Consider the following 288,358-nt stretch of genomic DNA (forward strand, 5'->3'; position numbering starts at 1 on the left):
TTTATTTTACTTTTTTTTATTTTACTACCGCTGTAGTAGTGTATAAGTTGACCTTTTAGGCATTATTTGCCCTGTAGGCATTATTTGCACACTGTTTTCTTCAACCCGCCATCGAGCTGTGTGACCTTGTTCACATTCTGTCTAAATATCCATAATATTACCGTCTCCAGAAAAAACACCGGAGTCACTTTTTTCAAGCAGCCATAATATATTTTACGTAATCCGTATCCACCGCTGTAGTAGTGTATACGTTGGCCTTGTAGGCATTATTTGCACACTGTTTTCTTCAACCCGCCATCGAGCTGTGTGACCTTGTTCACATTCTGTCTAAATATCCATAATATTACCGTCTCCAGAAAAAACACCGGAGTCACTTTTTTCAAGCAGCATTCATATATTTTACGTAATCCGTATCCACCGCTGTAGTAGTGTATACGTTGGCCTTGTAGGCATTATTTGCACACTGTTTTCTTCAACCCGCCATCGAGCTGTGTGACCTTGTTCCCATTCTGTCTAAATATCCATAATATTACCGTCTCCAGAAAAAACACCGGAGTCACTTTTTTCAAGCAGCATTCATATATTTTACGTAATCCGTATCCACCGCTGTAGTAGTGAATACGTTGGCCTTGTAGGCATTATTTGCACACTGTTTTCTTCAACCCGCCATCGAGCTGTGTGACCTTGTTCCCATTCTGTCTAAATATCCATAATATTACCGTCTCCAGAAAAAACACCGGAGTCACTTTTTTCAAGCAGCATTCATATATTTTACGTAATCCGTATCCACCGCTGTAGTAGTGTATACGTTGGCCTTGTAGGCATTATTTGCACACTGTTTTCTTCAACCCGCCATCGAGCTGTGTGACCTTGTTCACATTCTGTCTAAATATCCATAATATTACCGTCTCCAGAAAAAACACCGGAGTCACTTTTTTCAAGCAGCATTCATATATTTTACGTAATCCGTATCCACCGCTGTAGTAGTGTATACGTTGGCCTTGTAGGCATTATTTGCACACTGTTTTCTTCAACCCGCCATCGAGCTGTGTGACCTTGTTCCCATTCTGTCTAAATATCCATAATATTACCGTCTCCAGAAAAAACACCGGAGTCACTTTTTTCAAGCAGCATTCATATATTTTACGTAATCCGTATCCACCGCTGTAGTAGTGAATACGTTGGCCTTGTAGGCATTATTTGCACACTGTTTTCTTCAACCCGCCATCGAGCTGTGTGACCTTGTTCACATTCTGTCTAAATATCCATAATATTACCGTCTCCAGAAAAAACACCGGAGTCACTTTTTTCAAGCAGCATTCATATATTTTACGTAATCCGTATCCACCGCTGTAGTAGTGTATACGTTGGCCTTGTAGGCATTATTTGCACAGTGTTTTCTTCAACCCGCCATCGAGCTGTGTGAGCTTGTTCACATTTTGTCTAAATATTGATAATATTATCGTCTCTAGAAAAACCACTTGAGTTACTTTTTTTCAAGCAGCATTCATATATTTTACGTAATCCGTATCCACCGCTGTAGTAGTGTATACGTTGACTTTGTAGGCATTATTTGCACAGTGTTTTCTTCAACCCGCCATCTAGCTGTGTGTATTATCGTTTCCAGAAAAACCAACTGAGTTTTTGTTGTTGTTGTTGTTTTTTTAAAAATAATGCCAGGCAAAGGCAGGCCGCCACGCAGAGGCCGTGCTAGGGGCCGTGCTGCTATGCAATCCTGTGGCCCTAGCAAATTGCCCAGTTTTAAAAAGCCAATGACCCTGAACTCCCAAAATGCTGAAGAGGTAGTTGACTGGCTTACACAGCACACCCCATCCTCTACCGTTTCTAACTTTACCACAACATCCTCCTCATCCTCCACTGCTATGGCCACCCCACGTAACACTTCCTCCACCACCGGTGCCCCTTCTTCACTGGGGTCAGAGGAGTTATTTTCCAATGAGTTTCTTGAACTGAGTAATGCGCAACCATTATTGCCAGAAGAAGATGAAGGAGATGAGGACCTTACACCAGATTTAATTCTGGCAGAGAACACGATAGAGATGGACATAATGAGTGATGAGGAGGAGGTCCCCGCTGCTGCTTCCTTCTGTGATGTGTCAGAAGAAATTGATGCATCTGAGGAGAATGATGATGAGGAGATTGATGTTTTGTGGGTGCCTAGTAGAAGAGAGCAAGAGGAGGGTAGTTCAGATGGAGAGACGGAGAGTCAGAGAGGCAGTAGGAGAATAAGACTTAGAAGAAGCAGGGAGGACAGCCCGCAGGGATCAGCAGGGCAACAACATGTATCGGCACCTGTGTTCAGCCGGCCAACGCACCCGCCATTGCCGCCAATACCGCCAACTCCGCCAACTTCTACTGTTACCGCCAGATCGCACACTTCCAAAAAGTCAGCAGTGTGGGATTTTTTTAATGTGTGTGCCTCTGACAAAAGCATTGTAATTTGCAATGAGTGCAGTCAGAAACTGAGCCTTGGTAAGCCCAACAGCCACATAGGTACAACTTCTATGCGAAGGCACATGAGCGGCAAGCACAAAGCACTTTGGGAGCAACACCTCAAAGGCAACAGGCAAACTAAAAGCCACACTCCTTCTGGTCCAGCATCTTACTGCTCTACCTCTGCTCTCCTTGACCCGTCTGAACCACCCTCCACTCCGCCTTCCACCTTGACCACCTGTTCCCATTCCCAGTCATCTGCCACCAGCCAAGTTTCTGTGAAGGCCATGTTTGAGCGTAAGAAGCCAATGTCTGACTGTCACCCCCTTGCCCGGCGTCTGACAGCTGGCTTGTCTGCACTCTTAGCCCGCCAGCTTTTACCATACCAGCTGGTGGACTCTGAGGCCTTCCGCAAATTTGTAGCAATTGGGACACCGCAGTGGAAGGTACCCAGCCGCAATTTTTTTTCTAAAAAGGGAATACCACACCTGTACCAACATGTGCAGAGCCAAGTTACCGCATCTCTGTCACTTAGGGGCTGATTCACTAAGCTCGAGTGAAGGATTCGAATGAAAAATACTTCGAATTTCGAAGTATTTTTTTGGTACTTCGACCATCGAATTGGTTAAATTCGTTCGAATTCGAACGAAATCGAACGAATCGAACGAAAAATCGTTCGACTATTCGACCATTCGATAGTCGAAGTACTTGCCCTTTAAAAAAAACTTCGACCCCCTACTTCGGCAGGTAAAACCTACCGAAGTCAATGTTAGCCTATGGGGAAGGTCCCCATAGGTTTGCTAATCTTTTTTTGATCGAAGGATTTTCCTTCGATCGTTGAATTAAAATCGTTCGAATCGTTCGATTCGAACGATTTAATCGTTCGATCGAACGAAAAATCCTTCGATCGATCGATCGCAGGATTAGCGCTAAATCCTTCGACTTCGATATTCGAAGTCGAAGGATTTCAATTCGAGGGTCGAATTTCGAAGTATTTTTAACTTCGAAATTCGACCCTTAGTGAATCTGCCCCTTAGTGTTGGGCCAAAGGTCCATATGACTACTGACGCATGGTCCTCCAAGCATGGTCAGGGCAGGTATGTCACCTACACTGCCCACTGGGTGAACTTGGTAATGGCTGGGAAGCAGGGAATGGGTAGCTCAACAACAACAGTGGAGTTGGTGTCACCGCCACGGATTGCACGCGGTTCTGCCACCACCTCTACTCCTCCATCGCTCTCTACCTCGTCTTCTTCTTCTTCTTACTCTGCTGCTGGGTCCTCCTTCTCCTCCTCCACACCTGTGCACCCCCAGCTCCCCCTAGGCTATTCGACGTGCCAGGTACGCCGTTGTCACGCTGTCTTGGGGATGACGTGCCTGGAAAGCAAAAACCATACCGGATCTGTACTCCTGTCATCTCTGCAGTCACAGGCCGATCGGTGGCTGACCCCACACCAACTGCAGATCGGAAAAGTGGTGTGTGACAATGGAAGCAATCTGTTGGCAGCGTTGAGACTAGGCAATTTAACACATGTGCCCTGCATGGCACATGTGTTAAATTTAATAGTCCAACGTTTTGTCTCCAAGTACCCAGGATTCCAGGACGTTCTCACCCAGTCCAGAAAGGTGTCGGCCCATTTCAGACGTTCCTACACAGCCATGGCACGCCTTGCTGACATTCAGCAGCGCTACAACATGCCAGTCAGGCGTTTGATTTCTGACAGCCAGACTCGCTGGAATTCAACGCTCCTTATGTTGGAACGTCTGCTGCAACAACAAAGGGCCGTCAACGAGTACCTTTTTGAACTGGGTGGTAGGACTGGATCTGCACAGCTGGGGATTTTTTTCCCCCGTTACTGGGTGCTTATGCGCGATGCCTGCAGGCTCATGCGACCTTTTGAAGAGGTGACAAATATGGTCAGTCGCACCGAAGGCACCATCAGCGACCTAATACCCTTCGCTTTCTTCCTGGAGCGTGCCGTGCGACGAGTGACAGATGAGGCTGTAGACCAGCGTGACGAGGAGCTGGAAGCGCACGATTTCTGGTCGGAATCACCAGAACGAACCCAGGCACCTGCTGCAACGCAGGGAGAGGTGCCAGAAGTGGAGTCAGAGGAGGAAGGTGGCTTTGTGGAGGAGGAGGAGGAGGAGGACCAACAGGAGCAGGCTTCCCAGGGGGCTAGTGGTGACCTTTTGGGGACCCCTGGTCTTGTACGTGGCTGGGGGGAGGAGACCGTGGATGATGCAGTCCTTGATAATGAGGAAGCGGAGATGGATAGCTCTGCATCCAACCTTGTGAGAATGGGGTCTTTCATGCTGTCATGCCTGTTGAAGGACCCCCGTATCAAGAGGCTTAAGGAGAAGGACCTGTACTGGGTCGCAACGCTACTAGACCCTCGGTACAAGCATAAAGTGTCAGAAATGTTACCAACATACCACAAGTCCGAAAAGATGCGGCATTTACAAACCAGCCTGCAAAACATGTTGTACAATGCTTTTAAGGGTGATGTCACTTCAGGAACTCATCAACATTCCAGGGGCAGAGGTGCCAGTAATCCTGCCACGAGCACACCTGCAAGGACAAAGCCCTTTGGCCAGTCTGTAACGTCAGACATGCAAATGTTTTTCTGTCCAAGGCAGCGCCACAACCCTTCTGGATCCACCCTCAAAGAACGCCTCGACCGGCAGGTAGCGGACTACCTGGCATTAACTGCAGATATCGACACTCTGAGGAGCGATGAACCCCTGGACTACTGGGTGCGCAGGCTTGATCTGTGGCCAGAGCTGTCACAATTTGCCATGAACCTCTTGTCTTGCCCAGCCTCAAGTGTGCTCTCAGAAAGGACCTTCAGTGCAGCAGGAGGGATTGTAACTGAGAAGAGAACTCGCCTAGGTCACAAAAGTGTCGATTACCTGACCTTTATTAAAATGAATGAGGGGTGGATCTCGGAGGGTTACTGCACGCCGGAAGACTTGTTCTGACTTCTATGCAGCTGTCCTTCTCTTCAAGCCTCATGACTCCACACACAGCTGTCCTTTAGCGTCCTCCTCCTCCCTCCGCCACCGTTACAAACTAGGGTGCAAACCCTACTGGTTTAATTTTTTCTGGCCTCTGTGCTTCAGTGGCTGCAACCAAAAAAACTGGGCAAACAATGTCTACAAGGTCAACGTATGGCAAAAAATGACTATTTTCAAGCATTTATATGGCATATTTTTTCTGGCAACTGTGCTTCAGTGGCTGCATCCAAAAAAATGCATATTTTCTGCATTTATATGGCATAATTTTTCTGGCCTCTGTGCTTCAGTGGCTGCAACCAAAAAAATGCATATTTTCTGCATTTATATGGCATAATTTTTCTGGCCTCTGTGCTTCAGTGGCTGCAACCAAAAAAATTTATATTTTCAGCATTTATATGGCATATTTTTTCTGGCCTCTGTGCTTCAGTGGCTGCGGCCAAAAAAACTGGGCAAACAATGCCTACAAGGTCAACGACGTTGACCTTGTAGGCATTGTTTGCCCAGTTTTTTTGGCCGCAGCCACTGAAGCACAGAGGCCAGAAAAAATATGCCATATAAATGCTGAAAATAGTCATTTTTTGCCATACGTTGACTCAACGTATATGGGAAAAAATGACTATTTTCAGCATTTATATGGCATATTTTTTCTGGCAACTGTGCTTCAGTGGCTGCGACCAAAAAAATGCATATTTTCTGCATTTATATGGCATAATTTTTCTGGCCTCTGTGCTTCAGTGGCTGCAACCAAAAAAATTTATATTTTCAGCATTTATATGGCATAATTTTTCTGTCAACTGTGCTTCAGTGGCTGCGACCAAAAAAATGCATGTTTTCTGCATTTATATGGCATAATTTTTCTGGCCTCTGTGCTTCAGTGGCTGCAACCAAAAAAGTTTATATTTTCAGCATTTATATGGCATAATTTTTCTGTCAACTGTGCTTCAGTGGCTGCGACCAAAAAAATGCATATTTTCTGCATTTATATGGCGTAATTTTTCTGGCCTCTGTGCTTCAGTGGCTGCAACCAAAAAAATTTATATTTTCAGCATTTATATGGCATAATTTTTCTGGCAACTGTGCTTCAGTGGCTGCGTCCAAAAAAACTGGGCAAACAATGTCTACAAGGTCAACGTATGGCGAAAAATGACTATTTTCAGCATTTATATGGCATATTTTTTCTGGCAACTGTGCTTCAGTGGCTGCGTCCAAAAAAACTGGGCAAACAATGCCTACAAGGTCAACGTATGGCAGTTGTTTAAAGAGAACAGTAGATTACTAGCCAGCAAAGCTACCTAAGCTAAAATGTCCCTCAAATCCCTGCAGACTTCTGTCCCTCCAATACAGAGCAGTATCAAGCAGATTACTAGCCAGCAAACTTACTATCATCTGTCCCTGAAATCACTAACAGCTCTCCCCCTACACTATCTCTTCCAAGCACACACAGGCAGATTTTTCAGATACATTTTTGCCCTTGATCCCCCTCTGGCATGCCACTGTCCAGGTCGTTGCACCCTTTAAACAACTTTAAAATCATTTTTCTGGCCAGAAATGTCTTTTCTAGATGTTAAAGTTCGCCTTCCCATTGAAGTCTATGGGGTTCGCGAACCGTTCGCGAACCGCTCGCGTTTTTGCGCAAGTTCGCGAATATGTTCGCGAACTTTTTTCCCGACGTTCGCTACATCGCTAACGGCAACCTCACAATCCAATGGCAGCAAGAATTCACCGGCACACAGGTAATGCAAGCAGATTATACCTTGCTAAATGTTTATTGCAGCATGCAACGTTTACCCCCTTTATCAAGCATTTTTATATTTATGCTTGATAAAGGGGGTAACCCCGAAACGTTGCATGCTGCAATAAACATTTAGCAAGGTATAACCTGCTTGCATTACCTGTGTGCCGGTGAATTCTTGCTGCCATATCCACCATGGGGACATATTTACTAGAGGGTGAAAGTGAAAGTTCTTCCACCAAAAATGAAGATTACTCTCAACATCACCAATTTTTAAACCAATAGAATATGACAAGTTTTGGAGAATTAACTTTGCAGAGATAAAAATTCTCAATGCGTTAGCGTAAATTCACATCTCTTCTCCAGGTAAAATTTCTGCAGTAATTATTTTCCAAATTACTAAGAGCACAAGATGAATTCTCAGCTAAGAGAAATTTCTCCAGGTTCAGGCCGGCGAACTACCATTTTAAAGACAGAGCAGCCACTTTTTAATCACAATATCAAAAAATCACCCTTCCACATATACATAATTTCTCTGTCACGAAAATTTGCTAGACTTTTCAAAGTCCACCAAATGACTCCAAATAGGTTCTAGGAGGTCTCCCATAGGCTAAAACAGCAATTCGGCAGGTTTTAGATGGTGAATAGTCGAAGTCAAGTTATTAAAGAGACAGTACATGATACATTTTGATATTCAAATTTTCTAATTTTTTTCAAATTCAAATCGAATTTGGACTATTCCCTAGTCGAAGTACACTAAAATTAGTTCAAAATTCAAATTTAAAATTTCAGTTCTTCAATTCGATGTTTAATAAATCTGGCCCTAAATGGGAGAGGGAGGAAATTAGTTATTAGTGGTTTTACTAGTTTTCTAGCATGAACTTTAATTGCTCCTTACATTTTTCTCCTACAAGAAATGTAGGCACAAATAAACACCATGGGAAACGTTCAAAAAGTTACTTCTATGATATTCTATTGATCAATAGGATCAAGAAATAATGTTTGTATTTCAAGATGCTTTTTATGTGGGCGTCCCTGGCCCTTTAATACTCCCACTTGGGCCAGTCACAGTTCACAGTTTCCCTTTAAGAAATGTTGATCTTGGAATATAGGAGAGTTTATTCAAACAATGCATCTCAGGCATTCAAACTGAAAAATTTAATGTTTCCAAGTAAAAAGTCGCTGTATTCCTCCAAATAAATTTGGGGAGGGAGAATAACAGAAAGAAATTTTATATAGTGTAGTATTTTTGAACACTTTATCACTGACCCCCTTAGTGGCTTCAAAACAACTGTGCTTTGCAATTCACACTATATTGTGTCATCAAATATCAAACTCATGTCCAACTTAAATTTAAGTAGAGAAAAGTACAAATAAAAATAGAAAAAAAAGGAAAAGAAGATTTTTTGTGAAATATTTCATTAAAGGGTAACAGGTGACCACGTAATTAGTACATGCAGCCCTTACTGCTAACTTGCCACCCTGTGCGCACACACTGGTTACGTAACTTTTAAACAGAGCTGAATGTGATCGCTCTGACCACAATTCTAAGACGAATTGTGCCAGTAGCACAAACCACTCACCAGACGCGAGTCTGAAAAATTAAAGTTCAAAGATGCCGACTCCAGCCTCCGCTGGTTACAGCTGAGAGATACAGCTGAGAGATAAAAGAAGTTCATGTGCAGATTCTCTAAAAACAGTTTAATACAAATAAAAGTGACACTCACAAACGTTAGCTTGTACACTGCAAGTAGTAAAATCTTTTAGCGTCCCAAACAGCTCATTGGTGCAGAAGCGCCAATTTTAAAGCAACACGAGACTCTCAGGGACCCGGAGGAGTCAAAGTGGACGTTTGGGACGCTAAAAGATTTTACTACTTTACGACGTCCCTTTTTTTTTCGCAGAGGTTTAGCGAATTTGTGCCTGGCGAATAAATTCGCCCATCACTATTCGTTTTCATTAGAACAAGCTTATCTTGAAACGATTGTTTAAATGTACGATTTGCCCATCAACTAAAAAGACCATTTCAAGCAATGTTGTCTAGTTGAAGCCAGGAAACTTGAGGGGAGCTGCCTGCTTGGCCCTGCAAACAATTGGGCAATAGATAGATTTGACTGTGACCGATGAAAATTTTCTAACCTAACCGATGGCGGACGAAAAATCGTTAGATGCCTGATTATTCGATTCCCACTAACCTCACGATAATTTGACGGATTGGTTGGATTGCACTAAAATCAGCCGTTTATCAAAGAAAAATGTTTGCGTCTATGGGGGCCTTTAGAGTTGAAGTATTTCTGGTTAGGTGATCTCTGAGGCAGCACAGAGGCAAAAAAAGTACAAATGGTGGTTCAAGGCAAGAGATGTAAAAGGGCAATATTAACTTAAATATATAGACCAGTTTGGTAAGATTCTTTAATATGACACTTAATTTGATGCAAACTATCTATTACTTACATATTAATTTTGGGGTATAGTTTTCCTTCAAGTCTGGTGGCATACGGGGAGCAATAAATAATCAGTACTGCAGGCGACTAATCTCCCTGAAATGCCTTCCCACCGGCAAGAATGTAAATCGCAGGAGGGATGGCATTCACGTCATTTCAGTTTTCCCAAGTTGCCCGAAGTTACCTCACAAGGAAACTTCGGGCGACTTTGGAAAACGAAGTGACGCGATTAAAACCTGCAAGAATGTGAATCGCCAGTGGGAAGGCGTTTCGGGGAGATTAATTGCCTGCGGTAGAGAAGATTTATCCCTTGGCGACTATTCTCCGTGTGCCTAATAGTAGAAGATGCCAGTTGTCATTGCATCTATAGCCATGAGTGCTCAGTCCCTATAACTGTAGTCTGGGCTTGCCATAGGCTCACAAGGAAGATCATCACCACCGACATTACAGCCTCTTCGGTCTGCTTTGCTGGATTCTCAGATATAAGGTATCTGCCATTTTTTCACTGTAACTTTATTTGCAGAAGGATAAGGCCATTCTAGCACCTCCTTTTTCATATGGCTTTCATATACTGTAAGTCATCCAGCACCAAGTCTGAACTGGGATTAATATTAGGCCCTGGCATTTCAAGTACAAAGGGGCCCAAACAGTTCCCATCAGCCACTAAAAAGTTTGTCTATTAGATAGGAATCTAACAGGAGCCTTTCTGGCATTTGCCAGAACCCACAGATTGCTAGTCCGGGCCTACCCAACACAAAGACCAGCACTATATTATGCTTGTAAGAGGGGCTTGGAAGTTTCTTGGACATGCATAATACTGTATGCCTACAATTATTTTATTATTATTAACATTTATTTATAGAACGCCAGCATATTTCGCAGGCTATGGTGATGTTACATAGTAAGTTAGGTTAAAATAAGTCCATCAAATTAAATTATTATTTAATAAATCTACAATTAGTATAGTTATTGGTATGTGCAGTTTATGTGAGTGTATGGAGGGGTTGGTGTGAGTGTGTGTATGTACGGGGGCTGGGTTTCATTTGGAGGGGGTGAGCTTGATGGACTTTGGTCTTTGTTCAACCCAACGTAACTATGTAAACTTGCATCCAGATGCAGCTGAAAAAAAGGGTTAAATGTGGATAACTGACCTTAAAAAGTTGGGAGCAAATGGCATTTGAAAGACTACCTGGCCCTTTAACAGAGAAGGCATGAAGCCAAACCTCATATGGAGCTGTAGCACCGCTGGACTGGGGATCCCAGGACCTCTTGATAAGGAGACATGTTCCTATGTTTCTATGAGCTTTGAACCTGTGCTTTCCCCTTCTGTAAAGCCACTCAGTGTTTATTTATTTATTCTCTTTTGTTGGGAAGAGGTCATGAGAAAGAACTGTGCATATTATTCTAGTTCTCCACTTTGAATCCACCCCCTATGAGGTCAGAAAACAATAATGTCACCAACTAGTCTTCTCATGCTTGTGTTGCATTTGATTCGGTTAAGACAGTCTATGCCGCAACAAAACCTCTGTGCCAGTGGGTTTTTCTAGTGCAGATGAGCTAACTACTTTTAGTGAATTTCACCCAAAAATTTCGTTCCATTTTCCAATCCAAACAACATCAGAAACCTGATAGACAATCCTTTTGTCCATCATTACTCTTAAAGGAGAAGGAAAGGCTAAAATTAAGTTAGCTTTATCAGAAAGGTCTAAATAAATACGCCAGTAAACACTCAAAGTAATGCTGCTCTGAGTCCTCTGTCAAAAGAAACACAACATTTCTTTCCTTTTATTGTGTACTCATGGGCTTCTGTATCAGACTTCCTGTTTTCAGCATAAACCTCCAGGGCAGGGCTTGAGCATGCTCAGTTTGCTCCTCTCCCCCTCCCTCCTGCTGTAATCTGAGCTCAGAGCTGTAAGTGAGCAGGGAGAAACTCAGGCAGGAAGTGATGTCACACCAAGCTTATATGGCAGCTTCTATCCTAAACAAACAGAGACAGTGTCTAGAGCTGGTAACTCAGGTATGGTAAAGCATAAAGAATAAATATAGCCAGCGCCGTTTCTGGGGAAGGAGCCGCCTGAGGCGGCTCCTGCAATGCCGCCCCCCGCACCGACTTACCTGTCGGCGAGGGGAGGCAGGAACACGATTGCGGAGAGCGCAATTGCGCTCTCTCGCAATAGCGCAGCCGAATTTCCGGTTTAAAAACCGGAAATTCGGCTGTTAAAGGTGCAGGAGCGGCTTTTTGCCGCCCCTGGAATCCTGTCTGGCGCTGCCGCCTGAGGCGAGCGGCTCAGCTCGCCTCATTGGCGGAGCGCCCCTGAATATAGCGTTCTAGCTTGTACTATTGTGGCTAATCTGTTGACAATAAACTGTCTTGGAGCTTTCCTTCTCCTTTAAGTTGGCCATAGACGCAAAGTTAAAATATCGTACGAAACGAATTTTCGCACGATATTCGGTGCGAGTATGGTGGGAAATGAACCGACCGATATCGGCAGAAGACTTGGATATCGTTCGGCTCATCGATCTGTGCTGGACAGAAAATTTTGATCGGGTGCCTTTGAAGGCACCCAAACACCGGCCATTCTTAGTGCTGAATCATCAGCTACAGGTAGAATTCAATTGCTTCTTCAAGTATGTCTGACGGTTCAGCTCTACATCTTTTCCAAGAAAGATCGTCATTGTTATGTCTATGGCCACCTTTAAAGTGACATCAAGCACATTAGCTAACATGAATACAAGGATATATTTTGCAGATTCTGAAACAAAACAAAAGTACCCAAACTGCATTTATTGTAAACCATTATCAACTGCAATATGTGTTGTATATTCCCCTCTGTCATTGCCTTGTCCTACAGCTGCAAGTAAAACTGTTGAGCATATGTTGCAGCTCCATTACAGGAATGGGACCTGTAATCCAGAATGCTTGGGATCTGGGGATTTCCGGATAAAGGATCTTTCCATAATAAGTCTATTAGAAAATAATTTAAACATTAATTGAATGCAATAGGATTGTTTTCCCTTCAATAAGGATTAATTATATCTTAGTTTGAATTAAGTACAAGGTACTGTTTTATTACTATAGATAAAAAGGAAATCATGTTTAAAAACCTGGGCTATTTGGATAAAATGGAGTCTATGGGAAATAACCTTCCTGTAAATATGGAACTTTCTTGATAACGTGTTTGTGGATAATGGATCCCATACCTGTACCATGTGTCAAGTTGCATGACATTAAGTGTGACACTGAGGTGCCATATACATAGCACATTTTATCTATTTTTTACTATTTATTTATTTATTATGCACTTTTTGTTTGTCACTGCATTTTTTTTTTACATGTGACCCTTTTCACTATGGCTTGAGGGTGGAACTGATCCATTATGGTGCTGCCCCAAAGATCTAGTGGAGGACAGTGTGGCCATTAGGTTCTGTTCCTCTCTGAACCAAAAAACAAAACATTGGCCTTGGAAACAACACTGGTGTGGAATCCTACATGCCCTAGTCATGAGGTGAAGGAGCGAACTTTTGTCCTGTGGTATTCAAGTATTGAACCGTTTCCATTTAAAGCTTGGCAATTTTTGCACTTTCGTATATTTTTTGCACGAGCTCATGACCCCATGCTTTCAGAAGAAAAAAAAAACTAAAGTGCATATGTGCATTAGGTTTATATGGTGGCAAGCCCTACTCACTTAACAACGATTGTGCTACCGTGCTTGGTTTCCTAAGCTGTTGTTCCTGTGGAATCTCCTTGACCCTTGTCCATTGATTTCAGTTATAATGAAATTGATATTAATTAAATTGCATATTAAATCATATTATATTTTTTAAAACATTTATTATCCCAGTTTTTTCGACTCTGGCTTCTTTCTTGTCACCACTAAAGTAAATGTCAGGGTGAATGGCTTTTTCGCTGCCTGAAAAGAGCCAGTGGAGAATGCACCAGTGTGTGCCATAGGGCTACAATGAATGGATAATATTAAAGGACTTATTTACTCTGCAAGTTCTGGCGCGATCCTGGCCCCTCCGCTGTCTGAGGCTGCTTGCTGTTGCTGCCGCCCCCCTCCCCTGTGCGCTCACCTTTTTGCACTGGAGGGGCGGGTCCACGAGGGTGGCGGGGAGGGTCAGGATGCTAGCACAGAGAGCATAATTGCGTTCTCTGCGCCAGAAGAGCAAAATTTCTGGTTTGCAAACTGGAATTTCAGCTCTTAAAATACCAGGAGCGGCATTTTTGCAACCCCTCAACTCATTGGCGCAGCGCCCCTGTGCAAGTGCAGTGAGTAAAGTGCAATTCCAAGGGCAATTCCAAAAAAGTTTTTTTCCCCAGAGATCCAGCATCATGAATCTAATGCAATTGTGCATGTGCTTAGCCACAAATCAGGAGCAGTTTCATAGTCTGTCTCTCCTCTTTTGGCACTGCACTGTGGTGATTGACACAGATTGCTGTAGGAACCCTAGAGCTTCCACCAGGTCAGGAGATGGCGCAAGCTCCAGGGTTTATCTGTTTCAATATGCGCAACCAACAGCGCCTGATTCAGAACGGGAGACAGGAAGGACTGAGCAAAACTATAGGGAAGAGCTAATTTAATTTACCTTTAATAAAAGTGGTTTTACGCTGTGGACAACTCAGTTACTCACTGCACTTACAGTCAAAAAGGAGCCCTTTAGTGTAATTGCCTTTCCATATATTTGGCCAGCTTTACATCTTTACTCCACCGCATCACTGCAGAACTCCTGCATCAGATGTTTATTCCAATCATCGTTTTGAGAAAATGACCACAGCGCAAAAAAAATTAAATTAAACAAAATATATGGCAAGGAATGCAAACACATTTAACACATGACTGAAATTCAACATTTTCCAGACTCCTTTGTGATATTTTTGCCATCTCCCCTGCTGGTTAACTGGATAACAAGGGAATTAGCAAAGACTGAGAATGGAATATAATTGGAGCCAACTGTAGTGTCTGATTTCTCTCTATAGTGTGTACTAAGTAGGCCAATTAGATTACTATGAGCACTGGGGCCTGTGTAACATCTACAGCTAATGGCATATGTACAGTTTGCTTCACTGGCATATTTCCACATCACAAGTGTGGTGTTTATACAAATGGACTATATAAACTTGTAACTTGTATTGTCCTTGTATTTTAAAGTGTGGACTTCATAATTTCTTATAAATGAAGTGAAACAAGTGACATCACAAAGCTGTTCTGGAACTGATGACAGCACTAAGCATTATTTTTAATACACAAGAGCCATGAATTTATCCCTATAAACTGTGCTTAGTTATGTCCTTTCTATCACATAATTCAATGAAACTTGTTTATTTTAAAGAAAAATAATGTAACCAGTATTGTAAAACACGAGCATATTAAAAGTCACCATGGAGTCCCATGACCTGTATAAATGATCTTGGCCTTCAGCCTCGTTCCTTTATATGCTGAAGGAACTCCTTGGTGACTTATATCCTTATATTTTACAACAGGGGGTGCATTACTCCCCATATATACAGACCAGCCAAATTGAATATCCCTGACTTGTATAACTCACCCTGCATCCTCATTCCTTTATACTGGTTAAAGAACTTATCAGTGACTTTTCATATCCATGTATTTAGCAGCCGGGGGTACAAAATGTTTGGATCCACATACAAATGTGATACCAACTGATACAAAACCTATGTTGTTCTGTACTATGAACAGGATTAGTTTCAAGGCTGGGTATAGTGGACAATTGTTTAGTAGAAGCTCAGATGACACATTAATACATTAGGCACCAAATGTTTGAGCCAAACAAAATATGTATTGTTCTAAATTGGTAACTGCTCAGTATAATGTCCCTAAACAAACATTTTGGAACAACCCTGGCGTGAGCAGTCAGGTATCATTGGTGAATAACTCTAAATCAGTAAGGCATGAAGGTAGTGAATAATGGCTGTGGCATAAGAGCAAGGAGAGGGAATTATGGGCATGTGGCTGGTTAATATGTCACCATAACCCAGTGCCTCCTCAACTGCAGCTCGCACCTTCCACAGGCCACTGTTCACTAAACTAGATTTAATTATGAGTTCCTTTATAAAGCCTCAATATATTTCACACTTAAGGTGGCCATACACAGAGAGAGAGACTCTTGTTAAGGAATGCTGCCAAACGTCCGGTTCTCTCCCCGATATGCCCACCTTGTGGTGGACAATATTGGGCTGATCCGATCGTGGGCCCTAGGGCCCAATGATCGGATCATAATGAAAGGTATACGTGTAGTTGGATCAACGAACAGATGCAGTCTGTGATCCGACGGGATTTTTACCTCTGCCGATCTACATCTTGCCGACTCTCGGCCATATACCGATTGGGGAATCCCATCGGAGGGCCCCATACATGGGCCAATAAGCTGCCCATGACGTCCTTTAGGTAACCCTTGAGAGAGGCAGGACAGGGCATTTTCTGTTTGTGTTAGTAGCGGAACTACCAGGGGAGCAGGGGATGTGATTGTATCAGAGCCTCCACCCTCTGTGGGCCGCCCACGATTCAAGCACCCTTGTAGCCACCTAGAAAATCGCTTCTGGAGGGGGGTGGGGGGCATAGCCTGCACCCGGGCCCGACTCTGCCTAGTTATGTTACTGGTTTGTCAAGATGAAAAAACAGCTTCCAGCAGCGTCGGACTGGGGGGCCTGGGGCCCACCGAGGCTGCTATACATACGCATACCTTCTTTTTTTGCCCCAGTCAGGCAAAGGGAGGAGGCGGCAGCAAAGGCACGGAGAGGGTCTGGGATGCGGGGCCCAAGAGAGCTGGTGTCCCACTGGCCAGTCCGACCCTGACTTCCAGAAGGGAACAGTGTTAGTTTGGTTCTCTTTGAGCAAATGGTAATTTTTAAAACACGCAGTGTGCCATAGGCCTAACAGCTCCTAGTGATAGTGTTTTTATCCTTGCCCGCGGTTTGAAGCAGACAGTTTGGGACATGTACTGTTTTGACCACCACAAGTATTTTCTAAGTAGACCCTTCATGTTTTGCCCTGTGGCACCTAAAAACATTTAGGTGTTTGGTTCACTAGAGCGCTAATTTCCATATTGGGTCTCTTTATCTGTAACTGCCAAGTTAAATGAGTTACTTATTGGTGGAACCATATGCAAATGGGAGCTTCACAGGAGTTGTTTTTAGTGACACTGGATATAAGATGACTAAATCAATGTATTTTTGGCCTATTGCACAACAACATACTCTGATTTCTTGACCCAAGGTTGGTGCAATAATGGGTAAGGCAACAAAAGTCACTTTTTTCTCCAGGGCTACTATCCCAGAGTAACAACAGAGATGCTTGTTTTTCCAACTGCTCGCCAAGCTGGCTTGTTGCTCTGGGCAACTAGAACTGGAGCAAACCTTTCTTCTGTTACACAGCCCTCTGATCACTGTCAACTTATTTGACAAAACTGCATTAAATTAATAAAACCGCTGACAGCTGGTTCCCATTTTATTCTGTGGGAAGAGATACCAATGGTACAAGTACATGGGAGAAGTGGCTCAAACTCATATGGGTCAGGAGAGGTAAAAAGCAGGGTTGGCTGGAGAAATGTTGCCTCCAATTTTAAGAAAGGAATCAAACCTCCTTAGTTTATGACATAATCCATGCAAGTTTATTCTAATATTTAAAGTGAAAACACAGGTTTGCATTAGACACTTTTAAATATTAGATGTTTCCTGATATTAATATCCCACAGATACATTTCTGCAGTGCTTTATAGAGATTATACACAATTCATATTAGAGCCTGTTGCAGTGGAGCTTACAGTCTAAGGTTCCTATAACAAATGCTATTGTCAATTTAATCAGGAGCCATTTAACCTGCCTGTATGTTTTACAGTGTGGAGGGAACCAGAGAAAACAAAGCAGACATGGTGGGAACATACAAACCCCTTGCAGATAGTGCCCAAGCCAGAATCAAACGCAGGACCCCACACCCCAGTGCTGCAAGACCCTAATGTTGTTGGGCACTATTTGTAAGGTGTATGTTCTCACCATGGGGCAAATTCACTAAGATTCGTAGTTGCGCCAGGCATAACTTCGCCGCACTTCGCCAGGCGTAGTTTCGCCAGCACTCCGCAAATTCACTAAAATCCGAAGTTGCGCACAGGGGTAGCGCAAGGTTGCGAAGTTGCGCTAGCGTTGATTCGCTAAGCGAAGCTACGCTAGCGATGGTTAATTTGCATACGGCGCCAAATTCAAATTTCAATGGAGGAATACGTAGAATCACTACAAATGCCTGGGAAACCTTCAAAACATCAAATAAAAAATTTTTTTTGCCCTACACATGTGCCCACTGTATAGTTAAGTTGCCATGAGTTAGGAAATGTAGGGGGGAAGGAGGGGAGCCCCAAAAATTTTTTCGATCTTTTTCAGCCTATCACCCATAATATAGAAAAAACGCCAGCGTTTTTTGGGACTTAGAAAAAATGTGAACTTTTTTTGAAGCAATCCCTATCTACTCTATTGCGCTTCGCCTGGTCTGAGGTGGCGAAGGAAGTCTAAAATTCGCCGGGCGTAAGGGTGCGAAGTAACACTAACAAATTTACGCCAGGGTTCATTAGTGAATTTGCGAAGTAACGAAAATGCCCAATGCTAGCGAATTGACGCTAGCGTTAGGCGCTTCGGCGCTTAGTGAATTTGCCCCCATGTCTGCATCGCTTTCCTTTGGAAACTCTAGTTTCATTCCTGTACCAACCAACAAATACCCATACTACTCCTAGGGGCACATTTACTATTGGTCGAATATCGAGGGTTAGTTAACCCTCGATACTCGACCATCAAAGTAAAATCCTTCGACTTCGAAGTCGAAGGATTTACCACATTTAGTACGATCGAACGATCAAAGGAAAAATCATTCGATTGAACAATTAAATCCTTCGAATCAAACGATTTTAATCTGGATAACAGGCCATACCTTTACTACCTTTAATCCAAACAGGGAGCATAGGGAAGACAGAACAGAGCAGGAGACAGGAATCAGGACCAGTCTAATATGTACTACATACAGTGACACAGTGCTGGTGCCCCATTAGCATTTTGAATAAAGTGTGAACAGGTGAACAATGTGGCAGTTTCAGTCTGGGTCTCAGGTGTGAACAGTACAGGCTTTAGGGTGTGAACAATAGAGGTGTCACAAGTGTTAACAATAACGGGGATCACAGGTGTGAACAATACAGGAGATTACAGTATGAATTTGAGGTTTAAACAATGCAGGGGCCAGTCAATCTCTGTAGTGATACCTTTTAAAGTTTACATATGGTAAGCAGGCACTGCAGGCAGACTTTGATGTGGAGGGCCATATAAGGGGGGGTCGCCAGTTGGAAAGATCGGTTATCCGGAAAACCCCAGGTCCAGAGCATTCTGGATAACAGGCCCCATACCTTTACTACCTTAATTTTTGCTTGATGTTTCATACAGAGATAAAATACACAAGCGTCTTCATTTTGATTAATCTGAGAGCTATTCTGCCTTACGGATTTTATAGATTAAACCACATTATAGATTACTCTGACGGCTTCAATTTCGATGTTTCCCAGAAATTCATTTTGCTAACATGTTATGATGGTTGCTGTGACATTTCTCCAAAATGACATTCTCCAAGACATCTTGGCTTTATATTAGACAGAACTCCAAAAGCACTCTGAAGAATATTATTTATACAGAATATTATTTTCCATTATTTCAAAGGAACACTATCACCTTGTACTGAATTAGTGGGATGTGGGTCATATGTGTCATATGATTCAGTGTTTAATACAGAATATTACAGCCCTGGTACAAAATATGAGGATATTAAAAGTCACCTGCAAAGTCTAATGTGCTCTGTGCATTTGCATATTCATAGTACAAGCCCTGTGCCAGTCCAAGCTTTTTTTTTGTCATGCCCACGGCACTTTCAGACCACACACCTATATACCGCAGCCACACTCTGGCCAGACCCTACTACTCCCTTTGCCTTGCCACTTGGGTAGTTTAAATAGTCCTTCTAATTAAAAATATGGTGTAGGGGTGAAAGCCCAACCTGAATGGTAATATAATAAGGTGTACTATTACACATGGAAGAGAAAACAAACCCACAAACAAATGTCCTGAGCTTGAGCAACAAGAGCAATGTGCCTACTTTGGGTTTGGTTTTCCTTCCTCTTGAGCAACTCTTGGTGTGCTGACTTTGATGGACTTGAGCTCTATTTATCCTAACTGGCCGAATAAGTAACTTGTCCACCCATTTAGTAATAAAGCCTTTAAACTTTGGCACTTTCCGCACTTCTCATTTACTCGTTGAACTCCTCCTTGATGGAATACATTTAGAGAGCTCCATCCAAAGAGATTTGCGGATAAATCAGTGCTGCCCAATGTATTTCATTTAGACCAAGAAATCCGACCAGAATACTTTTTCTCCTCAAGCATAATGTTCAACCAAATATCAACATGCTGTAGAGGTCAGTGCTAAAAGCTAGGGAAAATTTGGAATGTAGCAGAGGAAAAACTTATAGTGTAGTAATTCTTAGAGAGTTGTAGTTTAACACCTTCACCCACTTGTATACTACACAATGCCGTGTTTCTAATTTATAATCATACACCCCGTGCTGGTGGTAGGTGGGTACTTACAAATGGTATTCAGCATGTAGCAATGAAATATAGATCCAAACTGACTCCTCAACCAGAATCCTTGCTGCAGCTTAATGTGGAACACAATATAGTGTAAAACCTTTTAATATTTTTTAATATTTTAAAAAAATCTATAAAATATTGCACTCACAATTTTGTGGGTAAAATTAAGCATCTTGTATCATCCCTTTCCGTAAAAGTCGCCTGTGGATCTTAAAAGGAAACCGTAGTGATAGGCGTTTGACTCTGACCCGCAATGTCTTGTCCTCCACGTGGGTTCCTCTGGCGCAAATTTTCCCTAGCTTTTAGCGCTGACCTCTACAGTATGTTGATATTTGGTATTTCATTTAGGGCAGAGACACAAGCTGCTATTTCAGGAGATTCGTCGCCCAGCATCAAATCGCCTCTTCTTCGGCCAACTAATCCCCCCAAACTGCCTTCCCGCCGGCTAGAATGTAAATCGCTTTGGCTTCCCAAAGTTGCCCGAAGTTTCCTCGTGAGGCAACTTTGGGAGACTTTGGAAAACGAAGGGTTCTGAGTGCCATCCTGCCGGTGATTTACATTGTAGCCGAGGGGAAGGCAGTTCTGGGAGATTAGTCGCCCGAAAAAGCAGCGATTTGTCGATGGGACTAATCTCCCGAAATAGCAGTGTGTGTCTCTGCCCTTATTGGGACTATTTAACAATTGTTCAATGATTGGATTATAATAAAATTCTAACAATTAAATATCTTAAACAGAAATCAGTGGAAGCCCCATAATAAAATCTGTTGGAGGGCTACATCCAGCTCACAGACATCCAGTTAGACAGCCCTGTGATACTTAGTGATGCTCACGCAAACATGTCAGTATCATTTTAACCATCTCTCTGAAGGACAAGTGATTGGTTTTGCCTTGAGCCCTAAGCAGGGAACTCTGGTTCGCATTCCAGAATGAGACATAAATTACTACAAGACAGTCAAATTGTCCCTGGAACTAATTTCAGTAGGTTCAAGGGCATTGTGGCAGTATATCACATCAACAGTGCTGGGAAAATCAATATATTTGTTGGTTGGGTTTCATTTGCTTAATAGCTTTTCCTCTGAGTAGAAGCCAGGCTTTGTGATACAGATCTTCTTCAACTGTCCACATGGAATGATCGGGAATGTTTTTACGTCAAACAGCATGAAATCAACTGAAAAGCTCCTCTGTATGAATTGAAGTTTGTTCTACTTGGGATATGAAATATTCTGGAGATGTTTGGGACTGGGAGAAGGCAAGGCTGGTATTAGGGAAGGGCACAAAGAACATTTGCCCAGAATCCTGAGGGAAAGAAATATTTTTGTCATCCTTGGGAATAACCATAGTGTGCTTCAGGCAAGTTCTGTTCCTATTGGCCTGGCTGCTATAAAATTCGATGCCAACAAAGATAAAAATATATATACTGGTGTCAATCATAGGGAATCCCGGCTGTCCTGGTCAAAACTTGAAAGGTGGCAACCCTATCTCTGGGCGCTCCCACACACAAAATCCAGCCCTGACTGCTTTGCCTTCAAGAAATCACAAGTGGTTAATAGCAAATCTGGGGAATACTGCATTAATTAAAGGGAGAACAGACGGTTCACTCAAGCAGAAAGGCTCAGCTCTCTATTCACTAGTATAGGACTTGTAGGGCTTCCTCTGTCTGTTAGTCTTTTCATTAATACACAGCGGGGAATCACGTAATTATACTTATCTCCGGGTGGGAGATCACCTTTATGTTCACTTTTAGTATGTTATAGAATGGCTAATTCTAAGCATTGTTTCAATTGGTTTTTTTTATAGTTCTTGAATTATTTGCCTTACTCTTCTGACTCTTTCCAGCTTTCAAATGGGGGTCACTGACCCCATCTAACAAATGTTCTGTAAGGCTTCACATTTATTGTTAGTGCTAGGGATGCACCGATTCCACTAAATGGGGTTCGGCCCAGTAACGTAACTAGAGGGGTGCAGGCCCTGGCGCGGGACATGCAGCTGGGCCCACCTCTGTATGCTATTTTTGCCTGGAATCCAGTGGCGCGCGAGCTGCCGGGGGTCGCTGAGGGGGTGCGCGTCCTGGCCCAATTGCACCCCTGCTCCCCCGGTTGTTACGCCACTGGTTCAGCCGAATTCCCGACTCCTTGGTTAAAGTTTCAGTCGAATACTGAGCACATGCAGGAAAGGAAAAAGTAGAAAAAATTCTTCTTTTGTGACGAAACGTGATTTCCCTTCCCGCCCCTGATTTACATATGCAAATGAAGATTCGGATTCAGTACGGCCAGGCACAAGGATTCAGTGCATCCCTAGTTATTGCTGCTTTTTATTACTCCTCTTTCTGTTCGGGCCTCTCCTATTCATATTCCAATTCAAATCAATGCATGGTTGCTATGGGAATTTGAACTTTACAGACCTTGAAGTTGTGAGAAAAGTTAATGCTGAAATAACAAAAATAGGGTAAGATTTTATTGTTCTAAAGTTTTTAATAGTCTCAAGTATTTTAGCCTTTTTCTAAGGGTAGTTTTAGATGGTAATATCACTTTACCTTGACATTTTGTATCTAACTTTGTTCTTAACAGGTTGGTGAAATTAATGTACTCACTGATACAATGTATTTAATATATAGAATGTATTTTGGCTGTTTTTATACATTGTCTCTATTTGACTAGACACTATGGCACTGAATAATGTATACCAGGGCCGCCATCAGGGGGGGACAGGGGGGACAAGCGTACCGGGCCCGGGCATGAAGGGGGGCCGGCAGCGCTGCATTTTTTGAAGATCCGGGCCCCCCTTACGAGCGCCCGAGCCGTACGTCTGCCTCTTGCGTTGCCGAATGCGGAAGTGCCGAAAAGCCGAAGCCGATGCGCCGAAAAGACCCGAAGTCACGGAAAAAGCTGAAGTCACGAAGCGCCGAAAAGACCCGAAGTACCGAAGCGCCGAAAAGACCCGAAGTCACGAAAACAGCCGAAGCCGAAGTCCTGAAGCAGCGCAAAGACCCGAAGTCACGAAAACAGCCGAAGCCGAAGTCCTGAAGCGGTGAAAAGACCCGAAGTCACGAAAGGAGGCGAAGTTGAAGTACTGAAGCCATGAGTTCAATTCTACTGAACACCAGTTTGTGTTTTTTTTTTTTTTTTAATCCTCTGGCCACCAATGTATTATTTTAATATTCTATAGGCCCCTGCCACCAATCTTTTTTTGAAAAAATTTTTTTGGGGCCCCAATTTTTTTTTTAACTCGTACGGGCCCCCTTGCCACCATTGTTTTTTTTGTTTTTTTTTTAAAAAAAATTATTTTTTTTGGCGGCCCCAATTTTTTTTAACTTGTAAGGGGGCCCCTACCACCAGTTTTTTTTTTTACAATTTATTTTGGGGTCCCAATTTGTTTTTAACTGATAAGGGGGCCCCTGCTGCCAATGTTTTTTTTTTTCAAAAAAAAAATTATTTTTTTTTGGGGCCCCAATTTGTTTTTAACTTATAAGGGGGCCCCTGCCACCAATGTTTGTTTTTGTTTTTTTTACATTTTTTTTTGTTGGGGCCCCAAGTTTTTTTTAACTTATAAGGGGGCCCCTGCCACCAATGTTTTTTTTTTTTTTTTTTTAAATTTAAATTTTTTTTTTTTTTGGGGCCCCAATTTTTTATACGGGGGCCCTGATCATCAATAGCTTTTTACAACTTGTGTGGGGGGCTTACTTTTTTAGCGCTGATGTCTGTGTGGTCTTTTAACTGCGATGTGGAGTGGGCGGGATATGGGGTGGAGCTTGGTCGTCAGTGTGGGCGGGGCCCCAAAAATTTTGTTGTACGGGGCCCCGTGATTTCTAATGGCGGCCCTGATGTATACAATGTATTTTTTATACCTTTTATGACTGGACACTAACTTAAAGAGTACATAATCACTTGAAGATTTGTGGATTGCACTTGAATCACCTGTGGATACAACGTTGAACTTTCTGATAATTTGCATACCATATCAGATTGGATGTGGGGATTTAATTGGCAGAATGGGTGTGTTTACATGTTCACTGTGTATCTGTGTGTGTTACACTTGAGAAAGGGCTTTTTTGGGCCCGAAACATGTCGTGTCTCACAGACTGAAATAAATAAGTATAAGCAGTTAAATCTGCAATTTGAGTGCTCTCCTTTTACTTTCTACCAAGACTTTCTACTGGGAATTTGAACCATGGCAACTGAAATTGTAAATCCTTTGAATTTCTACATCTGCTGAATAAAAAGCCAAATAACGCAAAAATCACATGTAAAACATGAAAGCCAAAAGCAAATTGTCTCAGAATATCACTTTGTACATCAAACTACAAAAGCAGAAGAACTTTTCCCGTGTAAGTGCAGAGTGACGTGTGTGTTTATATTTATGTGTCTGTTCCAGCAGCGCCTGATGTACTAGCAATTGTTTGCTACGCCGCCCGCCCCGCCTCTCTGGGACCCCGCCCACACCACGCGGAGGAGAGCTGACTCACACGTTAGCCACGCCCCAAAATCCAATAGGGGCGGGGAATGGAGCAGGGATGCTGTGACGTCACGGAGTCCCAGTTCTAAGAAGGGAAGAGACTCGGCCAGTGACTCACCCTGTTGCTGCTGCTGGTGGCTCTGCTGCTGTTGCTGCTGCTGCTCAGGCTGCGAACGGAGAGAAGGAAAGTTACGCGGACAAGGTAGGAGAGCGTGGGAAGCGAATCCAGGGGCAGTCAGGGTAGAGAGCGCGGGAGCTGGGGGTGACACACAGTTTGTCTGGCACAGCGGGTGCCGCTTGTGGTGGGGGAGGGGAGAGATACACAGGGAAGCCGGGAGATGCCCGAGGATCAGGAATGTGGAGAAACTGCTGCGAGTCTTAAGGTGGCCATAGATGCAAAGATCCGCTCGTTTGGCGATGTTGCCAAACGAGTGGATTTTTCCCGATATGCCATTACCCCAGAGATGCACAAAACACACACAGGCCCAGCTCGTAGGATGGAGCGATCTATCAGCACCCACAGCACCCACATCACCCACCTGCACAGCCCTGACACCCACCTCATCACTCTCTGACCAACAACTTTACTCACATCTTCAGCTTCTTCTATACGGACACCTCAATAACTACTAATGCACCAGGACTGGCACCCAACTTATTCACTGGCACCCACATTATTCACTGGCACCCACCTTATTCACTGGCACCCACCTTATTCACTGGCTCCCACCTTATTCACTGGCACCCACCTTATTCACTGGCACCCACCTTATTCACTGGCTCCCACCTTATTCACTGGCTCCCACCTTATTCACTGGCACCCACCTTATTCACTGGCACCCACCTTATTCACTGGCACCCACCTTATTCACTGGCACTGAAATTAATCACTGGTACCCAAATTATTCATTAACACAGGGGTACATCCATTTGATACCAGTAGAGCAGTAACATGCTGGATAGTGGCACCCAGCAGCACCCAGATCAGGAACTGGCATAGGAGGAACCCATATAAATCAAGAGTTCTTCCACCCAACTCACACAAAAACAAGACAAGTGTTATGTAGTTCTGTGGTCAAAGTATCCAGACAGAGAATGAGTGGGTTGTATAAAATCTGTGTGGGAAGTGGGTGTCATGTTGTCTGTACCCCATGATACATTGGGGGACACCGAGAATGAATTGGGGAAACACGTGTATCAGCACTGACATTTGTCCAGGGATTTGCCGTTGCTGTACAAGTTGTTCCTATTGCACAGTACCATGGAAAGCTCTGTGTGAGTAATAAACTTCTTCCCCAAGGTCTCGCTGCTTTTATGGTCGCACACACTCTAATGGACTGCAGAATGTTTGCTTAAAGGGGGATCTCCACCGTAACCTGTTATTGCACGATAGAAAATGTTATTTTAAGTAACTTTCCCCATGTACATTAATTACAAATGCTCCGTAGCATTTGTACATGTAAAGGCAATCGTAAGCATTAATTCTTTATCCCTTTCTCTTCTCTGCTTCTGACTCTTAAAACAATCTCTCAATAGTCGCTTCTACTCTAATGGTATTTATTTATTGGTTGGCTTCTGCTACACTGTCTCGGACAGATGCTGCCTTCACATTTACATATAACTAAAGCAGTAAATTGGACGGTTGCTAAGAAATATAATTTTTAGTATGTGCAAAAAAAAAAAAATACTTTTTTGGGTGGAGATCTTTTAACCTTTTGTTTTATACATGTTTCAGTTATGTTCTACCTCTGAACAATAGTGTCCCTTTAAAGAGGTGGTTCACCTTTGAATTCATTTGTAGTATATTATAGAATGGCTAATTCTAAGCAACTTTTCAACTGGCCTTCATTTTTTCTTGTTTTTGAATTATTTGCCGCTTTCTTCTGACTCTTTCCAGTTTTCAAATGGGGGTCACTGACTCCATCTATAAAACAAATGCTCTGTAAGGCTACAAATGTATTGCTTTTGCTACTTTTTATTACTCGTCTTTCTATTTAGGCCTCTCCTATTCATATTCCGGTCTCTTATTCACATCAATGCATGGTTGCTAGGGGAATTTTGACCCTAGCAATGATATTGCTGAAATGACAAACTAGAGAGCTGCTGGATAAAAAGCTAAATAATTCAAAAACCACAAATAATAAAAAATGAAAACCAATTGCAAATTGTCTCAGAATATCACTCTCTACATCATACTAACCGTTAATTTTAGGGTCAGGGCACACAGACGGATTTGGGGAGATTAGTTGCCCAGCGACAAATCTCTTCTTCTTCGGGGCGACTAATCTCCCCGGATTGCCTTCCCGCCGCCTAAAATGTTAATCGCTGGCGGGATAACACTCGGAGCGATTTGTTATTTGAAGTCGCCCGAGGTTGACTCACAAGGAACTTCGGGCGACTTTGGAAAACTAATTGCTCTGAGTGCCATCCCACGGCGATTTACATTTTAGCCGGCAGGAAGGCAATTCGGGGAGATTAGTCGCCCCGAAGAAGAGGAGATTTGTTGCCGGGCGACTAATCTCCCTGAATCTGCCTGTGTGCCCTGACCCTAAAGGCGAAGAACCCCTTTAAGTAGTGAATAAGTCCCAGCATTGTCTGTAGGCTGTTGGGGAATCTTTGTATGGTTTGCACTTGGTGATTATAAGAAGAGCTATTTAGGATGTTGTGAGTGGCGACTTCTGGCATTTTAGCAGTTGTAGCTAGGAATGCTGGGAGCTGTAGTTCTGTGGCTGTTGCTACATGTTTTTTTCTGGTAAAGTCATGGCAAGGGAAATGTTGTGCATTATTTGTTGTCTCCCTAAGTTTGGCGCTGTGTCAAGGAGACACTCCTGGATCTTACTATAGAGGTAAAGGGAAGTCAGTTCTTTCTATTTTCTATCCAATTTGCAGCAATAAAATGCTAATTGTGACATGAACTGGGGCAGAATACCAGGTTTTCAGGAAAAGTCACTGCTGCAAATCAGTTTTTTTCTTTTTGTTGTTGTTCTTTTGTTCTTTTGTCTAGTAACAGAAATGCTCTGTGAGAATTAAGTCCATTGCCTGTGGGGTTGCACCGTAAGGGTAGGGCCACACGGCGCGATTTCGCCGCGATTCTGCGCTGGGCGAGTTGCGAGTTCCGAGTCGCTGCGGTTTTTAAGCCGAAATAGCTTTGTTAACTTTGGCGCTGGCGTCAATGCAAATCGCGGCGAAATCGCCGCGCTAATTCACACGCGGCGATTCGTTTTCTATTGTCGCCCGAAGTTGCCTCGCTGGGCGTTTCCGGGCGACAGTAGAAAAAGAATCGCCGCGTGTGAATTAGCGCAGCGATTTCGCCGCGATTTGCATTGACGCCAGCGCCAAAGTTAGCAAAGCTATTTCGGCTTAAAAACCGCAGCGACTCGCAACTCGCCCAGCGCAGAATCGCGGCGTAATCGCGCCGTGTGGCCTTAGCCTTAGGGTCAGGGCACACAGGCAGATTCGGGGAGATTAGTCACCCAGAATCCCCTTAATTTACCAATAATTATTCTCAATAAAAATCACTACAAGAAAAAGTCACAACAAAATCAAGTGTCCGTTCGACTATTTCGATTTGATGCCCGAAAAATGTGACTTTTCCAAATTGACACCTGCAAAATGTGACTTTTCCGATTTGATACCGGCAAAAAGGGACTTTTTTTGGATTACCGAACATAAGCCAGCCCAAAACCTTTAGAGTTACTGAAGGCAAGAAATATCTTCAAATTGTTAAAGGGACATCTGCCATTGATTTTTACATGATTTCAGTAGGTTTAAGCTGGATTTTTGGAATTGGATTTTTAGTGGTTTTAGAACATAAATCTCAAAAATTTCAAGTCGGAGCAACTGTACTGCTTGGTGGTGGCATTTTTCATAAACCTCTTTTAACTGAACCCGATCAGGTTTGGAATAGGAGTGTTGGAAAACCATAGGCTAGGGAGGATGAGCCACCCATCTGTCGGTTTTGCAGCATTTGAAAGTAGCTTTACTGCTTCCTACAAATATATGTTGCTTTCCCTGGAGCTAACAATCAAACCTCTTGTAAGCCTTTCCAGAAGTCTCTGGGCTTACATTGGCTCCAGAGAGCACCTTGGCCGCTGCAGTTTGCTGTCTACTTAAGGAAACATTGAATGAAGAGTATCCTGAGTTATAAATAGGTGTATTATTGGCAAAGCCCTGCTTTCCATGCTGGTGTGCTGAGTTGGACTCCTGTCTGGGTTGATGATTAGATTTTCTGTTACAAAGTCTGGTTTCCGTGGCACCTTGTCAGTGAAGCAACAATGGAAATATTGTATGAAGGTCTGGAGTGAAGTTACACAATGTCTTCCCATTCATAATTGTGTGACTTTAAGTATGACATATACAGTCCATTACATTTTTCATTTACATTAATCGTACCAAGAAATAATAAGAAACTAACTGAGGTTCAGTGGCAGTAGTTTTTTGCCGTAAATAGTTAAGGAGATCTCTCTATGTTAAGGGGGCGCTATCGTTAGACTTGAGGAAAATTATACCCAAATCCAGCAGAAATCCTTTAAAATCCCAAGCAAAAAAAGTTCAGTCTATAGTTCGTGTAGTTCAAAAGTCCCAATATATTCAGCCGTAACCTGAGTGCTGCCTCTTCAGAAACCAGCAGATATCTGAAAAACAAATAAGAGAAGTGTAATCCTTTTAAAATGTCTTTATTAGAATGAAAATGCACTAAGGCATCCGTAGCTCATCAATAAGTAGTACAGAGGGTCGTGCCCAACGCGTTTCATCGATAGTTAGTGACTTCCTCAGGGGGACATGATCGTAATCAAATCAGTAACAATTTGTTATAGATACACACCGCTTCACTGTTCGCAAGCTACTTAAGGCCCTCATACACGGGCTGATAAAAGCTGCAGACAGACCGAGTCGGCAGCTAATTGGGCCGTGTGTGGGGCCATCCAACGGGCTTCCCCGATCGATATCTGGCGACCGGGCAGGTTAAAGGGGACCCATCACCCCAAAAAAATATTCAAAATCCTATTTTATTACATTAGTAAAGCAAAATGAACTTTAATTGCACTATATAAATTATTTGAATCTTGTTTCCTTCAGTCTGGGATTTCAAAATTATAACAAGCAGGCAGGAGCCATTTTGTGGACACTGTTATTAAGACAAGCCTTGCATCATCTCAGAATCTTGTTTGTGCACCAGAATGGGGGACCCGATGTCCATCCCCATGTCCTGGCTACACAATTAAATGGTAAAGAGAATGGGGGAATGTAAGGAGGGCAGTGACATCTAAGAAGTGCTGAATAGAAAGTGAAAGTAATTGTCTGCCCAGGGCATAGAGGAGTGGCAGACAATATTTGATTGACAGCTGAGATTTTTAAATGAGCTTATAACAGCTATGAATTCTTTAATAAAAAATAGAAATTGGATTTCATTTTTAATTTGAAAAGGACTTTTATTATACAGATTTTTGTGTCTGGGTGACAGGTCCACTTTAAAAAATCTCGTCGGATGACGGCCGCATCTGTGCATCGATGCGGTCCGGCATTCCAACTGGCCGTTTCTGATGCGTTATGATCCGCTTGTTGGGCCCTAGGGCCCACGATCGGATCAGCCCGATATCACTTACTTCAATGTGGGCATATCAGGGAGAGATCCGCTCATTTGGTGTCATCGCCAAACAAGTTGATCTCTATGTCTGTGGCCACCTTTACACCTGAGGAAGTCACTAAATAGTGAAAAAACGCGTTGGGCTCGACCCGCTGTACTACTAATTGATGAGCTACTGATGCCTGCAATCCTGTAAGTGAATTTTTATTTTAATACATTTTTTTTTACGCTTTGGGAGCCCTTCTCTTACTTTGTTTTATTGATATCTGCCGGTTTGACCATCCATTTTTGAAGAGGCAGCACCCACCCACTACGGGTGCCCTTCTCTTTCTTTGTTTTATAAAGGGGGTCGCTGCTGAAAACATGTAGCAACTTTCCAATAGACGCAAAGTAAACATTTTCAGTAATTCAATATTTATTTGAAATTAAGATTTGTAAATACACGGTTGTTGAAGGCAGTATTTGGGTGGTTCTATTCTCCATGGTTCTGGTTCTGACTCCTGAAATAATGGGGGAGAGCTGACTTCTGCTACTACTAAAAAATAACTATATAATGAATGGATATAGAAACATTTCTTAGAATTTCTTTTTTTTACTATGCCAAAAAAAAAAAAAATCTGTTTTTGGGTGAAGTTTGAGTGAAGTTGATTCATATTGGACAGACACACAATCAGTGTAGTTGTGGGTTGAGTCCAGTTTATTACAGTTCTGCTTACTCTAAAGCTTTGTTCCAGCTGGACTCCTGTGGGATATGTCTTGGGTGCCGGTGAAGCTATACATATTTAATCTGATCCTTTTTGCATTCAGATGAGGTTTTATAATGCTATAGGGACCCAAAACTCAGTGACTGCCCCCCCAATTACTGATGCAGGTGTTCCATTATGGATAATTGCATGTCACTCCTGTGCATCAGATTTTTATTTGGTGAGTGTTGTAGTTCAGGAGCGCTGTCTGTTACAGCATGAACTGACCCATAGGGGTATATTTATCAAAGAGTGAAGTTAATATTGAAGTTCCGCCACTAGAGTGAAATTCCGCCACTCTCCATTTATTTCTATGGGATTTTTATAGGCGTAACTTTCACTTTCACCCATTGATAAATACGCCTTTCAAAATCCCATAGAAATGAATCGAGAGTGGCGGAATTTCACTCTAGTGGCGGAACTTCACTCTTTGATAAATTTACCCCATAGACGCATGAACCCAAGAAGTGTGACCAGTAGCCTTATAGATATTTGTTGAGTTCACGCTTGTTGATTTTTGTATTGAGCCTAACTTATTTTGTATAGATGTAACTCATTTTGTTATCATTTATGCACGTTATGGTTCCAAAATGAACTTTGTTGACATAAAATATCATGTGGGAGTTTTATCTGCAAAATGTGCTTCGCACTTGGCGTTGCTTATGTTTCAGTGGAATGTTCTTTAGGACACAGCGCTGTGAAATATGTTGGCGCTATATAAATACATGTTAATAATAATAAGACATGGACATAAGTCTGTCTGCCTGGAGTTGTCATCAGGGACTGCACAGGAACACCCACTTATACGAGACCCCCTCCTGCCGGTGCCATTACCCAAATCAGGACTGTCCAGGACCCCACTGGGGCTCAGCAGAGCCTCAGTTATAGGGGTATATTTATCAAAGAGTGAAGTTAATAGTGAAGTTCCGCCACTAGAGTGAAATTCTGCCACTCTCCATTCATTTCTATGGGATTTTTATAGGCGTATTTATCAACTTGGGTGAACTTTCACTTTCACGCATTAATAAATACGCCTTTCAAAATCCCATAGAAATGAATGGAGAGCTGCGGAATTTAACTCTAGTGGCGGAACTTGACTCTTTGATAAATTTACCCCATAGTATTTAGTGATATTTCCATAACACTTCACATGTTTTCTCTGGGTGTGTGGCTGGGACCTTAGGTCTGTTGGTGTGAAGTTCTGGAAGTAAGAGAATGCCCAAATGTCTCAGGCACATAAAGGTTTTGTCCTCACTGTTGATTTCCAAGCAGAGTCATGACTACAGGCGTAACTGTGTGAGTATAAACAAGTCCTGGGATTTCTGGGAAGTCATGGCTTAGGTAAAAAAAAAGAAAAAAATGGAAGTCTGAATGAAGCTGGGATTAGAGGCACAAATGAATTATTTTGTTTTCATTACACGGTTCTGTCGCCAGTTGTGGCTGGGCCCAGCTGTTACTGAACTGTACAATGCTCAGTCTCTCTGAGCCTCCCATAACAGCTGGGGAGGACATGTTTAGTAGTTACAAGCTGTTCTCCAGAAGAATCTCAATTTCTCCTATATAATAGAACATTTCTTATTTTTTTCCTGTAATAGTAAGACCTTAAAGGGATACTGTCGTGGGAAAACATGTGTTTTTCCCAAAAAAGGATCGGTTAATAGTGCTGCTCGAGCAGAATTCTGCACTGAAATCCATTTTTCAAAAGAGCAAACAGATTTTTTTTTTATATAAAATTTTGAAATTTGACATGGGGCTAGACATATTGTCAGTTTCCCAGCTGTCCCCAGTCATGTGCCATACTGTGCCTGTCCTATGCTCCCTGTGTGTGCGCCATACTCTGCCTTTAATTTGTTTTTGCTAGAATTTGAACAAAATCCCATTGGCTTCCTCTCACTGTGGTTTGCGGCCAATGGCTTTGCACTGCTGGAACAACCCGACCTTCCTCCTTTGGGCACTTGTGTGGCCAGTGTGTGTGTGTTCAAAGAGCCTACTAAGTTGGCAACTTGGAGAAACAAGGAGATTTTTCTGTGCAGAAGCGACTGCCCCAAGGTCTCAGTGCTCTCATAGTCTAATGGATTGCAGAATGTATATTTGGTTATTTTAAAGAGGTTGTTCACCTTCCAAACATGTTTCCTGTCTCTGGGGTTTGAGTCTGGCAGCTCAGTAATCCAGGAGCATCTGAACTGTTATAATGTTCTGCATTTAGTTGATACATTTCTCAGCAGCATCTGTGGGATATTAGCAACTATTGTATCAATTCTAACAGCTGCCTTTAACGAAACTCAGGGATTCTGCTCAGCAGGGACAAAGATAAGAAATGTATCAACTAAATGTATCCATTTAGAACAGTTAAAGTGGAACTCCGGCCTCCAAACCAAAATTTTAAAAAGAGGCCTACATAACACAGAAACCCCTAATAAATCCATCACAGTTACCTGTTTCCTCAAAAAGTATAAATAAATGCAATTTCTATGCTGAAATCCAGCTGTTTAACGGTTCTTCTCTTTGCAAAGTTGCTTGGAATTATGTTTACTTTTCAAAAAGCTCAAGTTATGTTTGTTTGGAGTTCCCCTTTAAAGAGTAGGCGACCCCCCCTCTCAGAGCTGCTTTAGAAGATGAAAAATGAAACTTTACACTTCAATATCAGGAAAAACAGTCACGAATAGAAACTAGAAAGTAGTTGGAAAAAGTCTTTATTTCTGGTGAACAATCTGAAACCAACTGGACTGAAAAAAAAGGGGATCTCCACCAATAACTGTTATTGTATAACTACAAAAAAATGTGTATGGATTGGTGTGGTATAAAAATCCAATTGAATGAGGACAGCATCACTGCATCAATACAATCCTTTCCTGATGGGTCTCAATAGGGCCAAACAATCGGATCATATTTTGCCTGTCCTATACTCCCTGTGTGTGCCATACTCTGCCTGTCCCATGCTCCCTGTGTGAGCCATACTCTGTCTGCCCTATGCTCCCTGTGTGTGCCATACTCTGCCTGTCCCATGCTCCCTGTGTGTGCCATACTCTGCCTGTCCCATGCTCCCTGTGTGAGCCATACTCTGTCTGCCCTATACTCCCTGTGTGTGCCATACTCTGCCTGTCCCATGCTCCCTGTGTGAGCCATACTCTGTCTGCCCTATACTCCTTGTGTGTGCCATACTCTGCCTGTCCCATGCTCCCTGTGTGAGCCATACTCTGTCTGCCCTATGCTCCCTGTGTGTGCCATACTCTGCCTGTCCCATGCTCCCTGTGTGTGCCATACTCTGCCTGCCCTATGCTCCCTGTGTGTGCCATACTCTGCCTGTCCCATGCTCCCTGTGTGAGCCATACTCTGTCTGCCCTATGCTCCCTGTGTGTGCCATACTCTGCCTGTCCCATGCTCCCTGTGTGTGCCATACTCTGCCTTCCCTATGCTCCCTGTGTGTGCCATACTCTGCCTGTCCCATGCTCCCTGTGTGTGCCATACTCTACCTGCCCTATGTTCCCTGTGTGTGCCATACTATCATCATCATCATCATTTATTTATATAGCACTGTCAAGATAAGCAGTGCTTATACTATGCCTGCCCTATGCTCCCTGTGTGTGCCTTACTCTACCTGCCCTATGCTCCCTGTGTGTGCCATACTCTGCCTGTCCTATGCTCCCGGTGTGTGCCATACTCTGCCCGTCCCATGCTCCCAGTGTGTGCCATACTCTGCCTGCCCTATGCTCCCTTAGTGTGCCATGCTCTGCCTGTGTGTGCCATACTCTGCTTGTGGAACATAAGCCTGGTATTTGTTCTGGGGGTTTGTTAGCATTTCAAAATTGTTAGGGGGCCTCTAAGGTGTTTAATCATGTGCTGGAGGTTGCTGTGTTATCCACAGGGGAGGATGAGTCAGAGCTGCTACAGAAAGACATAAGAAGGTGAAAAATAGAACTTTGCACTTCAATATTAAAATAAGCGGCGACAAATAGAAAGCGATTGAAATAAATTCTTTATTTATGGTGAACTATCTGAAAACAACTGAGCTGAAAAAAAGGGCTGGAAGGTGAACAATCACTTTAAAGACAGAATTCCAAGGTCAATGGTGGAAGTGATCTGTACACAGTGTCCCGTGTGCGTGGCACAAAGAAAGGAAGTCTGAATCCTGTGTTTGTCCTGGGCAGGTAAGTTGGCAGCAAATACAGTGTTACACAAGGCCTGAGGGTATTGGCTTGTAGGAATAACTTTCCAACTCGCTTTTTTATTCATTTGTTTTCACAAAGGTACAATGACACACTGATGGTGAATATGACCCCAAACTGAAATCATATAATCACAGGCCAGTAATGCCTATAATATAAACAAACTGTATTAGGCTCTTACAGACACAAGTGTCTTGCTCTGTTCCCCCGTGGTCCTTTTAATGCGTTCGACCGCAGAGAATCGCAGCAAAAAACACATTCCATTCATTTAAGGTGCTCGTAAGTGTGTTCCACTTGCATTTGCGGCTTACAAGCCCCTGTTAGTACGACCTTATTTAAATGAAAAGAGTGTGTTTCTTGCTGTGCTCCTCTGCGGTTGAACACATTAAAACTAATAGCAGGGAAACAGAGCAAGAAACGCTCGTGCGTAAGAGCCGTAAGCACAAGGTGTTTGTCAGAAAATGAAGAATCACCAACATCTTAAGGTGGCAATAGACGTTACAATTACGAATGGTCGCTCGTTTTCAGTACTATGAGGCCCATTTATCAAAGGTAGAATTTCGAATTCATGGGAATTCTGTTTTACTCTTATAAATTCGAATATACTCTAAATTCAATTGGGAGTTTAAGAAAAAATTCAAACATCTAAAACTCGAACAAATATTACCGAGTTGAAAACTGGAATTGAATTTGATTCTAATTTGTCTAAACTCAAACCGATTTTTTTTCTCCGAAAAAACTTGAATGTCAGAAAGGCTATTAACATGGGTCACTGAACCTCTCCCATTGACTTCAACATTAGTGATGTGCAGGTCGGGATTCCCCCCGACCCTAACCCGCCCTCCCTTGGCCATGCCCGCCCGCTTGCATCCACACTTCCGGGTTGCTTTTATAGACCGGTGCCGTCCCACCGATGATGTCACAAAAGGGGCGGGGTGAGCAGGCGCATTGTCTATAAAAGACGAACCTGGAAGTCGAAAGCCGGCATTTGAGCCGGCTGGCAGGGAGACCAAAAGAAGAGCTCAACTCGCACACGCCCACCACCCATGAAGAAACGTGCAAGGTCGGCCCGACCCACCCGAAGAAGAGGCGATTTGTCGCCGGGCAACTAAATCTCCCCGTATCTCCAGGTGTGTCTCTGCCCTTAAGCTGGCCATAGATGCAAAGATCCGATCGTTCCAATCCTCAAACGATCGGACTTCCCTATCTCCCGACCTGCCACTAACCATTCTGATCAAATAAAGTAGTAAATGAACAGATCAGCCGATGTTCGAATTTACTATTCGACCTTTGATAAATCTACAAATATCTGCTAGAGCTGAATTGTCCTATATTCAGGTAAAAATAGAATCTGACGATTCAGCACTAACGTTGACCGATGTTTGGGTGCCTTCAAAGACGCCAGATCAAACTGTTCTGGCCAGCCCGATCGACAAGCTGACCGATATCTAAGTCTTCTGCCGACATTGTTTTGTACATTATTATGGGTGCGTCTATGGGCACCTTTATTCTGCTGCCTGACTTTTGTGTTAAATGGAATCCATCAAGGTGTAGCTTATTTGTGAGCAGGCAAAATGTCATGAGAATTGTAAACTGGTAAATAAAATGATAGGTCTTATAGGACTTATTTCATGGTTTCACACGTGTGTTAAACTTATATGATGGAGAGGAAGTCCCTGATTCTGGGGTGAAAAAGCAAAGCTTTAAATATAAGTGCAGAGACACACGTGCCGACAAATTGCCTCTTCTTCGGGCGACTAATCTCTCCGAACTGCCTTCCCGCCGGCTAGAATTGAAATTATCGGCAGGACGGCTCTTGGAGCGATTGATTTCCTGAAGTCTGCCTTTTTTTTTTGATTTTTGTGCCCCTGATGAAGACCTCTATAGGTTGAAACGCGTTGGGCGACATGCTGTTGCCATGTGGGGTAACTAGCATGCAATAAAATTCGTTTTTTATTTAATTACAGAGTGTGCTTTCCTCTTTTTTTGATTTTCATGCATGATTCTTTTGGAAACTACAGATGGGTAGTGTCCTGGAGGCATAGCACCTCGCTTATGTTTATTTTGGTTAGTTTTTGATTTTCTATTGGGGAGTGTGCGCCTTCTGCCTTTATGTTTTGTGTGATTTCCTGAAGTCGCCCGAAGTTTCCTCGTGAGGCAACTTCGGTCGACTTCAACAAAGTGCACAGAGTGCCATCCCGCCGGCGATTTCGATTCTAGCCGGCAGGAAGGCAGTTCGGGCAGGTTAGTCCCCCAAAGAAGAGGCGATTTGTCGCTGGGCGACTAAATCTCCCCGAATCTCCATGTGTGTCTCTGCCCTTAAGTTGGCCATTGACGTAAAGATCCGATCGTATGAATTGAGGATTCGTACTATTTTCAGACCGTATGTTGAGAGCTCCGACATTTTTTTCCCACGAAGATCGGTCGTGTGGTGGATCGGACAGGTTAAAAGATTTCTGTTGGCTGCCGATAATTTCTCTGCTTGTATTGCCGATCTGATGATACCAGTGGGAGACTGTCACCAGCTTTCGTCGGACATAACTATCGTACGATTGCTGTCAGGGGCAAAATATCGGCTAATCTGTTCTTTTACTACTTTATTTGATCGGAATGGTTAGTGGCAGGTCGGGAGATGTAGAAGTCCGTTCGTTCAAAGATTTGAACAATCGGATCTTTGCATCAATGACCAGCTTTAAACCGGACATTCATTTGTAAACTAATATCTGGGAATGGGGGGACAGGGCAAAAGGGACAATGTGAATGTTTGTTCAGACATTCCAGATGCAATTGCGCTTGTCTTTTGGCAACATTCTTGGGAGGACAGTTTTTCTCAGACCAAAGTTCTTTATGGAATCCAGGGATGATTGGAGGCTTGAAGCATATACATTCTCCTTAAGGGGGCAGGTTTTATTTTAGGTATCATGCTCTATGCCTCCTGTTGAGACCATTAAGCTATTAATTTGTGGGCACTTTATTTTCCCCCATTTAAGCTTCTAATCTCTGTAGCCGGACCAAGCTGGCCAGGTGCCCTATATAAGCATGGCTGTACAGTGTAGAGGGAGGAAGCTTGTTTTAGGGATGGCACCACTGCTCAGTCCCCTTGTTGCTTGGCTGTGATTTCTTGTTTTTGGGAAATCAGTCCTGGAAAAGGAAAATGAAAATCAGAAACAGCAGATCATGGTAATGGCTTTTTATATGACACTGTGCAAAACAAAAAAAACAGTACTTAAAAATAGGCAATGTCCAGAGAGAAATATATATGGCATGAAGGGAGAGATAAAGTGCGGCATGGCCAGCAGGGCCCTCTTCTGTATCTCACAGTATTGTGGGTAATCTTTATGTTGGCTTTATACACCCCTTTCTTTTGTAGAATACGTTCTGCAGAATACGTTGGTGCTTTATAAATACGTGTGTTTAATAAGAGGTAGTAGATGATGAGAAGGTGCAGAAAGCCAATTTTTTAGCTCTACCAATTGTAGTAAATACAAAAAAGAATATAATAAAGAAGAGAAAAATACTCTAGTCTATTGGTGCGAGTTTTGTGCCTTTTGGGGCACTTACCCATAGCCTATGAGTAAGTGCCCAGATAGGGACTAAACGCGTTAGGCCTTCACTTGTATTGTATTAAAAAATGTATTTACATATTTAACCACTTTTTGGTTATTATTATTGAAAAAATCTCACAAACCTTGTTGCCCTAGACAGGAGCATACATGCCCACCTAGCACCTCACCTATGCAAGTGGCATAAGCAGTCTATAATTAAATCCTGCCACCCCAACTCCACTGCTGGATTTGACAGCAGGGCTGAGGGAAAATTGGGAAATGAAATTTTTCCCCCCATACTATACAGTATAGATAACCAACATATGCCCCATACCGAGCTTCCACCCTAGGCACTAGCCCTCTGGTGCCAATATCCAAAACAGCCCTTGATGTATGCAAATTAGTTCGAAGCTGACTTTTAATGTGTGGCTCATTTGTTAACCCAGGCAAGGTTGCTGCACTTCTCCAATCACTAATTAGTATTATACAATGTGCAGGTACAATGAAAGTAAAGTTCTATCTTAGAGGCATAACACTGGATGCCCGGGCACATGTTTTTGTGTTGAAGGAGAAAGTAAGGCTAAAACTAAGTAAGCTTTATCAGAAAGGTCTATATAAATACACCAGTAAACCCTCAAAGTAATGCTGCTCTGAGTCCTCTGTGAAACGAATACCACATTTCTTTCCTTCTATTGTGTACTCATGGGCTTCTGTATCAGACTTCCTGTTTTCAGCATAAACCTCCAGGGCTAGGGCTTGAGCATGCTCAGTTTGCTCCTCTCTCCCCCTCATTGCTGTAATCTGAGCCTAGAGCTATAAGCGAGCAGGGAGAGGCGCGGGCAGGAAGTGATGTCACAATAAGATAATATGGCAGCTGCTATCCTAAACAAACAGAGCTTTAAAAGACAGCAATATTGAATGCATTAGTCGAGGCAAGTGTTGTAGCCTGTCTCATCTATGTACATACAGTATGAAGGAATGCTTTCACATTATATAGAACTAAGGTAAATATAATGGAAGATAAAAAACATTCTTAGGATTATTTCCCCTTTAATACCTTGAGACAGGGGTGGGTTGACGAGAAGCAGCGGGATAATGAATGGCAGTACTCAATAGCATCTCTTGTCCACTTGACTTAAAGTGCTTTCCCGTAGCTATTTATTGTGCTTCTATTTATGTGCCTATAATTTAGACATTTGTCTGGTTAAAGATATTTTTTGATACGTAACTGCTGCTCGCATCTGATTGAAAATTGCTTCTGAAAGCACTTTGGCTCCATTTCTTGCCCTTTACCTGCCTGCCAAGGGTTTAAAATAATTTATCAACGTAGGCATTGGGAAACTGTCATGCAGAGCCTTATACATGTTATCGTTGGCATGCCCAACCTCTATGTGCAGCGCAGGGAAAGCTTTGGAAGCAAGAAGGGCCCTGGTAGACTGTGTTCATTGATTACTCAGGGCTGCTGTATGTGCAGTCGCATATAGCAGTGTCATGCAGTAAATGGATCTATACTTACAGCTGACTGTATTTATCTGCCCAGGCTGTGCCACATTCCTTTGCTTACCAGTTTACAGAGATTTCTGTCTACCTTCACCTTCAGGTTAACTTTTAGTATGTTATAGAATGGCCAATTCTTAGTGACTTTCTAATTGGTCTTCATTATTTATTTTTATAGATTCTGAATTATTTGCTGTCTTATTCTGACTCTTTCCAGCTTTCAAATGGGGGTCACTGACCCCATCTAGAAAAACAAATGCTCTGTAAGGCTACATTCATTGTTATTGTGACTTTTTATTACCTATATTATTATTCAGACCCTCCCCTTATTATATTCCAGTCTCTTATTCTAATAATTGCATGGTTTTTAAGGTAGCTTGCACCCTAGCAACCCAATTGCTGAAATTACAAACTGGAGAACTGTTGAATAAAAATCTAAATAACTCAAAAAGCACAAATAATAAAAAATGAAAACCAATTGCAAATTGTCTCAAAATATCATTTCAAAAGAGAAAAATGTGAGTGTCCCCCAAAATAATGAATCAATTAATTAAAAAATGAAAAATTTATTAGGACATCAGAGCTAAATGTGAGTGTCCCCCAAAATAATGAATCAATTAATTAAAAAATGAAAAATTTATTAGGACATCAGAGCTCTTGCTCTGATGTCCTAATAAATTTTTAATTTTTTAATTAATTGATTCATTATTTTGGGGGACACTCACATTTTTCTCTTTTGAAATGTTGAGTTGGACTTACACCCTAGGACTGGGGTGAATTGTGAGTATATTCCCCATGATTAACTTTATTTATTTTTGATTTTGAATTACTGATTCGTTTTGTAGTAGTACCTATATAGATTTTTTTGGCACCAACATAAACCATATTATTATTGATTCTTCAGAATATCATTCCCTACATCATACTAAAAGTTAACTCAAAAGTGAACATCCCCTTTAAAAAATAACGAAGACCAATTACAAATTGTCTCAGGATATTACTTTCTTATTTGCTTTTTCCTCATGCATGCGCAAAGATTTCCGATAACTTCTAAAGCAGTAAAGTATAATGTTTGAGTCCAAAAAAGACAATATTTCACATTGTTATCAAGCAGACATAAACCGCGGGTATCCTGATGACAGTCTTGCTTTAAGAGGATTACAGGAAACTGCAGATGATGCCGTAAACACCATCCTGATGAGCTAGAGGTTAATAATGTGACATTTATGTCTTTATGTTGCCATTGGCTACAAGGGAATAATCTAGTGCTACTGTGTTCCTTCATAGATCCAGTGGATTTGCATTGGCTAGCAGTGCTGTTACTGTGATCTATATTTATGTAGACTGAGCAGCTGTCTAGGCCCCATTGAGAAGCTGCAGACGCCCTGCCATAAAGCATGCTGCTCAGGAATGCAGGTTGCGCGGCACCAGACTTAGAAAGCAGCAGAATAAACACTGACTGATTGCAAGGAACATGAGGGAACCTGCTGGTTTATTTCCAAGATGGGAATTTCTTGCGGGGAAATGAGTGCTGGATATGTAGGTGGCTTTGTATGTTTAGACTGAATAGTGAGCTCACGCTCTGACACACAGATCGGATACACTGTGCTGCTGCTGTCTAACGAGGCACCTATCCCACCTTTGCTATTGAATGAACAGATTTCCCAGCAGGCAATGGCAGTGTATTCTTTATTAACTAGGTGTCACCGGGTTCACTATTGCTGTGTACCTGGAGAACTGCCTTCACCCGAAATCTGGAAAGCCCTTTTATAGCTTTCCCCCAAATTAAAGTGGATGCCTCTTTTCCACCTTAAAAGAAGCAATCTTTGCAATATACTTAATTTAGAAATTCAGTGTCGTTTTCATAAAATAAGCATTCTTCTGTCAGCGTTCGTATCCTCGGCCTCACATAGATGCACATTGAAAGCTTCACGGCTGGACGCGGATGGCACAGTGCGAAACGATCAAATACTCTGCATTCCGAAGGGTAGGGAAGCAGAGCAGGGCTGTTATCTATATGTTCATTTATCTTTGAGGCTAACTTCAGCGAGAATCCCCTCCCCACTGCCTTCCTGTTGAAGGGGGTCTTGGTGCGCCGAAAGATTGCTATGTATTTTTATTGTAAGCCAATATAGGTTAGAGTCCTGCAGCGGGTCAGGTACCTGTGGGTTACCCGTAAAAACCTGTGGTACCCTGCGGGTTGCAGGTAGACGTGCAGGTACAGACGCGGGACGCTGGTTCTGCGGGCTTGCAGGTCGGGCCGTGGGTCTTCTCAATAGCGATTTTTTACTCTTTTTTTTCTGATCACGTCTACTTCCGATGATGTCACTTCTGGTTTACAATGACAGCACTTCCTGTTTTACTCCTTTTTTCTGCTCACGCCTACTTTCGATGATGTCACTTCCGGTTTGCAATGACAGCACTTCCTAATTCTTGATGGTCAGCGGTTTGCGGGTCCGGGTTGCAAATAAGCTACTTGCGGGTCCAAGCAGGTAAGAATGTGGGTCCGGGTTGCGGATTGCAGGTTGCGGGTACAGGTTCCAAAAAATGGACCCGCGCATACTTTTTGTATTTGTTTGTTTTTTCATTTGTTATTTTTGCTACTGGCTAACACGGTACCACGGTTTTTGTAGTGTGCAACTTTGAGAGGCAGAGAACACGAATGCTGGCAGAAGAATGCTTCTTTTATAAAAACACCACTGAATTTCTAAATAAAGTATATTGCAAAGATTTTGTTATGATGGAAAAATGTTAACAGCAGGTGGCAGACGGGGTGGTACTTATATAGGAGTGAATTGCTATTATAATAATTGGTAACAGTGAAAAATGGACGTGACGTGGCATTTTTTTATTGGATCCCCATTTACTCGTTGAAATGGCCTTCGGAAAGTCTTCAGAGGACTAATAATTGGGGCCCTTTGGGGGCAGGCACCGCTAACACAATAGTATAGGACCCCATTATTACTCATTGGGGCCCCATTCGCAGCCTTTTTATTAAGGGATAAGTCACATGGTGCAGTTTCATACCTCCCAATTGTACAATTATGGGAACCGTTATCCCATTATCCCATTAACCCATTATCCAGAAAGCTCCGAATTACAGGAAGGTTTCTACCATAAACTCCCATTTTAATAAAAAAAGTATGTAATAAATAGGGATGCACCGAATCCAGGATTTCTGCATATGCAAATTCAGATTCTGTATTCAGCAGAATCTTTTGCAAATGATTCGGGGGTTCGTCCGAATCCAAAATAGTGGATTCGGTGCATCACTGGTAATAAAACAGTGAAAACACAAAATTATGCATTTATTCTGACTTGCACAAGCAGCGTTTAATAAAGATAGAACGTTTTGGCGCTATATAAACAGCATCTAATAATAATAATAATAATAATAATAATTCATTTGATGTGGCTGGAGACAGGAAAATGCTTTTCTGACTGTAGCAATACAAAATAACTAGGGATGCACCGAATCCACTATTTTGGATTCGGCCAAACCTCCTAATCCTTTGAGAAAAATACCGAACCAAATCCTAATTTGAAAATGCAAATTAGGGGTGGGAAGGGGAAACATTTTTTACTTATTTCCTTGTTTTTTGACAAAAATTCTTGCGATTTCAGTGCATTCCCTAAAAAAAAATCCTGTACCCTACGCAGACACCCCCAAGGGAAATGCCCCTAACTTTTTATTTACCTCTCGGTGCAGATTCAGGGATCAGAGTTCACGGCAGCCATCTTCCAGGTTTTCGTGTCTTCTTCCGGCGCTTCGGCAATTTCCATCAATTTCAGCGCATGCTCAGTTTTCGCTCAGAAATTGCTCCAACTGCACTTGCGCCGATTTGCTGGTCTCGTTGTCAGATTACCGAAGACTGGAAGATGGCTGCCGTGAACTCTGATTCCTGAATCTGCACCGAGGGGTAATTAAAAAGTTAGGGGTAGCAGCTAGGCTGGGGGAGGGAGGGGGGTCTACGTAGGGTAGGGTTTTTTTAGTTAAGGGTTGAATTCTCTTTTAAAATGATAGAACGCAGAAAGTTTTAGCACTATATAAATAGCATCTAATAATAATTAATTTGATGCGGCTGGAGACAGGTAAACGCGTTTCTGACGGTAGATCTACCAAAACAACGGCCATTTCTCTCACAAGATGCTAGCAGGATGTGATGTCACTTGAGGGCACAGAATTGGAACGCTCTGCTGTGGGGACAAACCATAATCTGGGCAGGGTGATACCATGTAATTATGCCACTGTGGGTAAGTAAAACAATTCTCATGTTGCTTGAACAACGGCAAAGACTTTTCCAGATACACTCTGTGTACGTGTTGAATCCTGAATAACATAAACAGACTGTACAGCGAGCGTGTTACATGAATGGATCCTTTGTGTGCCAGCGCCAGAGGCAAAGTCCGGGTTACAGGTGGCAGCAGATCTCAGCTGGCAGCTCCCGAAGGCCTAACGTTATTAGCGAAGCTGCAGCAATTAATCACATCGCTTGACATTTATTACAATGGAGGCGGATGATCAGACAATATTTTCCTTCTGAAGTGAAATTAGCTGTAAAGAGATGCTGATGGGCAGATCCAGGAGTCTTTATACAGGTTGCACTGCGAGGAGGCATTGTTGTATTTGTATTTACGTGGTTTTGCATATTACAGTACAGATGTCAGCATTGGTTCCTTGGAGCTCTGGGTTTAATGGCGTTGTTTACCTTTAAATTAACTGTTAGTATGATGTAGTGAGTGATATTCCGAGATTATCTGCAATTTTTTTTTATTTTTTATTATTTGTGGATTTTGAGTTATTTCGATTTTTATTCAGCAGCTCTCCAGTTTGCAGTTTCAGCAATCTAGTTGCTAGGATGTATATCATACCTCCCAACGTTTTGGAAATAAAAGGAGGGACAAAAAAGTTGCGTCACGAAGCGTGGCAAATTTTTTTGCATTTTTGCCGGCCACACCCCCTTATTACCTTGTTTATTTTACAAGATTTGGCAGGTTATGAAAGTTTGAACATATTTCTGTGTTTTGCTAATGAAGGTGAATTGCCCTTTAAGCTGTGAGTCTAACTTCTCCCAAGGGACCTGTTATCTTATATTGTTACAATTACTTATTTGCTTATCTCAAAATTGTTACAAAAGTATCTTATCCGCAGCTGTGGCTGTTCTGGGCTCTCTGCCAAAAGCCAATTAAGTTATAAACTTTTCTTTTTCTGGCTGTTCAGTGCAGAGAAATAGGGAATTCCAGTACAAACGAGGGACTGCGGGTTGAGCTGTCAAAAGAGGGACTGTCCCTCTGAAAACGGGACAGTTGGGAGGTGTGTCTAAATTGCCTTAGCAACCATGCATTGATTCGTATAAGACACTGGAATATAAATAGGAGAGGGCCTGAATAGAAAGATGATGACTAATAAAAAGACTAAATTTGTAGCCTTGCAGAGCATTTGTTTTTAGACGCGGGTCAGTGACCCCCATTTAAAAACTGGAAAGGATCAAAAAGAAGATGGCAAAAATAATTTAAAAACTATAAAAAAAAGAATGAAAGCCAAATGAAAAGTTCCTTAGAATTAGCCGTTCTATAACTTACTAAGAGTTAACGTAAAGGTGAACCACCCGTTTAACGGCAGTCAGGGAACCAGGAGTTGTGTGTTCTCCCTGTGTCTTGTGGATCTGGGGTGTGGGAAGAACCCGGGGTACATATAGGAAACGCACACAGACATCGCGGTATATTTATCAAAGAGTGAAGTTAGAGATCGCCACAGTCCAGTGAAATTCTGAATTTTGAAAGGCGTATTTATCAAAGGATGAACTTTCACTTTCACCCATTCATAAATACTCTTTTAAAAATCCTATAGAAATGAATGGAGAGTGGCAGAATTTCACTGGACTGTGGTGACCTTCAATAAATATACCCCATAATAGAGTTTATATAGTGGATAGTGTTGTGGCTGGAATCAAACCTGAGACTCCAGTGTTACAAGGCACCGATTGATAGCTCCTCCCCTAAACTGCATATTTGCAGTCATCTCTTCGCTGTGCCCTGAGAAACTGTAATTTAACGTGTCTACCAGATGTCCCGGCTGCCTTACAGCAATGTCTTGTTCCTTGGAAGTGTTACAAGTGAGGAAGCTTTGGGGACTTGGGAATTCAATGTTTCCACTAAACAGGCTTTGTACATTTCCTCTGAAAAACACATTCCTGGGCAGAATTAGACCAGTAATTAGTCCTGTGAATAGGAATTCAGAGGATAACTATATTTACATGCAGAAAGCTAGAATTTCCTCTCTTACACATGGCAGGAGGCAATGGAGGATAAATGTACAATGGCTGTTGCTGTGAATTATTATTATCAGATACCCCCAGCTACTTCCTACCCCGGGTCAGTGCTCCAAAATATGTTTTATATATATATATATATATATATGCAGAGGAGGAAGTGGGACAGAATGGAGGCTAAAGTTTAGCCCGAACCTGCTTCCACCTCTGCAGGCACCTTTTTATATACTTGCACAGACCCCGCCCCTTTCGTGATGTCACAGCGGAGAGTGTGCAGGTTTATAAAGAGGGGAACACACTGGGTTAGGGTCAGTGCGGGCTGGGGCACAGCAGATTAGGGTCGGGTTTTTCTTGACCTGCAAATCACTAGTGTCAACCCATGGTAAGAAGTAACAATTGGACTCACTTAGCGGCTTTCCATTCCCTTTAATTAAAGGAGTGGTTAACTTTCCAATTGGTCTTCATTATTTATAAATAATATGAAATTTAGAAATATTTGCTTTCTTCTTCTGACTCTTTCCAGCTTTCAAATGGGGGTCACTGACCCCATCTAAAAACAAATGCTGTGTAATGGTGGCCATACACGTAGAGATCCGCTCGTTTGGCGAAATCGAGGATCTCTCCCCAATATGCCCACATTGAGCTGGTTGATCCAATCGTGGGCCATACGACCCAACGAACGGATCATAATTCAGGCAATAGGGGTGGTCAGATCACCGGACCACATTAACAAACAGGTGCGGCTGCGATCTAACGGGATTTTTAACCCTGCCCAATTGACATCTGGCCGACTTTCGTGCAGATATTGATCAGGGAAACCCGTCTGAGGGACCCAACGCACGGGCCGATAAGCTGCCGACTCGGTCTGTCAGAAGCTTTTTTCGGCCATGAATGGCCATATATATCGTTTTTGCTACTTTTCATTAATCATCTTTCTGCTCAGAGCTCTCCTATTCATATTCCAGTCTCCCATTCAAATCAGTGCATGGTTGCTAGGGTAACTTGGACCCTAGCAACCAGACTGCAGAAATTGCAAAGAGAGCTGGAGAGCTGCTGAAAAATAAACCAAATAACTCAAAAACCACAAATAATAAAAAAAAAATTAAAACCAATTGCAAATTGTCTCAGAATCTCTCTCTCTAGTTAACTCTAGGGTGAAAAACCCATTTAATGTATATTGCGTAGAACTACATTTTCCTTCATTTGGCAAGAAAAACAGTTTCTGGGTTGAGTTATCCTTTTAATTCTGCCAGGCAGCTTTTATAATGCACTTGGGCATGTACTAATATGACGTTTCCTGTTGAATAAACTAAATTTATTAGGTTTATTATTAATTAGGTTTGTTGACCTTTGTCCTTGGTTTATTTAGCAGCCGCAGATGTAGAATTGGAGCCAAGCTTGGTGCCCATCTGTTGCTCTCTCTCAGATTGTGAGGCTTCCTTGCCGAGTGCTTTGGTACATTGTGTTAAACAAATGAATCCCCAGGATGTTGCTGCTGTGCGAGTCATTGTCTGGATGTCTGCTTGTCTAAATAAGCAACGTAATAATGCAGAATGTGGGAAACGCAGGGATACTAATTCATGCACTTTAGGGTAAGGGCACACGGGCAGATTCGGGGAGATTAGTCATCCCGGCGACAAATCGCCTCTTCTTCGGGGCGACAATCTCCCCGAACTGCCTTTCCCTACCCTTCCCCGGGGTATAATGAAAAATCGTCAGCGGGATGGCAGTCGCGGCACTTCGTTTTCCAAAGTTGCCCTAAGTGAGGCAACTTCAGGCGAAGGCAGTTCGGGGAGATTGTCGCCCGAAGAAGAGGAGATTTGTCGCCGGGGTGACTAATCTCCCCTTATCTGCCCGTGTGGCCTTACCCTTGGAGTAGGATTACATGGATGTTTTTGGCACAATCCAACGCGCTGCGACAAAACGATTGCGACAAAAATAAGGTAAGTGAATGCATTGTCGCATGGTGTCACATCGTTGATCCGACGCAACACGACTGTTGGATGCAGACGCTGCACTCTGTGTCTGCATCCGACAGTCGTGTCGCGTCGCGTCGGATCAACACTATGGTACCATGCGACAATGCATTCACTTACCTTATTTTTGTAAGTCGCATGCGTTTTGTCGCAGCGCATCGGATCGCGCCGAAAACATCCATGTAGTCCTACCCTTAGAGAATTTCCTGCTGCCATTGTGTTTAGAAGCTTTTTTTTGTTTTATAATCAGTCCGATTTATTATCAGTTACATATATTGCGGGCAGTCACACGCCATGTTTTGGGCTCTGTTTCAATGAGATGCCTATTAACACTGTCTTTTTTTCCAATGGCTTTGTGGCTTGATGGGCAGAAGGTTTCTGGCCAAAAGATCTGTGGACTATTAGATCAGCGATTAAAAAAGAGGGGCAGTAAATAAACCTAAAAGAAATGGTACAGGTATGGGACCTGTTAACCAGAATGCTCCTGATAATGTCTCATTCCATAATTTGGATCTTCATACCTTAAGTCTACTAGAAAATCATGTAAACATTAAATAAACCCAATAGGCTGGTTTTGCCTCCAATAAGGATTAATTATATCTTAGTTGGGATCAAGTACAAGCTACTGTTTTATTATTACAGAGAAATGGGAAATCATTTTTAAAAATTTGGATTATTTGGATAAAATTGAGTTTATAGGAGATCGCCATTCCGTATTTCTGAGCTTTCTGGATGACGGTTTTCCGGATAACGGATCCCCTTCCTGTATTTTAATTTAAAAAAATTCCAAAACTAACGAGATTTATCTTACACCTACTGCTACTCCTGTAATTAGCTGAGTAAAACTGGCCATTAACTGAGCATCCTTCCAAACAAGCTGATCTTTTCCCAGTATTATGAAAAATTACAAATACAAAATGCAATTAAAGGAAAACTATACCCCTCAAACAATGTAGGTCTCTATAAAAATATATTGCATAAAACAGCTCATATGTAAAACTGCCATTTTAAAAAATAAGGGCCGCCCCAGTTTGGTAAGATTCTTTAATATGCCACTTCATTTGATCTAAAATCTGTTGCTTAAATATTCATTTTGGGGGTAAAGTTTTCCTTTACCCTTAATGTGGTCTGCACTCAAAGGGATTTTTAAGCCCACCCAATTGATATCTAGGTGATTTTGTGCCAGATATTGGCCGCGGAGGCTCGTCTGATGACCCAATACATCAGCAGATGAGTTGTTGACCCATAAATTAGGGACCACATACAAAAGATTTTATTACTTCAAAAATACAAACTGCATAATAGAAAAAGCCCTATGCGTTTAACCCATAAAGGGGGGAAAAAGGCATAAAAAAGGGCAACCTCTTTTTATGCTTTTATTCTGGAAGTAAATAGATGGGGGTTTACCTAGGTGTAGTATGGTGGCTTGTCAATTTTTTTGATCATAACTTTGTAGCTAAAAATCCTATTTTTCCCAAATTATGCTCACTTGCACAGATGCTGAATAGTGAAAAAGGGAAGTAGAGAATGTACATTGATCAACCCCGTCTCTTTATAAGCTTGTAGCTAATTTGGCCAGATCAGTTCCACATTTATTATACGTTTATAATACACAAAAGCCATGAATATACTATAAATGATATCCTTATAAACGGTGAGTTCTGATGTCATCAGTTATAAACGGTGAGTTCTGATGTCATCAGTTATAAACGGTGAGTTCTGATGTCATTTCTGTCACATGACTCACTAAAATGTGTGTATTATAATAAATAAAGTACCCCCAGTTGCAAAATATGAGGATATTAGAAGTTACCTCGGAGTTCCATGACCTGTATAAAAACACTCGGCCTTCAGCCTCATATTTTTATATGGTCATGAAACTCCTCGATAACATATAATATCCAGTGGTGTCGATTGGTGGACATTAAAAAAAATCCGTATTTTTTTCTTTAAAAAAACTTTGAATCGCATTCGATCAAATGCACTCTTACTTCAATTCGTACGATTTGAATTCAATCGAAAAGGGACCTATTCGATCGAAAACTGACCGATTTCTTAGATTTTGTGGTAATTTCGATTGGTCTTTTTTAATTCGAATTTCGAAGTTATGGGAGTCCAATTTTCAATTGGTTTTTTTATTATTTAAGGTTTTTGAGTTTTATATAGCTTTTTATTCAGCAGCTCTTCAATTTGCATTATGAAAAATCTGGTTGCTAGGGTTCAAATTACCCTAGTAACCATGCATTGATTTGAATAAGAGACTGGAAAATGAATAGGAGAGGACTTTACTAGAAAGATGAGAAATAAAAATTAGCAATAACGATACATTTGTAGCCTTACAGAGCATTTGCTTTTTAGATGGGGTCAGTGACGCCCATGTGAAAGCTGGAAAGAGTCAGAGGGAAAAGGCAAATAATTGTAAAACTATAAAAAATAAATAATGAAAACCAATGTAAAAGTTGCTTATAATTGGCCATTCTATTACATATTAAAAGTTTACTTAAAGGTGAACCACCCCATTAAAAGGCAATTTCTGCTTCATTAGCAAAACTGTTATAACAAATAAAGCATGGCCCTAAAATTCCCAGAAATGTGTTCAAACTTTCTTAAAGGTGAAGGAAAGGCTAAAATTAAGTAAGTTTTATCAGAAAGGTCTATATAAATACACTAGTAAAACCTCAAAATGATGTTGCTCTGAGTCCTCTGTCAAAAGAAACACCACATTTCTTTCCTTCCATTGTGTACTCATGGGCTTCTGTATCAGACTTCCTGTTTTCAGCTTAAACCTCCAGGGCTAGGGCTTGAGCATGCTCAGTTTGCTTCTCTCCCCCTCCCTCCTTCCCTCCCTGCTGTAATCTGAGCCCAGAGCCATGAGTGAGCAGGGAGAGACTCAGGCAGGAAGTGATGTCACAGCAAGCTAATATGGCAGCTGCTATCCTAAACAAACAGAGAGTGTCTCTAAAGCTGTTTACTCGGGTATGGTAACGCATTTTACAGAATAAATAGTGTTATAGCTTGTACTATTGTGGCCAATCTATTGGCAATAAACTAGCTTTCCTCTCCTTTTAATTGTTGGGAGGTATGTTAGCTCTCAAAACAAAGTTGATTGAGGGACAGGTCCGATTGCCCTCTTGCAGGCAAAGTGAACAGCAGAGGTAGTTTTGGGTGGACAATGCCTTGTTTTTCAATCCAGCATTGGTTTGTGTGTGCCTGTAGCAAGTAAATTGTCGGATGCTCCTGTAGCCCTGCGGGACGGACATTATTGATGTGGACGTAAATAAACGTTCCGGCACATTCACATGATTAGTCTAGTAAAGAGTCTCTCCAGGATATTTACAAGGATATTAAATGATTAATTGTCGCTGTAGCCCGTGCTTGTTAACTGTTTATTACCTAGTCTAGTTAGTCTTCATTACTTGTGTGTCTATATCAGTGGAAAAGTTTGCTCTTAAATTATCTTTGGTCGTGATGCAGCCAAGGGGGGGTCTCAGCATCACTGCAGCTGGATGTGTTTTTTGTGGGTTTGGGAATAATTTGTTCCCTACACAGGGAAACTTCTAATGTTATCCGGTTGCACGGGTCGCTTATTTTTAATCTATTCTGTAAAATACAAGGGGGACATACTAAAAGTATTTTTATTTTTACATTAACTGTACATTGTTCACCCACTCGCTGGGCCATACCGGGTCGATAGGTTCATATGGCAGAGACTTATTGGAACTAACGTAACTATTATCAACGGGGGCCTGGGTGCAGGCAGAGCAGCGATCGCACTTCTGGTAGTTACACCCCTGTTTATTGGCCAAGGACTGCATCAATGTGCCAACCTGGTTCTTGCCCCGCAGGATTCTCAAACCTTACTAGTAGATATCCCCAATTGCCCGTACACAGGCAACATCTGCATCTTACATTGCTTACATTGGCCCATATATGGCCAGCCTTATGTACACTAAAGGCCCTCATACAGGGGCCGATAAAAAATTACGGACAGACCTAGTTGTCAGCTTATTGGCCCATGTGTCGGGCCCTCCGACGGCCTTCCCCAAATCGACATTTAGCCGAAAGTTGCCCAGATGTCGATCAGGCAGGGCTAAAAATCCCGTTGGATTGTGGCCACATCTATTCGTTGATGCGGTCCCGCGATCCGGCTGCCCGTATTGGCTGCATTATTATCCGATCGTTAGGCCCTGGGGCCCACGATCGGAACAGCTCAATATCGCCCACTTCAATGTGGGCACATCAGGGAGAAATCCACACGTTTGGCGATCTCTACATGTATGGCCTCCTTTAGACACACTTTTTGCTTTACTCCTAGTAGTCACATCTATTACTATAGTAATCTGAACACGTTGGTGGTTATTTATTGAAGTCTGAATGCCAAAAACTCTAGAAATTTGATTTTTTTTTTCCATTCTAACCAGCGGGAAGGCAGTTCGGGGAGATTTGTCCCTGAAGAAGAGGAGATTTGTCACCGGGCGACTAATCTCCCCGAATCGCAGCTTGTCTCTGCCCTAAGGAGTAGGCAGCATTGAACTTGCAGTGTTTTATACTTGCATGTGCCAAGCTTTAATAATGATTTGTTGCTCAATAACCAGACAAATGCAGATACTGTGACTACGAGATGTTTATCTGTAGATCTGCCCGTGCGTCGGCAGAGTTCATGGCTTCTAGTAATTGCTACAAGACAAACAGAAATATCTATTTGTACGATGGAGATTGCACAATTCATTGCCGATTCTGCATAAACAACCCCCGCCTTGTGCATTTTTTGATTGTGTATATTCCCCCAGCAGTACTAACAACGGTAGCCATGTAAACCCAATAATTCAGTTTTCCCATAATGAAAGATATGATTCAGGCTTCAGAGTATATATACATTTCAAAGATGCACTGCTTTTTGAAGTGATTTTTTAAATGTTATTGAAAGCAGTATTTGTTTTTGTTTACCTGTTTCTGCACTGCTGGACCTGTCTCTTGAAACAATGTAGCAAAAGTCAGCTTGGGAATCCAAATGTCCTTCCATTTGCTGATATCCAGAATGCTGGCGACCTGGGGCTTTCCGGATAACGGATCTTTCTGTAATGTGGATCTTCATACCTAAAGTCTACTAGAAAATCATATAAACATTAAAGGGGACCCCTCACCCAAAAAAAATATTCAAAATCCTATTTTATCACATTAGTCAAGCAAAATAAAATTTAATTACACTATATCATTTATTTGAATCTTGTTTCCTTCAGTCTGGGAATTCATAATTATAGCAAGCAGGCAGGAGCCATTTTGTGGACACTGTTATTAAAGGGATCCTGTCATCGGAAAACATGTTTTTTTCAAAATGCATCAGTTAATAGTGCTACTCCAGCAGAATTCTGCACTGAAATCCAGTGGCGTAACTAGATGTTACTGGGCCCCACAAAAAAATACATTTTAGGGCCCCCAAAAATCCAGAGGTTGTCCTGATTAGCAATATATAATGAAATTGCTCATTAATTAGGGCTTAAGGCTTAATTGGGCCCCCTATACCTCATGGGCCCCCCTGCAACTGCAGGGGCTGCTTCCTCTGTAGTTACGCCCCTGCTGAAATCCATTTCTCAAAAGAGCAAACATATTTTTTTATATTTAATTTTGAAATCTGACATGGGGCTAGACATATTGTCAATTTCCCAGCTGCCCCTGGTCATGAGACTTGTGCCTGCACTTTAGGAGAGAAATGCTTTCTGGCAGGCTGCTGTTTTTCCTTTTCAATGTAACTGAATGTGTCTCAGTGAGACATGGGTTTTTACTATTGAGTGTTGTTCTTAGATCTACCAGGCAGCTGTTATCTTGTGTTAGGGAGCTGCTATCTGGTTACCTTCCCATTGTTCTTTTGTTTGGCTGCTGGGGGTGGAAAGCGAGGGGTGATATCACTCCAACTTGCAGTAAAGAGTGATTGAAGTTTATCAGGCACAAGTAGCATGACTTGGGGCAGCTGGGAAATTGACACTATGTCTTGCCCCATGTCAGATTTCAAAATTGAATATCAAAAAATCTGTTTGCTCTTTTGAGAAATGGACTTCAGTGAAGAATTCTGCTGGAGCAGCACTTTTAACTGATTCATTTTGAAAAAAAAATTTTTTCCCATGGCAGTATCCCTTTAAGACAAGCCTTGCATCATCTCAGAAACTTGTTTGTGCACCAGAATGGGGGACCTGATGTCCATCCCCATGCCCTGGTTACACAATTAAACTGTGGGGAGAGCAGAGACATCTAGGAAGTGCTGAATGGAAAGTGAAAGTAATTGTCTGCCCCGCCTCTAGGCCTAAGGCATAGAGGAGGGGCAGACAGTATTTGATTGACAGCTGAGATTTTTAAATGAGCTTACAACAGCTATGAATGCTTTAATTAGAAATTAGATTTCATGTTTAATTTGAAAAGGACTTTTATTATACAGCTTTTTGTGTCTCGGCGACAGGGTCCACTTTAAATAAACGCAATAGGCTGGTTTTGCTTCCAATAAGGATTAATTATATCTTAGTTGGGATCAATTACAAGATTCTGTTTTATTATTACAGAGAAAAAGGAAATCCTTTTTAAAAATTTGGATTGTTTGGATAAAATGGAGTCTATGGGAGACGACCTTTCCACAATTCGGAACTTTCTGGATAATGGGTTTCTGGATAATGCATCCCATACCTGTAATTTGTTCACTGGAATGCGCTGTTTCATTAGTTTACAGTCTGGATTATTTATTGAAGGAGCTTGTACGGCTGCTCTCATTGAAATGCATGAGCAAAAGCAGTGGCGTAACTAGACATTATGGGGGCCCCACAGCAAATTATTTTTCAGCCCCCAAAATGTTTAGAGGTTGATTTGTTTTACCTTTATTAATTGAAATCTGTATATGAATTAGGGCCTCATGGGGCCCCTATACTTCCTGGGCCCCCCTGCAGCCTCAGGGTCTGCTTCCTCTATAGTTCTGCCCCTGAGCACAAGTATGTGTGATGAACTTTGTTCAGTAGCTTTCAAGTTTTGTATTTAGCAGTTATCTGGTTTCTATGGTCTTAGTTACCCTAGCAACCAAGCAAAAGTTGGAATGAGGAATATGAATAGAATGACAAAGAAAGATATATTATAAAAAGTAACAATAAAATTGTATCCTCACAGAGCAATCGTTTTTGCCTGCCAGGGTCAGTGACCCCATTTGAAATCTGGAAAGATTCAGAAGAGGAAGGCAAACAATTAAAAATAAGCTAAAATAAATAATCAATTGCAAAGTTGCTAGAAACAGGTCATTCTATAACATACTACCTGAAGGTGAACCACTGCTATGATTTTTAGCAGAGTGGTATGGTATAGTAATCTAAATTACAGAAAGATCCCTTATTCAGAAAACCCCAGGTCCCAAGCATTCTGCATAATAAATTCTACACCTGTCATATCTTTTTCCATTTGTTAAAGGACTAACTACCGTATATACTCGCGTATAAGCCGAGTTTTTCAGCACCCAAAATGTGCTGAAAAACTTGACCTCGGCTTATACGCGGGTCAGCTAATAAGCCCGCACATACCGTAGCCAGTCCCTCACCGGCCGCAGATACGAGGCTCCCGTGGCCCCAACACACCTCCCTCTCCCATAGCGCATCGGGAGACGTAGCGCAGCTCCTCCGTCTGGTGCAGAAGATGCAGCTGATATCAAAGTTCTGATCTACAGTCGCTCCTGCTTCTGTCGACATCTTCCAGTACTTAAGGTCTAGCTCACAGCGTCGCGTATTGTCACCAAACCTACTTGTGCCACTTCCCTGTCACCGGCTTGTATATACAACCTAGTCCTGTCTCTTACTTCTCCTCTTCCCCTACCCCGCCTAGGGAACATCCCCTTGCGGCTCTACGTCCTCCCTCTGTGACGTAGGCAAGATGGCGCTGCCCTGTAAGACCGGTGCTGCGTTTAAGAAGTATTTGTTGCTGCTGGCGCAAGAGAACTGCGAATTTCGCCTGCCGGTAAGGCTGTAGGCTACGTTTCGGCAGTTTCTTTGTCGTACCAAGAGTTTTACGGGGAAAGGCAAAGCTGGCAGAAATGCTAAGCATGGCTTCCATTCACTGGGCAACATGCGGGTTTCACAGCTATTGTGTCACTGTTCTACATAATGAGTTTAATTCCTAGATCGCTTATGTTTTATGTGTAGGTGATGTAGTTCTTAAATCAACAATGTCCAGTCTCTGGGTCCTCAACCTCCTATGTAAATTCCTGAAGTTCTCCTACTGCCTTAGTACATTTGCACGCTCTGCTTCAATTAACAGTCGACTGCGTGCACGAAGAATAGTTAGTTACCACATTTACCGGTACCGTATATTCAATTTTGAAATCTGACATGGGGCCCCTAGGCTTATACACGAGTCAATAAATTTTTCGAGTTTTCTTAGGTAAATTAGGTACCTCGGCTTATACACGGGTCGGCTTATACACGAGTATATACGGTATTGCTAATCAGAAAGTGAAAGTCAAACTGAACCTATAAATATCAGATAACTCCCAGCAGCTGTGTGATGGGAGGAATCTGATCTGTGAATGAACTTTGGCCGTATGTGGCTTGAGTTTTTGTGCTCACTGATCTGCTGAAAGCAAATGATGTATTGAGGAAAAAATGTCTGAAACGTCTATTCCCATGGGGATGCTGGGATTTGTAGTTTAGTAACATCTGGACACCATAGAAGGTGCCAGCGATGGTTAATATTATAATTTTGTTTTTCTCATAAGCAATATTAATGTGAAGCATATTTTTTTCCAATTGTAGGCATTTTCTATTGGGTGGGAGATGAGGCTTTCTGTCTGACATAAGCTCTGGCAGCTGCAGGGAGACCGACTTGATAGGAGAATGAAGAATAAGCTGCATTGTTGTCTTCTCCTTGCTGTGGTTTTCTGCTGGGTGCCAAGTCCCTCCAAGAGTCAAGAACAAGGTAAATACACCCTACTCATCCTACTTGGGTTGCTCTTTTGCTTCTTTCCAAAAATGCAAAATGTTAGATTTCAGGATGAAAAACATCAACATGTTTGTGTTTCAGTTTGGACAGGTGGACAATGCTCTAACTTCTACCTCTATTGTTCTGAATGGTATTCTTCTGACTGCTATAGTGGGAGTGCATGTGTGGTCCCCCTCCCCTCTTCAAAGCTGGATTTTAAAGGAGAAGTGATCCCTAATTCAATGGGGGGTGCACCCCCCAGTCCACCATCGGGGATGGTGCTTTTTTTTATTAGAAAGGAGCATTCGCTCTAGGGAAAAAATATAGCTTCCACTGGGGTGGTAGCAGTTATAGTAGGGAAATGTGGTTGCAATAGTAGCAGTGGAATAATAGTCTCTGGGAAGGGAGTGTGACTGTGGGATAGCAGGTATAGTAGGGAGAGATGGTGCCTATAGTAACAGTGGGATAATAGTCTCTGGGAAGGGAGTGCGACTGTGGGATAGCAGGTATAGTAGGGAGAGATGGTGCCTATAGTAACAGTGGGATAATAGTCTCTGGGAAGGGAGTGTGACTGTGGGATAGCAGGTATAGTAGGGAGAGATGGTGCCTATAGTAACAGTGGATAATAGTCTCTGGGAAGGGAGTGTGACTGTGGGATAGCAGGTATAGTAGGGAGAGATGGTGTCTATAGTAACAGTGGGATAATAGTCTCTGGGAAGGGAGTGTGACTGTGGGATAGCAGGTATAGTAGGGAGAGATGGTGCCTATAGTAACAGTGGGATAATAGTCTCTGGGAAGGGAGTGCGACTGTGGGATAGCAGGTATAGTAGGGAGAGATGGTGCCTATAGTAACAGTGGGATAATAGTCTCTGGGAAGGGAGTGTGACTGTGGGATAGCAGGTATAGTAGGGAGAGATGGTGCCTATAGTAACAGTGGGATAATAGTCTCTGGGAAGGGAGTGTGACTGTGGGATAGCAGGTATAGTAGGGAGAGATGGTGCCTATAGTAACATGTGGATAATAGTCTCTGGGAAGGGAGTGTGACTGTGGGATAGCAGGTATAGTAGGGAGAGATGGTGCCTATAGTAACAGTGGGATAATAGTCTCTGGGAAGGGAGTGTGACTGTGGGATAGCAGGTATAGTAGGGAGAGATGATGCCTATAGTAACAGTGGATAATAGTCTCTGGGAAGGGAGTGTGACTGTGGGATAGCAGGTATAGTAGGGAGAGACAGTGCCTATAGTAACAGTGGGATAATTTTCTCTGGGAAGACACAAGGTTTAAATTGGGTATTTGTTGCACTGGATGCATCTTTGTAAAGCAAATTGAAATAATTTGCAGCTGGTTAATAGTAGATTTGTCTATTTGGAAGCCATCTGTTTCTGCTCAGAAGTCTCTGCTTAGTGTGACCGCAAAGGAAGAAAATCTGTTCGGCTGTAGGGACTTATTACTGATCGGCAACACATGGAATTAGAATGAAAAACAACCATTAAAGTAAAAAATTAAAATCAGTGCCGGTAAATCTGCACTTAGGTAAATGGGAAAGTATCGAGCACAGGAAAGTGGTTGCCATCATCATAAATCCATTGTGGTTAATAAACCCCTGTTTTATTGGCAGGCAGGGAGGGACAAATGCTCTGAACAACCACTCAGCATTATGGGACAAATGCTCTGAACAACCACTCAGCATTATGGGAGTTGTAGTTTAACAGCGGAAGGCAATAATGGTGGCAGCGAATTTTTGGCGAAATGGGTCAAATTCGCCCATCCCCACTAGCCACCATTCCAGAATCCCAGTGCCCTAAATGACAAGTAAATGGCTCACAAGAGCCCGGACATGATTGTGTGTTAGCACAGATTAACTTTTTTAATAAAGTTATTTTCTTGCATTCCAGTTTAATCCTCAATTGCAATCACTTTCAACATACTCATTGCAGTATAAACATTTAGTCACACACATTCCATTAGAAAAGCCATAAATCAATGTGAATCAGTTCTCTGCTTCTGCCAGTTCAAAAATAGACCTTGTTCCAAGATCAAATGGGAACGTTCCTAGATTTACATGTTAGTGCGAAGACACACACAGCTACTAGTAGCAGCTACTTGTTACGGCTACAAAATAGACAATAGTGATATTTGGCTATGCTAAGACTCTACGTATGTTATAGCAGAGACAATTCTCAGTATTGTCTACGGCAGGGTATTTTTTGGCATTTTGTAGCTGCTACTAGTAGCTCTGTGTGACTTCACCCTTAAATTATTTGTGTTATTGTTATTTGTGGGTCAGTAAGTTTAATATGTATAACATGCAATATGTAGTAAAGGTATGGGATCTGGGATGGGATGGGGTTTTCCGGATTACGGATATTTCCTTCATTTAAGTCTACTAGAAAATCATGTAAACATTAAATAAACCCAATAGGCTGGATTTGATTCCAATAAGGATTAATTATATCTTAGTTGGGATCAAGTACAAGCTACTGTTTTATTATTACAGAGGAAAAAGAATTTTTAAAAATATGGATTATTTGGATATTATGGAGTCTATGGGAGGCGGCATTTCCCTAATTTGGAGCTTTCTGGATAATAGGTTTCCAGATAATGGATCCCATACCTGTATTGAGAAGGGTTAAAGAAACATTAAAGGTTGAATTACTAAAGTGTCAGCCCAGACTGTATCTATAACCTTGTTATGTGCTAAGGGACCTAAACTGAATTATGCTGAATGATTTCCATCAGAAATATGGGGCTCCATGCTCCCTACTAATCAGGGCTCTTTCATACCCCATTGGGGCTTGTGATATTCAGCCTCTACCAACCTGTAATTCCTGAACTGTGCCCCTGCCAACTAAGTAAAGTGGGGCCCAAATTTACCTACAAAGCCTCGCTGCTGTATCAGAAGCCACCACCCAAGTGCTTCTTTGTTTAAAGAAAGAAAGAGGCTGCTCTGATTTTCTTCTGGTTAGGAAAAAATAGAAGCCCCTCAAATCTTTCCTAAGACGCCTGTTCCTAAGCCTATCAGAACAGGCCTCTTCCTTTTTCCTGACAACTTTCTTGACTACTTGGTGGTCAGAAAGTGGCTCAGAAAATGACCGGCAGGTGTCGCTGTTGTAGCAAAATTGATTCAAGGGCTTGTTCACCAAGTTGTTTTCAGATATCACCAGAAATAATGACTTTTTGCAATTACTTTCTATTTTCTGTTTCACCATTTTTCTAATATATAAGTGTAAAGTGTCTATTTTTCACCTTCTAAAGCAGCTCTGAGAGGGGGGGGGGTCGCTGACCCTGTAAACTGTTCTAAATTGATACATTTAGTTGATACATTTCTTACCTTTTTCCCTGCTGAGCGGAATCTCTGAGTTTCATTACAGGCAGTTGTTAGAATTGATACAATAGTTACTAATACTCCACAGATGCTGCTGAGAAATGTATTAACTAAATGTTGCAAAATTGTAACAGTTTAGAGTCTGCGCCTGAATTACCACCAGAGAGACACGACATTAAACTTTAAACTTAGATTTTGGAAAAACAGTAAAAAATAAATAATGGAAAGTAATTGAAAAAAAGTATTATTCCTGGGGAACAATCTGAAAAAACTGAACTGAAAAAAGTGTTTGGAAGGTGAACAACCCCTTTCAAATAGCACCCTCATCAATTTTACATTCACTTATTTTTAAAGGGCATGTAAAGGCAAAAAAATAAAATCCCATTTTTACTTTCTTTAATGAAAAAGAAACCTATCTCCAATATACTTAAATTAAAAAATGTGTACCGTTTTTATAAGAAACCGGACTGTATGCAGTGAAATTCTTCCTTCATTTACTGCTGTGGATAGGAATTGTCAGACGGTCTCTAACTGCTGAGCAGGGAAACAATTATACTTATGAACAGCAGGGGGAGCCCCCGCCTTACTTCCCAGCCATGCAGAACTCAAGCAGCTTTGTTTATGACGATCCCTAAGCAGCCCAGACCACACTGAGCATGTGCACAGTCTTAGTCTTGCAAAGATGTTTAACAAAGTTACAAGATGGTGACCCCCTGTAGCCAACTTTGAAAGCATAAATTATTTATATGATTAGGCTTGTGGTGCAGTAAGTTCAAGTTTATATTTAGTATACAAAATAAAGCATTTCTAGCCTTATTCTATTTTAGACTTTAGATGCCCTTTAAGGTTTACTTATCCTTTAATGAATGAAACAGTCATTCTGAACGTCTTTCCATTATAAATGGATTTTACATACCAGGGGTTTTCAAGTGATTTGTAAATATAATTGCTGAATGCAGTATTTTTTTTCTTTTATCCCTTACTATTCTTTGGTTCTGACTCTTGAAATCATGTAGCAGCATCCCGTTCTCTTCCAGGCCTGTTTAATAGCTGGTTGCTGCTACATTGTTTCAGGAGGAAGAACCAGGAATGCGGACAATGTAGCAACCAGACAGACGCTGCTTCGATATCATTCAATAACATTTACAAATAGCTTCAATTAAAAATGTTTACATTGTAATGGAAAGCTGCCCGAGAATGACGTTTTGTTCCATTATTGGGTAGACATTGGGGGAATTCACAAAGGTGGTGATATTGAGACAAAATAAAAGTGGAGATAAAAATTTCATTTTTCACTCTAAATTCACAAACGTCTATCTCCACTTTTGTGAATTTGTCTTTTAAACAGACAGTTTTCAGATTTTGTCTTCCTCACAGCATTTTAACGACATTTTTTCAGAATTTGTCTTTGGTTACACCAGTCAGTCATCCATTAAATTGGAATTTCCGACGAGGGGTTTATTTTACCTAGGAAAATTTACATCCCTTTTTCAGTATAACCCGGGATTTCTAAATCTGCCTACATGTTTGTGTAATTCCACGTCTGTAACAAGATATAGGGGTCTAAATACAAAGTTATGTTATTTTGCAAAATATAGGGATTTGTATCAGAAATATGTTTTATTGTCTTAAGTCTCAGTGCTGCTAAAACTAAAAAATTGCCTGGAAAGCTTTACTTTTCCTTTAGATTTATATGGTATAGTCGCTCAAATTGCTAATATTGCCTCATTCATTAAGATAAAACTAGTAAAATAACGTTGCTTCAAAACTTTTTACATAAAAAAATTGAATAAAATACACTTTTTTAAATGTAATCGGTGTTTTACTTTTTTTGTAAATGAGACTTTTACACCTATAGGGTTAAGCTGTCCATAGACGCACAGATCCTATCGTACGAATCGAGGATTCGTACGATTTTTGGATTGTGTGTGGAGAGTGCCGACATCTTTCGTCCGGCGGGGATTGGTCGATCGGACAGGTTTGATTTTGACCCGACCGATCCCGCCGGAGCCCATTGCACATCGTAATCGGATTGTTCGGCCATACGGCCGAACGTTCAGATTACCCCCCGATATAGCCATGTTCGATGTCGCCAAACGAGCAGATCTTTGTGTCTATGGCCACCTTTAGACACAAACTTGTGCCCTGACTATAAAATGTTAATCCCTATTAATATGATCATAATTACCCAGTGGGGCACCTACAGGAGGTGTGAAGTGAAGATTGGCTGAACCAAAGCAGAGCAGATTAGTTTAGAATTGATCTGACTCATGGGGAAGAGTTATACTGAGCTTTACTCCATTTTTAAAATGTTGTGTAAAATGTTGTTTGAAAAGACAAATTGTCTTTCTTTCACTAAAAAATTAAAAGTGGCGGTTGAGTCGAAATTTAGGCGGATTTCTGTTTGTGAATATGGAGAAAGTATTTTCCAGTTTACCCCCACTTTTACTCCAAAAATGGGCTCTCTCCACTTTTATGAATCCTCCCAATGTCTTGTTATGGGCACTGCAGCAAGTCTTTGTTGGACTTAAGTGGCTAATATCTGAGATTCAGCAATAGCAGGAGGCAGTGGTTTGGACTCCTCTGGCTTTTAACCCTTTCCCTGCCAGCCGTTTTGTACTAGATGCGAACATCTACTGCCAAGCAGTTTTTAGACATTTTGTACTCTTTCACTTTAAGGGCCTTTCTTGGGGTGGTCTTTTAGTTTACCCAGTATAACAATATATTGTTTTTTTCAGGACAGCCTGAACTTTCAAAATATGCAAGAATTTTGGTGTAATTCTACTTCTGTAAAAAAATATAGGCTTCTAAGTGTCTAATAAAATGAAAAAAATCACGTTTCACAAAGAACAATCACATATATCAGAAACATCATTTATTTTATGTACAAGAACACAGCTGATTTGGAAAGGTCTATGCCTCCTGAATGCGGCAATACCAAATATATATAGTTTTATGGAGATTTCTCACTTGTATAGATCAAAATCTACAAGCAGTACACAACCAAATTTCCAAAGCAACACTCCCCAAACGGCATACTTCTGATTTCAAGGCCAAACATTCCACTAAGAATAGGTTTACCCTAGAAAACTACCCATTATTAGAAAGAACAGATTCTGGTGAATCAAAAATGGGTAAATATATCTTTGTACTCCAAACTACAAAGTTGCAATTGTTTCCTAAAGTTATAATGTTTTATAGAAATTGGTGAATTTTTCGAAAAATGACTTCAAAGCTTCCACTCTACAGCATCATATCTCCCACTCATCATTAGGTATCAATGTAACACACCCCAAATATGAAAGCCTGGGGTTCACTGAACAGTGTGATGCCCAATATGTATAGGTGTACCTAAACATGTGGTGTATAGGGGCCCTAAAATGTAGACACCCCATTTGAGTTATCTGTTCTGTAATGCCAGATACTGCAAAATCAACACATTTACATAGATTGGGGGGGGGGGCAAAGTTAGAAAAAAGTACGTTCACCCCAGAAAACCATATATTTTCGGAAAGTACACATTCCCCTGAATCCAAATTGGGTATACATGTCTTTCTACTCCAAAGCACCAAGCTGCAAAACTTTCCTAAGTTAGGCAATTTTAGGGACATTTTCAAAAATCACCTCAAAACATCCACCATGCAGCATCGTATTTCCCACATACTATTGAGTATCAAGATAAATCACCCCAAATATGAAAGCCTGGGGTCCTCTGAACAGTTTTATGCCCAATATGTATAGGTGTACCCAAGCACGTGGCATATAGGGGCCCCAAAATGAAGACACCCATATGGTCTGTCATTTCAGTTGCTGCAAAATCAACACATTTACATCGTTTTGGGGGGCGGCAAAGGTAGAAAAAAGTACGTTCACCCCAGAAAACCATATATTTCTGGAAAGTACACATTCCCCCGAATCCAAATTGGGTATGCATGTCTTTCTACTCCAAAGCACCAAGCTGCAAAACTTTCCTAAGTTTGGCAATTTTAGGGACATTTTCAAACATCCCCTCAAACCATCAACCCTGCCACATCGTATGTACCACATACGATTGAGCATCAAGATAGATCACCCCAAATATGAAAGCCTGGGGTCCGCTGAACAGTTTGATGCCCAATATGTATAGGTGTACCTAAGCATGTAGCATATAAGGGCCCCAAAATGAAGACCCCATATGGTCTGTCATTTCAGGTGCTGCAAAATCAACACATTTACATCGTTTTGGGGTGGGCAAAGATAGAAAAAAATACGTTCACCCCAGAAAACCATATATTTTCAGAAAGTACACATTCCCCCGAATCTAAATTGGGTATGCATGTCTTTCTACTCCAAAGCACCAAGCTGTAAAACAATCCTAAATTTGGCAATTTTGGTGACATTTCCAAAAATCACCTCAAAACTTCCACCCTGCGGCATTGTATGTCCCACATACTATTGAGTATCAAGATAAATCACCCCAAATATGAAAGCCTGGGGTCCTCTGAACAGTTTGATGCCCAATATGTATAGGTGTACTAAAGCACGTGGCATATAGGGGCCCCAAAACGAAGACCCCCCATATGGTCTGTCATTTCAGGTGCTGCAAAATCAACACATTTACATTGTTTTGGGGGGTGGCAAAGGTAGAAAAAAGTACGTTCACCCCAGAAAACCATATATTTCTGGAAAGTACACATTCCCCCGAATCCAAATTGGGTATGCATGTCTTTCTACTCCAAAGCACCAAGCTGCAAAACTTTCCTAAGTTTGGCAATTTTAGGGACATTTTCAAACATCCCCTCAAACCATCAACCCTGCCACATCGTATGTACCACATACGATTGAGTATCAAGATAGATCACCCCAAATATGAAAGCCTGGGGTCCGCTGAACAGTTTGATGCCCAATATGTATAGGTGTACCTAAGCACGTAGCATATAAGGGCCCCAAAATGAAGACCCCATATGGTCTGTCATTTCAGGTGCTGCAAAATCAACACATTTACATCGTTTTGGGGTGGGCAAAGGTAGAAAAAAATACGTTCACCCCAGAAAACCATATATTTTCGGAAAGTACACATTCCCCTGAATCCAAATTGGGTATGCATGTCTTTGTACTCCACAGTACCAAGCCGCAAACCAATCCTAAATTTGGTGATTTTGGTGACATTCCCAAAAATCAACTCAAATTTTCCAACCTGCAGCATCGTATTTCCCACATACTTTTAGGTATCAAGATAAATCACCCCAAATATGAAAGCCTAAGGTCGTCTGAACAGTTTGGTGTCCAATATGTATAGGTGTACCCAAGCATGTGGCATATAAGGGCCCCAAAATGAAGACCCCCCCAATATGGTCTGTCATTGCAGGTACTGCAAAATGAACACATTTACATAGTTTGGGGGGCACAAAGGTAGAAAACATTATGTTCACCCCAGAAAACCATATATTTTCGGAAAGTAAACATTCCCACGAATCCAAATTGGATATGCATGTCTTTCTACTCCAAAGCACCAAGCCAGAACCTTTCCGAAATTTGGCGATAAAGGCAGCTGTTTTTACATTTCTAAAAATATTGCAATTGCCCACATTTATCTCACCCAATTTCTTACATACAATTAGAAAACACCCTAGATATTGACACCAAGGGTTGACTGAACAGTTTGATGCCCAATATGCATAGATAAACCAAAGCAGTTGGCATGTGCGGACCCCAAATAAAAACAGTGCATATGAATTTTCTCTTCTGCCGTTTCGCCTTTTGTGAACAAGGACCTGTTACTGAGCATTGTCTGCCACAAGATCCTCCTAACAGCACAAAGATCCCACAAAACCATATATTTTTGGAAAGTAAACATTCTGACAAATCCAAAATAAGTAATTATGTCTTTCTATTCCAAACTACCATACTGCAAAGCTACGCTAAATGCAGCGGTTTTTATGACATTTCTGAAAATTGCCTAAAAATATTGCAATTGGCCGCATTTATCTCACCCAATTTCTTACATACAATTGTAAAATACCCTAAATATTGATGCCAAGGGTCTATGGAACAGTTTAATGCCCTGTATGCATAGATGTATAAAAGCAGCTGGCATGTGCGGACCCCAAATAACAACAGTGCATTTGACTTTTCTCCGCTGCCGATTCGCCTTCAGTGAACAAAGACCTATGACTGAGCATTGTGTGCCACAAGAACCTCCTAACAGCACAAAGACCCCCCCAGAGCCATATATTTTTTCAAAGTACACATGCTGACGAATCAAAAATAGGTAATTATGTCTTTCTACTCCAAACTACCATACTGCAAAGCTACGCTAAAGGCAGCGGTTTTTATGACATTTCTGAAAATTGCCTAAAAATATTGCAATTGGCCGCATATATCTCACCCAATTTCTTACATACAATTGTAAAACGCCCTAAATATTGACGGCAAGGGTCTACGGAACAGTTTGATGCCCAATATGCATAGATATACCAAAGGAGCTGGCATGTGCAGACCCCAAATAAAAACAGTGCACATTCTTTTTTCCGCTGCCGATTCGCTTTCTGTGAACAAAGATCTGTGACTGAGCATTGTCTGCCACAAGACCCTCCTAACAGTACAAAGACCCCCCAGAGCCATATATTTTTGGAAAGTACACATGCTGACGAATCAAAAATAGGTAATTATGTCTTTCTACTCCAAACTACCATACTGCAAATCTACGCTAAAGGCAGCGGTTTTTATGACATTTCTGAAAATCGCCTAAAAATATTGCAATTGGCCGCATAAATCTCACCCAATTTCTTACATACAATTGTAAAACACCCTAAATATTGATGGCAAGGGTCTACCGAACAGTTTGATGCCCAATATGCATAGATATACCAAAGCAAATGGCATGGGCGGACCCCAAATAAAAATAGTGCATATGAATTTTCACGCTGGCCAACTCAGCCCCGACTGCATTATGTGCGGTAAGACCCCCAAACTGTAAAAAAAAAAAAAAAAACCCAGAAACCCCATATATTTTTGGAAAGCACAAATTCTCACGGATCAAACAAAGTAAAATACATATTTCTATACCAAAACACCAAAACTATACTAAAGATACATAAGCAAAACAGAAAATAATATTCAATAAAAAATCACAGAAAATGCAATAATGATAAAATTACAGCAAATAAATATAATTATACAGGTGTATAGGTGTGTGTAGGTGTGTATATGTGCGAGTATATGTGTGGGTATATGGGTGTACAACAATAAGTGGGAGAAAGAAGTGAAAAATTGAAAAAGCAAAAAAAAAGACAAGTTTGATAAAAACAAATGTGAAATAAAGCAAATTTTGTACCTGGAAAGTCTCTCTTTCTCAAGCAACACTGGAGGACCGCAGCAGGAAGGCTCCCAGACAGATCAGCACCAGTAGAGAAGGGGGCAGTGCTGGTAGGCAGCCCCTAGAAGCAGCCACGTGTCTGATGTCGGCGCTGCTTCTGGACATGTGTGGGGCGGTCGGTGGGGCGGTCGGTGGGGCGATCAGTGGCCAGCAGGCAACCCGGAGCTCGTTGCCTAGGGAGAGCCAAGTGATCTGCGGCTTGCGATGCTAGGGAAAAGCCGCAGATCACAGAAGATTTCCACATGCGGACATCGTACATGCGCAAATCGCACAAGGTACGTGTCCATGTGGTCGGCCATCTTGGAGTCGGGTGGGGGGTCGATCGGGGGGCCTAGCAGGGGATTGAGGAGCCTTTGCCCATTGCCTAGGGGCTTGCCAAGTGATCTGCGGCTTTTTCGCTGCATTGCAAGCCGCAGATCACACAAGAATACCGGAAGTGCCAAACAACGTACTATGTACGTGTTTGGCAGTCTGAGCCTTGCCTGCCAGAACGTACGGCGTACGTTCTTGGCAGGCAAAGGGTTAAAATACCAAAATAGTATCCCTTGATCTGATCTGACTGTTTCTTGTTGTTCTGTTGCTGACGATTCTACTCATCTGCCATTTCAGATTCATCAGGATTCTTTCTAAACCTGCAATGCTTCACCCGCAATCTAGAGACCGTCATGTGCTCCTGGGATACACCAAACACTACAAATTCGGACATTCTCTATCAGATTTGCTATAGGTGAGTTAGTATGAATGTATTACCTACTACTCTGCTTCATTAGTAAGTGTAAACTAAGGTGGTTATTTATCAAAGGTCGAATTTTGAATTTATCTTAATTTTTTTTTACTCTTATAAACTCGAATGTACTCACAACTCGAATGGGAGGTTATCTATGAAAAAACTCGAAAGTCTAATATTCGATCGAATAGTCCCGACCCGAAAATTTGTACCAAATTGAGTTTTCCTCTGAAAAAAACCTTGAATGTCAGGAAGGCAATTATTTAATTCAAATGATTCAACGGACTTGAACATGAACTTGGCAGGTTTTAGGTGGCAAATATTCGAATTAGAACTGTTTCCATGGTCGAGATGTGATAAATTTTACATTTAAATTTACATTTGAGTTGGTGCTTTTAAATTCAAATTTTGACAAATTTTCAAATTCGAATTCAAATATACCATTCGAACCTTAATAAATCTGCTGCTAAGTATAGACATGGTCAAAACATCTGGAATAATAATAACAAAGCAGCTGCTAGTTACAGGAGTATAACAATAGTAGTCCTACAGAGTAGCGATTATGAGCACAGATGTATGTTCATGCTGCACCTGCTATTTACAGGAGCATAAATAATACCAATAGTAGTGGTACAGAGTAGTGATACAGAGTACATGTGTATGTTCATACTGTATGCACCTGCTAGTTACAGGAGTATAATACCAATAGTAGCCCTACAGAGTAGTGATACTGAGCATAGGTGTATGTTCATGCTGTATGCACCTGCTAGTTACAGGAGTATAATACCAATAGTAGTCCTACAGAGTAGTGATACTGAGAACAGGTGTATGTTCATGCGGTATGCACCTGCTAGTTACAGGAGTATAATACAAATAGTAGTCCTACAGAGTAGTGATACAGAGTACATGTGTATGTTCATACTGTATGCACCTGCTAGTTACAGGAGTATAATACCAATAGTAGTCCTACAGAGTAGTGATACTGAGCATAGGTGTATGTTCATGCTGTATGCACCTGCTAGTTACAGGAGTATAATACCAATAGTAGCCCTACAGAGTAGTGATACTGAGAACAGGTGTATGTTCATGCGGTATGCACCTGCTAGTTACAGGAGTATAATACAAATAGTAGTCCTACAGAGTAGTGATACAGAGCACAGGTGTATGTTCATGCTGTATGCACCTGCTTGTTACAGGAGTATAAAACCAATAGTAGTCCTACAGAGTAGTGATACAGAGCACAGGTGTATGTTCATGCTGTATGTACCTGCTAGTTACAGATGTATAACAATAGTAGTCCTAGAAAGTAGTGATGCAGAGGACAGGTGTGTGTTCATGCTGTATGCACCTGCTAGTTACGTGAGTATAATACCAATAGTAGTCCTACAGAATAGTGATACAGAGCACAGGTATATGTTCATGCCGTATGCACCTGCTAGTTAAATGAGTATAATACCAATAGTAGTGGTACAGAGTAGTGATACAGAGCACAGGTGTATGTTTATGCCGTATGCACCTGCTAGTTAAATTAGTATAATACCAATAGTAGTGATACAGAGTAGTGATACAGAGCACAGGTGTATGTTCATGCTGTATGCACCTACTAGTTAAATGACTATAATACCATTAGTAGTGGTACAGAGTAGTGATACAGAGCACAGGTGTATGTTCATGCTGCATGCACCTGCTAGTTAAATGAGTATAATACCAATAGTAGTGGTACAGAGTAGTGATACAGAGCACAGGTGTATGTTCATGCTGTATGCACCTGCTAGTTAAATGAGTATAATACCAATAGTAGTGGTACAGAGTAGTGATACAGAGCACAGGTGTATGTTCATGCTGTATGCTCCTGCTAGTTAAATGAGTATAATACCAATAGTAGTGGTACAGAGTAGTGATACAGAGCACTGGTGTATGTTCATGCCGTATGCACCTGCTAGTTAAATGAGTATAATACCAATAGTAGTGGTACAGAGTAGTGATACAGAGCACAGGTGTATGTTTATGCCGTATGCACCTGCTAGTTAAATTAGTATAATACCAATAGTAGTGATACAGAGTAGTGATACAGAGCACAGGTGTATGTTCATGCTGTATGCACCTACTAGTTAAATGACTATAATACCATTAGTAGTGGTACAGAGTAGTGATACAGAGCACAGGTGTATGTTCATGCTGTATGTACCTGCTAGTTAAATGAGTATAATACCAATAGTAGTGGTACAGAGTAGTGATACAGAGCACAGGTGTATGTTCATGCTGTATGCACCTGCTAGTTAAATGAGTATAATACCAATAGTAGTGGTACAGAGTAGTGATACAGAGCACAGGTGTATGTTCATGCTGTATGCACCTGCTAGTTAAATGAGTATAATACCAATAGTAGTGGTACAGAGTAGTGATACAGAGCACAGGTGTATGTTCATGCTGTATGCACCTGCTAGTTAAATGAGTATAATACCAATAGTAGTGGTACAGAGTAGTGATACAGAGCACAGGTGTATGTTCATGCTGTATGCACCTGCTAGTTAAATGAGTATAATACCAATAGTAGTGGTACAGAGTAGTGATACAGAGCACAGGTGTATGTTCATGCTGCATGCAGGCTGTTGGTAACGTAAGTACCATGTCACCTTTATGCAGACATGGCATGAAGCTATAGCCGTTGCTCTTGTCTTACACCCACGCTAGCCTTACATATCACTAACAAGTTATCATGTTACCCCTAGCTTGTCCTTTCAAAGCTTTGTCCTTTCAAAACCTGAGCTGCTGGTATTTCAAGTGATTCTAAATTTATTAGGTTTACAATACGGTATAAGGCTTTAACATTTACGTTGTTTTTTAGGCTAAAACCTGTACAGACTGCTACTCATATGATATCCATCGGGCAGGTTTGATTTTTCCTTCAGTCGAGGACTGCGTTGGCTAGTTGATTCAGTCCTGTGACCCATCGGCACCCATTTCCTTCGTTATAATCCAATCATTTGGCCCTAGGGCTGAACCATCAGATTAACCCAATATCGCCTTTCCTTTGGTGGGCATATCGGGTTTAGAACTTTGTTAATCAAGCGGATCTGGTCCTTAAAGGAACAGTAACATAAAAATATAAGTGTTGCAAAGTAATAAATATATAATATATATATATATATATATAATGCAGTGTTGCCCTGCACTGGTAAAACGGGTGTGTTTGCTCCAGAAACCCTACTATTGTTTATATAAATGAGCTGCTGTGTAGCAATGGGGCAGCCATTCAAAGGAGAAAAGGCTCAGGTTACACAGCAGATAAGCTCTGTAGAACGTAATGGTTTTATCTGTTATCCACTATTTAACCTGTGCCATATAGCCTTTTTTCAATTTCCACTATTATTATTTATATACACAATAGTAGTGTTTCTGAAGCAAACGCATCAGTTTTACCAGTGCAGGGCAACTATGCATAATATTTTCATTTCTTTAAAACATTTTAATTTTTTTGGTGGTACTGTTCCTTTAAGATTCTGCAAACCCCTACCCTAAAAACAAAAAACACTGGTCCATCAACTTAAATGACAGTGACCTCTAGTGGCAGACTGAGAGTAATGTAAAGGAAGGTGATATTGTTGAACAAGATAGGTTGGCTTTTAGCTGTGGTGTTTCTTGATAGAAAGCCTGTTGTTCAGAAGGTTTCAGATAATGTTATCAGACTGGCTGTGCCTACGTGCTGGGGAAGGCAATCAATTTGTAAGCAAATATTGGCACAACGGAGGGATTTGCAGAGGGTGGAAGAAAGTTTACAGAGGATCAGGCAGAGTCATTTATTCACAGGATGGCACATTGGATAGGATGCTGGCACATAGTTGGATAGGATGCTGGCACATAGTTGGATAGGATGCTAGCACATAGTTGGATAGGATGCTGGCACATAGTTGGATAGGATGCTAGCACATGTTGGATAGGATGCTGGCACATAGTTGGATAGGATGCTAGCACATGTTGGATAGGATGCTGGCACATAGTTGGATAGGATGCTAGCACATGTTGGATAGGATGCTGGCACATAGTTGGATAGGATGCTAGCACATGTTGGATAGGATGCTGGCACATAGTTGGATAGGATGCTAGCACATGTTGGATAGGATGCTGGCACATAGTTGGATAGGATGCTGGCACAAACTTTGTATGCCACAAATGCATTCTTTTATGGCGCTGTAAACAGTGCGTAGTAAACTGTCTGCATATAGGATCTCTAGATTCTACACTTGCTGGCATGTAAAGGGTTAAACAATCCGATGTAGGAGTTTTGCCAACAACATTGATTTATGTTCTTTTGTTTGGCTGCTGGGAGGGGGGTAATATCACTCCAACTTGCAGTACAGCAGTAAAGAGTGATTGAAGTTTATCAGAGCACAAGTCACACGACCAGGGGCAGCTGGGAAATTGACAATAACAGATTTTTTTATATTCAATTTTGAAATCTGACATGGGGCTAGACATATTGTCAATTTCCCAGCTGCCCCTGGTCGTGTGACTTGTGCTCTGATAAACTTCAATCACTCTTTACTGCTGTACTGCAAGTTGGAGTGATATTACCCCCCTCCCAGCAGCCAAACAAAAGAACAATGGGAAGGTAACCAGATAGCAGCTCCCTAACACAAGATAACAGCTGCCTGGTAGATCTAAGAACAACACTCAATAGTAAAAACCCATGTCCCACTGAGACACATTCAGTTACATTGAGAAGGAAAAACAGCAGCCTGCCAGAAAGCATTTCTCTCCTAAAGTGCAGGCACAAGTCACATGACCAGGGGCAGCTGGGAAATTGACAAAATGTCTAGCCCCATGTCAGATTTCAAAATTGAATATAAAAAAATCTGTTTGCTCTTTTGAGAAATGGATTTCAGTGCAGAATTCTGCTTGAGCAGCACTATTAACTGATTCATTTGGAAAAAATTTTTTTTTCCCATGACAGTATCCCTTTAAGTGCTGTTTTTAGATCTTCCAGGGAGCTGTTATCTTGTGTTAGGGAGCTGCTATCTCATTACCTTCCCATTGTTCTGTTGTTAGGCTGCTGGGGGGGGGTGATATCACTCCAACTTGCAGTAAAGAGTGATTGAAGTTTATCAGAGCACAAGTCACATGACTGGAGGCAGCTGGGAAATTGACAATATGTCTAGCCCCATGTCCGATTTCAAAATTGAATATAACAAAATCTGTTTGCTCTATGGGAAAAATGGATTTCAGTGCAGAATTCTGCTGGAGCAGCACTATTAACGGATGCATTTTGAAAAAAAACATGTTTTCCCATGATAGTATCCCTTTAATTTATTTCATAAATACATAAAGGAACACAAAATACAGAATTCATTCCTCTGTGGTTAATATCTCGCGCGTTGGGTGTGACACCATGCGGATGTGGATTGAGTGAAATAGCAACCCCTGTCTCCTGCTTTGGTTCGCTCCTTTTCCGCCGGTGCCTGGTACAGCGCACATCGCCCGGTACAGCACACTGTTTGTAGCGCAAAGCCTTGGCTTTTCTTTATTTACGGGGAATGAAGAACTGCAGCCACGGGGCAAGTTAGAAACCACTTTAGGTAGAACAGAGACAAACAGGGAAGCATTATGGAATGTTGCAGAGTGAGCGAGCGGAGTGAGATACATGGAGGAGGAGGAAGAGGGGATGTCCTTTAGCAATCCGGAGGGATTTGTACACGATAGCAGTGATGGGGGTGAGTGAAGGGATACTAGAGTGGTGGCACTGGAGGTATCATTGGGTGCTTAGGCTCCTAGGGTATGTTTTTTATAGGACAGTGCTTTGGCTTTGCACTGCAGTACCAACAGGGCCTGTGTTAGAAAAATGGGCTCCCCTGGCAATGCATTAATACTCGGACCCTCATCAGAGAGATGGAATTAGTTACAATGTTACATTAATGTTGAAGCAGCTTTTGGTAACCTACAACTCCCGGCATCCTTCTGACAACCTTCCGGTAACAGCTGGAAGGCTGTAGGTTGGTCGGATATCAAACAGCGGTCGCGTGACACAATATGTCTTGGGTACTTGTACCCCCAGGTAGTGTCAGTGTTGGGGAGAGAGTGCATATCAGGGAGTTGTAGTTTAGCAACAGCCGGGATTGCTGCAGATTGGACATCACAAAGGGAGTCCCACCTGCCCCCTTTTACCCTGTGGCAAAGAAAAAGCTCTTGTATTTTAAAAGGATTGCAGAAAACTAAGGGAAGTATACTGCCAAGTGTCTGATTCTGCCATTCCAACCAACCAAGGGAAAGGGGTGTGATTTTTGTAAAAAAGGTGTCTTTTGGGGGACGTCCCACCGGCCCACTATTTTTATCAAGGTAGATCTCCTGATGGGGGCCAGGTGTCAAGAGTAGATCTCAGTGTAACAAAGTCTGGGCAACCCTGGTCTATGGAAAACCTTGATTGGTAGCAATATGGAGCTGTTACCATAGCAGCACTCCCCTAATAAACCTGAATATAAATATCCTTAAAGGGTGGTTCACTATAAGTTGACTTTTAATATGCTATAGAAAATGCTATAGAATGGCCAATTCTAAACAACTTTTCAATTGGTCTTCATTATTTTTTTAATGATTTGCCTTATTCTTTTGATTCTTTAACCTTTAAATGTAGGTCACTGACCCCATCCAAGAAACAAATGCTCTGTCAAGCTACAACTATTTTGCCATTGCTACTTTTTATCACTCATCTTTCTATTCAGGTCCTCCTCTTCATATTCCAGTCTCTTATTCAAATCAATGCATGGTTGCTAGGGTAATTCAGATCCTAGCAACCCGATTGCTGAAACGGCAAACTAAGAGTTCTTATTAGGGATGCACCAAATCCAGGATTCGGTTTGGGATTCGGCCGAATCCTTCTGCCAGGCCGAACCGAATCCGAATCCTAATTTGCATATGCAAATTAGGGGTGGAGAGGGAAATTGTCACAAATTTGTCACAAAACAAGGAAGTAAAAAATGTTTTCCCCTTACCATCCCTAATTTGCATATGCAAATTAGGATTCGGTTCGGTATTCGGCCAAATCTTTCACGAAGGATTCGGCGGTTCGGCCGAATCCAAAATAGTGGATTCGGTGCATCCATAGTTCTTATACAAATAATTTTTTTTCTGCATTTTTTTTAAACGCATTCTAGACATGAATAAACACATATATTTCATTTAAATGCTTTTTTAGCCAACTAAGTGCTCATCCTCATGGCCATGAGGAAGGTCCCTGCGTGGACCGAAACGTCACGTCGGCTATTCATGCATTAAATGAATACACTTTGATTTGATACACAAACATCCTGGTGTTATTGGTCTTATTGGAGTGTGTGTGTATATATATATATATATATATATATATCAGGGGCGTCCAAACTGCGGCCCGAGGGCCACATGCGGCCCAGGATGCATATGAATGCGGCCCAGCTTGAAACACTTGGTTCCCGAAGAAATAGGAGGAGGGGGACTCTGCCCATTGCCCAGTTCGTAATAATAATATGTCTATTTATTATCCAAGTGTCCCATATTCCAGTGTATAGCTCCATCTGGCATTGTAGTTCTTTTCTGTGTATCTCCTTTACTTTTACAAATCAAACGTGTTTGTGTATTTCATGTGTGGCCCCAGACAATTTTTCTTTTTCCAATGTGGCCCGGCGAGCCAAAATCATGAATTTTTCCAGGATTTTTGTAGTTTAGTAAATAACCCCCTAAACTTTGAAAATGTAAATTAAACGTTAAAGTATAAAATATTGAAAAAAATTTATGGTGAAAAAGTGTTTGGCAGGTTAACAACCCCACGCTTTAGATTTGAGTCCTGTAAATACCCAATTTGGGGCTAGTGTTGCAGATATTCTTATGGGTGCAGTTCATGGGTCTCAAAGCTTTTCTGTGTCACTTGCCTCCTTCCTCCACCCTCTGATGACATCACATTTGGGTTTACGATGACTTCACTTTTGGTCTTTAATGTCCTCACAATTTATGGTGACCACCAAGTAGCCGGTTGGGTTGTGAATAAAGCAGTTGTTAAATGGGTCACCCCACTGGGTAAAAATATGATTGCAGGTTGCAAGACTGTAACAGAGACATAATTATGGGTAGTCTATAATAATAGTAGCCTAATGGGGTGCATATTTAGTGTTAGGTTATGTTCACTCTCAGGCCAACCTGATCTATTCTAAAGGAAATGTAACCCTCAAAACAAAGTGCACTTTTTATCTAACTTGCAAGATATATATTTTTATACTAAAATAATGAATTTGAAACAATGGCATCACCTGCTGTGATTTTGCTGTGCTCATAAAATTAAGTTAGTGAGCAGTGAAGGGTTTTGTGATGTTCTTTGTGGCCAGTTCTAAGCAAAGCAACATCACAAGACTTTCCTCTGCTCACTAATGTAATTTTCTGCTGACTACAGCCAGCATATTGCCACCATAGTTGAACAAAACACGAATGAATTAATAAAACATTTTCTGGATCACAAAGCTTTTTCTCTAAATATACTTTTTATTTTCTTTTACTTCTTAGTGCTTCTAATCCTTCCGCGTGTTTCAATACCAGCAACAATGCTCTGGAAGTGGAGTTTGAAATGATTGCACCACTGAGGATAACTATAAACGCTAACAATGTTCAGGGCAGCCCTGAAATAACATTTCAGAAAACTATGGAAAATACCCGTAAGTATTTCTTAAATTGCTTTTCATTGGTTACATTACTTACAGGGTCTTCATGGGAATAATAATAATCATAGTGATTTTTTTAAATGTTTTATATTATTGATTTGCATGGAAGTAACAACAGGGAAGTAGGGGTAGTGAGTGATACTTTTAAAACATTTTAAAAACCAGTTTAATGTAAGTTTTTTTTTTTTATAAAAATAAATCGGTATAATCTGTACTCTCTGGTAATTAGAATACAGAAAATAACAAGTTGGCCCAACTCAGCTCATCAGCACTAACGCTAAGGGTCTTATTCATCAGAGTCGGAATTTATCTGATTATTTTTATCAAAAAAGTGTGACCAAACTAGAATTCACAATTGAACCTTATTTAGTATTAAAAAAAAAAAATCACAATTTAATCGGATCAGGGACAAACACGAAAAAATTGAGTGAACATCCGAATCGTAATTTTTTATTTTTTTTTTTACTTCAGGCTATTTCCCAGAAAGCCCAAATTTTTTTAATTTTTCCCAAAAAGTCAGAAATAGTCGAATTGTTGGTCTAATTACAGCGCAGAAACTTCCAAATAGGATAGGGACCTCTTCCATTGACTTGTATACAACCTAGGTAGGTCTGAGATGCCGGATTTTCGGATTCTGACTTTTTCCATCCTCTGGGTTTAATAAATCTCTAAAAAAAAATAGTGGGTTTTTTTCCCCCACTAAAAATTTGGATTTCATAGTAAAATTGATAGTTTTTGGCGTTCAGACTTTAATAAATGATACGGATAATACAGATTTGGAGATTGAGGATTGTAGGAAAGAATAAATTCCATCACCTTATTCTAAAATGTAATTATTTTTGAACATGACCTTATCATATATATAAAAAGTTGGCTTTATATTCTCTACATTTGGGGCAATGGGTCCTTTCAAATTAGTTAGTTAGTGAGTGTAGAGTTTGTTCAAAGACTAGGAAGGTTAGGCTTGGTTGATCTGTCCGGACTTCCCTTCGATTAACTATTTGGTGTAAATGACCTTTATAGAGGTCATTGAGTAGACAAAGCCTCGGTAACCGCTAGAGAGCAGTATAATATTTTTTGTCACAAGTTCACCATACATTTATCACTCCACTTTCCCTTCCCAAAAATTACTGTATGAGCAGTGAATGACAGTAGACTGAGAAGAATGACAGTAAACTGAAAAGAATGACAGTAGACTTATTCTATTTTAGACTTTACATGCCCTTTAAAGGAGAAGGAAAGGCTAAAACTAAGTAAGATTTATCAGATATACCAGTAATCCCTCAAAGTAATGCTGCTCTGAGTCCTCTGTCAAAAGAAACACAGCATTTCTTTCCTTCTATTGTGTACACATGGGCTTCTGTATCAGACTTTCATCTTAAACCTCCAGGGCTTGGGCTTGAGCATGCTCAGGTTGCTCCCCTCCCATCTCCCCTTTCTGCTGTAATCTGAGCCCAGAGCTATGACTGAGCAGGGAAACTCAGGCAGGAAGTGATGTCACACCAAGTGAATATGGCAACTGCTATTCTAAACAAACAGAGAGAGTGTCTAGAGCCGTTTACTCAGGTTTGGTAAAGCATTCCGCAGAATAACTAGTGTTATAGCTTGCACTATTGTGGCTAATCTATTGGCAATAAACTGCTTCGGTACCTTTCCTTCTCCTTTAAGGTGATGCAGGGTGGGCACTGTTTATCCCAAAAGGATAACCTGGATATTTGGGGGGGGGGCTAAAATGAGTTTGCTGTGGGGCCTATTAACATCTTGTTACACCACTGCTGTTATGGTTAGGGATGCATTGAATCCACTATTTGGGATTCGGCTGAATCTCCAAATCCTTTGCGAAAGATTCCGATGAATACCGAATCCTAATTTACATATGCAAATTAGGAGCGGGAAAGGAAAAAGTGTGAACATTTTTTTCACTTCCATGTTTTGTGATGAAAAGTCCCTCCCTGCCCCTAATTTACATGTGCAAGGTAGGATTTGGTTCGGCCAGACACAAGGATTCAGCCGAATGCTGCTGAAAAAGGCAGAATCCTGAACTGAATCCTGGATTCGGTGCATCCCTATTTATGGTTTATATTATAATACAGGTATGGACCTGTTATTCATAATGCCTGGGACCTGTGGTTTTCCAGATAACACATCTTTCCTTAATTTGGATCTTCATACCTTAAGTCTACTATAAAATCATGTAAACATTAAATAAACCCAATAGGCTGGTTTTGCTTCCAATAAGGATTAATTATATCTTAGTCGGGATCAAGTAAAAGCTACTGTTTTATTATTACAGAGAAAAAGGAAATAACTTTTCAAAATTTGAATTATTTGGATCAAATGGAGACGACCTTAACATAATTCGGAACTCTCTGGATAACAGATCCTATACCTATATAATATTCCTCTAATTGTGCCCTTTTTTGTCTTTAAGCTTTTATTCCCCCTGCACCGGAGATTCTCTCATTTGTGGCTGATCATCAGACTGAATCACTACATGTACAATGGAGTGTGGACAACACCACCTTGCTAAACGAAGTAGAAGTCAGATGTGAGATCTTGATTCTGCGCAGCGAGAACATGGATATTGTGGAAAACGTATGTTATTTCACTGACCATTGGGTTGAGGTGTTTCCTTTGTTGACTTGATAAGTGTCTTGGCTGAACTGCTAGTCTATATATTAAGGATGCACTGAATCCAGGATTCTGCCTTTTTCAGCAGGATTCGAATTCGGCCGAATCCTTCTGCCCGGCCGAACCTGAATCCTAATTTGCATATGCAAATTAGGGACGGGAGGGAAATTGCTTGACTTTTTGTCACAAAACCAGTGAATAAAAATGTTTTCCCCTTCCCACCCCTAATTTGCATATACAAATTAGGCTTCTGTTCGGTATTCAGCCGAATCTCTCATGAAGGAAAATAGTGGATTCGGTGCATACCTACTATACATAATTGGTGTGAAATGACTTGATCATTTGTTTCAGTACAAACTTGTACTGGGAGTACAGGTATGGGACCTGTTATCCAAAATGATCGGGATATGATGTTTTCCATATAACGGATCTTTCCCTAATTTGGATCTTCATACCTTAAGTTCACTAGAAAATCATGTAAATATTAAAGGAACAGTTCAGTGTAAAAATAAAAACTGGGTAAATAGATAGGCTGTGCAAAATAAAAAATGTATCTAATATAGTTAGTTAGCCAAAAATGTAATGTATAAAGGCTGGAGTGACTGGATGTCTAACATAATAGCCAGAACACTACTTCCTGCTTTTCAGCTCTATAACTCTGAGTTAGTCAGAGACTTGAAGGGGGGGTCACATGGGACATAACTTCAGTGAGTTTGCAATTGATCCTTAGCATTCAACTCAGATTCAAAAGCAACAGATATGACCCATGTGGTCCCCCTCAAGTCACTGATTGGCTAATGCCTGGTAACCAGTGTAAACAATGTGAGCTGAAAACCAGGAAGTAGTGTTCTGACTATTATATTAGACATCCAGTCACTCCAGCCTTTATACATTACATTTTTGGCTAACTAACTATATTAGATACATTTTTTATTTTGCCCAGCCTATCTATTTATCCAGTTTTTATTTTTACACTGAACAATTCCTTTAAATAAACCCAATAGGCTGGTTTTGCTTCCAATAAGGATTCATTATATCTTAGTTGGGATCAAGTACGGGTATGGGGCCTGTTATGCTTTTAACCTGGGGTTTTCTGGATAACGGATCTTTCCATAATTTGGATCTTCACACCTTAAGTCTACTCGAAAATCATGTAAACATTAAATAAACCCAATAGGCTGGTTTTGCCACCAATAGGGATTCATTATATCTTAGTTTGGATCAAGCAAAAGCTACTGTTTTATTATAACAGAGAAAAGGGAAATCATTTTTAAAAATTTGGATTATTTTATTATAATGGATTCTATGGGAGACAGCCATTCTGTAATTTAAAACTTCTGGATAACGGGTTTCTGGATAATGGATACCATACCTGTACAAGGTACTGTTTTATTATTACAGAAAAAAAGGAAATCATAGGATCACTATGGGAGACCGCCTTTCTGCTATTTGGAACTTTCTGGATAATTGGTTTCTCGAATAACGGATCCTATACCTGTAAATGTTCAGCAAACTAAGGAGGCCAATAAGCCTGGTCGGCCTGTCTGTTTTGATAAAACAATGTTGTGAAACAAAGTGTAGATAATAACTGTACCAATGAATGTATCTATAAATGACTCACAGACTGGCATTATGGGCTGGATTCATTTCTGCGTTTACGTTCTAGGCATTATGGAAGAGACGCTGGACTCCAAATGACGCTCTATTCTACTGGAACTGGACGTCTGAGTTCCCCTTGCTTTGTACATCACATTCTGTGAAAATAAGATGCCTTATTGATGATCAGTATTACTATGGGAAGAAAGACTGGAGCAACTGGAGTCGACTACATACTGTGTATGGTAAGACAAAATAAATGTTTTACATTGATTTAATATGTATATATCATGACTTGTGCACTGGTGTCAACACTTTCCCCTCTTTGTTCTTATGTTCTTTGTTCTTATGTCCCTCCAACCTTTCCCTCGCAAAATACACTCCTCAGAGCTCATACTCTTTTCATATGTATCAATACTTCATTCCATCCTCCTTTCTGGGACACTACTTATTGCTTTACTTCTCCCCAGTGCCTTTCTTGTTTAATTACAGTTTGCCTGTTCCACCTGTATTTAGGGTAGGTAAAACACATTGCTGTAGGGTGAACATATTTTATTCAGTGTATGTATTTCATCAAAACTCAAGTTAATCATTATTGTCCATCGTAGAGTGTTTGCTGGGCTTTAATGAGCCCTTACTTTATAAGTAATCCTCAGGCATTCCAAGACATGTCCCCTTTAACTAAGTAACCTCAGGCATGTAGGTACTCTTGTTCTAAATAAGCTTTCCTCGTGCATTGAGGTAGTCTTGTTGGATCTGAGCTTTACTAAAGCATAGAGGTACTTTTGTTCTAACTAAGCATTCCTCGGGCATGGTGGTACTGTTCTATCTGTTCTTGTTCTAACTAAGCTTTACTAAGGCATGAAGTACTCTTGTTCTAACTAAGCTTTCCTCAGGCATGGAGGCACTCTTGTATCTAAACTTTGCTAACACATGGAGGTACTTTTGTTCTAACTAAGCTTTACTAAGGCATGAGGTACTCTTGTTCTAGCTAAGCATTCCTCAGGCATTGAGGTACTCTTGTTGTATCTGAGCTTTACTAAGGCATGGAGGTGCTCTTGTTCTAACTAAGCTTTCCTCAGGCATGGAGGTACTCTTGTTGTATCTGAGCTTTACTAAGGCATGGATGTGCTCTTGTTCTAACTAAGCATTCCGCAGGCATGGGGGGTACTCTTGTTGTATCGAGCTTTACTAAGGCATGGAAGTACTCTTGTTCTAACTAAGCTTTCCTCAGGCATGGGGGTGCTCTTGTTGTATTTGAGCTTTACTAAGGTGTGGAGGTACTCTTGTTCTAACTAAGCTTTACTAAGGCATGGAGGTACTCTTGTTCTAACTAAGCTTTACTAAGGCACGGAGATACTCCTGTTCTAACTAAGCATTCTTCAGGCATGGAGGCACTCTTGTTGTATCTGAGCTTTACTAAGGCATGGAGGTACTCTTGTTCTAACAAAGCATTCCTCAGGCATGGGGGTACTCTTGTTGTAGCTGAGCTTTACTAAGGCACGGAGGTGCTCTTGTTCTAACTAAGCATTCCTCAGGCATGGGGGTACTCTTGTTGTATCAAGCTTTACTAAGGCATGGAAGTACTCTTGTTCTAACTGAGCTTTCCTCAGGCGTGTGTACTCTTGTATTTGAGCTTTACTAAGGTGTGGAGGTACTCTTGTTCTAACTAAGCATTCCTCAGGCATGGGGGTACTCTTGTTGTAGCTGAGCTTTACTAAAGCATGGAGGTGCTCTTGTTATAAATAAGCTTCATCAGTCATAGAAATACTCTTGTTCTTCTAAGCATTTCTCGGGCATGGAAGTAACCTTGTTATATATTTTATGTCCCTAAAACACAAACAAACATGCTTTGCCATCTTCTCCTAACAAATACTTGTCTTACTCTTATCAGGCAGCATTGAACAACAAGCGTTTCCCATTGATAAAGTGGTCTCTGTTGGCACAAACATGACATTTTGCTGCACAGGGACCAGCGGGACCAACCTGTCTGCAGCATTGGGGAATGATCAATATCCACTGATCCCGCTGAGCAGCAACAGCAGTGGCATCCGTGTCCAGAACTTGCCAATGTCAGAAGAGAGTGGGATAAACTTGGTCTGCGACCAATTTTATTTTGGAACTGTGGTGTTTGTAGGATGTAAGTATTTTCCACCTTGGTTTCTTTCTAGGAGACGAATGTGTATTGGGGTAGCATGTATGATGGGGCCCTACCCACTGATTTATAAAATTGAGAATATTTATCTGCTGACTTTATAAGCCCCTAATTGAGAAAGCATGGCCACCCTACACATGTTTCTCATGTTTTGTAGCACAAGATAGTAGTAATACCACTTCATGCTAAAGTTGGTGAACCTATGGCCATGCAATTGTTTTTTTAAGTACAAGTCACAAATCTGGAGTCCCCAATGTTCCTTCATGCTTGAAATAAAGTTCCAAAAATAATCCCATGAACAAAGTCTAGTGATGTTGTTCTGCTCAGAAAATGAAGGTTGAAATGAGTTATCATCTATCCCTTTCTCTGGTCTGTTTTAAAGGACAAGGAAAGTTAAACTAAAGAAGTAGCTAGAAATGTTGTACATTATGTTTTGTGCTTCTGTACCAGCCCAAGGCAACCACAGCCCTTTAGCAGTAAAGATCTGTGTCTCCAAAGATGCCCCAGTAGCTCCCCATCTTCTTTTCTGCTGATTCACTGCACATGCTCTGTGCTGCTGTCACTTACTGAGCTAAGGGACCCACTCACAATATACAGTACACATAGAATAGAAATGTCACAATATAAGGCTGATTAGTAATTAATACAGATAATTACTACATGGCAGCACAGAAACCAGTGCAATTAGCATCAGAATTTAATAATCAGCAAACCTGTAGCATCAGCTTATATTACAGGGGAAGCTCATTTTCTGCTGGATAATTAGTGACGAGCCCTAAGCTTAGCTTCTCAACAGCCAATCAGAGCCCACTGAGCATGTGAGTGTCACAGACACTTTCCAAGATGGTGACCCCCTGTGACAAGTTTAGGCTGGTGCAATAATTTCAGTATATAAAACATGGCATTTTAGCCCTATTCATTTTAAGGGTTTAGTTCTCCTTTAAGCAGAGCATCATTAAGTAACTTTCTTCTGCTCACTAACTTAATTTTCAGCTGACTGTGGCCAGTTGGTGGAATTGGAACAGCAGATGGCACTTTTGTTTCAAATTCATTATATTAGCAGTTAATACCTTGAAAACTAGAAAACAACTCCTGTCATTTGCAAAAAAAACACTGACCAATCTATGATTTTGCATTCTGCAGGAAAAACTTTGGAAAGTATTAGATATTGATAAATCAGTATAATCTTGGAATGATCGTATTCATGCATCAGTATATTATTGGGTGTGTGGCCAGGTATTGACTGGAAGGAGAGGGGAATTATGAGAGGAAAGAGAGAGACAATAAATATATACAGTGGTGTGAAAAACTATTTGCCCCCTTCCTGATTTCTTATTCTTTTGCATGTTTGTCACACTTAAATGTTTCTGCTCATCAAAAACCGTTAACTATTAGTCAAAGATAACATAATTGAACACAAAATGCAGTTTTTAAATGAAGGTTTACGTTATTAAGGGAGAAAAAAAACTCCAAATCTACATGGGCCTGTGTGAAAAAGTGATTGCCCCCCTTGTTAAAAAATAACTTAACTGTGGTTTATCACATCTGAGTTCAATTTCAAAGGTTATAAAGCCATTTCTAAAGCTTTGGGACTCCAGCGAACCACAGTGAGAGCCATTATCCACAAATGGCAAAAACATGGAACAGTGGTGACCCTTCCCAGGAGTGGCCGGCCGACCAAAATGACCCCAAGAGCGCAGAGACAACTCATCCGAGAGGCCACAAAAGACCCCAGGACAACATCTAAAGAACTGCAGGCCTCACTTGCCTCAATTAAGGTCAGTGTTCACGACTCCACCATAAGAAAGAGACTGGGCAAAAACGGCCTGCATGGCAGATTTCCAAGGCGCAAACCACTTTTAAGCAAAAAGAACATTAAGGCTCGTCTCAATTTTGCTAAAAAACATCTCATTGATTGCCAAGACTTTTGGGAAAATACCTTGTGGACCGACGAGACAAAAGTTGAACTTTTTGGAAGGTGCGCGTCCCGTTACATCTGGCGTAAAAGTAACACAGCATTTCAGAAAAAGAACATCATACCAACAGTAAAATATGGTGGTGGTAGTGTGATGGTCTGGGGTTGTTTTGCTGCTTCAGGACCTGGAAGACTTGCTGTGATAGATGGAACCATGAATTCTACTGTCTACCAAAAAATCCTGAAGGAGAATGTCCGGCCATCTGTTCGTCAACTCAAGCTGAAGCGATCTTGGGTGCTGCAGCAGGACAATGACCCAAAACACACCAGCAAATCCACCTCTGAATGGCTGAAGAAAAACAAAATGAAGACTTTGGAGTGGCCTAGTCAAAGTCCTGACCTGAATCCTATTGAGATGTTGTGGCATGACCTTAAAAAGGCGGTTCATGCTAGAAAACCCTCAAATAAAGCTGAATTACAACAATTCTGCAAAGATGAGTGTGCCAAAATTCCTCCAGAGCGCTGTAAAAGACTCGTTGCAAGTTATCGCAAACGCTTGATTGCAGTTATTGCTGCTAAGGGTGGCCCAACCAGTTATTAGGTTCAGGGGGCAATTACTTTTTCACACAGGTTTGGATTTCTTTTCTCCCTAAATAATAAAAACCCTCATTTAAAAACTGCATTTTGTGTTTACTTGTGTTATCTTTGACTAATAGTTAAATGTGTTTGATGATCAGAAACATTTTGTGTGACAAACATGCAAAAGAATAAGAAATCAGGAAGGGGGCAAATAGTTTTTCACACCATTGTATTTGTGGATGAAAGTGAAAAGCTTGCAGCAAGGATTTTATTTTACTTTAATTGCACTACTAGACAAATACAAATGGGATTACGGTTTGTTTCTTGTTTGCGTACAGACCCGCCTGATATACCCCAGAACTTCACTTGTGAAACAAATGATCTCCGGCAGATCGAGTGTTGGTGGAATCCTGGAAGAGAAACAGGATTGTATGGTGATCGAGAAACAATATATACACTCCATGAAAGGTAAAGAGAAGGAAGCAAAATTAAGTTTTTTCCTCTGTGCCTCCAATTTTGTGAAGTATTGGATGCAGAATAAAATAATTTCCCTCGACAAGCCTGCCCCCTAGTGGTGTGGCCCTGGGGCAATACAGTTGGTTCACATGAATCTATGATCCAGGCTGAATGTTGAAGCTGATCTGCATTTAAGGTTAACGGCACAGTATATTGTGTATCTGAAAAGAACAGATACACAATATACTGTTTTTAATTATTTTTAAGTGTCTGGAATAGCCTAATCAATGTATTAACAGCTTTAGGCAAATGGCACACCTGGCGATTCGGGGAGATTTATTCGCCTGGCGACTGATCGCCTCTTCTTTGGGGCGACTAATCTCCTCGAACGGCTTCCCCCTGTCTTGCGCCGGTTATAATAAAAAAATCTACTGCGGCATGGCACATGCGGCGCTTTGTTTTCCCAAGTTGCCTCACGAGGAAACTTCAGATGACTTCAGAATACGAAGCGCTGACTAAATCTCCCCGAATCGCCAGGTGTGCCATTACCCTAAAAGGGCATCACTATTTTCCTTTATGAAGGACTGTAACAAATCCTAAGTGGGTTATTTACTAAACGCTGAATGCAAAAATCATCAGAATTTTTTTTTTTTTTTTTTAAGAAAATCAGACTTAAAAAAATCACAAATTTTTCGGAATTTATTAAACCCTCGAGGATGGAAAAGTCCAAATCAGAAAATAGTCATCTCAGACCTGTCGAGGTTGCATATAAGTCAATTGAAGAAGTCCCAATGATTTTTTGATGTGCGCTGGGTTTCGTGCTATACCCTGAAGTTTTCGGGTGAAAAATCCAAAAAAAATCGTGAAAATCAGATTAAAAAATCGTGAAAATCTGATTTTTTTTTTTTTTCCTCAGAAAGCTAATTTTCAGGAATGTAATAATAAATAAGCTTAAAAAACCCGAGCGGATTTGATTTTGTAGCTGAAAATATTGAGATAAATTCAGACTTTGATAAAAAGCCCCCTAAGTTTTAAGGGGAATTGCCTAGAGAGCAAATGGTGTGTCACAATATGACTGGGGGTATAGCCAGCCTTGAAGATGGGAGTTTTTAAGTCATAGTATTAGCAGCCCCTGGCCCCTTAAAGTGGTGGTTCACCATAAAGTCAAGTTTTAGCACGTTATAGAATGGCTAATTGTAAACAACTTCAATTGGCCTTCATTTTTCCTTTTTTAGAGTTTTTTTTTTTTTTTAATTATTTGCCTTCTTCTTCTGGCTCTTTCCAGCTTTCAAATGCGGGTCACTGACCCCATATAAAAAACAAACGCTTTGTAAGGCTATAAATGTATTCAGTGGTATAACTAGATTTTAGTGGGCCCCACAGCAAATTAAGTTTAGGGTCCCCAACATAACCAGAGGTTGTCCTTTTTTACCAATATGTTGAAATTGCTCATTATTTAGGGCCTCATGGGGCCCCTATACGTCCTGGCACCCCTGCAGCTGCAGGGTCTGTTAACCTCTGTATTATTATTACTACTTTTTATTACTCATCTTTCTATTCAGGCCTCACCTATTCAAATTCCAGTCTTTTATTCAAATCAGTGCATGGTTGCTAGGGGAATTTGGACTCTAGCAACTAGATTGCTGAAATTTCAAACTGGAGAGCTGCTGAATAAAAATCTAAATACAGTGAAACCTCTGATTTTAAGTAATGTTTTTCTGGATTTTTACATCAAAATTGTGTCCCAGAAACTGCTTTTTTCCCTCTATTAATGTTATTATTTGTGAAATAAAGAGGTTTAAAATACTAACCAGATATTTGCCCGTTGATTCTGCCTGTAAATGTTCAATTGCAATGAGTCTGCCCCTTATACAGTCCTGCACCAATCACTTATTGCTTTAGGTTGTGTATGTGACTGACCGAGAGAACTTGCACATGCCCCCCATAGTGTAACATTAACACTGCAATGTTTAACCCTTGTTATTAACACACTAAGGGGCATATTTATCAAGGGTGGAATTTCGAATTTGAAAAACATTGAAATTCGAATTCAAAACGACCAACCGAAATTAAGTCAAAGTTTTTTTTTGGGCCGAATAGATCCGTTTTCAATAGAATTCTAATCGTACAAATCGAAGTCATAGCGCATTCGATCGAAATTGATTCAAAGAAATTGATTCCCAAAAAAGAACTTCAATTTTTCAAAGTCCACCAATTGACTTCAAATAGGTTCTAGGAGGTCCCCCATAGGCTAAAACAGCAATTCAGCAAGTTTTAGATGGCGAATGATAGAAGTCTAATTTTTAAAGATTTTTTTCAAATTCAAATCGAATTTGGACTACTCCCTAGTCGAAGTACACAAAAAAATAGCTCTGAATTAAAAAATTTTAAATTTGATAAATTCACCTCAATCTTTGATAAATCTGCCCCTAAATATTGTATCTCAATGTAAAACAGACTCCTGTGCTTATATCCTTTCAGTACTTGAAGAAAAAGTTACTTTAAAGGGGACCTGTCACCCAAACAAATTATTCATAATCCTATTTTATCACATCAGTCAAGCAAAATAAACTTTAATTACATTATAAAAATTAGTTGAATCTTGTTTCCTTCAGTCATGGAATTCATAATTATAACAAGCAGGCAGGAGCCATATTGTGGACACTGTTATTAAGACAAGTCTTGCATCATCTCAGAATCTTGTTTGTGCACCAGAATAGGGGACCTGATGTCCATCCCCATGCCCTGGATACACAATTAAATGGTGAAGAGAACTGGGGGAATGTGGGGAGAGCAGTGACATGTAGGAAGTGCTGAATGGAAAGTGAAAGTAATTGTCTGCCCCGCCTCTATGCCCAGGGCATAGAGGAGGGTCAGACAATATTTGATTGACAGTGGAGAGAGCTACGAACGCTTTAATAAAAAACAGAAATTGTTATTTCTTTTATTATACAGATTTTTGTGTCTGGGTGACAGGTCCACGTTAATACATTTCCCTGATTTACATTTTCCCAGATTTTACATCATTTTTTCCTGGTCCCCTGAAAAACGGGGGTTCTACTGTAACTCAAAAACCACAAATATTATAAAATGAAAACCAACTGCAAATTGTAGTAGAATATCACTCTCTACACCATGATACAAGTTCATTTGATGAACGTCCCCTTTAAGTTTGCTTTTGGCCTCTGCAGATTAATGGCTTATTACTTACAGGGCTCATTAACTAACACAGGGGGGTAACTTGCACAGCAGCAGCCAATCAGGTCTTTGCGTTCATTTCTTACTTGTAACAGACAAGTCAAAACTACATTCTAACATGATCTTGTATAGACTGCCTTCATATTCCACAGTCCTCTATATGAGGGCATTAAACAGCAGCATCTGCAGATAAGTCTAACATTGAACAGATGCTCGTGCTCTTCCACCAATAGGAACTTTCTGTTTCTTCCATCAGCCAATCCGGGATAACCTATGTCCATAACACAGACGAACATTACAGCTGGACGCATGAAGTCAGCCAGATATTCTATTCGTTTTCTCTAGAAGCCGAGAACCCTTTAGGAAAGTCTCAAGCGTCCCTTTCCTTCAATGTCACACATCGAGGTGAGCACCCGACCGCTCTGTGCAGGATTTTATTTTCCTCGACACACGTGTTTCTGTTTGTTCTTTTGTTTATCATATATTTATAGATTTAAATCATTCTGAGGTTGTGTTTGCTCTGCCTGGGCCGTGTGTTTTTATCTCTTCCTAGCACAACAAATTGTTCGTAGTAATGTAATTTATATTTTTCCTGAAAAAAAGTTGCTTTACGTTTATCTTTATCCTGTATACAGGTATGGATCCTGTTATCCAGGATGCTTGGGACCTGGTGTTTTCTGGATAACGGATCTTTCCATAATTTGGATCTTCATACATTAAGGGTCAGGGCACACGCTCAGATTCGGAGAGATTATTCGTCCACAAATCTCCTCTTCTTCGAGGCAACTAATGTAAATGTAGAATGTAAATCACAGACGGGATGGCACTCGGATCGATTAATTTTTTTTTCTGAAGTCGCCCGAAGGTTCCTCGTGAGGCGACTTCGGAAAACGAATCGCTCCAAGTGCCATCCTGCCTGTGATTTACATTTTAGCCAGCAGGGGAGGCAGTTCGGGGAGATTTGTCTCCCCGAAGAAGAGGAGATTTGTGGATGACTAATTTCCCCTACTCTGAGGATGTGTCCTGACCCGTAATCTACTAGAAAATCATGTAAACACTAAATAAACCCAATAGGCTGGTTTTGCTTCCAATAAGGATTAATAATAATCGTTAGTTTGGATCAAGTACAATGTACTGTTTGATTATGACGAGAAAGGAAATAATTTAAAAAAAATTGGATTATTTGGATAAAATAGAGTCTATGGGAGACAACCATTCCATAACTCAGAGTTTCTGGATAACAGGTTTCCGGATAACGCATCCCATACCTGTACTGTAAATTAAAGGGACAGTGGGTATCCCCTTTTTCAACATATGTTCAATGAATTGGGATTGTGCTAGAAATACTTTTTAAATGTTTAAATTAAGAGATAAATATGGATTTTGTTGTTTCTTGCACTACCTTCTATTTCCTGATTACATCAGAGAGGCTGGTATGAACTGGTTGTAGAATGACTTTATGATTCATTTTAGATTTTGTCCCGTTAAGTGCAAGAAATAAATGGGAAAAAAAATCTGTACAGGTATGGGATCTTTTATCCAGAATGCTCGGGACCTGGGTTTTTCCGGATAACGGATCTTTCTGTAATTTTGGTCTTCATGCCTTAAGTCTACTATAAATTCATTTAAACATGAAATAACCCCAATACTCTGGTTTTGCTTCCAATAATGATTAATTATATCTTAGTTGGGATCAAGTACAAGCTACTGTTTTATTATTACAGAGAAAAAGGAAATCATTTTTAAAAATGTGGATTATTTGGATAAAATGGAGTCTATGGGAGACAGCCATTCCGTAATTCGGAGCTTTCTGCATATCGGGTTTCCGGATAAGGGATACTATACCTGTATTTCTTAATTCCACTCAATATGGAAAGTATCTTTGGTACAAGCCGTATTCATTGAACTTAATTTGATGACAGCTAAAGGCTAAAGCTTGAGTATTTATGTAACCGTTGAGACTTAATGAAAACATTTTTCAGTTTGAATGTTGTTAGAGTAGCAGCCCGCTTTGTACACAATATAATACTTATATGATCTAATAATAATATTATTTTACACTTGCAGTTCATCCCAAGGCCCCAAGCAATGTCCGATTAGAAGATATCAGCCATAAAGAAATTTCTCTCGTTTGGCGTTTGGATGGAAAATTTGTCTCTCTACAACTCATGTGTGAAATTGAAGTGAAAGGCAATAATCAGGTGGAAATGGTAAGGTGTGTGTGTGTTATGTGTGCATACAATGGCTCAATCAATCGGGTTCCTTGCTAGCAGATCTAAACCAACCTTTGATCCCATACATACGTTTAGTTTGGGTGACCAGTTGGAGAGTGTTACAAATCTGTGCCTGTGGTCAGTTTAAAGTGGACCTGTCACCCAGACATTAAAAGCTGTATAATAAAAGTCCTTTTCAAATTAAACATGAAAGCCAAAATTTTTTTTATTTATTTTTTATTTATTAAAGCATTCATAGCTGTTTAAAACTTGTTTAAAAATCTCAGCTGTCAATCAAATATTGGCTGCCCCTCCTCTATGCCTTAGGCCAGGGATCCCCAACCTTTTTAACCCGTGAGCCACATTCAAATGTAAAAAGAGTTGGGGAGCAACACAAGCATGGAAAAGTCCCTTGGGGTGCCAAATATGGCTATGATTCGCTATTCGGTATCCTCTATGTGGGCGAGTAGCCTACAAGCTCTACTTGGCACTATACTTAGTTTTTATGCAATTAAAACTTGCTTTCAAGCTTAGAACTAAAAAAAATCACCTGCTTTGATGATCCTGAGTGCAACATCCAAGGTGTTGGAGAGCTACTGGTTGCTCACGAGCTACTGGTTGGGGATCACTGCCTTAGGCATAGAGGTGGGGCAAGCAATTACTTTCACTTTCCATTCAGCACTTCCTAGATGTCACTGCTCTTCCCACATTCCCCCAGTTCCTTTAATCATTTAATTGTGTAGCCAGTTCATGGAGATGGACATCAGGTCCCCCATTCTGGTGCACAAACAAGATTCTGAGATGATACAAGGCTTGTCTTAATAACAGTGTCCACAAAATGGCTCCTGCCTGCTTGCTATAATTATGAATTCCCAGACTGATGAAAACAAGATTCAAATAATTTAGATAGTGTAATTAAAGTTCATTTTGCTTGCCCAACATGATAAAATAGGATTTGGAATAATTTTTTTGGGTGACAGGTCCCCTTTAAATTCTCTTTTTTTAGATATCAGTCGCCCCACTTTTCTGAGCTACTATTAACAACATGTAGTATAACTGGCTAGAGCATTTTGTAACAGATGTACATTTGTTCTTTGTCTTGTGTTCCTAAGCAGCCAATGAGCACATGCTCATCTGGCAACCTCACCATATGAGCTCACCATCTAGTGCAGTGATCCCCAACCAGTAGCTCGTGAGCAACCTGTTGCTCTCCAACCCCTTGGATGTTGCTCCCAGTGGCCTCAAAGCAGGAGCTTATTTTTGAATTCCAGTCTTGGAGGCAAGTTTTGGTTGCATAAAAACCAGGTGTACTGCCAAACAGACAATCCAAAGCCAAAGTAGGTTGACAATCCTCATAGGGGCTACTAAATTGCCAATCACAGCACTTATTTGGCAGCCCAAAAAAATTTTTCATGCTTGTGTTGCTCCCAAACTCCTTTTACTTCTGAAAGTTGCTCACGGGTTCAAAAGTTTGGGGATCCCTGATGAAGTGTTTGGTCAGCTTTACTTCCAATACTGGCAACGGATGCAAAAACTGGCGCATGGTCTTGCAGCCTGATTTATAATCTTGTAAATGCATTTCAGGCAGATTTGTGACCTAGATGTTTGCTTTAACAGCACAATGCTACAGTTATTGGGTCAGAAGATGGAAATTACAGCTACATTATAGACAATCTGCAACCTTACCATAAGTATGATATTCGCATTCGCTGTGCTACAATGGATCCGTTCTGGAAGTGGAGCGACTGGACGGCTGTGAAGGGACACACCACTCTCGAAGCAGGTAACACTCATTCACACCTTATGTACAGCCAATGGAAAACCAGCTATTGAGTAGCCTCCTCCTGACTAGTGCTGACTAACAGGAATGGTGGCTTTGTGTATCATCCTCTGTTTAATGCATATTGGGGTTATGTAATAAATGACACTGTTTGCCCAGGGGCATTAACCCATGGCAACCAATCAGCAGGTAGAATTTTCTAGTCACCTGTTTAAATGCAAGCATTTTATTGGTTGCCATGGTTTACTGCTCATGGGCAAACGTAGTTTCTTAAGGTGGCCATACACAGGCCGATAAAAGTCGGCAGCTTATTGGCCCGTGTGTGGGGCCCTCCGACTGACTTCCAAGACAGATATCTGGCCGAAAGTTCGGCCAATGTCGGTTGGGCAGGGTAAAAATTCCGCATCTGTTTGTTGATGCGGTCCTGCGATACTACCGTCCATATTTCGTTCATTATGATCCGATCATTGGGCCCTAGAGCCCACGATCGGATCAGCCAGATATCTCCCACCTTAATGTGGGCATATCAGGGAGAGATAAGCTCGTTTGGCGATTTCGCCAAACAAATGGATCTCTCCCTGATATCCCTACATTGAGGTGGGCGATATTGGGCTGATCCGATTGTGTATGGCCATCTTTATATTACATATGGGGAAAAGTCTCTTAAAATATCTTGTGCAGGCCCTGGAAAAGGGACACTAGGAGGCAGTAGACCTGGGCTCCTATAAGCCTAGGCTGGTATGTCAGCGACTCTTATAGGTGATCTAGATGCAAAAAATTAGTTCATGTAATCTAACTCATAGGGCTTCTCTGAGCATTTATACAATTAACATTATGTTTCTATTTGTAGTGGTTTCTGAGATATTCACAGTTTTAGACTGCTAACTCCAGACTTTCAACTCTTGAAAGTCATTGTTTCAGTGACCTGATCTTAGAAACCATTAAAATTAGAAAAATAACATAAATCTAAGTGCTTCGTTCATTTTTAGGGGTTTAGATCCCCTTTTATCAAGCAACATAAACCATACCCTTATCTTCTGATGTTCTTCTCTCAAGCTGTATCACTTGTGTTCTTATTCCAAAGCCCCAGCAAGACATCTGGATATCTGGTTAATGAATGCAAAGCATCCTGATGGTCGAAATATAACAATTTACTGGAAGGTATGTTGTAACATTATTTTAATTGGCTTCTTTTACCATACCTGAACGTGCTGAACATTTTTTTTTGCCAGTTTTAATTATTTTAATTAAAACAATTGTTCATGCATTCTGTAATTTATGTCACAAAACAAAAACCGTGGTACCGTGTTAGCCAGTAGCAGAAATAACAAATAAAAAAACAAACAAATGCAAAAAGTATTGTAGAAGTGATACCTATATTGGCTAACAATAACAATACATTGCAAGCTTTCGGAGCACCAAGGCCCCTTCGTCAGGCAAAATACAAATGAAACTAGAAAGGCACAGCATATATTCTGTTAGATCAGTGAAAGGTATTCATGGGCAATACATTAGGAAGTTACAGATAGATAGAGATCAAATGTAGAGATAATACAATGAATTAGGGTGGGTTGTAAATAGTCCAGGAGTCTGGATTCAGTCAGGTCACATAGTGTGACATGAAACCTGACCCTAAATTAAGGCCCTGTCTTAAAGGAGAAGGAAAGGTTAAAACTAAGTAAGCCTTATCAGAAAGGTCCATCTAAATATACCAGTAAACCCCCAAAGTAATGTTGCTCTGAGTCGCCTGTCAAAAGAAATACTGCATTTCTTTCCTTCTATTGTGTACACATGGGCTTCTGTATCAGACTTCCTGCCTTCAGCTTAAACCTCATTGCCCTGGGCAAGAGCATGCTCAGTTTGCTCCTCTCCCCCCACCCCTCCCTTCTCTACTGTAATCTGAGCCCAGAGCAGGGAGAAACTCAGGCAGGAAGTGATGTCACACCACATTAATACTGCAGCTCCTATTCTAAACAAACAGAGAGTTTCTAGAGCTTTTTACTCAGGTATGGTAAAACATTCTACAGAATAAATATAACATTCTAGCTTGCACTATTGCAGCTTATCTATTGGCAATAAAATGCCTCCGTAGCTTTCCTTCTCCTTTAATACATTTGAATTCATAAATCTTCCTTTCCCGTTCAGTTTTAAAGTTCCCTTTTAGAATTAAGACCTGCCTGTCATGAAGACTGTGATTTTGACTGCAGAAGTGTTGCCCCACTGGTGTGTCCCATGATTTGGAGTTGATTTTATGTCTGTGATGCTTCATCCTTGTGCTCAATTTTTGTCCTGTTTCACCAATGTATCTGCCTCCTGTAGAACACCTAGTACATGTAATCATGTATACCACATTGGATGAAGCACACTAATGGTAGTCCAGAATGGTGTAGACTTTTTGTGTATTCGGAATAGCAACTTGATCTTTGCACAGGATGTATTTGCCGGTTTCACATCTGTTGCAGGGAAATGTACCTGCTTTAGCTGTTTTAGGAATAGCTCTTCTGTCACAAAACAAGAACATGAAGCCAGTTTCACTTAAGTTCTTCCTATCATTTCCTGATCCCGATGAACTTTAGAGGAGCTGATAAAACTAATTTCTAGTCCACTGGGAAGCCCCTGATAATGATCTGCTTAAGGCTAGAACCACACAGGGCCAAAATAAGCCTGCTGAAATACACAGGCAGGTTTAAGCCCCTACTGTGGGCCCTCAGTAGCCTGTGTATTTGTTTGTTTGTTTGCTCAGAGGAAAATAGGGAACTATGAACAAATTGTCCTTTTTTATAGAGGAAGCAGGGGGAAAATTCAGTACTTTATAATAGTAAAAAATATGGATTATTAAATTAAAACAATAGGCAGAATGGAATTTCAGCACGTGTTATTTATTGTGTTCATTTTTAGCAAAGGTGTTTTTAGGTGTCTGCTGTCCCTTGAAGGCTACCTCAACATTTAATACAGCTTAGTTACCATCACATACTGTTTTATTATTACAGTGGCAGAGGGAAATTGTGGTCGTTTTGAAGCACAATTCTATGGCATCTGATCCACCACATTTTTTGATGCCTAATAATGTGTTTCATAGTTATAAGGCAACAGCAGAACACCCAGAAGTGCCCTTGCAATATCTTTAGGGCAGAGACACACACTCAGATTCTGGGAAGATTAGTCGCCCGGCGACAAATCTCTTCTTCGGGGCGACTAATCTCCCCGAACTGCCTGCCCTGCCTTCCCGCCGTCTAGAATGAAAATCGCTGGTGGGATGGCACTCGGAGTGCTTCAATTTCTGAAGTTGCCTCAAGAGGAAACTTCGGGCCGAATTCGGAAAACGAAGCGCTACGAGTGCCATCCCGCCGGCGATTTACATTCAAGCCGGCAGGAAGGCAATTGGGGCGACTAATCTCCCCGAATCTGAGCGTGTCTCTGCCCTAACAATAAAAATAAGCATATTTTATCACATATATTTTGTAATGGTATATTTACATTTTATTTAAAGCCTTTACCAATCACTGAGGCCAATGGAAAGATACATTCCTACAACGTGTCTTGGCGTTTGCTCGGCAGCCCTATGGAACCTCAAAAAATTGAATTGCCAGCGGCTCTCAACTGGACACAGATTAAACTCAACAGCAGCGATAATGGGGATTATGAAATTACTGTAGTGGCCGTTAACGCTGCAGGATTATCTCCACCTTCAAGGATAACAACTGTGCAGCTGCCAAATGGTACGTTCATGCGCTCAGAGATAATCTTTTTATGTAGGCAGGTATAGTTCAACGTTCTGTTTGTGCTAGAACAGGGGTCCCCAACCTTTTTAACCCGTGAGCCACATTCAAACGTAAAAAGAGTTGGGGAGCAACACAATCATGAAAAAGTTCCTTGGGGTGCCAAATAAGGGCTGTGATTGGCTATTTGGTAGCCCCTGTGTGGACTGGCAGCCTACAACAGGCTGTACTTGGTACTATACTTCGGTTTTATGCAATTAAAATTAGCTTTCAAGCTTGAAATTCAAAAATAAGCACCTGCTTTGAGGCCACTGAGAGCAACATCCAAGGGGTTGGAGAGCAACATGTTGCTCACGAGCTACTGGTTGGGGATCCCTGTGCTAGAACAATGCCAGGCTCTCTGCCTCTCTGCCGTGAGGGTGGTGAGTTTCCAGCACTCTCTGTCCTAGGGTTTATCTTCAAAATATTTAACCCTGTCAGAACACAGATGTAAGCAATGACGATAAATATATATATATATATATATATATATATATATATATATATATATATATATATATATATATATATATATATATATATATATATATATATATATATATATATATATATATATCATTACTCATGCTCTGTAGCAACAGTTTCTATCACAGGCAAACTTGGTAATTTCCAATGCTCCCTAGGCTTAGCTTCTCAAAAGCTGCCCAGAACACACTGAACATATGCAGTACCTCTGACACTCCTAAACAAGTTGGAGGGGATCCTGGGCACAAATTTGAAGGCCTGAATCATTACTGTTGTACAGATGTGGGACCTTCAGGGCAGAGACCCACAGTCAGATTCGGGGAGATTAGTCGCCCTGCGACAAATCTCCTCTTCTTCGGGGCAACTAATCTCCCCAAACTGCTTCCCCTGCATACCACCGGCTAGAAGGTAAAGTGGGCGACTTCGGAAAATGAATTGCTCCAAGTGCCATCCCACTGGTCATTTACATTCTAGCCGGTGGGAAGGCAGGAGAAGTAGTTCGGGGAGATTAGTAGCCCCGAAGAAGAGGAGATTTGTCGCCGGGCGACTAATCTCCCCGGATCTGACAGAGTGTCTCTGCCTAGATAAGGCATTTCTAGCCATATTCGTTTTTTAAGTTTTAGTTCTTCCTTAAGAACAAGACAACTAGATAAGATGGAGCAGTATTGGGCCGTCCTGTGAGATGTTGATCAAAGAGAAGTTGGGAAGCATCTGCGGGGGCCTACGTTTTATAATTGGCTTTTGTTATCCTTTATGAAAAATCGACAGCTCCATTTTGGTCTGTGTTGTCACTGCCACTAGATTCCTTTTATAAATTAAAAGGAGAATGATGCAACCTTCTCTATGGGTGGGGAGGAAAGTACATTCGGTGACAAAAACATGACCAGCTAGGCTTTATCCTTAATCCCTTGTGAGTATAGACATTTCTTAGAATTTGATTGCAAATTTGGTGCCAGTGCATATTCATGTCCTGAATGCCTGAGAACCAGGACCCTTGTTTAATATATTTGATATTTTGATATGGGCATGCACTGGCCCTGCATTTGCATGTGCTTACCATGTACCTGGCATAATGTCAGTTCTCTTTCAGCCACCCAGAGATCAAGCTGTATCATCTCTCTTGTTGTAATATATCAGGAATGATAGCCCAATTGTAAGGGGAAGGGACCTTGATAACCAGGAACAAGGCTACAATTAGGGATGCACCGAATCCAGGATTCGGCCTTTTTTAGCTGGATTTGGTTTCGGCGAATCTTTCTGCCGAACCGAATCTAAATCCTAATTTGCATATGCAAATGAGGGGAGGGAAATCGCGTGACTTTTTGCCACAAAACAAGAAAGTAAAAAATGTTTTCCCCTTCCCACCCCTAATTTGCATATGCAAATTAGGATTCAGTTCGGTATTCAGCAGAATCTATTGCGAAGGATTCGGGGGTTCGGCTGAATCTGAAATAGTGGATTCGATGCATCCCTAGCTACAATTTCCTTTATTGCACTAAATGTTACTTCATTTCTCATGTAGAAGATGCTGTTGCTGAACTCGCTGTTGGAGACGCAAAAGGAATTAACATCACTTGGCAGCTTGATGAGAATGCTTCTTGCGGCTATGTCGTGCAGTGGAAGCCATCGTCTCCTTTGGACACCTCAGCGCTAATGTGGAAACGCTTTAATTCCAACAGCTGTTTCATTAGATCAGGTACAGAGTAATGGGGGGAGTAATGAAAGTAATGACAATATAATGTTCTGTTGCCCTGCACTGGTAAAACTGCTGTGTTTGCTTCAGAAACACTACTATAGTTTATATAAACAAGCTGCTGTGTAGCAATGGCGGAAATAGAAAAAAAGCTATATGGCACAGTTTAAATAGTGGATAACAGATAACATTATTTTCTACAGAGCTAATCTGCTGTGTAACCTGAGCCTTTTCTCCTTTGAATGGCTGCCCCCATTGCTACACAGCAGCTTGTTTATATAAACTATAGTAGTACTTATCTGTTATCTACTGTGTATCCTGTGCTTGAATGGCTGCCCCCATTGCTACACAGCAGCTTATTTATATAAACAATAGTAGAGTTTCTGAAGCAAACACACCAGTTTTATCAGTGCAGGGCAACACTGCATTATATTTTTATTACTTTAAAACAATTACATTTTTGATGTTACTGTTCTAGGGGCTAGTTAGGTTATCTGGCCCTGCGCAGAAAGAAAGAGAATGTAGCTGAAGAGTATGGCCTAATTAGAAAAGTTTATACTTATATCGCCTTAGTGACATCACATTTATGTGCCCTGTCTACTTTTCTTATGGTGGGTAGATATGTAGCCGAGAACCAGTTTAATTTTGGCAGCTTTAGAGTTGGGGTGGCCAGGTCCAATGGCTACTGGAATGGATATCTCATGATTAGGTAAAAAAATAAACAAAGGAATCCCTAAACCAACGAGTTTTTATCCCCTTTAAATAAAAAAAAAAATGTGATTGATGGTCTTGTATTAAAGGCCTATTGTGATTTTATTCCCAGATCAGTTCCCTGTTGGTGTGAGGCATAACATAACAGTATTTGCCTGCAATGATAATCAGCACCGGCTACTAAAGAGAGTCACTGGCTACACAGCAGAGCTAAGTAAGTTCATTCAAATGTACAGATTCCTCCAGACAAAAACACTGGCTTCTTTATCGGCTTGTCACCATTTTGAGATATTGTGTGTACATCTGAGATCACCTGACAGGAAGTAATGCAGGGTCTCACTGTAACAGGAAGTGTGGGAGCAAAAGGCACAACGCTGCCCTTGCATTGGCAGATGTAACACCTAGCTAGGGTTGCCATGTATATTTGTAATACCCTTAAAAGACCCCTTGGCCCCCTACGTCATGGCTCCCCCCCTTTTACATCACGATCCACCCATTTTTGTTCCCGCCCCCCACCAGTTTGTAAAAATGTTAGGAAAAGGCGGCTGTCCAGATTTCACCGTCTGCCCAGGTGAAAAGTTCCTGTCTGAATTTTCAAATTAGGAAATCCGGACATTGAAGTGAATGACATGTCGATCAGCCAATTGCTGATTGCCGTGTCATTATCCTGCCCCTGACGTCACCCACCCCGCCCCTGATGTTACTGTCCCGCACTCGACATCATCAGTCCGCCCCCCTACATCACTGGCCCATCCCTTTGCCCGTTTTCGCAAAAAAAAAAAAAAATTGGCAACCCTAAACCTAGCATGTACGTATGTTCTTGGTTTATGTGTAAACACAGAGTCTTATACACAGCACAGGGATGAATGAAACACTTTAAAGGAGAACTAAATCCCCTTTCTAATAAAAACTCCTTCCCTCCATAGTCCACCTCACTGCTCCCCCCGCACAGGAGTTAATACAAGTAAATACCCCTGAGCCCCGGAGCTCACAGGGGCCATCTTTAGCCGCTTCGGTAACCTTCGGGTCTTTTTCCGGCGCCTGGGTAATTTTCGTCACTTTCAGCTTTAGTAGCGAACCAACAAAATTCTCCAACTGCGCATGCTCTGATGATAAATTCCAAAATGAGTGAGCTTCCTTACTGAGATTACCGAAGCAGCTAAAGATGGCCCCTGTGAGCTCCGCTGCACTGACTCTGCAACAAGGGGTAATTACCGGCTTAGGGGTATTTACTTGTGTTAACTCCTGTGCGGATGGAGCAGGGAGGTGGACTATGGAGGGTAGGGTTTTTTTTATTAGAAAGGGGGTTTAGTTCTCCTTTAAATTACAATGTTTTTTGCGCCTTGCTGAAGAGTTCGGAGACCACGTCCTTGGGTTTATCTCATGTTTATATAAATATACCTCGTCCAGTGATTGGGGACTTTGCGTGTTTTCTTCCAGTCCATTTTAATCCTTTCTCCCTTATCACAGCACCGAGAGTAGCACCAAATTTTACTGTTGTGGAAACCACTTCAGACTCCATCTATGTGAAATGGGAAGGGATGCCTGAGGAGGATCTGCGAGGGTTCCTACACGGCCACATTGTGTATATCGTGAAGCAGGAAAACTCCACACCTTCTTCCAGCTTCATCGATTTTGGTGAATATCACATGCGCTTTTATCAGTCACGTAGGCACAATGTGATGGAATGGTTTCTGCTCCACCAGGCCTAGTTAATGTGTTCAGAAACCATATTCTTCAATGTGTTTTGATGTTGGTTGTAGAACGGAGTCACACTTGATCATATTCACGTGAAAACAATGTTAAACTCATGTAGTAGTACAGCCTTAGTATGGTAGTAGTAGTTCAGTAGTACTACTACTAGTTTGTTACATATTATTGACCGTTATTCTCCCCTTTTGCCTTAAAGCTGATCACACAGATAGCAAAAATAAAAAGTTCAACATCACTAACCCAGCAGTCCGTATGCTGAAGATACAAGACCTACAGAGTGGGACAAGTTATCGCTTGGGGCTGCTGGCCTACACCGGAGCTGGGAATGGACCCATTAAATCGTCCAGTGTTGTGACCAATGACAATGGTAAGGATGCAACACAACAGGCTCTCACACACCCTTGCCTTCTTTCACTAGATAAGTCTGCTGCTCAGGGGCGTAACTACAGAGGAAGCAGACCCTGCGGCTGCAGGGGGGCCCAAGAGGCATAGGGGGCCCCATAAGGATCTAATTAATTAGGAATTTTAATATATATTGTTAATACAGGGCAACCACTGGATATTTTGGGAGCCCTAAAATTATTTTGCTTGGGGCCCAGTAACATCTAGTTACGCCACTGCTGGTGCTCAATGGTAGAGGTTCAGCATTGGAAAAGAAAAAGGATCCTATGCTTGCAAGCAAGATGAAACTTTGCTTGCTTTGTTTAATGTGGAAGTGCAACGTTTCGGGGACGCGCCCCTTTGTCAAGCATATGGACAGATTAGTGGTAAATATAAGGCAAAACAATCGTATCAATTAGTATTCATCAAAGGGGTTGTTCACCTTGAAATTACCTTTTAGTATAATGTAGAGAGTGATATTCTGAGACAATTTGCAGTTGATTTTCATTTTTTTATTATTTGTGGTGTTTGAGTTATTTAGCTTTTTATCCAGCAGCTCCCCAGTTTGCAATTTCAGCAATCTGTTTGCTAGGGTCCAAATTACCCTAGCAACCATGCACTGGTTTGAATAAGAGACTGGAATACGAATAGGAGAGGCCTGAACCGAAAGATGAGTAATGGAAAGAAGCAATAACCATAAATCTGTAGTCTTACAGAGCAGTTGTTTTTAGATGGGGTCAGTGACCCCTATTTGAAAGCTGGAAAGGATCAGAAGAAAAAGGCAAAGAACTCAAAAAAAGTATAACATAAATAATGAAGACCAATTGCAAAGTAGCTATGAACATTCTATACCATACTAAAAGTTACCTCAATGGTAAACCACCCCTTTAATTAGCTAAAGTCCAAATTAGCCCCAAAGTAAAATTAATTCAAGTCCATCAATCACAAAGTGATTAATCCAGAAATAAATGGAAGTCCAAGTAACTCAAGTTCTTAACATAATAACAAAAAAAAAGTTATTGAAACGCAAAAAGTCTGAAAAAAACCCTGTACATTATAAATATATTTACTTGACAAAAGATGGTACAAAGAAATGAAACATACAAGATCAAACATGATGAGTAGTGAAATTCAAATAATAACCATTCTTACCCTAAATGAAGAGGTCAAAGGGCTTTCATACCTGTCCCTGTCATCTGCAAAAAATAAAGCCAATATGGTTAACCCATAGAATAAATTACAGGAAACAACACATGTTAAACTCCTCATTAAGTCCCTTGGGATGCCATATCCAATAGCATTCTTTCTGGAGCAATACTCTTTTGATATTCTGTCCCTGTTTTGCCACCACCTTTTCAAGAATCTGCCATCATACCTGCGCCACCCCGATGGCCATGTGTAAAAAATGTCTGGTCCATAGTGTTTCTTTTTTTCTCCTTTTATAAAAAGTGACGTCATCCAGAGTTGTAAAAGTTGGACAGGGGCATTTTGTTTGCTTTAAAGGGGAACTATAGCAAAAATTAAAATTTAATATAAACTTCAGCATACCGAAATAAGAAACTTTCTAAATACAATCAATTAAAAATTCTGTATTGTTTCTAAAATAATCAAGTTTATATTCACTATTCCTCTCTCAGCATCTGTTTCTCCTCATTCTGTCTTCATGCAGGAGTTGGGTGTCAGATAATCATTGACAGTTAGATCCAATATATCTTATAGGGGGCTCCTTTTTCCTAGAAGATGTATTAGAGCTCACTCTATTAAAATCATATGTCTATTAATATGTCTCTCTACATGCAGAATTTGCGCAGTTATTTTGTTAGATTTTGTTTGTACTGGAATCAGTTATTTAAGTGAGCTCTAATTCATCTGCTAGGAAAGGAAGCCCCCCTATAATATATAAAATTCGTGATTTTTTAAAAGTCCAAAAGAATTCGGAGTTTAGTAAATAACCCCCTAAGTGTGTTCATTCTTGAAAAAAGTTGCTCACAAATGTAGGTGCTGCATATATCCCTAGAATAGCTGAAGAATGCTTACCTGCCTTTGCAAGTAACCGAACGCTCACTTCTTAACCACTTTTCCTGCTCTAGAAAGCCACACACCGCACACCCCGTGTAACTTTTAAACCACACATGCACACAATTAGCAACCGCATACATACGCTCTCATATGCTCTCTGTGTGTGACATTGCAACATAACGTTTCCTGGATTGGCTGAAGTTCAAGCTGGGCCGAATTCATATCCATCCTGGGCCGCGGGTTGGACACCCCTGTTCTAAATTAAACAGAGAATTGGTAATAAAGTCATACACGCAGATGTTTGCTGCTCCCATACTGAAGGGTATACATAATGCCCCTTTTATAATAATTATTGACTTTTTAGTAATTATTTGCCGTGTTTTAGTAATAGAGATGCACCGAATCCAGGATTCGGTTCGGGATTCGGCCAGGTTTCGGCCTTTTTCAGCAGGATTCGGATTCGGAATCCTTGTGCTTGGCAGAACAGAATCTGAATCCTAATTTGCATATGCAAATTACTGGCGGGAAGGGAAACCGCGTGAGTTTTTGTTCCAAAACAAGGAAGTAAAAAACGTTTTCCTCTTCCCACCCCTAATTTGCATATGCAAATTAGGGTTCTGATTCGGTTCAGTATTCAGCCGAATCTTTTGCGAAGGATTCGGGGGTTCGGCCGAATCCAAAATAGTGGATTCTGGGCATCCCTAGTTATTAAGTTCATATACACACACTCACGTGCATATTTGGTATTTCTGCCTAATGAACCTGTTTATGTTTACCTAGAAAGAGCCATTAAGAATTCTAATTAACCCTTTTTTCCCCTCCTTAGCTCTTGGTCTCATCCTTGCCATCCTCATCCCGATTGTGGTAGCCGTTGTTCTTGGCATAGTGGCAAGTACCATATGTTACCAGAAGAGGGAATGGTGAGTGTATAGAGGGGACATGATTTCAGTGCTAATTGGTATTATCAGAAACCCAAAAATTCATCACAGCAGTAATAATTTTAGCACTACAGGTATGGGACCTATTATCCAGAGTATTTGTATAGTAATTTGGATCTCCATACTTAAAGTCTACTAGAAAATCACATAAACATTAAACAAACCCAATAGGCTGGTTTTGCTTCCAATAAGGATTAATTATATCTTAGTTGGGATCAAGTACAAGATACTGTTTTATTATTACAGAGAGAAAAAGGAATTCTTTTTTAAAGGGATTCTGTCATGATTTTTATGATGTAGTTTTTATTTCTAAATTACACTGTTTACAGCATTCTGGATAACCGGTCCCGTACCTGTACCGTGTTAGGGAGAGTGATACAATTTTTTGGTTATTTTTATTTTCTCTGCTAAAGAGAAGGATATAACAAGTAACTTCTTAAAGGAGAAGGAAAGGCTAAAACTAAGTAAGCTTTATCAGAAAGGTCTATATAAATACACCAGTAACCCCTCAAAGTAATGCTGCTCTGAGTCCTCTGTCAAAAGAAACACCACATTTCTTTCCTTCTATTGTGTACTCATGGGCTTCTGTATCAGACTTCCTGTTTTCAGATTAAACCTCTAGGGCTTGGGCTTGAGCATGTTCAGTTTGCTCCTCTCTAACTCCCCCCCCCCTGCTGTAATCTGAGCCCAGAGCTATGAGTGATCAGGGAGAGACTCAGGCAGGAAGTGATGTCACAGCAAGCTAATATGGCAGCTGCTATCCTAAACAAACAGAGAGAGTTTCTAGAGCTTTTTACTGAGGTATGGTAAAGCATTCTGCGGAATAAATATAGTGTTATAGCTTGCACTATTGTGGCTAATCTATTGGCAATAAATTGCTTCGGTAGCTTTCCTTCTCCTTTAAACTCAGACAGTGATTCATATTTCTAAATTAACCCACTACTTCCATATATTGTAAAATACATTAGAAGTTGGTGGCCTGGTCCTCTATAAGGCCATGGAAGGTTTATATTAACAGCACTGTACAGTACACAAGTCTACCCTGAAATGATGTTTAGTGATGCCATTTGCTTTAATCATTTCTTTGTGATCTCATTTGTGTGGAATGACTCTTTGAAATGTAAGTATTATTAAAACATAACGCACCCCAGTTGTAAAAAATAATAGCACATTCTTTGGAGAACCATGCCTGTATAAGAGTAGTAAGTTTGTGGCCTTACACCTTCATATTATCATGGGCTTTTAATTTCTTAGAATTAAGAGGGCATTTCTTAGAATTAAGAGGGCATTAGACCCTATATAATTTACTTTTTAACCCATTTAAATTACTGTCTTGGAAAAACCCAGCTGTTCTGATATATTTTTTTTTTCCCTATAGGATCAAGGAAACCTTTTATCCAGATATTCCCAATCCAGAGAACAGCAAGGCCTTGCAGTTCCAGAATGAGGTAATCTTTCTAGCAAAGCTGCTTATTAACATTCTACATGGCATCAGGGGATTGGAGGAAACGTTTCTGGATACCGTTTGTCTTGGTGTAGAGCAGAGTTGGCCCTTTTGATGGATTCATGGCCTTTGAGAATGCAGTAATGTGTCCTTAGTTACAGCTGTAGGTCCCCTACTTCATATGTTGCCTTTTTACTAAAGTTATTCATACAGTCAACATTGCCAATTCCTGTTATACAAGATAAATGAGTGTAGGTATTATAAGTGTAATCCAGCAGTTTTGCATATTGAGCTATGACTAACCATCAACTAATTGGTCAAACCCTGTTGGACATTGACTCACTAGTTTCCAGTATCCATATTATGGCTTTGCTGATGTCTGATTGTATAATAATCACCACTAATGTGTGATCTGAATGAACAATGTGAAGCAATTTGGACCTTTGTCTGATTGGTGACATAAAATGAAACTCAATCTCCCGTGTTCGAGTCCTGCCACAGGTCGGGTACCCGCGGGTTACCCGAAAAGCAGGTAACCTGCAGGTTGCAGGTAGAAGTTTCGGGTGCGGGTATAGACGCGGGTCGGCAGTTCTGCGGGTTGGGCCGCGGGTCTTCTCAATAGCAAGTTTTACTCCTTTTTTCTGATCACGCCTAATTCGATGATGTCACTTCCGGTTTACAATGACAGCACTTCCTAATTCTTGATGGGTTGCGGATAAGGTACTTGTGGGTCCGGTCCAAGCGGGTTAGAATGTGGGTCCGGGTGTGGGTCCCGGTTCGGGTTGAACAAATTGGTTCCATGTAGAACTCTACTGCATGTGTCTTGCTTTTTAAAGGTGCCAACTTTGTTGGAATGTAACATTTTAAACCAATATCATTAAGTATCTGTTTGGTGTTGAGTTGGTAACCTGCCTAACAATCTTCTGCCTAACTACCTGCTTCCTAACTGCCAAGTGAAACTTCATTTTCTATGTTCACTAGTTAAAATATAAGCTATTGCCTATTGCTAGTTGAGAATGCATAATCTATTTTTTTTTTAATGTGTGTTCCACCCTGCCATCACACCTCACATCCACAAGTTTATATATGTCAGAATATTCTGCATACAAAACACAGAAAGAAATTGCCAGTGCTCGGTTTAACCCGTGCTGTAGCGTTGACCAGCTGCTAGAAGCACCCTTGTGTGGCTAACCCACATTCTGGGTTAACCATCTGCTATAAATGATAAAAAGCCGTTAATTGTACACAAAAAGAAAAATGTCTTTACAAATAATTATTACAAAAAACGAGATGTTAGTACCACACTTTGGCCAATATATGTAAGCTCACGTGCCACGTCAACACCCCTCATTGTATGTGAATCCTACACTATCCAGCATGGTATAATTTGCGTGGTTGATTAGCATTGCCTTCTGCATGAGTCATTGTAAAGTAATTGTAATATGTCTATTTTCAGGCCAACAAAGGCATCAAAACGTTGGAAATGAACCCTTGCACCCCCAATAATGTGGAAGTGGTGGAGACCTTCTTCTCGACCGTCCCAAAGATACTGGATACAGAACTGCACTCTCCTGTGACTGAGGATCCAAATTACGAGACTCCAGAGGAGGACACAGAAGATGAAAATCATGTTGTCGTCTCTTATTGTCCACCCTCTGCCAATGAGGACACAGGGAACCCAGCTTTAGATGAGTCTGCAGCCTCCTCCCAAGTTCTGTACATTGATATCCAATCTATGAACCAGCCACAAGCAAATTCTGAAGAAGAACTTGGCGGGAATTTTAAAGACAGTGCAGGTTACAAGCCACAGATGCAGCTAGCAATTAACACTGTGAATATGGAGCTGCAGCCTCCCACAGAGGAAGATTTTGCTGCAGGTTACAGGCCTCAGGAAAATCCCAGCACTTCGGTTGTTGGTTCCACAGACTCCCCAACATCTTTGGGAAGTAATAGTGAAAATGCTTCCTTTGGAAGCCCTTGTTCCATTACCTCCAGACATTTCCTGATTCCTCCTGTGGATGATATAGACAACCTAAAACCCACCCCTGTAGGTTGGTCCTTATCACTCTTTCAGAACAAGCAAGAAGACTGAATGTGGAATCTAATGACATGATTGTCGTTCAGGTCAATATTGAAGGACGTGTCTCTTCTAATGATACGCAAGGAGCAACGGTCTTCTTCTAACTTTATAGAAACGGGTTAGCTCACAAATCCATCCCTAAAGGGCATCTGTGAATATTAAAGGAGCAGAATGTATTTCTTCCTGTATCCTTATCCATACTGGAGATCCGTTCTTTGTCTTACACTTGCCAGTAGCAGTCTCCGATCTGTGGACGGTTTCTTAAAACTGAGCCACCCAAACTCAGTACTGGTCCATCAATGAAAATGAGACATTAGCCCTAGTGGGTTCATATTTTATGTTATGTTTGGACATGTCCATGTTTCCTTATTTTGGATTTTTTTCTGTGAAAATGTAATGGGTCTTCCTGGTTTGTGACCAGGGCATTCATGAAAGTATTTGGTTCTGTTTTCTTTGTAAGAAACACTACTTTGGTTTTATTAAGCGGTTATAGCGAATGTTAGAGCGAGCCAATTCAATGGAAAATATCACCAAATAGAACAGGGAAAGGGTGACTGGCGCAAATAGAGATCGTAGCCTCCAAGCTAAAGTCAAGAGGCTGGGAGTTGAACTATTACAAGAACAAGAGTGTTTAAGAGGTGACCAGCACCTGGAATTGTCGTCTCAATTAGCTTTTTATGTTTTTTAAATAATTTTATTTGCGTTGCATCCGTAGCCATCGTTCTAAGTAAAGCCACATTAGGCCATGGAAAATGTGGTATTAACATTGGATTATCCTTCATAGTTACTCATACACTGGGCAATTGAAATCGACTTCCAAACAAAACAAAAAAAATGTAAACTATAAAAAAATGTAAACTAGCAATGAAAATTGAAAGCATTAGTTAAATAGCCTCTTATGCTGGACTTACTGTGACCCCAATGAATAAGGCAATTGATAGGCAATGGTGGGATGATCAGAATTGTAGTACAATGGAGGGCCACATGCCTTTGTTTAGATTATGAATATTTTTTTTAAAGGAGAAGGAAAAGTAGAATCACTGGGGGGTGTCAAGTTGTTAGTGTCTTAGCTCCTACTCCACTCTGGCTCTCCTCTTATTACAGTAGGTGAAACACATTTACATTCATCATAGTAAAGGGTAACTTTAACACTGGATTGTGTTGCCTCTTTAAAGGAGAAGGAAATGCTGAGTTTACTTGGGGGTGCCAAAGGTTAGGCACCCCCAAGTGAGTGTATTTACTTACCTGAAACCCCAGGCCGGTGCTCCTATCAGGAGAAAACTGCACTGGCCCGGGATTCTTCCACGGAGCACCACAGAGCGATCGGCTTCCATCTTCTTTCTTCAAATTTCCCAAGGCAGATGGATGAGCAGTAGAACAAAATAATCTACTTTGTTAAAGTTCAGAAGCGATCGTTCTGTGGTACTCGCTGGAAGAACCTTGGACTGGTGTAGTTTTCTGCTGATGGGAGCACCAGCCGGGGGTTTCAGGTAAGTAAATACAATCACTTGGGGGTGCCTAACTTTTGGCCATTCCTTCTCCTTTAAGTTTCTCTTCTCCTTTGAATGAAAATTTCAGCCTGGGACAGTTTTTAATGTCTATACTGATTCAGTGACCGAGTTAGCCTTTCCACAGGCGTGTTGGTGCACTAAGTGGTCTACTTGCCCTGCAAACACACTGCCGTTGTTGATAACATCTCCTGGAGTTTTTGTTTTTGTATTCACTTTGTCTTATGGAATCAGCCATTTGTAAGACTGTAGCCTCCTTCATCAGATCCTGATATGCTCATGGGTTGAATCTGAAGAATCTCCTCTGCTTGACTTGGCCTTAGTTGCAAGTAACATAGTGAGAAATTTCATAAATAAGACCCAATTTATTTAGTCTTCCTAATTACGGTTTAAAGGAAAACTATACCCCCAAATTGAATACTTAAGCAACAGATAGTTTATATCAAATTGAATGACATATTAAAGAATCTTACCAAACTGGAATATATATTTACATAAATATTGCCCTTTTACATATCTTGCCTTGAACCACCATTTCGTGACTCTATCTGTGCTGCCTCAGAGATCACCTGACCAGAAATACTACAACACTAACTGTAACAGGAAGAAGTGAGGAAGCAAAAGGCAGAACTCTGTCTGTTAATTGGCTCATGTGACCTTACATGTGGTTTGTATGTATGCACAGTGAATCGTATGATCCCAGGGGGCGGCCCTTATTTTTTAAAATGGCAATTTTCTATTTATGATTACCCAATGGCACATACTACTAAAAAAGTATATTATTATGTTAATGGTTCATTTACATGAAGCAGGGTTTTACATATGAGCTGTTTTACTCAGTATCTTTTAATAGAGACCTACATTGTTTGGGGGGTATAGTTTTCCTTTAAAGCAAATCCTTATTTTTATAGTAACTGTTGCTGAATACTAATTTTTATTTATTGCGGAATTTTTTAGCTTCCCGTTTTCTAATTTTTGCAGTTAAAAGAAAAGCAAATCGTGGCGACAGTTAATTTTTTTTATTGCTTCATCGGTAATTTCCCAAAGATGTAAAGTTGTATATAAATGCCATTTATTCAGAATTTGTCCGCCCATTTCATTGTTGGGAACACGTTTATCAAGAATTTGCATTTAAATTTATTGTGAAATAACAACTGATTATCTACAACCCGACATTCTGATAAAGAGTGAAATGGCACAAAATTGTAAAAAGAAATTGTGATTTTTCAGCTTGCTTTCAATGCTGACGATTCCCATTGCACCTTCTATGGTCATGATTGCATGATTTTTGCCACAGTTGGCCTCAAAATCACAAGTGCATTTGATTGCAATTTTTGATAAATGGTCTTTAGTGTAGAATTTTATTTTTCTGCATCAGCATTTTTTCTTTCTCACAGAACCCAGTTCTAGCTGGACCTTCAGTCTGTATCCGATCCTCTTTCTAAGTGTTGTGCTGCCCATTTGAAAGTGCCTGAGCAAAAACAGACAAATATTGCTCCATCTTCTTTGAAGAACCTTCTCTTTGACTTCCATAGAGGCCCCACTACAGTACTTTCCTTATAGCTACTATACCATATACTGCCTCCTCTAATGTTCCTCTGTTGTCCATAAACCTTTTCTTTGATGCAGGCTTCCATGGAGACCCCACTACAGAACTTACGTTATATCTACTATACCATATACTGCCTCCTCTAATGTTCCTCTGTTGTCCATAAACCTTTTCTTTGATGCAGGCTTCCATGGAGGTCCCACTACAGAACTTACGTTATATCTACTATACCATATACTGCCTCCTCTAATGTTGTCCATAAAGCATGGCTGAATATTGTCAGATTTAATAGGATAGTTTGGCCTATTTCAGCTATAGTGCCTGACTTTTAGGACATGTATGTCATCTTAGAGGTCATTTTCAACTTATCATCCTGTGATGATGTCTAAAACTTAAAATTGTATCTTGTGGTCAAGCATACGTCAGAAGATGATGGAGGTAGAAACTCTTCTTCGCTTACATTTAGATCCGTCCATTCGGGCTGTAGGCCCAAACTAAGAGAATTTTAATAGTAGACCTCGCCTGTGTAGGGCCAGTTTTACGTTCTACAGGTTCCTCAGTTGTATACCTTGAAGGTTCAGCCAACGTATGGCCACATAATTGGAGGTAATAAAAGGTGCAAGTTTTGCTATACGTCTAGAAATCAACAGGAAATACATATGCCGGGACTATTTGATCTGGTTGTTATGGGATACTAGACCTGGGCAAATGTTGCTAGTAATGGCTGGCATCGGCATTGGTGCCCTTTCTATCCCTTGATACAAAGTGAATGTATTTCAATATCAGCCAATCATTGAACAGGAATATGTGTTAGAAATGCAAATTATACTGCCTGCAAAGTCTCTGACTGGTATGTATAGGTCAGTGATTTCCAATGTGTAGTATGGACTACAGCTCCCAGAATCCTCAAACAGATCAGTAGAACGGGTTAGAGCTGTAGCCCATTCACAACTGGGACTAGATTGGGAATCTTGGGTACATACAGAATTGTACAGCCTGTATATATGTATACAAACGAATGCATTGCACAGCCAACCACTGTGTTTTGAATGTAAAAATTGAATTTCTGATATAAAAGTACACATAAGCTAAAGCAGTATTTCCCTAAATGTATAAAAAAAAAATATATTGAGCCAATTGTTAATGTTTTATTAAATTTTGAGCCAATTTAAGTTTTTATGTGTCGCTTTAATGTATGTATATATTTTTATAGCTTAATCCCTTTGGCTGTTGGATCTGGAAAGCTTTTGATCCTCTTACGGGTGTTTTTGCCACCAAAGGACCGAAGGGAAAATGTTACAGCCAATAAGATTTCTTTGCACAATAAGGGGCAGATTTATCAATGGTCACATTTTGAATTGATGTGAATTATTACTCTTAATACATTCGAATCTACTCACAACTCGACTGGGAGGTTATTTATGAAAGAATTTGAACATCTAAAATACGATCGAATGGGAACGACCCAAGAATTTGATTCTTATTTGAATCAAACACGAACGAATTTGAATTGAATTTTCCTCCGAAAAAGACTCGAATGTCAAAAAGGCTATTAACATCTTCAAATGGGTCAACGAACCTCTGCTATTGACTTGACTATTGTATTTGGCGGGTTTTAGGCGACCAATATTCAAATTAGAACTGTTTCCATGGTCGAGGTGTCATAAATCTCCCATTCGAATATACATTCGAGTTGGTGTTTTTAAATTCGACTTTGTGAGTTTTGACACAAAAAAATATGAGAATTCGAATTTACCATTCGAACCTTAATAAATCTGCACCTAACACACTGGCTTGTATCCTATTAGTTGCAGATGTATAACTTGATTATATTGGGAGTGCGGATACATGCTGGGTATTAGCTCATGTCATGGTTCATTCCAACAAGGATCCTACAAAAACCATGATTATGCCTGCAGGAATGAAATTATTTTTTACATTTGGTGTTGGAACAGCCCTGATTATACATTTTTCTATTGCTGACACTAACCCTGTATTATATCCCAGCATACCAGTATGTACTCACTGTGCCTCATCTTCTACACTGTTGAGGTTTGTTGTTAGATGATCCTCAGCAGCAACCAAAGCTGCCATCTTCCACCCTCTTATCCATTGCTAGAGTCCTTCTAACGGGGTCAGCAGCACAGTCTGAGAAGCTCTTGAGTTGGTTGGAGTTGCAGAAACCTATGCCGGGAATGTGGCAGTTAGCCTCCTAATAAGGATTAATGTGGTGGATTTGCAGGCTGCCACCCTCTTAATATATGGGCAGTGTTTTTTTTAAGTTCACTCTTCCTTGAAGGTCTTAGTTTTGGCCACGGTTCCTCTTCAGGGTCCAACCTTTAGTTTGGCTCCCTCTCAATTAATGAAACGGGTTCAGATGTAGGAAAATGTTGGTTAACCATAGTTCCAATCCCAAATGTCACCCTAAGTGACCTTCAGGCTGGGCTTTCTGGTGTATTTAGAAACAGCAAATGTCCATTCTCCCTCAACATCACCATAACTGCCCTTCACACTAAGTTTCCATGCCACTGATCCAAACCACAGCTCTTCAGTTTGGGAACCACTAACCTATTGTCTCTTGCTGATACCAAGGCAGGTATTTTGATTAATTAGGCATTTGAGAAGGAGATTGCAAGGATAATAGCACTGACAAATTCATTTCATAAGGCAAAAAGAGGGTATGTCCATATATAGTTTTACCAGTATAGAAGGTAAGATATATCTTGCCAATTGATGCTGAAGACTTGAGGTTTGATTGGACCTTGGTCTGTATATGTAGAATCTCTCCGTCCATTGTTTCTAGTACTTTGCTATTCCACACGGGGAGATAGCCACGCGTTTGCGGTCGCGGCGACAAAGCGCCGCGACCGGCGCAGGCGACAGTTTTGTATGGGCGCCTATGTAAAAACGCCTGTGCTAACCACACGAGGCGATGCGCTTTTCAACAGTCGCCTGAAAAAGCCTGGCGAGGCATTTTCAGGCGACTGTTGAAAAGCGCATCGCCTCGTGTGGTTAGCACAGGCGTTTTTACATAGGCGCCCATACAAAACTGTCGCCTGCGCCGGTCGCGGCGACTGGCGCGGCGCTTTGTCGCCGCGACCGCAAACGCGTGGCTATCTCCCCGTGTGGACTAGCCCTAAAAGAGACTGGGTCATCTCGACCTGTTTAACTGTCTAAATTGCCACCCTCCTGGCACTCGCGACACACCTATAGATGATAATTTACCAGGGCAAATATTGTATTGTTCGCGTTCGCTTTAGTTTATTTGCCTTTATGAGTGACCATCATATCAATCTTACTGCTCTGTTTCATTAGCAACAATATGACTTTTCCCACTTGTAAATGCAGATATGGGAAGAAAGAATGAACCGTGTGCACAGAAGTGGATTCTAACCATTATTTTACTTTGCAGAGCAGTACGTTGCATGTGCATCTTATCTGCAAATCTCTATTTGCACTAGTGCTGCAGTTACAAGGGACACTACTGGCCAGTGAACTTTAATTCTGCTTATTATACATGAGGGCATTTATGAACTATTAGCCTGTAAATTAATATATTGTAGACAATTAGTGCATGATGTAGCATTCACGTCCAGGATACCAAGATCTAGAATACTACCTTTACTGGTCATCTTAGAACATACATAATGTCATGACGACTCTGTTTAAACGTTATAAACACTGATGTTTGTCTAAATCACGCATGTGTACATTTTACAATCATGTTATAATAAATATATTTTTGTTACTCCTGGGTGGTGTCTGTCATTGTTCATGTGTAAGAAAAAATGATACTGGTGGGTCACGAGGTTATCGACCGCATGTAGTCACCCATTGGAGAGGGGAGTGGATCTTTCTCTTGGCCACTTAGCTTGTTATTATTACTCAGTATGGAAGATATTTGTAGACATTCCCTTCCTCGTGAGACTGGCTTTCCTCTCCAAGCTACAAGCCATTCAAGCACAGGATACACAGTAGATAACAGATAAGTACTACTATAGTTTATATAAACAAGCTGCTGTGCAGCCATAGGGGCAGCCATTCAAGCACAGGATACACAGTAGATAACAGATAAGTACTACTATAGTTTATATAAACAAGCTGCTGTGTAGCCATGGGGGCAGCCATTCAAGCACAGGATACACAGTAGATAACAGATAAGTACTACTATAGTTTATATAAACAAGCTGATGTGTAGCCATGAGGGCAGCCATTCAAGCACAGGATACACAGTAGATAACAGATAAGTACTACTATAGTTTATATAAACAAGCTGCTGTGTAGCCATGGGGGCAGCCATTCAAGCACAGGATACACAGTAGATAACAGATAAGTACTACTATAGTTTATATAAACAAGCTGCTGTGTAGCCATGGGGGCAGCCATTCAAGCACAGGATACACAGAAGATAGCAGATAAGTTCTAAGGAAACCCATTGTACACTACAGAGCTTATCTGTTATCTGCTGTGTATCCTGTGCCTTTTCTCCTTTTTCCAGCATGAGTGCTTGTCCCCATGACTACACTTTTTTTTCTATCAAAGTGCAACACTACATTATATTGTCATTACTTTAAAACACTTTCATTTTTGGTGTTACTACTTCTTTAAGGTTGGATGCTTATTTACTGGGGCATAAAGTGGGCCTATAACCCACGAGAGGATCATACAGATTACAAATGTAACACACCCACCTCTTAATGCCCTCCTAGGTGGATGAGCCACTAACATACATATATGAGACCCTGGTTTCTGGAAGTTTCTTTTGTTTTAGTCATTCCCTATACCAAGATAAATAACTGCATGTGCAGAAGTTCTGTTCTTGGCCAATCAGGCTGCAGCTTCTCCTAAAAGGGTATTTGAGTCTTCACCAGTGGAAGATAAAGCGAAGGACTTGCAAACAGAATTGCTTCTGATCTGATCAAATTTGCTGCATTCAAACACTCTTCTCCCAGAATAAAAATTTGTTGATGTTCTGCCTCTTGTAACCTCACTGTCTTCCTTCCTAATAAACTGTATCTTTATATTTTACTGTGCATTTAAAGGACAATTAGAAATCCCCCTTTCATAGTTGTGGGCAAATGTGTTCCATGTGACACTGACCTAGAGATCCCATCAGTCCCCATTTCAGGAACTTGGTCCCCAGATAAAGGTGTCCCTGTACAGGCTTCCTTCCTGCACCTTAAAGGGCATGTAAAGTCTAAAATAGAATAAGGCTAGAAATGCTGTATTTTGTATACTAAAAATAAACATGAACTTACTGCACACAAGCCTAATCAAACAAATAATTTATGCTTTCAAAGTTGGCTTCAGGGGGTCACCATCTTGTAACTTTGTTATACATCTTTGCAAGACTAAGACTGTGCACATGCTCAGTGTGGTCTGGGCTGCTTAGGGGTCGTCATAAACAAAGCTGCTTGAGTTCTGCATGGCTGGGAAGTAAGGTGGGGGCTCCCCCTGCTGTTCATAAGTATGATTGTTTCCCTGCTCAGCAGTTAGGGACCGTCTGACAATTCCTATCCACAGCAGTAAATGAAGGGAGAATTTCACTGCATACAGTCAGGTTTCTTATAAAAACGGTACATATTTTTTAATTAAAGTATATTGGAGATAGGTTTCTTTTTCATTAAAGAAAGTAAAAATGGGATTTTATTTTTTGCCTTTACATGCCCTTTAAGTGGGTGTGACCAAGGGGGAGTGGTGAAAAAAGTAGGCATGACCTAAATAAAAATTTGAAAGACACTCTTCACACACCAAACTTTTATAGGTTTCCCCGAATTCACTTTGAAAATCTGACCTTGTTTCCCTTCAGAATTCCACAATATGGAAAAACCAGGAACTACAATAACCCAGATCATTTATTGCGAAACAAGATGAATATGCAACGACACATGTTCACAAAACTAAAGGTGCCATAGAAACTCTGACAATGATTATTCGCAAACATAAAACCACACTAACATATTCATAGTACAAAAACAATTCTAGGGATTGTGCAAACGAGTTGTACATCTAAATTCAATTTTTTTTTTTTGGTTGAATCCATATTTATCTATTAAAAATAGATGTATTTATACATTTACAAAAGGATCTAGGTCTGTTCTATAAAACTATCAAGAAGCAATATTTACAGTTAAACAGTTATAAAGAGAAATTCCTTCTCCTATACTTTACTCCTATACTTTAGTAGTGGTTCCTCAAATACATTTGCATACATAGAATTCTGGGAGTGTAAAATTCAAGTTCCTGCCATATCCCATGGATCTGCTGTCCTAGAAGGGGACCTGAGGTTGCTGTCGCATGTCTAATCCACAGATTGGAAGCCATTTTAATTAAAAGGGAAGTCTACATAGGAGATTGGGTCCAAGTGGTACAGCCGGCACTTTAATTCTGCGAGTAAAGCACTTTCGACCAGAACTGAATTCCAGAAATGCAATCTCTTACATATACACATTTACTGAAACCTATTTTAATTTTTACAGTGTTATAGGATTGGTATGTCTGGGAGATTTAAACAAGGTAATGTAAAATTGCTCACAGCACCCCCTTGAGCCCTTTGTGCAGTTTACATTTGTTTTTTCCTGGTTGCCCAGATATTAGCAGTGTGACACAACTAAAGGCCCCCATACACGGGGCGATAAAATCTTCCGACAGACCGAATCGACAGTTTATTGGCCCATGTGTGGGCCACCTGACTGGCTTCCCCAATCGATCTCGATCAGGCAGGCTAAAAAAATCCCGTCAGATTGCGGCCGCATCTGTGCCTTTGTGCAGTCCCAAGATCCGACCACCCATATCGGATCCATTATGAAGCGATCAGATCAGCCCAATATTGCTCACTTCAATGTGGGCATATCGGGGAGAGATCCGCTCATTTGGCAACATTGCCAAACGAGTGGGTCTCTACGTCTAAAGCTGGCCATAGACTCAAAGATCCGCTCGTTTGGCGACATCGCCAAACGAGTGGATCTTTGCCCGATATGCCACTAACTACATGGCTATATCGGGGGTAATTCGAACGTTTGGCCGTATGGCCGAACGATCGAATTACGATGCGCCAAGGGGCTCCGACGGGTCGGTCGGGTAAAAATCAAACCTTCCCAATCGATATCGTGGCCAGATATCGATCGGGAAGACCCGTCGGAAGCCCCCATACACGGGCAGATAAGCTGTCAAATCGGTCCAAACGACCAATATCGGCAGCTTTATCTGCCCATGTATGGCCACCTTAAGTCCACCTTAACAGAAGGAATTTGAAACAGTCGGTCCATTGCTGCACCTAGCATAAGTTCAGTATATACTGTATATACTTCTTATGTCATTAAAACCACCCTTGCACTTGAATGTATTGCATTAGGTCAACATGGGAGAGTGCACTTTTATTGTTAGGACATTTTAACAAAAGGCCACGAGAGTCTTTATTGTTCTTTATGCTGTATTATTTCTACATTCATGTTTTTTAACAAAGTAATAATGGGCAGAGCAGCTCTCAGACACGGTAGTGCTATTGTTTCACCCATTTTTGGTCACTATAATAACCTTTAAAACCCCTTGCAACGCTGCCTCTTCCTAGTTCCTTCAGCAGAATCCCATCGCTGCCATATTATCTGTCTCTGTCTTTTCTGATTATTTCACCTTTTTTATACAAATTAGAGACATTGGAACAAACCGTTGGATGGAAATTCTGCTCAAATCATTGGTACCTCTTACACTGAAAGCTGTCTAGTATTGTCTTCAAGGGATTAAAGTATATACTGTATTTCCTATTCCAAATGCATTGTAAATATTTCCACCAAATCACCTATATAGTCATTATATAGGAAGGATGGACAAGTGGGAGTGGCAGGACACCCGTTTGTAATATTTACAGAAGGATAGAATCAATGGCCAGAAAATTTGCTTGAGTTGAAGCTGCTTGAATTAGGTTTTTCAAGCCAAATTCAGCAAATGGTAGAAAACAGGTCAAATTGTTCAATGTAATTGGCCTATAGCTACCCAACCATGTTTTGGAATTAACCTTCACTTTTAACTTCCAACAGGCAATTGCATGGTTTCCTTTATGTTTAATGGATTTTAGACATCATTGTATGTATCAGTTATCAATATAATACCTACAAGGACTTGTCTCAACCCTATTTTCTTGTAGTCATTCATAATTGATGGGTATACGATTCAGAGGTTGTTATCGGTGGTCATGTCTACCATAAGCACCATTATTTCCAAGTATCTAAACTGGGAAGCAATTTAAGAAAAATCCTGGTGTCCTGTTGCCGCTTCTTTTTTCCTGTAAACAAACCCATTACAATGCTTTACGTGTTCTGTGTTCCTGAAAGAAAGAACATATCCAGAAGATATTCCCATTAAAATGAAAGCTGGGCCAGTCAGGACCTTTTGACTTCTCTACAGAACATTCAAGCATTGGAAAAGCCAAAAGAACGTAATCGTTAAAACAGCTTAGAATAAAGCAAGGAAATCAGTATTTACTTTAAAAAGTGGAAAGCGAAAAAGTTTAATGCGCATGATTAACACTGACCCGAACAATCTCAGCCCTTGAGACTGAGCATAAATAAAATAAATTAGCAAAATGGGGGAAAAAAACGTATAGAAACGGTCTTGTTCGCAAATAACTTCATAACTTGCAATTACAATAATCAACTACTGCTACAAATAAAGCACAGTGAAATAGCGCTCAGTGTTTTTATGTTTCTGCTGGACATTCTGGGGCCCAAGCATCGGTTCTTGGCATTTTCATAGACATTCTGTGAATTTATTTTCTTTGGTTCTAAAAAGACAGGTTTCTATTGGATGCATAAAGGCAATAGAAACAAAAGTTGAGTTTTCCTCTTGTGAATTGTTAAAACAGACTTGGATCGTGCATCCAATCCTACATGGACTGGATGAAGTTTTGGATTCTTAGGTGTGTTGTGCATGAACCACCTACAGTATCTCTAGTCACTTTCCCTTCAGTCCATATGCACTCAGTAAACAAGCTTTGCCCAATTCCATAATGACATGTCATGTGGTATAAGAGTCTCGGTGAAGGCAGAACACACCTAGATGGGAGGAACACCTCAAGGGAACATTTACTTAGGACTCAGGAGAAAGGCACACGTTTCTCTCACTTAAGTTCTGTATTTCTAAAATATCTTCATTTTAAAAATCCTAGAAAATATTACACTTAGTTTATAAAAAGTGAATGATGGGTAACATCTTGGTTTTTGGTTCCTTTCTTGGGTTCTTGGGAATGACGTTCAGGCTGCAAAGCAACCTCAGAGTGCAAAGTTCTCCACTGTTCCAAGAGTGGAAATAACAGGAAATTCACCCAGATAGGATTGTTTTCACTTTGTTCCACAGGTGTTAATGTTTTTCCCATCATGTGCATCTGCAACCAGTGAAATATGGAAGTCTGTAGAGAGCGTGAAGTGGGAAATGCAACCTATCAGGCCCCTCAAATACTGTCGGTTTGTATGCAGAGCTATTTCCTTCACCCCACCTAAGAGACAAAAATTAAGAACAGTAAGTATTACCAAAAAAGATTTCATGATACAAATTCGCCTCCTAAAAAATATCCCTCCAAATATCCATGGAAGACCACAGTGGTATAATCATGGGTATGTGTATTTGGTTGGGTGTAGTTGTCATAGCCATCTAGCTACTTCTTTGCTCAAAAGCTAAAATATCTCCTGTGATAGCCACCTATGGTCTAGGGCAGTGATCCTCAACCAGTAGCTCATGAGCAACAAGTTGCTCTCCAGTCCCTTTGGATGTTGCTCCCAGTGGCCTCAAAGCAGGTTATTATTTTTGAATTCCAGGCTTGGAGGCAAGTTTTGGTTGCATAAAAAACAGGTGTACTGCCAAACAGAGCCTCAATGTAGGTTGACAATCCACATAGGGGCTACTAAATGGCCAATCACAGCCCTTATTTGGCACCCCAGGAACATTTTTCATGCTTGTGTTGCTCCCCAACTCCTTTTACTTCTGAATGTTGCTCTCGGCTTCTAAAGGTTGGGGATCCCTGGTCTAGGGTTATCTCTAATCTCTGCAAAGCGTAGTTCACTTTTTTGCTGCTTTCTGTTGTTTTCCATCTTACTTGTGGATCTTCCACCACCCACCCATTGTTCCCTTGACCTCTTTTTATAAATGGATATTGATATCCCAGAGTCACTGAACAATTTCAAGAGGTAGTTTCACTCAAGCTGAAAAGCAAATAAAATGATTCCAAGATCTCTCTTGAACGTGACTGGCACTTACCAACATAAAGGGCTCCATTTATATTGAGCTGACGCATAAGGCCTGGCGATTTCCCAGTAATAGCGCCATAGTCATCCACAGTTACCTTTCCAGTCTGACCATCCCTAAAATGAAATGTTTTAAAGTACATTGTTAAAGGACTTTGAATAAAATATCTATGGAAAGGACCATTGCATTTTGTGATCTACTGTACATCTAGAATCAGCTTATAGGACAACGCAAAGCCTCTTTTAAAAAACAGGTGTCTGAGCTGATATGAGTGTCAGCTCTCGTTCATAGTCACCATTTTGATTGAGGACATATGGGGATAGTTCACGTCTTCAAAGGACAGCTGCAAGCCTTTGGTAGTCACTATGTTAGGGGCTTTTAACTGTATTTGAATAAGAATCCATATTTAGTTTAGGGTCTAAATTAAGCCTAGAATGGTGAAGAGAAAATAATCGTAGCAACATTTTTTTCTTACCGTACAGCTTTTACTCTGTGCCATCGTCCATCACTGTAAGAGCCATTGACCACAATAGAGGCCATGCCACTGCCAAGGTTGTAGCTGCATCGGCAAAAGAAACAGGAAAAAAGAAACTTAAATTCTCTGTGTATGGAAATGTATTTGCAATGGGAAACAATGAATTTATGGTTTGGTCCTAAAGTTTATTCAGACTGTTCTGCAGCAGAAACTTAACATGTCCACTTAAAGGAAAAAGACAACATTTTGTAAAAAAGCAAGGATACTCTCATACTCATACTTACTCTTAGTTAAAATACATCTTGACCACTATCTGTGAACCTAACTCAACGTATTTATCTTTTTTGAACCACAGCAAATGTTGTAGCAAGATCCTTTCAGACCCATACATGAATGCACAGCCTTTAGATGTAGGATGCTCCAAAAATCCAATACGTTGGCAAATGAGACAAATGGTCGATGTGATGGCTTGACAACCAGTATGTTAAAGGAGAATTCAAGCCTTTAAGAGGGTTTTTTTCTTAAAGGGTTGAATTCTCCTTTAATAAGGGAAGCTGATGGCCTATGAGACTAGGGACCCAATATGTGGAGAAATGGAGCTGCAGTTGGCCATGAGATGACTTGCAACCCAGATTATTGGCAAATGAAACTGAATTCGGCCATATGGTGACTTGCAACCCAATATGTTGAATTAATGAAAGTAAGACTAGGAGTAAAAGTTAGTAATCTCACATATAAACATTACCTTAAAACAATGTTTCCCTCCTGGACCCCCAGGGAAATGAAGTCAGTATTGGTCTTTATCGGGCTGTCCCCCCTCCACATCAACAAACCATTTTTCATTGTGGTCTTAAATCTCATAAATATGTTTGATCGGGAGCCGGAGACTCTGGAAAAAAATGATAATTCATTAATACAGTATGTCGCAGATATGGTACCACCAAGAGATCTTGTTGAGAATAGGGTAATTTATTATGGGATGGCACCAACATTTTTGGAGTTGGGGCTTTTGAGGCAGTTCTTTTATCCTTAATTTATATATAACCAAGGTTTCTAATATAGTTAGTTAGCCAAAAATGTAATGTATAAAGGCTGGAGTGACTGGATGTGTAACATAATAGTCTGAACACTACTTCCTGCTTTTCAGCTCTCTAACTCTGAGTTAGTCAGTGACTTTAAGGGGGGCCACATGGGACATAACTGTTCAGTGAGTTTGTAATTGATCCTCAGCATTCAGCTCAGATTCAAAAGCAACAGTTATGACCCATGTGCCCCCTTCAAGTAACTGATTGGTTACTGCTAGGTAACCAATCAGAAGAAACCAAGAGAGCTGCAAAGCAGGAAGTAGTGCTCTGTTCTGTTCTGTTCTGACATCTAGCCTTTATATATTACAATTTCGCCTAACTAACTATATTCAAAACATTTTTTATTTTGCACAGCCTAAGGTTCCCTGGAACATTTACATAACACACATACACACTAGGGGCAATTAGTTAGGAGTCAGTTAACCTTCCTGTTAATCATCCCATGACTTTGTTCTACAAAGAAAATTCAGTGCCAATCTTTATGACTTGTCACTTGATGCAGCGATATTGCTATAGGCATGAAATGTGCATTAAAATGTATATACTGCTACCTTTTAAGAATTTCTCGGTTCTCGTACATGAGATAACTGCGACCGATAAACTGAGGGATTTCAATTGCTTCTGTGATAACTGAAAAAGAGAAACGTAAGAGAACTCCATTAATATGTTCCAGCTCCATCTTATAAGCAACTCCTATTGGTTCCTTACACGTCCTCTTTTCACATGTCATTAGCCATAGATGGTGCTTGTAGTTCCATAGACTATAGAAGATCTAGGACAGGGTCCTTACTAAAGACACAGTATCTGTATGAATCTAAAACTGGTGATCTTCCCCCAATGTCAGAAGGGGCTCTAACTCTGGGACCCAATAACCTTTATTCTTACTGTAAGTACAGTAACTCCTTTACTATAGAGGTTTTACATTTTAGGTGCTGCAGATCCTAAGTACTTCAGGAGTGGTTGAAAGGCCACAGGTTAGGGAACACAAATATGGCATTGCTCTCCTGTACTTGCTATCCCCACTCTTCCTTCAACTGCTGCTCTGCAGGGCTTCCCTAGTCTCCCCTTTCCATCCCTTTAAAAGCAGCTCTGGTCTACTACCCAAATCTACTAAAGGTTTCTAGAGTTTCCTGGTAGCCAGGGTGACATATCACAATACTTACTATTAATGCAGTAATTTCCACACTCTGCCACATGCCAGCAAAAAAGACAGAACATTGGCATTCAGCACATGACATTTTGTCTTTGAGCAACTGAGATTTAACCAAGTCTCTGTCATAGAACACAACCATTTCTGACACAAAATGAGCCTGTCCTAATCCATCAATCCCACCAGGGCTTCTGTAGCTACAGAGAATGCCCTAATCTGGTCATAAAACAGAAGATCTTCTCTTTGGTGAGGTCATCCAATAAATTACTTTTTACACATTTCGGTCACCCACATACTAAGCTAAATTTAGCTGATCTAATCATTCAGCCCCTAGGCCTATGATCAAATCATAATAAGGGCATTTGGAACGTCTTGGCAGAAACAATTCTACACAAATATTCGAATTTTACATTTTCTCAGTACCTGTAGTAAAAATGGATTTAGAATTTCATTGATGACTTACCTTTGTGACAGTTCTTTCCATCAAAGCCTAAAGGACAATCACATTCATAACTATCCTGCTGTGGCCTACAGCTCCCCCCATTTGCACACGGTATGTTAGCGCATGGATGGTTTGCATTTTCCAAATTGACTCCAGAACTCAAGCCCTGTATTAGGCTAATGATCAGATCATTAAGTACGAGCTGCACACAGAAAACAAACAGAATCAAGACTTTGAACGTTCTTATTAAAGAGATTTAGAAAAAAGTAAGACATTTATTCGGTAGTTATCCCCCCATGACTTCTGTACATAAACATTTCTCTAGATAAGAATATTCTGACCTGTACTGAATTAAGGTGGCCACACGGGCCGATAAAAATCAAACTGATTCGGCACCTTATGTGGCTATGTATGTGGACTGGCTTCCCCAACCAATATCTGGCTGAAAATTGGCCAGCTATCGATCAGACAGTTTTAGGGCCCAACAATCGGATCAGCCTGATATCTTCCACATCAAGGTGGAAAGATGAGCATTTATTCAATGGCCAGCTTTATACAGTGGCACGTACAGGCCATTAAACAACATTAGGGCTATGGAGCACTGGAAGATTTTCTGCTTATTATAAGGTGGGTCACCCTACGGGTCTTAAAGGGATCCTGTCATGGGAAAACATGTTTTTTTCAAAACGCATCAGTTAATAGTGCTACTCCAGCAGAATTCTGCACTGAAATCCATTTCTCAAAAGAGCAAACAGATTTTTTTTTTAAAATTTTGAAATCTGACACGGGGCTAGACATTTTGTCAATTTCCCAGCTGCCCCCGGTCATGTGACTTGTGCCTGCACTTTAGGAGAGAAATGCTTTCTGGCAGGCTGCTGTTTTTCCTTCTCAATGTAACGGAATGTGTCTCAGTGAGACATGGGTTTTTATTATTGAGTGTTGTTCTTAGATCTACCAGGCAGCTGTTATCTTGTGTTAGGGAACTGTTATCTGGTTACTTTCCCATTGTTCTTTTGTTTCGCTGCTGGGGGGGGGGAAGGGAGGGGGTGATATCACTGTAACTTGCAGAACAGCAGTAAAGAGTGATTGAAGTTTATCAGAGCACAAGTCACATGACTGGGGGAAGCTGGGAAATTGACAATATGTCTAGCCCCATGTCAGATTTCAAAATTGAATATAAAAAAATCTGTTTGCTCTTTTGAGAAATGGATTTCAGTGCAGAATTCTGCTGGAGCAGCACTATTAACTGATTCATTTTGAAAAAAATTTTTTTCCCATGACAGTATCCCTTTAAGGGCAGCACTACATGGCCGATTCCATTCAAAATCGCAGGCGTCACTCCGGATGCGACGGAAACAAGGTAAGTAATGGCAGTGTTGGATAGTGTCGCATTGTTGATGTGACACGACTGTCGGATGCAGATGCAGCGTGCAGCATCTGCATCAGATAGTCGTGTCACGTCGCATTAACGCTGTGACACAATGCGGCAATTGAATTACTTACCTTATTTCCATCGCATCCGTTGTGACACCTGCGATTTTGCGCAGCGTGTCGGATCGTTGCGGAATCAGCCGTGTAGTCCTGCCCTTAAACAGTATGTTCAGTGGAGGGGGTGACAGACTGAGGACCATTTAGGATCAGATTTCTGATACATTAATCATGTGCTATCAGGGATGCTCCTGGGTGTACGGCAGGAGTTCTGTTAAGATACTTTGCTCCAGGCTTAGTACCAATGCGACAATGGAAATTTAGCTTATATTTTATTCCCTGCACCCACTACCAACACGTGCAATACTTAGCGCCTAGTCAGAAGGATGGAACTCTGATCCAGCTCACAACATTTGGTCCAATAATGTCCACTCACCTTCTGAATGCTCCCAGTGAAAGGCTTAAGGACCCCCGAGTTCTTTTTCACGGTATCATAATCAGGAACGCCGCCAATGAAGAGATCAGTGTTGCACTTAATCTGAGAGAAGCCACCCTAAAACATAAAGAATATTATTTAATAGAACAAACGAGGAGACCTTTTCTTCTTCCAAAAATGCTCTGATGGATTTGAAATCTCAGCTAATGGTCATTATCCATAAAACTTTGCATAATGGTGAGGCCATCTTCCATAGACTTCATTTTAATCAAATTATTTAAATTTTTTAAAAGTATTTTCTTTTTCACTGTAGTAATAAAACAGTACCTTGTCATTTATCCTGATTAAAATATATTAAATCCTTAGTGGATGCAAAATAAACCTATTGGGTTTATTTAATGTTTAAATGATTTTTTAGTAGACGTAAGGTATGTACAGTATATACAAAATTACAGAAAGATCCCTTCTTCAGAAAACCCCAGGTCCTGAGCATTCTGGATCACAAGACAAGCTTTGTCCTCCCTCTAGGGACTATAAAGTGGTAGACTAAAAAAGCTTGTAGAAGAACTTTCTTTTTAGGGCCCCTATTCACATCTAAGAGCAAATAAATGATTTCCACTTGCCATTATAAACAAACTCCAAGTTCTCTCTTGGTAAGTCAGGAATGGCTAGTGGACAGATATGAACCAAAGACACAAACACTAGCACATCCTTAGGGGCAGATTCACTAATGCGCGAATTTTCGCCAACGTCAGTTTCACACCCATCGCCCCACTATATGAATACGCTAATTCAACAAAATGCGAAGTTTTGTCCCGAGTGTCGAACACTGGCGACTTTTCACCGTCTTTATTATAAATGTTGCTGCAAATAGTTTATGTTACCGGTTTATATTACACATGACAGGGAACCTTAATAAAGACAAGAGAGTTAATATAATGCCCTACACATGAGCCCACTGTAAAAATAATGTTCCATATGTTATGAAATGTCTGGAGAAAACCGGTTACAAAAAAAAGTAAGTTAGGACTTTTGCAGACAATCCCGCTTAAAAAAAGAAAAAGTCGCCAGCGTTTTTGAACTTTAATGTATTTTCAGCTCACAGGATATGATGTAAAGTGACAGAAGATTGAGGAAGATCTAACTGCTTTATAGCACTTCGCTTGGTCTGAGGTGGCAAAGGCAATTCTGGAGAAAGAGGTAACGTCCAGTAAAATCCGCATTTTAGTGAATTTGCAGAGTAACGTCCGTTCGCCAGAGCGAGAAGTTATCTGCTGATAGAGTGTGAACGGCTGCTAGCGGCAATGTCCCTGTGAGTGGTACACTGACAAAAAGTCGCTAGCGTTAGCCACTTCGCTCTTTAGTAAATCTGCCCCATAGTGTCTATATAGGTTGGGGTTTCTCTCCATTAGAGATGATCCTAATTAAATACATCTGCACAGCTTTGTGCCAAAGGAAAGTCCTCAAGTCTTCTCCTTCGCAATGTCACACACAAACACATTTATATCAGTTATAAGATGATGAGAAACAATGTGCCCTGCTTCAAGAGCATTAAGCTCAGAGCTACAGAAGGAACAAGGGATTGCGCTCAAGAACTGAAGGTAGCTGTGACATATACTGAAAGAAAACATAAATAAAAATAACGCTATAACTTGGCTTAAATGACTACATACTTGCAATCTACAAGAATACAAACATGTTTTTTTTTCCCTTTAATTCAGGCTGTCCTGCCATACTACATGTGATTTGTCTACTGAACCATTTGAAAGTCCAACAATGTATAAATACACACACAACTATTCATTTTTTCAGGTTGCATTATTTTTGACATGCTGCCCAACTAGGGTCGTACTGTACTGTGCTTGTGATATCATTGATTCCAAGGAGAGGACATCAATACTTCAGCCCTTTAAACAATCTGTATCTCAGTGATTCTTCTTAAGGTGGCCATACACGGAGAAATCTGCTCGTTTGGAGATGTCGCCAAACGAGCGGATCTCTCCCCGATATTCCCACCTTGAGGTGGGCAATATCGGGCTGATCCGATCGTGGGCCCTAGGGCCCAACAATCGTATCCTAAAGAATAGTAATGGGTGGTCAGATCACAGGACCGCATCAACGAATAGATGCGGCCGCGATCCAATGGGATTTTTTGTCCCATCCAATCGAGATCTGGCCGACTTTCGGCCAGATCTCAATTGGGGAAGCCCGTCGGGGGCCCCCATACACGGGCCAATAAGCTGCCGACTCGGTCTGTCTGCAGGTTTTATCGGCCCGTGTATGGTCACCTTTACTCCGGTGATCTTCATAAACCCCTTATTACAGGTGACATAAAGAGAGGAGCAATGTTGGTTTCACCTTTTCATTGGAGAAGTCTGTAATCTGTAAGCAAAGGCTGGTAATGGAATTCCATACTGTGGTTGGTCATGGCAAATATTTCCTTGGTTGATCATTAGCACAAAGGGTATATATAGAGTTATCGTTTAACTAATTAATTAATTGCATGCTCTAAAAATTATGATATAATTGGTATCACTGAGACCTGGTGGGATGAAACATGTGACTGGACTGTGAATTTAAATGGTTACACCCTTTTTAGGAGGGATAGAGGGATTAAAAAGGGTGGAGGAGTGTGTTTGTATGTAAAGCCTGAATTAAAGCCATGCACTAAAGAAATAACAATAGCTGGCACTGGTGAGGGTGTAGAATCACTCTGGGTAGAGATTTCGACTGGGCAAAAGGTATCAAAAAGAATTATCATTGGTGTATGCTATAAACCACCTCGTATAAGTGTCGAGTATGAAGCCGAGCTACTCTTACAGATACAAGTGGCTTCACAGCTGGGTCAAGTTGTTGCTATGGGTGACTTCAATTATCCAGACATTGACTGGGGTAATGGGTTTGCTAAGACAGAAAAAGCTAGTAGGTTTGTAAATATGCTGAATGACAACTTTTTATTCCAGCTCGTTCAAGAACCTACTAGGAATAACTCTCTTTTGGACCTTGTAATAACTAACAATACTGAACTCATCTCTAACATTTGTGTGGGTGAGCATTTAGGGAATAGTGATCATAACATGGTCTCCTTTGAGATTCTGTTGCAGAAGCAATTCTATAAGGGAGTAACTAAAACACTAAATTTCAGACGTGCAAACTTTGACAGTATAAGGGCATCTCTGCAACATATTAAGTGGGAAATGCTTTTCACAGGGTTAAACACAGAACAAAAATGGGAAGTCTTTAAAATGCTGCTTAATAAATATACTTGTCAGTATATTCCACTTGTAAGCAAGGAACGTCGTTGCAAAGCAAAACCTTTTTGGTTCAATAGAAGCGTTGGTGTTGAGGTGGGTAAGAAAAGACGTGCTTTTAAGGCTTTCAAGTTAGCTGGTACAGCCGAAACATTTATAAGGTACAAGGAGGCCAATAAATCATGCAAAGAAGCTATAAGGCAAGCTAAAATTGCTATAGAAAAGGATATTGCAGCAAGCAGTAAAAAAAATCCAAAATTATTTTTTAAATATGTCAATAGTAAAAAAATGAAGCAGGAAGGGGTGGGACCCTTACTATCAGAGGGGGGTCAGCTGGTTGATGAAAACAAAATAAAAGCGCAGATTCTGAACTCGTATTTTTCATCTGTGTACACAAATGAAGAACCAGTAAGTGAAGGTTTCCTTCTTAACACTCCCAATTCTAGTAATACAACTAATGATGCATGGTTCAAACATGAAGAAATTCAAAAGAGACTTGAACATGTTAAGATTAACAAAGGTCCAGGGCCAGATGGTATTCATCCCAGGGTAATTAGCGAGCTTAGCTCTGTGATTGCCAAACCTCTTTACTTAATTTTTCAGGATTCATTGAGATCTGGCATTGTGCCGAGAGACTGGCGAATTGCTAATGTGGTGCCTCTATTCAAAAAAGGATCCCGTTCTCAGCCTCAAAACTATAGGCCAGTTAGTCTGACGTCAGTATTAGGAAAGCTTTTCGAAGGGTTAATAAAGGATAAGATACTGGACTTCATAGCAAATCATAATACTATGAGTTTGTGCCAGCATGGTTTTATGCGTAATAGATCTTGCCAGACTAACTTAATTTCTTTTTACGAGAATGTAAGTAGAGACCTCGATTCTGGGATGGCAGTGGATGTGATTTACTTAGACTTTGCTAAAGCATTTGATACAGTGCCACACAAAAGGTTACTGGTTAAATTAAGGAATGTTGGCCTGGAACATAGTATTTGTACCTGGATAGAGAACTGGCTAAAAGATAGACTACAAAGAGTGGTGGTAAATGGAACATTTTCTAATTGGACCAGTGTTGTTAGTGGAGTACCGCAGGGCTCTATACTAGGTCCCTTGCTTTTCAACTTGTTTATTAATGACCTGGAGGTGGGCATTGAAAGTACTGTTTCTATTTTTGCAGATGATACTAAATTGTGCAGAACTATAGGTTCCATGCAGGATGCTGCCACTTTGCAAAGTGATCTGTCTAAACTGGAAAACTGGGCAGCAAACTGGAAAATGAGGTTCAACGTTGATAAATGCAAGGTTATGCACTTTGGCAAAAATAATATAAATGCAAGTTATACACTAAATGGCAGTGTGTTGGGAGTTTCCTTAAATGAGAAGGATCTAGGGGTCTTTGTAGATAACACCTTGTCTAATTCTGGGCAGTGTCATTCTGTGACTACTAAACCAAATAAAGTTCTGTCTTGCATAAAAAAGGGCATTAACTCAAGGGATGAAAACATAACTATGCCTCTTTATAGGTCCTTGGTGAGGCCTCATCTGGAGTATGCAGTTCAGTTTTGGACTCCAGTCCTTAAGAGGGATATAAATGAGCTGGAGAGAGTGCAGAGACTAAGTGCAACTAAATTGGTTAGAGGGACGGAAGACTTAAATTATGAGGGTAGACTGTCAAGGTTGGGGTTGTTTTCTCTGGAAAAAAGGCGCTTGCGAGGGGACATGATTACACTTTACAAGTACATTAGAGGACATTATAGACAAATGGCAGGGGACCTTTTTACCCATAAAGTGGATCACCGTACCAGAGGCCACCCCTTTAGACTAGAAGAAAAGAACTTTCATTTGAAGCAACGTAGGGGGTTCTTCACAGTCAGGACAGTGAGGTTGTGGAATGCACTGCCGGGTGATGTTGTGATGCTGATTCAGTTAATGACTATAAGAGGGACTTGGATGATTTTTTGGACAGACATAATATCCAAGGCTATTGTGATACTAAACTCTATAGTTAGTATAGGTATGGGTATATAGAATTTTAATTAAAAGTAGGGAGGGGTGTGTGTATGGATGATGGGTTTTCATTTGGAGGGGTTGAACTTGATGGACTTTGTCTTTTTTCAACCCAATTTAACTATGTAACTATGTAACTATGTAACTATGGCTTCTTGACCTATCAAATTACATTTGCACCCCAAATAATTTACTATATGAATTTATTTTACTAGATATACTGCAGGAGAGTCAAAGAAGTGAAAATGGTTTCCAACCTCTGAAATTCCATGCACTTGCTTTTGGTTGTCCACTTGTAATATCCCATTCCTGGCCGTGCGTGAGAACCGCAGCTCATGCCATTGCCCAAGTGTAACTGGTTTCTCAGTCCTGATGTTTGAAGATAAAATTGAGATAATGTTAATCACATGGGAACTAACAAACTCAAAGAAAAAACACTTATTGGAAGAAAATGAACAACATGCCATTGCCACTGGTCCAAATGGTTTTCAGACTTTTTTTGGCTCAAGTGCGTTTCTGAAGTCCAACACTTAGTCAGATGTGATAGATCTGCTACATATGCCATAACCCTTAGCTCATACCAAAATTACAGATATATAAACCATTACCGTAATGATCATTTACCCATTGTTCTCAGAATATCTAGAAAAGGAAATACTGTAGGTGTACTGTAGCTCTTCAAAAAGAGAAGGAAAGCTCCAAGACAGTTTATTGCCAACAGATAGTGCAAGCTAGAATGCTATATTTATTCTGCAGAATGCTTTACCATACCTGAGTAAACAGCTCTAGACACTGTCTCTGTTTGTTTACGATAGCAGCTGCCATATTAGTTTAGTGTGACATCACGTCCTGCCTGAGTCTCTCCCTGCTCACTTATAGGGGAGGAGGGAGGGAGGGAGAGAAGAACAAACTGAGCATGCTCAAGCCCAAGCCCTGGAGGTTTTAGCTGAAAACAGGAAGTCTGATACACAAGCCCATGTGAACACAATAGAAGGAAAGAAATGCTTTGTTTCTTTTGACAGAGGACTCAGAGCAGCATTACTTTGAGGATTTACTGGTGTATTTATATAGACCTTTCTGATAAAGCTTACTTAATTTTAGCCTTTCCTTCTCCTTTAACCTGCTGGAATTGCCATCCGTTACATTTGTTACATACCTGATCACTGCGGTCCCTGAGCCACAGTCGAATCTGAACACCACATAGCCATTGACCAAGGTAAGAGATATAAAGTCTTTGCTGTCTGTATCAAAGCTGTAGAGTATGGTACCATCCTCTGTGTCTGGACGAAACGTCATGTCAAACTCCATGAAAGAAAGATAGTGATGAGGTTCTAACGGCCACTTTGCCGCTCCGAAAGAACGGGCTGATTCGTTGAACTGAGGAATCGCCAGGGTGAATGCTTCAGAAAAAATTTAGACACAGAGGAAACATCAGGAATGGAATGCTGATGAAATAATTGTAAATTATGTCCTTATTAATGGTACTTTATGTCCACTGGTTTCTAAACTTTTTGGCTGGCCCCTCAGATGGCGCTTGGAGCAATGACTAAGGCTCAATCTGAAGGCCAGTTATTTTGGGGAAAGTTGGGGAGTTTGGGGGAAAAGCCTCTTTGATCCCCTAGATAGTTATGGGCGAATCTGTTCCGTTTCACTTCGCTGGAAAATTCGTGAAACAACATAAAATTTGCTAAATGCATTGAAGTCAATGGGTGTCAAATTAATTTTGATGCTCAACAATCAGGGCCGGAACTAGGGGTAGGCAGAGTAGGCACTTGCCTAGGGCGCAAAGCTGGGGGGCGCCAGGCACGTACCTCCTCTGTCGCCTACCCCAAGTCCGTTTCCCTTCTCTGCCCGACTCTCTGCTTATTAGCACATCTTTTCCACTTCTGCCCATGCGCGCAAACTCCATTTTGCGCATGTGCACATGAGCACAGATTCGAGCATGCACACGCTAAGCAGGCGCCGCGACTGGCCAGCTTGCCTAGGTCGCCTGGCCAGCGTGGCCCGGCTCTGGTACAATTCTGACGTGAGCAACAATTTTTATACGCGCGACTCTTTTGTCGAAATGCATTAAAGTCAATGGGCGTCTGAATAATTTTGACGCGCGACATTTTTTAAGTGCGAGACAATTCTGACGCCCAACAAATGTTTTTTTGTCACAGCAAATTTTTCCACTGCGAATTTTCGCAGCAGTTTAGTGCAAACATTCGCGGGCGGCGAAGTGTGGATTCGCTGCAAATCCATGTCTGCCAAATAAATTCGCCCATCACTGCTCCTAGATACACCTGAAAGCCCAACATGAAGGCCAGTTAGAGTGAGATTTGAGGCTCTATGTCTTGGAACTATGGATAATAAACTGATACGCTGATATATTTCTATATCTGAAACCTTTGCAAAGAGGGCCCTGAATGGGGTTGCCATTCCCATTACCGGCCGTGCTATATTCTTGCAATTTTTTCCTATTAATAACATTGCCATGAAGCATCATTTTTACCGACCAGGCTGGTAAAATACCGGCCAGGTGGCAACCCTAGCCCTGAACATAGGAGGGTTTAAAAAATCTGGCAACCACTGCCTCATATATTACAACACGTGTGTATTATACGACAGGTAGATTGCTCGCTAAGTAAAAAGCAATCATTTAGCTTATATTAGAGCTTGATACCCAAACTACTTGAGCTCCAACTTCTGAGTTCTTTAGCCCTCATACATAAGAAATGTTTTCCTTTACAGGAATAATCAATTATCCAGCAATGGAAATCCCATAATGATAAACAACAATGATCTCTATTATCATCATAATATTTTCCAGCAATACAAATCCTAAACTGTTCTCAGACCATACAAACCATACAAACCATACAAACCAGGCCTCCTTTTATCTATCAATCAGTTTTCTAATACCTGAATCAGGAAAATTATTGCTGTAACTGGAACCACCCATTCTCAGCAATGTATACCTCATCATTTATAATAATACATTTATTAATAATTTATCAAAAGTTTGTAACCTATTTAAATATGTAAAAAAAAACGAACGGCTCATTTTTACAAGTAAAAAAAAAAAACAGTAAATGCCCTTGTAAGGAGGTAGAATATACATTTTGGCTATAAATAGTTAATGCTTATGTCTACAGTAATAATTCAAATCAACTGGACTTGCTGTATTTTTTTTTTTTTTTCAAGGAAAAAGAAAATTCAGCAAGGCCAGTTGATTTGACTTATTACTATAGAGATACCGTGATCTGGATGAGTGAGAACCATCACAGACATAGATAATGCTTAGTTTGACATTAAAGGGATACTGTCATGGTAAAAAAACATTTTTTTCAAAATTAATCAGTTAATAGTGCTGCTCCAGCAGAATTCATTTCTCAAAAGAGCAAACAGATTTTTTTGTATTCAATTTTGAAATCTGACATGGGGCTAGACATATTGTCAATTTCCTAGCTGCCCCAAGTCATGTGACTTGTGCTCTGATAAACTTCAATCACTCTTTACTGATGTACTGCTGGAGTTGGAGTGATATTACCCCCCTCCCTTCCCCCCCCCAGCAGCCAAACAAAAGAACAATGGGAAGGTAACCAGATAGCAGCTCCCTAACACAAGATAACAGCTGCCTGGTAGATCTAAGAACAACACTCAATAGTAAAATCCAGGTCCCACTGAGACACATTCAGTTACATTGAGAAGGAAAAACAGCAGCCTGCCAGAAAGCATTTCTCTCCTAAAGTGCAGGCACAAGTCACATGACCAGGGGCAGCTGGGAAATTGACAAAATGTCTAGCCCCATGTCAGATTTCAAAATTGAATATAAAAAAATCTGTTTGCTCTTTTGAGAAATGGATTTCAGTGCAGAATTCTGCTGGAGTAGCGCTATTAAAGGGGTTGTTCACCTTCCAAACACTTTTTTCAATTTAGTTGTTTTTAGATTGTTCCCTAGAAATAATGACTTTTTCCAATTACTTTCCATTATTTATTTTTTACGTTTTTTCCAAAATCTAAGTTTAAAGTTGAATGTTGGTGTCTCTGGTGTTTGAGTCTGACAGCTCAGTAATTCAGGTGCAGATTCTGAACTGTTACAATTTTGCAACATTTAGTTGATACATTTCTCAGCAGCATCTCTGGAGTATTAGCAACAATTGTATCAAGTCTAACAGCTGCCTGTAATGAAACCCAGAGATTCTGCTCAGCAGGGACAAAGATAAGAAATGTATCAACTAAATGTATCAATTTAGAACAGTTTACAGGATCGGCGACCCCCCCTCCCAGAGCTGCTTCAGAAGGAGAGAAATGACACTTTATACTTCAATATTAGAAAAACCGTGACACATAGAAAATAGAAAGTCATTGGAAAAAGTCGTTATTTCTGGTGATCTATCTGATAACAACTAGTTGTTTGAAGGTGAACAACCCCTTTAACTGATTCATTTTGAAAAAAACATGTTTTCCAATGACAGGATCCCTTTAAGGTTGACACTGTAGAAGATTTTTTCTTGGTGATCCCAGGCCCAGAAAAGCCTATATATGGAGGGGGGGGGGGAGAAATCAGGATCTTCCTCTTTGACCAGAAAACATCTAAAGACAGTATGGGGACAAGCTGTTCCTGATAGGGTTAACTAGGAGAAGGAGACATTTGGTGATAGGATAGCTTGAAAGGCCAGCTTGTGGTCCCAATGAGGAGTTAAGTGTTTGCAGTAGGAACCCCAGAAGCGACTGTGCACCAGTTAGAGACATAATTGTGCATTTACCTTCCTCACAGTGGCGACCCCTGAATCCAGCAGGGCAGAGACACAGGTACGAATCAGCTGTTCTAACTTTACAAGTTCCCCCATTAACACATGGAGCTCCATCACAGACCCCAGTGCTGCAGTCACCTAGGTGTTGGGAACAAAAACTTTCCATTAAATCAGTCCTTCAGATCTGGACATAGTGGGGCTCATTTATCAACAATGGGCAAATTTGCCTGTGGGCAGTATCCCATAGCAACCAATCAGGGATTGGCTTTATCCAGCCAGCTGCAGGTAGAACAATATATGCAACAATTTGATTGGCTGCCATGGGTTACTACCCACAGGCACATTTGCCCAGTGTTGATAAATAACTGCCAATGTTTCTTCTCATCCTACTCTACTTACTCACCCACATCGGCTCCACTCAAAGCCTTTCCCACCGGCCACTGTCTCATGTCAATATTCCTCCCGTTTACAGACAGAGACTGCACACATCCCTTAAAGCCACGGTTAGTCCCTGTTGATTTAACCAACCAGTAGACACTGGGGGCACCGCCAATGTAGAATGGGGTTCGGAACGTGATTTTATTGTACTGCCCCTGAGAAGAAGAAAAAGTAGAGCAATGACTGATGGATAAGGAAAAACTATTTAACTATATATTAAATTTGTGTATTTAAAGGTTTTAGTTCAGCTACATCAGATGGGCAGCAGTTACTCATCCTGTTAGGAGTAGGAGCCCCCCACTGATAAAACTGGCTGGACACCTCTATGGCGTGTGCCTGATTGGCCCATGGGCCCAACAGATGCGAACCATATGACTGCCACCTTTTTATTGTTCCGTTCATTTGGACATATAGGGGTAAATTTAGTAAGCGGCGAAAATTCACATCGACGGCTTCGCAGCCATAGCAACACTTCGCCAGGCGAAAATTCGCTCAGATAACGCTAATTTACTAAAATGCAAAGTTGCGTCCAGGGCGCCGAACGCTGGTGAATTTTTGCTAGAGTTACTTCCGCAATCAAAGCGAAGATGCGCTAGCGTTCAATTATGCCTAGAGCAACTTCGTTAGACGTCTACATTCAGGTAGGAAATTTAAATTTGAATGGACGGATATGTTGCAGCAAATACATTACATTATACAAGTCCAGGGAACCTTAATAAAGACATTAGAGTTGTTATATTGCCCTACACATGAGCCCACTGTATAGTTTATGTTCCATATGTTAGAAAATATATGGGGGAACGCGGTTACCCAAAAAAAATTTAAGGACTTTTGCAGCTTATCACTCTGAAAAAAGGAAAAGACGCCAGCGTTTTTTTGGACTTAGGAACTTTTTCCACTAAAAATAAGATGTAAGTAACAGAAGAATGAGGAAGATCTATACACTCCAGTGCACTTCTCCTGGTCTGATCTGGAGAAGGCAAATCTGGCAAAGAGGTAACGTTCAGTAAAATCCGCATCTTAGTGAATTTGTGGAGTAACGTCCATTCGCCAGAGCAAAAATTCACCTGGCGATAGAGTGCGAATGAGCGCTAGCGTCTGTCTCTTTCGCTAGCGAAGTTACGCCTGCGCCCGTTAGTAAATTGGCGAAGTGCCTGAAAGCAGAATAGTCGCCAGCATTAGTCACTTTGCCCTTTAGTAAACCTGCCCCATAGTCTGGAGGAATTTACTGAACTGGAGGAATTTACTGAACTGGAGGAATTTACTGAACTGGAGGAAGTGAAGAGGAGCTGTAACTGAAAAGGTGGTGGGCTTCAATAAGACTCCAAAGCATACGATTAACACCATCTGAAGGACTGCAGGGACTGTATTCCTGGAAAATATCATTATCAAACATTTATTTGACTCTGACCTGTGATTTGACGGCTATTGGGGAGCTGTTATCAAGCTGTAACCATCCATTTGTCCCTTCCCGATACACGCGCACAACATGCCAGCTGCCCAGCTTGATTTTACGCTCACTCGTAATAACTGCCGAGCCCGAGCCACAGCTAAACCTGGAAAGGAATGAGAGAGCCATTGCCATTGTTACCTCTGCCTTATTAACTGTCAGGGTCTGATTAATTAAAGGGCAGATTTATTACACAGTAAGGGTAGGGACACACTGGGCGATTTGGGGAGATTTAGTCGCCTGGCGACTAATCGCAGCGACTTTTCTCCCCGAATGCCTCCCCTCACTCTGCGCCTGGATAAAATGAAAAGTCGCCGGCGCTAATCACACACGGCAATTCGTTTTCCGAAATCGCCCGAAGTTGCCTCATGAGGAAACTTCGGGCGACTTCGGAAAACGAATCGCCGCGTGTGATTAGCGCAGGCGATTTTTCATTTTAGCCAGGCGCAGAGCGAGGGGAGGCATTCGGGGAAGATTGGTTGTGGAAAGTCGCGGCGATTAGTCGCCAGGCGACTAAATCTCCCCAAATCGCCCAGTGTGTCCCTACCCTTAACGGGGGAGAATCTAAAAATATTGCTTTCATTGGTCAAAGACAATCATGTCCTACAGTTGTTAGAGCTCAGTGCAGCTCAGCAGCAACAATAAGCGCTAATACTCATTGAAATTTTGAATCTTCAATGCGAATCACATGCACGTATCCACCTGGCCGATTCTTTTTTCAAATGTCCACAATTGAATGTAAAGTTGCTCAGATTGGTCTTCTGCAATTTCCAATATTCTATTTTATTATTATAATAATAATATTTAGTTTACTGAGGAGTCTTGTGCTGTGGTGAGAAAAAGTTGCAGTTTTCGGCGACAAATCCAAAACCTTTGTATGATTTGGATTTTTTCACTGTTTAATAATTTTTTTCCTGCACAATTTTCTGAAAAATTGATTGATAAATTTTGCCGGAGTGGTTTTCATAAAATAGTGAGAACTTTTTAGATTTTGATAAATAACCCTCTTTGTGTTGACATCTAGGGGCTGATTCACTAAATTCGAGTGAAGGATTCGAAGTAAAAAAACTTCGAATTTCGAAGGTTTTTTGGGCTACTTTGACCATCGAATGGGCTACTTCGACCTTCGAATCGAAGGATTTGTAGTAAAAATCGTTCGACTATTCGACCATTCGATAGTCGAAGCACTGTCTCTTTAAAAAAAACTTCGACCCCCTAATTCGGCAGCTAAAAGCTACCGAAGTCAATGTTAGCCTATGGGGAAGGTCCCCATAGGCTTGGCTAACTTTTTTGATCGAAGGATATTCCTTCGATCGTTGGATTTAAATCCTTCGAATCGTTCGATTCGAAGGATTTAATTGTTCGATTGAAGGAATAATTTTTTTCGCTAAATCCTTCCACTTCGATATTCGAAGTCGAAGGATTTCAATTCCTAGTCGAATATCGAGGGTTAATTAACCCTCGATATTCGACCCATAGTGGGTTTTTGGAAGTAGAATTAAAATCATTCGATCGATCGCTGAAATCCTTTGAATCATTTTAATTCGACCGCAGGATACGCAAATTCACTGAAAAAAAACGTCCTTCGATATTCGAAGTCAAAGTATTTAATTTCGATGGTCGAATTTCAAAGTATTTTTATCTTTGAAATTTGACTCTTGATAAATCTGCCCCTAAGTGTTTGATTGGACCAATACATGTTAGCACATACTGTATATTTATAAATGAGCCCCTTAAAAGAACAGTTCAGTGTAAAAATAAAAACTGTGCAAAATAAAAAATGTATCTAATATAGTTAGCCAAAAATGTAATGCATAAAATCTGGAGTGAGCAGATGTATAACAGAACCCAACTTCCTGCTTTTCAGCTCTCTAACTGTGAGTTAGTCAGCGACTTGAAGGGGGGCCACATGGGACAGAACTGTTAAGTGAGTTTGCAATTGATCCTCAGCATTTAGCAACAGTTATGACCCATGTGCCCCCCCTCAAGTCACTGATTGGTTACTGCCTGGTAACCAATCAAGAGCTGCAAAGCAGGAAGTAGTGTTCTGGCTATTATGTTACACATCCAGTCACTCCAGCCTTTATACATTACATTTTTGCCTAATTAACTATATTAGAAACATTTTTATTTGCACAGTCTATCTATTTACCCAGTTTTTATTTTTACACTAAACTGTTCCTTTAAGTGTCCATGTAATAAATAATTCTCAGAATGTGTTTAATTGTGAATCCATAAAGCAGTGACACAACATGGCAGCAATGAACCCATTACAGTCTGGTGTGTTAATGAACTGTCGGAGTCTGAGGGGCACATTTACTATTGGTCGAATATCGAGGGTTAATTAACCCTCGGTATTTGGCCGTCAAAGTAAAATCCTTCGACTTCGAATATCGAAGTCGAAGGATTTACCGCAATTCGTTCGAACGATCGTAGGAAAAATCGTTCGATCGAACGATTAAATCCTTTGATCAGAAATTGCCTAGAAAGCCTATGGGGACCTTCCCCATAGACTAACATTGTACCTCGGTAGGTTTTAGGTGGCGAAGTAGGTGGTCGAAGTTTTTTTTTAAAGAGGCAGTACTTCGACTATCGAATGGTCGAATAGTCAAACGATTTTTAGTTCAAATCTTTCGATTCAAAGTCGTAGTCAAAAGTCGAAGTAGCCAAAAAAAACTTTGAAATTCGAAGTTTTTTTTATTCTAATCATTCACTCTAGCTTAGTAAATGTGCCCCTAAATGTTGCTTTTTCCGTGGCAGCTGGAGGGACGCTGGAGACACACTCTTACCGGAACTGGACACTTCGGCGAATGATTGCCACCGACATGAAATCCCCACGTCCGTACTCATTTTCCCCACAGTACAGCAGTAAGCCATCATCACTCTGAGCCTGAAGGAAAACATGGATGTGTGAGTTTGCAGAATAATCAGGGTTGATTTACAGAAACAGGGGGCAATGTGGGACGACTGAGGCCCAATCAGGGGTGGCACATACATAAAGCAAGTGGCCTATCAGCTGTTGTCAATGGCTATAGGTTGGTCTTTCCTGTCTATGTAGCAAGTATACAGTACAGCAATGCCCTTTGTTGTCTTATCTATTTATCTCCCCCATAGGTTGGCCCAACACCACTGCCCTCTCAGCCCTACCCTTGAACCAAAGGGATACAGAGCTGTTCACTGTTGGCGACTTACCCTGAATTCCACAGTTATTTGAAATGTCTGATGGGCGTTTTTTAGGGGCTCCAATGTCATGTATGAGCGCCCATAAAACCGGGGGAACTGCACATTAATATCTGAAAGAAAAGATCATTCGTTAGAACTGAAACACATTTGCAGGAGCTGCTCTCACAACTAAAAACAAATCTCAAAGTTTCAGTTATAAAATTAATCCTTAAAAATAGAACAGATCCAAACCATACGGAGAGTAATGGACCTGAGATGATCTTAAGTGAAATGGAACATCCTAATATTCATAAGAACAGTTGAAAAACAAGAACGGCACCCCTACAGATGGAGCACAAAGTTATAGGTTATCTTTAGCAGCCTGTGGCACAATGGGGCTCATTTATCAACACTGGGCAAATTTGCCCATGGGCAGTTACCTATAGCAACCAATCAGTGATTAGCTTTTTAAAGTCAGCTGCAAGTAGAACAATGAATGCAGCAATTTGATTGGTTGCCATGGGTTACTGCCCATGGGCAAATTTGCCCAGTGTTGATAAATGACCCCCAATGATTGTACTATTTGACTATTCCATGATCTGTAAAACTGCCCTGCACTACAGAGTGCTGCCTTGTCCTTATCTGTACTTTCCAGTGTCCATACTGTATGCCATTGACTCATCTAGTTAGCCTACTAATGTTATTCTGCAAATTACCAACATCAGATCAATAGTCCACTTAATTATGGAGTGGGGTGCTCCCATTCAGTAAAAGCCTGCTGGTTCTCCATGACCTTCCCAGCAGCTCTTATTGCACTGAATGTTTGATTCAAATCATAGGGTCATACTTATTAACCCTATAGACGGCAACTAGTGTCAAGCTGAAAGGGGCAGGTACAGCATAGTTTATGTATTGTGTTTTTATTTATATGTTTTAACCTGACTTACAAACAGTAATATGTATTATTGTATTAGGTGGAGCCACTTAGAGTAGAGCAAGTAGAGTAAATCCCAGGTGTTCTGTCTGGACAATGCAATGCTACAAAGGTCATTGATATCTAGGAAACCAGCCCTAAACAGACTTATCACTCCCTTCTAGATAACCTACAAAACCTTTCCAAAGACTAAAAGTGGTGGTAGACGGGTCATCCATTGACAAATCTCCCCAAATGTCTTCCCGCCGGCAAGAATACGAATCACCGGCAAAATAGCATACATTTCCGAACTTGCCTCACAACGAAACTTCAGATGATTTGTTTTCTTGCCGGCGGGAAGGCATTTTGGATAGATTAGTCGCCCGAAGTAGAGAGGATTTGTTGCTGGGCGACTAATCTCCCCGTCTGCCACTCCCCTAAAGGTGGCCATAGACATGCAGATATTATTATATGAAACAAATAATATAGTCGATTGGCAACTGAACATCGGCCACTGTTTACTTCTTAATCGCAAGATAAGGAAGAACTCTTGTGTTTCTACTTGTATATCTGACAACCAATGGTCACAAGAAAGATCGTAATTGTTATGTCTACGGCCACTTTAAGGGCACATGTGTAGTCCCCAACTGCACCATATGTTGCACATTGACATTAGCCCAAAAACAGAACAGTCAAATCTACACTTAACTGCTCAAGCTATGGTCGATGATGCATCTGTATGACAAATAGTCTCACCATTCTCACAGGTCCCTCCACCTTTCCCCAGGTTACAGTGGCACTGAGAGCCTCCACGGTCGTAGTCATTGAGGCAGAAGCTATCTGCTGGGCAGAATGTTTCCTCACAGTTAAGATCAAAGAGCCTCAGGGGGAAAACTAAGTTACGGTCTTTGGCAGTTTTGACGTTGGTGGCTCTTGCTGCAGAAGTAGTAGTAGAGGCCGGTATTGAGGTTGTGGTCACAGAAGTGGTCCATGGAGCCTTTGTCAAAGTGCTTGTTGTGATTGTGGCCACAGTAGATTTTGATGTCAATGGGATGATCTTTGTGTAGGTTCCTGGGGTCTCCTTTTTATCAACCAGAACCTTTGTGCTCCCTGCTTTCCCAGATGGAAGTGGTTTGAGCTGTAGCAAGATGGAAATACAGATGAGACATATGGAATACCTGCAACAATCTCTTCTTTCTGATGTAGCCCAATTCAATGTGCAATAGGGCAGTAAGTTAATGAGACATCTTATGAGACTGTTGCTGTTCTTGAATGTATATGAAGGCTCGCTGCCATTAAGCAAGGCAGGTCAACAGTCACATCACTCATTGGCACTTGTTACATAAAAATAGGAGGATTTAAGAAGCCACTCTGGATTTCCATGACCTGTATAATTCACCCACAGCCTTGTACAGGTATGGGGATCCTTATCCGGGGGCCCAGTATCTAGAATGCTCATGCTCACAATTACAGGATGGACATCTCCCATGGACTCCATTTTAATTGAATCATTTTAATTTTAAAAAAATGATTCACTTGCTTTATGTAATAATAAAATAGTATCTTGTTCTTGATGGTCTCTCTGATATTGGAGGCAAAATAGTCCTGTTGTGTTTATTTAATGTTTGTTTTTTTAGCAGACCTAACGCATCGTGATCTAATTTGCAGAAAAACTTAGGTTGCAAGCATTCTGAGTCCAAGTCCTATATCTGTATTTTTATATGGTCGTGTATCACCTTGGTAACTTCTAATATCTAATATGCTTATATTTAACAATCGGGTTTATATTAGTCCCTTTATAATTCTAGGCCAATGTAGGTTACATGTCACAGTAGATACCAACAACATTCCATCTTGTGTAATTAAGGGAAATGAAAATGATGAAAGTAAGGAAACCATGCTTTTTATTTTATTGTTAAACTGAGAGACCAATGGAAACAGAAAACAAATCATCCTTACTTAGCTTTAGTTATTGGGTATTTTCACTTACTTCATCTATATATATATCATCATCAGAATCATCAGTCGTATAAACGTCATCATCACTTTTAGGTTCTGTCACATAACCTTCACCAGAGCCCAGTTCTTCTGTATCTAGAATGGGAGACAACATAAATGTAAGACCTGTCTTCTTTCTTTGCTTATTGTATAACTAATAGAAATAAAAGGGGTAGTAACTCATAGCAGCCAATCAACTGTTAGAACTTACTGGTCACCTGTTTAAAAGCAAACATCTTATTGGTTGCTATGGGTTATTTCTACTGGGAAAACTTAGTTCCTTTTATTATATATAGATTTATGTACTGTATATGCAGAGCCTATAATTAGAAAGATCATCATTATTTAGCCATAACTGAACCTTCAAGTTCATCTGTAGGACACACAGGCCAATTATCTCATTCTTCCATGGGCAGTTAGAAATTAAGCTCTGAAGAAGAAGGTTGTCAGGGTCAGGGAGACCTCAACTAGAAGGTGACAGTCATTTGATGCCTTCACATAAGTCTGATTGGCTAAAGAGTTAGTAGGTTTCTACATGTATTTACTGGTTCCACCACACTTCATTTATGTGGGTTCAGCTAGTTTTAATTGGTGATTATGTGATTTTAGATGGTCAGACCATCAACGCTGGGTGCTGTGTGACAGTTATGGGGGACAAAATGAATATTGTCTACCATCTAAGCATGTAGGAGGTCATTAGCAGTCTTGGAAATTATAGAAGCCAGCATTTCCCTACAGCTCACGTGCAGAATGAGTGAATCTGTGTGGTTTGGCTATCCGATAAAATTATACATGATCCAATCATTTGCCCTAAGGACCAAACTTATCAGAGCACTGGTAAGGGCCCCATCTATGATATGTCGTATAGTATTGGTCTCGTGTGCTCAAACAGGACCTTACTGAATTAGAGAAAGTACAGAAAAGGGCAACCTAACCTGGTAAAAGGTATGGAAAACCTCAGATATGAGGAAAGACCAGGTCAAGTTGGGGTTGTTCACGCTGGAGAAGAGGTGCTTAAGGGGTGATATGATAACTATGTATAAATATATAAGGGGATCATATAATAATCTCTCTAATACTTTATTTACCAGTAGGTCTTTCCAACTGACACAAGGGCACTGTTGGGCCCCCTGGGCTCTTGTGGGCCCCACTGGGCCAGATCTGCTACTTAGTGACGCTACCCCTCTTTGTCGGGGTTGTGGTAAAATAAAAATTTGCGTCGCATATGCACAAACCCGGCACCGCAATCACATGCACTAACGCGACTCGGCACGCCGGATCGGCAGGGGGGCCCTGGGGCAGTAGCCCCGGTGGGCCCCAAGCCCCCCAGTCCGACCCTTAGCAAACAGTTTTATATTTTACAATACATGGGGAAGGAGAGAACACTTTTCCCTATATATTGTTCAGTTTTAGCCTTTATGAACATCATTTACAGTTGCAGAATCTCCAGATGCGTCGGGGTGGGGAACTCTGGAAATCGATATCAATGAGCATTGAAACTGAATCCAATTACACATCTATAATAGAGAACGCATTTGGCAAGGGCATAACGATTGCCTGAAAAGACTGATTGATGCATGCAACACGCACAGTGCCATTATATTTATGTTTGATATAACCTAGTTTTCACATCAGCTGTCTTTTGCAATATTTGTGACTGCTTTAAAACGTTCCACTTGTGAAAATCCATGGGCTCCTGAGCATCAAGGGAAATTATTAACAAACTTGTTTCAATATGTGGAAATTATGAATTTTAATCTGCAGACGTCCCCTCACCCAGTCTGCCCCCTGTTGGGGCCCTCTGCTCCCCCAGTAGTGCTATCCACAATTTTTTATCCAACAGTAGTGATAATGTCTGTGTAATTTCAGGACTTTTCAGGACTCACTTGTTCCTTACAGCTTAAACTGAGTACCATGTTCATCAAACCAGGCACAACTGGGTACAAGCAACATTCTGTGAGGCTTTTTTTTTTTTTTGAGGTGTCAATTTTGCACCCATCCCTTGCACCTTGCAAATGAGACCTTTTGGCTGTTTGTGGGTGCAGGAAGTTCTACTCATTTAACGTCTAAAAGGCTACATGCAGGACAAGACAAAGTAAAATTGTTCCAAAAAGGCTTTTTACACTGATTAGCGTTAATTCAAACAATTCTTGTGGTGATTCCTTGGGTGCTCCGCCTCTGGCATCCCTTATACATTCGATTTATAGTAGCAGTTGGAAACACTCACAAACGCAGCATAACAAAAATTAAATTGAAAGACTACACCACTTGTGATTCGAAATACGTAGTATACATGCTTAAATGTCCTTGCGGACTAGCGTACATAGGCCAAACCTCTCGAGCAGTTAAGGAAAGAATAAAAGAACACAGGGGAAACATTAGAAACTTTAAAACGGGAACTGCAACTGATACATGTGTGTCTAGACATTTCCACAACAAGGGACACAATGTTAGTCAACTAAAATGGATGAGTCTGGAGAAAATAAAAATGCCCAGCAGGGGTGGAGATATTAAAAAAATCTTGACCCAAAAGGAAGCCTATTGGATTAAAAAGATGAATACAATGGCTCCAATGGGAATGAATGACCATTGGAGTATCACACCATTCTTGGTATAATGAATTATGTAATTTCCTCCACAGATACTGAAAGGATGTTCCAGTATAAAATAGCAATGTACTAGAGACCAGCTAATGGTAAGATAAGTAAAAGTTATTAAAAGGAATAATATACATGTAACTCTCTAAGTGAATCTGTGGTAGGCTCAGTAGTGAAGCAGTACCAATTGATCTGTATTGTGTGTAATGCATGAATTTTAATGTTTTTTAAAAATTTTTTACACTTTTTACAGTTTGTAGAAATTGTGCTGGGAGTTCAGGTTATGGTTGAAAAAGCAAAAAAGAAAAACATGGATAATATGGACTGGGACAAGTTACACAATGGACACAAATTTACGGCACACTTTTATCTAACAACCATTTGAGCCAAGAAAAAACGCTTGAAGGGTTAATAAGGTATACACCTGGTAATTGGTGGGCGGGTTTACATCTGTGGTGTTATAAAAATGTTTTCTACACTATTTGATGTTCACACTTGAGAAAGGGCCAGGTGCCCGAAACATGTTGTGTGGTAATGGAATAAAAAGAGCCTAATTGCAGTTATGCTGCGTTTGTGAGTGTTTCCAACTGCTACTATAAATCGAAAGTAAAATTGTTCCCATCATGTCCTCCTGTTGCCAGCTTGCTCATCTATTGCTACCCTACTCAAACAAACACATGAGAACTTGACTTCTTATTGAATAGCTGTTTCTTGGGCTAGAGTAGAACGTGTAATCTTTCTGTTTAGTATGGTATGCCCCCTCTAGCAAATGTAATTTATAAGGAGGTACTGCTGTATTGTTTGCTTGAACTTTTCTTTGGTTTGTTTATCTACCCCTACTCTTCCTTTCAGTACCCCCAGAAATAAAACAAAAAATAATGTATAAATAAAAGAGAACTTAACTGTTAAGAAAGTTGTAAGAGGAAGCTACAGAGTCATGTCTTTGGTGGCCTGGGACACCTTCATTAAACAATGATTGACAAGCAGGTCTCATGCATCACCACCTGGGCATTGTATCTTTGCAGACCTCACCCAACAAGCAGCTCTTATAATGTACGGCCAGCTTTAGGGAAGGGGCACACTGGGTGATTCAAGGAGATTTAGTGGCCTGGCGACCAATCGCCTCGCTTGTGGCGACCAATCTCCCCGAACGCCTTCCCTTGTCTTGCGTCGGCTAAAATTAAAAATTGCCTGCGCTAAAGCACAAGCGGTGTTTCGGGGAGATTGGTCGCCATAAAGACGAGGCGATTAGTCGCCAGGCAACTAAATCTCCCCGAATTGCCCAGTGTGCCCCTACTGTTATCCTGCCTCTTGTTTTATGGCTGGTTTCTGACTGATTTTAATGGAAATAAATAGGGTGAGTTGCTGTGAGGTCTGGAATGAGCGTATAAACAGATTTTTCTGGCTGTGAATTTCTTAAATTACAGAGCCGATAAAATAAAAGAACATCATGAGCATCTTTGTTATTATAAGCTATCTTTAGCAACTCTGTTTTACTAAGGAGGAGAGGAAGGGCAACATCCAACTAGAAAAAGGGATGGGGGAGCACTGACCTTTAACCTAATGTTTATGTGATTTAGGGGCAAAAGTTGAAATCTCTTGGAGGGGGGTTATGAATAAGTTAATCTTTTAAATAATTTCTAACTTCTTCCCCAAAACAAAGCAGATTGGGAAAAGGCGAGAGGTTGTTGACTCCCACCAAAGAAGACGCCTACCTCCTGCTCTTATTCTAATATCCTCTGTTATTGAAACAGCTGGACATATTTAAATTAGATTAAGGGGGCTATTTATCGGATTATTTAATTAAGAAAAGCCCCACCAAACTAGAATCCACAATTTGACCTTATTTAATATTATAAAAAAGCTTGATTTAACTGGAGTGTAGAAAAAAAATCAATAAAACCAAGCAGAAATGCAAATTGTATAATTTTTTTAATTTTTTCCCCCAAACTGATCGATTTTTTGGGCCTGAATTTTTAGGATTTTTGCCAGAAAAGCCTTAAAATAGTCCGATTTTCAGCCTAATTCCAGCACAGACCAAAAAAACTTCCAAAATAGAATAGGGACATCTCCTATTGACTTATAAACAACCTCAGCGGGTATAAGGATGGGGAATTTTTGGTTTCAGACTTTTTGTAGCCTCGGGGTATAATAAATCTCAAAAAATTCAAGTTATTTTTTCCCACTAAAAATTCAGATTTTATAGGGAAAAAAAACCCTAAAATTTTCCATGTTTTTAGCTTTTGGACTTTAATAAACAACCCCCCTAATGTTAAAAAATGCTTTGTCTCCTAACTGTAAATAGATTTTAATTTTCAATATCATGATAATTTCACACTAGAGTTGTTGACTCATATACTGTATGTGACAATGTAAATTGGGACCATGTCCTTATAGTTAGCTCCTCTTAGAGACTGCCAATATCCTTTCTTTTACATACAACAGCTACATTATTTTAATGGCACTACTTGCCATATAAATGAATTCCCATGGGCAATCCTATAGTACAACATCATGTGTGATGGTATGGAGGTGGATCAGTGCACTTATCTGGGTGCCTGTAGTCCAGACCCGTCACCCAAAAAAAGAAAAAAAATTTGACAAAGTCCCTGAACTGTTGAGCAGTTCAAGTGTTAAAACACTTTAATTTTTTGGTGTTACTGTTCCTTTAAAAGAAGACCTAATGCAACATATAGTGGGGGACAAGCCCCTCACCCAACATTTATGAGGTTGTAGAATATTTTAATATTCTAGTGTTGTTTTAAGGGTTACTGATTTTTATACAGAATAATAACATTGTGTAATTTATTTTAGCACTATGTGGTACGGATAAACCTCAAAATAGGCAGATTCTGCAAGAATTCTATTTAATTACCTTCTTAACGCCAACCTAGCAACTGCAAATATCTCTCTCTCTCTGTATACAGTATATCTATATGAATGTGCTGGGAAGGGGTTAAGAAACTAGATCATGTACCGTGGTGGCTGTTTGTTTTCTTCCCTTCCCATCATTTAGCAGTCTTTAGATAAAAGCCTGTGGGGAGATCAGTTGGATTCCCCAAATGATGAAATGTCTTGCACCAATTCTCCTGGAATGAAATCTCAGTGTCTGGGGAAAACCATTGTGAACAAAATTAATCTAATCATCTTCTATACATGCTTGATATGTATGTATGGGCATCAGTGAGTCGGGAACTTCTCCATCATTTAATTTATACTTTATACAATAATGAAATTATATTAAAGCAAATAATAAAGGTCAGCTTTGTAGCAGAGACTAAACATCTGGGAGCAGCGCTACTTACATAGTAGTAGAACTATGTGTGTATATAAATCTAAGATTTGTATAGATATGGATATATATAGTTTATGTGAGTGTATGGAGGGGTCGGTGTCAGGGTGTGTGTGTATGGATGCTGGGTTTCATTTGGAGGGGTTGAACTGGATAGACTTTGGTCTTTTTCAACCCAAATTAACTATGTAACTAACTATGCATGATCTAGAACAGGGGTCCCCAACATTTTTTACCCAAACCACATTCAAATGTAAAAACTAATTGGAGAGCAACACAAGCATGCAAAACGTTCCGTAGGGTTCCAACTATGTGCTGTGATTGACTATTTCTAGTCCTTATGTGCAACTTACAGGAGACTCTGTTTGGCAGTACACCTGGTTTCTACCAAAACTTGCCTCCAAGTCAGGAATTCAAAAATAAGCACCTGCTCTGAGGCTATTTGGAACAACATCCAAGGGACTGGTGAGCAACATCCAAGGGGTTGGTGAGCAACATCCAAGGGGTTGATGAGAAACATGTTGCTAACAAGCCACTGGTTGGGGCCACTGATCTAGAACATCCCATGTGCGCAAAAATAAGGATAATGTACCAAGACAATAAACAAATATTGGTAAAAATCCTAAAGGAAGGGATTCAAATTCCACAATATCTGTTAATAAGAGCCACAGTAGAAGGTCTTTAGAAACAGTTCTGCAATCACAAAACAGGAGAGAAAAACCCATCTTGGCCAGTTCAATGTAGATGAATGAACTTCAGGATTCATCCTTGACAAGAACTAAATGGGCTTTAAACCAAACCATACAAGGTAACAGCAGCCAATGCTGAGGTATGTCAAGGAATCCAAGGAGTGATTGAGGAGTTTATAAGAGAGAGAGAGAGAGAGAGAGAGAGAGAGAGAGAGAGAGAGAGAGAGAGAGAGAGAGAGAGAGCTCTGTGTGAGACAAAGTCCTGTCGGCATGAAAATCAAGAGGGTCAACTATCAGCCCCCACTGTCTGCTGAGTCACTGGAGAAAGAAGTCTGCCAGTGAATGTTTGGAGTATTAGCTCAAAACTAACTGACGGGACATTGGCAGGGTCTCTATAATATAAACTCCCTCAGTAGTTGTGCCGCTGACTTCCAAACATTCAAGTAAACAGAGGAAGCAAAGTTTGTATGTGTGGAAAACAGACTCCTGCATTAGTCAGGCAATCATGCTTTTGGTCAAATATTACCAACATGGGGGGCATAGCCGCACAATTTATTGGAAGAGACCTCAGTGACAGAAAGGTGATTGCTTTGTTATGTATAAGAGGGTCAGCCAAACCCATTTCTCATATCTATGGTGGCACTGCCAAAACAGTCTGGAAAAAAGACATCATCAATCAAGGGCAATTGTGGACAAAAAGTTCAAGGCAGTCCTATTGGATATATGCTTTCAAACAGCAGACAGTGGGGGTCATTTATCAACACTGGCCAAATTTGCACATGGGCAGTAACCCATGGCAACCAATCAAATTGCTGCATTCATTGTTCTACTTGCAGCTGGCTTCAAAAAGCTAATCACTGATTGGTTGCTCTAGGTAACTGCCCATGGGCAAATTTGCCCAGTGTTGACAAATGAGCCCCAGTAAGTTCAAGGCTTTGCCTGGTTGCTATGGGTTACGAGACCTGAAGCAAACATTGTAACTTTATTACTGTTTAGTAACATGAGTTGTACTGTACTCAAGGCAATTCTGGACCTGGCGGCTGGAAACTTCCCTCTGAAATTATATGGTTCAAGTCCCACATTACGTGTGACCTCTTTAGGGTATTCGATTATTGTTTTCCTTTGTTGGCATTTATATTGTAGGAGAAAACCAGATTAGCAAGAGGGAAACCATACAGACAACATTCCCTGGTTGCCCCTTCACTGCAGTTCTAACCACAGTTTCTTTATAGTTTTCTTTGTGTTGATATTTTCCCAGTAAACAATAATTTCTTATTGATAATTCAACAATTAAAAGACATGGAACTATTTTTCATTCAAACCATCAAATGTGTAAGAACCCATCCCTGGGAGATAAACATTTGCTTCTCCGGTTCATTCCATTAGAGAATGTCTCCCGGGTCATGTGAGATATGGCGCCTGTCATGTAACAATACAATCATCTCATAAGGTCAATGCAATATTGCCGGGCTTCAATCAAGGGCAGGTTAAAATGTTCAAGGTTCATGCTGAGAGAACGTTCGATTTCGAGCAACCAATGTCCTGTCTGTTGTGATCCGTAATATAATTCCATTTATTAATATTGCAAGGGGTGACAGTATCAGTAGCTGGTGAACCAGATATAAATCTTATTTGTGCTCTCAGGAGCGAGGGTGCAGGAAGGATTTTGTTTGAAAGTCTGGAGAATATTACCTGTGGCTTAGATTTAAAGGAAAACTATACCCCCCAAACAATGTAGGTCTCTATTAAAAGATACTGAGTAAAACAGCTCATATGTAAAACCCTGCTTCATGTAAATGAACCATTATCATAATAATATACTTATTTAGTAGTATGTGCCATTGGGTAATCATAAATAGAAAATTGCCATTTTAAAAAATAAGGGCCGCCCCCTGAGATCGTAAGATTCACTGTGCACACATACAAACCACATGTAAGGTCACATGAGCCAATTAACAGACAGAGTTCTGCCTTTTGCTTCCTCACTTCTTCCTGTTACAGTTAGTGTTGTAGTATTTCTGGTCAGGTGATCTCTGAGGCAGCACAGATAGAGTCACGAAATGGTGGTTCAAGGCAAGAGATGTAAAAGAGCAATATTTATGTAAATATATATTCCAGTTTGGTAAGATTCTTTAATATGTCATTCAATTTGATATAAACTATCTGTTGCTTAAGTATTTATTTTGGGGGTATAGTTTTCCTTTAATATGGTTCTGCAGATCTCTCTAATATTTGGTGGCTGGGAGCAGCTACAAGCCAGTCTTAGTGAACGGTAGCCAGCCATAAAGCGAGATAAATTTTCTGCTATGTAGTATTCTACTTACTGAATGTCCGGATGATTTCACTTGCACGGCTGAGTGGACTCTCCCCAAATGAATTCACGGCTTTGACTGCAAATTGGTACTTGGTGTTTGGAGTCAGACCCTTTAGGACCATGGAATTGATTTGTATCTGGTCTCTTATGGGAATCCAAATCTCGTCAAGTTCTGGCCTGAAATGAATAATATTAATAAATATACTAAGCATGAATGTCTCACTAAAGCAGCGGTTGCTTGAATATAATGTATGTATAATAATAATAATGTGATAAAAGGTGCGAAGTGTGCTCCATTCCTGTAACCGGGCAGCTTTTACAAGTGACATGTTTAAAAGCAAATTTGGCTGAAAGGGTTTACTAGACAAGGAGCAACATTTGTGCCATTATTGCAAGATGCATTATTCAGCAGCTAGATGCTTCCATTCCATGTCCAAATAATCAGATTAGGGTAGCTGTATGGATCAGTTTTCATTATGGTGGTATCTGCTTTTCATTGTAGTGTAAAGCTAGACCTTCTTGCCTGGTAATGTTGCCATAGAAGTGATTTTAGGTGATAGCCTGGGATTAGGTGTATAAAGCACAAAATGCTTAAGGATGTACCTCACCTAATATGTGGATAACTATTACTGCGCATGACCTCATGGGTGCCTATTCTAACAAGTCTTCTTTCTGATTTAGCGATAGGCCAAATTTGGTCGTTTGTCCCCTGTTCCAACAATTAGATCATAACAGCTGCCTATGCAGGCTCACTAAAACAGGACTGTATCCATAATTCAGTAATTGATCCCCTGGTTCAAAAACAACCAATAAACTGTCAACTCACTCTGGAGAGGGTCGTAAACGCATCCCATGTACGACAACTGAAATGCAGTAGGTGTTTCCAGAGATTATCCACAACCCCATGACAAGAACCTACTATATATATCAGTTATACTCAAAATGTTATCCTACAACTTCTGCCGCAAATACACACAGCTCATAGGCCCTGAGAGGCCCAAGGCTGGACATACTGAAGTAAATAGAGTTTTACTGATATGGGCTGAACATGAGTTCACCAAAGGGCACCGGAGAAATACAATACGGACACACACTTTCATGAGCAGGAGAATAACTGTATCCAGAAAGTAGATCAGCTATATCTTTTCTTGGTAACTATATATGTGGTATAGCAGCTTCTTTCAGATCTGTTCTGATCAGTGCTGATTGGCTGGATGGCCAAATTAGGCATTTTGTGTGTAGCCCATAGATATTCCTGTGCATGAATCATTCAAGCTTAAGTCTATTGGAGCATATTTGGTGTCTACAGATGGTTGAAGCTTGGGTGCAGTTTATGGAGGACACAAGACTTGCCTCCTACTGAGAGAAACCAGAAGAGGGGGCCAGAACTACAGTAATCGAGTTCCATAAAATGTAAGAGAGTTGACAATCATTGTACTACTGATATATAGACAATAACAATTATCTTGACCCCCAAAACCCAGAGTTGGAACCTCTACACTAAAAACAGCTGAAAATTGAAAATGGTTTGTAAGGTGGGTGAGGTGGTTTGTCATGAGATTTTCTTCCCTCTCAATGAATGATGTAACAGGTGACGGGTGGCTCTGTTTTTTATTTATAGATGGACTTAATCTATTTGTTTGAGCGGTGGAAGGGTTGTTTTTTCTCTCAAATAGTTCTTCCTCTCTAACAGACAAGAGCTTATTCCACTGACTTTGTAACATGGTGTTGAAAATATAAACGAGAACGCAACAGGAATTTACTCTGCAACCACTAAAAGTTTCCATACCCCCCAGGCATTATGGATAAGAGGTTTCAATGAACATAAATGAATGCAAATGAGAGTACTAAGCACTAAACTGGATGTAAAATTGGGCACACATGGATGTTATTTGGAATAGTATTTGAGCAATACATGCTCCTTGGAAAGGCAAAAAAATAAAATCCCATTTTTACTTTCTTTAATGAAAAAGAAACCTATCTCCAATATACTTTAATTAAAAAATGTGTACCTGATTGTATGCAGTGAAATTCTCCCTTCATTTACTGCTGTGGATAGAAATTGTCAGATGGTCCCTAACTGCTCTGCAGGGAAACAATCATACTTATGAACAGCAGGGGGAGCCCCCGCCTTACTTCCCAGCCATGCAGAACTCAAGCAGCTTTGTTTATTTCCCTGTAGAGCATTTGGCGACTGTGTAGAGATTTGCATTGGATTTTATTTTTGCCTTTACATTCCCTTTAGGGCAGAGACACACGTGGAGATTCAGGGAGATTAGTCACCCAGCGACAAATCGCCTCCGGGCAACTTCTTCTTTCCTTGTGAGGTGACTTCGGAAAAAACGAAGCGTTTAGAGTGCCTTCCCGCCGGCAATGTCGATTCTAGCCAGCAGGAAGGCAGTTTCGGGAGATTAGCCGCCCAAAGAAGAGGTGATTTGTCGTCGGGCGACTATATCTCCCCAAATCTCCACGTGTGTTTCTGCCCTTACTGTTTCCAACTCCAGCTGCAGGGACAAAGATCATGGAGCCAGATTTAAACAGATAAACTGGGATTCTATTTGGAGGATTATTTTGCTGCAGCCACTGGTTCTGCAGAGTTGGAGAAAGTTTGTATTAAACAATATAATATATAAAAAACAAATTAGATTACATGACAACACAGGACCCAGTGCAGTCTGTATATTCTGATTATTAATCAGTCTTGCTGTATTGGCTTCTGGCAGAAATGATTTGACTTGTGCTGTTTTGATAATTTATGTAGATCCCTAAGCAGCCCAGACCACACTGAGCATGTGCACAGTCTTAGTCTTGCAAAGATGTTTAACAAAGTTACAAGATGGTGACCCCCTGTGGCCAACTTTGAAAGCATAAATTATTTGTTTGATTAGGCTTGTGGTGCAACAAATTCATGTTTAGTATACAAAATAAATCATTTCTAGCCTTATTATATTTTAGAGTTTTCCTCCCCTTTAAAGCAACAGAACCCTAGAATTACAGGCTGAACCTGGTGAAAATTCCAGTGTTTCCTTAGCCGATTGCATCAATAGTTTGCACTAAGTAATCCATTTAATAATGCCGTGCTCTGGAAGTGACACCATTCAAACGCAAAGGCAGGGGGATATTTATGTGTGCCAAAATTTGCACACAACTTTCAAAAACAGACACTAACTTCTATCCTTACCCTCAAGGAGTGGCGAAATCAAGTGAATGCTTTTACACTGGAATTCTGGGGAGGGGATCACTGCATTATGGGTAACAAAAATGGAGTTTGCGTTCAATTTTTGCACTTAGACACTGCATTGCCTTTTTTTTAATATTCCATATTGCAGTGTAAAAGCTTCAACCAATCAATTAGCTAAAATCATCATGGGCATGGACCATTGTATAAGGGTCTACTAATAGTTCTACTAATGTTCTTATAGGTTCTGATATGAAAATGCTTCAATAAAAATGGCCTGAAAAAAAAATGATTTTCTTTAATACTGGACTTTATAAAAATCTGAATCAGAACCAGTAATTTGTGCAATTATATGAAGGGCTGTTATTTGCAAGTTGACCAAGTGATTGGAACTACGAGAGGCACACGAGAGACTCTGCAACAGCTGATTGCCTTCATTATAATACCCACCACCAAGAAGAGAGCAGTTGTTTTCCTGTACAATGTGATGTCCTTTTTTGTTTGATACCCCCTTGTTTGTGAATTGTGAAACACTTGCATTAGAGTCAGGGCACAAGCTCAGATTCAGGGAGATTAGTCGCCCGGCGACAAAGTTCCTCTTCTTCAGGCGACTAATCTCCCCGAACTGCCTTCCCACCGGCTAGAATGTAAATCGCCGGCAAGATGGCACTTTGCGATTCGTTTTCGTAAGTCGCTCGAAGTTTCCTCGTGAGGCAACTTCAGGCAACTTTGGAAAAGAAAGCAATTTGAGTGCGATTTACATTCTAGCCGGCAGGAGGCAGTTCGGGGAGATTAGTTGCCTTAAAGGAGAGATTTGTCGCCGGGCGACTTATCTCCCCGAATCAGAGCGTGTGCCCTGACTCTTAAAGGAAAACTATACCCCCAAAATGAACACTTAAGCAACAGATAGTTTATATCATATTAAGTGGCATATTAAAGAATCTTACCGAACTGGAATATATATTTAAGTAAATATTGCCCTTTTACATCTCTTGCCTTGAACCACCATTACGTGATGGTCTGTGTGCTGCCTCAGAGATCACCTGACCAGAAATACTGCAGCTCTAACTGTAACAGGAAGAATGTTTTGTTTGGTATGTTTGTGTGCACAGTGAATCGTACGATCCCAGGGGGTGGCCCATATTTTTTAAAATGGCATTTTTCTATTTATGATTACCCAATGGCACATACTACTAAAAAAGTATATTATTATGAAAATGGTTTATTTACATGAAGCAGTGTGTTACATATGAGCTGTTTTATGCAATATCTTTTTATAGAGAACTACATTGTTTGGGGGTATAGTTTTCCTTTAAGCATCTATTACCTGTCATTAATTGCAGGATGAGTCCCAGGAGGGAGACTGATTTGTACTTTTTCCTATCAAAAGTATCGGTATATAGAGAATCATACACAGAAGTCACCCGAAAGATACAGAACAGAGCCATGACTTGTGTTTTTTTTATTTTATTTCACTGCAGAACAGTGTCCTTATTTAGCCACGTGCAAGAGAGTTTTATGGAAGATGATTTCCAGGTGGCCTTTCACTCATAAATGCAGGAAATGACACCCATTAAGCAGTTATTGCAGAACAAAAAACTGAGCAATGTCTAGAAATGTTCATTGAAAAGGGAAAATTCCTGTCTAGTCTTTAGTTGATTTGAGCGGTAACTCGTCAGTGTTGTCCCAAAATAATCCTTCCATCCTGACAAAATGGCAATGACTCTGCCGAGGTCCTGCTTGTGACTGTAACATTGGTTTTCCACCCTTATAATCCAAATGACTTGGTCAATGGAGGTGACAGTCAAAGCCTGTTCATATATGGCCGAATTTAGGTTTTAAAGCTTTTGAATTGTCTGATATGCAGATGGGCTCAGGGGCAGGCAGCATCTACAACTTTCTGAATTCCTCCTGGAATCAACTGCACCTGTAAGTCCAACCTATTGACTTTACCTTTAAAACCTCCAACTCCAGATTCTCTTTTCTGTTTAAACTTGGGCTTTGCATCTGAGTGTGATTTTCCTCCTTGTATGAATGCTGCCTGCAATGAACTTTGTTGAACTCACAATTCTAGTGAGACCTTCCATCTGGTTCATCCAACCTCATTTAATAGCAATAAACACATTGCCTTGCTGGGTTCCTGTCAGCATGTTAAGGTGGCCATACACGGGCCGATAAAAGCTGCTAACAGACCGTGTCGGCAGTTTATTGGCCCGTGTATGGGCCCCCGACGGGCTTCCCCGATCGAGATCTGGCCGAAAGTCAGCCAGATCTCGATCGGATGGGACGAAAAATCCCGTCGGATCGCGGGCGCATTTATTCTTTGATGCGGTCCCGCGATCTGACCGCCCATTACTATTCATTAGGATCCGATCGTTGGGCCCTAGGGCCCACGATCGGATCAGCCCGATATTGCCCACCTCAAGGTGGGCATATTGGGGAGAGATCTGCTCGTTTGGCGACATCGCCAAATGAGTGGATCTCTCCGTGTATGGCCACCTTTACAGCCTTCCCTCATTGCATTCACAAGTGCGTTCCTTTAAGCAAATGTTCTGCATTTCTTGTATTACTGCCCGTGTGTCTGTGTGCAGGAACAGCTGGTGAAGTGCCAGCTAAATAAGTACTTGAAAGCATCTGTTTAAACAAACTGTACCCATGCACTCAATTATACCACAAATGAGGAACGCTACAATGGGCAATAACATAATTGCAGAATTCAACAGTTCTACCGACAACAAAATAAGCTATAAAGTATCAAGACATTGATTTGTTTAAAAACCCCTTTTCCTAAACTCAAAGGGAACTGATAAACCTTTAATAAGAAAAGGTATCTGTCATGTTGTGCAGTAAAATAGGAGGGTATAGCTTCTGTTTGCAATAGGAATTCTATGTACACTGCAGTCTTTTTTACTTTAGGTTTGGACTGGGCTGGTAGGAAAATTCCCCAGGGTCAGAACTACCAGGGGTGCGGTGGGTGCTTGCCCCTTGGTCCTCCACCCCTCAGGGCCTGTAGGATGATTGTGTCAAAGTGAATACAGAATATGGAGGGGGAAGGGGTGGCCCAGGGGCCTGCACCCACGGCTGGGTACTACTAGTATGAAAAATATCACCGGTACACAAGACATACGTTTAGCTGGGCAAACCCTTGCAATTTTATTTAATGCATGGTGCAACGTTTCAGGGACACTCCCCTTTATCAAGCAGTGTCATTTCTTGTGTGCCGGTGATATTCTTCATACGCTGTACTGACGGTTGCCTATCCCCCGTCACGGAGCACCAAGAGGAGATTCTTGGGAACGTTAGGTTATCTCCATTTTTCTTTGGAAATGGGTACTACTAGTTCCAGTATTGGAAATCCTAATGGACACAGTAGCTTCAGGGCCCTTGCCTTCCTAAGATTTGTGGCACAGGGTGACAGTTTGCCGGTGACTGGACGTTCACAGACATTAGCAATAGCAGTGCCAGCAAGAGCAGGTCCAGTGGGGGGGGCAGAGTCCTTCATGCCTCAGTTACTGGGCCCCAGATACACCATTCCGATACTGCTACAAATCAAGATAACAGCTTAACCTTCTATAAGTAAATCTTTTCCACCCATGAGAATTAGGTCATAACAAACCCAAGGAGATTACAGAAAAGGTTGGGAAGAACATATGTAAACTATAGTAGCTCTATGCACATTGCCATGATTCTCTTCCGGACCTTCCTTTGTAGGTGAAACTGCCCAGGACTCTACATGTGGAGAGTCCTGGGCAGTGTACAGAGCAGCAATGGTTGTTGGGGAGAGCAGGAGGAGAAGCAATATAAGAAGGTGACAGTAGGGTAAGATGACAACAAAAATGGTGATAGTAAGGTAAGATGGTGACAGTGATGCTTTAGCAGCTAAGGGCCGTCGGCTTGATCATTTTACTTTTAATAAATAATGTCAATCCAAAAACCCAACTTGGCCAAAGCTCCCCCAAAACTAAAAATAGCCTTGGTAACATTTACAAATACTTGGCCAAGCTTTCTCATACATGGTCATAGTCATACATTTCCCCCCCACCTTGTTATCTGTTCATATAAACTGATTCAGGAGTTTCAAAAAAATGAACAATACAAATATGTATCATTGTTAGACAACAGCATCTTTAAAACTCCTGGCTATGATTATTTCCTCTGCCCACCCTAGCCGCCAACAGTCATTCATAGCTTTCTCCTCACGTCCCTTCTGTAAACATTTTTACTGAAATGTATAGAATTTCATTCTCTTTGTGCACTTTCCCTCGAGGCTGGCTTTTTTCATTACCAAACTACACGAGCTTCCAACAACAGACGACTCTTACACTTGGAGAAGTACTTATTATCAGTTATTTATGAAGTGCCAAACAAGTGCCAATACAAGAGGTGACGTTTTTTTTGCAATTTCAAGCTTGCTATTAAAAAAAAAACATCATGAAGAAATTATGTAGACTATATACACAGGGCTAAACAAAAAGAAAAAAGAACGACCCATAGTGTTGCACCAACCCACTTTTTTGATCTGAGGTCCCAAAAGATATAAATAAAACTTAACTTTTATTAATTAACCACATAAAATTGATATGAAACAAAAGAGTGTATAATAAATATATACAACACTCTGATTGAGGATGGCTTTCAAACAGGACTTATCACTAAAAGTGAACATAAAGCTTTACTAAACACTTCCTCTACCACCCCGACTTTTTATATGTTACCAAAGGTACATAAAAACATAACAAAACCACCTGGACGTCCGATTGTATCAGGTAATGGCAACTTATGTGAAAGAGCTAGCCAATACATAGATACTAAATTAAGGAATTTTGTAACTAATCTCCCGTCATATATTCGGGATACAGGGGATCTGCTTTCAAAATTGCAAGATATTAAAACTGAGGAAGGAACCTTTCTGGTTGGCTGCGATGTAGAATCCTTATATTCGTCAATTTCTCACAAACATGGCTTACAGGCTGTTCGATTCTTCATGGAGACGGAAAGTAACTGGGATGGCCAGTATATTGATTTTGTAACCGAATTAACCCAGTTCTGTCTAAATCATAATTTTTTTGTATTTAATGATAAGTTCTATTTGCAGATGAGAGGGGTGGCTATGGGAGCTGCATTCGCGCCCACCTATGCTAACCTATTCATGGGTTGGTGGGAAGCCTCCTGGGTGTTTGGTGATTTGTTGTCCAAATTTACCAAACATATAGCTACCTGGTTTCGCTATATTGATGACCTGGTTTTTCTATGGACCGGTAGCCGAGAATGTCTAGATGAATTCCTGCTGGAATTGAATAATAATGATCTAAACATTAGATTAACACACATAATCAGTGATCATAAGCTGGACTTTCTAGATGTCACATTAATTCTGAATAGTGATGGTACAATATCCACAGATTTATACAGAAAATCTACCGCTACCAACTCCATACTTCATTTTCAGAGTCATCACCCTATTTCAACGAAAAGGGGAATTCCGGTTGGTGAATTTCTCAGATTACGCCGGAATTGTTCAGATTTGGCCACCTTTAAACTTCGAGCAAATGAACTTACAGAGAGACTCAAGGCAAGGGGTTACTCCCATACGATTATTCAGAAAGCCTATCATAGGGCGATTAAGACACCAAGAAACAATCTATTGAACAAAATAAAGGACACTGGCAATGGGTCGGAACAACCGACAAGATTTATCAGTACATATTGCAGACAGTGGCCACACATCAATTCTGTTTTGAGTAAACATTGGCATATATTACTCACTGACCCTATTTTAGCCACATTGATAAGCTCTCGCCCACAACTATGTAGCCGCAGAGCTCCCAACTTACGAGATCGCTTAGTGAAAAGTCATTTTTCAAGACAGAAGACTAAACCCATAAGATCAGGCTCATTTCCATGTGGGAATTGCAAAGCGTGCAAGTATATACGCAACAAATCGTCAGTCGTGGACAGATTTGGCAAATCACATAAGGTCACACATTATTTTTCCTGTAACACGACCAACGTAATATACATGTTAACTTGCCCATGCAACAAAATGTACATTGGAAAGACCAATCGTGCCTTCAAGAAGAGAATTCTTGAGCATGTATCAAGTATAGATAATGCTCTAGACTGGATAAAGGTGAACAAAAAACTCCCTCCAGTAAGTAGGCATTTTATGGAAAATCACAATAGCTCAAGCAAAGGACTGCATGCCGCTGGTCTATTTAATATTAATTTGGGGATTAGGGGTGGTGACTTGGAAACGTCACTCCTGTCCAAAGAAAGCGAATTAATTTTCCTAATGAATACTTTAAGCCCACATGGTCTCAACGAGAGTATCATCATGAATATTTTTATTTAACTTAATTTGTGACTATTATATCCTTAATTTCATATTATTTAATAAATTTATGGGTTTATGCTATTTAATAGGTTACTTTACACAATACAACAATAGCCATTATTTCAAATATGGCAGATCTAATAGTGAAATTCCTCAGTTTGATACTTTGTTGTCATTAGAATTTTGTGTCTTACTTTGTTGCAAAATAATTTTGCTTACTCAGTATACTGTTCTGAATGAACATAGGGCTGTTACACTGCATGAAACATTGCTCCGCCCTTAATTCCATGATTGGACAGTTCAAATCCTGAGAGGCGTCTACCTCTCTATTTAAACCTGCACCTTTCTGAGCGCCAAAAATTGCCTTTGATAAAGCTCGCAGGTTGGCGAGCGAAACGCGCGTCAGGCGCTTCTTAATTTATTTTAAAATCGTTAGGTCAAACGGGAATGAATGGGTACTGGTGAAAGGGCGGAAGGGTGGAAGGGAGGTTTGGGAAACCGCGTCCTTTAGAATCTAGCCCAATGTATTCCGCTAGCAGGATACACTGTCGCTAGTCGGATACACTGTTTCAAGTTCCTCTGTTCAACGCTAAGAAGGGGAGGTGTGGGAGGAACAGGGGCAGCGTGAACAGCACCGTCTGATTGATTCTCCTTTCGGCACTGACAACAGTGTCGCATCAGTCGGCTGCTTATATATACGGCGCTCTTGCTCTAACTTTAAGGAGAGGGGAGCGGGACCCAAGAAGGCACTTAATTTTGAGGTCTCCAATAATTGTCCGCATTAACCCCACTTGCGCCGTCATATGGCTAAATATATGTGGCCATATATTAACGCACAAATAGCTTAGGATATAAGCGTGTGTTGCCACATTCTGGCCTAATTATCCATATAGGACATATAGTGACCCATACTTTCATTCGGTCCGCCAGGGCCGCTTATACAATGGTTAACCAGTACCCTGCTGTATGTGAGAATATAGGAAGATAATAAGTGTGATTGATAACACTAATTCACTAGACTTTCTCAGTCTACAGTTACCGTTCCTGAGCTGCTGACTCAGTGTCGATTCAGCTCATGTATCTAACCTCGTTTTTAATATTTATTATACACTCTTTTGTTTCATATCAATTTTATGTGGTTAATTAATAAAAGTTAAGTTTTATTTATATCTTTTGGGACCTCAGATCAAAAAAGTGGGTTGGTGCAACACTATGGGTCGTTCTTTTTTCTTTTTGTTTAGTTATATATATCTTATGACCCTGCACACCACTGTATGTTACTAATCTCAATCAACGGAAGGTGCTACCTACTTTTCTTTTCACCTATATACACAGGGCCATCTAGAAAATGGGATTTATGGAATCAAGTAAAATTCTGTATATGCAGATTCTCTTACTTGGATGGATTCTGTTCTCAAATTAGCCTTGGTCACTAGTCTATAAAAACTATGTTATTCCTTTGTTCAGGGTTCTGAGTCTTTGTAAGTTCAAAGTGAGTAGCTGGTGAGGTGTACGGGTCTCTTAAAGCGATCATACACAGGGATATGGCGATGTAGACAAAAGAGAGTATCTCTCCTTGATATGCCCACATTGAAGTGGGCGATATTGGGCTGATCCGGATTAGAAAGGAGGCCAAACAGGCGGTCAGATTGCGGGACCACATCAACGAATAGATGTGGCCGCAATCCGGCGTGATTTTTAACCCTACCTGATCGACATCTGCCCGACTTTCGGCCAGATATCAATCGGGGACGCCAGTTGGATTGCCCCACACATGGGCCAATAAGCTGACGATTTAGTCTGTCGCAGCTTTTATCAGCCCATGTATGGGGGCCTTTAGACAAATTCATTTTGTACTTCAGTTGTAACAGCCTATGAAAGTATGAGGTTAAACTAGTCAATATTGCATTTGGGAGTCTACTATAGTTCATGGTATCTGCCAAGGGTGAACATATTTGTCCTGCTCCTATAAGCAGAGAATATGGAAGGTTAACTGGAGATTAACCTGCCCATATTGAGAAGAACTGCAATTTATCAGAATAAAATTCTACTGGAGAAGTCAACTTGTCTACTGCCTTCCCAAATAAAATCCCCATGTTCCACTACTCCTCTGCCTTCTCTCTTCATTATGCCAGGAACATAATTCCCTCTCTCTTATGTAGGTGACCTATGTCATTTGGGAAAGTGGTATTCCAAATGATCTAGGCAGGGTCAGACTAGGGGGTCTGCCACCCTGGTGGCCCCACACCCACTTGGGGGACCCGTCCCGGTCTTGAGCACATCCAGAGGCCACAACCCTCCCTCTGCTGCCCTGCCACATGTACCTTTTTACTTCTGTCCTTTGCGGGCGTGTTCGGGGGGAGGTCAGGGGGAGAGCGGTGAGCACCCAAATATTTCAGTGGGGATGCTTGGGAGCAGGTCTGGGTCAACAAGGCCCACCGGGTTTTTCATGGTGTCCCACTTGCCCAGTCCAACCTCCCAAATAAAGAGAACAAAGTGGAAAGACATCCAGGCTATTTATCCCTGGCCGATCTATAACGGCAAGAGACACACGCTAAGATTTGGGGAGATTAGTCGCCCAGCAACAAATCTCCTCTTCTTCAGGGCGACTAATCTCCCCGAACTGCCTCCCGCCGGCTATAGTGTAAATTGCTAGCGGGATGGCAATCGGTGTGCTTCATTTTCCTGAAGTTGCCTCACGAGGAAACTTCGGGCAACTTTAGAAAACAAAGGGCTCCAAGTGCCATCCAGCCGGCGATTAAGATTCTAGCCTGGGGGAGGCAGTTTGGGGAGATTGAAGAGAAGTAATTCACCGGCACAACTTGGGTAATGCTGGCATGCTTGACAAAGGGGTTAGGCCCCGAAACATTGCATGCCACAATAAACTAGCAAGGGTTTTCCATGCCAGCATTACCCGAGTTGTGCTGGTGAATCACTTCTCTTCTATTTGGATCACAAGGTCGCCGATTCCTCTTTCACGGGGCACCGGGGATTCTCATTGATCGGACGGCCAGGGTGTGTGAGGGTAATTCTTTCTCTCTAGTTTTGGGAGATTAGTTGACCCCGAAGAAGAGGAGATTTATCGCCGGGCGACTAAATCTCCCCGAATCCGAGCATCTCTGCCCTTAAGGGTACCCAGTAGACTGAGGTGTTACACATGATGGTGAGACTATACGTTTGCAAGATTCTGTCTCCTATCATCCAACTAGGTATTTCTGTGTGAGTACCTTGAATCAACCAATCAGTGCCAAATGCAATTTCCTCATCCTTATTTAGTGCTATTAGGATGTTCAATAAATCCATCATTTATGGTGAAGAACAACTGCTCAGTTTATATCTTTCATTTTATTATTCCGTTTCCTGGGACAATACATACACAGTGGATGATTATTATGTTTCTCGGTCCATCCCCCTATCCTTAGAACATTGATTTCAAGTAATGAAGACCAGTGTAAAATGATCTGAATCTAGAATGAAAATATTAAAAAGAGATTTCTTAAGAACAACTCCCTAACGGACATGATTAGTCAAGCACCACAGAAAAAGCAAAGAGTCTGTTTCACAGATATTTATTGCAATTTGATGCCACTTCTAATGAATGGAAAGTTAAGCAATTAGTTTGTTTACATGGTACAGTGATTTTGCACCGTATTACAAATGTCTGAAAAACAATGGTACTGGAAGAAACATGTTTTTTACCTTCAGGATTCTCAGTAGTTTTGGGTTCTTTACGCTGGTATTCGATAGTTTTCGGGTCACAAATTCGAAAAGTTAAGTTTTTGTAGCGACAATTCGAATTGATGCTCGATTTTGTCGCAAATTTTTTTATTGGTAAATTGAGGGGATTCGGGTTTCAGAGTTCGGTTGAATTTATTTTTTCTGGTGGTCAGAATGATGCTGGAATTATGGGAAAATAGTACAGGTATAGGGATTATTACCCTTTATGCTCGCGACCTGGGGTTTTCCAAATAAGGGATTTTACTTTAATTTGGATCCCCATACCTTAAATATGCTGAAAATAATTTAAACAGTAAATAAACCCAATAGGCTGGTTTTGCTTTCAATAAGGATTAATTATATCTTCGTTTGGATTAAGTACAAGGTACTGTTCAATTATTACAGATAAAAAGGGAATATGTTTTACCATTTTATATTATTTGATTAAAATGAAGAACCTCAGAGCTTTATGGATAATGGGTTTTCTGGATAATGGGTCCTATAGCTGTAAATTTGGATGGGGCAGGAAGTTGGGTGGAAGATGGGTATGGGAGTGCACTGAGCCGATCAGAAGGGGAGGGCCCGGCGCACTCGGAGGGGCAGATTTATCAAAGGTCGAGGTGAATTTTTCGATTTCAAAAAATTCAAATTTCTAGGTAACAGTCCAAGTTCGAAAATTCGAATATCGAAATTTATCATGTACTGTCTCTTTAAAAATTCAACTTCGTCCATTCGCCATCTAAAACCTGCCAAATTGCTGTTTTAGCCTATGGGGAACCTCCTAGAACCTACTTGGAATCAATTGGTGGACTTTGAAAAATCAAAGGGTTTTTTTGGGGAAAAACTTTGAATCGAATTCGATCGAATGCACTATTCCTTCGATTCATATGATTTGAATTCAGGCAAATAAGGAGCTATTGGATCGAAAAAGGACCTATGCGGCCAAAAAAAAAAACTTTGACTTAATTTCGGTTGGTCTTTTTGAATTTCGAAGTTTTTCAAATTCGAAATTCAACCCTTATAATATAAATATGCCCTTGAGAGTAAGGGTGACTGGCTATAGGAAGCTACACAGGCTTTAAATCATTAAAATAAGGCCGTGTTTAAGCAGGTCTTTAGTTTCCCTTTATTTATTATTAAAAGGAGGAACAATGAAGAATAATTCATTATAACAAGTGCCAATCTTATACCAACCTGATATATTCCATTGAGTAATACTGGACTGAGGGGCTTCCTTCACTGGTGTTTTGCTGCCACGAAACAGCGACCTCCGTATCAGAAACAACCACCACCTGCGGCTGGGACGGGGAACCGGGGGCCATGCAGCTCTCTTAGGAACAACAAATAATAAAAAAAAAAAAGATCAAAATTGGACCAATCAATAGCTTGATTCACATTCCAGACACAAGAGCAAAGCCTTTCGGAAATCCAAGAGACACAGTAAATTAAAGCAACGTATAAATTAGAAGAGAAAAGCCGATCATTACGAGAGCCCACAGTAAATCGCGGTTAATGCGCCAGGGCCAGGTATAAGCTGTAAATTATTACACCATTGATTTATGATATTCATCACACTGGGAGAAGCTTATTTGTGAGATACTGCTACAACAACCCATAAAGAAGAAAATCAATCACAGCTCTTCGCTAAGTGTGATTTGTGGGTGTGGTGTTTATACAAATGGCCTGTAGATGTCACTGTGCTCATACTTATACTGTGCATCCTGGTAGCTTAAAAGTGAGAGTGAAAGCTTACTGTTGTGTAATGCCTGCATGACTCTGCTAATAAAGCACTGTTATACTCTACTCATCCTCAGCACTGTTATACTCTACTCATCCTCGGCTACCCAAAACATAACAGTAGGTAATGGGAAACCAGCAATGGAGACTGGGAGCTGTGATTGCTGTGATTACACTGGGTACATTACACCAATTCACAATATATAGAATGTGCCGCTAACAAATGATCTTGGACAAAAACCTTCACTAAAAATTCATAATGATATTTTCCCGGTACCTTTATACAAAGATAGTAACCTGCAGTGCACCAGTTCCTCTGTAAGTTTAGTGGTGAAGTTTCTGTTTTTCATTGGGGGGCAGTTACTATTGCAGAAGTGCAAGACCCCTTAGTGATGATCTGCGATGGTGCTTGGTGCAAGTTGCAGTGCGCAGTGTCAGGGGGTGCACCACGTGCCCAGGCAGACGTAGAAAATAAATAAAGGGCACAAAACCAAAGTACTTTAAAGGTGAAGGAAAGTCCTCTTGCGCTTGGGGGTGCCAAATGTTAGTCACCCCCAAGTGATTGTATTTACTTACCTGAAACCCCAGGCTGGTGCTCCTATCAGCAGAAAACTGCACCGGCCCAGGGTTATACCAGTGAGCACCATGGGGCGCTCCTCTTCCTGCTTCTTCTTTCTTCAAATTTCCCGGGGCAGACGCATTCGCAGTAGAGCGAAATAGCCGACTTTTTTTGCTAAAGTTCGGATTTTCACTCTACTGCGCATGCGCTCCGTGGTGCTCACTGGTATAACCCCAGGCCGGTGCAGTTTTCTGCTGATAGGAGCACCAGCCTGGGGTTTCAGGTAAGTAGATACAATCACTTGGGGGTACCTAACATTTGGCACCACCAAATGCAAGACGACTTTCTTTCTCCTTTAAAGAAACCCACACAGACACATGGGAGACACACAAGACACAACAGATACTGGGACCCCTGTGCTATGAGACGTGTGTAATAACCATTGGGATTTGTGTATGATCTACAGACAGGAAGTTTACATGACTGAGCTTTTTACCTTGAGATAATGTGGAGACATCCCTTGGCATACTTGGTCTGCCTTTTCCTGCCCAGCTGTAAGCTCCTACGCTCACCCGATGTAAGGTGCCAGGCATTAAATCCCCTAGGATCACTTCCTGATGGGAGACAGACAGAAAACCTCTTAAAGGATTTAAATGAGAGGCTGGAAACCAATTGAAACTCACTTAAAATCCATACCATAGTAATGGACAGATTTATCAAGGGTCGAACTTTTTTTGGACCCCCATAACTTTGAAATTTGAATAAAAAAAAGACCAATCAAAATTTATTAATCATAACATTTATAAAATCATTTTTAAAAGTTTTTAACTTTGGGCAAATAGGCTGTATTCGAAATGTTAAGGTACTTACAAAAGTCACCAGCGCATCCAGTTGCCCCTGTAATAGGGAAAAGAAGGAAGGAAATAAAACCACATGAATTCCATCAGAGAATAAGTATTGAGCTTGCCTTAGGGTCCTTACACACGGGGGGGTTTTACATGCTCTCCCCTGCGTTGTGCTTTCTTCCGTTCTGCCTCAGGGGAGCACAGTAGAAGACACACTCAATTATTGTGAAGGGGGCTGTACTCACACAGATACATGTATGCGACAAACGCAGGTCTGTGTACAGTACCCCTTTCACAATAATTGAGTGTGTCTTCTACTGTGCTCCCCTGAGGCAGAACGGAAGAAAGAGCAACGCAGGGGAGAGCAGGCAAAAACAGCCGTGTGTAAGATCCCTTATAAAGTCTCCGTTGGCCAATTATCAATACAATTATATAGAAGCTTCCCACTGAGCAATGTGATTTGGGTAAAATGCCCATAGTTGGCACACAGGGGAGAATAATATGATCCCAGAACATGAGATTACCCTGAGCATTACTATATAAACTATAGTAGTACTTATCTGTTATCTACTGTGTATCCTGTGCTTGAATGGCTGCCCCCATGGCTACACAGCAGTTTGTTTATATAAACTATACTAGTACTTATCCGTTATCTACTGTGTATCCTGTGCTTGAATGGCTGCCCCCATGGCTACACAGCAGTTTGTTTATATAAACTATACTAGTACTTATCCGTTATCTACTGTGTATCCTGTGCTTGAATGGCTGCCCCCATGGCTACACAGCAGTTTGTTTATATAAACTATACTAGTACTTATCCGTTATCTACTGTGTATCCTGTGCTTGAATGGCTGCCCCCATGGCTACACAGCAGTTTGTTTATATAAACTATACTAGTACTTATCCGTTATCTACTGTGTATCCTGTGCTTGAATGGCTGCCCCCATGGTTACACAGCAGCTTGTTTATATAAACTATAGTAGTACTTATCTGTTATCTACTGTGTATCCTGTGCTTGAATGGCTGCCCCCATGGCTACACAGCAGCTTGTTTATATAAACTATAGTAGTATTATCTGTTATCTACTGTGTATCCTGTGCTTGAATGGCTGCCCCCATGGCTACACAGCAGCTTGTTTATATAAACTATAGTAGTACTTATCTGTTATCTACTGTGTATCCTGTGCTTGAATGGATTTGTAATATCCCTAACTACAGCCCTTGGCCCGTCCCCAATCTGCTCTAAATTTACCTTTTCTTCGCCGCCTGGCCAATTGCATGCTCTAACCCCGCCCCCTTTGGCATCATGCCCCACCCCTTTGGCATCACATCACGCCCCCTTTGATGTTACACCCCACCCCTCTTTACCGCCCACAGCACCGGCTGGTGCAAATTTTATTGAAAGGTGGCAACCCTAGCTGTGAGTCAAAATTGGCCCTGGCATTCGAAGTACTCAGAGGCCCAAATAGTCCTCCACCAGCCCACTAAACAGTGTATAGGACCTTACAGCAGCCCCTCTGGCATTTGCCAGAACCCACAGATTGCCAGTCAGGGCCTGCCAGTAGCACTGTATACATAAAGAAGCTGAAAACAATAAAAAAAATAGTTCCAAAAGTACCTTTTTTTAGCACCCATTTTCTATTTACAGGCATGTTTTTACTAGTAGCAGTGGCAGGGCCTTGCTAGAAATAGTTGTTTAGAGAACAATCTCCTGTTCTGTTATAAAAACCTTGTAATAAACCAACATGGTTTCCAGAGGGTTGGGAAAAATCCTCCAGTCTTTTGCAAACTTACCAGTGTTAACGTATCCAGTTTAATGGGAACGTCTTGCGTGAGCTGCTTCACATGTTTGCCATTAATGACTTCTGTATAAAAAACCTAAAAAAAATTAAATTATAATATTTACAGTTAAAATGTTATTACAATGAGTAGACCAGCTTGTTACGGCATTTGCCCATCATGATAATGAAAGCTTTTACAATATCACATAAGATAATTGCTGTCTGAAATTTTGTTTAAACCGATGGTGAGTGGTCACTGAGAGGGAGAAGCACCTTGTCCAGTGCAACCGGGCCCCCCAGCAAAAAAATCTTCAGAGGGGCCCGGTGCACTCCAATCCTCATCCTCCGACCCACTTCTGACCACGCCCAATTCTCACCCCACCCACTTCCTCACCTGACTCCGCCCACTAGAGTCCCCCTTCCCCCCGCAGGTAGCGGGGAGGAGGGGGTTTCCTTATTAGCTATAGAGTAAGCAGAGTTTGTTTGTGCTATAGTTAGGCCTCTGACGTTGGGTTTGGAGTGCTGACTAATACCACCATGTGCATGGGCCTGGCTGGGCAGCCCTCTTTCCAAACCCCTTAAAATTGTTTACCTTTTAGTTTTAGAATGATGAGTGAAATTCTGAGACAATTTGCAATCGGTTTTGATTTTATATTACTTGCAGTTTCTGGTTGCTAGCGTCCAAATTCCTCTAGCAACCATGCACTGATTTGACTAATAAACTATCATATGCAGTGCTGGGCCAAGCCGACTGGGCGCCCTAGGCAACCCAGCCAGCCACTGCACTCCCCTCCGTGCTCGTGTGCGTGTGGAAGGGAGAGGGAGGGGAAAACCTGAAGGGCAGAGCTCCAGAAGGGAAGGGACCGGGAGGGTAGGGGAGATCGCCAGAGGGGAGGGGAAAAACCTGGAGGAGAGGGGGGAGGGATGGGAAAAAGCAGAAGGGGAGGGGAGAAAGCTGGAAGGGAATGGAGAGGGAGTGCAAAAATGGACTAGGGGTAGGCAGAGGACAGGTACCTGCCCAGTGCTCCCCTTTCGTTGCACCCTAGGCAGGTGCCTCTTCTGCCTACCCCTAGTTCCGGCCCTGGGCATATGAATAGGAGAGGCCTGAATAAAATGATGAGTAATAAAAAAGTAGCAATAACAATTAGGGATACACTGAATTCACTATTTTGGATTCAGCCAAACCCTGGAATACTTTGCGAAAGATTCGGCCAAATACTGAACCGAATCCGAATCCTAATTTGCATATGCTAATTTGGGGTGGGGAGGGGAAAACATTTTTTACTTCCTTATTTTGTGACAAAAAGTCATGCAATTTCACTCCCTGCCCCTAATTTGCATATGCAGTTCAAAGATTCAAAGTTCATTTAACTTTGTCCCTGCTGAGTAGAATACATGAGTTTCATTACAGGCAGCTGTTAGAATTGATACAATAGTTGCCATTTTCTTTGCTGAAATCCAGCCTTTTTAAGGGCATGAAAAGGCAAAAAAATAAAATCCCAGACCACACTGAGCATGTGCACAGTCTTAGTCTTGCAAAGATGTATAACAAAGTTACAAGATGGTGACCCCCTGTTGCCAACTTTGAAAGCAAAAATTATTTGTTTGATTAGGCTTGTGGTGCAGTAAGTTCGTGTGTATATTTAGTATACAAAATACAGCATTTCTAGCCTTATTCTATTTTAGACTTTACATGCCCTTCAACAGTTCTTCTCTTTCTTCATCATTTGAAATCCAGTGGAATGAGGGACTAAACACTGATGTTACAAATTGTAACAACTTCTCCACAGTTTACAGACAGCATGCAGGAACTACATAACCCATAATGCATTGCACTGTGATTTTCCTTTCCTTATTGAAATCACATGTGCAGGGAATTGTGGGGTTTGGAGGATGCAGGCTGAGGACAGATGGCTGTTGATACAAAGTAACAGTAGTCAGTCAGCTCAGCAAAGTAGTCAGACAAGATCAGCAGCAGAGCAGGGGGCTAGGCTTAGGGAACTGTCAGAAACCATTAAAAATCATGATAAGTCTGCATATTTTCTTATTAATGTATATTGCAAAGTTGCTTGAAATTATGTTTACTTTTCAAAAAGCTTCAGTTACATTTGTGTGGAGTTCCCCTTTAAACCTAGATTTTGAAAAAAACAGTAAAAAAATTAAAAATGGAAATTAATTGAAAAAAGTCTTTAAATCTGGAAATAATTGAACTGAAAAAAACTGTTTGAAAGATGAACAACCCCTTTAAGTATTCCCAAAAGCCTGCATTTTGATATCTACTAAGTCAGCTAATAAAAGGTATAATCTGCTCTAAATTCTCTGGGTTCGCTCTATGGCTAACCTGGTACAACATATTGCTAGTATCGTTTATTATATTACAGGTATGGGACATGTTATTCAAAATGCTCAGGGCCTGGGTTTTCTGGCTGAGAGATCTTTCTGTTATTTGGATCTACATACTTTAAAAAATAATTTAAACATGAAATAAATCCAGTAGAATTGTTCTGCCCCCAATAAGGATTAATTATATCTTAGTTGGGGTCAAGTAGAAGGTAATGTTTTATTATTACAGAGAAAAAGGAAATCCTTTGAATTATGGGAGATGGCCTTCCTGCTAGGGATGGGCGAATTTGACCCATTTAGTTTCACCAAAAATTTGCCACTGGCGAAATGTCGCTGATGCCCATTAAAGTCTATGGGCGTCAAAATAATTTTGTCACGCGGCGAATTTTTTTTGACGCGCGTCTTTTTATTTTGACGCACAACTCCATACAAGCCTATCTGCGTCATTTTTTCGGCGAAACAAGGCGAAAAATGTTGCCCATCCCTACTTCCTGCAATTCAGAGCTTTTCAGATAGTGGGTTTCTGGATAATGGATTCCATACCTGTAAAATCTCATCTGTTCCCTACTATTTAAGGTTGTTCTAGATCAGTGATCCCTAACCAGTCACTCACCAACCCCTTGGATGTTGCTCCCAGTGACCTACAGCAGAGGCAAGTTTTGGTTGCATAAAAAACAGGCAGAGCCTCCTGTATGCTGCCAGTCCACATAGGGGCTACCAAATAGTCAATTGCATCCTTTATTTGGCACCCCCAGGAACTTGTTTCATGCCTGTGTTGCTCCTCAACTCTTTTTACATTTGAATGTGGCTCATGGGTAAAAAAGGTTGGGGACCCCTGTACTAGAGGGACAGAACTGAGCAGAGCCGGGACAGGCTTGCCAGGCACCCTAGGCTGGTCGTGCGCATGCACAAACTGCAACTTTTGATTCAACCTGCTCGGATGAGCGGAACCACAAATACACGGCCAAATAGAAGAGACTGTTGGAGAGAGGGGACCAGACATGGGGTAGGTGACAGAGAAGGTACGTGCCTCGCGCCCCCCTAGCTTTTGCGCCCAAAGACACGTGACTACTCTGCCTAACCCTAGTTCTGATAATAGCAAGATCATAACTCATGTAAAAGAGAATCTTCCCAACCCTCTCACTCCTGACAGGGTATTATTATTATTAGTATAGAGGAAGAAGACCCTGCAAGGGCAGGATCTATAGGGGGCCTAAAATCATTTTTCTAAGGGGTCCAATAGCTTTTAGTTATGCTAAAAAACACCTGGGACAATAAAGAGCAGAAAGCACATTCTGCACTGGCACATGCTAGGGCCCATGGTGAGCTTTGAAGCAATAAAATGATTGCGCATCCTAGGGGTATCAAGTACGCGGAACTGCCGTTAGTCTCAGTTCCAATTAAAGGCACTTTTCCCATTTCTGAAGACAGAGAACACTTTCATTACTATGAGAGCCATTCTGCCACCCTTATAGATCAGAATGTCTTAGGGTAGAACTCCACAAATGTTTTTCGTTGGATCGATACCCTGGCGACAAAACGCACGCGACAAGGCGGATGGAGTTGCACGCGTCAAGATATAATTGGACTGAATGAAAAGTCAGATTGATGCCCTGCAACAAAACGCACGCGACAAGACGGATGAAGTTGCAAGTGTCATGATATAATTGGACTGAATAAAAAAGTCGGAGGTAACAACTACACAGTCCGACTGTCAGATGAAGACGCTGCTTTCTGCATCCACATCCGACAGTCGCGTCGGACGTAATGTAGTTTTTACCTGCGACTTTTCATTCAATCCGAGAATCTTGATGCCTGCGTCTCCATCCGACTTGTCGCGTGCATTTTGTCTGCGGGTGTCGATCCCTTACTATATCACACACTTCTGAATCCCCTGCAGCTTGTTATTGATCTAGTAACCAGTGGCGTAACTACCAGGGGTGCAGCAGGTGCGATGGCACCTGGGCCCGCACCCTCTTGGGGCCCACCGGAGCCACGATAATGGATATCGTGGGTGGTTGGGCAGGGGGAGATTTTACAGTGCATGCGATTCATAGGGGGGAGGGCCCGACAGGGGGGCCCAGGTGCTCATCCTATACCAAGGCCTGCCGGTGAGTAGTTGCGCCACTGCTAGTAACCCCAATCATGCTAAATATGTGACAAGTAAAATCAAACACAGGCTGACAAGAGACAAACCACAGCTCTTTATCAACATAATCTCATGAGAATAAACTCATTTTCTGTTTCAATACGCCAGGCGTTTTACAGATTCATTGCAGACCCATGGGGGTATCTGTAATGAAAGATTCTTCCTTGTACCTTGTCACTGGCATTTTCATTCATTTTTGCATCGGTTTTACAAAAAAAAGAAATAAATAAAATGCAGATTTATCATTTCAAGTTTCATCGATAACTCTAATTGTTCTGTGTCTGGCACCAGATTCCAATACCCATGGGTTATGTGCAATTATTTTCACAGCGACTTTCCTCAATAATTTATTAACCTTGTCTTCCCTTCTTATTAAATGCAACTCAGAGTCTTTTGTTTATGTTGATACTTTTCAAATATTTTTTTTTTCCCATAGGAAATGAACGTGATGTTTGGTAGATCCAGTTAGTAGGCTCCGACTGCATGGAAGTATAGTATAGTGAGATGTCTGTACTGATTGATGGGCAGGGGTCTTGTTGTGATTTTATTAGATATAGATATGGAATGACACTGTAAATATGTAAGTATGAGTGCACAAGTCATAGCAACGTCTCCCCCATTGTTAAAGGAGAAGGAAAGCTACCAAAGCAGTTTATTGCCAATAGATTAACCACAACAGTGCAAGCTATAAGACTATATTTATTCTGCAGAATGCTTTACCATACCTGAGTAAACAGCTCTAGGCACTGTCCATGTTTGTTTAGGATAGCAGCTGCCATATTAGCTTGGTGTGACATCACCTGCCTGAGTATCAAGGATCTATGCTCAGATTACAGCAGTGAGAGGGAGAGAGGAGCAAACTGAGCATGCTCAAGCCCTAGCCCTGGAGGTTTAAGCTGAAAACATGAAGTCTGATACAGAAGCCCATGAGTACACAATAGAAGGAAAGAAATGCTGTGCTTCTTTTGACAGAATACTCAGAGCAGAATTACTTTGGGGGATTACTGGTGTATTTATATAGACCTTTCTGATAAAGCTTATTTAATTTTAGCCTTTCCTTCTCCTTTAACAACAACAGAATGAGAATGGTAGAAATTGGGAATCAGGACATGCATATAAACTCACAAAAGCTTTCAGGCGCTTATCAGATAAATAATATATAAGGCCATGTTCATAGTTGAAGCTGTTTGTTCCTATGCACATCTGATGTCCTGCCACAAAGCCGATTGGGACTCACTACAAAGAGCCTCTCGGGAACCTGAATTGGTTCATAACAAAGGAAAACAGCATTCTGTATAAAGGAAGATCCCTTAAAAGGGTGGTTCACCTTTCTGTTAACTTTATAGTATATTATAGAATGTGTTATTCCCAGCAACTTTGCAATCACTCTGCATTTTTTTTATAGATTTTTAATATTTGCCATCCTCCTCTAAATCTTTGCAGCTTTCAAATGGGGGTCGCTGACCCCATAATCTGTTGCCGTGTGTGCTTGCAGTTTTATTATTTGTGTTACTTTTTAGTCCTTATCTTACTATTTAATTCCTCTACTATTCATATTCCTGCAACTGCTGTCTGTCCAAACTTGAACAAAGAGCTAAATAACTGAAAATGAATAAAAATTGAAGACCAATTGCAAATTTTCTCAGATTTCCAATGTCTTTATCATATAACAAAGTTCATTTCCTTTAATTTCTGCTGGCCATGCCCAGTAATATGACTAATGATGATGACTGTGAATAGAGAAATATCCAGGGCCAGATTTGTTGGTGGGGTGCCCTGAGACCACGCCCTCTCCCCCCCCCCCGATCGTGCTCAAGCGCCCCCTAAATCTGTGCTGTTCTAGGTCCAGGCATGAAAATAGCTGGATTAGTTATCTTTTGAAGATTAGGGTTATATAGGTATGGGACCTGTTATCCAGAATGCTTGGGAACTGGGGGTTTCCGGATAAGGGGTCTTTCCGTAATTTCGATCTCCATACCCTAAGCCTACTAAAAAATTATTTAAAAGTTAAATAAATCCCATAGGATTGTTTTGCCTCCAATAAAGATTAATTACAGGTACAGTATTTCTTAGTTGGAAAAGGTACTGTCTTATGATTATGGAGAAAAAATGGGCGATGATCTTCCTGTAATTCAGGGCATTCTGGATAATGGGTTTCTGGATAACAGATCCCATACTTGTTGGTGTTTCTGCTCTAGTGGCTCCAACATGTTGAATTGGCTTCTTCCACTTAGCAGTTATTCGATGTTCAGGATGTCACGCTTACGTGAATACTAGAGGGTTAATTTTTCTGATTTTTTTAAATAAAAAAAGTCAGACCATACTAGAATCCACGATTTACCCTTATTTATCAATAAAAAAAAAACATGCAAAAATCAGATCGATCAATGACTTTTTCGGGTTCTGGCATGAAAACTCAAACTTTTTCGGATTGTCTCATGAAAAATTTAAATTTTTCAGATTTTACACTCGAAAAGTCTGAATTTTTTGCGCAATCAGCGGAAAAGCCAAAAATGTTCGGATTATCATACAAAACCCAGCACAGACAATCTCCTTAAATTGCAAATAGGGCCTCTTCCATTGACTTCTACAAGACAGGTTGAAGATGAAGCATTTTCAGATTCTGAATTATTGTAGCCTCGGTGTATAATAAATCTTTGAGTTTTTTTTTTTTTAAAAAAATTGGATTTTATAGTAACAAAAAACTAAGTTTTTAGCATTTGAACTGTAATAAATAACCCCCTTAGTGTACTGCTGGTTGAGACACATACTGTATAGCCAGAGATGGTGCTCGCGTGTTGTCTTGGCATTCTCCATTGGACGCTGAAGGCCGTACAGTTCAGAGCTTCCAGATGAATATCCAGAGGAGGCCCCAGACGATCTGTTTCAAAAGCAAAAATGACAAGTAAGAAAATACAAGTAAAACAACAGAACAGCTCACAATATTAGATCATCTCTCCAGTTTTTCATATCTAGGTCTGTTTTCTTGCCATGTGACCCATTCAGAAGGATATAAAACATATTATTATTATTATCATTATTATTATTATAATATTAGCTTATTAGGGAACAGGTGGACATAATACTCCTTTTATATATGGAAAACATATTTAATAAAATTGCCCGGTGAATCTTCATCTTAATAAAACTGTTATGCACAATCACATAGCACAATCATCTTCACTCGGTGATAAGATTTTCTTCGACTGTCCAAAAGTTTCCCTGTAGAAAACTCAAACATTTCCCAGAATCATCAGTCAATCATCACATTCAATAGCATCTCAAGGGCTATGATGTACATCCTTTAAAGTATCACCTCCTATCCATGATATCTTGTAAAGGTATAAAATCCCTTATCCTGAAACCTGTTATCCAGAAAGCTTTCGCGGCGAATTTCCAAGTTTTTCCACTGGCAAATAAATTCGTGAAACTCTTGAAAAAATTAGAATTTTCGCGTGCGGCAGACGCGCGTCAGAAAAGTCACTTGCATCAGAATCTCTGCATGTCAACAATATTCAGCCGCCAATTGACTTTAACGGCGGCGGCAAAATTGACGCGAGCGACTTTTCGGACACACATCCAAAATTGACGCAGGAGTCGATTTTCGAGTTTCGTGATTCTTTTGAGAATTTTTCGCCGTTTCGCGAATTTCCCAGGAAGTTCAGAAATTTTTCATCGAAGCAAAATGGGAGAAATTTACCCATCACTACAGGCAGGCCATCTCCCATAGAAGCCGTTATAAGCAGATCATTCTAATTTTTTATTTATTTTTTCTCTGTAATTATGTAACAGTAGATTGTTCTTGAGGGAAGCTAAATTGCATGAATCCATAATGGTGGAAATAGCAATCCTATCGTTGTTTTTGTTGTTTTAATGATTTTTAGCAGACGTTAGGCGTGGTCAATGTGGGGCTTGGGTGTCCAGGACCTACCTAGGCTGCTAACTCTTCCACTAAATGCACCGTAACCCCCGCCCCACTCGTGCCACATACCTGCTACATCCTCCTTGCGGCGGTGATCGTGGGTGGAAGTAGAGCACTAAAGGTTCCTGACAGGGAGTTGGCAGCAAGTCTGGTTCAGCGGGGCCTACAAGGGCCAAGGACCTATTCGTTTTTTTCCCAGTGTCCCCACCCTGGATATGGTGACACAAATTACAGAAAGCTCCCTTATCCAAAAACGCAAGGTCCAAAGCAAAATAATAGATCCCTTAGCTGTAGTTCCTTGCCTACTAATAAGATGCAAGTGTCTTCTTTTTCTGGTAGATCCAGTTATGTCTCAATAGTAACAGTTTGTCACTTGCACTACGGCTCTTACCCTGTAATGCCTTCAGAATATACCTCCTAAATGTTCCATAGGACACACCAACAGAGAACTAATTGTGCACAGTTCAGATGACAGCTGGTGGGTCAAGGAGACCCTATCAGACTTGGAGATGAGGAGGACATGAGCCACTTCCCCCAACTGTAGTTCAATTACATGTGTTTCATGTAGGTCCTGTAGGATTGACTTTGTCTTGGTTGCTTTCCATCCTCCATTATAACGTCTGGCCTACAACCTCTACTGTGTTAAGTGAGGCTAAACATGGAATTGCATGCTATATGCTTGAGTTCCTTGACCTGAGTTTCATAGCGACCAATGAAAAGGAACCAGGTAATCTAATATGAATTTTCATGTAGAGCCCCAAACATATACTTTATCCAACAGAACACTGGTGCAACTGCACTAGTACTGACCAGTCATAAAGGAAAACTGGGACAACGGATAACCCCCATATGCAGGTGTATCACGTCACTGGCCAACCCTAGGGGCAGTGACTTCACAGGTCACACATTATTATAGTCATATGACCAGATCCAGAGCCTAAGGGTCTATGGGTGCAATATAACCAACAAATTGAAATATGAAATGTTCTGTTGGTTATCGCTTTCTGAAGCATCATTTGGGGATGTCAAGTGGGCAGAGAAGCTTATGGTGGAGATAAAGGTGATCATGTAATGCACCAAGCATATACACATGAAAAATATTAAAAGAAACATCTATGGAATAGCCAATGCCAAGATATTTTTTTAAGGCACTCAGATTGTCGCCTTCTCCCACAGCTGCCAGCCAGTGATCCCCAACCAGTGGCACATGCAGCATGTTGCTCTTCAACCCCTTGGAGGTTGCTCCCAGTGGCCTTAAAGCAGGAGTTTATTTAAAAAAAATTTTTTGGTTAAATAAACACCAGGTACACTGCCAAGTAGAGCCTCCTTGAAAGTGCCAGTCCAAGTAAGGACTACCAAATAGCCAATCACAGCCCTTATTTGGCACCCCAGGAACATTTTGCATGCTTGTGTTGCTCCCCAACTCTTTTTACAATTGAATATGGCTCACAAGTGAAAAACTTTGGGGACCCCTGCTCTAGAATAACGTATTTTTCTACATTAAAGGGACCTCAGGGGAATCTTCAGACTGGACTCATTGTTTGGCTTTAGGGCAGAGACACACGTGAAGATTCGGAGAGATTTAGTCCCCCAGTGACAAATCGCCTCTTCTTTTGGCGACTAATCTGCCTCCCGCCACTAGAATCTAATTCGCCAGCGGGATGGCTTTCAGATCGTTAGTTTTTCGAAGTTGCCCGAAGTTGCCTCCTATAGACTGCAGATGTCTACAAAGCTATTGATATCATTTGCTGTCTATGGGGCACATTTATCAAGGGTCGAATTTCGAGGGTTAATAAACCCTCGAATTCGACCCTCGAAGTTAAATCCTTTGACTTCGAATATCGAATTCGAAGGATTTAGCGCAAATCCTTCGATCGATCAATCGAAGTAAAAATCGTTCGATCGAACGATAAAATCCCTCGAATCGGACGGTTCGAACGATTTTAAGCGATCGATCGAAGGATTTCTTCGATCAAAAAAAACGTAGAAAAGTGCTGGGGAAGGTCCCCATAGGCTAACATTGCACCTCGGTAGGTTTAAACTTCCAAAGTATGTAGTCGAAGTATTTTTTAAAGAGACAGTACTTCAACTATCGAATGGTCAAATGGTCGAACGATTTTTAGTTCGAATCGTTCGAATCGAAGTTGAAGGTCGTAGTAGCCTATCCGATGGTCGAAGTACCCCAAAAAATACTTCGAAATTCTACGTTTTTTTCATTCGAATCCTTCACTCGAGCTTAGTAAATGTGCCCCTATAAGTTAATTAAAAAAGAAAAAAATATTTAAAAAAAAAAAACAAGTTTTTGTAATAATTTTCATCAAGTTTAACCCTCCAGGAATTGATACAGAAATAGGCAAAACCTCACAGGCCAAATGCCAACGTGTCTGTATATCACTATCCTGCTATTAATTCATATCATCAGATTAGGCTGATTTCCTCTTTGCAAATTTCCATTTCCATTTTTACAGCCCTATTATTTTTGATGATATCGGTGGTGTAGAGCAGTTAAAAATAACTCTCCTAGATGCTCTTTTATAATTTCTTTATGAATTGCATCATTAAAGGTTTGTGCACAATTTGCAGTTTACCAATCTGTGGCAGAGAGGGGGGCAGAGCGAATAAAATGCTCATTAACGACACTTTCTTCCAGAGATCCCACCGTAATCCCAGCTGCAAGATCAGCAAAATGCTAATCAGTGTTTTGTTGCAAAACTTTAGCAAATTGCCTCATTTAGGTGTCGCACAGACTGCAGAGCACGAGTGTCTTCCTTGCGCAACTGTCAATTTCTCCCTCACAGCAAAGGCCACATTCTGTAATAGATATACGTTAACGTGAGTATTGAGTGCAGGGTGTCTGTTAGTGGTTTCATTGTTTAAACAATATAAATGCCCTATTGCTGGAGTATGTCTTGGGCCCTTCCCTTTTTAAAGGAATTGTAATGCCAGAAAATTAAAGTAATTTAAAGGAATGAAAATATAATATACTGTTGCCTGATGAGTTTGCTATAGAAAAACAACTATCATTTATATAAACAAGCTGCTGTGTAGCCAGGGGCAATTGATCCCAACTAAGATATAATTAATCCATATTGGAAGCAAAACCAGTCTATTGGGTTTAATTAAAGGAACAGTAATGGCTGCCCCCATGGCTACACAGCAGCTTGTTTATATAAACTATAGTAGTACTTATCTGTTATCTACTGTGTATCCTGTGCTTGAATGGCTGTCCCCATGGCTACACAGCAGCTTGTTTATATAAACTATAGTAGTACTTATCTGTTATCTACTGTGTATCCTGTGCTTGAATGGCTGCCCCCATGGCTACGCAGCAGCTTGTTTATATAAACTATAGTAGTACTTATCTGTTATCTACTGTGTATCCTGTGCTTGAATGGCTGCCCCATGGCTACACAGCAGCTTGTTTATATAAACTATTGTAGTACTTATCTGTTATGTACTGTGTATCCTGTGCTTGAATGGCTGCCCCCATGGCTACACAGCAGCTTGTTTATATAAACTATAGTAGTACTTATCTGTTATCTACTGTGTATCCTGTGCTTGAATGGCTGCCCCCATGGCTACACAGCAGCTTGTTTATATAAACTATAGTAGTACTTATCTGTTATGTACTGTGTATCCTGTGCTTGAATGGCTGCCCCCATGGCTACACAGCAGCTTGTTTATATAAACTATAGTAGTACTTATCTGTTATCTACTGTGTATCCTATGCTTGAATGGCTGCCCCCATGGCTACACATCAGCTTGTTTATATAAACTATAGTAGTACTTATCTGTTATCTACTGTGTATCCTGTGCTTGAATGGCTGCCCCCATGGCTACACAGCAGTTTGTTTATATAAACTATAATAGTCTTTCTGAAGCAAATACACCAATTGCAGCAGTGCAGAGCAACAGTATATTATATTTTCATTACTTTGATACACTTTCGGTTTTGGTGTTACTGATCCTTCAATGTTTAAATAATTTTCTATTAGCGTTAAGGTATGAAGATCCAAATTACGGAAAAATCTATTATCCTGACAATCCCGGGTCCCATACCTGTACATGGAATTGACACTTTATTTGTCCTTCCATGTTATCCAATAGGTATTACACACTGAGCTGCCACTGTATTTAACCTGTTGTGTTCTAGAAGGCATAATATATAGAACTGGCAATACATGTACCAGAGGTTGTGGAATGCACTGCCGGGTGATGTTGTGATGCTGATTCAGTTAATGACTATAAGAGGGACTTGGAAGATTTCTTGGACAGACATAATATCAAAGGCTATTGTGATACTAAACTCTATAGTTAGTATAGATATGGGTATATAGAATTTAATTAAAAGTAGGGAGGGGTGTGTGTATGGATGCTGGGTTTTCATTTGGAGGGGTTGGATTTAATTGACTTTGTCTTTTTTCAACCCAATTTAACTATGTAACTATGTAACTATGTAACTATGTAACTATGTATCCTATGGAAAGATCTGGGGTTATTATGAATGAATCTGGCACTGAATTTATCCTCCTATCATGTGTTCCTGGAGGTGTTATATATAGAAATGACTATCTGTATTTATCTGCTGTATGTTCTGAATTTGCGTCTGTATTTTCCGTTTCATGTGTTCTGGGGTATTATACATGGAATTGGTCCTGGGATATTTGCAGTGGTGTAACTAGAGAGCAAACAGACCCCACGGCCATGGGGAGAGTTGGGTATGTTACTTCTGTAGGGGGGCCTTTGGGTCACCTGTGATTTTTTTTCTGGGGGGGCAGGAGGTCTCAGCTGCCCCCAGTCATGTGACTTGTGCCTGCACTTTAGGAGAGAAATGCTTTCTGGCAGGCTGCTGTTTTTCCTTCTCAATGTAACTGAATGTGTCTCAGTGAGACATGGGTTTTTACTATTGAGTGTTGTTCTTAGACCTACCAGGCAGCTGTTATCTTGTGTTAGAGAGCTGCTATCTGGTTACCTTCCCGTTGTTCTTTGTTTGGCTGCTGGGGGGTAAAAGGGAGGGGGTGATATCACTCCAACTTGCAGTACAGCAGTAAAGAGTGATTGAAGTTTATCAGAGCACAAGTCACATGACTTGGGGCAGCTGGGAAATTGACAATATGTCTAGCCCCATGTCAGATTTCAAAATTGAATATAAAAAAATCTGTTTGCTCTTTGAGAAATGGATTTTAGTGCAGAATTCTGCTGGAGCAGCACTATTAACTGATTCATTTTGAATTTTTTTTTTTTTCAAAATGACAGTATCCCTTTAATAAAGTGATATTTCCTTCCACAAAACACAGTGCTTAAAGGGGAACTATCGTGAAAATAAAAATGTAATATAAGCTATTCATTGACAGTTAGATCCAATATATCTTATAGGGGGGCTCCTTTTGCCTAGAAGATCTATTAGAGATCACTCTATTAAAATCACCAGACATCATGTGCAAAGGGCAGTTATTTTGTTTGTACTGGAATCAGTTATTTGAGTGATCTCTAATACATCTGCTAGGAAAGGAAGCCTCCCATAAGATATATTGGATTTAACTGTCAATGAATATCTGACACCCAACTGCTGCATGAAGAGAGAATGAAAAGAAACAGATGCTGAGAGAGGAATATTGTGAGGAATAATGAATATAAACTTGATTATTTCAGAAACAATGCAGAATATTTAATTGATTGTATTTAGAATGTTTCTTATTTCAGTTTGATAAAACTTATATTCGTGATAGTTCCGATTTAATGATTATAGAAATTCCTGGTCTCTATTCTGTTTCCCAGGCTTAATCAGGGTCTCCTGGGAGGAATCTTTGGAAATCAGAGGCTGAATATATAAGAAAACCAGCACCTTATTTGCTTATTTTCTTTTTTATTGTGACTTATCCTAAGGTAGCCCATCTATGCAATATAAGCAGTTAAGAGCACACACAACTCAAGTAACACAATTTTCCTGGTTAATAGCTCTGACCTCTAATAGGAGCCAGTCTGTTCTCTGCTTCTTCTGCATTTAATGGTGTTCAATTTCCATTGCAACATTTATTTATATAAGGGCAATAGATGCTCTGACCATATGAATGAGCAGCCAGAAACCAATCAGAACTATGGGCCATCGCTTCCAGGAGCTGACCATAAAACAAACAATGTTGTGGGATTGAAAAGACAAATCAACTCTTCCCCTAAAGGCAGAGACACACGTGGAGAACTCGGGAGATTTAGTCACACGTCGACAAATTGTCTCTTCTTCTGGCGAGTAATCTCCCCGAACTGCATTCCCACCGGCTAGAATCACCAGCAGGATGGCACTTTGATCGCTTCTTTTATCCGAAGTCGCCCAAAGTTTCTTCGTGAGTGCCATTCGGCCAGCAATTTAGATTCTAGCCGGCGGGACGGCAGTTTTGGGAGCCCTAAATGTGATATTCAGCATCCTTTATGATCTAAAGGAGGTATGCTGAGAACTTTCCATTATAATTTACCATATTTATCCAGGGAAGATGTAGCAATGCCAACCTTACTGTTTATCATTAGGGATGTAGCGAACTGTTCGCCCGCGAACTAGTTCGCGCGAACTTCGACCGTTCGCGTCCGCCGAATGTTCGCGAATGTTTGGGAACGTTCGCATTTTGAGTTCGCGTTCGATCGTTCGACCATTCGAATTCCTTCGACCGCTAAAAATCGAACGATTTCCATTCGTTCGAACGATTGTAAGCATTCGATCGAATGAAAATCATTCGATCGAATGGCTTCGATCATTCGATTCGAATGAAAATCCTTCGATCGAACGATTAAAATCCTTCGATCGTTCGAATCGAACGATTTTAGCGGGTGTTCGAAGTTCGCGAACTGTTCGCGAACGTTCGCATTTTTTGCCGGTGTTCGCGAACGGCGTTCGCGAACACCAAATCGGCAGTTCGCTACATCCCTATTTATCATACTAAAGCAATAGTTCTGCTTCTTTGTCCAATACAGCGGGCAGAATGAGAATCAGTACATTGTTAAAACCAGATTTGGCCCTATAGGAAGTCATAGACATCCACAGAGTAGAAAGGGCTGCTAATTTTCTGTCCCATCCGATCGAGATCTGGCCGACTTTCGGCCAGATCTCGATCGGTGAAGCCCGTCGGGGGGCCCCATACACGGGCCAATAAGCTGCCGACACGGTCTGTCGGCAGCTTTTATCGGCCCGTGTATGGCCACCTTTAGAAAGAGAGAACCCTTACATGTATGGTATAGGAACCACACCGCTATATGGTGCAGGGAAAAGTGGGTTTGCCCAGTCTTTTCAGGCTGGCCGTCACAATTGACAAACTCAATTAGCCTGATTTATTTCATGTTTTCCAATTCTAATGCCAGCTGGATCTTATTTAAAAAGCTATTCCGTGAGAGTGTGGTTGCTAATAGGAATGGGAACAACATGAAGCCTACACAGACAAATAACTCAGCTGGATTTGGAGCCTTATAAACACTTCTTCCACTTAAGGATTCCAGAAATGAGAAAACCCAAGGTTTTGTTTGTTTCTATTAATGGAGCAGGATGGTGTGTCATACGGAGAAGTACATTACAATTAAGATATTGCTCTGTTTCTATAGGTCAGGTTGCACCAGTTCACAACACAAAGTACCCGCCTAGAGCACATTTAGCCCCTGCAGATCTAATGTCCTGTCATGGTACAGCTAAACTTGTTCAAGATGGAGATTTGAATCATCCAACCAGCGTGGTCAATACAAATTAAGGAGACTTTTTTGGAATATGATCAGCGAAAGGTTACTTCCACTGTCAGATGAAACAGAAGTCCATACCTCCCAACTGTCCAGTTTTTAGAGGGACAGTCCCTCTTTTGTCAGCTCAACCCGCAGTCCCTTGTTTGTACTGAAAAGTCCCGTTTTTCTGTGCACTGAACAGCCAGAAAAAGAAACAATGTTTCTAATTTAATTGGCTTTTGGCAGAGAGCCCAGAGCAGCCACAGTTGCATATAAGATACTTTTGTAACAATTTTGAGATGAGCAAATAAGTAATTGTTACAATAAAAGATAACAGGTCCCTTGAGAGAAGTTCAATTTAAAGCTTAAAGGGCAATTCATCAGCAAAACTGTAATAACTGAAAAAAAAACCCACAGAAATATGTTCAAACTTTCATAACCTGCCAAATGTTGTAAAATGAACATGGTGTGTCCACAAAAATGGGCGTGATCAAAAAAAATTTTTGTCCCTCTTTTTATTTCCAAAATGTTGGGAGGTATGGAAGTCTAAGTACTCAAAAAGCAAATGGTAACTGTATGGGACAACCCCTGCAGATAAAGCTGATGGCACAATGTTATAGAGAGGACACCTAGAAACACCAAGCTAAGGCTACCTCAGATCTTGCTGCTGGACGTGATAAGGCTGAATTTCTCAGTTTAAGCCCCCTTTGCAGATCCAACCTCTGGAAAGAGACCTGGTCTGAACTGAGAATCCAAGAAAGGCCCTGGCATTTCAGATACACAATGGCCCAAACAGGCCCTGACCAGCCCACAAAATAGTGACTCTCTATAGAAACTTAGAGCAGCTCCTCTGGCATCTACCAGAATTCACAGATTGCCAGTCCGGGACTGTAAGGGACTTATTTACCTAGCAAAGACACAAATATAGGAATATAAAAGTAATTTAGCCAAAGTTACAATATGTATAGAGCAGTGATCTCCAACCAGTGGGTCATAAGCAACATGTGTCTCACCAACCCCTTGGATGTTGTACCCAATGGCCTCAGAGCAGGTGATTATTTTTGAATTTCAGGCTTGGGTGCAAGTTTTGGTTGTATAAAAACCAGGTGTACTGCTATCCTGTAGGCTACCAGTCTATATATGGGCTACTAAATGCAACTCTGTTTACATATGAATGTGGCTCGCAGGTAAAAAAAAGTTTTGGGACCTCAGAACTAGTGAAATCTATCTGGAGAGCAAATAAGCTTTTATCCAAATCTCACCCTTACTGAGCCCCCCCCCCCTCTGTCTCAGCTTCAATCTCAGCATTTAAGCTCCAGTGATCTAGTAGGGTTGTCATCTAGCCGGTCTTTTAGCTGCCTGGCCGGTAAAAATGATGGTTGATCCCAATGTTATTAATATGAAAAAAAGATAAATATATAGAAAGGCCGGTGCCAACCCTATGCTCTAGAGAAATGGCACCCAGAGTGATTTGGATCATTTAGTTAACCTTGTTGATTAACAGCTCAGTGGTTGGGTGATAAAGGCTCCAAATCACCTCATCCATCACATTCACATTTGTAGAGACCCAGACAAATAATATTTATTCCTCAATTACATTTCGTAAGCAAAGGCAAATGCATTCCTATGTGGTCTCTGAAGCTTATTCCTCTACTAATCATGTCTCTACAGGAATATACACTGCAAATCAATGTTCTCTTATCTAAGTAGCAATAAAAGGGAGAAACAACTTATCACCAAAATATATACCTGATAGCATTTTTATATTAATGTTAGGGAACAGAGACCCAGGCCCTGGGCACAGTGGTGTAACTATAGAGGAAGCAGACCCCGTAGTTGCAGGGGGACTGGGGAACAGGGGGGCTTGGACTGTGGGGTCTGCTTCCTCTATAGATAATAAAAAAAAACCCCTCCCCAGCTGCTCCTCTTACCTGTAGCAAGGAAGGGGGATGCAAGTCAGGTGGGTGGAGTCAGGGATGGGGAGTGGGCGTTGCAGAGGCGGGGTGTGGGCGGGATGGGAAGTGGGCGGGAGGATGGGGATCATTTGTTCGATCGAATGATCGAGTGAAAAATCGCTTGATCGAACGATTATAATCCTTCGAATCGTTTCATTCGAAGGATTTTAATACATCGATCGAATGATTTTTCTTCGACCAAAAAAAGCTTGCAAAGCCTATGGGGACCTTCCCCATAGGCTAACATTGAGGTTCGGTAGGTTTTAGATGGCGAAGTAGGGGGTCGAAGTTTTTTTTAAAGAGACAGTACTTCGACTATCGAATGGTCGAATAGTCGAACGATTTTTAGTTCGAATCGTTCGATTCGAAGTCGTAGTCGAAGTAGCCAATTCAATGGTCGAAGTAGCCAAAAAAAAACATTCGAAATTCAAAGTTTTTTTTATTCTATTCCTTCACTCGAACTGAGTAAATGTGCCTCGAAGTGTATGGGAGACAGCCTTTTGTTTTTTTAATTCTGGGCTTTCCAGATAACAGGTTTCTGGATTAGGGATGTAGCGAACGTCGGAAAAAAAGTTCGCGAACATATTCGCGAACGTGCGCAAAAATTCGAGCGGTTCGCAAACGGTTCGCGAACCCCATAGACTTCAATGGGAAGGCGAACTTTAACATCTAAAAAAGACATTTCTGGCCAGAAAAATGATTTTAAAGTTGTTTAAAGGGTGCAACGACCTGGACAGTGGCATGCCAGAGGGGGATCAAGGGCAAAAATGTATCTGAAAAATCTGCCTGTGTGTGCTTGGAAGAGATAGTGTAGGGGGAGAGCTGTTAGTGATTTCAGGGACAGATGATAGTAAGTTTGCTGGCTAGTAATCTGCTTGATACTGCTCTGTATTGGAGGGACAGAAGTCTGCAGGGATTTGAGGGACATTTTAGCTTAGGTAGCTTTGCTGGCTAGTAATCTACTGTTCTCTTTAAACAACTGCCATACGTTGACCTTGTAGGCATTGTTTGCCCAGTTTTTTTGGACGCAGCCACTGAAGCACAGTTGCCAGAAAAAATATGCCATATAAATGCTGAAAATAGTAATTTTTCGCCATATGTTGACCTTGTAGACATTGTTTGCCCAGTTTTTTTGGTTGCAGCCACTGAAGCACAGTTGCCAGAAAAAATATGCCATATAAATGCTGAAAATAGTCATTTTTTGCCATACGTTGACCTTGTAGGCATTGTTTGCCCAGTTTTTTGGTCGCAGCCACTGAAGCACAGTTGCCAGAAAAAATATGCCATATAAATGCTGAAAATAGTAATTTTTTGCCATATACGTTGAGTCAACGTATGGCAAAAAATGACTATTTTCAGCATTTATATGGCATATTTTTTCTGGCCTCTGTGCTTCAGTGGCTGCGGCCAAAAAAACTGGGCAAACAATGCCTACAAGGTCAACGTCGTTGACCTTGTAGGCATTGTTTGCCCAGTTTTTTTGGCCGCAGCCACTGAAGCACAGAGGCCAGAAAAAATATGCCATATAAATGCTGAAAATAGTCATTTTTTTGGTCGCAGCCACTGAAGCACAGTTGCCAGAAAAATTATGCCATATAAATGCTGAAAATATAAATTTTTTTGGTTGCAGCCACTGAAGCACAGAGGCCAGAAAAATTATGCCATATAAATGCTGAAAATATAAATTTTTTTGGTTGCAGCCACTGAAGCACAGAGGCCAGAAAAATTATGCCATATAAATGCTGAAAATATGCATTTTTTTGGTTGCAGCCACTGAAGCACAGAGGCCAGAAAAATTATGCCATATAAATGCAGAAAATATGCATTTTTTTGGTTGCAGCCACTGAAGCACAGTTGCCAGAAAAATTATGACATATAAATGCTGAAAATATAAATTTTTTTGGTTGCAGCCACTGAAGCACAGAGGCCAGAAAAATTATGCCATATAAATGCTGAAAATATAAATTTTTTTAGGAATATAGGAATATAAAAGTAATTTAGCCAAAGTTACAATATGTATAGAGCAGTGATCTCCAACCAGTGGGTCATAAGCAACATGTGTCTCACCAACCCCTTGGATGTTGTACCCAATGGCCTCAGAGCAGGTGATTATTTTTGAATTTCAGGCTTGGGTGCAAGTTTTGGTTGTATAAAAACCAGGTGTACTGCTATCCTGTAGGCTACCAGTCTATATATGGGCTACTAAATGCAACTCTGTTTACATATGAATGTGGCTCGCAGGTAAAAAAAAGTTTTGGGACCTCAGAACTAGTGAAATCTATCTGGAGAGCAAATAAGCTTTTATCCAAATCTCACCCTTACTGAGCCCCCCCCCCCTCTGTCTCAGCTTCAATCTCAGCATTTAAGCTACAGTGATCTAGTAGGGTTGTCATCTAGCCGGTCTTTTAGCTGCCTGGCCGGTAAAAATGATGGTTGATCCCAATGTTATTAATATGAAAAAAAGATAAATATATAGAAAGGCCGGTGCCAACCCTATGCTCTAGAGAAATGGCACCCAGAGTGATTTGGATCATTTAGTTAACCTTGTTGATTAACAGCTCAGTGGTTGGGTGATAAAGGCTCCAAATCACCTCATCCATCACATTCACATTTGTAGAGACCCAGACAAATAATATTTATTCCTCAATTACATTTCGTAAGCAAAGGCAAATGCATTCCTATGTGGTCTCTGAAGCTTATTCCTCTACTAATCATGTCTCTACAGGAATATACACTGCAAATCAATGTTCTCTTATCTAAGTAGCAATAAAAGGGAGAAACAACTTATCACCAAAATATATACCTGATAGCATTTTTATATTAATGTTAGGGAACAGAGACCCAGGCCCTGGGCACAGTGGTGTAACTATAGAGGAAGCAGACCCCGTAGTTGCAGGGGGACTGGGGAACAGGGGGGCTTGGACTGTGGGGTCTGCTTCCTCTATAGATAATAAAAAAAAACCCCTCCCCAGCTGCTCCTCTTACCTGTAGCAAGGAAGGGGGATGCAAGTCAGGTGGGTGGAGTCAGGGATGGGGAGTGGGCGTTGCAGAGGCGGGGTGTGGGCGGGATGGGAAGTGGGCGGGAGGATGGGGATCATTTGTTCGATCGAATGATCGAGTGAAAAATCGCTTGATCGAACGATTATAATCCTTCGAATCGTTTCATTCGAAGGATTTTAATACATCGATCGAATGATTTTTCTTCGACCAAAAAAAGCTTGCAAAGCCTATGGGGACCTTCCCCATGTTTTTTGCCATATACGTTGAGTCAACGTATGGCAAAAAATGACTATTTTCAGCATTTATATGGCATATTTTTTCTGGCCTCTGTGCTTCAGTGGCTGCGGCCAAAAAAACTGGGCAAACAGAAAAATCTGCCTGTGTGTGCTTGGAAGAGATAGTGTAGGGGGAGAGCTGTTAGTGATTTCAGGGACAGATGATAGTAAGTTTGCTGGCTAGTAATCTGCTTGATACTGCTCTGTATTGGAGGGACAGAAGTCTGCAGGGATTTGAGGGACATTTTAGCTTAGGTAGCTTTGCTGGCTAGTAATCTACTGTTCTCTTTAAACAACTGCCATACGTTGACCTTGTAGGCATTGTTTGCCCAGTTTTTTTGGCCGCAGCCACTGAAGCACAGAGGCCAGAAAAAATATGCCATATAAATGCTGAAAATAGTCATTTTTTTGGTCGCAGCCACTGAAGCACAGTTGCCAGAAAAATTATGCCATATAAATGCTGAAAATATAAATTTTTTTGGTTGCAGCCACTGAAGCACAGAGGCCAGAAAAATTATGCCATATAAATGCTGAAAATATAAATTTTTTTGGTTGCAGCCACTGAAGCACAGAGGCCAGAAAAATTATGCCATATAAATGCTGAAAATATGCATTTTTTTGGTTGCAGCCACTGAAGCACAGAGGCCAGAAAAATTATGCCATATAAATGCAGAAAATATGCATTTTTTTGGTCGCAGCCACTGAAGCACAGTTGCCAGAAAAATTATGCCATATAAATGCTGAAAATATAAATTTTTTTGGTTGCAGCCACTGAAGCACAGAGGCCAGAAAAATTATGCCATATAAATGCTGAAAATATAAATTTTTTGGTTGCAGCCACTGAAGCACAGAGGCCAGAAAAATTATGCCATATAAATGCTGAAAATATGCATTTTTTTGGTTGCAGCCACTGAAGCACAGAGGCCAGAAAAATTATGCCATATAAATGCAGAAAATATGCATTTTTTTGGACGCAGCCACTGAAGCACAGTTGCCAGAAAAAATATGCCATATAAATGCTGAAAATAGTCATTTTTTGCCATACGTTGACCTTGTAGACATTGTTTGCCCAGTTTTTTTGGTTGCAGCCACTGAAGCACAGAGGCCAGAAAAAATTAAACCAGTAGGGTTTGCACCCTAGTTTGTAACGGTGGCGGAGGGAGGAGGAGGACGCTAAAGGACAGCTGTGTGTGGAGTCATGAGGCTTGAAGAGAAGGACAGCTGCATAGAAGTCAGAACAAGTCTTCCGGCGTGCAGTAACCCTCCGAGATCCACCCCTCATTCATTTTAATAAAGGTCAGGTAATCGACACTTTTGTGACCTAGGCGAGTTCTCTTCTCAGTTACAATCCCTCCTGCTGCACTGAAGGTCCTTTCTGAGAGCACACTTGAGGCTGGGCAAGACAAGAGGTTCATGGCAAATTGTGACAGCTCTGGCCACAGATCAAGCCTGCACACCCAGTAGTCCAGGGGTTCATCGCTCCTCAGAGTGTCGATATCTGCAGTTAATGCCAGGTAGTCCGCTACCTGCCGGTCGAGGCGTTCTTTGAGGGTGGATCCAGAAGGGTTGTGGCGCTGCCTTGGACAGAAAAACATTTGCATGTCTGACGTTACAGACTGGCCAAAGGGCTTTGTCCTTGCAGGTGTGCTCGTGGCAGGATTACTGGCACCTCTGCCCCTGGAATGTTGATGAGTTCCTGAAGTGACATCACCCTTAAAAGCATTGTACAACATGTTTTGCAGGCTGGTTTGTAAATGCCGCATCTTTTCGGACTTGTGGTATGTTGGTAACATTTCTGACACTTTATGCTTGTACCGAGGGTCTAGTAGCGTTGCGACCCAGTACAGGTCCTTCTCCTTAAGCCTCTTGATACGGGGGTCCTTCAACAGGCATGACAGCATGAAAGACCCCATTCTCACAAGGTTGGATGCAGAGCTATCCATCTCCGCTTCCTCATTATCAAGGACTGCATCATCCACGGTCTCCTCCCCCCAGCCACGTACAAGACCAGGGGTCCCCAAAAGGTCACCACTAGCCCCCTGGGAAGCCTGCTCCTGTTGGTCCTCCTCCTCCTCCTCCACAAAGCCACCTTCCTCCTCTGACTCCACTTCTGGCACCTCTCCCTGCGTTGCAGCAGGTGCCTGGGTTCGTTCTGGTGATTCCGACCAGAAATCGCGCGCTTCCAGCTCCTCGTCACGCTGGTCTACAGCCTCATCTGTCACTCGTCGCACGGCACGCTCCAGGAAGAAAGCGAAGGGTATTAGGTCGCTGATGGTGCCTTCGGTGCGACTGACCATATTTGTCACCTCTTCAAAAGGTCGCATGAGCCTGCAGGCATCGCGCATAAGCACCCAGTAACGGGGGAAAAAAATCCCCAGCTCTGCAGATCCAGTCCTACCACCCAGTTCAAAAAGGTACTCGTTGACGGCCCTTTGTTGTTGCAGCAGACGTTCCAACATAAGGAGCGTTGAATTCCAGCGAGTCTGGCTGTCAGAAATCAAACGCCTGACTGGCATGTTGTAGCGCTGCTGAATGTCAGCAAGGCGTGCCATGGCTGTGTAGGAACGTCTGAAATGGGCCGACACCTTTCTGGACTGGGTGAGAACGTCCTGGAATCCTGGGTACTTGGAGACAAAACGTTGGACTATTAAATTTAACACATGTGCCATGCAGGGCACATGTGTTAAATTGCCCAGTCTCAACGCTGCCAACAGATTGCTTCCATTGTCACACACCACTTTTCCGATCTGCAGTTGGTGTGGGGTCAGCCACCGATCGGCCTGTGACTGCAGAGATGACAGGAGTACAGATCCGGTATGGTTTTTGCTTTCCAGGCACGTCATCCCCAAGACAGCGTGACAACGGCGTACCTGGCACGTCGAATAGCCTAGGGGGAGCTGGGGGTGCACAGGTGTGGAGGAGGAGAAGGAGGACCCAGCAGCAGAGTAAGAAGAAGAAGAGGAAGAAGACGAGGTAGAGAGCGATGGAGGAGTAGAGGTGGTGGCAGAACCGCGTGCAATCCGTGGCGGTGACACCAACTCCACTGTTGTTGTTGAGCTACCCATTCCCTGCTTCCCAGCCATTACCAAGTTCACCCAGTGGGCAGTGTAGGTGACATACCTGCCCTGACCATGCTTGGAGGACCATGCGTCAGTAGTCATATGGACCTTTGGCCCAACACTAAGTGACAGAGATGCGGTAACTTGGCTCTGCACATGTTGGTACAGGTGTGGTATTCCCTTTTTAGAAAAAAAATTGCGGCTGGGTACCTTCCACTGCGGTGTCCCAATTGCTACAAATTTGCGGAAGGCCTCAGAGTCCACCAGCTGGTATGGTAAAAGCTGGCGGGCTAAGAGTGCAGACAAGCCAGCTGTCAGACGCCGGGCAAGGGGGTGACAGTCAGACATTGGCTTCTTACGCTCAAACATGGCCTTCACAGAAACTTGGCTGGTGGCAGATGACTGGGAATGGGAACAGGTGGTCAAGGTGGAAGGCGGAGTGGAGGGTGGTTCAGACGGGTCAAGGAGAGCAGAGGTAGAGCAGTAAGATGCTGGACCAGAAGGAGTGTGGCTTTTAGTTTGCCTGTTGCCTTTGAGGTGTTGCTCCCAAAGTGCTTTGTGCTTGCCGCTCATGTGCCTTCGCATAGAAGTTGTACCTATGTGGCTGTTGGGCTTACCAAGGCTCAGTTTCTGACTGCACTCATTGCAAATTACAATGCTTTTGTCAGAGGCACACACATTAAAAAAATCCCACACTGCTGACTTTTTGGAAGTGTGCGATCTGGCGGTAACAGTAGAAGTTGGCGGCATTGGCGGCAATGGCGGGTGCGTTGGCCGGCTGAACACAGGTGCCGATACATGTTGTTGCCCTACTGATCCCTGCGGGCTGTCCTCCCTGCTTCTTCTAAGTCTTATTCTCCTACTGCCTCTCTGACTCTCCGTCTCTCCATCTGAACTACCCTCCTCTTGCTCTCTTCTACTAGGCACCCACAAAACATCAATCTCCCTCATCATCATTCTCCTCAGATGCATCAATTTCTTCTGACACATCACAGAAGGAAGCAGCAGCGGGGACCTCCTCCTCATCACTCATTATGTCCATCTCTATCGTGTTCTCTGCCAGAATTAAATCTGGTGTAACGTCCTCATCTCCTTCATCTTCTTCTGGCAATAATGGTTGCGCATTACTCAGTTCAAGAAACTCATGGGAAAATAACTCCTCTGACTCCAGTGAAGAAGGGGCACCGGTGGTGGAGGAAGTGTTACGTGGGGTGGCCATAGCAGTGGAGGATGAGGAGGATGTTGTGGTAAAGTTAGAAACGGTAGAGGATGGGGTGTGCTGTGTAAGCCAGTCAACTACCTCTTCAGCATTTTGGGAGTTCAGGGTCATTGGCTTTTTAAAACTGGGCAATTTGCTAGGGCCACAGGATTGCATAGCAGCACGGCCCCTAGCACGGCCTCTGCGTGGCGGCCTGCCTTTGCCTGGCATTATTTTTAAAAAAACAACAACAACAAAAACTCAGTTGGTTTTTCTGGAAACGATAATACACACAGCTAGATGGCAGTTTGAAGAAAACAGTGTGCAAATAATGCCTACAAGATCAACGTATACACTACTACAGTGGTGGATACGGATTACGTAAAATATATGAATGCTGCTTGAAAAAAAGTAACTCAAGTGGTTTTTCTAGAGACGATAATATTATCAATATTTAGACAAAATGTGAACAAGCTCACACAGCTAGATGGCGGTTTGAAGAAAACACTGTGCAAATAATGCCTACAAGGTCAACGTATACACTACTACAGCGGTGGATACGGATTACATAAAATATATGAATGCTGCTTGAAAAAAGTCACTCCGGTGTTTTTTCTGGAGACGGTAATATTATGGATATTTAGACAGAATGTGAACAAGGTCACACAGCTAGATGGCAGTTGGTTGAATAACACACTGGGCAAAAAATGCCTACAGGGCAAATAATGCCTAAAAGGTCAATTTATACACTAATACAGCGATGGATACGGATTACGTAAAATATATTATGGCTGCTTGAAAAAAGTCACTCCGGTGTTTTTTCTGGAGACGGTAATATTATGGATATTTAGACAGAATGTGAACAAGGTCACACAGCTAGATGGCAGTTGGTTGAATAACACACTGGGCAAAAAATGCCTACAGGGCAAATAATGCCTAAAAGGTCAACTTATACACTACTACAGCGATGGATACGGATTACGTAAAATATATTATGGCTGCTTGAAAAAAGTCACTCCGGTGTTTTTTCTGGAGACGGTAATATTATGGATATTTAGACAGAATGTGAACAAGGTCACACAGCTAGATGGCAGTTGGTTGAATAACACACTGGGCAAAAAATGCCTACAGGGCAAATAATGCCTAAAGGTCAACTTATACACTACTACAGCGATGGATACGGATTACGTAAAATATATTATGGCTGCTTGAAAAAAGTCACTCCGGTGTTTTTTCTGGAGACGGTAATATTATGGATATTTAGACAGAATGTGAACAAGGTCACACAGCTAGATGGCAGTTGGTTGAATAACACACTGGGCAAAAAATGCCTACAGGGCAAATAATGCCTAAAAGGTCAACTTATACACTACTACAGCGATGGATACGGATTACGTAAAATATATTATGGCTGCTTGAAAAAAGTCACTCCGGTGTTTTTTCTGGAGACGGTAATATTATGGATATTTAGACAGAATGTGAACAAGGTCACACAGCTAGATGGCAGTTGGTTGAATAACACACTGGGCAAAAAATGCCTACAGGGCAAATAATGCCTAAAAGGTCAACTTATACACTACTACAGCGATGGATACGGATTACGTAAAATATATTATGGCTGCTTGAAAAAAGTCACTCCGGTGTTTTTTCTGGAGACGGTAATATTATGGATATTTAGACAGAATGTGAACAAGGTCACACAGCTAGATGGCAGTTGGTTGAATAACACACTGGGCAAAAAATGCCTACAGGGCAAATAATGCCTAAAAGGTCAACTTATACACTACTACAGCGATGGATACGGATTACGTAAAATATATTATGGCTGCTTGAAAAAAGTCACTCCGGTGTTTTTTCTGGAGACGGTAATATTATGGATATTTAGACAGAATGTGAACAAGGTCACACAGCTAGATGGCAGTTGGTTGAATAACACACTGGGCAAAAAATGCCTACAGGGCAAATAATGCCTAAAAGGTCAACTTATACACTACTACAGCGGTAGTAAAATAAAAAAAAGTAAAATAAAAAAAAATGAATATTAAAAAAAAAAAATTAAAGTTGGTGCTGCTGAACTACTAGGAGCAGCAGATTAGCACACCAGTCCCACTCCCCAACACTGCTAGACTAATAGCACTGGGCTCTTATAGTAGTAGTAGTAGTAGTAGTAAAACAACAAAAAAATAAATAAAAGCAGTCCTTACAAGGACTACTGTTATTGCAGCAGTCAGCAGATGAGATCAGAAGCAGGACAGCTGCCCACAGCAGCTACATACAGAGCACTGCAGTAGAAGGTAGATTACTAGCCAGCAAAGCTACCTAAGCTTAAATGTCCCTCAAACCCCTGCAGACTTCTGTCCCTCCAATAACAGAGCAGTATCAAAACGATTACTAGCCAGCAAACTTTCAACTGTCCCTGAAATCACTAACAGGCAGCAGCTCTCTCCCTACACTATCTCTTCAGCACACACAGGCAGAGTGAAAAAACGCTGCAGGGCTTCGGTTTTTATAGGGAAGGGGAGTGGTCCAGGGGAGAGCTTCCTGATTGGCTGCCATGTACCTGCTGGTCTGGGGTGAGAGGGCAAAAAAAAGCGCCAACAATGGCGAACCCAAAATGGCGAACGTCGCGCGACGTTCGCGAACTTCCGGCGAGCGCGAACACCCGATGTTCGCGCGAACAAGTTCGCCGGCGAACAGTTCGCGCCATCTCTATTCTGGATAATAGATCCCATACCTGTATTTAGAAAAACACTCTCAGCTTTGAAAGGTCAGTTAAAACCTGTTGCATGTTCTGCTTAGTATTAGATATTTTGTATTATTATATTTTTATTACGATTATTTATGTATATATATATATATATATATATATATATATATAAAACAATACGGAGGGATGCTCATAATATAGGGATGCACCGAATCCACTATTTTGGATTCAGCCGAACCCCCGAATCTTTACTGAACTGAATCGGATCCTAATTTTCATATGCAAATTAGGGGTGGGAAGGAGAAAACATTTTTTTACTTCCTTGTATTTTTGACAAAAAGTCACGCAACTTCCCTCCCCACCCCTAATTTGCATATGCATGTTCGGATTTGGTTCGGCCGGGCAGAAGATTTCGGCCGAATCCGAATCCTGCTGAAAAAGGCTGAATCCTGTCTGAATCCCGGAGAATCCTGGTTTCAGTGCATCCCTATCATAATAGGACAAGATTGTGCAAGGAGAGCAAGATGCCGTCAATAGAGCAAAATATTAGCTGTACAGCAAGACAGTAGTAGAGAACGAATCTGTCTGAAAAATTTGTGAAACTATGAAAAGAAATCGCGATATAGTGAAAAATTCATGAAACGCAATATGAGTCAACTTTTTGTTTTGGCAACTTTTTTGTTTAAATGCAGTGAACAATGGGTGGATTTTTCTTATGGCATCTTTTTTGTCTCTTTTGCTGCAGTTTTGTGAAAATTCGCAGGTGGAGAAATGCAGAATTTCACTGCAAATCCAGGCCTGGCAAAAAAATGTGCTCATCACTTCAAGATAGTGATAGTAGTACAAGATGGTGATAGTAGTACAAGATGGTGATAGTAGTACAAGTAGTACATGATAGTGATAGTAGGACAAGATGGTGAGAGTAGGCAAGATGGTGAGAGTAGTACAAGTAGTACAAGATAGTGATAGTAGTACAATATGGTGATAGTAGTACAAGATGGTGAGAGTAGGACAAGATAGTGAGAGTAGTACAAGATAGTGATAGTAGTACAATATGGTGATAGTAGTACACAATGGTGATAGTAGAACAAGATGGTGGTAGTAGTACAATATAGTGATAGTAGTACAAGATGGTGATAGTAGTACAATATGGTGATAGTAGTACAAGATGGTGAGAGTAGGACAAGATAGTGACAGTAGTACAATATGGTGATAGTAGTACACAATGGTGATAGTAGTACAAGATGGTGATAGTAGTACAATATAGTGATAGTTAGGGATGCGGGGGTTCGGCCGAATCCAAAAAAGTGGATTCGGTGCATCCCTAGTGATAGTAGTACAAGATGGTGATAGTAGTACAAGTAGTATACGATAGTGATAGTAGTACAAGATGGTGATAGTAGTACAAGTAGTACACGATAGTGATAGTAGTACAAGATGGTGAGAGTAGGACAAGATGGTGAGAGTAGGACAAGACAGTGATAGTAGGACAAGATTGGGAAAGAAGGGAAAGATAACAACAGTAGAGTAAGTGATGCACAATTTGATTCTTCAAGTACAACTTCAGACAACCAACATCAGCCAAGAGTATCAGGGGTTCAAATTGTCGTAGCAGTAGTAGTGAAGGGTCACAAGTAGGGCAGTGCAGGGCCAGGCCAAGGTATTTAGGCACCCTAGATAATGGCTTCAATTAGTTTCCCCACTCGGTCCTGCATTACCATTTCCCACCTTACCATTCATATAGCCCCCTGTACCTTTGCCGGTACCAATCATATTGCCCCCAATCTGTACCTGTGCCAGCATAAACCAAAACATCCATCATATTGTTACCCCCAATCTGTATCTACCCCTGTGGCAGCCAAAAAAATCCATCACATTGCCCCTAATTTATTCCTGTGTCAGCAGCCACCATATTGCCCCATGTCCCTGAGCCAGCAGCAGTCAATCCCTTATTTTGCCCCCAATCTGTACTTGTACCAGCAGCACCCAAAAAATCCACAATAATGCCCCCAGATATGTACTTGTGCCAACAGGAGCCAAAAATCCATCATATTGCCCCCAAAAATGTACCTGTGCCTGCAGCTGCCAAGAGGGAGGTGGAGAGTAATTCTGCCACAGTACGAATCATGGGCAAGGGGGTTGGAACAGGTGGTTTATAAAATTGAAAAACTATTAAAGGCCAAGCAAACCATGGTTTAAAATACGACAAAACATTCCCCTTAAAAGTGCGCCCCCCCATGATTGCGCCCTAGGCGGGCGCCTTCTCTGCCTACCCCTAGTTGTGGCCCTAGGGCAGTGCTACCTTCTTCAAATAAATGGGACCATACAAAATCTGTTTTGCCATAGCCCCTCTTCCACCACTGAACTTTATATACCATAAACATCTCATACTTCCCGACTGTCACATTTTTCATTGGACAATCCTGATATTGACAGCTCAACCCGCTGTCCCAGGTTGTTACTGAAATGTCCCAACTTTCTATTTGATCTCCAGCACTGAACAGCCAGAAATAGATACAACGTTTCTAACTTAATTGGCTTTTGGCAGAGAGCCCAGAATATATGGCAGCTGCACTTAGATACTTTTGTAACAATTTAAGATAAGCAAATAAACAATTGTAACAATTTAAGATAAGCAGGTCTCTTTGGGAAACTTTGACTTGCAGCTTAAAGGGCAATTCACTTTCATTAGCAAAACTGTAATAACATAAAAACCACAGAAATGTGTTCAAACTTTCCTAACCTGCCAAATTTTGTAAAATGGACATGGTAATTAGGGGGTGTGGCTACAAAAGTGGGCGTGGTCAAAATGTTCACCAAACTTGGCGCAGCAAAACTTTTTATCCCCCTTTCTATTGTTGGGAGGTATGCATCTATGGGGCAAATTTACTAAAGGGCGAAGTGACTAACGCTGGCGAAAATTTGCCAGCGTGACGTCATTTCAGTACTTTGCCGATTTACTAACGGGTGCAGGCGTAACTTTGCTACCGAAAGAGACTGACCCTGGTGCTCATTCGCACTCAATCACCAGACGAAGTTGCACTCTGGCGAAGGGACATAACTGTGCAAATTCACCAGACTTGCCTTCACCACCTCAGACCAGGCAAAGTGCAATAGAGTAGATAGGACTTCCTTGAAATTTAGTTGAAAATTTTTCTAAGTCCCAAAAAACACTGGCGTCTTTTCCTTTTTTCAGGGTGATAGGCTGCAAAAGAGCATAACATTTTTTTGGGGTATCATTTCCTAACATATGGCACATAAACTATACACTCATGTGTAGGGCAATATAACATCTCTGTTTTCTTTTATTAAGGTTTCCTGGGCTTGTGTAATGTAATGTATTGGCTGCAACATATAAGTCCATTCAACTTTAACTTCCGCCATATACAAATTAGGCAACGCTAGCGCAACTTCGCTCTGCTTGCCGAATTAACGCTAGCGCAACTTCGCCAGCGTTCACGCCCTGGACACACATTTGAATGTTAGTGAGTTAGCGTTGTCTGAGCGAATTTTCGCCTGGCGAATAGGGATGGGTGAATTTGACCCATATCGTTTTGCCAAAAATTCGCCACCGGCATCAAAAATGTTTTGTCGCAGGCAAAATTGTTTTGACGCGCATCTTTTTTTTTGATGCACAACGCCATACAAGTCTATGGGCGTCATTTTTGAGGCAAAAAAATTCGCCCATCCCTATTGGCGAAGTGTTGCGCTGCCTGCGAAGCCGTTGCTGGTGAATTTTCGCTGATAAGTAAATTTGCCCCATGTCTTCTTAAATGTCGTTTTTTTAGTTCAAGGACTAATCAGACCAATTATTACAATTAAACCATTCACCCGTGTGCCCAAGATCCTTTAGCACAGGACATGGGACTAGAGAATGCCATTTGGTTTCACAGAGGAATAAAGACAATTTTGGATACATTCCTCACTAAAAATAACTCTGACTGAGACAGACGGGAAGAAACATGGAATTTAGCAGCTCCTACTTCTGCTTTAAATCAGGGAGAGACGATTCACTCTTGGACTACCACTCCCATCATGCTCTGCAAGTCTGGTGGGCAAATCTGTTACATATTAGTGCTCAATTTCATCTTTTGACATACAAAGTAGTGATGAGCGAATCTGTCCTCTTCCCATTCGCCCAAAAATTCTCTAAACTGCAAAAAAAATTTGAAACAATGAAAAATTTGTCAATGGGCATCAAAATGAGCAAAAAACTTTATGTGTGAATTTTTTTGACACTCCAAATGGGCGATTTTTTTGTCTCATTGACCATTTTGTCCAATTGCGTTAGTCAATGGGTGTTTTTTCTTATGGTGACTTTTCGTGTCTGCGACAATTTTTTTCTGGCAGCTTCTATGTTGCGGCGAAATTTTTCACGGTGGATTTTTGCCGCAGTTTCACGAAGAAAAACACATGAGGCGAAATGCGGAATTTCGCTGCAATTCCATGCCTGGTAAAAAAATGTGCTCATAATTAATTCCAAGACTTAGATGGAGATCAAGCTGATAAACAGATTAAACAACTTGGGTCACACTCTAATTGTAGCCCTCCAGCTGTTAAACTACAACTCCCAGCATCCCTGCAGCAAGAGGAGGTTGTAATTAATACAACCCCTAAGGGAGTACTAGACGTAGGCCAACAAATGTAAATACATATTCATGCTCAAGCGAGAAAATGTCAGCATTGCAAAAGAAACTGTCACAAAACAGTTTTAATTATATGGACCGTTAGTGGTTCGGTTACTTTTTGTACCTCCCATGAGAGTAGCCACATGGGTCTTGCAAACCACGAGCCTGTCTTATAAAGCTTTTATTGACTCACTTGCATTGGCTCAGCCATACTTTATTGAGCCTCCCAAGCTGAGTGCAGCAGGGAACTGTAGGAACATACAAAGAGATCACTGCCCTGTGGTCAGAATAAGAGGGGGCGACTGGGAACTCTAAATAGATCCCATTCAGGAATGAAAGACAAAGGCATATTCTTCTCTCTGGAATATCAATACATATCTATGAGCAAAAATGCAAAGTAATGCTTAAAAAAGCAACTCATACCCCCCCCCCAAAGAGTGGTTTGCTCTGTGCTGTTACATATATTGGAATGTTTTTGTCACGACATTCAGCTCTTTCCTCACATGATCCATTGGAAGCTTTGAGCTGATCCAGTGAAGGCAGAATGTCCATCTGAAGCTTGTTCCAGCTCACCTCAATTGGACACTTACACTAAATTGCCCAAAATTTGCCCAGCATCTTAAACCAATAATTTGAAGTTGAGCCTCCCTGGTGGCTAGGACCCCACATGAGAAAAAAAAATTGGTGGCCAGGCCCCGCCCCACATTATAAGAAAATTGTTGGCCAGGGCCCCTTAAAAGTCCATGCCTTCCCGAAGTCAGCAGCTCTCAAAAAGATGGGGGGGCCCGGCTAATCAAGTAAGTGTGTCGTGGCCCGGGGCCCCCCTTACCCTCGGGCCCCCTACAACTCTCTCCCCTGTCCCCCCCCGATGGCTGCCCTGAACGCAGTCCCGGATTTACATAGTGGGTGCCCCTAGGCCCGATGCCATTTGTCACCCCCATCCCCTCCCCTTTATTCGCACAAATTTTCATAAACAGGACCAGAGCAATGGGAATTGGTAAACAAGAAATTTTAAAAACTACTGTATCTCCTGCGCATCCCCAGTGTTTCTGAACCAATGTGGGTGCGGTTGGGCAGCATGCCGCCCCCTAAAATTCTGATGCCGTAGGCCCGGGCCTTGGTGGCATTTCCACAAAATGTAAATGGTCTAACGGTAGTGACTTTTCGCCAGCGTTGCCACCCGCAGGGACATCGTCAATTCACTAACAGGCGGAGGCACCAATTCGCTAGCAAACGGGACTGTCACTAGCGTTTATTCGCATTCTATCACCAGGTGACTTTTCGCTCTGGCGAATGATTGTTACTCCGCAAATTGTTGCCTTCACCACCTCAGACCAGGCGAAAGTTCTAAAAAGCAACTAGATCTTCCTCAATCTTCTGTCACTCACATCATATCCTGTGTGCCGAAAATGCATTAAAGTTCCAAAAACGCTGGCGTTTTTTTAAGCGGGATTGGCTTCAAAAGTCCTAACCTAGACTTTTTTTGGGTAACTGGTTTTCTCCAGACATTTCATAACATATGGAACATTCATTTTACAGTGGGCTCATGTGTAGGGCGTTATATTAACTCTCTTGTCTTTATTAAGGTTCCCTGGACATGTGTAATAAACAGTGGGAACTTCAAGCATTTGCACCAACATTCATAATAAAGACGTCCATACAACTTTAAATTACCCGCCGTATGCAAATTGACCTAAGACAAGATCACTAACGAATTTTCACTAGGCACAAACGAACGCTAGCGCATCTTCGCTATGAAATGCTCACACTGCCGAAGTAACGCTAGCGAAAAGTCGTCTCGTCCAGGGCCCAGGGTGTGATGTGTGAGAAGCGGTCGCTGGTGACAATTCGCCCTTTAGTGAATCTGCCCCATAGATGGATGATTTTGCTGCTTTAGGCAAATGTAAATGAACAGAATACTTGTATACCCCTTACTTGTGCCGGCACAAATTTCACTTTCAGTTCCCATGTCCATTCCTTCCTTTGCACCCTTTACTTCCTGTTCAAGCTCCTGCATTTTCTCTGCTTTTGCACCCAAATAATGAGTGTGTAGGGTGTACAGGGTGGAGGAACAGAATGAAGTCAGAGCACGGATAATGTTATTGAGCTCGGTGCAACTCCCAGCTGCCCATCTGTTAGGGACCAGTAATTCCAATAGAGCCCTGTCATTCCCAGACCCCAGGGAGCTGTAAGTATTATTGCCTATAATAAGGCCAATTCTGTATATTGGGGGCTGGTAGACATCACTCTCATTTCTCATGAAATCTCTCTCTATATATATTTACATATATCACATATATTATCTAAATGATATATATCTATTACATTTATTATAATAACATTAACTTTTCTGTGGATTTTGACTGTTCCTCCCACAAACAAATGAACAGATTTATTGAATACTAATACACAAACAAAGACTCTATAGTCATATTCCTGTGTTGTGGCTCTCCGTGGGTTAAGTTCTATTCTTTGTTTCTATCTATGCATTTTAACAGAACAATATTTAATTAACTCCTAAATAAGTGTAAAGACTGATAATTTGCTTGATAAGAAATCTCTGACCCGCCTGGCACTGATTTATTCATAGTATGGCCCCCAAGGGTAACAACCAATTATCAGATATAAGACCAGAATCACTCACACTAAGGGGATCATTAAATAACAGCTCATTGACAAACAGGAAGCAGATCCTTTGCCCAAAGAGCTTACAATCTATGAAATAAGTGATATATATATATAATAAGGGAATACAGGTATTTAGGTGCAATCAGCTGGACTGTATTCTTGATAAAATTCCTTCTCATGCCTGACACGAACACAGGCTGCGACTGGAACAAGCGCTGGGCCCTTTATCACATATTGTACAACAGGTCCGCACACAAGTACCACCAGATTGCTCTGATTTCATAGGACATTGCTGAAGGCCTGGGAAGGCACTAGGGGCAGGTAGCAGCAACTGCCAGCCAAAAGTACATTTCACTTCCTAAACTAGATGCTGTTGGACTACAACTCCCAGCATGCTCTTAGCTGCAGTTAGAAGAAAGAAACAGTGGCTTATGAGACACTGGCAACAATTTCTTTGAAAAGTTAAGGTCAAAACCTAACAGTTAAATCAACAACGTTTTCTCCCCGTTCATTTAGATACAATGGGGCAAATTCACTAAGCGCCGAACGCTAGCGTTAATTCGCTAGCGTTAATTCGCTAGCGTTTGGCATTTTCGTTACTGCGAAAATTCACTAACGAACGCTGGCGTAGTTTCGCTAGTGTTACTTCACACCCTTACGCCTGGCGAATTTTCGCTAGCGACGTAACTACGCAAATTCACTAACTTGCGCAGTGTACTGAACGCTACCTTTTAAGCTAGACTTCCTTCGCCACCTCAGACCAGGCGAAGCGCAATAGAGTAGATAGGGATTGTTTCAAAAAAAGTCAAAATTTTTTCTAAGTCCCAAAAAACGCTGGCGTGTTTTCTACATTATGGGTGATAGGCTGAAAAAGATCGAAAAATTTTTTGGGGCTCCCCTCCTTCCCCCCTACATTTCCTGACTCATGGCAACTTACCTAGACAGTGGGCACATGTGTAGGGCAAAATAACATTTTTATTTGCTGATTTGAAGGTTTTCTAGGCATTTGTAGTGCTGATACGTGTTCCTCCATTGAAATTTGAATTTGGCGCCGTATGCAAATTAGCCTTCGCTAGCGTAACTTCGTTTTACATAGCGAATCAACGCTAGCGCAACTTCGCAACCTTACGCTACCCCTGAGTGCAACTTCGGATTTTAGTGAACTTGCGGAGCGCTGGCGAAACTACGCCTGGCGAAGTGCGGCGAAGTGCGGCGAAGCGCGGCGAAGTTGCGCCTGGCGAAACTACGAATGTTAGTGAATTTGCCCCAATGTGTACAGTGATGGCAGTAAATGGGTTAAAGGAACTACACTTCCCAGCATCCTCTGCCTGCTGAGAGTTGCTAGATCACCCATCCCTGCCTTACAACATCACCCAAGCAAAGTACTTAGGTACCTGCCTGTTGATCCCAGGCTACTGAATTGTCATGATCTTGCCTGGCACAGTAGAGGTTAAACTGGCCATGCTACTAGTTACCAGTGAGAGCAGTATATAAGGGCCCCAAGGCGTGAGTTAATAATACAAGTAAAGTTATGCAGCTATAAGGCAGGATCACTTTGCTCTCATCTTCTTGTTCCTCAAAGGCTCCCTGGGCTCTCTAACAATCAGCAAGGCGGCTCCACTGCTTATGTTGGTGCTATATAAGCAAAACCTACCATTATGTTTAAATAGAGCTACTAATTATCCACACACCCTTAAAAGGTACAGGTATGGAATTTGTTATTCAGAATGCTCAGGACCTGGGGGTTTCCAGATAAGGGATCTTTGCGTAATTTGGATCTTCAAGTCTATTAAAAAATCATGTAACCATTAAATAGGCTGGTTTTGCTTCCAAAAGGGATTAATTATATCTTAGTTGGGATCAAATACAAGACATGGTTTTATAATTAGAGAGGAAAAGGAAATCAAATAAATAAAAAAATAAAAATTTGGATTATTTGATTATAATGGAGTCTAGGGGAGACGGCCTTTCCGTAATTCGGAGCTTTCTGGATAACGGGTTTCCGTATAACGGATCCCACACCTGTACTAAACTTCTTAGTTCATTTGTAGGGCTAAAAATGTAATGCTCAGTTATTTAGTGCTGGTAATTAACTGGGTGAACGGTACTAGTGGACTAGGCAGGAGCCCAGGAGCTGGGGGTCAGGATGCCTGGAGCTGTGATACTCGGCAGCCCTCCTGCAGTCACAGAGGGTTCATAATTGAACATAGTCAAGTACAAAGGAATTCTCTTATACTCTGATCCCTCCAGTCCTGCAGCCGCTCTTTTGTTTTCTTGTACTCTCCGCAGCAGGAATGTGTTCTTATTATTAAGCCCAGATGCTTCCCAGCTGCTTGTACACCGATAAACCATCCAGCAGTTTTTTTTTGGACTACAACTCCCAGCATCCTTGGACCGAGGGTGGCTGTTGTGGCATTCTGGGAGTCGTAGTCCAACAACAGCTGGGCCTAAGTTCGTGTGACCAATGGGTATGATCATGCCTTTGAGTTTTAAACGGCAAGTAACATGAAAGGCTGCTATAAGCGGACTGGCAGCGTTTGCTTTAGACACTCCAATAGACAAAAACTCAGCTGTTAGTGTGGGAGCTGCCATACAGTAGTGATTATATATATTGCCCCTCGCACAACTGTGATACTGTCCCTCTGCACACCTATTATTATTAACATTTATTGATATATCGCAAGCATATTTCGCAGCGCTGTAAAGTAAATGTGTTTATACAACTAAATCACAGTAATTACATACATGCACTTAAAGGACACAATGAATTGTTATACAGGCTTTTTTTTTTTTTTACAAACACAGGAGAGGCAGAAGCAATAGCTGCATGCAGAAGTTAGCAAAGTCTGCAACAACAACTCCCCTCCCCAGCATGATTAGGGTTAACAGAAGAGCCATTACCTTGTCTTCTTGTAGTGGGTTTCTTGGTGCCCTGAGTGAGTCCAATGGCACCAGTCAGAAGCAGCAATGTGCCAAACCAGTACCAATCCATCCCAAAAGCAACACAATGGTATCACACTGCCGGGCAACAATCCCTTTAAATCCTTATAAATGGTGTGTGGAGACCAGGAGGGTTAGAAGAGACGGGAGAGAGACAGTGGGAGAGCGGACTTTCCACGTGCAGGAGGGGCCCCTCTGTGCAATGACATCCCACCACAATACTGCAAACAGCACAAGAAAGCAATTTACAATATGTGTCTACTCTCACTCCCTCCTCCTCCCTCTTCCCAAATTACTTCCCAAAATCCACAAGCCAACCCACTGCCCCCTACCATTCCTCCTGCTTCCCCCTTTCCTGACGTTCCTGTGCCTGTGGGGGGTGCAGCCCAGGGAATAAGGACAGTGGGAGTACAGGAGAGAGCGTGTGGAGCTAAGAGGATAAATCGGAATTAATCTCCCAGATGGAGAGACTGCTCCAGCCACTCAGACTAATAAAGCAACACACAGGGATTAGGGGCCCCTCATACTGTCACTAGGGTTGCCACCTGGCCGGTAAAAATAATGGTTGATCCCAATATTATTAATAGGGAAAAAAGATAAATATATAGGAAGGCCGGTATTTTTTCCGGAAAAGGTTGCAACACTAACTGTCACTTAGTGACAGAGCTGACAGTCAGGGGAGCTAGTGGCACCGGGATACCCAACTGCCTGTTCAGTTGGCATCAGCACAAACACCGCCTTCCTCTTTTATAACTGACTCTGACACCACTCAGAGGTTTAAAGGGCAAGTCTTAGCAACCCAGGGACAAGAATGACAGACATTGCAAAAGGATTTTATTTCCTCACTGCGTCTTCATCCTCAGGATCAGCGAGAAGATACGTAGAAATGATCCGAGCAAAAAGTTCAACTTGTGTCTTTTTTTCAGCTTTGGTTTCAATAGAATTTGTTTTATATGAAATGTACAGTGGACTGGGCGCAACAGAACCAGGGCAGAGTGGGCTTGAGGGCGGCCACAGAGGAAGAATCTTTAGAACTAAACCAGTCCGAGAGCACAAGCTGCACAGAAGACATTTACCGTTAATTCAAACCACTATAACATTACAGAGACCATCTGCAACTGTATTTATATTTCTACCATCTGCAAAAGTAAATAGCAGCCCCCTCATATCCCTTAGACTTGGGGATGTGTTTATTATTTTTGGATTCAGGGGGGTAGCTGCCCCTCCATAAAATATTTGGCTCAATGCTACAATGCCTTTTAAATTTGACCACAATTATCCAAAGGAACAAGAACGAAGGATGCTGAGTCCCATTCAAGTCACTGAGGGATTCTGTGACCATATAAAGGCACATGGTTGCAGGCTGAGTTATACAGGGAACTCTGAGTATCACTCATGTATTATAAGGGATAATGTACCCCCTACTGTCAATGATAAGGATATTAGAAGTCACTGAGGGGTTATGTGACCATATAAAGGCACAAGGCTGCAGGCTGAGTTATACAGGGAACTCTGAGTATCACTCATGTATTATAAGGGATAATGTACTCCCTACTGTAAATGATAAGGATATTAGAAGTCACTGAGGGGTCCTGTGACCATATAAAGACACAAGGCTGCAGGCTGAGTTATACAGGGAACTCTGAGTATCACTCATGTATTATAAGGGATAATGTACCCCCTACTGTAAATTATAAGGATATGAGAAGGTGTTTTTCCCTGCCAAATAAATAACAACATTTAAGAGCCAATTTGCGGCCTTTCTCTCCCTAAATGTGTGTGCAGTGACTTGCATGGCATCAGCTGTGCACATTCAGGGGGAGAAAGGCAGCAAATTGACTTTTATCTGTGGATATTTATACTCCAGCAAAGAAAGAACCTGCATCCCATTGGACTAAATGCTGCCCATTCACAAGGACACCGACGTACTTGGCAGAGTTGCTGGTTCTGATGCAGTTCTCAACAACTTTCAACCTGCCCAATAATAATGTGGTTTTTGGCTAGATTTGATTGGGCTGCAAAACTGCCACTTGGTCTACAGAGGCAAAGTCGGCAGTTTTCCTCACTCCATGTATGGCCAGCTAGACTTGTATCTGCCACAGTAGAGATATTTTAGCTGATTGGCATAGCTGGAAATGGGGCAATATGGTGCCACCTTTTGAGCTACTAATAAATGGGGATGTCAAATATTGCCCCATGTGCTATTACCCTCCATGCTCACGTGTATTACACATAAAACTAATATAACATGAAGCTCCCATTGAGGTGGCTTTATAGAAGTTGCCAATGACACTCAGTGATTTGCTCACTAAATACTTTGCATTGTTTCTTCTCATGTGACTCAAGAGCTGATAAGCAGCTCAGGCTCATTACCTGCCGGCCCATACAATAGGTTTAACACTTCACAAGGAACTCATTGCTTGCCCAGAGGTATTTAGGTGAGGGCCACTGTCTTTGATAGATAATTGGAAAAGGAAAGAAAACAAACAGAGCATTGTTTCCTTTTAATTAATGTAACATTCAAATGAGAGGGTTCCAGGGTGTTGGTTGGATGGGCTGCCAGCCTCCTGCGGGAAGTAAGGGTGTTGGATAATTATTGGGATATAAAAAAATAAGACATTCCTACAGGTGGTCTAGGGAGAAAAAATCCTAAACTGTGCAGTTGAATTTTAGTTGTATGTTGTTAAGCTCATGGTACATGTAGGGTATTCTTTAACCTAAACCTGGCCACTGGTGACAGGCGGTTTCCATTACAGCAAATAGGCTGGATAGTCAGCTCATGTGCCACAAGCCTTAAACTGTAAAGTCATTGAAAACCTTGTTTCTCACATTCTCATGGAGAAGGAAAGCTACCGAATCAGTTTATTGCCAATAGATTAGCCACAAGCTATAAACCTATATTTACTCTGCAGAATGCTTTACCACACTTGACTAAACAGCTCTAGAAGCTCTCTCTGTTTGTTTAGGATAGCAGCTGCCATATTAGCTTGGTGTGACATCACTTCCTGCCCGAGTCTCTCCCTGCTCACTCATAGCTCTGGGCTCAGATTACAGCAGGGAGGGGAGGAGGGAGGAGAGGAGCAAACTGAGCATGCTCAAGCCCTAGCCCTGGAGGTTTAAGCTGAAAACAGGAAGTCTGATACAGAAGCCCATGAGTACACAATAGAAGGAACAAAATGCTGTGTTTCTTTTGACAGAGGACTCAGAGCAGCATTACTTTGAGAGTTTACTGGTGTATTTATATAGAACTTTCTGATAAAGCCTATTTAGTTTTACAGGATAAGTGAACCTTAAAAATAAGTGAATGCAATTGATGAGGGTGCTATTTTAAGCACTTTTGCAATGTAAATGCATTATTTATTTTGTTTTGATTCCAAGATATTAAGTGATACATGTACTGTTAACATGAATCATTTTTGCTACAACAGCGCCACCTGCTGGCCATTTTCCCACCAGTCTGACCACCAAGTAGTCAAGGAAGTTGTCACGTGAAACATAGAGGCTGCTCTGATGTTCTTCTGCTTAAGGTCCCCATAGACATGACGATTCTTCTTTGGTGAACGATTGATTTCAGTGCAGTCCGACCAATCCATCAAATTATCGTGCGGTTAGTGGGATTCGAATGATCGTACATCTTACGATTTTTCGGCCGACATCTGTCAGAAAATTGATCGACCAGGTTTAAAAATCTTTATCGGTCCCAGTGCAATCTACCTGTGTTTGCAGGGCCAAGCAGGCAGCTAATCTTCATTTTTGCTGGCAATATCGCCAGAAATGGTCTTTTTAGTTGATGGACACGTACATTTAAACAATCATTTTGAGATAATCGTGGTCTCACGATAACGATTGGATCTTTTAAAAATCTTTACATCTATGGCCAGCTTTAGGAAAGATTTGAGAAAGGTTTCTAATTTTTTTCCTCTTTCTTTCTTCTGACAGCTTCCTTGACTACTTGGTGGTCAGACTGGTGGGAAAATGACCAGCAGGTGGTGCTGTTGTAACAAAATTGATTCAAGTTAACAGTACATGTATCCTTTAATATCTTGGAATTAAAACAAAAATAAATGTACATTGCAAAAGTACTTAGAATAGCCCCCTCATCAATTTTACATTCACTTATTTTAAAGGTTTACTTATCCTTTAAATCTCTTTTATATTAATACAAATAATAATGGCTGTGTGTTAAACAGATTTATTAAATATCCTTTACAGTTTGGGCTCAGTCATTACAATAGAATGAAGCAGTGCAAGACAGCAATACTAACCACTATGCCATCATGCCCCCCCTACACCATACTAACACCAGTATATTGATAGAGGACATTGAAGAACATAGTCGGACATAGAGTCGGACTGGGGCCCTGAGTTGCTACCTCAGGGGCCCTGCACCTCCTCGACAGGGCCCCCATCCCATTTGCAAAGCCCCTTCCAGCCCCTGCCCCATTCGCAAAGTTCCCTTCTGGCTCCCGCCTCAACTCCCCTCCAGCACCCCACAGCAGCGACTGGAGCTGGGGAGGGAGGTCGGCGGCAGCGGAATCTGTTTGAAGCAGGGAGCGGGTCTGGGCCGGTGAGGCTCACGAGAGCCTTGGCCCATCGTTGTTTTTTTTTTGTCCCAAAGGTCCAGTTCGACCCTGGTAAACGCTGTATTTTATTCACTTACCTTAATGGTTAAAAATTAGTGATGGGCAAATAAATTCACCTGGCACGAATTTGCGGCAAATTTCCACATTTCGCTGCAGGTAAATAAATTTGCGAATCTCCGGCAAAAATTTGCCACTGTCAATTTCCGATTTTCATGATTTTTCCGTGAAAATGTTCGAATGTTACGATTTTTTAGTGAAAACATTCGAATTTCATGACTTTTTTGTGAAATCATTAAAATTTCACGATTTTTTAGTGAAAACGTTTGAATTTCATGGTTTTTTTTGTGAAAACATTCTACTTTCACGATTTTTTTGTGAACTTTCTGATTTCACGATTTTTGGCAAATTTTTTGCGGGAAATTCACAAATTTTTTGGCGAAGCGAAACTGGAGATATTCACACATCACTATTAAAAATGGATTGTGTTTTTTATTATTAACTTTTACACAGTGAGACTGACGGCACACCCACCTCTTCCAGCCAGCTGGATCTGAAGTAAGTCACTTTCTAAATATAATCAGTTCAAAATTCTGTACCGTTTATGAAATAATCACGTTACTCTTCACTGTCCCCTTCTGAGCAACCTGTCTCTCTTTATTATCTCTTCATGCAGTGGGTGGAGTCAGTTTTTGATTGACAATTAGGTCTAAGGGCAGGACTACACGGATGTTTTCGGCGCGATCCGGCGCGCTGCGTCAAAACGCATCGTGCAGCGTCTGCATCCAACAGTCGTGTCGCGTCAGATCAACACTGCAACTTCATCCGACATTTCTCTCTTACCTTATTTCCGTTGCATGCGACTTGTGGCAGCGCGTCGGATTGCAATGAAAACTTCTGTGTGGTCCTACCCTAATACATCTTTTGGGAGGGGGGTTGCACCCTTTGCCTGGAACATGTGTTAGAGCTCACTCTTTCAAAATAACCAGTTTCAATGTAAATCCTGTTACTCTGCATGTAGAGTGTGTGCCAGAGTCAGTTATTTTGTTTGTGCTGGAGTTGGTTGTTTGAGTTAGCTCTATAAACAGCTGCTAAGAAAGGGAGCCCCCCCATAAAAGACATATTAGGCCTATATATGGATCCAAATTGGACCCAGACCTCAGCATGAAGAGGTTGCTGAGAGTGAGATACTGAAGAATATCTTGATTATTTCTTAAACGGCAAGTCAACCCCAAAATAAAAAGTTGCCAAAGAAAAGAAAACATAATTCTAAGCAACTTTCCAATATACATGTATTAATAATTTTCAGTGGTATTAAAATTATTTGTAAAAACAATTTTCTATTGAAAGAAGCATTTGCTTAATTCCTGGTTGTTACTTTTAAAAGGTCGAAGTGAAAATTTGAATTAAAAAAAAGCTAATTTTCTGTGTACTTCGACTAGGGAATAGTCCAAATTCGATTTGAATTTCAAAATTTATCATGTACTGTCTCTTTAAACATTCGACTTCGACCATTCGCCATCGAAAACCTGCCCAATTGTTGTTTTATCCTATGGGGGACTTCCTAGAACCTATTTGGAGTAAATTGGTGGACTTTGAAAATCAAAGGTTTTTTTTGGGGAAAAACTTTGATTCGTACGATTCGGATTCAATTGAAAACATACCTGTTTGGCCAAAAAAAACTTCGATTTCATTTCGGTTGGTCTTTTTGAATTCGAATTTCGAAGTTTTTCAGATTCAAAATTTTGACCCTTGATAAATCTACCCCAGAATTTTTAATGGATTATATTTAGAAAGTGTCTTATTTCAGTGAGATGTAATTTATATTAAATTTTCATTTTTGCGATAGGTTCCCTTAAATTGGTCCTGTATATAAATCATTAAGTATAGTTGCCTGTAGCCAAGCACCCTATAGGCAGAGGATACTGTCACCTTCAGCACAACTCATAATCCTGCAGCAGGACGGCAAGTAGACAGAAGATACTGTTTGTTACCTGTCAGCATAATACAGTAAGTAATCCCTGCCTTTTCCAGCTCCCACACCTGCTGCCGCCAGTGATCCTCTCCGGTGCTCTGTACAATGATCTCAGACCCATTATTGCTGTGTATGATAAGCAGAGCAGGATTAAGACTAAACAGGGCCCTACGCAATGTAGTGCTTATGCCCCCCACCACCTCGAACCACCTATTGTGAAATAGTTGTGAAAGAAGCACTGCGATGCTAGCGCATACCTCCCAACATTTTTGAAACAGAGGGAAAAAAAATTTGGCGCACGCAGCGCTGCAACATTTTTTCTCCATGCCCCTAATTACTATGTTCATTTTACAAAATTTGATTTATGAAAGTTTGAACATATTTCTGTGTTTTTTTCAGTTATTACAGTTTTGCACAGTCCCACTCCCAGAAACCCTTTACAAATTACTTTGCCCCAAGTCATTTTTTTTGTAGGTTTTTTTTTGTAGTTTTTTATTTCTAAGTTCTGTCTGCCCCCCTCCCTGCAACAGTTCAACAGCCTCACACTGCCCCAGCAGCCCCACAGACCCTTTTCAATTTTACCCCCAGATTTTTTTATTGCCTCTGGTGATCCTCCCCCAATGTGCTGTGACGTCACCGCGCCTGCCAAATGCGCTACTGTCGTGCGCTGAGGCGTCACTACGCCAGGACGTCACCGTGCCGCGACGTTGGGGGGCCCAGAACCCGGAAAATTTCAGAGGTGATTTTTTTTTTTCTGCTATCCAGGCCCGGGCCCCTAGAGCTAGGCGGGCCCTAGGCAGGTGCCTAGGTCACTTAGCGGGTAATCCGGCCCTGATGATAAGGGATTACGGAAATGTCTGTCTAGAGTAGATAGTTATGCCCAAGGAATAAAAATTAAAATGTACAATCTATCCTATGTCTCAAGATAGCCATACATGGGGCTGATATGGTCTTCTAACTAATTCTATAATGACCAATATGGCAGCTTCATGGCTCCTTTATAAGCCCAAAACATCCATCTCACTAATTCGAGATACCTGGCCAGGCCTTGGATAGGTACCTACTAGTGATGGGCGAATTTCTCTTGTATTGTTTGCCGGAAAAATTCACGAAATTTCCATGAAATTCGTGAAACTGCAAAAAATTCATGAGACTCGAATTTTGAAACCCACGGCAATTTGCGTCAATTTTGATGCTGGCGTTTAAGTCAATGGGCATCCAAATAGTGTTGATGCACGGCAGTTGTAACGTGAGCGACTTCTTTTGATGCTCGCGAATTTTCGCTGTAGTTTCGCGAATTTATTTGCCGCCGCCAAAATGTGGAAATTTGTGCTCTGATAAACTTCAGTCACTCTTTACTGCTATACTGCAAGTTGGAGAAATTTCACCCCCTCCCTCCCCCCCCAGCAGCTTAACAACTGAACAATGGGGAGGAAACCAGATAACAGCTCCCTAACGCAAGATAACAGCTGCCTGGTAGATCTAAGAACAGCACTCAATAGTAAAAGTCAAGTCCCACTGAGACTGATTCAGTTACATTGAGTAGGAGAAACAACAGCCTGCCAGAAAGTAGTTCCACCCCCTCACATGACCGAGGGCAGCTGGGAAACGGAGAATATGTCTAGCCCCATGTCAGATTTCAAAATTGAATATAAAAAAATCTGTTTGCTCTTTTGAGAAATGGATTTCAGTGCAGAATTCTGCTGGAGCAGCACTATTAACTGATGTGTTTTGGAAAAACACATTTTTCCATGACAGTATCCCTTTAAGGGAGATCAAGGTAGGCTGCCATTAGCTTCTGAGGAAGTGGCCGGTAGACACGAAATGCGTAAAGCCTACAATATGTTCTGGGCATGCCTTTACCATTTTTAAGGATTTTTCAATACATTTCTATTTTTTAAATATTTTTATTTGTACATTTATCCAATATGATACATAGCAGTACATTTTACACAATTGAAATTATCGATAATTATAACCACTGTCCATGTGGATATTAAACTTAAATCTAATGGGAGATAATCCCAGTACCTGGTAACAGACACGTAACGTTATATCCTTACTTCAGGTAACACATCTTAAATCCAAGCTTGATACATGTATCCTATTGAAGTTCCGAGATATGCAGAACTGTGAATGTTATTTGCATGTTATACTGTAAATCGAAATGTACAATAAATGTCCTGTTTAGTATCATTGATACCTTAACAATTTACATAACTTGGAAAGAAAAAAAAATAAACTATTTCTAAAAGAATCACTTGGAGAGTAATGCTCTTAAGTCGTTGTCACTTAAAGGGCATGTAAAGTCTAAAATAGAATAAGGCTAGAAATGCTGTATTTTGTATACTAAACATAAACATGAACTTACTGCACCACAAGCCTAATCAAACAAATAATTTATGCTTTCAAAGTTGGCTACAGGGGGTCACCATCTTGTAACTTTGTTATACATCTTTGCAAGACTAAGACTGAGCACATGCTCAGTGTGGTCTGGGCTGCTTAGGGATCGTCATAAACAAAGCTGCTTGAGTTCTGCATGGCTGGGAAGTAAGGCGGGGGCTTCCCCTGCTGTTCATAAGTATGATTGTTTCCCTGCTCAGCAGTTAGGGACCGTCTGACAATTCCTATCCACAGCAGTAAATAAAGGGAGAATTTCACTGCATACAGTCAGGTTTCTTATAAAAACGGTACATATTTTTTAATTAAAGTATATTGGAGAAAGGTTTCTTTTTCATTAAAGAAAGTAAAAATGGGATTTTATTTCTTTGTCTTTACATGCCCTTTAAGCATTATTGGGTCTGGAGTAAACTGATGATGCCTCAATTCTATAACTATTGGAGTTATGTAGGATGGGTACTATTAAATCTATAATTAACCCATGGCTGCCATGTTTTTTTGACTTATTGGATTGTGTCTGTAGCTAACCCCGTTAACCTCTCGTTAATACATATCCAGTCAAATCGGCTCCTTTGGTGGTCTATTTTTCTCGTGTTTGCAGCCTGACTATGAATCTAAATATAATCTCCTTCCACTGCATTTCCTTTATCTGTGCTCCCACTTACACCAGCGCAGAAATCAAGCGCAATTATTTAACGCTGCCTGTTTGTCATTAGAAACAATAAAAGAAACAATGATGCTGATTTATAATCTAGAGAGCAACAGTAAATGTCACGAATAACCTTTCTTATTAATCATTGACAATATTTCAGCATGATTGAAACCAAACTCACTTGCCTATACCGTAAGTCTTTTACCTGGATAATCCTTGGATGTAATCAATTCCTATTGTATTCTATGAAATGTGAATTCACTCAAATACAGTTAGTGAATTGTTCTTAATTTCTTAAGAAGGAAGGAAGGTTTGCATTTGATAGAAAAGAGGTAAAACATGTTGGGAGTAGATCCAAAAGTAATTGTGTTTTTTTTTACCTTTCCTTTAAGATGGCTACAAATGAGGCAACTTTCTTATTTTATTTTTTGTTATCCGTTATTCCAACCAGCCACCATAGAAATGTAAATTGTTCCGGGTTAGCTGGCCCCATGCATATACATAGGAGGTCCAAAGCACTTTGGATGCAAAAACTTCTGCATATGCTTGTTGGGGTCACATTATTGAGTTTGTTTTGATATTCAAGTAGTGGGTAAATCAGGGCAATCTAAATGTTTAGACCTCTTGCCACCAATGGCATCTATGGGGAGATTAATTCAGAACCTATTGAAGATGAGACCTGTCACCTTACCAGTCAATGTCCCATACAGAGAGAACCTCTCCAAGACAACCCTTTACTTTCTTTCTTCTCTATTTGGTTTATCTTTGTTAAAAGGAATGAGATGAAAATGTGTACCATTTTCATCTTCTCTTGAGATGCTTGGGATTCTCAAAGCTCCCTAGTAGGTATTTTGAGGTCTATAGTTTGGAAGCTTGGCCATTACTGTTAAAATCTTGTATCTCAACAGATGACCTGAAATAATGAATGATGTGCTTTTATTTCATAGAAATATGTCATAAATATCTGCCGAGGCCTTCGCTGGACCCCTGATAATCTTGTTAAACAACCTTAACCTGTTTTGGTTATTTTTGTGGCACTTTGACAGCTCTTCTAAAGCTAAGCTTCAGACACAAATGTATTTGAGATCCCAGCCACAATTTGTACAGGGGCTGAAGATGTCCTACATTTGTCCAAAACAAGTGTTTCATTTTCTTTCTCCCAACAGCAAAGCTCAGGGCGTTTAACCAACATTATTTTTTATGAAATCAGGTCTTGGAACTTGACATCAGCAAAGCCTCTCCTTTAGGGACAGGATGAATATAAGGCTGTGCTAAGTACCTGTGTCACCTTCCAATTGAGTTTTGGGAGTGGGTGACAGTGTCAGAGTCAAAATAAAATAGGCCTTAGGCAGCCACGCAGAGAGCACGTAGGTATCAATATACCTTTGAATCAATTTATAATCACAGCCTTGGGGGATTGGGGTAACCAAGTTAAATGTAGGAAAAAGTTAAATTTATTTGGAATTCTGAGACTTTTTAAATGGGTTAATTGTGAGAAAATGCAAAACCCAGGGCAGTCGGGCATGTACAAGTTAATGGGCATCTTACCAAAATATTTTTATCCCTCTAACCTCCAAACAGCAGGGTAGATTGTCAGTTTGGCACATACATGTATCGTATTTGCACCCAGGGCCAGATTGGGGGTCCCGGGCCCACAAGGGCTACTGCTCCAGGGCCCCCCTGCTGTGCCGGCACACCGGAGCACTGCACTGCGTGTGCAAGTAATGTTTTTGCTGCAATCGCCCGACAAAGGGAGGACGTGGCATTAAGGTGCCTCTGAATCACGGTGTGGGTGCGTATTTGGCCCGGCAGGGCCCATGAGAGCCAGGGGCCTACTGGGGCCCGCCAGCCCAGTCCAACCAGTCAGTCACCAGGTCCCTTGAATATTTAATGGAGGTTTGACTGTATTTATGACATATTGATTTTCTACAGTTCCAAAACTGTTTACTGCTTCCTACATGCTTCATATGGCAGAATGTCCTGAGATAAAAATAATCCATCTCCTCGCTCTGTCATGTTTTAGTCTCTTAGAACCGTCCAAGTTAAATTTAGATAAGAGCTTTTGAAATGTTGTGTGTGCCAGAGAGGAAGAGCCACATAATTATGATGCCCATAGAAGCAGACTAACAGAAGGACAAAGCATCATGAATGGTTTTCTTTAGAGAGATGTAACATATTTATAGAAGCGGTATCTGAAAGTACATAACGTTTCATTAATGGTTCCAGGGGTTGTTGAAAATAAAATAGGGAGTCATGGGCTGAGATTTTGTCTTAGCAAGGACCTTTTAGATAGAGATGCACCGAATCCAGGATTCGGTTCGGGATTCGGCCTTTTTCAGCAGGATTCGAATCCTTCTGCCTGGCCGAACTGAATCCAAATCCTAATTTGCATATGCAAATTAGGGACTGGGAGGGAAATTGCGTGACCTTTTGTCACAAAACAAGGAAGTAAAAAATGTTTTCCCCTTCCCACCCGGTATTTCGATTCGGTATTCAAATCTTTCGCGAAGGATTCGGGGGTTCGGCTGAATCCAAAATAGTGGATTCGGTGCATCCCTACTTTTAGAACTTGTAAAAGAGTTTTAGCATCATACCAGAAGCCTTTTGGGCTGATTAAGCTGGAATGTATGCACTGTCCTGTGTATCAGAGTAGGTTCTGCTCAGCAAGTAACTAAAGGTGGCCGTACAAAGGCTGATAAAAACTGCTGTCTTCTGCTGCCAAAACTGCATCTTATTGGCCAGTGTATGGCACCTTCCAATGCTCTGAAAGGATAAATCTGGAGCAGGCACTCAAATAAAGGCAGTCTCCCAAATTTGAGGACCAAAAACATTTAGTTGCATTCAGTGTCCAAATGTAACAAAATGAGTCGGGAACATGTGCAAGGATGTTACATGCAGGGCCCCATGAACTCTGAACCAAAAGTACAAATTGTGTGCGAGGGTGTGGGCTGCACATAAAGGGGCAGATTTGCTAAAGGGCGAAGTGACTAATGCTTGGCGAAAATTCACCAGCGTGACGTCATTCAGGCACTTCACCGATCTACTAAGGGGCGCAGGCGTAACTTTGCTAGCGAAATAGACAGACGCTTATTCGCACTCTATCGCCAGGTGAATTTTCGCTCTGGTGAATGGATGTAACTCCACAAATTCACAAAGATGCAGATTTTACAGAACGTTACCCCTTTCTCCAGACTTGCCTTCATCAGCTCAAACCAGGCAAAGTGCATTGGAGTGCATAGGACTTCCTCAATTTTTAGTGGAAAAATTTTCCCAAAAAACGGTTGCGTCTTTTCCTTTATTCTGACTGATATCCTGCAAAAGTCCTTACATTTTTTTTTGGGGTAACCGGGTTCCCCCATACATTTTCTAAAATATGGAACATAAACTATACAGTGGGCTCATGTGTAGGGCAATATAACAACTCTATTTTCTTTATTAAAGTTCCCTGGACTTGTGTAGTGTAATGTATTTGCTGCAACATATACGTCCATTCAACTTAATCATTTCCCGCTGTATGCAAATTAGCCAACGCTAGCGCATCTTTGCTTTGATTGCCAAAGTAACGCAAGTGAAAATTTGCCAGCATTCGGCGCCCTGGACACAGGAAAGTGCCAAATAGCTTAAACTTTATATAGATCTGTGGAATAAATAAGAAAAGGCTGATGGAAATTGTTCTTGTTCCCAAGGACCTGAGTCCAACGAGATTCCAATAGCAGGACACTCCAACCCTAAAACAGAGGGTCATGTAAACAAGTAACACACAGAGCTGCTTGTTTCTTCATGGGAACTGACACAATTGCTCCTTATCTGACAAAGTGAGCAGACTTTACAAGGTTACATTATTGATGATAACAGATATGTACCTTATCTTGCCTCCCAACATCTGTGATCCATCACACAGCTCCCAGGGCAAAGTCACAGCCCCTCCATATCCTGCCCACACAAAGTTGTAATGTAAAAGAACTGTTTATGTAATATCTAATGGTTGTATTTCATGAAAGTTCTGAAACAAAGTTCCATGAAACAGAAGGGGGAACTACAGGTGTAATTGCACCAGGACCTGCACCCCTCAGGGCCCACCAGCACAAATCTGCTCCAAAAAATGTACAAGGAGTCCGCGTGCTTGGCCTGTACCTTGGCTCAGGAATTACTTGTTCTATATTAAAAACATATTTTAAAAACTTTTAAAGCAAAGCATGCATATATAATTCATCTATTAATTTATATACAAGCCTGTATTTAAGTTATGCTCCCCTAGACCCCTTCTGACATGCCACATTTACACTCCATGCCCAGAGGCAATCATCCATACTGCTACTATAAACACCATCTCTCCCTACTATACCTGCTATTCCACAGTCACACTCCCTTCCCAGAGACTATTATCCACTGTTACTATAGACACCATCTCTCCCTACTATACCTGCTATCCCACAGTCACACTCCCTTCCCAGAGACTATTATCCACTGTTACTATAGGCACCATCTCTCCCTACTATACCTGCTATCCCACAGTCACACTCCCTTCCCAGAGACTATTATCCACTGTTACTATAGGCACCATCTCTCCCTACTATACCTGCTATCCCACAGTCACACTCCCTTCCCAGAGACTATTATCCCACTGTTACTATAGGCACCATCCATCCCTACTATACCTGCTATCCCACAGTCACACTCCCTTCCCAGAGACTATTATCCACTGTTACTATAGACACCATCTCTCCCTACTATACCTGCTATCCCACAGTCACACTCCCTTCCCAGAGACTATTATCCCACTTTTACTATAGACACCATCTCTCCCTACTATACCTGCTATCCCACAGTCACACTCCCTTCCCAGAGACTATTATCCCACTGTTACTATAGGCACCATCTCTCCCTACTATACCTGCTATCCCACAGTCACACTCCCTTCCCAGAGACTATTATCCCACTGTTACTATAGGCACCATCCATCCCTACTATACCTGCTATCCCACAGTCACACTCCCTTCCCAGAGACTATTATCCACTGTTACTATAGACACCATCTCTCCCTACTATACCTGCTATCCCACAGTCACACTCCCTTCCCAGAGACTATTATCCCACTTTTACTATAGACACCATCTCTCCCTACTATACCTGCTATCCCACAGTCACACTCCCTTCCCAGAGACTATTATCCCACTGTTACTATAGGCACCATCTCTCCCTACTATACCTGCTATCCCACAGTCACACTCCCTTCCCAGAGACTATTATCCCATTGTTACTAAAGGCATCGGAAAAGAGGTTCCACCTAAATATTGGGAATAAGTTTGTTACATTGAGAGCTGTGAAGATGTGGAATTGTCTCCCTGAATCAGTGGTACAGGCTGATACATTAGATAGCTTTAAGAAGGGGTTGGATGGTGTTTAGCAAGTGAGGGAATACAGGGTTATGGGAAATAGCTCATAGTACAAGTTGATCCAGGGACTAGTCCGATTGCCATTTTGGAGTCAGGAAGGAATTGTTCCCCCTCTAAGGCAATTTGGAGAGGTTTCAGATGGGGTTTTTGCCTTCTTCTGGATCAAGTAGAGTTAGGCAAGTTAAAAAAAAAAGTTGAAAGGTTGAACTTCATGGACATGTGTCTTTTTTCAACCTAACTTACTATGTTACTATGTACTATACCTGCTATCCCACAGCCACAGTCTATAGTATTCAGCTACTGGGCTTTCCTTAAGTCCAATTCACTGAAGCCACCAATAAATTAATGAGATTGCATAAAGTGGCTTAGTGGCTCACAAAGATAGACATCAAATCATGGCAATGTTTTGGGCCACTCTGGCCCTTTTTCAAGTTAGGTGGAAGAGGAAGAATGGTATGAGACTCTACCCTCTGTGCCATTTAAGCTTTAAAAGGATACCATGGCATAGTTATTTTCAGTTGAATTTTGACGCCCTTTGTCAATGATGCGTTTCTAGGTTCTTTCGCCGTTTCATGAATTTTTTCATGAACCCCAAGGACAGGAATTAGAATGCATTGTAGGGCTCAATGATAATGTGGTCATAGGAGATTTGAACTACAAGGTAGGAAGGGAAGTGGCTTTAAGGCAAAACACAGGCAAAGAGAGCCTCCATTAATTTTCAACTGATACTAATAATGGAGTAAGACTGAATCATTTTGCAATGGGCAGTAACATGGTGAAGAAGAACACAAGTGAACTTTTTGAAATCCCTTAGTGCACCCCTGATGGAATCATATGGAAACAAATAAATGATGGACTTACAGTACCAACCAATGGGCATGCTTCAGCTATTCTACAAGCAGATAATTGCAAAGGTGCTGATGGGGACTTAGATCATTTCCTAATAAAAGTGATGTCTGGGCAATGAATAGCCACATATAAAGCTGTTATGAGAAAGATTGTAGACAGATATTATAAGTTAAAACATAAACAGGATGAAGAAACCCTAGACATATAAAGTGAAAATGGACAGCCACCCCCCTAAAAAAACAGACTTAGAAAGAAGGAACTTGGAATGCAGTGAAGGAAGTTATATATATATATAAAATAGCCAATAAAGATCTGGTAAAGATTTAGACCTTGTTTAAAAAGGAGCAAAGGAAAAACCCAGAGCAGAGGAATGAGACCAAGAGACACGTGCTGCAAAGAAAAACTAGGGCCATCATGGAAGAAGATGAACAGAAGAAAAGAGGGGAGAAGGGAGATTATGAGAAACAATGTATTATTATTTAGCTTCAGGGGAGAAATAGTACCCAGGATGTTAGGAAGATTTATATAAGGGTCAAACACTGGTTTTCACCAATAAGCCTCCATCTGTAAAGAATGGTAAAGTTAGAGGTGAAAACAACAGACTTAAACAAATGGAAATGAAAATGAATATGAAAGGAGCAGGTTCAGAGGAGGCAGAGAAAGACTAGTAGGCAATGAATAGGGAAGAGATGAAAGAGGAAACTATTCCAACCCCTAGAGGAAGTCAAGGTTCCATTACAGAATGTAAAAAAAACAAAGCCCCAGGATAAGACAATATTGCAGCAAGATGATAAAGAAGAGATCAGCTAATTTTAATTATCTATAAGCTCATTGTGGAAATCCGGGAAATGGAAAAAACGGAAAACCAAGTGGTGTATAGCAATCCACTGCTAAATACATAAAAATCATGAGTTGAAATTAGATGAATGTACTGACCATAATATTAACGTCTATCAACTTTTCATTGACTTTTAAACAAGCTTTGACAACTTTGAAAAGCTATGTCAGGCTTGGAAAGAGTAGTAGTATCAGCTAAGCTCCTAAGACTAGTCCAAATAACTCTTTGAATTACAATATATTAAGAAAACATTGAAGGGAAATTATCAAACAGTTTTGAAGTCAACCAACAGTTGAGACATGGTGTCCTGCCAATGCTCTTGTTTCATATTATCCACGACAAGTCATGAGAGAGGAAGACTATAACTATAAACCTTGTGTCACACAATTCAGTTGGATAACACAAAACCTTGCTATAAGCCAATGACACTGGTACGTTGTCTTGAAGGCTTCAAGACGTTGGGAAAGGTCTTGTGAGACTAGAGAGGGGCACAACAGAGAAGGTGAATTGCATTAAAACCATAAAGAATGGTAACGGTGGACTTGTTTGGTTGAATGAAGCCAATTAAGAATACTGTGAGAGCTTCATATATCTTGGATCAGTGATAACGGATGATAACATCTCAGGTTCTATGATGTGGACTCAAGAGCAAATTTTTGCAGCTCTGACACTTACTTGATGAGCTTTGGATAACATTGAACTAAATTGATCACTGATTCAATAAAATCAATCTGTTTCAGGGTTAATGGTGTCTATTGTTCTGGGAGAGACATTAGAATGCGTTTGGGTATCAATTAAATTGCTTTCATTTATACACAAACAGTAGAGGAAACATTTTAGGAATAGTGCCTTTCAGTGGATTAAACCTGGCAGATTCCTCAATGAAAAGAATGTTGGCAAAGCTGAGCAAGCCATATTTAAAGATTTGCTGATACATTTTTAAAATTTCTACTGTGCTATCACCAAACTTGGGCGAAGTGTTTTCCTTGTTTAAATTGCCATCTGTTTTGTTTTACCTTCCCCCAGCTTTTGGACATCATATTTCTGCCCGTTTGCACCTTGATATTAGAGTCTATGGGGCAAATTCACTAAGCGCCGAAGCACCTAATGCTAGCGTGAATTCGTTAGCGTTGGGCATTTTCGTTACTTCGCCGATTCACTAACTTGCACAACTTATGCCTGGCGAAGTTGTGCAACGGACGTAACCGCAAATTCACTAACGCGCGCAGTGTACTGAACGCTACCTTTTACGCCAGACTTCCTTCGCCAGACCAGGCGAAGTGCAATAGAGTAGATAGGGATTGCTTCAAAAAAAGTTAAAAATTTTTCTAAGTCCCAAAAAACGCTGGCGTTTTTTCTTTATTATGGGTGATAGGCTGAAAAAGATCGAAAAATTTTTTGGGGCTCCCCTTCTTCCCCCCCTACATTTCCTAACTCGTGGCAACTTAACTATACAGTGGGCACATGTGTAGGGCAAAAATTTTATTTGATGTTTTGAATGTTTCCGAGGCTTGTGTAGTGTTGCTATGAATACTTCCATTGAAATTTGAATTTGGCGCCGTATGCAAATTAACCATCGCTAGCATAACTTCGTTTTGCTTAGCGAATCAACGCTAGCACAATGTTACGCTACCCCTGAGCGCAATTCGGATTTTAGTGAATTTGCGTAGCGCTGGCGAAACTATGTCTGGCAAAGTGCGTGACGCCAGCGCAACTACGAATCTTAGTGAATGTCCCACTATAATCTTATTACTTAGGTGGAGAAAGCAATATTGCAACAAGGGTCAGATTTCTTTGTGCCAGTGTCCAGGGCAAAAAGATACTGTAGTGTCCACTGTTCATATAAAGTAGTACTTTGCTACTTATGACCCTTCAACTGCTAAATCACAAAACCAAGCACATCTGCACAGCCTCAAGCTGTTGGTAATGCTGGGAGCCGTAGGTTAAGCAACAATCATATAAACTGCCACCTGTGCTATACCTAATATCCTACCTACAGCTTCTGCTGCATATAGGGTTGCCACCTTTTCTGAAAAAAATACCGGCCTTCCTATATATTTATCTTTTTTCCCTATAAATAACATTGGAATCAACCATAATTTTTACCGGCCGGGCCCGTAAAATACCGGCCAGGTGGCACCTTAATATAGTACAGGGCAGCTGTTATTTGCATTAGAGCTTATGCATAAAGACAGCTCTGATGGAACATCCCTGACATAAAAATAGGTAGAAATATGTATATGTAAGAGGCCCATTGTGCTGAACTATCTATGTCTATGTTAACTGGAAAAACCTCCAAAAACCCACAGGCAGATTCATTTGATAAAACTAACCCAATGTGCCGTGTCAATGTGATAGGGATCTTGTAAGCTCCACTGGGGCATGGGCTAATGTGCACAATCTATGTGAAGCTCTAAGTAAATTTGTGGGTGCTTATAAATAAAGGCTAATAATGCAGATACAGTAGATAATGTATATTTTCCCCAGGAAGGGGGGGGGGCAGTGAAACAGACTTACTGATTATGTAAAAGGAAATATATGGAAAATAAATCAAGTTAATTGTTGAATGGGACCTCTGCAACCTTTAGGATTACCGGCCGAGTGGGTGTATGAACAGGAAACAGGATAGAACTGTAAATATTTGTGCCTGCTGTCTGTGAGTTTATATATACATAGCTATGGGAGAGTCCTTTAGCACAAACACACAAGCACAGCCTCACGATGCTCCTGCTTTTTCATCTTCATTCCTTTCAATAGTCTTTTTTTACCCATTCTGTTGATCATTTTTATGCTCTCTCCCAATAATTTTGTTTTCTTAATGTACCTTCTGTAAAACATTGACTCTTATCTTCCATTGCCCTTTCCATGTCATTGTTTTATGTTCTGGTCTTTAATCTTTCACTATCTCATTCCATTTTTTTTAATCTCTACATTTTTGGCTTCTCCAAAACCAATTCTCTCTAATTTTTTGTTCATCCTGTTCTCCTTCCTCTTGAATTTTCTTTGGTTTATCATCTTATCAAAAGTTTATCATGGTTGGATTTAACTCTGATCTTTCTTTTTTTGTGTTGTCTCTGTCACTTCTCTTTAGTGGTCACCTGTTTCCACTTATGCCTTCTCCAACCCTTTCTCTTGCATTATCACATTTAACCAGGGAGTTCCTTCCAGGCCAGGAGACTTCCAGGAGACTCATCTCTGTCTAGAGCTGTTTCTACTGTATGTCTTGATGGAGGGAGAGAAATCACTGGCACTCAAAGGGCAGGTGCAAGCAGGGACAATCCCTTGCGTTTATTAACAATAAATGCAACGTTTTGGGGTCAGACCCCTTTATCAGACCCCCGAAACGTTGCATTTTCTGTTAATAAACGCAAGGGATGGTCCCTGCTTGCACCTGCCCCTTGAGTGCCAGTGATTTCTTACCCATTTGCTGTTGGAGGGTGCCGACCCCTTCGTCACCGTGCACCGGGCAATCAACACGTAGGCCAGGGAATGCAAGAAGAGCTTTTCATTTGATGGAGGGAGAGGCATGCCCTATATTGTGATTGGTTAGAAAGTTTGGGGAGTAGTTCATAAAGGTCATAAAGGAGCCCATCATAAGAAATAAACCAATCTAAAAGGTTTAACAGAACTCTGCCTGGCCGACAGTTGAGAGAACAGAACATTATGTTGTGAGGGTTGCTTTGGAGGTTATACCCAACATAATTGATGACCAAATACATTGGTGCTTGTGGAGGACCAGGTACACCTGAGAATGATGATGAATCTCAAGGTAGAAGGTTAACTTTTAAAAGCCCACCAGCAGCTAATCACACATAGCCTCTGAAAGGGTCATGTGATAAACAGAATGGCTTTCCAAAACGAGAGGAAATAGGAAGCGGATGTGTAGGAAAATCTGCGAGACCAACAAGCATATTCAGAATCCAGAAGATCGTAAGGTTCTGCGCTAACTTTGCAAGTCCCCATTGGAACTATGGATAGTTTATTTCTCTTTTGGCATACGACCACAGCAAGTGAGAAATTTGCAATGTTTAGGCTGCTGTTTGATCAAACTAGAAAAAAAATCTTCACCGACAATATGTGAAGCACATACTTAGCTTTATAGCCTATATATTTTTTTTTTTACTTCTGAAGATAATTTTATGGTTTATTACATACACACATGATTTCCTTTTATTTGTATCATCAGATCATATCATTTACCTCTAGAATTATATATTAATAAAGGTATTGATTAGGTACCTAACACGCCAAATAATATCTCCTGATGAGGTGCTTTCTTTCCTTCAAAATGACCTGCATTAGATCAGGCAAACTGTGACCTCTAAACCAACATTAGGTGATTGCCTTTTCTGAAGGCATTTGCACTAACTCATGTGTTTGTAATTCAATTGCAATTTTGCTCTCATAATAATGTAATACATTACAGACATATGTTTCACAATAGAGAATGTCCACAAGAGATTGCTGTATTCCTCAAAAACCACAAGGTTTTGAGGGAGAATAAAACAGATAAAATATATATTGTGCAGTATTTCAAAATAAATTATGATATTTTTAGTGAACTTGCTATGTTCGAATATAACCGCATGTTCATTAAAATATCATAATTTATTTTGAAATACTGCACTATATATATTTTATCTGTTTTATTCCCCCCCCCCCCCTCAAAACCTTGTGGTTTTTGAGGAATACAGCAATCCCTTGTGGAAATTCTCTTTTTTTTGAAGGTGGAAGAGAGCCCTGCTGATTGCCTGATTGGGGAAACACCTTTCATTCTAGAGGATCAACTACTTAACTATATGTTTCACAATAGGCAAATGTATTATCACTGGTGAGGCAAGTTTTGGCTGCATAAAAACCAGGTGTACTGCCAAACTGAGTCTCAATCCACATAGGGGCTATCAAATGGCCAATCACAGCTCTTATTTGGCACCCCAAGAGCATTTTTCATGCTAGTGTTGCTCCCCAACTCCTTTAACTTCTCGATGTTGCTCACGGGTTCAAAAGGTTGCGGATCCCTTGTATAGAGTGTCAATAGTAAGTTTAATACTTATCATCATATAGGTTTCTTGTGTAAAATCCCATTCTGGTTTACCTTATGGTTTAAAGGAAAAAAGGAAATAGTCTGGTGAGAAAATACAGAAAGGGATAGAGGGTAGCTGCAGGTCAGAAGACAGAGAGGCCAAAGAAGGAAAGGAGAAGAGGGATATTTGGAGGCAGAGAGTATTCCAGGCAAAATATGGAGCATATAAATTACGTGAAGCAGAAGAGTAGAGAACTATGGAGTAAAAGGTGCATGATGAAGGTTGAGGAGCAGCGTCAGACTGGGAAAAAATCCAGTAGGCCCCAGCCCAGATCTGCTCCTCCCCACCTGCCTGAAACGTCCTGCTTGAAGCTCCCTGACCTCTCCCCGCCCTACTGACAGAAGAAAACAGGTTCTCTCTGGTCTGGGGCATGGGGAGGCAGATGTAGGAGGGTTGTGGTGGGCAAGGGGGGCCCTGGAGTTGGCAAAAGGAGGGGGTTGTGGGTCCTTGGCAGGTGTGTGTGGGCCCCTGATGTGGCATCCCAGATGGACCCGGACAATCCCCTCACCCCCGTCCGACACTATTATGGAGTAGAACTGGCTTTACTCTAAAAATGGCAATTATACTAAACATAAGGTCCTGGAGGATGAAGGATGTCTGAGACACAAAGGGATGAGTGAAGGAAAGGGAAGAAAGTGTGTCATGGAGCAACTGCATATTTTGACCTCAGGCACTAAAAGTCATTCATGAAATGCAAATTGTGCTGCAGTAGTGAGTGTTCTCACTTATATACAGTAAGAACAAAACTTATTTTAAATTATTCTCTTCATAACCATAAAGGGTTCCAAAACATCTAAATTAGTCCCAAGAAGATGATGTCTGTTTTGCTGCACCTCACAGTACCTCAGCATCTCAACCTGTGGAAGATAGGCAACCATGTCCCATGATCAAGAGACCATGAATAGTTGGAACAATATGTTGCATAGAGAACACTATGCTCGAGTGCTCTACAAACAATTTGCCTTATGAATGGGTGCTCCTGTCTCCTGGAAGTTTTGGTAGGTCTGGTAAGTTTTCTGTTTTGGTGTCATGTTAATCCGACAAGTGTTGAGATGCCAGTTAAAGCAAGGTGGTCCAATTCTTCAAGAATCAAGATTGATGATGAAGGCAAATATACAGTTTGGAGATGGGTGTGTGGCAAGTGTAGAGGCAGATGTGTTAGAACCTGACTACAGGTACAGAAAAATATTTACATATTCTTCAGTTAGGGAAATATGACACTTATCAGATGTACCATCTCAACCCTTTAGATTGTAAGCTTTTATTAGCAGGCCGTCGATCCCATTTCTGTTGTTAAATTATTGTAAGACCCCTGTTATACATTATTGCAACGATCAGCTGAAACTTCATTGCACTATATAAATAAATGAGTATAATGATGATGAAGATGATGACAATGGCGCTATTGCAGACATTTCAGACTATGGTTTTAGAAATGGGGAAAGGGGTGAGCCTTGTTTTCTGAAGGAGAAAGGGGAGGGGTAACTTCTTGACACTATGATCCAGCTCCTAGATTATCTATTATCCTCAAAATAAAATGATATTTGATGCTTGAAGGGCAAGGTTCATCAGCAGTTTATTATTTTATTTCCAACTGATTAATGTATTATTTATAAAATATTTATAACTAAAGGCCCCTCGATTCATGTAGTCTGCCCATATATTATAGTTTAATATCAAGAAAGTCCTGTGTTACACCCAACCATTTCTTGTTATGTAGATGTCTGAATGTATATTCCAAATACCCTACATTCAATTTGTCTTGATCTTCCCTCTTTCAGTATCCAATTATTTCATAATCCATTTTAAAATGAATGAACCCATTCCATAACCTACTTGTTCCCCTTGATGCACTCAGCATTTTCTATTATTTCACCTCTTTCGCCCCATTATAGTGACACAGTAACTGACAAAGCACAAAGGAAAACAAAGCATTAGCTTTCTTTTGCAAATATTCAATCAATATATGGCAAATGTTGGTGATTATGGTCCAGTTTTTCTTCAGCTTTTCATCTTGTGGAATGGGGGATCTTGATAGTGTAGACAGAGTTATATTTCACATAAAGAAAAAGGAAGTTCGGCTGTTAAAGTTACATGTTCTTGTTGGGTGCATAGTCAATTCGAATTCAAATTTTCGAGTTCAAAAATTAACACATTCGAATTTTAATTCCCCTAATCCCCCCCGTATGTAAATTTGAATATGAGATTTATCACACCTTGACCATAGAAACAGTCCTAACTCGAATATTCACCACCGAAAACCTATTGAGTTCATGTAGAAGTCAATGGCAGAGGTCCGCTGCTCCAGTTGGAGATGTTAATAGCCTTCCTGACATTTGGGTTTTTTATCGGGAGAAAAATTTGATTCGTACGAATCGAATATCAATCGAATACGATTCGAATTTTCAGGTCGAAACCATTAGATCGAATATTAGCCATTCAAATGTTTTCTTAAATAACCTCCCAGTCGAATTGTGAGTATATTCAAATTTTAAAAAAAATCACATGAATTCGAAATTCGACCTTTGATAAATGGGCCTCTGAGTCTTGCTATACTGCTTGATCTGCAAGGAAAATGCAAAATATCCTATTGAAACATTACCTTCTAAGGTTTCTGGGTCTTCTTAACCGACCCCAACTGGCCCAACGTTGGGCTTCTTTTTTGTTCTGAAAGTCTGAAAGTTGGCTTCCTTGCTTGATTGCTGGCTTGTAATATACTGTATTAAATTGCTTTGCCTGTCTACTATTACTACTACTACTACTAGCTATCTACAGTGATGAGTACAGCACCAGAACTTTGGAGGTGGCCAAAGACAACAATGAAACCTCCTTCCATGACCCAAAAGAGTAGTAGAAAACAGCAGGAAACTGCAGTTATCAAATGTCTTCTCAGGTGCATCTCTCAATTGCTCAGTTTTGTTAATGTGTGTAAATGTGTGAACCTGTGCACAGATTGAGAAACCCTGCGGTCACGGTGTAATCTGTCATTGGCCCCTGAGACATTTCTGTTGAGGGTGGATACCTCCTTTGGTGACAGAGAATGACACAGTGCCTAAATATCTTCAGATCTTTGTCTTGTGATGGAATGTGGTGATAGGTTTCAGAAATCTTCCTCAATGCAGGTACTGGAAGTTCTTTGTGCCTTTAGGCTATTGACTTTTCCTTCCTAGACTTTACCTTTCAAAACATACCCTATGTCAGGGGTCTCCACCCTTTTTAACCCATGAGCCACATTCAAAAGTAAAAAGAGTTGGGGAGCAACACAAGCAAAACAAAAAGTCCCTGTGATTGGCTATTTGGTAGCCCCTATGTTGGCTGCCTACAGGAGGCTTTACTGGGCACTATACTTAGTTTTTATGCAATTAACTCGCTTCCAAGCCTGGAATTCAAAAATAAGCACCTGCTTTGAGGACACTGAGAGCAACATCCATGGGGTCAGAGAGAAACATGTTGCTCACAAGCTACTGGTTGGGGATCACTGCCCTATGTCATGTTTTGAGACTCCTGCCTGAAGGTCTTGTCTACCTTGTTCTTTTAGGCAAATGTAACTAATATATTGTAACAAGCACCCTGGCCCAATCAGTGCACTATGGCAGTTATCTACTGTTTTCTATTCCTTGGTGTTTGTATAAGTGCTGAACACTGTTCCTTGAGGCTGTAGATGCATCATTCTGACAATACAATAGGTACAATGTGGAGCAAAATGATGCACACAATCTAATAAACAATGAAAATAAAGATTTAAAAGGTAGTTCCCATTATTCTTATTATATTATAGATTGGCCTGTTCTTAGGGACATACTGTATTTATCCTTGGCTGCACTAATTCCCAGCAGTTCAATATTTTCCCCATTTATTAATACTTTCCTAACTGTCAGGAAAATGCTGTCAGCTGTCAGGAAAGTGTTGCAGATAACATTTATCAAAGCAGATCTGTAAATTCAACAGAATGTGTTCAACTATGCTCTAGGGTGTTAAAGCTCTAACTGAGCTTTAACACCACCCTGTTTTATTAAGGATTTGGACTTTTTTTTTTCATGCTGGACAAATTATGGAAAACATTGTTAAATATTAAGAAACATATTGTATCTTGAATGGTATTATTGTTGCTTATTTAAAAAAAAACATAATTTGTTTGTTTTTGATTCTATTTAAGAATCAAAGCTCATTTATTAAAATTGTGTTTATTTTTCCACTGTGACTTTTGGAAAAAAGAAAATGTTATTGCATTTTTAATCACAACTTTTGGAGATTTCTCACATTCATCAGAAAAAAATCTAAACTAAAAATCTTGCCACATAGAACCTTGCGAGTTGCTGTTGAAAGCCAATGGGAAGTGTTTTTTGCAGCATTCAAACCAGTTGTTTTTTATTTAATAGATTTACTTGAATAAATATGAAAAACATGATTACTTGATAAGTTTTAATTATGGTGTGACATTGGTTTGAAAAAAATAGAATTTTAATAAACACACCTCAAATTTTTTCTTTATTCTGATTCTTGATGGAAATTTTTTTTTTCTGCAGATCATTTTTTTTATTTTTGCATATCTTCCCATTGGTGTTTTACTAAAAAATTCAGTATTTCAAACCTGCCAACATCCACTTAAACCACGGGGAGCATCATTGTTTGTTTGAATGGAATTCTTTCCAGCAACTCGAGAGCTGTGGAAAATTCTCTGGTTGATTGGTAATTAAAGTCAATGTAACCCTTTCAACGTGAGAAACATTTTCTTGGCCACTTTCAAGCTCAAAACCTTTTTCCGGGAATTGCACTAGTGTTTTTTGTTTGAATGGCCTGAAGTTATCAATTCTCTCTTTCGGTTCTCCCCTTGCCCTGGTTAGGGAGCAGTGTTGTCCTCAGTGACGCAGGACAGCGAATGCTGATGCTCCTCCTCCCTGGAACCTTCTGTAGCTGCACACATTTGCAATTTCTTTAATTTTATTTTGAGTATCTAAATGTCCTCCTCTTTGCTATCAAAATGCACCATTTTTGCATTGAGAAATCTTATTATATCCATGATAGGGATCACATCAGTCCTCATTTCATTACAAGACCTTTGGCCATAATCGTAACAATAATTATCTTTCCTGGAAGAGATGTTTCCAAGAAAGATCATCTTTTTTAACACGCGTAGAGCTGAATTGTCAGATATACAGGTAGAAACAATAGAATTCTACCTGTTTCTGACTATTCAGCACTAATGGGCGATGTTCAGGTGCATTCAAACTGCCTGATCAAAATATTCCGCCTGAGCCGATCGACGAGCCAACCGATATCCAAATCTTCTGCCAATATCAGTCGGCTCATCTCCCGCCATATACACACCGAATATCGTACGATAATTAGTTTTGTACATTAATATCTGTGCATGTATGGTCACCTTTAGTCCTTGGGGGAAAAATATCTCCACCTGCAGTTATTGGCCTTAAGAATGTCCCCATTTGTTTTGGTCTACCTGCCCCATGATTCTGCTGTAGGGTTGCTGTCTCCAGATTTCACTTCAGAAATCTTCTAACTTTAGTAATGTTACCCAGCCTGGAAAATCAGAGATTGTCTGCCTATGAAGACCCACCCTGGTGGTCTAGTGGAATATTTAAAGGGGCTTTGTGCACAAACTCATTGCCCGTTGTTAGGTTCTACTTGTGTCAAGAACGCCGGGAGCGCAAAGAGACGCGTCTGCTCCCGACGGCGTAGAATCCAAGATGGCAGCACCCAGGCGGCCCACGTGGGCGCTGGGACGCCGGCATAAGGACGCAGGCGATGACGTCACTGTGGCGCCAAGTTCAACTATAAAAGGGCGCCCAGGATGCCAGAAAGGCGCCCAAGAATAGGATTTGCTGCCATTGATCCTGGGTTCCTGTTTGTGTTCCTGATTCCTGCTCCCTGGCCGTGTTTCCTGTTTCCTGCCTGTGTTATTGAACTTTGCCTGGACTCTTGCTTATTGATCCTGATCCTGGACTCTGACCATCCGTTTGCTTAACCCTTTGGATTCCGCAACCTTGCTCCCTCAAGAGGGCTTCCTCCTAGATCCTGACTACCTCCCTGGAGGAAGCTCCCGGCTCCCTGACAAGTTGCTAGTATCCTGGGGGTGATTTCTTGTGTTTGATTCCTGGTTTTGATCCCTGCCTGTTTGATTACTCTGAACGCTGACAATATTGACCCTTGCATGCCTGACTATTCTGAACTCTTACAATCCTGACCCTTGCCTGCCTGACTATTCTGAACTCTGCCAATCCTGACCCTTGCCTGCCTGACTATTCTAATTCTACCGGTGTTGACCTTTGCCTGCCTGACTATCCTTGAACTCTGCCCACAACAACCCCAGCCTACCTGACTACGCTTTGACTCTAGCACTAGTTCTGGATTTAGGGTACCGGTCGTGACACTGCCTTTCCTGCAGCTGCCATCTTGCCTGTATCACTACCAGAAATTATGTATGGTGCCAGGATGGTAGATACGTTCTTTGAATCTCTGCATTTCTGGCCTGTGTATCCTGGGCTAACTAAGGTTGGAAGGGGAGAGAGGTTAGCAGGGAGGGTGAAATAAGTTTAAGTATCATGGTTTGCTGAACTTTGCTGCCAATGCCTTGCATGTGACTGTAGAGCACAAAGGACGTAAGGGGCAGCCAGATATGTAGGCTTCCCTTTTCCATATAATACTGTGCCATGAGCTTCAGCCAATAAGGTATGGACACACTAAGTGTGACAGTGGCACATGCTCTCTCTATAGTATTTATACAGACACAAGTTGGCATCTCTTTTTAAGCCTAGCACTTTGCCCACTGTTGGCAAATACTGTTTTTTGTATGTGTTGAATCCCTATATGTGTGTGTATTCTGTTCGGTATGGATTGATGTATTGTCCAAGTGCTTCAAGTGATCGTCTCATTATTGCAGACGGCAATGTGAGAGAGAGGATTAGACGAGGCATTTGTGGTGTTGTACTGATTGCAGCTGATTACTCTGTCCTTCCTCATGAAGGTCATGTTGGTATGTTTAATGGTTAGGCCAGAGAGAGCTTGGCATTGTCAATGAAACTCTATGACGTTCTTCGGCTCTGAGGCCTATTGCATCGACACAGTAGCGCATCTGTTCTCTTTGACAAAAAAGGAATCATATGTATATCAAGTCCATAGAGAATGATTTCCCGGAAACATGTCATTCTGTGCATTTGTAATATCATTCTGTCCATCAGCGCCCCAGGCAAATCCTGTGTGCTTCATCAACATTCCATGCTGACATCAGGTCATGGATTCCCTATACACTGAGAACCACTGGCATGTGAGTTACCTCGGGCAGCATGAAGTTCAGGAGAGGACATGGTCACTTGGAACTGGAGCAGGGCATACTTGCACAAGAGGCATTATTAGATAAACACATACTTTCATTCCATAATGTCAAGTTTTATATGTATGAGCAACTCAAAACTCATTTCTTTTTCATAAAACCAGAAATATTGGGCTAAAACCCTCACCTGAAACAAGCTGACTCTTAGAACACCCCAGGAGGACAGCACCCAAATACAGAAAGGGGGTGGGGAGAATTAAGAAGGTTATTGTAATAGGTTAATTTGGTTAATACAAAGGTGATTAAGTCAGTCTGATGCCAAGGTTCTAAATGTTGAAAAGTGTGTCGTTTGCCAGGGTTCAATGTGCAGATTATTCAGGGAGACCCAACAAATGGGGTACATGTGGTCTCAACAACAGAGTTAAAGAAAGAGGGGAAAGCACTTACGCATAATAACTATTTCAATTATTAAAAAAATAATTACTATAAAAAGAATAATGATTTCCTGGATGTTTATCTTGGAGATATTATCTCTGCCGAGTGCTATAGGAGGGAGGCAGCGGGAGACTATTGAGTGAAGAAACTAGTGTAGGGTTTATATATTGTTTATTGAAAACGGGTGAAAAAATGTGATTAACAGAGCTCAGGACAACATTGTGACACAGTACAAATAAAGGAGGGCTTTGGGAGCCCTGTAATAATTTTTCAGGGGTGAGTGAGCTGCATCTGTTTTTGGTGATGTGCAGGGGACGGGTAAAATAGTTGCACTTTATTCATTAAGCCCCCTAAGGTTCAGCAGGCTAAGTGGTCCCTAGTCAACAGTCTAGACAGCTAAGAGGGATCCTTAGCATAGTGGGAAAATCGTTCCCATTTTCTGGATTAAAGTATGGCATTGCATAGCTTACCAGAGGATGACACTTTTCCATAGTATTTTAGCTGGGGAACACATGTGCTCTGGGTCCTTTCTGAGAAATTTCCATCTGAGCAGTAAGGGGGGAACTAGATTGGAACCTAGCTTAAGTAGGGCCTAGTAAGTGTTAGGATATACTCTTTTAGGAAAGAGACACATGTGGAGAATCAGGGAGATTTAGTCGCCCGGCCACAAATTGCCTCTTCTTCGGGTGACTAATTTCTGTGAACTGCCTTCCCGCCGGCAAGAATCTGAATCGATGGCACTCGGAGCGCTTCGTTTTACGATGTCACCTGAAGTTGCTTCACTGCCTTTATAGATGTAACAGATAGGAGTAGGGCTAACTATGTGAGCAGCCTGAAGCTCCATCGAGGAGACATGGTAAGGATCAGAATCCTGGGTGCACTACTGCCCAGGGACCAAGTACTTGTACTCCTCAATAATTCTGTCAAGTCTCCTATTTGGATTTCGTTAATAAAGCCTTTGCTGTTTAAGAACCACTGGCACCCATTCTTACTGTCTGAGTAGAAGGCAAGATCCCAAGGTTCTGCAGTTCACTCCCTTTGCCGGTATATGACCTGTTCTCCCTCAGATCGACCAAAATGCAAACAACCTTTTCTTCAAATGAAGATATACCAGCGCTAAAAGCTCAGGGGTAGACACAAAAAGGAAATGCAAACACAATATAGTGTAGTAGTTTTGAATCGGATGAAATATATAACCCTTTGTGCAATTACTATACGGTGTGGTTTTGGGGTCTTCCACCAAGGGGTTAAAAAGCCATTCTTCCATGCTTTTTATAGGTAGTGTGGCCACCTCCTGTGTGGGGCAGTGGGTACTTACAGACGTTTATAATTATCACCAGCATGTAATAAAATCCCTTGTCCTACTCTTGATAAGTGTGTGGGGCAGTGGGTACTTACAGACGTTTATAATTATCACCAGCATGTAATAAAATCCTTTGTCCCACTCTTGGTAAGCTCCAGGTTTCTAAAAAGCATATGCTAAAATCGTGTAAAAACTTCTTTAATAGATTAAAAAGATAAAAACATAGATTGCACTCACATGTGTGTGCTTAATATAAGCATAAAAAGCAGTTTGCATTGGGGTTCTCAAGTCCTGCGGTCCATTGTAAGATGTTACACTTTGCCTGGCGTTTGTTGAGTGAGAAATAGTGAAGATGATGAAAACTTCATGTCAGAGATTGTTGATGAGCCCACCAGGAATAGGTAATCTATTGGATTTAGTGATCTGTTACAACCCTGAAACTATGCAAGTAGTGGAACATATGGGAAAAAATTCAGAAAAAGTATACACAACAAGATTTTGGAAAAAATGAAAACCATGAATGTTCTTAATTCCATTAGGCAAGAGAAAGATGTAAGAGGATTAAGAGGCATTTTTTAGGACTGGGGGGTCCAGGGCCCATTAGGCTCCCACAACTGGGCCCCTGCCAGGGCCACCATTAGAAATCACGGGGCCCTGTACAACAAATTTTTCAGAACCCCGTCCACCCAAGCCCCACACCACACTTAAAAGACCCCACACACACAAGTTATAAAAGGCCATCAATGGTCAATGCCTCCTTAAAAAAAATAATTGGTGACCAGGGCCCCCTTATAAGTTAAAAAAAAACATTGGCGCCAGGGCCCCCAGAAAAGTTTTCTAAAAATCATTTGTGGTCAGGGCCCCCCATAAATTAAAAAAAACATTGGCACCAGAGCCCCCATAAAAGTTTTTGTTTTTTTTAAAAAACATTGGCACCAGAGAATAATTTTTTTAAAAACATTGGTGGCAGTGGCCAATAGAGTATTAAAATAATATATTCGTGGCTAGGGGTTTAATAATTTTTTTTAAAAACACATTAACTTCACGATTTCAGCTTTGGCTCTTTTCGTGGCTTTGGGTCGTTTTGTGGCTTTAAGACTTCAACTTCACCTCCTTCCGAAGCTTCGGGTCTCTTCGTGGCTTCTGGACTTTACCATAGTGAAAGTTCGCTATGAAATGCTCACGCTGAAGAATTTACGCTACCGAAACTTCACCAGCATTTGGCTGCAGAGACGCAACTTCACATTTTAGTGAATTAGCAAAGTGGTAGCCAATTTGTGCCGGGCGAAGTGGTGCAAAGTGTGGCGAAGCCTTTTGACCTTTATTGAATTTGCCCCCAAGTGTCTGTTCCCATCACTGCGGATACAGTAGATCCAGAGTGTTCCTGTGCCCACAGGTAAGACCCCCAAGTGAAAGTCACAGCAAGCAAATTTTATTCCCTATTAGCTGTTCTGTTACATTTATAGATAATCCTTTACTGTCTGTCAGGCTGAATGCATGGACTATAAACATATTATAGCTTCCTAGCTAAATACAGATAGCTCACTCTGAACAGGTTTGTGAATACACTGTGCTCTCTAGTGGCCATTTGAAAGAATAAAATCCGTTCTTCCATTTGTTGGGTTTTCCAAAAACACAAAAGGTTTTTCATTTCAAACAGATTATGTAAACCACAGTATCAAATTAAAGAGATGCATATGCCATGCAGTTTACATCACAAAAGAATATAACAAGTATATAAATTTATGCACAATAACTTCATTATAAAGGGACACACGCCAGTTTTGTGGAATCTGAAAAGCCCTGAAAATAAAGATGTTTAATATTACTTCTGCCTGGAGAGGATTCAGCCGAGACGGAGGGGAAAGCATAACAGGCATGAAGGCCGGGGGCGTCCGTATATAACCTTTCCAATGCATTTTTTTGTAAACTAAAATGAGCCGCAGAAATGCAAAGGCAAAAATAAAATATAATTGGCTAATGCAATTGCCTTTTGGATCCTACAATGGGGTATTCCCCCCCCCCCCCGAATTACAGCATAATCAAGGTCGCAAGGGGCCCCAGTGCAGTAGAGCTGGGGTTGCTCCAAGGTTCCCCAGGATCAGTAGGTGCACTTATGACTGTATTCTGATCCGGTGCCGCCTTAGAAACAGGACCTCTTTGCACTGACGTTGGCAGGTGACGTCACAATGTAAAAGGATGCGAGTGACAGACATAATATCAAAGGTTATTGTGATACTAAACTCTATAGTTAGTATAGATATGGGTATATATAGAATTTAATTAAAAGTAGAGAGGGGTGTATGTATGGATGCTGGGTTTTCATTTGGAGGGGTTGAACTTGATGGACTTTGTATTTTTTCAACCCGATTTAACTATGTAACTATGAGTGATTTCTCTTCCACCAAGACCCACACCCGATACAACCTACACCCCACCCTCTGCCAACTGATTTTATGAGAATATATCTACTGATAGGGGTTGTTTTATTTATTTTTTTTGCAAAAAATGTATTTACCATATATTCACCCAAAGGCTGTCCCATTAAAGCAAATGCACATGATCAACATGATGGGACTGCATTTCACACACTTTATATTGGTCTCCATCGCTCAAACAGGACATTATTGTATTAGAGAGGGTACAGAGAAGGGCAACTAAGCTGGTAAAAGGTATAGAAAATCTTAGCTATGAGGAAAGACCAAATTGTTGATGTTCACGCTGGAGAAGAGGCGCTTAAGGGGCGATATGATAACTATGTATAAATATATAAGGGGATCATATATGTATATAAATGTTTTATTTACCAGCTGACACAAGGTCACCCATTCCGATTAGAAGAAAAGAGGTTCCGCCTAAATATTGGGAAGGGGTTTGTTACAGTGAGAGCTGTGAAGATGTGGAATTGTCTCCCTGAATCAGTGGTACAGGCTGATACATTAGATAGGTATAAGAAGGGGTTGGATGGGGTTTAGCAAGTGAGGGAATACAGGTTATGGAAATTTGGATATTTTACCAGAAGTCTACTAAAGAATCTGTAAACATTAATTAATCCAGACAGGATTGGATTTGCCAGCAATAAGGATTAATTATTATCTTAGTTGAGATCAATTACAATGTACTGTTTTTTTAATACAGATTTTATTTGTGTTTGTCCCCAATCCGATTAAATTGTACTTTTTTAATAATAAATAAGGTCCAAGTGGATTCTAGTTTGGTTGAACTTTGTTTATTAAAATAATCAGAAAATTTGGATTTTGATAAATAAGGCCCTTTGATTTGTCTCCTGCTTTACCTGCTATAGTTGTGAAGCTGGTTTGGGATAACAAATAAGCACCCCTAGTGCTGAGCATAAATTAAATTAAATACCAAATATGAGAAGTATTTTGGTGGAATTAGTTGGCCTGTAGTACTTTAGAAGGTCACTAGATGACACTTGGTGACTACTGGGCTAATGCTGATCAGTTTTCCTTTTCTGTATTCCTTCTTTTATGTTTATAAGCCAGACAATCTAATTATTCTTGGACTGAAATTATTACAGTAAAATATAAAACAAACTTTATTTCTGCTCAAAGGGCATTGCATTGTTATTCATTTCTCAAGGGACTGAAAGGTAGGGAAAGCTTTAGAGATAGAGAGAGAGAGGGTGAAGCAAGCGACCAATGAGCTTTAGTTCTCATTCATTATTTACTTGCTCCACTGCAGGTTTTACTCTTTCGGTATATAGCATGTATAGTAACGCACAAAGCCATTGCTTTAGAAGGTTCTTTACTGTGATAGGCTGCAATTCATACATAATTTCCACCAATCACAAGACCAATCGATCAAACCCCAGCAATTGTCCAAATGAGGGTTAGACTATTAACGAGCCCACTGGCATCACTATCAAGGAAATCTGTTTTGGAGGACTGGAATGTATATGGTACATTCCTAAATAATCCTTGAGCTTTTAATTGTAGATGCTTCCAGAACATGATTTCTCAGCAGAATGCTTTCTAATGCATGGGCCCTGCCATTGGGGAGCTACTGGGGCATCTTTGGAGACACAGATCTTTACTGCTAAAGGACTGTAGTTGCCTTGGGCTGGTACAGAAGCACAAAACATAATGTACAACATTTCTACCTACTTCTTTAGTTTGGCTTTAGCTTTCCTTTAAAACTAATTTTATTTTCATTAATTCCTCCTACCCCAAGCCAGATATCTATCAGCAACTGGAGCTACTGGGGCATCTTTGGAGACACAGATCTTTACTGCTAAAGGGCTGTGGTTGCCTTGGGCTGGTTCAGAAGCACAAAACATAATGTACAATATTTCTACCTACTTCTTTAGTTAGGCTTTAGCTTTCCTTTAAAACTAATTTTATTTTCATTAAGTCCTCCTACCCCAAGCCAGATATCTATCAGCAGGTTAAAAAACAAGGACAGCATTGATTCAGCAATGTGCTTGGCCAATTTGGTGATCTTACTGGACGTGCCCAGTTTCAATTGTATGACCAAATCATGGTAATATCCAGTTCAATTAACCCATAGCAGCCAATCAGATGTTTGTTTTAGGCAACTGAGCAGTAACTGCTGCCTGCTGGTTGGTTGTTGATATTTTTGCTTTGGGTTAGCAAACTATGAACCCTTTATTACATTGTCCCCACTGAGTTTCAGTCCAAGCATGCACAATGTTTGGCAGCTTTTCATTTTGTAAGTGCTAAATTGCCCCATACTCCAGAGAGCCCAAACAGAGCATTTCACTACCAATTAACAGGTGGCAGGTACGCCCAGCCTCAGTAGCCCGGAAGATCCGAATGTTCACTTTCAACATCACAACTATTTCAGAGATGAGGCCCGGCCTCATAAATAATCTGTTGTTTAAAACCCCCACGGCCAGTGAAGTTTGCAACTATGTTGTTAAGATCTCTTTATTGGGATAGTCCTTGAAGTCCTGCCAACAGCAAGGGAAACCCAATGCTTTCATGTCTTCTCAATCACAGCTTTGGCTCCAGGTTCAGTATTACCTAAGGTTGGAGCACTGGCATGAATCTCAAACTTCGCCCTTACATTCCGCCTGGTATCAGGTCAGTGCATAGTTCTCTGATGAGGCCAGTGCTGCAGGTGACCCCAGCAGACAGAAACATGGACGGGACGTAAGCTCCTATTACATTTCTCACTTAGGAAACTATAGGAGGAATTATGACACAGGGACAGCTATAACTTAAAACTTAAAGGGGAACTATCACAAAAATGAAAATGTAATATAAGCTTCCTCATACTGAAATAAGAAACTTTCTAAACACAATCAATAAAAATTCTGTACCGTTTCTGATATAATCAAGTTTATCTTCATTATTCCTCTCTCAGCATCTGTTTCTCCATATTCTGTCTTCATGCAGCAGTTGGGTGTCAGATGAATGATCCAATATATCTTATAGGGGGGCTCATTTTGCCTAGAAAATGTATTAAAGCTCACTCTATTAAAATCACCAGAAATCCTGTCTCTCTACATCAGGGGTCCCCAAGCTTTTTTACCCGTGAGCCACATTCAAATGTAAAAAGAGTTGGGGAGCAACACAAGCATGAGAAAAGTTCCTGAGTGCCAAATATGGGCTGTGATTGGCTATTTGGTAGCCCCTATGTGGACTGGCAGCCTAAATTGAAGCTCTACTTGGCACTATACTTAGTTTTTATGCAATTAAAACTTGCTTCCAAGCCTTGAATTCAAAAATATTCACCTGCTTTGGAGCCACTGGGAGCAACATCCAAGGGGTTGGAGAGAAACATGTTGCTCAAGAGCTACTGGTTGGGGATCACTGATCTACATGAAGAATTTGTGCAAAAGGCAGTTATTTTGTTAGATTTTGTTTGTACATGAATCAGTTATTTGAGTGAGCTTGAATTCATATGCTAGGAAAGCAAGCCCACCTATAAGATATAAGGTCCAAATATTGTGTTTTCCAGCATTTGTTTTTGGAGAACTTCTTTCTAACACGTAAGCAATTATGGACATGCAAATGACACATTCTTAAACATGTGGTCAACTGAGCATCTAGAGCCATTTGTTGAACATCACTGATGCAGCCTCAAAATTCAGCCATGTTCCCAAACAAGCAGGCAGCACTAAATATATTTGAACTTGGCTTCTGAGAAGTAGGACTAGGACAGCAATCAGACAGAATGACCATCACAGTTACGGTGAGATAGGCTGAAAGGAGTCAAAAAGTCCTTTACAATGCAAGATATGCAATAAAAGACTTCTTCAAACAGAATGTATTTGCATGTCTCATGCTACACATACATAGCACTGCCTTTAAATAAAAAATGGGAGGCTTAAACCCTCAGTGTTGTTGCAATCGGCTCCTCGGAAGCCATGTTGCAGCATCTTCCACTGATGAGATCTAGAGCCTGAAGTAGGTTTTAGATACATAACTGCATTATAAGGCTGCATCTTTGCAATTCAATCAGAGATCCTGGATTGTTCATTGGCCACAGGGACATAAAGGAACTTTTTGCTTGTCTCTACCTAGAATTAAAGCCTTTAATTTTTGGTTCTAAGGCAGTGCTATGTGTGTAGCATGAGGCATGTATTTAAATATCTTCTATAGATTTCATTCTTTGCCTTGCCTAGTGAAGGGCTCTTCTGCTCCTTTGAGGCCTTCTCAACTTAACGCAAAGGTTTTTCTGCAAGGATACAGAGGGGACATAAGTAGAGTCACATGGCCCAAAAACTTTTTTATGATTCCTTAAACCATGGGGAATATTTATGTTCATATTTATTGAGTGCATTAGACATTAGTGATGGGCGAATTTGCGCCGTTTCGCTTCGCCGAAAAATTCGCGAATTTTGAGCGAAATTCGCGAAACGGCGAAATATTAGCGAAACGGCGCCGGCGTCTCGTTTTTGACGCCGGCGCCCGTTTTTGACGCCGGCGTCCGTTTTTTCAAAAAAAAATTTTTGGCGCCGGCGAATTTTTCCCGCGAATTTTCGCGGGCGTTTCGCGAATTTATTCGCCAGACGCGAATCGCGCAAATTCGCCGCGAATTCGCGCCTGGAGAATAAATCCCATCACTATTAGACATCCCTTAAGGCTTTCTTTACTATTGGGAGTAGGAGAGAGACTAATCAAGGTGTTAATGAAGGCAGCTTCCCTAAAAAAACGTATTGTCTCCAGGGCCGTATTTCTCTCCGCAGTGTCCAGAGGCATCATGTCCTAGCACCCACCATATGCATGCAATCAACTCCCCCTCCCCCGAGCTAGCACCGCATGCGCCATAGCACTGGGGAACTCTGTGTTCCCAATGTAATTTAGGATGTGGCTGAGTGGCATGCCACCCCTAAAATTATGCCACCCTAGGCCCGGGCCTTTGTGGCCTTGCCTCAAATCTGGGCCTGATTGTCTAATATAAGTATGAGTTCCCCAGTGGCAATCTGCCTATTGGTAGCCTTTCCAAAGGAAAATATCACCCTTTTCCCATCTGAGGCCCCAGTGGCTACTGCATCTCTTGTCACTTTGCTGGCTGCCAAGAGTTTAACTGAACCTCAGAACAGGCTTCCAGGAGTAACTACAAGAGTAAATGCAGATTTAATCTGAGATGCAGTCTCAGTGTTGGACACATTTATTGACAGATTTGGGCATTCAATTCAACAACCCAACCCCAGCTCTAAATAATGACCCTATGATTGCTACCAGCTAACTTAGGAAACAGATAAGGTCCTTATAGATCTTCAACAAAGATCCATAAACAGGGCAAAAATGTTGGTTAATTATTTTCCTCTAAATTTTTCCAAATAATCTCTATAATAATCTCTAATATCTATCTATCGATCTATCGATCGATCTACCTGTCTATCTATCTATCTATCTATCTATCTATCTATCTATCTATCTATCTATCTATCATCTATCTATCTATCAATCTTTCTATTATCTATCTATCTATCTATCATCTATCTATCTATCTATCTATCTATCTATCTATCTATCTATCTATCATCTATCTATCTATCTATCTATCTATCTATATATCATCTATCTATCTATCTATCTATCTATCTATCAATCTATCTATCTATCAATCTTTCTATTATCTATCTATCTATCTATCTATCTATCTATCTATCTATCTATCTATCTATCTATCTATCTATCTATCTATCTATCTATCATCTATCTATCATCTATCTATCTATCATCTATCTATCTATCTATCTATCTATCTATCTATCTATCTATCTATCTATCTATCTATCTATCTATCTATCATCTATCTATCTATCTATCTATCTATCTATCTATCTATCTATCTATCATCTATCTATCTATTATCTATCTATCTATCTATATCATGTTGCTGTTGGAACATGCTTGAAATTATCCTTCAAAACGTGTTCTGCCCCTTAGTACTAATCGTTGTTCACTTTCCTTGCACAGTCTTATGGAACAAGACACTGCACTGAGTACAGGAAATACTTAACATTCAGGCTTTCTTTATATTATAAATGTATTCTGATTTAACACTACTGCTGATATAACTAATACCAGATGGGGATTATTTAAAAAATATGTTCCATCTCTGTCTGTGTTCTTTCTCTACTAATAATCGGCACAGCAATTTGGGTTGAGAAGTTCTACACTCTGCCAATCATTTTACATCAGATATGGAATGCGCTGCATAGCTATGGGATATGATTTATACATTTTGCAACAATCTAACCAGTTGTCAGACTGTCACTTTTATATAATGCAACTTACTAAAACAAAGCATAGAAAGACTAAATTCAAAAACACTTGCAGAATCAGCCACAGTCCCTTCCCAAAGACTATTATCCCACTGTTACTATAGGCACCATCTCTCCCTACTATACCTGCTATCCCACAGTCACACTCCCTTCCCAGAGACTATTATCCCACTGCTACTATAGGCACCATCTCTCCCTACTATACCTGCTATCCCACAGTCACACTCCCTTCCCAGAGACTATTATCCACTGTTACTATAGGCACCATCTCTCCCTACTATACCTGCTATCCCACAGTCACACTCCCTTCCCAGAGACTATTATCCCACTGTTACTATAGGCACCATCTCTCCCTACTATACCTGCTATTCCACAGTCACACTCCCTTCCCAGAGACTATTATCCACTGTTACTATAGACACCATCTCTCCCTACTATACCTGCTATCCCACAGTCACACTCCCTTCCCAGAGACTATTATCCACTGTTATTATAGGCACCATCTCTCCCCTACTATACCTGCTATCCCACAGTCACACTCCCTTCCCAGAGACTATTATCCACTGTTACTACAGGCACCATCTCTCCCTACTATACCTGCTATCCCACAGTCACACTCCCTTCCCAGAGACTATTATCCCACTGTTACTATAGGCACCATCTGTCCCTACTATACCTGCTATCCCACAGTCACACTCCCTTCCCAGAGACTATTATCCCACTGTTACTATAGGCACCATCTCTCCCTACTATACCTGCTATCCCACAGTCACACTCCCTTCCCAGAGACTATTATCCACTGTTACTATAGGCACCATCTCTCCCCTACTATACCTGCTATCCCACAGTCACACTCCCTTCCCAGAGACTATTATCCACTGTTACTACAGGCACCATCTCTCCCTACTATACCTGCTATCCCACAGTCACACTCCCTTCCCAGAGACTATTATCCCACTGTTACTATAGGCACCATCTGTCCCTACTATACCTGCTATCCCACAGTCACACTCCCTTCCCAGAGACTATTATCCCACTGTTACTATAGGCACCATCTCTCCCTACTATACCTGCTATCCCACAGTCACACTCCCTTCCCAGAGACTATTATCCCACTGTTACTATAGGCACCATCTCTCCCTACTATACCTGCTATCCCACAGTCACACTCCCTTCCCAGAGACTATTATCCCACTGTTACTATAGGTACCATCTCTCCCTACTATACCTGCTATCCCACAGTCACACTCCCTTCCCAGAGACTATTATCCCACTGTTACTATAGGCACCATCTCTCCCTACTATACCTGCTATCCCACAGTCACACTCCCTTCCCAGAGACTATTATCCCACTGTTACTATAGGCACCATCTCTCCCTACTATACCTGCTATCCCACAGTCACACTCCCTTCCCAGAGACTATTATCCCACTGTTACTATAGGCACCATCTCTCCCTACTATACCTGCTATCCCACAGTCACACTCCCTTCCCAGAGACTATTATCCCACTGTTACTATAGGCACCATCTCTCCCTACTATACCTGCTATCCCACAGTCACACTCCCTTCCCAGAGACTATTATCCACTGTTACTATAGACACCATCTCTCCCTACTATACCAGCTATCCCACAGTCACACTCCCTTCCCAGAGACTATTATCCCACCGTTACTATAGGCACAATCTCTCCCTACTATACCTGCTATCCCACAGTCACACTCCCTTCCCAGAGACTATTATCCCACTGTTACTATAGGCACCATCTCTCCCTACTATACCTGCTATCCCACAGTCACACTCCCTTCCCAGAGACTATTATCCACTGTTACTATAGGCACCATCTCTCCCTACTATACCTGCTATCCCACAGTCACACTCCCTTCCCAGAGACTATTATCCACTGTTACTATAGGCACCATCTCTCCCTACTATACCTGCTATCCCACAGTCACACTCCCTTCCCAGAGACTATTATCCCACTGTTACTATAGGCACAATCTCTCCCTACTATACCTGCTATCCCACAGTCACACTCCCTTCCCAGAGACTATTATCCCACTGTTACTATAGGCACAATCTCTCCCTACTATACCTGCTATCCTACAGTCACACTCCCTTCCCAGAGACTATTATCCACTGTTACTATAGACACCATCTCTCCCTACTATACCTGCTATCCCACAGTCACACTCCCTTCCCAGAGCCTATTATCCACTGTTACTATAGACACCATCTCTCCCTACTATACCTGCTATCCCACAGTCACACTCCCTTCCCAGAGACTATTATCCACTGTTACTATAGGCACCATCTCTCCCTACTATACCTGCTATCCCACAGTCACACTCCCTTCCCAGAGACTATTATCCCACTGTTACTATAGGCACAATCTCTCCCTACTATACCTGCTATCCTACAGTGACACTCCCTTCCCAGAGACTATTATCCCACTGTTACTATAGGCACCATCTCTCCCTACTATACCTGCTATCCCACAGTCACACTCCCTTCCCAGAGACTATTATCCCACTGTTACTATAGGCACCATCTCTCCCTACTATACCTGCTATCCCACAGTCACACTCCCTTCCCAGAGACTATTATCCACTGTTACTATAGGCACCATCTCTTCCTACTATACCTGCTATCCCACAGTCACACTCCCTTCCCAGAGACTATTATCCACTGTTACTATAGGCACCATCTCTCCCTACTATACCTGCTATCCCACAGTCACACTCCCCTCCCAGAGACTATTTTCCCATTGTTACTATAGGCACAATCTCTCCCTACTATACCAGCTATCCCACAGTCACACTCCCTTCCCATGGACTATTATCCCACTGTTACTATAAGCACAATCTCTCCCTACTATACCTGCTTTCCCACAGTCACACTCCCTTCCCAGAGACTATTATCCCACTGTTACTATAGGCACCATCTCTCCCTACTATACCTGCTACCCCACAGTCACACTCCCTTCCCAGAGACTATATCCCACTGTTACTATAGACACCATCTCTCCCTACTATACCTGCTATCCCACAGTCACACTCCCTTCCCAGAGACTATTATCCACTGTTACTATAGGCACCATATCTCCCTACTATACCTGCTATCCCACAGTCACACTCCCTTCCCAGAGACTATTATCCACTGTTACTATAGGCACCATCTATATCCCACTGTTACTATAGACACCATCTCTCCCTACTATACCTGCTATCCAGTAAAAGATGCAAATATAATATTCAGAGCAAGCTCACCAAATTTCGTTGTTGGCTTCTTCCACAGGTATTCTGTGTATAATACCCAATAGTTCAATGCATTCAGTAGTTTGTGGAACAAATCCAGGGCAGCAACTTGTCTGCAAAGTTCTTTATTGGGAAGCTGAGTTACACAACATGTTTCGGGCCTACGCCCTTTATCAAGTGTTCCCAGGAATTATAACTAGATTTCCAGTTGTAATGACATGGAACTCCTGCTGCATTTACGTATGGGTGAGTCCATCCAATCAGGAGTTTTTATATATATATCGTTTATTTCTGAATTGGTAACTATAATATTGCAACTTCGTTGCTAAGAAAGATAATATATACATAGAAGCCATTGATAGGGGATAGTGTAGGAAATAAATACAGAATGTCCTAGAATAGCAACATATGTTGCGAGATTAGAAGGTACTGTTAAATTGATACAATAGAATTGCTTAATTGATACAACATAAAGATTTCAAGTGAATTGGATAGGCTAATGGCAATTTCCTTGTTTTTACAGGTCTTTTACAGGTTAGGCGGACTGAGCAGTAACCTGGTTTTAACGTTATGTTTCAGTGGGATTTCAACATGTATTATATAAATTAATGTGTGTCACTTATAATAGCTAGATGAATTGGGTCACAATAAGTTTTTACAATATTTATTAGAGACCACATTTTGAATTTTACATTTTATGAGAGGTTTTTATAAATTTGTAAAATCTCTATTATGCACTTTAAGATGTATATCACTAATAGTTAATGAAAAAGTTCTATTTATGATGAACTGTGTGCAGCCATATGTGAGTTATAATTGCACAATGCACTTTAAGATGTATATTACAAAATAGTTAATGAAAAAGTTTTATCCATGATGAACTGTGTGCAGCTATATGGGAGTTATAGTTGCACAATGCACTTTAAGATGTATAACACTAAATAGTTAATGGAAAACTTTTACCCATACTGCACTGCTGTTAGTCACATGAGATTATAAATGATTGTTTTTGGTTGTTCCTTTTTGCACTTGATAAAGGGCGTAGGCCCGAAACATGTTGTGTAACTCAGCTTCCCAATAAAGAACTTTGCAGACAAGTTGCTGCCCTGGATTTGTTCCACAAACTACTGAATGCATTGAACTATACCTGCTATCCCACAGTCACACTCCCTTCCCAGAGACTATTATCCACTGTTACTATAGGCACCATCTCTCCCTACTATACCTGCTATCCCACAGTCACACTCCCTTCCCAGAGACTATTATCCCACTGTTACTATAAGCACAATCTCTCCCTACTATACCTGCTTTGCCACAGTCACACTCCCTTCCCAGAGACTATTATCCCACTGTTACTATAGGCACCATCTCTCCCTACTATACCTGCTATCCCACAGTCACTCTCCCTTCCCAGAGACTATTATCCACTGTTACTATAGGCACCATCTCTCCCTACTATACCTGCTACCCCACAGTTACACTCCCTTCCCAGAGACTATATCCCACTGTTACTATAGACACCATCTCTCCCTACTATACCTGCTATCCCACAGTCACACTCCCTTCCCAGAGACTATTATCCACTGTTACTATAGGCACCATCTCTCCCTACTATACCTGCTATCCCACAGTCACACTCCCTTCCCAGAGACTATTATCCACTGTTACTATAGGCACCATCTCTCCCTACTATACCTGCTACCCCACAGTCACACTCCCTTCCCAGAGACTATATCCCACTGTTACTATAGACACCATCTCTCCCTACTATACCTGCTATCCCACAGTCACACTCCCTTCCCAGAGACTATTATCCACTGTTACTATAGGCACCATCTCTCCCTACTATATCTGCTATCCCACAGTCACACTCCCTTCCCAGAGACTATTATCCACTGTTACTATAGGCACCATCTCTCCCTACTATACCTGCTGTCCCACAGTCACACTCCCTTCCCAGAGACTATTATCCCACTGTTACTATAGGCACCATCTCTCCCTACTATACCTGCTATCCCACAGTCACACTCCCTTCCCAGAGACTATTATCCACTGTTACTATAGGCACCATCTCTCCCTACTATACCTGCTATCCCACAGTCACACTCCCTTCCCAGAGACTATTATCCCACTGTTACTATAGGCACCATCTCTCCCTACTATACCTGCTTTCCCACAGTCACACTCCCTTCCCAGAGACTATTATCCCACTGTTACTATAGGCACCATCTCTCCCTACTATACCTGCTATCCCACAGTCACACTCCCTTCCCAGAGACTATTATCCACTGTATACTATAGGCACCATCTCTCCCTACTATACCTGCTACCCCACAGTCACACTCCCTTCCCAGAGACTATATCCCACTGTTACTATAGACACCATCTCTCCCTACTATACCTGCTATCCCACAGTCACACTCCCTTCCCAGAGACTATTATCCACTGTTACTATAGGCACCATCTCTCCCTACTATATCTGCTATCCCACAGTCACACTCCCTTCCCAGAGACTATTATCCACTGTTACTATAGGCACCATCTCTCCCTACTATACCTGCTGTCCCACAGTCACACTCCCTTCCCAGAGACTATTATCCCACTGTTACTATAGGCACCATCTCTCCCTACTATACCTGCTATCCCACAGTCACACTCCCTTCCCAGAGACTATTATCCACTGTTACTATAGGCACCATCTCTCCCTACTATACCTGCTATCCCACAGCCAGATGAGGCAGACATTAGTGATCTATATCAAACACAGAAAGCCTTGCTCCGATAATAAATTACTGACATAATGTGTTCTCTTTAAAAGTTTCACTTACATTAAAACCAATATATCAAATGAGATCTGCTGTGGCTTATTCAGAGGTTGAAATTATTTTTCAGGGGTAGAAATTGTTATGCCAGTTAAAATATAAAATGATTATATAAAACCAGCTGTGATCCCACTGGCTGTGTCATATCTCAAGTAGCAACAGGTGAAGCCCAGTGTGCTGAGTATTGTCCCTCTTTCATCACTTTACACAAGAGGGGAGAACAAACAATAGACAATGCACAACAGACTTGGCACTGGGACAATATCCAGGAAAATGGTTTTGTAAGCACTCAAGTTTCTCCAATACTCCAATAAATATGAAGTGAGCATATTTGTCAAACCTCACTGAGACATTTGGGAATAATGGTAACCACTTCTCCACTGCTGAGGTGGCACTACCAATGAAAGTATGTTCCCACAGAGAAATTTTAGCAGCGTGTGTTCTCAAAGTCTCATTACTGCTGATGAAAATATGTTGGATTTCCAATGATTCACAGGGGCCCTGCAGAATGGACCTGTTCATATTTGGACTGTTCCATTTGCAACTGGAACTTGTTGTTAACCGGTTAGGTTACATGAAGATCAAATTTCTAATCTTCTCAAGAATTGCGGGCTTTTTTGGATTACCTTTAATTGCAATCAATTTGCAATCAGTCTTGTTCTGCTAATAGTATTATTCTTCAGTATAAGTTAGTTACAAGCAATAAAGCTGTTCAGTATTCTCCAGCACACAATGCGGGAGTCTAGGGATATTTCTTCTTCTGATGAACTGTGTCTAAATTAGGAGCCCATCCAGAGTTGGCTGCTGTACTCGCCTAGTTTATATTTTATTTGCTGGTTCTGTGCTTATCCAATCAGCTGTCCTAAAAGAGAAGAGGATAGACAGGCTTCTAATTGGGAAGATTTGCCAATAAACAGAGTTAGTAGAGATACCATGCATTGATTACAACTATTGGTTATAGCACCGAGATTTTCATTGTTTGTATCTAACGACTTCATTGCAAAGTTTGCAAACAAATGGCATTTAAGCTACTAAAAATGCCTTACCCTTTAAACCAAACAGGGATTGTTTGTCCATTTATTGCAATATATTTAAGATGGCCAACTACGTAAAAGTCATCCCTGTTATGGCCAGTCCTACGCTCAACTTTAATCTGATTTATTAAGAATTCTATTGCTTCATTATCCATTTTATACAGGGCAGACTAAGGGCAGAGACAGATGCTCAGATTCGGGGAGATTAGTCCCCCAGTGACAAATCTCCTTTTCTTCGGGGCTACTTATCTCTCTGAACTGCCTTCCCGCCAGCTAGAATGTAAATCGCTGGCGGAATGTCACTCGGAGCTCTTAGTTTTCTGAAGTCTCCCGAAAGTTTCCTAGTGAGGCAACTTCAGACGACTTCGGAAAATGAAGCGCTCCGAGTGCCATCCCACAGGTGATTTACATTCTAGCCGATGGGAAGGCAGGGGAGGCAGTTTGGGGAGATTAGTCGCCCCGAAGAAGAGGAGATTTGTCGCCGGTGTGTGTCTCTGCCCTAAATGTGACCCAAACAAAGGGCCAAATAGTGATGGGCGAATTTATTCGCCAGGAGCAAATTCACAGCGAATTTGTACGATTCGCCGCCAGCGAATAAATTCGCGAAACGCCAGAGAAAATTCACCCTAAAAAAATCGTCAAAAACTAGACGCCGGCGCCGTTTCGCAAATTTTTTGTCATTTCATGGGAAATTTGCGAATTTTCCGGCGAGGCAAAACGGCGCAAATGTGCCCATCACTAGGGCCAAACAATGAAATGATAATGAAGGGGTTATAATAAATGGGAGTGAGGACCTCATCAATGAGCAGATGCCTGTCCAATCTGGACAATTTTTGGCCAGATATCAATTGGGGGAGGCCTGTAAGAGAGGCTTCAGGATGTTTACTGTACATTAATACATGGAAGTATATGGTGTTATATCACTACTCACTATTAGGGGCATATTTATCAAGGGTAGAATTTCGAATTGAAAAAACGTCGACATTTTTATTCAAAAAGACCAACCCAAATTAAGTCGAAGTTATTTTTGGGTTGTATAGATCCATTTTCGATTGAATCGTTCCATTCGAAATAATAGCGCATTCGATCGAATTCGATTCAAAGTTTTTCCCAAAAAAAACTTCAAGTTTTGGAGTCCACCAATTGACTCCAAATGAGTTCTAGGAGGTCCCCCATAGGCTAAAACAGCAATTCGGCAGGTTTTAGATGGCGAATGGTCGAAGTTAAATTTTTAAAGAGACAGTTCATGATAAATTTCAATATTCAAATTTTCTAATTTTTTTCAAATTCAAATTGAATTTGGACTATTCCCTAGTCGATGTACACACAAAAATTAGCTTGAAATTCCTTTTTTTTCATTTGAAAATTTACCTCGCATTGATAAATCTGCCCCTTAATGTTGATCCTATATCCCTGTCTGAGTGGTTTCTACTACTTTAAGTATAAGCTTGAGCTAGGAGTTTTCTTTTTTTTTCACTCACAAATATCTGGTTTTGTATGACTTTCTCTCTAGCAGCTCCAGAGCTGGTTTTGTTTTACCCTATTGGACACGGCGCACTATGTTACAAAACTGTTCCAGTGAGGCTTGGCAGCTACTCATCACTATGTATCTAATTACTCGCTAAATCTTTTAGCCTGTTAAAAATTATCTGGAAAATAGTCGTTCATTCTGTTATGGTTTTTTAATTTTTCAGATTTTTGGTATGTGACGTAAATTCATTAACCTCAGATTATATGAACTTCTAGTAGAATAGGGGGATGGCCATGAATTCCAACTGTTCCGTATAGAAAGAAAGCAGTGGCTTATTTTGGGTTTCAATAATAATTTCTTTTGCATAAAGTTATAAATAAAAGTTCCAATCTTGTGATGCTGCACGTACAGCACAGGGATCCCAAACATTGTGACAACATGTTGCTCTCCAACCCCTTGGATGTTGCTCCCAATGGCCTCAAAGCAGGTGCTTATTTTTGAATCCAGACTTGAAGACCAGTTTTAGTTGCATAAAAACCAGGTGTACTGCCAAACAGAGGGGCAGATTTACTAAAGGGCGAATTGTCGCCAGCGACCGCTTTGCACACATCGCACCACTTCGCCAGGTGCAAATTCACTACCACTCTGCTAATTCACTAATATGTGAAGTTGCGCACTTGGCGCGGAACGCTGGCGACTTTTCGCTAGCATTACTTCGGCAGTGCGAGCATTTCATAGCGAAGATGCGCTAGTGTTCGTTTGTGCCTAGCGAAGATTCACTAGTGATCTTGCGCTTAGGTCAATATGCAACGTTGTATGGACGTCTTTATTATAAATGTTGGTGCAAATGCTTGAAGTTCCCACTTTTTATTACACATGTCCAGGGAACCTTAATAAAGACAAGAGAGTTAATATAATGCCCTACACATGAGCCCACTGTAAAATGAATGTTCCATATGTTATGAAATGTCTGGAGAAAACCGGTTACCCAAAAAAAGTTTAAGCCAGGACTTTTGCAGGCAATTCTGCTTCAGAGAAAGAAAAGTCGCCAGCGTTTTTGGAACTTTAATGTATTTTCGGCTCACAGGATATGATGTAAAGTGACAGAAGGTGGCGAAGTCAACTCTGGGGAAAGAGATAATCCGCTCTTTAGTGAATGTGCAAAGTAACGATTGTTCACCTGAGCGAAAAGTCGCCTGGTGATAGAATGAATGATAGCGACTGTCCTGTTCGGCTAGCGAATTGGCGCCTGTGCCTGTTAGTCAATAGGCGATGTCCCTGTGGGTGGCAACGATGGCAAAAAGACGCTAGCGTTAGTCACTTTGCTCTTTAGTAAATCTTCCCCAGAGTCTTTCTTATGCTTGTGTTGCTCCCCAACTCTTTTTACATAAAGGGTAAAAAAAAAGGTTGGGTACTTGTGGCTAGAAGAACACCAGGCAGGATTGGTTAGTTCTGATCTGCCTGGCCAAGGTTAGACCAGAATAACATAAACAATATAAGCAATGGTGGAGGGCCTATCACCAGCAACGTGACGATAACAAACTGGTCTAGTCCATAGCTGTCAGTGGGGCTTTAATGATCAAGTTTCACTTCTGGAAGTCCCTGTGAGGTCCCTGGTGTCTTGTATGTATATGGTTATCAGCACACTAACACTCCTTCCATATATTGGAAGGAAGTCATTCTGAGTGATCACTCTCATTCTATGGCAAAGCACTAAAGTATGTGGAAAGTTTCTGGAGGACAATGAACATATGCACCAGGTACTAGTGATGGACGAATTTACTCCGTTTCGCTTCGCTGAAACATTTGCAAATTTCCCACGAAATTCGCGAAACGGCGAAGAATTTGCAAAACGGACGCCGGCTTCTCGTCCCTGACGCCGGCGTCCGTTTTTGACTCCGGCATCCATTTTTTTGGATGCCGGCGTCCGTTTTTTTTTTATACTGGCGAACATTTGCCACCAAAAATGCGCCGGCGTCCATTTTTTTTGACGCCGGTGAATTTTCGCCTGCAAATTTTCGCGGCCATTTAGAAAATTTATTCAACGGCGCAGAATTTTGCAAATTCGCACCTGGTGAATAAATTCGCCCATCACTACCAGGTACAAGTACCCACAGAATACTTTGACCAGAACTCAACAAAGCCAGTGTCGGACTGGCCCACTGGGATTACAGGAAAACTCCCGGTGGCCCCTCCTGCATCGAAACATAATCTCATGGTCATTCCCTATTTCTATGAGAACAAAGAGGCAATATATTATTGTATGTAAGGAAAAGAGACTAGAAGAATAGAGGCTGGGTGAGGAGAGGAAGAATTATAGTACTGAGACTGGACCCCTGGTCTAAAGTTTTTGGGTGGGCCCCTGGTTTAAGGTTTTTGGGCGGGCCCCTGGTGTCCCAGTCCGACACTGAATACAGCTGAGATACTGGACTAGTGTCTGAAACAGCACAAAACAGCAGTTTATGAAGAGACTCCTGAAGGAACACTTGCAGCACAGTTCTACTTAATTACAGAGTCTATGCGATGGGCTCGGAGAAAATATGAGGGCCCAAGACCCTGCCAATTCAGATGGAGACTTATTTACTCATTTTCGAGTTCAAGAAAAAAAATCAAAGCGCTAAAAAAACAACAAAACTTACACAATATTATTTCCTGGAATGCTAGTTTTATTGAACAAAACAATTATTAAATTATATTTAAAAAAAAAAAATTGCACGCCAGCGAGAATCACATTGTTCTATTCATTTTAATGAGACCATGAACTGAAATGTTTAAACTAATTGAGAAAGTAAATGAAGTTGTTAGGGAATATTCCCATTGGCTTCTATTGAACTTCAAAAGCTTTTACTTGCTGAGTTTTTTGTGGCAAATTTTTCTCCGGTTCTCTCTTTAATAAATACCCACATTTTGAGGTTAAGAAGAATATTCTCAGGTATATGTTGGAGTATTTTTACAAAGTTTAACTTGTCTCCTAACTGGGTTGTTTTATTTTAAGAAAATGCAAATATAGTTTTAACTCTCTTAAAGGAGAACTAAACCCTAAAAAGTAACATGGCTAAAAATATCATATTTTATATAGTGAACTTATTGCACGAGGCTAAAGTTTCAGCTTGTCAATAGCAGCAATGATCCAGGACTTCAAACTTGTCACAGGGGGTCACCATCTTGGAAAGTGTCTGTGACACTCACATGCTCAGTGGGCTCTGATTGGCTGTTGAGAAGCTGAGCTTAGGGCTCATCACTAATTATCCAGCAGAAAATGAGCTTCCCCTGTAATATAAGCTGATGCTACAGGACTGATTATTAAATTCTGATGCTAATTGCACTGGTTTCTGTGCTGCCATGTAGTAATTATCTGTATTAATTACTAATCAGCCTTATATTGTGACATTTCTATTCTATGTGTACTGTATATTGTGAGTGGGTCCCTAAGCTCAGTAAGTGACAGCAGCACAGAGCATGTGCAGTGAATCAGCAGAAAAGAAGATGGGGAGCTACTGGGGCATCTTTTGAGACACAGATCTTTACTGCTAAAGGGCTGTGGTTGCCTTGGGCTGGTACAGAAGCCCAAAACATAATGTACAATATTTCTACCTACTTCTTTGGTTAAGTTTTAGTTAAGTGAGAACAGACATAAACTGTGGTAGAACATTTTTATTTTACCTAGGGGGAACTTTGTATTTTAGCTATGGGTTGAATGTCGAGTCCCAAGCTGAAGAGATTCCTGCCGTTACATAATATGTGCAGCTAATAGGCACAGGAAATTTAGCCTTCCTTCAACAGTATTAAAAGAATTCACATGCCTAGCGGTAAAACATGTTAATAACAGGATGCAACAAATACTCACTTCATTGGCTGCTCAGCGTGTGTCCTACGTGTCTCGGCCTTTTCCATTAGGTGACTGGCACCACTAATCCTCACGGTGGTATAGACTGGCCAACGTGAAGACTGATACATATGTGAGTTATCTATTGCGCATACTGCTGGGACTCTGAAGTATTTATGGACGAATCAAAAATACATGAATAATCATCTTAGATATGCAGTCCCTTGGCCTGGCCAGAGTACAGTCTGTCTGTGATAAACAGGACAGAGATATGTAACCTAAGCAGGAACGTATGCCAGCCTTCCAACAAAGCTTTCAGATATTTGGCATGGTCCCTGCTGGATTAGCTGAGGAAACTGAACTGCGCAAGGACATGGCCCCTCGATCACTGTGCTTTAAAGAGACTGAACATTTGTTACATAAGCCCTAGCTACTGTGACATACCTCCCAACATTGTGTAAGTAAAATGGAACAACAATGGAAGTAAAAAGAGGGACAAAAAATTTTTTCCCGCACGTAGCGTAGAATTTTTTTGACCACACCCCTTTCTGTGGCCACACCCCCTAATTATCATGTTTGTTTTACAAAATTTGGCAGGTTATGAAAGTTTGAAAATATTTCTCCTTATCTATACTGTGTTTTTGTGTCTCAAAATTGTTACAAAGTATCTTATTTGCACCTGTTGGCTGTTCTGGGCTCTCTGCTAAAAGCCAATTAAGTGAGAAACTTTGTTTCTTTTTCTGGCTGTTCAGTGCATAGAAAAGAGGGACTTTCCAGTACAAATGAGGGACTGCGGGTTGAGCTGTCAAAACAGGGACTGTCCCTCCGAAAAAGGGACAGTTGGGAGGTATGCTGTGATTCAGGGTCGGACCGGGCTGGCGGGACACCGAGTAAAAACCCGGTGGGCCCCAGCCCTTGTGAGTCCCTCCAACCCAGACACGCAGCCATCCGCTGCCTGCACCAATGCCTATGCTGCCTCCTAATCTTCCCTTTCCTGGACCCAACTGAGAGAACAGGTAAGTGCAGCAGTGCGGGGTGCCAGGAGGGGGGTTGCGGCGTCATGGGGGACCTGGAGGGGGGTTGTGGCTGGGGGCCCAGAGGGGGTGGGGGCCCCTGTTTTGGAAGTCCCATGGACCCTCCACTCCTACACTGTGGTATCAGTATTAGTATATTACCAAAAGGCATTGCAGTGGCGGAAAGGACCATATACAGGTATAGGATCCCTTATCTGGAAAACCGATATCCAGAAAGCTCCGAATTACAGAATGACTGTCTCCCATAGACTCATTTTATCCAAATAATCCAAATTTTTAAAAATGATTTCCTTTTTTTCTGTAATAATAAAACAGTAGCTTATACTTGATCCCAACTAAGATCTAATTAATCCTTATTGGAAGCAGAACAAGCCTATTGGATTTATTTAGTGTTTAAATGAATTTCTAGTAGACTTAAGGCATGAAGACCCAAATTACGGAAAGATCCCTTATCCGAAAAACCCCAGGTCCCGAGCATTCTGGATAACAGGCCCCATACCTGTATATATAAACAACGGGGCAAGTATATATTTCACAGGATAATAAGTTTAAGCAGTGCTTTTGCATGGCCAATGCCATTCTGTAACATGAAAGTGGCTGATTTGCTAATGGTTGAATTTCATTTCCCTGTGTATTACCTAGGCCAGTGATCCCCAACCAGTGGCTTGTAAGTAACATGTTGCTCATCAACCCCTTGGATGTTGCTCTCAGAGGCCTCAAAGCAGGAGCTTATTTTTGAATTCCAGGCAAGTTTTGGTTGTATAAAAAACAGGTGTACTCCCAAACAGAGCCTCCTGTAGGCTGCCAGTCCACATAGGGACTATTAAATATTCAATCACAGCCCTTTTTGCACCTCCAGGCACTTTTTTGTTCTACTTATGTTGCTTCCCAACTCTTTTTACATTTTAGTGTGGCTCACAGGTAAAATAAGTTGAGGCCCCTGATCAAGGTAAAGTGGTATGGATCATTTAGAAAGATAGGTCCATGTGTATTTCTGTGTGTATCCCATAGTGCAAAGTATTCTATCCCCCTGAATTTCAGAGAAACTACAGTCATGTGGAGAGTTCCGGCTGCTACAATTTTGTCCATTGTGACAAAACAATTGCCAGGGTTTTCCAGCAGCAGTAGGTGCACTTGTGAATATGATTCAGTAGAAGGCAGGACATTTAATGAATGACATCAATAAATACAGTAAATGACAGCAGCACAGAGCAGAAAAGAAGATGGGGAGCTACTGGGGCATCTTCAGAGGCACATATCTTTACTGCTAAAGGGCTGTGGTTGCCTTGGGCTGGTACAGAAGCCCAAAACATAATGTACAACATTTCTAGCTACTTCTTTAGTTAGGCTTTAGTTCTCTTTTGAGCAGTTAAAGATGCAGATCACAGTGCCGGTGGGTGCAAGACAAACTTATCCTTATTGCTTGCCATAGGTGCATTTAAATGCCCCCCCCATACCCAATAATACAATCAAATGCAGGCAGTGCTCTATTTATTAGGAAAATGCAGGTCTTTGAACTCCATTCCAAAAAGCAAAGACCTGCACTTGTGGGCTTACATGGTGGGAGCACTTGCATTTTGCTCTTTTCCCAACATTTGTAAACAAGTCCTTAAAGGAACAGTTCAGTGTGAAAATAAAAACTGGGTAAATAGATAGGCTGTGCAAAATAAATAATGTTTCTAATATAGATAGTTAGCCAAAAATGTAATGTATAAAGGCTGGAGTGACTGGATGTCTAACGTAATAGCCAGAACACTACTTCCTCTTTTTCAGCTCTCTAACTCTGAGTTAGTAAGTGACTATAAGGGGGGCCACATGGGACATAACTGTTCAGGGAGTTTGCAATTCATCCTCAGCATTCAGCTCAGATTCAAAAGCAACAGTTATGACCCATGTGCCCCCCCCCTCAAGTCACTGATTGGTTACTGCCTGGTAACCAATCAGTGGAAACCAAGAGAGCTGCAAAGCAGGAAGTAGTATTCTGGCTATTATGTTAGACATCCAGTCACTCCAGCCTTTATACATTACATTTTTGGCTAACTAACTATATTAGAAACATTTTATATTTTACGTAGCCTATTTATTTACCCAGTTTTTATTTTTACACTGAACAATTCCTTTAAAAGTTGAGCCTCTTATCAGGCAAGTATTGCCACTTGCCCCATACTTCGTGAATCCGAGAAATGTTGGCCAGAACTCAGTTCTGTAAATGTAATGCTATTCATATGTAACACCTATTTGGGCCACTCGGGGTTAATTCACCAGCTAGAACACTAGAGCATGGGTTACACGCGACTTACACCCAGGGCAGGGCCTTCGCTAAGTGGAAGTGTTCCCTCTATGGTGTAGTGCAACTACATCCCCCCAGGCTACTGTGCACACAAAAACAACTTGGGCGCCAGGAGGTTCTTAACAATCAGGAACGGTTTATTATGCCAAAAAGGGCAAATGACCACAGGTTTCAGTAGTCACGCAGGAGTTGAGGAAAACAGCATATTGAGAGTTCACACAGATCAAAGGCAGGCTCACACAGAGAGTACACAGGCAATTGCAGTACAACCTTTCCCTCCTGGAAGTTGTCAGGAAGCAGCTTCTACCCTACACTCCCTCCTCACTGAGGTCCCTGACTGGAGGCAACACACAGAGCCTCTGGGAAGCTACTCCCTTACTGCAAATCCTTGTTGGAGCTTCAGCTGCTCTTTCTCTCTATCCTCTCTGCCTTTCTCTCCTAGAGAGACTATGACAAGTCTGCCCTAGTGTAACTATTCCTCATTCACGGGGTTACCTGGTCCCCGACTTGGACACATGACTTCTTCTGGGCCTATTGCACTCAGTCCCCCTGAGCACATCCAGCTGGAATCACATCCAGAGGCAAAAGAGGAAGAGGCCACTCCCTGCACACACTATATAGGAGTGAGTCAGAGCAGTGTCATCAAATCTCTCAGCCTATCACTGTAAAGGTTATTCTGTAACAGGGATTCTACCCAATAACCCAAGGAAATGGTGAAAAGATTAACTCTATAGGGCCTGTATCCCTATAGGGCCCTACACATATAAAATACTTAGGGCACATGGGGGGAAAAGAAAAAAAAACCTGCTGGCACTTGACTGTGGAGTGTGGCCTAAACCTATTTCCAAATTTGAAGGAAATTCCTCACAGTAAGCGAGTGGATTTCACAAAGCCAGTTAAGCCTCTCTATTATGGCCACTCATTACAGCCCTTATGTAACGGCATGTTGTGTGTGGAGCGATGGTGTCAAAGTGTAATTAGTCATTAGTGTAAAAGCTGTAAAGCGACACAGTTATGAAATAATGAGATGCCAACGGCTTTGATAAAAGGCTTTTTGAATGAAGCCAAGAATAGAAAGCCAGGCTTGTAATGCTAAGGTCTGAGGTGGTTGCAGTCAGCCTGGGCACAACATATGCAGCCTGCTATTCACCTGACAAACATACCAAACTGGAATGTACAAACCAGCCGTGGCCCCAGAGCAGATTAATGTGCGGATCCTGGGTAAGTAGCAAATACTGCTAATAAAGCAGACAATTTCACACAACGTAAATGTCAGTGTATAGCCTGCTGCAATGACTAAATCATAGAAGGCAAATAGACATATGAGCCAAATGACCTACTGTATGTGTCTTTGTCACTTTCCGTCTCCTAGTCTCCAGTGCAAAATAAGGACAATCCACAGTGCCTGAGTTTTTGCATTAATAAATGTTCCCTTACTTGTTTGGAGGGGGAACAGGAAGTATGTTGTTGTTTTTAGGCAAAGAATGCAAAAGTGTGCAACCACTCAAAGTCAGACATCAAGCAAGTCCAATGTTTATGCTAAAATAGTTTCTACATATCTCCTAGATTAGGGGTCCCCAACCTTTTTAATTACCCATGAGCCACAGTCAAATGTAAAAAAAAAAAAGTTGTGGAGCAATACAAGTATGCAAAAATTTCCTGGGGTGCCAAATAAGGACTGTGATTTGCTGTTGGTAGCCCCAATGTGGACTGGCAGCCTGTTTTGCAGAACATAAATGTTTTTTATGCAGCTAAATTGTTCCTTCAAGCCAGAAGCATCTGATTTGAAGCCACTGGGAGCAACAACATCCGATAGATTGGTGAGCAACATGTTATTCAAAAAAAAACTGGTTGAGGATCACTGTTCTGGATAATTCAAGGTGAAAAATACTAATCTCCAGCAATGGAATATATCTGAGCTAAGGGCCATCTCTCAGTGACATGGAGATCAAGTCACGAAATTAGGGGTAGGCAAAAGAGGCAGCTGCTTAGGGCGCAATGTTTGAGGGTTGCTGGGCAGCTACCTCTTCTCCCTACCCCTAGACTGGACACACCTGCCACTTAACTTGTGTACTCCCCTACCAGCACTGTCGCTTGCCCACACATGCGTGGGCAAGCGACAGGGGAAGAAGGGAGCAAGCTGGCCGGCTGGGTTGCCTAGGGCACCCTGCGGCTTGGCCCACCTCTGTTTGGAGTCAATTATAAAAACGTGGCAAATTTGCACCTGGGCAGTAACTCATGGCAACAAGAAGATGTTTGCATTTAGTCTGTAGATTGCTGAAAGAAGCTAATCACTGAACAAATACCAGGCGTATGTAACACACAGGCAGAGCAGGACACACACTGGCAGATTATGGCACACACAGGGAGCATATGGAAGGCAGAGTATGGCACACACAGGGAGTATAAGGCAGGCATATTATGGCACACTCAGGGAGCATGGGGCAGGCAGAGAATGGCACACACAGTGGGCATAGGACAGGCAGAATATGGCTCACCCAATGAGCATAGGGCAGGCAGAGTATGTCACACACGGGGAGCATAGAGCAGACATCATATGGCACACTCAGGGAGCATGGGGCAGACTGAGTAGGGCACAATAGAGTAGAGTTTCACATTTTTCCCAGATTCATATTTTACATTTGCATTACATTTGCTTTGAATTGGTAAAAAATGCCATTCTGATACAGGTTCATATTCTCAGCACTGAGAAGGTAAAATATATTTTATATATATATATATTAGACACCAGTGGGATCACCTGACTATAGCTGGGAAGGGTGGGAGCTACAACATGGAGCTGGTCACTGCTCCTGTATAACTATAACAAACAAGGGAAAGTTGTGCTCAGGTGATCCCACTGGTGTCAAATAAAAGGGCAGCCAAGTTTGGGAGTTTTACTTTGAAAGCAGCAAGTAAGTTGCAGGTAAAACTTAGTCCCTTTGTAAAATGTATAATGAAGCAATAGAATTCTTAATGAATCAGATGAAAATTAAGCGTAGGACTGGCCAGATATGGGATGACTTTGACGTAGTTGGCCAGCTTAAATATATTGCAATATATGGACAAACAATCCCTGTGTTGTTTAAAGGGTAAGGCATTTTTCAGTAGCAGTATGCACAAAATGTCTCTGTCTTAAATATATTGATAATGGGTTGAGTGCAGAGGAATCTTGTATTTGACTATATGTATTTTGTGGTCACAGCCTCATTGCACTCCCGCCTAATGGTTTTAAAAAATAGTGGGGAGCACAACTTTCCCTTGTTTGTTATATATATATATATATATTGTACAGGACTCCAGGGGTGGGTCCTGGACAGCAGGTATATTTCCCCTTTATTCAGGTACCTAGAGGGTGCACAGCAGGGCTAATTACTGCAGGAGTTAAGAGAGCCCTGAGAGTTCAGGAAGGGGGTTGGTAGACACATGTGAGGTCTGCAAGAGAGAAGTGTGTTTGGAAACTGCTCTCCTGACTGGAAATCAAAAGCTTTGCAAGGCTAGGTGAGCCTGATCCCTGAATGGGAATGTGAACTGTTTCTTTCAATTCTGCTGTGCATGAAAGTGATTGTTACTTTATGCTGAAGACTATGTTTAAGTTGACTTACTTTACCTGCTGAAGATACAGTTTGTTTGAATAAGGAATAAAAAGACATTTATTCTACTACTGTGTTGTAGCCGTAGTGCATGGGCGATCTCCCACTCCCCCTGAACAATATATATATAGATATATATATATAATTACCTGGGTGCCAGCATAGGAAATAAGCAGTGAACAAGGATTGCGGCACTCACAGGGTTTTAGTGAAAAAACAAAAGAAAGTTTTATTATGAAGCCTCAATGTTTCGATCCCCCACAGGGATCTTCGTCAGGAGAAAAAACAGGCTCTGTCCTGGGCCCCTTATTATTCTCCCTCTATACTTCCTTCCTCAGCAAACTAATCAACTCTAATGGTTTCCACTACCCCCTCTATGCTGATGACACTCAGATCTCTCCTCTCCTGATCTCAACCTAGAACTCTTAACTCGGGTCTCCTCCTGCTTGTCCGCTATCTAACGCTACCTTAAATTAAACCTCTCTAATCATGTCACTTCCACCTAAGGAACATATCCAAAATATGATCATTTATCACCCAAGATGCTGCCAAAATTCTTATTCACTCTTAGTCATCACGTCTAGACTACTGTAACTCTCTTTTAATTGGCCTCCCCCTCCGGAGACTGTCACCTCTCCAGTCCAAAATGAATACTGCTGCTAGGTTTCCTAAACATCAGCAACCACTCCTCCTCTGCCATACCACTCTGCCAATTCCTACAATGGCTTCCGCTAACTTTCAGAATAAAATTGAAATTAATGACCCTGACATTCAAAGCACTTCATAACTCTGCCGCACCCTACAGCCTAAAGTTTCAGCTTGTCAATAGCAGCAATGATCCAGGACTTCAAACTTGTCACAGGGGGTCACCATCTTGGAAAGTGTCTGTGACACTCACATGCTCAGTGGGCTCTGATTGGCTGTTGAGAAGCTAAGCTTAGGGCTCGTCACTAATTATCCAGCAGAAAATGAGCTTCCCCTGTAATATAAGCTGATGCTACAGGTTTGCTGATTATTAAATTCTGATGCTAATTGCACTGGTTTCTGTGCTGCCATGTAGTAATTATCTGTATTAATTACTAATCAGCCTTATATTGTGACATTTCTATTCTATGTGTACTGTATATTGTGAATGGGTCCCTAAGCTCAGTAAGTGACAGCAGCACAGAGTATGTGCAGTGAATCAGCAGAAAAGAAGATGGGGAGCTACTGGGGCATCTTTGGAGACACAGATCTTTACTGCTAAAGGGCTGTGGTTGCCTTGGGCTGGTACAGAAGCACAAAACATAATGTACAACATTTCTAGCTAGTTCTTTAGTTAGACTTTAGTTCTCCTTTAAGATCAATGTAACATTGCTTGTGGTAACTGCAACTGGTTCACTTAAAAAAATATTATTGTATATTTTGCAACATGATTTGTTTTCATACCTTTATATTTTCAACTTATTGAAATATAAACACACACACACATATATAGTGAATAAAGTACCCCCTCTTGTAAAATATAAGGATATTATAAGTTATCGAGGAGTTTCATGACCATATAAAAACATGAGGCCGAAGGCCGAGTGCTTTTATACAGGTCATGGAACTCCGAGGTTACTTCTAATAGCCTCATATTTTGCAACTGTGGGTACTTTATTTATTATAATACACAAGTTTCAGTGAGTCATGTGACAGAAATGACATCAGAACTCACCGTTTATAACTGATGACATCAGAACTCACCGTTTATAAGGATATAATTTACAAGATATTCATGGCTTTTGTGTATTATTTTGTGTATTATATATACTACATCCACTTGATAAATATCCAAATACCATTCAGATGGGGGCAGCAGAGATCTTTCTATGATCATCCAGGTTTAAAGCACATTCTCAATTTATGTATTGTGTAGGCTTTCATTCTACTAATACAGTGAGCTCTAAATAAGGCAGTAGAATACCAATGTTATGCAACCCTTTAACAAAAAAACAAGTTTCAGGCTTAAACATATTAGCGGGATATTGTCATGGATTGTTAAAACATTTGCAAACTATAAACATGCTGTATGTGTTTTTCATAGATATAACCCAATACATATTATATCTGTTATCTACCACTGTAGTAGCTGAATAAAATGTTTCACCAGCACAATTCTAGTGTAGGCCACCCATGAAGTCATTCCTCTTATAATACTGTATATAAATAAAGAGTTCTCTTTATCAATGTGTGTTATTTCCACATGCTTAACTGCACCTGACTTACCCATCTACCAATCAGGTAGGGAATTAAAGACCAATTATTTCTATGGGTTTTCTTTCACATTAATTAGATCTAGGCCAAAGAGTCAAAATAAAAGAAGTGAGATTGAGAAAAATTGATGCGTATTTAGCTTTTCCCCCCAGGAAAGTCAATACTGTATATTGGAAAGTATCCAAGGAACTGAGTAGTGAAGATTTGTGAGTGTGGGTAAAACTCCACGAGCATTTTTGGTCAGATTTTGTGGGTCAGATTTTATCTGCTCATGCCATGCAATATCACGCAACACCGTGCAACACATGAGATTTTGTGATGAGAAAAAAAAGTCTTTCCAACACCATAATTTTTATCTAGTCTGATGGAGACACATCCTATAGAGTCCTATGTAAGTCTATTTTCTTATACCGTACTCGCAGCCCTCAATGTTCCCCCACTGATCCACTACCCGAGCCGACCCACAATAGGCAAACCTTCCAACCCACGAAACCAGAAGTGATGTTACTTTGGACGCCACTCCAGCACAGAATCTGCACAAAGAAAAAACTACCAGAACCACAGGGGAGGGTGAGAGGTATCAAGCCCACACATTTGTTGGCTACACAGCCAGGTTTCCACAGACTACCCACACGCTCAGGGAATCTGGGACTTTTTGCTCGGAACCCAACCACTTTGTGGGTATTCCATGGGTCCCCGACCCAGTGCAGGACTCTTAACATCTGACAGTATGTTGGATGGAAAATGTTTCATGTAGTTTACCCATCAGATTTTTCTATCAGTCCCATTATATTTTGATCCAAATTGTCAGATGTGTTTTGTTGATCTGACATCATCCAACAAAATCACTTGTGCAGTTTAGCCCTAAAGTTAAGTAATGCTCTCCACATATTATGATAGTTGATTGACCTTCCTAGTCTACAGGTCAAATGACAATATTTGTAGTTTACTTACACATAGACGGTGATATGGGGGTTGCACCACTTGCTGTGCCAATACTTGAAACAGAATTGTGCCCAAAGAATCATACACTAAGGCATACACTATGAATCTTTTAGCTGTATCCAGGCCCGGACCCAATTTGCTTTGAAACACAAGTGCAATTCTGTTTGTTTTGCAACACTGGGCACAAATACATTGAATTCTGGTACACAATTACTGCATACTGTATCCAAAATCATAAATGATCCCTAAGAGTAAGGGCACACACTCAGATATGGGGAGATTAGTCGCCCAGCAAAATATCTCCCCGAACTGCCTCCCGCCAGCTAGAATGTAAATCACCGGCGGGATGGCACTCAGGGCGCTTCGTTTCCCGAAGACGCCTGAAGTTGCTTCATGACAAAACTTCGGGCGACTTCGGAAAACAAAACGCTCTGAGTGCCATCCTGCCGGCGATTTCGATTCTAGCCGGCGGGAGGCAGTTCGGGAGATATTTTGCTGGGATTAGTCGCCCCGAAGAATACAAGATTTGTCGCTGGGCGACTAATCTCCCCCAATCTGAGCATGTTTCTGCCCTTGATTCCTAGATGCTAAAAATCATGCGATTCGTGAGATTTGTTGTATTTTATTGCTGTGTTCTCCTCTAGGAAAATGCTGATTAAAGTGTCATAGCCCTTAAAGGGCATGTAAAGTCTAAAATAGAATAAGGCTAGAAATGCTGTATTTTTATACTAAATATAAACATGAACTTACTGCACCACAAGCCTAATCAAACAAATAATTTATGCTTTCAAAGTTGGCTACAAGGGGTCACCATCTTGTAACTTTGTTATACATCTTTACAAGACTAAGACTGTGCACATGCTCAGTGTGGTCTGGGCTGCTTAGGGATCTTCATAAACAAAGCTGCTTGAGTTCTGCATGGCTGGGAAGTAAGGCGGGGGCTCCCCCTGCTGTTCATAAGTATGAATGTTTCCCTGCAGAGCAGTTAGGGACCGTCTGACAATTCCTATCCACAGCAGTAAATGAAGACAGAATTTCACTGCATACAGTCAGGTTTCTTATAGAAACGGTACACATTTTTTAATCAAAGTATATTGGAGATAGGTTTCTTTTTCATTAAAGAAAGTAAAAATTGGATTTTGTTTTTTTGGCTTTACATGCCCTTTAAAGACAATATCAGATCAGAGCAATTTCATGCCAATTAGATGGCCTTTCAGTCTAGAGATCTGTCTTTTCTTCTGTTTATCTTCATCTCCATCTGAGGGAAAGTTCACTTCACAAAAAAGCATTTTCTTCCCGATTTTTGACCCTGCAGAGGAAGTGCTTCTTATTAGAGAACCTCTTAGCTTCTGGGATAAAGCGGAAAATTGTCCTTCACATAACCCATTGCCTCCGTAGTGTGAAAAAGATAATACAAATATTCTTTGTCATGTTCTTGAAAGCAAGGACGTGGCTGCAGCCTCCCTGCCTTTTATTTCAACTTTTGTCTCTGGCGCAATAAAGGGAACAGTTCTGCACATTGTCCAACAGTCGTCCTACTTAGATGCTCTGCTTCTCTAGGAAAACGTGGCTTTATTAACCACAAATATGCAAAGACTCTGGAGAAAGAAAAGGCCATTCCATTTCACACTTTTGTTGCTGTAACAGTGCATTTGTTGTGCGACTATTAGAAGTGCAGCATTTGTTATGAATGAATTCTGAATAATGAATGCCGCACTTGATTAGAATAAGCCCAGTGTGTCATGCAGACGTTCTGAGCTCATAAAAGATGCTTAAGTCAGAATGAATGTTTCCCATTTAACTGTAATTACATGACATCTAAGTGCTGTGTGATCACTTTCTGTTAATAACGACTCCCACAATTATCTCACCAACCTCAGTAAAATGAATGGCGGGTAATAATTCTGATTACGTCTTGAAAAGTTTCAAGAATTTATGATAATATAAGTTGGTTTTATGCATGCAATCATCTGCTAATTAGGGGGCACATTTACTATTGGTCGAATATCGAGGGTTAATTAACCCTCGATATTCAACTATCGAAGTAAAATCCTTCGACTTTCGAATATCGAATATCGAGGATTTACCTCATTTAGTTTGATCGAACGATTGAAGGAAAAATTGTTCCTTACAATTTAAAGGACAAGGAAAGTCTAAAATAGAATAAGGCTAGAAATGCTGTATTTTGTATACTAAACATAAGCATGAACTTACTGCACCACAAGCCTAATCAAATAAATAATTTATGCTTTCAAAGTTGGCCACAGGGGGTCACCATCTTGTACATCTTTGCAAGACTAAGACTGTGCACATGCTCAGTGTGGTCTGGGCTGCTTAGGGATCGTCATAAACAAAGCTGCTTGAGTTCTGCATGGCTGGGAAGTAACGCGGGGACTCCCCCTGCTGTTCATAAGTATGATTGTTTCCCTGCTCAGCAGTTAGGGACCGTCTGACAATTCCTATCCACAGCAGTAAATGAAGGGAGAATTTCACTGCATACAGTCAGGTTTCTTATAAAAACGGTACACATTTTTTAATTAAAGTATATTGGAGATAGGTTTCTTTTTCATTAAAGAAAGTAAAAATGGGATTTTATTTTTTTGCCTTTCTTTGTCCTTTAATCCATAGATCGAACGATTTTCCTTCGATCAGAAATAGGTTAGAAAGCTTATGGGGAAGGTCTCCATAGGCTAACATTGGTGCTCAGTAGGTTTTAGTTGGCGAAGTAGGTAGTTGAAGTTTTTTTTAAAGAGACAGTACTTCGACTATCGAATAGTCGAATAGTCGTACGATTTTTATTTTGAATCGTTAGATTCGAAGTCTTGTCGAAGGTCGAAGTAGCCAATTCGATGGTCGAAGTTGCCAAAAAAAAACTTCGAAATTCGAAATTTTTTTCATTCGAATCCTTCACTCGAGCTTAGTAAATGTGCCCCTAGGTGTTTTGTGTGTATTTAACCATATGGGAACAAACCTCAATATCCATATGTGAAAATGAGTTCATGGTAGAGTCCTGCGCAGGTCCATTTTCTGAAACCCGACCCATACCCGCAACCCAAACCTGCAATTTGACCCGCATGTTCCCACTACCCGACCCACAATAGGCCAACTAACCTTCAGACCCGGGGGACATGCAGAACCAGAAGTGATGTCACATTTGACCAGATGTGACATCACTCCGGCGCTAAATCTTCGCAAACAAAGATAAAAAATGGCAGAACCACAAGGGAGGGTAGGAGGGATCAAGCTGGCACTTTTCTTACTTTATATAAGTTTATGGGTAACATGAAATCAGTTGTACACCAAGGGCAATCCTGTATACCTCTTCAGATCCTCCTGTGCCCAATGATGTGCTCAGGCTGTAGATTGTCAACCTGAAATTTCATCCAATTTAAAGCTTGTCAAGCAACCTGTCCTACTTAATGGATCACCAACACCAAATAATGCAAATTATTCATTTAAACTGACATATCTTTTATTTCTGTCCTGAACGTGCCACCATGTTTTTTTTTTCTTTTGAAAGCTGGAAAGAGTCAGAAGAACAAGGCAAATAATTTCAAAACAATAAAAAATAAATAATGAAGACCATTTGAAAAGCTGTTTAGAATTGGACATTCTATAACATTCTGAAAGTTAACTTAAAAGCGAACCTCCCCTTTGGAAACCCTACTGGACTGTTCTGTATCCAATAAGGATTAATTATTAAATATTAGTTTGGATCTAGTACAAAGCACTGTTTTGTTATTACAGAAAAAAGGAAATCACTCATGCTGGAGGTGCAAAAAAATGCAATCGATAAATGCACCCATGCACCTCTTTGCTTTGAATTTTTTTTTTTGGATCTTGACCAACTATATAGAAAATACTGTACATATCGGGTTGAAAAAGAGGGCTTGAGCAAGTTGCAGAGGAGGTTTTCTGGTGTAGAGGGGATCTGCTCTGAACAAATAGATCCAACCTTCCAGCCGTTTATCTGCTGCTTGAGTCACAGTGGCACAAACACACTGAAAAGTCTACACAATTCTGTTTACGTGCACTTTACACAGGGCTGGATTTGGGTCCACTTCGACCACAGGTATATAAAGTACATGGCTATTCCAACATTTCCATTTTTTATAAGCTGTTACCTTTGGATGACCAACCTGCATAACTCCAACTACCTGGAAACTGTAATTCCACTTGGCAGCCTTCTGCTCTTGAGTACGGAGTGCCAGTAATTGTAGAGCAACATCGCCTTATATACAGTATACAATATCTATCTATCTGTCTGTCTGTCTGTCTGTCTGTCTGTCTGTCTGTCTCTCTCTCTCTCTCTCTATCCCTCTCTATATCTATCTATCTATCTATCTATCTATCTATCTATCTATCTATCTATCTATCATCTCTCTCTCTCTCTCTCTCTCTCTCTCTCTCTCTCTCTCTCTCTCTCTCTATCTCTCTCTTCCTCTCTCTTTCTCTCTCTTTCGCTCTCTCTCTCTCTCTCTCTCTCGCTTTCTATCTATCTATCTCTATCTATCTATCTATCTATCTCTATCTATCTATCTATCTATCTATCTATCTATCTATCTATCTATCTATCTATCATCTATCTCTCATTATCTATCTATCTATTTATATCATCTATCTATCTGTCTATAGTTCAATGGAATAATTGGGGACTATAGTTAAGGAATATGTTTGAAACTTATTTTTAATATAATAACAGGAAGATGTGAAGAAGTATCCAGCTCAGCTATCTATTTATTATATCTTTCTATCTACCAGCTATCTACTATATCTATCTATCTATCTATCTATCTATCTATCTATCTATCTATCTATCTATCTATCTATCTATCTATCTATCTATCTATCTATCTATCTATCTATCTATCATCATCTATTTATATATCATCTATCTATCTGTCTATATTTCAATGGAATAACTATAGTTAAGTATTATGTTTGAAATTGTTTAATATAATAGCAGGAAGATGTGAGGAAATTCCCAGCTCAGCAATATAGTTACATACTTAAGTCCTCATAAAAAAGATATGGCCATCAATATTACTAAACAAAAAAGAAATCCAAATAGTGATATAATTATAATAATACAGTGGAACCTCAAACTTACAGTTATATACCCTGCATTTTACACTGTGTTTTTCTGGTCCCAGCAATATACAATGCTCAATGCATTTCCCTGATTTTACATTTTTGCTGATTTTATACAATTATTTTATGGTTCTCTGTAAAACGTAAAATTGGAGTTCTACTGTAGTTTTTATTTATTGAGCCTTAAAAAAAAGTTTACCTTTTAATTTTTCAAAAGAAAATGCTAAAAGCAGAATGCATAATCCATTCATTCCCCATCCCCTAAAAAAGGAATGACATTATCTACTGAAACTACTAAAGAGTTTGTAAAACGTATGGAACAGAAGAAAAAATATAATTCTCCTCCAAGGAAAAGCTACATTTTCTTTCTGGACCATAATTAATATTAGTGAATGCCATTGTTTGATTTACAGCCAGATAACCCTCTCTACATTTGGACATCTGGAGGAGGTAAGGTCATGTACAAATATTGTAGTTAAAGGAATCCTCCTCTAATTTTTAGCTTTGCCTGCCCATTTATCTTTCTCCTTGCAAATGAAGCACAATGAAAAATGTGTTTGACTTTCAGACCTCCAGAGTAGTCCCTAACCTGCTGAGTTAATCTGCTAAAATCATCACTGTAAAAAAGTGTGCTCAACCTCAGGAGATAATCACCAAGATTCAGTAAAGTACATTATACACAGTGTATCTTCATGGCAAATAATAAACACTTATTGCTCCCCAAAAATAATTTTAAATAGACATAGGAAATGTATAGTAAATATATCTACAGGTATGGGACCTGTTATCCAGAATGCTCGGGACCTGGGGTTATTTAAAATATATAATTTTTAAAATAATAATGTAGAATATACATATATACATTTATAAATAATATATAAATAATGTAAAATATACATATATAATATACAAGAATAATATATATATAATTCTTAAAGTACAGGTATGGAACCATCCAGAATGCTTGGGACCTGGGGTTATCTGGATAAGGGATCTATCCATAATTTGGATCTTCATACCTTAAAGCTACTTGAAAATCATGTAAACATTAAATGAACCCAATAGGCTGGTTTTGCCTCCAATAAGGATTAATTATATCTTAATTTGGATCAAGTACAAGCTACTGTTTTATTATTACAGAGAAAAAGGAAATTATTTTTAAAACTTGGGATTATTTGATTATATTGCAGTCTATGGGACGGCCTTTCCATAATTTGGAACTTTCTAAATAATGGGTTTCCGCATAACATATCACATACCTGTAATAATTATATATTATAATATTATTATTATTTATAATGTGAAATGATTATATATAATTCTTAAATCAGCTGTCTAAATCATATATATATATATATATATATATATATATATATATATATATATATATATATATATATATATATATCTTTTTTGTATATTTACTACGGGAATTTTTTTTTTTAAAGAATGGTAAAATTATCCCATCAGAAAAAAAAATCCAAAATATTCTGGAGATCTGAAGGGGAAGTCATTAGTTTGCAGGTTTTAAATATCTGTTTTCATCTGGGAGGTTGGTTTTGGTTTCTGATCTAGGATATTTCTGATGTATTAAAACTCAACTACTTTGTAAATAACTTAATTAGAATTCTTGGAGACTTAGTAGACGTTGACTTCAATCTATTATACCTTGTCAATCTGTTTAATTATGCACCAGGTTTATTTTAAACTCTGAATCAGTGCATATGAGATTTGCATTCCCTCTGTATTCTTGCGCACACCATCAAAGTCAGGTTTAATTTGAAGTCTAAGTTTTTTTAAAGAGACAGTACTTTGATTATCGAATGGTCGAATATTCGAACGATTTTTACTTTGAATCGAAGTCGAAGTAAATTCGAAGTCGTAGTATCCTATTCGATGGTCAAAGTATCCAAAAAATTAGTTTGAATTTCGAATTTTTTTACTTCGAAAATTCCCTCTAATTCACTTCAACCCTTGATAAATCTGCCCCTTAACAATAAATAATAAATTCCATGGCATTTGTAGTTTTAGAGGAAAAGAGTTTAATCTTTGTTTCAAAAACCCTCTCAAACCACTAATTTCTACCTTTAATAAATAGGCTTCCAAAGGACTATAACCCCATTTAGGCTAGGAAACAGGCAGAGCACCGGTTACATTTGACCCTCCCTCTACAGGTTGGGTCTTTGCTACATATAAGGGTGAAGGAATGGTGTTGTGCAACTACACCTCACTTGTGCTGCGTGACTAAATGAAATAATTGGACGCCAGAAGGTCCTGAAACAAAACAAATAGCAACCTGTAGTGATTGACAAATCTGACCTGTTTCGCTTTGATAAAAATTCACGAAACGGCGAAAAATTCAGCAACTGCATTGAAGTCTATTGAAGACAATTTTTTTTTGATACTTGAAGCTGCGCAACAATTATTTTTCACCCATTTCACCCATTGGAGTCTGTAGCGAAACCTGTGAAAAATCAGGGTTTTTACTATACTTTTATACTCCTTTGAGGTTTATCACATACATGTCAGGTAACATCACAGCAATTTAGAGGCAGCACCTTGTGACATTCCTGTGGAGATAGTGTACCACATAGACAGATGCATCTTCTCCACCGTGACCTGGATCCCCACATGCTGGATCAGGGAAATCACTAAACATAAATCCTTATTAGGCTGTGATCCCTACACTACAGGCCAGTCTTGCCTGAGGGGAGAGCTACCCCCTTGCTATCCCTCCTAGTTGGAGCACAGGCTGCTCTTACTCACTAGTTCTATCTGCCTCACTTTCATAGAAAGTACTTTACAGAGAACTACCCTGTCCTGACTAATCCTCATTCACAGGGTCCCTGCATCCCCGACTTTACCAAGGGCCTCACCACCCTTGGGGCCTTCCCTTTACTTGGGCCTAAGCTCCAGACTCCCATTACCATCTAATCCCTCCTGAATTGGCGAGGGAAAGAGGAAGTCCCACCCAGGGTCAGACTGGGCCGATGGGAGGCTGGCCCCCAGCTCTAGTGGGCCCCGTCAGCTCATATACTCATCCTGGTTTTCTTCCTGCCGCGATTGCACGTTAGCTAACGCGCATGCACTAGTGCTCACACTGTGACGCATGTGTGGAGTGCACGCTTGTGCACATGTGTGGCTGGGGGGTTGTCGAGCCGGAGCCCCTGAGGCAGCAGCCCCAGGTTCTGGAGGGGGGCCCTGAGGCAGAAGCCCCAGTGGGCCCTGGGACACCCAGTCCGACCCTGGTCCCACCCTCTGCCCAGCACTATATTGAAGTGTGGCAGTAACTTGTCATCAGCCTCTGGGCCAATGATACACTGTACACATTATGCTAATAAGCAAAAGTACATACATGGGCTTTTGTCCAGCAACCAAAGTTCAATGAAGTGTAGGATTTAAAATCCACACGGGAGTGTTAACCCTATGGGACAATGCAAGACCTTTTTAATCCTTAAAGGGGAAGGAAACCTAGTCGGCGCAAACCCCCCACCCCCCCTCCCGTTTGTTGCTCACCCTCCCTCCTCCCCCCTGGCCTACCCGTCCCGCTGGGCAAATGCCCCTAACTTGTTACTTACCCTTCTGCGCAGGTCCAGTCCAGGGAGTTCACAGACGACATCTTCTTCCACGCGATCTTCTTCCTGCTTTGAACGGCGCATGCGCAGTAGGAGCATTTCGCTGGTACGATCTACTGCGCATGCGCGTGACTTTTGGCGCATGCACAGTAGATCCGTACCGGCGAAATGATCCTACTGCGCATGCGCCAAAACGCCGTTCACAGCAGGAAGAAGATCGCGTGGAAGAAGATGTCGTCGAAGATTGCGCCGACTAGGTTTCCTTCCCCTTTAACCCAAAGCAATAAGTGATTTGTGCATGGCTGTATGAGGGGCAGAATAATTGGAATTGACTATTTAACGACAGAACCATGGCAACATTTGCATCTGGTTATTATTTTAAGCATCTTAATATCACTAACAATAACATTCACACAGGACAGCCATTTTCGTGAACATCAGTAAAAAGTTTGATGTAAAATCTGGGAAAAGATAATGTAAGAATCAGCTAAAAGCATCCACTAAAATGCATTATAAATTATTGGAACCACAAAAAATGGTGTATAGTGGGAGAAAACTTAAAATTGGGATATATAAAGTTGAGGTTTCACTGTGTTTACTGAGCCCAATCAGTAATTAACCACTTCTCCCAGACCTAATGCATTGACAATACATGAGTTTTTTAACATATTTCATGTGGAATCAGCAGGTATTTCAATTGATATTGGCTAAAACCTAAGACTGACATTCAGCGTAAATGGTCAGATGACTCTAAAAAGGTGACTGAGACACTTGGTTTCACACAGAATTGTCAAGCAATGATATAGCGTTTACTAAACGTTCTAAATAAATATTCCGAATAATCCCATCGTGTTGTGCACTGATATTTGAACCTGGCTGAAATAATACACAAAGGGGCAGATTTATCAAGGGTCGAAGTGAATTCGAGGGAATTTTCGAGAGTAAAAAAATTCGAAGTCATTTTTTTGATACTGCAACCATCGAAGTTTCGAAGTAAAATAGTTTGAATATTCGACCATTCGATAATCAAAGTACTGTCTCTTTAAAAAAACTTCGACTTCAATACTTCGCCAAATTAAACCTGCCGAAGTGCTATGTTAGTCTATGGGGACCTTCTACAGCATTTTTCTAAGTTTTTTGAAGTCGAAGTAAAATCGTTCGATCACAGAAGACACAAATTCGATAAAAAAAGTTTGAATTCAATATTAGAATTCAAAGTATTTTAATTCAATGGTCGAATTTCAAAGTATTTTTTACTTCGAAATTCTACCCTTGATAAAACTGCCCCAAAGTATTTAATTACAGTTAATTAGATTCGCCTCCCTAAAATGAGATCATTTTGTCCAAGAAGGGGAAGGAGAGTTCGCTATAAACATTCAAGAGTTCTGAGCATTAGGTGATCTTTGCTAAGCTCCAGTTTTTCTTTGTTTTGTCTAGTTTTCATGGATTTTGAGTAATGATCTCTCTGTTGCTATATGTTCTGATCCTTTGTTTACATGACGGTGCCAAACGTGCCCAATGGCCCCTCTTATAAAATAACTGCAAAAAAAAAAACCCTTTTCCTGCCTTTCCTTTCAGTTATAAATAATATTATGTAATGCAAGAAGTTTCTGACTTGCAAAGGTAAGTTTGTAAAATGAATCAAGTCCTCCTGCTTAAAGAACTGATTTAATATATCAGGTCAGTAGTCAAATTACCCCATTGGACAGAAACAGACTATTTCTGAGAAAGGAAAGAGAATTCCAGTAGCGGAGCAAGGATCATTAAATCTTGACCATGAAAGACATTTCAGGTTCTAAACTGATCAAACAAAAACATTTAGTTTAGATTTTTTGATAGATAAAATGTTTCGATTCATGGATTAAAATAATACATGTCAATAAAAGCAAACTGCATTGAATTAAAGGAACAGTAACGCAAAAAATGTAGTTGTTTTAAGAAATGACAATATAATGTACTGCTGTCCTGCACTGGTAAAACTGGTGTGTTTGCATCAGAACCACAACTATAGTTTATATAAACAAACTGCTGTGTAGCCATGGGGGCAGCCATTCAAGCACAGGATACACAGTAGATAACAGATAAGTACTACTATAGTTTATATAAACAAACTGCTATGTAGCCATGGGGGCAGCCATTCAAGCACAGGATACACAGTAGATAACAGATAAGTACTACTATAGTTTATATAAACAATCTGATGTGTAGCCATGAGGGCAGCCATTCAAGCACAGGATACATAGTAGATAACTGATAAGTACTACTATAGTTTATATAAACAAGCTGCTGTGTAGCCATGGGGGCAGCCATTCAAGCACAGGATACACAGTAGATAACAGATAAGTACTACTATAGTTTATATAAACAAGCTGATGTGTAGCCATGAGGGCAGCCATTCAAGCACAGGATACACAGTAGATAACTGATAAGTACTACTATAGTTTATATAAACAAGCTGCTGTGTAGCCATGGGGGCAGCCATTCAAGCACAGGATACACAGTAGATAACAGATAAGTACTACTATAGTTTATATAAACAAGCTGCTGTGTAGCCATGGGGGCAGCCATTCAAGCACAGGATACACAGTAGATAACAGATAAGTACTACTATAGTTTATATAAACAAGCTGCTGTGTAGCCATGGGGACAGCCATTCAAGCACAGGATACACAGTAGATAACAGACACGTTCTGAAGAATCTCATTGAACTACTACAGAGCTTATGTGTTATCTGCTGTTTATACTGTACTGTGCCTTTTCTATGTTTTCAGCTGTGAATGGCTGCCTCCGTTGTTACACATCAGCTTGTTTATATAAATTATTGTACAGTTTCTGAAGCAAACACACCCATTTTACCAGTACAGCACAACACTAAATTATATTTTCATTACCTTAAAAGACTTTCATTTGTTGGTGTTACTGTTCCTTTTATCTAATTGGGTTGATCCCAGTACAAGGTAGGACTGGCCTGTGAGAGTACTGGGGAATTTCCCAGTAGGCTCTAGCCGAAGATAATTCCTATCCCTTTCTGATTTCCACCATAAGTCTATATAACCCATTAGCACTTTAATCTAATTCAAGGTAAGGGTTTCTGGTGGGCCATAAGAGGTCCAGTCTGATACAGTTACGGTAAATAACTACACTGATTATTCAAGAGGAAAAACATTTTAGAATTTATTAAACATTACCCATAGCCTATGAGGTTCAGTACCACTGACCTGTTGTTCTTTGGGGGAGAACAATCATTGAAGAAGGATGTGGATAATGATATTTAATGTTTTTGTTGAGTTGATTGGGAACTTTGACCAATTCCATTAAAATTCCATCAAAGGTTAAATGGAAACTTTCTGGATTTCCATCCGATCTTCAATAAATCTGTCCCTTAGAGAAAAAATTGGAGCATGGTTTAATGTAGCATTAATGCAGAAAGTATTGAGGAGTAATGCTGAACCTGACTGGTAATGACGCATCGCTAAGATACTGCTACAGGATATGAAATATCTTATAAGTTTGTTACAACCGGATTTCATGGATTTACCCTTTGTAGTGTACTATTTGACTAGGCCACCTTATCTTATACAGGAGTTATAGGGGTAAATAGTAGAGTAAATTAAATTTTCCTTGTATCTCAATAAAATTGGCCTTTAAAGTAGTGCCCAATCTCACAGCCAAGAGAGCAGCGCATTTATTTCAGTAGTTAAAGTCTAGGGACAGAAGTCTAGGGACAGAATTTCTGTTGCAGTCTGGAAAGTGGTGTTACATGAAATAATGCCACAAAATTACCTGGAGGGTCAGATGGGAGGTTGGTTTTTAATAAGACTGTGCCTACATTAGTAAACATGGTTGCTTTGCTAATTGGTCATAAGTTACAGAAAACCAGAGAAGTGCCCGGTTACAGAGGCACGAAACGCGTTAGTTTGCTGCACACCCACCACTGAACTTTTACCACCGTGTATGTCTTAAAGGGCATGTAAAGTCTAAAATAGAATAAGGCTAGAAATGCTGTATTTTGTATACTAAATATAAACATGAACTTACTGCACCACAAGCATAATCAAACAAATAATTTATGCTTTCAAAGTTGGCTACAGGGGGTCACCATCTTGTAACTCTGTTAAACATCTTTGCAAGACCAAGACTGTGCACATGCTCAGTGTGGTCTGGGCTGCTTAGGGATCGTCATAAACAAAGCTGCTTGAGTTCGGCATGGCTGGGAAGTAAGGCGGGGGCTCCCCCTGCTGTTCATAAGTATGATTGTTTCCCTGCTCAGCAGTTAGGGACCGTCTGACAATTCCTATCCACAGCAGTAAATGAAGGGAGAATTTCACTGCATACAGTCAGGTTTCTTATAAAAACGGTACACATTTTTTAATTAAAGTATATTGGAGATAGGTTTCTTTTTCATTAAAGAAAGTAAAAATGGTATTTTATTTTTTTCCTTTACATGCCCTTTAATAAAGCCGTATTGATATTATCACATCTGCCTCCCGTGGATATGTCGGTCAGCGATGAAAGCGGGCAAAGTTGTCTGTGAAGTTACCGAGATCCAGCGGTTGCTGCGACTGACGAGACAAGAGAGCTTGTGCGGGTAGAACTCCGCCATTATTGCTTCTCTGCATATGCCGGCATAAGTGACAGATTTTAAGTAACCTAAGTAATACCCTATCTTTTAATTGTATGGACAGAACCAATGGGCGGTATGGCTGCTGCTGTCTATTCATGAATCAAAAACAGTCACACGCAGAGAAAAAAAACAGTAACCTGAGATGCAACATGTCCTTCCATGGGTTACTCATTATGGGAAGGTAAACTTGTATATTTGTATTTTCATGATAAATTTCCTTTGGAGAAGAAAGAGGCCAGAGATCATATTCCCTCAAGTGATGACATTCGGACATCTGTAACAACACTTTATATGGTCAGGAGGCCAAGCAGACTGTATGTTTTTGGAAGGCCAGTCTATGATCATCAAACAGGACTTTAAACATTTCTCTCTCATCGTTTGCTAACACTGGAAAGTGGTGAGTGATAGAATAGGCACGAGGGGCTGCTACTAAAGACATATTAAGTATGGGGATATTTATTTATTTATATTGAAGCCTTTAATATTTTACTGTTCCCTTACGTAAATGACATAGCTGTGAGACACACAAAGGCAACACAACATCTTTTTGTAATATTTTATTAACTTATATACAAGATATGGAGCTACAATGAGTTTTAAATGTTAATAGCTTTTAATTTCTGGGAAACAATAAAACAGTGAACATTTCTCACGTAGGGGATACTTAGAAGGCTAAGGTTATTCATGGAAGCCCCATGAATCCTATCTCTGTCTCTGTTGTGTTGATATAAAATAATTCAGGTCAGTAACAGATTGTTCCACTAAACAGTTTCATCCATTGTCTATGTAAATGTTTCTTAATTCTATGGGGTAGAATTACTAAAGAGCGAAGTGGCTAACGCTAGCGACTTTTTGCCATCGTTGCCACCCGCAGGGACATTGCCGATTTACTAACAGATGCAGGCACCAATTCGCTAGTGAAGCAGACCGTCGCTAGCGGCCATTCGCACTCTATCGCCAGGCGTCTTTTCGCTCTGGAGAACAGACGCTGTTATGCAAATTCATTAAATTTAAATTACCCGCCATATGCAAATTGACCGCTTTGAAATGCTCGCACTGCCGAAGTAACACTAGCGAAAAGTCGCCAGCGTTCAACGCCCAGGGCATTATTAGTGAATTGGCGTAGTCTGAGCGCATTTGCGCCTGGCAAAGTTTTGCGATGGGTGCGAAACGGATGCAGGTGAATATTTGCCGATAGTGAATCTGCTCCAAGTCTCTTTTGTTATTTTGGGAGAGGTAAGTCAACTCTTCATTTCCCAGCTTTTTCATGGGGCACACGAAAAGTGCTAGTCTTCTACTCTGCAAGGACATGGTTACTAGTTCAATATTATTGTGGAATGCTAATTATAATATACTACGGCAAGTCAGTCACCAGTTGAATGAAGACCAGTCACTAGTAGCAACTAGTCTTGATACCTTGCTAAGTCTTCTACAACGTACAAGTTAGATGACAGTATTCTTTCATACAGTTTTTTAGAAACAAGTAATTTATTTCCTCATCTTAAAACCATTTTCTACTGCAGTCATGCTGTCTGGGAGCTGATAATACCCAGTCACTGAAGCTGGCTGTGCATATACCAATATAATCCTGTATGCTGGACGAATGATCATGACCAATGTCTATGCACTAAGGATATCAGCAGATGAATGAGTAAATAAGTGAGGAGTTGAATGCCCCCTACACCATCTCCATTCTTTTGAATTATGGACCAGTCAGTCAGCCCTATGGAAGGGAACCTTTATTACACATGAGCCACATTCAAATGTAAAAAATAGTTGGAGAGCAATGCAAGCATGCAAAAAGTTCCTGGAGGTGCAAAGCATGGCTTGTGATTGACTATTGGTAGCCCCTATGTGGACTGGCAGCCTACAGGAGACTCTGTTTGGCAGTACATCTGGTTTTTATACAACCAAAACTTGCCTCCAAGCCTGGAATTCAAAAA

At 41.0% G+C, this 288,358-nt stretch overlaps 2 protein-coding genes across 5 annotated transcripts; one reads left to right on the forward strand and one right to left on the reverse strand.

Annotated features, from left to right (window-relative positions):
• The first annotated feature begins 24,800 nt into the window (after positions 1–24,800).
• On the forward strand, positions 24,801–111,170 carry lifr.S (LIF receptor subunit alpha S homeolog). The gene is made up of 20 exons (XM_018244514.2): positions 24,801–24,932; positions 57,288–57,450; positions 68,745–68,862; positions 77,386–77,534; positions 79,972–80,135; positions 81,838–82,012; positions 83,662–83,907; positions 86,755–86,884; positions 90,327–90,475; positions 92,138–92,280; positions 93,901–94,066; positions 95,148–95,224; positions 97,554–97,782; positions 99,830–100,003; positions 100,824–100,925; positions 102,182–102,349; positions 102,621–102,791; positions 105,651–105,744; positions 107,141–107,210; positions 108,663–111,170. Exons 2-20 carry the CDS (start codon positions 57,369–57,371, stop codon positions 109,296–109,298), a joined length of 3,243 nt encoding a protein of 1,080 aa, XP_018100003.1. The 5' UTR covers positions 24,801–24,932; positions 57,288–57,368; the 3' UTR covers positions 109,299–111,170.
• A 9,652-nt stretch (positions 111,171–120,822) lies between these two features.
• On the reverse strand, positions 120,823–211,634 carry egflam.S (EGF-like, fibronectin type III and laminin G domains S homeolog). Of its 4 annotated transcripts, XM_041580590.1 has the most exons (25): positions 211,424–211,634; positions 211,053–211,312; positions 179,856–179,965; positions 172,606–172,689; positions 170,838–170,864; positions 170,464–170,581; positions 168,866–169,001; positions 154,453–154,619; positions 145,543–145,646; positions 144,309–144,690; positions 142,670–142,770; positions 142,267–142,367; positions 139,439–139,583; positions 137,993–138,182; positions 137,602–137,727; positions 134,007–134,250; positions 133,108–133,219; positions 127,596–127,712; positions 125,753–125,933; positions 125,303–125,326; positions 124,691–124,769; positions 123,800–123,943; positions 123,055–123,138; positions 122,592–122,695; positions 120,823–121,833 (listed from the first exon to the last, which is right to left on the reverse strand). In XM_041580590.1, the coding sequence occupies exons 2-25, from the start codon at positions 211,141–211,143 to the stop codon at positions 121,679–121,681; spliced, it is 3,126 nt and encodes a 1,041-aa protein (XP_041436524.1). In that variant the 5' UTR covers positions 211,144–211,312; positions 211,424–211,634; the 3' UTR covers positions 120,823–121,678. The 4 variants fall into 4 exon arrangements, with proteins under 4 accessions (XP_041436524.1, XP_041436522.1, XP_018100004.1 ...); XM_041580588.1 differs by having other exon boundaries at positions 211,053–211,634; XM_018244515.2 differs by lacking the exon at positions 125,303–125,326 and having other exon boundaries at positions 211,053–211,633.
• Positions 211,635–288,358: the final 76,724 nt, after the last annotated feature.

This window comes from Xenopus laevis, chromosome 1S (genome assembly GCF_017654675.1).
Source record: "Xenopus laevis strain J_2021 chromosome 1S, Xenopus_laevis_v10.1, whole genome shotgun sequence".
NCBI classification, from domain to species: Eukaryota; Metazoa; Chordata; class Amphibia; order Anura; family Pipidae; genus Xenopus; species Xenopus laevis.

What these genes read in the sequence shown, in the direction of transcription:
- lifr.S (XM_018244514.2), top strand. Translation starts at nt 57,369, where the DNA reads ATGAAGAATAAGCTGCATTGTTGTCTTCTCCTTGCTGTGGTTTTCTGC. An exon ending in CTCCAAGAGTCAAGAACAAG is followed by an intron (nt 57,451 to 68,744) that starts GTAAATACACCC and finishes CTGCCATTTCAG; the next exon opens with ATTCATCAGGATTCTTTCTA. An exon ending in ATATATACACTCCATGAAAG is followed by an intron (nt 86,885 to 90,326) that starts GTAAAGAGAAGG and finishes TTCTTCCATCAG; the next exon opens with CCAATCCGGGATAACCTATG.
- egflam.S (XM_041580590.1), bottom strand. Translation starts at nt 211,143, where the DNA reads ATGGATTGGTACTGGTTTGGCACATTGCTGCTTCTGACTGGTGCCATT. An exon ending in AACCGAGAAATTCTTAAAAG is followed by an intron (nt 123,944 to 124,690) that starts GTAGCAGTATAT and finishes ATTTTTTTCCAG; the next exon opens with AGTCTCCGGCTCCCGATCAA. An exon ending in CACAGAGTAAAAGCTGTACG is followed by an intron (nt 122,696 to 123,054) that starts GTAAGAAAAAAA and finishes ATTTCATTTTAG; the next exon opens with GGATGGTCAGACTGGAAAGG.